The 288,358-nt window shown below is 39.4% G+C and overlaps 6 protein-coding genes across 14 annotated transcripts in view; 2 read left to right on the top strand and 4 right to left on the bottom strand.

Moving 5' to 3' along the window:
* The window catches only part of MFSD1 (major facilitator superfamily domain containing 1), a 23,396-nt gene extending 10,407 nt beyond the window's left edge, over positions 1-12,989 (bottom strand). For 3 of the 5 annotated variants that reach the window (XM_060011216.1, XM_060011214.1, XM_060011215.1), the window contains exons 1-7: positions 12,742-12,989; positions 10,529-10,581; positions 9,478-9,590; positions 7,660-7,702; positions 7,277-7,344; positions 5,704-5,812; positions 808-910 (exon numbers count right to left, since the gene is read on the bottom strand). In XM_060011216.1, the coding sequence (XP_059867199.1) occupies positions 808-910; positions 5,704-5,812; positions 7,277-7,344; positions 7,660-7,702; positions 9,478-9,590; positions 10,529-10,581; positions 12,742-12,913 (661 nt within the window). In that variant the 5' untranslated portion in view covers positions 12,914-12,989. The remainder of the gene's footprint in view (positions 1-807; positions 911-5,703; positions 5,813-7,276; positions 7,345-7,659; positions 7,703-9,477; positions 9,591-10,528; positions 10,582-12,741) is intronic. The other 2 variants (XM_060011219.1, XM_060011218.1) reach the window with 2 other exon arrangements.
* Positions 12,990-78,009: 65,020 nt separating this feature from the next.
* RARRES1 (retinoic acid receptor responder 1) lies at positions 78,010-121,519 on the top strand. 2 transcript variants are annotated; one of them, XM_060011223.1, is made up of 7 exons: positions 78,010-78,364; positions 104,969-105,031; positions 107,442-107,625; positions 111,169-111,305; positions 118,609-118,682; positions 118,770-118,832; positions 118,912-119,045. In XM_060011223.1, exons 1-7 carry the CDS (start codon positions 78,086-78,088, stop codon positions 118,916-118,918), a joined length of 807 nt encoding a protein of 268 aa, XP_059867206.1. In that variant the 5' UTR covers positions 78,010-78,085; the 3' UTR covers positions 118,919-119,045. The 2 variants fall into 2 exon arrangements, with proteins under 2 accessions (XP_059867206.1, XP_059867205.1); XM_060011222.1 differs by lacking the exon at positions 118,609-118,682 and having other exon boundaries at positions 78,016-78,364; positions 118,912-121,519.
* A 401-nt stretch (positions 121,520-121,920) lies between these two features.
* On the bottom strand, positions 121,921-165,825 carry GFM1 (G elongation factor mitochondrial 1). Of its 2 annotated transcripts, none has more exons than XM_060011220.1 (18): positions 165,645-165,825; positions 164,190-164,342; positions 163,192-163,324; positions 162,539-162,743; positions 160,456-160,572; positions 156,711-156,861; positions 153,078-153,232; positions 152,424-152,508; positions 149,963-150,100; positions 148,077-148,178; positions 146,358-146,414; positions 143,243-143,380; positions 142,270-142,352; positions 131,781-131,943; positions 130,022-130,166; positions 125,272-125,432; positions 124,445-124,498; positions 121,921-124,285 (listed from the first exon to the last, which is right to left on the bottom strand). In XM_060011220.1, the coding sequence occupies exons 1-18, from the start codon at positions 165,741-165,743 to the stop codon at positions 124,154-124,156; spliced, it is 2,271 nt and encodes a 756-aa protein (XP_059867203.1). In that variant the 5' UTR covers positions 165,744-165,825; the 3' UTR covers positions 121,921-124,153. The 2 variants fall into 2 exon arrangements, with proteins under 2 accessions (XP_059867203.1, XP_059867204.1); XM_060011221.1 differs by lacking the exon at positions 165,645-165,825 and adding an exon at positions 165,141-165,425.
* On the top strand, positions 136,058-142,251 carry LXN (latexin). Its single transcript, XM_060011224.1, has 6 exons — positions 136,058-136,494; positions 137,822-137,884; positions 138,998-139,175; positions 139,489-139,625; positions 141,571-141,633; positions 141,901-142,251. The coding sequence occupies exons 1-6, from the start codon at positions 136,366-136,368 to the stop codon at positions 141,997-141,999; spliced, it is 669 nt and encodes a 222-aa protein (XP_059867207.1). The 5' UTR covers positions 136,058-136,365; the 3' UTR covers positions 142,000-142,251.
* Positions 165,826-170,852: 5,027 nt separating the features above from the next.
* Positions 170,853-206,113, bottom strand: MLF1 (myeloid leukemia factor 1). 3 transcript variants are annotated; one of them, XR_009519186.1, is made up of 9 exons: positions 205,705-206,113; positions 187,560-187,707; positions 178,101-178,178; positions 177,654-177,737; positions 176,431-176,559; positions 174,238-174,397; positions 172,515-172,653; positions 171,685-171,747; positions 170,853-170,974 (listed from the first exon to the last, which is right to left on the bottom strand). XR_009519186.1 is itself a non-coding variant. In XM_060010024.1 (8 exons), exons 1-8 carry the CDS (start codon positions 205,749-205,751, stop codon positions 170,869-170,871), a joined length of 891 nt encoding a protein of 296 aa, XP_059866007.1. In that variant the 5' UTR covers positions 205,752-205,856; the 3' UTR covers positions 170,853-170,868. The 3 variants fall into 3 exon arrangements, 2 of the variants coding, with proteins under 2 accessions (XP_059866007.1, XP_059866008.1); XM_060010024.1 differs by lacking the exon at positions 171,685-171,747 and having other exon boundaries at positions 205,705-205,856; XM_060010025.1 differs by lacking the exons at positions 171,685-171,747; positions 178,101-178,178 and having other exon boundaries at positions 205,705-205,856.
* A 20,814-nt stretch (positions 206,114-226,927) lies between these two features.
* RSRC1 (arginine and serine rich coiled-coil 1) overlaps positions 226,928-288,358 on the bottom strand; it is a 449,824-nt gene continuing 388,393 nt past the window's right edge. Inside the window, exons 9-11 of the mRNA XM_060011225.2 lie at positions 234,510-234,616; positions 228,184-228,336; positions 226,928-227,538 (exon numbers count right to left, since the gene is read on the bottom strand). Of these exons, the coding sequence (XP_059867208.2) occupies positions 227,446-227,538; positions 228,184-228,336; positions 234,510-234,616 (353 nt within the window). The 3' untranslated portion in view covers positions 226,928-227,445. The remainder of the gene's footprint in view (positions 227,539-228,183; positions 228,337-234,509; positions 234,617-288,358) is intronic.

Raw genomic sequence — 288,358 nt, forward strand, 5'->3', positions numbered from 1 at the left:
CTTGGTGGATTTCCCATCACATCCTATCACCTCTGACTTCTATAAAATCTAAGCTCCATAAGAGCATGAAATGAATTTGATCAAAAGGAAACAATCCTCCCTTCTGCCACAGCCTATTAATGAACACCTTAGAGGTACAAACTCCCTGACTGTTTTCAGGGTTCTCACATACACTCTCATTTGCTCATCACAACAAAACCGAAGCACAGGGACTTCCCTGGTGGTCCACTGGTTAAGAATCCACTTTCCAATGCAAGGGACTCAGGTTCAATCCCTGGCAGGGCAACTAAGCCCGTGCGCAGCAACTACCGAGCCCGTGCGTCACAACTAAAGAGCCCACACACTCTGGAGCCCATGTGCCACACTACAGAGCCCACGCGCTCTGGAACCCACGTGCCATGACTAGAGAGCCCATGTGCCACAACTACTGAGCTTGCACGCTCTGGAGCCCACCACAACTAGAGAGAAGCCCACGCACCACAACTAAGACCCGATGCGGCCAAGAATAAAATAAATAAATATTTTTAAAAATCTATCCTTATTTAGGGAAAAAAAAAAAAAAAACCTGAACACACGTGGTGGTACAAGATCGTTATTTTAAGAAAGTGGAAATAAAAATACAAATGGGGTGAATGATTGCCAATATGTTCACTGTGTCTAATTAGGTCCAAGAACTAGTGAACTGTACAGGAAAAACTATAACCAAGTGGTCTAAGCCCAATTCCTGTGTTCTTTCCTCCCTGTCACACCATTTCCTATGACAAGCTTTCAGGACGGATAAAAGGTGGGACTTCAGGATTCACTAACCGATAATAAGTGTGACCCCAAGGGTTGTGTGACCAGCAGAACCCAACGAAGCTTCAACCTTAGAATACAGCCATCCCATGAGGTTCATGTTTACTGTACTTCCCTGAAAGAAAAGGAAAAAAAAAAAATCAACATAATTTTCATTTCTATCTGTCTTGCTCAGAAAAAAAGGATGTCAGTTAGCTTAGAGAAATAGGTTTAATAGGGTTCAGATTAAACAACAGATAATTTTTTAAAAAAACACTACAAGGAAAGAGCTAACAACCTAGGATAAAGCCACAGATAAGATTACCACACAAAAATGCCAATTTATAGAAAATGCTAGCATTCAAAACAGCACAGTACATCTAGATCTTCCTAGTAGCCTAAACAAAAATGAAACACAAGTTATAAAGTTCACAGGGTACCCAAGACAAAAATAAACTTTGGCTCATAAAAAGCACAGTTTTTCCTGATCTTGACATCTGAAAAAAAAAACTCATCTTCTGATCGTCCTTTAGAAGACAGTAATAGTACTACCCTCATCCATTTATTCTTTCATTTAGCAGTTATTGAACCCTGATTACATGCCTGTCACTGTTCTAGTTACCGGGAATAAAATAAAGAACAGAAAAATTTCCAGCTCTCATAGAGAGCAACCCCATTTTAGTGGGGTAGAAAAGGTAAAATACACAGTATATGAAACAGCAATGAGTGCTTCTAAAAAATAAGGAAAAAAGATAAAGCATAGGGGCTTCCCTGGTGGCGCAGTGGTTGAGAGTCCGCCTGCCGATGCAGGGGACACGGGTTCGTGCCCCGGTCCGGGAAGATCCCACATGCCGCGGAGCGGCTAGGCCCGTGAGCCACGGCCGCTGAGCCTGCGCGTCCAGAGCCTGTGCTCCGCAACGGGAGAGGCCACAACAGTGAGAGGCCCGCGTACCGCAAAAAATAAATAAATAAAAATAAAGCATACAAAGAGAATAAAAAGGGGTAGAGACCTTGCTGAGAATGTGACTCTGGGTTAAGAACTTGAAGGAAGCTGGGAGGCTACCCGGAAGAACAGCACAGCACTCCAGGCAGAAGGAATAGCCAGGGCACAGGCCCCGAGAGGGAGACTGCCCGGCATGCTCAAGGCAAGGAGCGTAGAGACTAGAATAGTGTCAACGAAGAAGGGAGAGGATGAGACGAGGTCCCCGAGAGGAACTGATGGGAAAGCGAGCTATTGGTAATAAGAACTTCTGGCTTTTACTCTGCGTGAGATGGGAAGCCATTGGGGTTCTGAGCAGAGAAGTGGCACAATCCCTTACGTTTTAAGAGACTCACTCTGGCTGCTATATCCAAAGCAGACTGTAAGTGAGGACGGTGCAGAAGCAAGGACATCGGCTGGGGGCGGCTGCAATAATGCAGAACAGAAACGATAGGTCTTGGACTGGGGAGACTGGCAGTGGGCACAGTGGGAAGTGGTCGGAATACGGACATATTCCGGTGGTAGAGCTAACAGGATTTGCCAATGGAAAATACGTGGAGAGTGTGGGGTTAGGGATGGGGGTAAGGAGTGGTTCAGGGTGACATCAAAGTTTTTGCCTGAGCACCTGGAAGAACAGAGTTGCTCATAACTGAAGATGAGAAAACTTCAGCATGAGCTGGTTTGGAGGACAGTAGGTGAAACATTAAGAGCTGGGCTTTGGCTGTGTTGAGTTTGATGTGCCTACTAGACATCCAAGTGGAAATGTCAAGGAGGAAGCTGCAAATACGGGTGTGGAATTCAGCGGAAAGGCCTGGACGATATAACTTCAGGAGCAAAGACACACTATTTAAAACTTCAAAACTAGATAAGATTACCAAGGAAGTGAGCGTCAAAAGAAATGAGAGGGTGTCCAATGACCAAACCCACATTTACAGGTTGAGAAGACTGAGGTGGAACCAGCAAAAGAGGTAGAAGGAGCAGACAGAAGGGCAAGAGGAAAACTATGAGACTGTGGAGTCCTAGAAGCCAAGAGAAGAAATCAAGGAAAGGGGAGTGTCAACTGTGCTAACGCTACTGATAAGGGGACTGAGAAATAAACATGTCCTCAACCACGTTCCCACAGCAAATACAGCAGCAAATCGCATGTGGCTATTTCTCACAAAATGTTAGCCAGTGGCATTATTCAGATGCTCCTCTGAATAAGGTTATAAATGGAGAACTGCTGGAAACGTTCCTCAACATCAGCAAAAATACAAGCCCCTCAAAGACATATTGTCTCAATAACCCTTTAATTCTAAAATGCCTAACATGACCTGGCTTAGCAAGTACTCAATAAATATTTGTTGAAATAAGGAGTTTTTAAAAGTAACAAATTACAGAGGAAAATCAAAAGAGTGCTGGACTTCCAACCTCCAGCTAAGACAGGAATAATAAGAAAAGTGAAAAGTCCACTGCCTGAATGATAACAGTCCAAGGGTCTAAAATCAGACAAACTCACAGTTCAGCCGACAAAAAAATCACGGCAAGGTAAAGCCAAAACCTCTATGATCATTCTGAGTATGTGCAGGGCCAAGAGAAGCACAAAAAAGACTGAACCTCCATCTACCCCAGCAACTCTGTAATGGAGTCCTTTGGTCTCCTGCGTGCCTCTCACAAGGACCCTCAATACACCAACCAGATCAGAGCCGAGCCACCCTGGCTGACGGAGAGGTGGCTGCCTGAGATCTGGCTCCTGCCACCTCCTCCTCAGGCCCCCCCACCATTCCCATAACCTCCACCCCACATCCTAGAAGCCCCTGAGATTCCGTTCTAGAAACTTAGGGCTCCTGGGGACGCAGTTGAATGGATTATAACTAGTTTGTGACCACACAGAAAAGAACGTGAAGATCGTTAGTAACCACAATGGCGTCACTGAGAATGAGTCTTGCTCAACTGCTCCTATTTCCTTCTTTTAGAAGTTATTAGACGATGAGATCCACCAGCTGCCACAGACATGTCTTGACTTGCACAAGATACATAAGGAAGTACCAGGAATGTCCTTATGGATAAAATTTAGAAAATGTGGAAAACCACACTAGTTATCAAAGAATTACAAATTAAAATAATGTTTAGGTGTTTCCTATCAAATTGATAAAATGACTTTTTTTTTTTTTTTTGCGGTACGCGGGCCTCTCACTGTTGTGGCCTCTCCTGCTGCGGAGCACAGGCTGCGGACGCGCAGGCTCAGCGGCCATGGCTCACGGGCCCAGCCGCTCCACGGCATGTGGGATCTTCCCGGACCGGGGCACGAACCCGTGTCCCCTGCATCAGCAGGCGGACTCTCAACCACTGCGCCACCAGGGAAGCCCAAAATGACTTTTTTAAAGTACTATCAAAGCTACAATAAAAAGGATCCTCTCATATCTCACAGATGGAGATGTAAACATCTCTGAGAGGAAAACGTGGAAATATGTCTCAACAGTCTTAAAAAACCCTAACAAACCCTCTGACTCAGTGATAATTCCATTCCTAGCAAGCTAGCCTCAGGAAATAATCAGAGATGCAGACAAGTTCTGGAGTGTTGCACAACAGCTCTATTTATAATACTGGAAAATTAGAAAGAGCCTACATGTACAAAAATATAGAAATGTTATATATGTATGACATATGTACGTGTTATATATTTCATAAGATGAACTATTACATTAAAATATTTCATTTGTACTGGGTTTTTTTGTATTGGATTTCTTCCCTCAAGACTATGTTCCAAGCATTTTCATGCCACTTACAGTCTTTAAAACCTTGATTTTTAATGGCAAGGATCTTTTTAAAAACCTCTATTCACAGGAGCTCATGAAGGAAAAAACCTAACAGGGTTTGGGATGGCCAAAACACCTTCCAGGTTGCATTTATAATAGCATAATGTTGTTCCCCTGCGTACCCTCTACCAGATCCCCTATCATGAAACACCACGATCACTTCCAGGTTCCAAATGCTGCTGAGGAGTACTGGCCACCTGTGATGAAGTCCAGAGAGGCGGGAGCACCATGGTCAGGGAGCTGAAACCCATGCCACATGGCTTAGACAAGCACAGGAAATGAGCATGTCTGACCAAGACCTTCAGAGTTGTCTTCATAAGCAAAGTGCTGCTGCACAGCAGAGAAAATAAACTCACTAGAGGGCAAAAGTCGGAACAATCACTAAAAGCTACTTGTACAGGCAGATCTCATCTCTACGGGAGACTGAGCTTCACAGAGTTAATTGCAGTAGATGAGCTGTCCCATCACACAGCGAGCTTCTAATCGCTAGAAATGTGCGAGCAGAACCTGGATGACCATATGTAAAGACTTCCATTGCAGGAACGCCGAAAATGGGTAAAGAAATTAGACAACAAAATCTATACGATCCATCCCCATGCTCAGGTTCTCTGAACTAACAAATGCTCAATTAGCCATTTTAGACTGTTTCCTAAGTGAAATAAGGTTAGAAATGCCTTAATTAAAGTCAGGTAAATGGGGGTTTCCCTGGTGGCACAGTGGTTGAGAATCTGCCTGCCAATGCAGGAGACTCGGGTTCAAGCCCTGGTCCGGGAAGATCCCACATGCCGCGGAGCGACTGCGCCTGTGAGCCATGGACGCTGAGCCTACGCGTCCGGAGCCTGTGCTCCCCAACAAGGGAGGCCGCGATAGTGAGAGGCCCGCGCGCTGCAATGAAGAGTAGTGCCCGCTTGCTACAACTAGAGAAAGCCCTCGCACAGAAATGAAGACCCAACACAGCCAAAAATAAATAAATAAATATATATATATTTTTTAAAAAGGTCAGGTAAATGGTATACTATGGTCTAGAAAAATATATAAAAAATCAATACCTAACTTATACACAAACACATTTCACCCTGTAATCTTTAAGAGATAACAACAACATTCAATCTTTTGCTTCCCATTTGGCTTCATTATCTGTGTCATACTTACAATTCTAGCCATGCTAAGCTGGAGTCCAAACACCAAGTTTAATTCTTTGCCTTTAAACCAACTCACAGCATATGTATTCTGGGCAACTGCTAAGGACTCCCCACCAATCCTAGAATAAGGAAAGAAAAGTCACAGTTTTTAAAGAAATACGCCAGTTAACAAAGCAGCAGGTGTAAAATTTTGACACCCCTCCCGTCAAGAGGTGGGGTCTATGTCCCGTCCCCTGAATCTAAGTGGGCTTGTGATTGCTTCAACCAGTAGAATGTGGTGGAGGCAGGGTTGTGTGATCCCAAGGCTGGGTTATAAAAGGTGAGATCTGCCTTTCCATTCAAACATTCACACTTAGAACCCTGAGCCACCTTGTAAGAAGTCCAACTACCCTGAGTTCGCCACACTATGTGAAAGCCAAGAGAGGCCCTGTTTAGGTGCTCCAGCCAGCAGTGCCAGCCTTCAAGTCATCCCAGCTCAGGCTCCAGACACACTGTGCACACTGTACCCTGTCCAAATTCCTGACCCACAAAGCCCACAAGGTAAGGGATGTTTTATACTCAGTGTGGGTAATTTAATACACTGCAATGACAACCACGACCAGCAATAAAAGGAGTTTCAGCTACCACATCACCATCTATGCTATATAAAATGCTCATGTGGGGAGAGCGGTCCGTACTTGTGAAAACACAAAAATTCACACTTTTCAGGCCAGTACCGTCCATAGTCGACATTCTCCTACTTCCCGGATTTTAATTCTCCTTCTGTAAGTTCTGCACATTGACCTTTACGTAGGAGCTTCCTCTCCCCTGCATCCTAACACTGAGTCCTCCTCATCACTGTCCTCGTCCAAAAATATCTCCCCTCTTCTACTAATCCAAATCCTATACTGATGTCAAAGCCCACTTCATCCACGAGGCCATTTCTGACCACACTTCCATCTCTGAATCCCTTTCATATGTTTATATACTTTTTATTTCCTTCTCTCTCACTTACAGCACTTTTGGGGGTGTGTCACCTATGTCTACATGTCGCTGGTACCTGTAAAAAGCATGAGTAAGTTATGTCATCTGCATCCCTCTGGGCAGGAAGCCCAAGGCTGAACTCAGAATGGGCTTACTGAACAGACACTGAAATTCATTAAGAGCAGTTTGTCTTCTGGTAATTTACTCCTTCAAGCCTCTTCAACACGGTTCAAAAGGACCTACACATACCCGCTAAGAAGCAGCAAAATGTCCATTAATCACCAACCTAGAAAATGATGGTCTATGCTTTTCTAAATGAGGTTTAAATCACAGTCTTCAATACTACAGAAAAGCAAAACACTTGAGAAAAGTATCATTTCTGGAAAACTATTTAATATTCAAACCCTACACAGAGTTAACTATGACCCCTCAAAATTGTTGCTTACTTTAAGGGAAAATTAAGACAACCATTGAACAATCTTACAAATATAGCTAGATTTCAAGGATTTGAAGTAATTCTCCAGAAGATATAATATATCTTTTTGTAAATCTTTAATAAATTGACAGATGAACACTAAAACAGTAATATGTTAGGACAAGTGAAATCATGCATAACTTACCCAAACACAAACCTTCCAAATTCCATCAGCCAAAAAGCATTAAATATTCCACCCAGAGCAAAAACAACCTGTAATGTAGAATATAACGTAAGATCAAAGAAAAAGTAAATTCAAGGAATCTAAGAGAAATAAGTGACTTATGATGAAACACAACCTCTACAATGATTTTAATATTCCTTCTTAGTAAATCTGTGAAATTTAAGTATCAAGGTTCATCTGTCTCAAGGCTTAAAATGCATTACTATGCATTACGTTACACGGGCATTTGTGAGCCCTGCTTAATTAAGTCAGGCATTCACTAAACACATCTTTGCCGGTGGAATGAGACAAGAATTCAAGAGTCACTGTCACAATGAATCAATGAACGTTTTGTCTTTTCTTACCTGTCCAACGCAAACAAAGCAACTAAAAATAATGGTGCCCCATCTGTTAGAGAAAGAGAGAGAATGAAGGAAGAGTATATCACCGAGTCCTTCTTGGGTTTCTCTGACCCCTCTGCATTCCCTCCAGAGAAAGGGGTCGGCCTCTGAAGTCAGCAGCCTTCCTAGGCTGCATGGTGACCTACAGAAGTCTTGACTTCCAAGGAGATTCCAGAGGCTTTAGGGATGGCATATGCTTGTTTAAGCCATTATCATATCTTAAACACAACGTATTAAATAATCTTCAAGAAGTTCCCAGGGTTCCCATTTAAAAATGGACATTCTTTATAAAATTTTTATTGAGTTTAGGATTGACTCCAAGGAATCCTAGATTAAGTAATTTTAAGTGGTTATAATTCTTGATAACTAAAAACTATCTTTAAAAGGAAAAATAGCCACCATGCTAATACACTTATAAATCTGCCTACTCTAGTATCCCACACTCTGAATAGCTCATTAATGTTTCCCCAGAGTAATAAAATACCAGTACCAGGAGAGTTCTTAAAGATCATATGAGTAAACCATTCTTCTGAAACTCAAATCCCTCCAAAGATCCTTGTGAAACGGTCATACCAGAGTCTCCTGAATGTTCTCTAGCACTGGAAAACTCACTGTGGTCCCAAGGCAGCCCCACCTGTCACCCTGATCAAGCAAAGTTTCCATCATACTAAGTGGAATCTGGCTCCCTGAATTTCAAACTTATTCTACCCCTTTAGACCAAGCAAATTAAATTTAAGTCCTCCTTTATACACTCTTCAAAATGTTTAAAAGTTAGTCCCCAAATTTAAACACCTATAGTTTCTTCAATTCTTTTCCACCAAACATGGTTGGAAAACCCCTCGTCATTTTGCCCTCTGCCTTCCGAAAATATTCCCAGACTACCTCCCTGCTAAAGTCTCCACTAACAGCGCACACACAACCAATCATTAGGATGAAAACTGACAGAGCTTATAATGTATGCCTTCCTCAGCTAAGAGGAGTGGCCACAAAAAGTTTGATGCCTAAAGAAAGCCAAAAGAGAAAATCTCATTAGGGCTGGGAGAGGTAAACACTAACTACGTGCCAAATACTGTCCTTCCATCTCTCTCAAACCTTATAACCACCTTGCAAGACAGGAAGTACTATCCATATTTTATCAATGAGGAAACTGAAGATCAGGAAGCTAGGAACAGCTCAAAAGAGCTAGGAAGTTGAGTAAGTGGCAGCAAAAGGATTCAGACTCTGGTTTGCTGATTCCAAGTGAGGGCATAATTTACCTTTAGATAACTGAGCTACCATATTCCCTGAGCAGCATTTACCTTAACTGAAATACCAACCAAGTTTCAAAAGCCAATTCCAGGGGCTTCCCTGGTGGTGCAGTCGTTAAGAATCCACCTGCAAATGCAGGGAACGCGGGTTTGATCGATGGTCGGGGAAGATCCCACATGCCGAAGCAACTAAGCCCGTGCGCCACAACTACTGAAGCCCACGTGCTTAGAGCCCATGCTCAGCAACAAGAGAAGCCACCGCAATGAGAAGCCCACACACCACAACGAAGAGTAGCCCCCGCTGGCCACAACTAGAAAGCCCACGCAGCAACAAAGACCCAACGCAGACAAAAATAAATAAATTTATTTTTTTTAAAAATTCCGGAGATATAAAAATCACACACACACAAAAACTAATGCAGATTATCACAGTCAATACACAAGTTTATTCAGTTCTTTCCAGAAATACTTAATCTAGTTCTGTGTTTTCTTAATAATCATATTTACCCATAAGTGAGATTTTTCCCAAGCTTACCGTATTCCAAATACGCGGTCTACCAAAAAGCCACCAAAGAAACACAAAACTACATTGGGCCAAGAATACCAGGCATACAGCAGCATGAATTTCGTGGTATTCACCTGCATATCCTATACGGAAAGAAAACAAAACTATTTTTTTCCAGTTAAGTTTAGCAACTAACAAATCAAAACATTCTTTCTGGAAGGGCAGGCATTTCTTAATCATTTGCAGTTGCTAAGTGCTTTGAGACTCTCATGACATCTATGGCCGCTATCCCAGAAAAATGGTCACACCGAGGAACTTCCTGAGTATGCAGTCATTTCAGAGGCTTCATGGAGTTCAGGATCAATCAGCTCTTTCACTACTGGGACCACTTCTGTCTGCATCTGCCTGTATCTTCTACATTTTATTCACCATGTACAACCTGCTGTGGGGTTCTATACCCACAGGAAAAAGGGCCATCTTAGCTTATCCCTCCCCTCCCCTCCACTAATTCCTATCTTCCTTCCCTCTCATTCTAGAATGTGAAGGGCCAATCTATGTATTTCTTCCTATCCAAAGGTGAAAAAACTTACAAAGGAAAAAAAAATCTAAATACACAAGAAACTGTAAATGTCAAATATATTTTTATAAAGCCAGACTAAAAATACTGACATGGACAATCCTCTGGAATCAGTAGCCGCATTTTAAAAATGAAATAACAACAAAAACATATTTAAGAAAGCAAAATGCCATCCTACCAAATCATTTGTCATTCCAATGATTACACAATGAGAGAAATGCAAACAAAAAACTGCCAAAATACTTTTTGGCAATACTGTAGAAATAGCAATTACTTATCTAAGATGTGAAACGATATCAAGTCACAAGTGCTATGAATGAATTTTTTGTGGCCATTCATTCCAACTCAAGAATACTCCTTGCCCACACAAATTTGGTGACAATGGATATTAAAATGGATTCATTAGACAATGTTTCAGACCGGGCAACCTGAGAGCTGATGATGCCTCAACAGTATACCTGTTCCAGAGCCAACAAAAGAAACAAAGGTGAAAAGTCAACTTACCCGTTTAACCTGAGTCTGAAGGGCAGCAGGATTATCATAGCAAAAATAGCTGCCTAGAAAAAGAAAAAGCAATTTTCTTCTAAGTAGTAATACTTTCCATATAAAAGTTTCAAGCTGCAATTACTACTCAAATGCTGATTTTAAATGTCTATACTAGGGGTTCGAAGACTGACACTGGAACCTTTTGTAGACCACTTCCTTGTCCACCAATATTCTCTAAGTTGCAGCCAAATAATCCACAGAAAACATGCCAAGTTATTTACAAATTATGAGCCTGCATACACAGCAAATACTGGGAACCTGGATTAAGAAGTTAATCAACAACTAATTGTTCTTCCACCTTACTTTCATCATGTTTTGTATGTCTATTGTTTTATTAGCGCCTTCATGAAACAGTTGTATTTTCCTTAAAGCTACCAAAACACACATACACTAAAAATTTCAAAAACATCCTCAGCAGTTTCCTAGTAACGTTACCTAAAGCCACCACTTATCTTGAGAGCAGAGGAATGGAGTTTAACTATTCTGATTAAACCTGTTTTTAAAACAAGAACTCTTAATTCTACAAACAGCATACCCAAGATCAAATAATTTAGCAAATACAGTGCCAGGAATGAAGAAAAATAAAACAAGAATTCTAAAGGGTTAAATTAAAACATAATAATAACGTCTTTTGAAGGGTAAGAAAGAGAAATGGAGAGAGGTTGGACATTCACGCAGAGTTATTTTTACAGTAATAAAACCGACAGATTTTTTTATAGGCACAGGATAATGCTGCCTCCGTTTCTTCACCAACTCCGTCTAGAAGTATACATTAGAAGCCACCAGTTCAAAAGAAAGAAAACTGTCATTAGAAAGGTATGACTCTGGCTTCTGAAACCCATCCAGGTAACCATAATTTACTAAAAATAAATTGCTTAAGTACGTGGTATTTTAAGTGTTTCGTGTTGTTCTTGTTTTTTGTTCCTCAACTCAGCAATTTATGATTCCTGCTTTAATCACTGTCAGGGATACCAATCTCAGGCTTTAAAGCTAATGAATGGGCACCATCTTTCCACAAAGTGAGAAGAGGGGGAACAAAAAGAGATGCAAAGAAACTAAAGCCCAAAGCATCCTGCATGCCTACTTATATATTCCAGCAGGAGCATAAAGCAATCCACCATCATGTTCCTAAATCTGTTGATTCCACCAATTCCAGCCAGCCCATGAAAAACACATTACTACTTTCATACCAAACTGATATTGACATTAGAATATTGCTGAATAAATTAGTTGCTAAAATATAATAGAGAGATACTTTAAAAATTATCTCCAGAAACTGCTTTCAGAGTCACCAAATTTCATGACTGAAACCAAACACCACAAGTCCAATCCAGTTATGACTGCTTCACATTGGCAGAGCGGGAGTACAAGTACACATCTACTCACTGAAGCTATCAAGACACACTCATACGTTTTACCAAAGAGGGCGAGAAACATATAAATAACTGCCAACGAATTATTCAATCGAAAATTTTAAAGTATGTGTGGGGTTTCTTTGGGGGGAGGGGGCCAGTTAAATCTTTCTGAATTCCTTCTGAACAAAGTGTCATGAGAGGGTTACCAAGGGGGGAAGCGGGGAGTGGGACGAACTGGGAGATTGGGATTGACACATATACACTACTATGAATAAAAGAGATAACTAATGAGAACCTACAGTATAGCACAGGGAACTCTACTCAATGATCTGTCGTGACCTAAACGGGAAGGAAATCTTAAAAAGAGTGGATATATGCATACGTATAACTGATTTCACTTCTCTGTACGGCAGAAACGAATACAACATTGTAAAGCAACTACACTCCAATAAATTTTTTTAAAAAAAAAAAGGATTAAAAATAGTGTCATGAGAGGAACCCTAACGATCTAGGAATTTCTTCGTATCTGTGGCCCCAGGGCCCAAGCTGCTAGCCTTTGGGACTTCTTGGAAGCAAAGGAGTGGGACGAAACTCGCCCAGCTCAGTCCCCTGACCCCCACCTTCGGGACGCTGAATAGCTAGCAATGTCCACAGGCTTGGATGGGGTCGCGAAAGTTAAAGAAGGGAAGCCCAGGAGCTGAAGCAAAAAGCTTCCCTGAGGCCACGTGGCACCTAGGAGCTCAGTGCAGCTCCGAGAGAAAGTCGGGAATTCCTTATTATCAACCCAACCCCACCCCACCAGGCCAGCCGGCTCACCGAAACCAAGGAAGCACATCAGCAACAGCACCAAAAGCCGGTGCGCCAGGCGACTGGGGTCGCAGAGGGCCGGCAGCGCCCCGGGGGCAGGGGGTGTAACGGGGGCGCCTCTGCCGGCCTCGTCGGGGCCGCCGGGCAGCAGCGCCCTCACTTCCTCCTCCTCCTCCTCCATCGGGCTAACGGGAGACCGAGAGACGACAGCGACTGCAACTCCGGGAGGAAGCCGCTGCCAGAGCCCGGCGAAAACAGTGCTCACGTGACCGCAGTTAGTCATGTGACGCCGCGGCAGGTCAAGCAGGGTTACGCTCACGTGAGTGGGCGTGAGCACGTGGTGGGCAGGGCCGGCAGGGAAAAAGGGGAGGTGGCGATGTTCGTTTACTTCAGCAGCGGTCTAGGCGCTGAACCCCGGCCTTCCACCGTCGACCGCGCTGTCCTCTCGTTTCTTGCCCTGCTCTCGTTGCCGTCCCCGCGCCGCTCCTTCGGAGAAAGTGCGGGCCTCCCCTCCGGCCCGACGCCAGGCGTGATCCCACCGCGAAGGAAGCGAAAACGCCCGCCGCCCTTCTCGCAGCGTTGCTCTCCGCAGCCTGTTTGGCTTTTCTTAATAACACACAGTTGATTGAGCACCTTATGATGTATCAAGTTACGTGCCAGGTACTGGGAATACAAAATGGAGTGTGACAAGCTCTTGGACCTCAAAGAGTTCACGGTTTAGTTGGAGAGATCGACAGAAACTGATACTTTAAAGACCAGTTTGGTTAATGGATGAATGTAGTGAGAACAGCGGCTGAAATGAGCACTGAATTCCATAGGAATGCCTGGGAAAGGCGTTCGGGAAAGGGAGAGTAAGTGTACAGTTTAACTAGCTTTGGGGGTAACGTGGCGGCGGGGGGTGGGTGAGGAGTGGAAACAGATTAAGTATTTCGCAGGTGAAATGGATGACGTTGTGAGTAATAGCTTGTGAGGTCTGAGAGAAAGGCAGGATTTGAGAACATCTCCCAGATTTCTAGTGTGGGCTCCCCAATGTAGATCAGAATATAGGAAGAGAAGAGAGTGGGGGAGGATGCCAGAGAAGTTAGATCAGTTTGGAATGTGTTGCCTTTGAGATGTCTGCACAAGAGGACTCCACTTTCCACCTCCCATGGTCTCTTCAGCTCCAAAGGAGGAGCCCCCGGTCTAATAAAGCTGACTTTTGTTAGATGACTAACAACTCCATCTTCCCAATCACAGTGGTCACTTCTCTGTCCTCATCTTACTCCACTTCTCAGCATCAGTTGATGCAGTTGACAGCCCCCTTCTCATGGCCTCCTTGACACTACACTTGCCTTGTTTTCTTCCTAGTTTACTGGGCTCTCATTTGCTGTCTCATTTGTCATCTCCTCCTCTTCTACCTGAACTCTAAATGTTCAAGGGCTCCAAAATCCAGTCCTGGGCTCTCTTCCACTCATCCAGCCCCATAGCTTTAAATATCATCACTGTTCTGTACTATCCAATAGGTAGCCATCACCACATGTGACAAGTTTATTTTCTAGGAATTCTCTTCATATCCTTTGCTTATGTTTTCAGATGAGTCATTTTATTTTCTAGGAATTCTTTTCATATCCTTTGCTTATGTTTTCAGATGAGTCGTTTGCTTTCTCTTACTGATGAAATTGGCTTTGTCAGTGACGTGAGGTAATTTCTTTTGACTATGTTTACGGTATATTTTTCCATATAGTTTTTTAGTGTAAATGGTTTTTTTTTTAGAACTCCAGGGATTTGCTTCCCACACAAGATTTTCAGCAGCCTTAATTGGGTTTCCTACTTCCACTGTTGCATTTCTGTGATATGTTGCCCACACAGCGAATCAGAATGATTTTTTCAGTTAGTTTTGGGGTTTGGTTTGTCAAAGGGTGATGAGACAACCGTCCAACATGTAAATTAAAAAAGACAAAACTGGAGTTACTGCGTACTCTTGTAAGGGAGAGCTGTGTGGGTATGCACAGTGTCACCAAGCAGAGCAGGCCGTGGATCCTGTATAGGACTTACAGGAAGTACAGAGTTCAGAGACAGGTACATTTAGGAGGCAAAGGGTTGGGCGTCATCTGTCTAACTGCACTGGCTAATACCTCCAGTTCAGCGTTAGATAGCAGTGGAAATAGTGCACATTCTTACCTTGGACCTGGGTAAATACTAAACAAACAAAAAAGGGGGAGACGGGAACGCTCTTCCTTACAGTGGAGACCCAACTAACAAATGTAGAAGGAACGATGGAGGTAAAACATCACAATTTAGCAACCATCATAGTACTGATTCAGGCAAGAATCATCAATGTTTGCTGAAATTAGTGGGTGAAATTTTGAGGAGGGGTAAGATACATATATAGTCTCAAAGTATCTCTTCACAAGACACTTATTAATTATAAAAAGAAAAAATTAATGGAAAAACCTGGCACACACACCACCTGAACCAGGTGATCAAAGGTAATATGACCAGTACTGAGGTAAACTGACATCATGTGCCTCCTGATATTATGCACTGAAATGGACACAGCCCTCTGTAGTAGACCTACCAAAAGCTCATGCCTAAATCTAACCATGAGGAAACATCAGACAAACCCAAATCGAGGGACATTCTACAAAATAACTGCCCTGTACTCCTTAAGAAAGTCAATGTCATAAAAGACTAAGGAACTGTTCCTGATTAAAGCAGACTAACGGGGCATGACCACTGACTACAACATGTGATCCAGAATTTCTTTAGTTGTAAGAAGCATTATTGGGTCAGTTGACAAAATCCGAATAAGGCCTATGATTAGATAATTTATACTCTATCAATGTCATTTCCTTATTTTGACTATCACACTGTGGTTATGAAAGAGAGAATACTTCCTTTTAGAAAACACACACTGAGATATTTAGTACCAACTTACCTGAAGCTTACTTTCAAACAGTTCCAAAAAATGTGTGTGTGTATGCATACATGTATGTATATGTGTGTATGTATGCAGAGGAAGGGAAAGAAATCAAATGTAAAGTGTTAACATTTAAGGGATCTGGGTACAGGATATATGGGAATTCTTTGTACTAGTCTTACAACTTTTATGTAGGTCTGAAATTATGTCCACCAGACTTTAACCTCATGAGAGCCTTCTGCATCTTTGTATTTCAAACACCTTGCACAGGACCCAGCTTGAAAAAATGCTGAAGTGGATGGATGAGGCTCTTCAATCCGGGGAGAGTTGCACCAGCTCATGGTGTAATAAGGAAAGCATACTGCCATGGAAAAGCCCATTCCTGCCTATACAATAAGCATGCTTATTCTACCTTCATCGACCTTTTATGAGTCAAGCAAGTCACACTTAAAATTACCGAGTGATGGAAAAATAGGAATGAGGGTATAGGTGTAGATTTTATCATCTGGCCAGGACACAAGGCCATTAGATTGATCAGCTGGTTTCATTGGTGCGGGGATGGCTGTAGCCTCTGGAGCAAAGTTAGCCCCACAGGCAGAGAAGAGGGTAGGGTTCTCTCAAAAATCTGAGTTCTAGATTCAGCCTTCACCTGCCTTTGCTTCCTACCACACATCCTGAGGGCTGTGTGGGTCAAGACATTCCCCTAAACCCATCCTATTCGGAAGCCAAGCTGGAAACCATATAGTCCTTGTCAGTGTCTTCTTTCCCTCCTGGGTCTGCCCCAAACCCACCTCTCCCCACCAGCAGTGTGAGTTTCTAATGTGGGACAAGCAGTAATAAGTGAGCTTGATCTCAAAGAACAGAGAAGACTGAGGGAGGAGGAAGAAGAGATTGAAGGTATTTCAGGCAAAAGCGACATCATATGCAAAGGCTTAGAAAGATATTCAAAAGCACATCAACTGACATATCAGCTTCATCCAATTCTGTGTGGAATATGCGCCAATGAAAGCTTTGGATATAATATAAATAATTTTTAGGTTGATTTAAGTCCTGGAACTAGAATTTAAGTCTGGTTTTTCCATTTATCAACTCATAACAAATATTTTATAGGTCTCTGGTCAAGTTTATACGATCAGAATGAAAATTTTGTAGATCCTTATTTGAATGAGGTACCAATTTTTAAAAGAAAAATATGTGGTTTAGTAGTATAAGATTGCCTTTATACTTCAGAGTTTAATTGGCAAAACTCGTGGACCAGATCATGAAAAGGCATCCACTAGGAGGTCTGGGGAGCCTTAGCTAATTCACCTACTAATCATTCTTCTTTTCTTTTCTTTTTTAACATTACCATCCGTGACCTGAGAACCTGTGTCTTTCACACATTTTGCCTGTTACCTTGCCTTTGACTGTCCCTGGTATGGAGAAAGCTCTTCCTTCACCTCTCAGCTCTGGGACTCAGGTAATGTTCCTGTTCATTCATTAACATTTCTCTCAGCAATACATTTGCAAGGAAGTCCACTCTGGATATCTACTTCCTTTGTCCAGAATAGAAAATTCAGTCTTTATAAGGAACAATAGCATAACATAAAATTGAAATGATGTCCTCATAAAGCATAATTTTAAAAGTTGCTTGAAATAGAAGTGCTTTTTTCAGTAAAACAAGATATTCACTATATGATTTGGGCTCATTTCAGATTTTAATTTTCCTATCAGTAAGAATCATATTTGTGACCTGCATAACTCACTGGGATGCCAAAGTGATAGTGGGATTTTTAAGCCTGTCCATGTCCTCATGTGGAAAAATATGAACAATAAACACTAATCTTAATGTCTTTTGGGTACAAAGTCTTGAATCTAAAATAATTAAAGCCAAAGAGTAGTCTTTGTGGATCACAGCCTCTGCAGCCAAACTTTTTTTTTAAAGGTCTGAAAGAATGTTTACATGCTCAGTACATAATGCTTTTTATTATATAGCAGAATACATAAGAATCATTTAGATCTATTTTACATACTTCCCATGGAATAATTCTGTTTTCCTCATTTGTTTATGGCAAACTCGAGTCCTGAAGGAGCAGAATTTGTTGCAATACAAATTAGTGAGTGAATGAAGATTAAAAGTAAAGTACTGTGTAACTTACTTCAAACCACTGGTTTAAAGAAGGAAAAGGATTGCAAAAGATATTACATTATTTATTTATATATATATGACTATTCCACTGAATGAAAAAATTCATTAAAAATGCAAAAATCTATGGAAGTATTGGAAATATGTGAAGCAATATGACCAAACAATAATAAAGAGATATGTAATACAGAATTACAAAATGAAGAAGAAAAGATAAGAAAAGACTAACACCAAAACCAGCACCTTGTAAAAGCAGCCTTAGAAAGTAAATATGAGTGTGCTGGTACAGCAGCATATGAGGTTTCCCACTGGGAAGAATAAAAATTGGGAAGGGGAAAACTCTTACACCTCAGAGCTCAGAGCCTCTGACCCTCAGTTGCCAGCATGACTGTTAGAGCTGTAAGTACATGCGTGTGAAGTCTAAGAGTAAATACATACGTGTGTTTCCATTTATACAGACGGGCACATTATTATCTGTTTTGAAAACTAATTAAAAACTAAGGGGGCTTCCCTGGTGGCGCAGTGGTTGAGAGTCCGCCTGTCGATGCAGGGGACACGGGTTCGTGCCCCAGTCCGGGAAGATTCCACATGCCGCGGAGCGGCTGGGCCCGTGAGCCATGGCCGCTGAGCCTGTGCGTCCGGAGGCTGTGCTCTGCAGCGGGAGAGGCCACAACAGTGAGAGGCCCGTGTACCGCAAAAAAAAACCCCAAAAAACTAAGGGACCTGCACCCAAAAATACTAAGTTGGTGAATATGTCAGGATGAAGAGGAGAAAAGTCTGGCTTATGGGGCACAAAGATAGGTACAATGCCTATGATAAAATGCCATCCAAAATTGCCCTAGATTTCTAACACCAATGATTAAATTCATGTCCTACAGACTTCAATTTTTAATAGTTATATCTCTCTTACTATGAGCGTTATCTGTGTATGCATTCTTCTTTCAAACTATTTCTGTTTTTCTCTTTCTGTATGTGTCCAGCTATGCATTCATTCATATGCCTATACACTTATCTGCCTATTTGTCTACTATAGTTGTGGAAGTCTGTTTTACAGTCTAATTGCAAAAATAAACTCACCATATTTTTCCTCCTTCATAACAGGTGAAGGGAGTCAGGAAAGAATAGGTAATATTACATTTTCTAATTGGAAAAAATCTAAAGGAACTCTCTCTCTTGGTAAAATAAAAAAATATATACACGTATAAATATGTATGTGTATATATGAATATAAGCAATAAAAAATATGTGCACACGCTTATGAATTACATATTGAAGAAGAGAAAGACAAAGGATGAGCAAATATTTTAAGAAAGAATTAAGCTGTTAGAGGAACAGCCATAGGAAGTATATATGGACACTCCTTATGCAGGTTATGGTTTTACTGTCTGAGCTCCAGTTCATCCTTTTCACCTATTCTGTGACAATTTAAATATGCTTCCTTCTCCAACTGGCACCAGTTGAGCTTTGTCAGTAGATGGCGCAGGAGAGACATCTCAGACGGAAAGGGTTTCGCCCCCAGCTCTCCTATGCTCCTTCTTGGGCTTCTGAGTGCACAGGCTCACCAGCACCCAGTTCCTGCAGCACAGGTGTTTTTTGTGTTTTTTTTTTAAGGAAAAATATTAAGAAAACCACAGCTTAATAGAAGAAAGAAATATAGTACTATAAAATTAGTACTGTTACAAAACTATACAATAAAGATACCTCTGAAATTCTAAGAGAAAAAAGGATGAGAAAAAATTACACTAAATTAGATTAAATTAACTATAATTTAATTTAAATGACCAGCCTGCTGGAAGAACAATGATAGAAAGGGACATATGAGCATACCTCTACAGAAGCATGGCAGATTTCACAGTCTGGGAAGCAGTAATGTCTTCCCTACTCTAAGCTTGAAATTTGAGTCAACACACACCCATGTCAAACAGATCAGTGTAAAATCTTGAAGTAAACAGTCTTACTAGACTCTGGTCCACCTGCTGTCATCTGTTCAAGTGTGATTTGTCTGTAAATACTGCAAATGGCAGAATCAATGTGTGATTCAATTCATATACCTAAACCCAGACATTTTTATTATCTGCTTCAGATATCTATCTGAAGCAGATATATCTACGTATGTAGGTATGTATGTATCTATCTACCTATGTATGTATGTATGTATGTATGTATCTATCTATCTATCTATCTATAGAATGACTATCCCTGATAGATTGCATTAGTGAGTGTATCAAGAGGGCTGGCCCATGAAAGACAAAGACAGGTATCACAGGTATCATACCTGGCTTGAAATGCTTTTCTCATCCGTCTTTACCATGCCTGATTCACCACAAATTTCTAGCACTAAAAATTTAAATTATCTCCTGGATTACGTAAAAAAAAAAAAAAAGTATTGTTACCAATGTCAGTCATTAAAAGTGTTTTCTCTCTGCCTAATGATCTATCCTGAAAAGCCCCCCATATCAGTTCATATAGATCTTACTCTTTCTTTTCTTTCTCTTACCTACATAGTACTGTATTGTATGTATGTACCATAGTTTTTTCAACCACTTTCCTCTATTGAGGCATTTATTAAGTTTTCAGTATTTTGCAATTATAAATCAAGCTGCAATAAATAATTTTGTGCATATGTATTTTTATATTGTCGGAATTTTCTCAGGGTCAAAGTGCGCTTGCTGGGTCAAAGAATAAATGCATATGTGGTTTTGTTGGATATTGAAAAATTTCCCTTTAGAGGGGTTGTAACATTTTGTGTTGTGAAAATACCTGTTTTCCCACAGCCTGACCAAGAGAGTATATTGTCAAGCCTTTGAATTTTTGCCAATGTGGATTGGCATATGCCGCATAGATTTGTAAAAATAATGTGAAGAAGTGTATGCAATAGTGGATATAAATTTTTAAAGGTGGAAATCATTTGCTTTTGGATAGATGTGTTCAGCTATGTAGAGCATCTGTCTTCGAATGTTCTCTTTCTTTGTCACTCCTCAGAGGTGAGCTCTCTCCCCCATAGTCACGAAAGCTGTTTGGCCAGTGGATGTCACTTTTGTGCTACTTTAAGGGATAGATTCTAGTACAACCCTCTCAGTTCGTATATTTGAGGACAATGACCCTCTTTAAAAATCCACCCCATGTGTTTATTAGATAAAGTAGGCAAGAGTTTCTTTTTTTTTTTTGAAAAGCCCAAGACTATCATGCTTAACAGGAGTGAGCGGGAGCTTTTTGAAGGGCTAAATTCAGCATGTTCTGATTTAAGCTGTGTAGTAGGTTTGAGCTGATACCTAAAATCAGCTAAATTAAGAACAAACTTCATAAGCAGTGAGAACTAAACCATGATCATGTAGCTCTTTGATGTACGTAAATATTAAAAGCTTGGCATTTTTGTCCTTGATGAAATGTCCTGTACAGGTTCAGAGAACTAGATGGAGAGGGTTTCCCTGCACTTCTACAGACCCCTCTCCAGCCGAGGGCACTGGCTTTTTTACTTAGGACAGTATACAAACACGAAATGCAAATCTTTTAGCTTAGCTCTTGCAGTCCCTCTCCTAACACTACCTTCGTAAAATTGATCTTTAAATGAATTCCTGAAGCATTTATACATTTTTTTTAAATTGGCAAGGTCGATCTTAAGGACTGGGGAATCCTTGAATTAGTTACTTTGTGCATTAAAGGGAAAGAGAAATCTTAGCCAATCTAGGGCAGTTAAATATTCATTATTGTTGCTCTTTAGGATTCATTATTGTTTACTTCAAAAAGCAGGTAATTTTCAAATCCGAGAGAAAGAAAAGGTTAAATTCAGGGATTAGAGCTGTGTTATTTGTCATCAATCCAGCATATTTGTTATCAAAATTAATTAAATATAGTTGTTATTTGTAAACAGATATTTTATCAGGAGACTCCCAGCAGAAAAATGATAGCATATTCAAATTAGGATACATCAAAAAAGGTTCGAAGAATCTTAAAGACCACAAAACATTAGTTGGGATAGCCCCACTCCCCATTCTGGTATAAGCTCAGTATTCAGTAAACATAACCATGATTAGTAAACTGACAACAGTGATACACACTGAGTTCTGGTATAAACAGGCAAATCCCTCCGGATGACAGCCCTCAGGCAGGTGTGGCCGAGAGGTCATCTCCATTCTGAATCTGTCCCTCCACACTGGGGAAGTCTTGCCACACATCGTCACCTGCTGGCTCAGTCCTGTTTGGGCCTTTGTTCCAGTTGCCAGGCTGCCTGAGGTTCTTGCTTGTGCTCTTGTTCCAAGATCACCTGAAGTGCAATCTTCACAAGGGAGTTCTCAGGCGCACCCTCTTCCTTCGGCTGTGCTTGCTAAGCGTTCGTTGTTCATCACGTGTGACCACAGGACTGGCTGTCTCACGGTGCCTGTGAGGCCCTGTGGCTTCTGTGTGTTTCTCATGTGAGCACTCTGAATTTTTTGGCCGTGGCCTCTCTCTTCTCCCCACAGGTGGTTTTGGGGGGGGAGGAGTTGTCAAATCTGTTCTGTAAATATTGGACTTTTTTTAAAAAAAGAGAAGATTAAACTGTATGGATAGTAGAGGGTGACAGTGAACTTAGGAGAGTTACCACTTTATTACCTTCCATTCCTTGAGCAAGAATGTCACTGAGTCTTCCTAGCAACCTTGATTTTAGGAGTTGAACATGTAAATCACTCACAGCTGTTTGAGAGGAATAGTATTTTACCTAGAACTTCTGACAATTTTGGAAAAGCTGAAATTGGAAATTGGCTGAGAGTTCTTGAAGAATCCATTACCATGCTAGTCAGCTGATGCATTGCAAGGAGCAAGTTGAAGCAATCTGGGCATTCTATTCTTCTAATAAATACACATCCGCCAACTAGTTATAAATACCTAATAATAATAGTTAACTCTATTGAGTGCTTACTGTGTGCCAAGCACTGTTTTAGGCACTTGTATTATCTGACATAATCCTCATGGCAGCTCTCTGAGGTAGGTACTCTTAATATCCCCATGTGGTGGATGATGAATTTCTAGCTACATAAGTAGGAAAAGGCAGAATGAGGAAACTGTAAGTAAGCCAGAGAGTTCTGGGGAGTGTGGGAACTCTACCAAGAGCAGACAAGGTGGATCAGCCCCAGTGGACACACACAGCACCCAGACAGGGAGACTATCGCTCAGTGTGTAGCCTGATGGAGGAGGCTCCGTCCGCCTAGGTGCCCCTTCTGTGGGAGAGGAAGCCTCCCATTGACCTACTCATTAGACTGAGCTAGTAAAGAGGTGAAACAAGAAACAGTAAACCAAAGCAGGGATTCCTGTGCCCAGGACTTGAGGGTGGAGAGGGAAGAAGAAGGACCACATCTCTGTCTCGAATAGATAAGGCAACCTCTCCCTTGTGCTCATGGTGCCCCGGGCGAGGCTGCAGCTTACAGCGCCCTCTCCTGGGAGGAAGGGCCTCTCTGGTGGGAATGAAGCACAAGTAATCCATCTTCCCTGTGTTGCTAAGGCAGGTGATGAGCACCTTGGGAAAGACTGGGCAATGGTCCTACTTCATGTTTGATTTCATGCCTTTTAGGGGCTGTAGCAGAAGTGCCCCACCGTATCCTCCACAGGCACATAGCATGCTTCCAGCTGCAGCTCTTGGCTTCGGGGCTGGCTGTGGCCACCAGAGCCCACTGGGCCCATGCACAGGGTAGACTGGAAGTTTCAGATAATTAATACCAACTCAGGAGTTGGTGGATAAATATTACATCCCCCATTGCCACATAAGTGCATGTTCTACAATCGTTCCAAATTCCCCAGAAGAATTTTGTCCCACTCACCCACTCTGGTAACTTATTTGACAATATATACCTTTAAGGCCATCATCCCTTCCCTTCTTAGTGTCTCCTGGGATCACCTCCTGTGTTGAGGTCTCCAAGATCACCCCTAGGTTCAATGATTATGTAGAAGGACTCACACAACTCAGAATATATTCGTACTCGTGGTTTTGATAGATTACAGCTAGAGGACACACAGCAAACTCAGCAAAGGGAAAAGGTGCATGGGGTGAAGTCCAGAAGACCAGGAACAAGCTTCCAAGACTTCTCTCCCAGTAAATCACACAGGATGTGCTTCATTCCCCCAGCAACAAGTTGTGACATGCTGTGTGTGAAATGCTGTCTGCCAGGGAAGCTCTTGAGAAGCTCACTGTCCAATGTCTTTCATGAGACGTGGTCACATAGACACCCTCTGCCTGGCCTGTGCCCAAATCCCAGGCTCCCAAAAGGAAAGCGTGTGTTTAGCACAAACCACATTATTGGCACAGTTTAGGCACAGTGAACCATTCTTATAAGGGTTTGGGGATCCTTCCCCAAATCCAAGTTCTCAGATGACCACCAAGGGCCTCAGGATAGCAGTCTCAAGCCTGCATGTTAATGCTTTTCTCTACCTCTCAGGTCCCTGTCTCAGGGTTGACTTAATCCAGGCTAATCCTGGAGCATGCCCTGCCTCTGAGGGTACTGTCCAGTAACTGTGTCATAACTCAACATATTTGCTTTTCAAACTCCTTCATGGGCTTCCCTGGTGGCGCAGTGGTTGAGAGTCCGCCTGCCGATGCAGGGGACGTGGGTTCGTGCCCCGGTCCGGGAAGATCCCACATGCCACTGAGCAGCTAGGCCCGTGAGCCATGGCCGCTGAGCCTGTGCTCCGCAGCGGGAGAGGCCACAACAGTGAGAGGCCCGCGTACCGCAAAAAAAAATAATAATAATAACTCCTTCATGTTTCACTCGTTTTCACAATGCTTTGGATTTGTATAAAGTGATACTATACAAACTAAAAAAAACTGAACATGTGGTGTAGTGGCCAGACCCCTGCTCTGGGAGTCACAGGGGTCTTAACTTCTCATCCATATGTACCTCACATAAGGACTGGCTCACATTGGTGAATTGCAGTTTGTTACCACCAATAATCCCTTGTTAATTCCTGTTTTAGTCCATTCAGGCTACTATTGAATAAAACAGAATGCCATAGACTAAGTAGCTATGAATGACAGAAATTTATTTCTCACAGTTCTGGAGGCTGGCAAGTCCAGGATCAGGGTGCCGGCAGGGACAGTATCTGGTGAGAGTCTGCTTCCTCGTTCTTTTCACTGCATGCTTACATGGCAGAAGGAACAAGGAAGCTCTCTGGCTTCTTTGTTATAAGGGCACTGATCCCACCTCCCAAAGGTACCACCTTCTAATACCATCACATTGGGGCTTAGGGTTTAACATTGAATTTTAGGGGGAAAACAAACCTTCAGTCTGTAGTAATTCACTACCTCCATAAACCCCACATTTCTTTGATTTTTGTCTAAAAATTTTAATCACTTTTATTAAGGCATAACTTACATTCAGTAAAATGTATACCTTGTCACTGTACAAGTCAATGACTCATGACAAATGTATTCCATTATGTAACCACCACCCACATCAAAACATCACCCCCCAAAAGTCCTTCACGGCCCATTACAGTTGATCCTTTCCTCTACTCCTGTCCCTATACATCCACTGATCTGGTTCCCTTCATTACAGTTTGCCTTTTCTAGATTTTTATATAAGCAGAATCATAGAGTATGTAGTCGTCGTTATCTGTCTTCTTTTCACTTAACATAAGCCATTTGCGATTCATCCATATTGTTGTGTGCACCAGTAGTTTATTCCTTTTATTCCTTTGAAGGGATATAGAATGGTTTGTCTATCCAACCACCTTTGATGAAATCTTGAGTTCCTTCCAGTTTAAGCTATTATGAATAAAATTGTTAAGGACAATCATGCATACATCTTTGTAAAAACATAGGTTTTTATTTCTCTTGAGTGAATACCTGTGACTAGGATTGGTCAGTTGAATGGTAAGCGTATACTTAAGTTTTTAAGAAACTGCCAAACTGCTATGCAAACTGGGTGTGCCTTTCAGCATCCCCAACGGAAATGTATGAGAGACCCAGTAACACCACGTGCTCATGCACACTGTGTATTGTAAGGTTTTTTCTTTGATTTTAGCCATTCTAAAGGACATGTAGTAATAGCTCTTGGTAGTTTTACTTTATATTTCCCTGATGACTAATGATGTTGAGTGAACAACTTTTCATGTGTTTATTTAGCATTTATATATCTTCTTTGGTTAATTGTCTATTCAAATCTCTCCCCCATTTTTTCAAAATTGAGTTGTTTGTGTTCCCAATATTTAGTTGTAAAAGTTTTTTTTATATATTTGGGATGTAAGTTCTCTAATCAGATTATATTTTGTAAATATTGTCTCCCAGTCTGTGGCTTGCATTTTTATTTTCTCAATGAGGTCTTTTAAAATAACTTTATTGAGATACCACTAACATACCATACAATTCAACCATTTAATGTGTGCAATTCAATCGATTTTAGTATCCCTACAGAGTTGCGCAGCCATCACCACAATCTAATTTTATAACATTTCCACACTCCAGAAGGAAACCCTTTACCCATTAGCATTCACTCTCCATTTCCCCTTACTGTTCCCTACCCACCCAGGCCTCAGGAACCACTAATCTGTTTTCTGTCTCTATAGATTTGCCTGTTTGGAACATTTCATACAAATGGAGTCATATGTGTGGTATATTATGATTAGCTCCTTTCATCTTATAAAATGTTTTCAAGTTTCATCTGTGTTGTAGCATATATCAGTACTTCATTCCTTGTAATTGCCAAATATTAGTCCATTGTGTGAATATACAACATTTTCTTTATCTGTTCATCACTTGACGGACATTTGAATTGTTTCCACTTTTTGGCTATATTGAATGAAGCTGCTATGAACATTCTTATACAAGTTTTTGTGGATATATGTTTCAATTCTCACTAGTAATGTATAGGGTTTCAGCTTCTCCACATTCTTGTCAATACTTGTTGTTGTCTTGTCTTTTTTTATTATAGCCATCCTAGTGGGTGTGAAGTCATATTTCTTTGCTTTGCATTTCCTGATGGCTAATGATATTGGGAATCTTCTCATGTGCTGATTAGACTTCATAGATCTTCTCTAGAGAAATGCCTATTCAGATCCTTTGCCCATTTTTAATTGGATTGTCTTTTTATTATTGGACAGAATGAATAGTTCTATCCATTCTTTTCTGGTTATATAGACTACCCAAAATTTAGTGGTTTAAGCAATAACCAATTGATACTACGTGGAGGAAAATACTTTATAGCTGGGGAAGCCTTGTGAAAACATAAGGGATTATTACTACTGATGCTCCAGGCTAACTTAAGTTCTCATCAATTCCAGCCAACTAACTGGGAAAGGAGTAAAATAATGTCTAATAATGTACTAATGCCACAGTTCTGAGCAATTGTAATCCTGGCCAACGTCTAACCAGTAATGTCTCATGTATACTCTAAGGTGAAGTCACCTATCAGAGAAGGAACTGGGCATAAATCCCCCTCCCCTCTCTCCAGATGAGGCAAGCTATGGCAGCCCAGTCCCCCTGAGAAAGAATAATATGGAAAAGAAGATGCCAAGGCAAGATGACACATGGGAAACAGGGACAAGGAGAAAGGTAGCTCATTCCTTCCTTCCTCCAAAAGATCCTGGATCTTGTCAAACATTCCTGCTTGGCTCAAGGATGATCCAGGTTCTAGCCTGGCCCTACCACTAACTTCTCTATCACCTTGGACAAGTCCACTTCATCTCCCTGGGCTTCAATTTTCTTACTTTTTCCCGCCCCCCCAGCTTAATAGTGATATGATTGACAAATTAAAATTGTATTTATTTAAGGTATACAATGTGATGTTTTGATATATGTATCCACTGTGAAATTATTACTATAATCAAGCTAATTATTATATCCATCAACTCACATAGTTATCATATTTTGTGTGTGTTGTTAAAACACTTGAGATCTACCTTTTTAGCAAATTTCTGTTAGTACTTTGTTATTAACTGTAGTCACTGTGCTGTACATTAGGTCTTCAGAAATTATTCATCTTGAAACTGAAAGTTTATCCCCTTTGGTCAATATCTCCCATTTTCTTCCACTCCCACCCCTGCCTGTGGTACCCAACCACCTTTATACCCTCTGCTACTATAAGTTCCACTTCTTAAAAAATTCCACATATAAGTGAGATCATGTGACATTTGTCTTTCTGTGTCTGGCTAGTTCACTTAACATAACATCCTCCAGCCTTATCCATGCTGTAGCACATGGCAGGATTTCCTTCTTTTTATGGCTGAATAATATTCCATTTTATATACCACACATTTTGTTGTCCATTCATCTCAACACTTGTGTTGCTTCCATATATTCCTAATGTGAATAATGCTGCAATATAAAATGAGGAAATTTAGCTGAGTCTATGTGATTTTTTCCAGTTTTAAAATTTTATGACCCAAAGGCAGTACAGTCAGCCCTCCATATCTGCGCATTCCACATCCACAGGTATGAAGGGCCAACTGCAGGTCTTGAGCATCCATGGATTTTGGTATTCATGGCCGGTCCTGGAACCAATCCCCTATGGATACTGAGGGACGACTGTAGTTGCTAACCGCCTGTTTGAGTGCACAGTCCTCACATATGCATATTTATTTAGTTTCAAAATGTATGCATGTATCACAGTACTAGTACCTTATAGTAATGAACACACACACACACACATTTTAAAAGATGAGAGTTTAAAATGAAATAATATTTTAGATATTTTGATAACTGGGATGCTCTATATATCATTATCACTATCTCAAGCCACAATATAGATTTTGTCAATAAGGATAGTGAATGTGAATCCATTTTTTATAGTATTTTTAATCTTAAAGTTTTGTGTGTTGATTTTTATTGTTGTTTGTTGTAGCTCTGTTTTTTTTCTCCTGCTAGGAGAAAGAGGCATGTCTGCTAGTCACTTTCTTCTTCATTTGTCCCTGCCTTGTTATTTAGCTGAGAGTCAACAAATAACCCTTATCTGTTACCCATGTGTGTTCCAAGACACAGTCAGAGATGGAGATCAAATTGATAGGTGTTACACTAAAGGGCCTTATGTACAGAGAAGAGTTAACATAGCAGGTCTGCCCTGCTTAACTTGAAAACGCTTGCAAGGTTGGCCGTTGGCTGGCATCTGGGAACTTAGATTTCAAGAGGGTTCCCATCCATTAACTGATAAATGAGGCTCACTGTGCCAAACCGTTTGTACAAATAGTATAGTTTATGGTAAACACGTGCTTTCCTTCTGGGAGCCTGGAATTGGGATATGTGCTAGATAGAGTGCTGTGTGATCAGTCTCCAGGGAAACCTCTAGGCACTGCATCTCTAATGGACTTTCCCGGTTGGCAACATTCCGTATGTATTGTCACAGCTTGCTGCTGGAGGAATTCAGTGTCCTCTGTGACTCCTCTGGGAGAGGACTCTTAGAAGCTTATGCCAGACTTCACCTCATCCACCTTTTCCTTTTGCTGATTTTGCTTTGTATCTTTTCTCTATAATAAATCACGACTACAACTTACCTTGCGTCCTTTGAGTCCTCCTAGAAAATCATTAAACCTGGGACCTCATGACATGGCCTGCCAACACTCCCTGAAATGAAATTGTACACCTCCCTTTGTTGAAGTCTTTGAAAAGAAAGAGCCTTTGTCAAACTTTCAATTTATTTATGAAAACAAAAATAAGCCCACATACAATATCTTGAGAACAATAGCAAGGAACACACAAGCTAGTCAAAGGAAAGCAATACAAATCTGTGCCTTTGGCCCATGCAAATTTTCTTTTTCCCTTCCTTTTGGCCTTACTGTATACACATAGGCTGAACTCAATAAATGCTTACATACTAAAAATATGCATTCTGCAAATGAAAATGGAATCTTCTCCAAATTTTTCATAATTTCTTTCAAACGTTTAAAACATCTCTTAAATTAGCATTAGGGATATTGGGTGTTTTTTTAATTATGCTGCCAACCACCTCTTAGATGAACTAAATGCATTTTTGTCCAAACTTGTTTTAACACTGTCTAAAAATAAACATTTTTCTCTCATTAAAATGGACTCAATTATAAATAATGTTTCCCTGTTATGAAATTACTTTGAATTTAGACTCTCTTTACTTTGGTTTGTACTGAAGTAGTTCTTAATTTAATTATGCCAGCGTAGTTGTATCCATGCTGGCAAAATAAGCATGAGACAGTCCACATAAAACTAAACAGACCTCAAGGGAATTATATTTGAATGGAAAAAAAAAAGCCAATCTCAAAAGTTTACAAACTGATTTCATTTATACAGCATTCTTGAAATAAAAAAATTATAGAAATGAAGAAAAGATTAGTGGCTGCCGGAGTTGGGGACTGGGCGAAGGAGGCGGGTATAAAAAATAAACAGAATATGATTATTAATCAGAAATGTAGAAAGGTGAAATCCTATATATCATTTATTTGAAAAATATCATTACACATTTAATCTTTTTCATTTCCAACCATGTATAGTTTTCACCTTGGTGATGACCTTGCTGAGTGGGAAACATAATATCTTTAATACATGAGTTAAATCTAAGATGATGATCAAGAGGACTGCAGGTAACCATTTATGTCAATAATAAATACAGTAGATTACTTAAAAAACCCATACTTGGGGCTTTTTATTACAGATGCAATTGCTGACTTACCATAAATCAATGTGCTTAAAGTGCCGTATGATATCAAATGTTTAGCTTAACAGCATAAAATTGAGCAGAAACTATAAAACGTGTTTTATAGATGCTATAAAACCCTGAGGCTGGAGGTCCCGCTTTTTTGCATTACTTTGATCCATCAGGTCCACTGAAAATTCTCGATAGCCAGTACACTTGGGAACTGAAAATTGGCTTTCAGAGTTTTACTCACTTCGGTTATTATGACCTCCAAGGAGAGCATTTTATGTTTCCTAACATGAGGAGAGAAGCAGAGGCTAGTGTAGGACCCACTGAGAGTTAAATCATTGTATCCTTTGTAATGCTCTTTGTTACTAGTCCTTCCTGTTGTATCAGGTCTCCCCTACCCCCAACCCTTTGTGGGCCTTTAATATCTGAAAAGAAGCTAATTGATATGGCAAGAGGGTAGTCTTGTTTGTCTTAAAATGTTTGTTTCTGTGAGCATTCATTTAGCAAATTGAGTCATTAAGCACTGTTCTGTGGTTTAGCAATAGAAAAGACTGGGTAGAGGCAGTAAGAAAGAGTATGGAGGATGTGGATGGATGTGAGGGACCTTTAATATATAGAGGCGGTCAGATTTGGTGATAAAAAGAGATGAGAAAGAGGGGGAAGTCAAAGATGATGCCCAGGTTCTAGGCTTGGCAACCTGGTCGATGGTGGTGCTATTGCTGAGATAGAGTACAGGGAAGCGAGCGAGGGCAGAGAGGGAGGATACACTGAATTTGAGATACTCATGGGTAATCCAGTATAAATTTCCAATAGCAATTGGTTATTGGATCAAAACCAGAAGGCAAATTAAAAGGAGTTAACTGTTGTAAACACCACTGATGGTGTTTTCCTTTGTTGCAAATGTAGTCCCTTCCATGTAAAACCATGTATCTCATGGATTCCTTCAAAGAATTACCTAGTTCAGCCTTCCATTTTTATTTATCCATCCAACCATTAATTTCTAAGCTTAAACCATCTATTGCCCACCTCTTAGCACTCAGAAAGTTTGCTACTTTTCTTCTTCAACCTATGAAACCTGGAACTGAAAGTAATACCTTAGTATGTAGCCAGAGATCAGCACTGAAGACATGAAAACACTAAGTAAAGAAATCTATGACATGTTAATGAAGGGGTAATATGGAATGATAAAAAAATGTTTCAGTCATTCAAGAGAAGGAAGGAAAAATTTTAAATGGAACATAAAGCAGGCGGGTTAATTAGAAAACAAATAGTAAGATAGTCACTATAAACCCAACTATATCAAGAACTAATATAAATTAAGCCAAGTAAAAAGCTAAAACTGTAATACTGTATAAAAAAATAGACACATTTGAAATATAGGAACACAGAAAGATTGAAATTGAGAGAATGAGTTCTCATGCAAATGTTTACCACAAGGAGCTGGGGTAGCTCTCCTAACATCAGACAGTAAATTGTGAGGCAAGAAGCATCACCCAGCAGGAAGCGGGACACTTTATAATGACCAGAGGTCAATCCACCAGAAAAATAACGCAATCTCAAGTGCTTACACACACAATAACTTAGCTTTAACTTAAAAGTACAAAAAGTAAAAAATTGACAGATCTGAAATCCACTGAGGGAAGTCACGGATCAAGTTCAAAACTGATCTGAAGAGTGACTCACTTCTAACTCTGAACTCATTATTGCAAACCACCTGACTTTCTTGAGCACCATTGGCCTTGAAGTTGCCTCAGGGACAGTCAGGAAGGGGCAGCAGCTGGACAGTGAGCTGCATCCATCCCACTAGATCTCTTGCTTAGTGAGACCTCAAGGAAACATCTCCAGGCACTTCAAGTAAAACACTGTGTGTTTATTACATCATTAAGTGAGACAGTTGCATTCCATCTGCATTTTTCTAAATGAATTCTAATGTCAGCAGATCACCAGGGCCCTGTCCTGCCTTGGGATCCTCTAGCTTCTAGTCTTGTTGTCAAAGGACCGGGTACCGGGTCCCTCAGGAGCCCTCCTCAGACACTTAGAACAGTGAAGCGCTCCAGGAATATGGTCCAAAGGATGGTAAATATGTAGAGGATTTTAAAATGCTGGTTTCCTCCCCAGCAAGGAGCACATCGTTCGGTTCCCTGTGTCATGACTAATTTCTGCCCCAAGAGCTATTGTTACATGAGGATCATTTAACTCTCTCCATCGAGTCTGCAGAGTCACCTGCTGCCTGCCTCCGTAACACACACTGCCTACTCAGGGCACAATCTCAGGTCAGAGGTCGCAATCTCTGCATTAGAATCCCTGTCTCTAGGAACAGGATATTACTCTACTACATTTAACCATCAAAGAACGTGCACCATTCTTTTGAGGTGTCCCCTCTCCCTGACATAGGGCTTTGGCCCTAGAGTTCACCCACTTCCTCTTCCTCCAGGAGAAAAGACCCCCTTACTCTTCTTTAGTGCTGGGAGAACTTCCTGGGATTCCAGCCACTGCCTTCTCCCCAGAACTCCCTGTATTTCTGCCATCTCTGCAGGATCCCACATAATCCACCTCCAGCAGTTCAGGAAGTAAACCCAGCCTCTCTTGCTGAGGGTGGCTGGAGGGGTGAATTCAACAATGAGTAGGTTATTATTAACAAACATGGTGAGATGTTACCTTGAGATATTAGTCTGTGGATTTTTCTTTCCCTGCTTCCTTATACAGTGACCAAGTGACCTCATGGGAGAGTAAAGTTGATAGAAGGTGATTGAAAAGAGCCAGAAATAGTTAATGTTGAGATTTGTGACTCCAAAGCAGCTTTAGAAAAGCAAAAAGTGAGGCTTAGGGCATGAAGCATGGAGAGAAACAGAACAAGGAGAGAGACTAGAGGAATTGCCAGACAACTGCACCCCAGTGCCTCCCAGGGAGGCCAGAGTAGGTCTGCTGGGCTGGGCAAGGGGAGGAGCAGGTAAGAGCACCTGGAGAGGAACAGGTCAGCATCAGGAACCTGGAGAGCACCTGAGAGGGCTCCCCATCAGCACCCTTCCTTCTGGGAGGCTTTTGGGGGCAGCATACCCCTGGAGATGTTTGCTAAGCCCTTTCCACACTCCTCTGATTGGACACCCTCCCCACTTCCACGTTTCAGGACTCTCACAAGCCCCATGTATCTGTTAGGAATGCTTTCAGTTGCAAACAACAAAAAAAGTATATGATTTGCAGTGCCTTAGGCACCAGAGGTTTCTTTTTCTAATGTAACAAGAAGGCAACTGCATTTCAGGACCCAGTTCCTGAGGACCAGATTCAATTAGTTCTGGAATAACCTTCGAGGATCTGTAATTTTAGAAGCTTCCCAAGTGACCCAACCAGATGTGGAGCCACTGTTCCTGAGCTCACTGAACCTACTGTGCTCTCCCCCCTTCTGAGTTTCCAGAGTCCTTTAGCTTCCAAAGGAGCCAACAGCACTACCAGTAAACACCTGATTCATTTATTCATTCAAATAGTCAACCAGCAGTAACTGCTCACCTTTTACATGGCAGACAGCTGAGCGAGGGTCATGAACTAGACCTATAGATGCGATGATTTAACAACTTTCTCAAACTAGGTAGAATTGTCATAGAATCTATTTTAAGTACTTTTTTTCCATTGAAAGATGGGGTAACCTTCCAAGTAAACATGGTGGATTAAACACCCTCTTTTGCCTCCATTCTGTCTCAAAACCTCATTACGATATAAAGATTTTGTTAAAGGCAACAAAATCCTCAAGGATAAAGCTAAAAGAAAAGGCAATAAGAATGGAGAGAGAGATGTGAACAAAATGTTGGAAACTGGAAAGCAGATAGCAAGTAAGAAGTGACTTAGAGACCAGGCATGAGTTGCAGATAGGGGGCAGGAAGCTAACAGATTGGCCCCATAGAGCCCCTGAAAGGCAAGGGATTGGAGACACCAGGAACCTCTCAGGAGGTGGGGTGTGGGCTAAGAGCCTGTACTAAATGCAGGGGGACCCCTGGATCACTTCTCCACCCCACCAGTGAGGCATCTACTTCATCCAACAGAAAACATGCTGGAGAAGGAGCTTAAAGGCAAGTTGGCATGCTGAATGAATGGTGAGAACCACCAGCTACAGGTTGGAAAGTTCTTCTTTAGGGTAACTGAGCTCAAAGAAAAGACTTATAGACCATGATTGTTGGGAATCCTAATCAAACACAGGAATTCAGAGGAAATTAAGGCAGCCCAAAGAACAGCATAAACTTTCAGGAAAATCATAATTAATATCTTCAGAGAGGTAATGGAAGATAATTGCACCAATGAAAAAATACTACTTATAGAATAAAAATGAGGTCTCAGTTTTAAAAAAATATAAAGACAGAAAAAAAAAATCAATAGAATCCAAGCAGGCTTTATTGGGAAGCTACTGGAGGATGTGTTCCACCCAAACGAGGGAGTAAACCAGGGAAAGAGAAGACATCGGTTTCAAGAAACAGGGATTCAACACAGGAGAGTTGGATGACACATCAGAGCAGGAGGCCAGTGGGCTCCAGAGGGGCTGTGTTAAAAGTAAAACATCAACAGGTTACCTGACACCTTTGACTGTTATGAGGAGATTAACAATTCTGGCAAAGAGTTGAAAGAACATCCGGAATAGTTATAAATCACAAGATAATTTTGAACTCCAGGGAGAAAAATAAATGTTGCATTACAAAGGAAACATTATCAGTTCGCCTGAGCTGGGAAAAATATTTACAATAATCACCACAGTGTTAACCTTGACTATTGATTTAATAAAAAAAATTATGAGACAGTTACATTGGAAGAATGGGCAGAACAAGAGTGCCAAATCCTCATCTTTCACAGCAGGAAGTCAAGAGTTTATATCTAAATCTGAAAAATCAATACAGAAGCATATGATTTAGACACATGGAGGAAAGATCCAGAAGAAGCAGCGGAGCCAGTTGAAATTGAGACTCATTTCTCCGATGAAGAGGAACATGTGGGAAATGGTAATCTGTCAGACCACAGGGACTTTTCTGGTCAACTAGTCCCAGACTTTTGTAATTCTTTCCCCCTAGTTCACAGGGTTCAGCCAAAGTCCTCCCTTGAGGATTGCCAAGTGTAAGCTCTAAGGAAACATACAAACACACACAATGAACTTCAATTGAACTTTGTTTCATCCTTTTTTTTCTAAGCCAAAAGCATCATAACAACTAGGGAAGGCGCCAGAGCCACACGGATAGCTGGGGGTGTCTGTGCAGAGGCTCTATTCCCTGAGCCTCTTGTCAACATGGAGACCCATGAGTGTCTTCACCCAACGTACAGGCACAGGTTTGAATGAATGAATGAAAGCGAAAGAAAACCCTACTATTTTTCATACATCGTGAACGCTTAACAAATTTTAGGACCAACACTGTTTGCCTCTAGCGCTTCTTTCTGTCTCGCTCAGAGATTTACTGGTCCATTGTGTGTTTTGATATATATGAAGTGTGCATCTCTAATGTGCAAGGGACACTCCTGCCTTCAAATATATTACTATCTGTTTGGGGGGGCAAAATGTGAACAAAGGAAAATTTAAGCTTATGGCCGTGGGCAGTTGAGCAGTGGGTGCAAAGGAAGAAGTTACTATGGGACTTGAACCCATAAGCTGAGTGAGGGTGTGGCGCAGGGAGGACTGACTTTCCCGACACTGGCTGCAGAGTCCCTCTATTCTTTCCCAAGTATTTTGTTCACACTGAGGATGGAAAGAAGGGAAGACAAAAGTCAACAAAGTGCAAATTTGGTTGGCTTCCCGCAAGCATTCTCATGTTTACCTTAAGGCTTTCACTCTAAGTCAGAGAAATAAGTTTCTCTGGTGATGAAATCTCACCAGTCTTTCCTTCCTGCCGGGAGGGCCGTGGGAGGAGTGCTAGGCAGCTGCCTGCTCTGCTCACTCCTTGACTCCAGATATCAATTGATTTCCTCCATTTGTGTATTTCTTCCCACTGGAACAAGCATTAAACCATTATCCAGGAGTAGCTAAGAGAACTTTCACTGGTCTAGGCCCCTACTTTTGGTGTTTTCTAATTCTGCAATTCTGTGTCTCCACTTCTGTGTCCTCAGGAATTTACTGGGTACAATGCCAGAAACACCAGTTCACATCAGAACAGCCCCTTCCACATTCTAGGAGGAATGTCCCAGTGGAGGAGAATTCTTGGTCTCACATTCCACTTGTTCAGACTTCCAAGTATAGTGTCTTTATTTCTTTAGCTCCAGTTCCTTTGCTTCTATTTACTCTTGTAAAAATATCTGGAGAGCAATACTCTCAGTTTTGTAAATATTCCTTTTTAGCAAGAGGCATGCCCTTGACATTTAAACATCCCTGACTTTGGGAAATAAGATAACTACAACAGGTGTACAATCTTAAAAGGCTCTTGAACTCTATAGGTTGGTCACTTCCGGGGATCTGGTTTCTTGTATGTGTGTGTTGGAGTGCTCAGTTCTAACCATGTGTGTCCAGAACAGAGCCTTGCTTAGAGAAGTCCCTCCATAAAGATTTGTAGGTGAATGAAAAATAAAAACCTTGCATCTGATAGCCGTAAGCTTTTTCTACCACACAAGAGAGTGTCAGAGAGTTCTCTTTTGTGTTCTTTTCAAATCCACTTGTCTATCCTGTGAGCTTCCATAGACTCTACCAATTTTGTTTGAGGCTGGCCTGGAAGCCCATGTATGCTGATTAATCTAGTGGTTCTATGGCTCAAATGTAGAGGAAAAGGCCTCTCTCCTGGCTCTTTTCAAATCATCTCCTTTGTGAGTCCAGCTCCTGGAGGCTGGGGCTCAATCTGCCATTTTCCATGAATCACACAGGCTCTCTAGAGTGGTTTATGGTGTAGGAAAATCTGTGTGGACAGAAAGCAGGTCTCCCCTTAGAAGGCATAGGAAGAAGGTCCCCATACTCTGTGTCCTGACCGTGCTCCATTTAATGGTTCTCTTGGGGGTGCTGAGCACCTACTACGTGTCAGTGGTAAACAAGACAGACACGTTTCTGCTTTCAGGGAACTCGAAGTCTCGTGGAGGAGCTGGAAGTTGTAGAGTCTTATAAGGCTACATAAAGGGACACATGGCCCAGATACCCAGAGAGTGATCTCTAAGAGCTGAAACCAGGCCAGAGCAGGTGGGCAAGGAGAGTTCCCAGCAGGGGAACAGCCCGTAGGTGAGAGATGCTGCGATATATTTGGGCTAAACCTGGAACAGAGAATGCACAGAGTGCAAGAAGCTGCAGATGAGGGAGGGTGAGGGAAACAGGGGGAGGATTACAGAGGCATCATATTAGGAGGTTTGGGCTTTGTCCTGAGAGAAATGGGAAGTCACTGAAGTATCTTAAGTGCAGGGCAAGGGGGGCATAATCACATTTGCATTTTAGAAATATCAGATGGTGATTTGAACAAGCAGAGTGACAATGGAGATGAAGAGAAGCAGCAGAATATTAAGAGTCTTTTAGGAGACAGAATTTATATGTAGGAGGGAAAAGGATATGGGGGATGACGGAGGAGGAGAAGTCAAGATGAAGCTGCAGGCTTCTAAAATAAGCAAGTGGGTGAACGAGGCGCCATTCCCTGAGCTAGAGCCCACAGAGGAAAAGCAGGTTTGGAGAAGGTGGGAAGACAGCTGATTCAGTTTTAACCTGTTGAATTTGACTTACCTGCAGGAAATCCAAGCATAGATAAATGTCCATTAGATGGACACTGTGTATTTGGGTCTAGAGCTCAGCAGAGAAGCTGGGCTGAAAACAGGGACTTAGATAGCATCAGCACAAAGATGGTAAGGAAAGCCGTGGAAGTGGATGAGAGTGTGTCAGAGAAGAAGAGAAAACAAGGACAAAGCCTTGAGGAGCCCCAACATTTAAAGGCAAGACAAACGAAGAGGAGTCTGTGGCGGAGACTGAGGAGAAGCAGCCAGAGAGATGGGAGAAAAACCAGGAGTATGGAGACAGGGAAGGAAGAGAGGAGAGAGTTGTAGGGGGAGGTGGATATCTTTGTCCAGTGATGCTGAAGGATTAAGCAAAACAAGGGTGGAAAAGCGTATGTTGGATTTAGCAGCAAAGCAGATGTTTTGAGTTGAATTGTGTCCCCCATTCCAAATTCATATGTGGAAGTCTTAACCCCCAGTACTTCAGAATGTGACTATATTTGGAAATAGAATCTTTAAAGAAATAATTAAGGGACTTCCCTGGCGGTCCAGTGGTTAAGACTGCACTTCCACTGCAGGGGCCACGGGTTCGGTCCCTGGTCTGGGAACTAAAGTCCCACATGCCGTGCAGCCAAAGGAAAAAATAAAAGTAATTAAGTTAAAGTGAGGACATATGGGTGGACCCTAATCCAACATGACTGGTATCCTTATAAAAAGAAGATATTAGGACACAGACCACACAGAGAGAAGAGCATGTGAAGACACAGGGAGAAGGCAGCCATCTACAAGCCAAGGAGAGAGGCCTCAGAAGAAACCATCCATCTGACACCTTGATCTCAGACTTCCAACCTCCAGAACTGTGAGAAAATGAATTTCTGTTGTGTAAGCCACCCAGTCTGTGGCACTTTGTGGTGGCAGCCCTTGAAGACTAACTCAGCAGTAGTGGTGACTTTGACAAGAGAGGCAGCTTTGAAAGCAGCATGAGGGGAAGCCAGGTGGCAGGGAGTGAGGAGTGAGCAGGAATGAGGACATGTCAACGATCGTAGAAAATGTTTTCCCAAACCCTGTCTGTGAAGGGAAGGAGAAGACACAGATGGTACCCGGAGGAAGCTGTGGGGTCAATGGAGGGGAGTTGACTAGTTAGTTGCTGGATTAGTTAGTTGGTTTAAAAGTGAAACAGCTAGTTATTAATAGCTCTGCCACTGAAGATTCATTTCAAGAAGGTCACTTTGTTTTTTACATGTTTTATAAATTTTATTTCTAAAAAGTATATGTTGTGCTAGTGTAAATGGTATTTTTTTAACATCTTTATTGGAGTATAATTGCTTTACGGTGTTGTGTTAGTTTCTGCTGTATAACAAAGTGAATCAGCTATATGCATATGTATATGCCCATATCCCCTCCCTCTTGCATCTCCCTCCCACCCTCCTTAATCCCACCCCTCTAGGTCACTTTTAACATTCCAAGGCTAGAATTTAACCAAGACCAAGCTAACACCATTCAGGTCAGGGTTCTAGAGTGGCACTCTCCAATAGAGCAGCCGCTGGCAGCACGTACTTATTGCAATTTAAATTAATTACAATTGAATAAAATTTAAAATTCAGTTCCTCAGTCACACTTGCCACCTTTCAGGTGCTCAATGGCCGCATATGGCATATTAGGCAGCACAGAGGATATAGAACATTTCCATCGTCACAATGGTCAATGCTGGTCAGTGCTGCCCCAGAATTTATACTATCGTCAAGTGAAGAGCTGGCGCAGACTCCACCATGTCACATGGTACAGCTTAAATGAATAGGGGAGGGTCAGCAAGAGAATGTATGTCGATCCCAAGCCACTTGTCATTCAAGAAAGATATGCTCCTATTTACAATAGCCAGGACATGGAAGCAACCTACGTGTCCATCGACAGATGATAAAGAAGATGTGACACATATATTCAATGGAATATTACTCAGCCATGAAAAGAAACGAAATTGAGTTATTTGTAGTGAGGTGGATGGACCTAGAGACTGTCATACAGAGTGAAGTAAGTCAGAAAGAGAAAAACAAATACCATATACTAGCACCTATATATGGAATCTAAAAAAAAATATATGGTTCTGAAGAACCTAGGGGCAGGACAGGAATAAAGACGCAGACGTAGAGAATGGACTTGAGGACACATGGAGGGGGAAGGGTAAGCTGAGACGAAGTGAGAGAGTAGCATTGACATATATACACTACCCAACGTAAAATAGATAGCTAGTGGGAAGCAGCTGCATAGCACAGGGAGATCAGCTCGGTGCTTTGTGACCACCTAGAGGGGTGGGATAGGGAGGGTGGGAGGGAGACACAAGAGGGAGGGGATATAGGGATATATGTATACATATAGCTGATTCACTTTCTTATACAGCAGGAACTAGCACAACAATGTAAAGCAATTATACTCCAATAAAGATGTTTAAAAAAAAAGAAAGAAAGATATGCTGGCTCAGACCAGGCACAGCTGGACACAGCCTGGCTTGTGCTCCAGGAGAGAGAGTCTCCTTGGCTCTCCCTTTTGCTATGGACTTTGAGATTTGAGACCAGGCAGTAGAACCTGACCGATGGTATGACTTTTATGGTCAGGAGGCCTGATAGTGGAGATGAACTTCCTGCCAGCTGAGCAGGGGCCCCTCTCCTAGGGGCCAGGAGTGAAGCTGAGCCATGGGAGTCCCAGGGAAGGACCTCTGTGTCAGCAGCTTGGGTTGTCCTTCCTAGAATTTCCAGGCACTGTCTCTGGTGCTAGAAAGGATGAAATGGGTTACTTTTCTTTAACCATTCTACTGGTACTGTTTTTTGCTGCTGTTATTAAAATGGATGTATTTGTTGCTTTTCATTTTTTAAGACACAGCCATGTTTGACTGCGTCTTTTTTTCTTTCCTTTTTTTTTTTTTTTTTTTGTTGTGTTAAAATACACATAACATAGGGCTTCCCTGGTGGCGCAGTGGTTGAGACTCTGCCTGCGGATGCAGGGTACACGGGTTCGTCCCCCGGTCCGAGAAGATCCCACATGCCACGGAGCGGCTGGGCCTGTGAGCCATGGCCGCTGGGCCTGCGCGTCCAGAGCCTGTGCTCCGCAACGGGAGAGGCCACAACAGTGGGAGGCCCGTGTACTGCAAAAAAGAAAAAAAAAATACACATAACATAAAAATTTACCATCTTAACCATTTTTAAGTATACAGTTCAGTGGTATTAAATATATTCATCTTGTTGTGTAGCCATCACCACCATCTATCCGCGTAACTCTTTTCATCTTGTAATACTGCAGCTATACCAGTCAACAATAACTTCTCATTCTCTCCTCCCCCAGCCCCTGGCAACCATCATTATACTTTCCATCTTTATGATTATGACTACTCCATATAAGTGGAAGCATACAGTATTTGTCTTTTTGTGACTGTCTTATTTCACATAGTGTGATATCTTCAAGGTTCATCTATGTTCTAGCATATTGCAGAATTTCTGTACTTTTTAAGACTGAATAATATCCCACTGTATGTATAGACCACATTTTGCTTATCCATTCACCCACTGATGGACACTTGGGTTGCTTCCACTTTTTAGCTATTGTAAATAATGTTGCTATGAACACGGGTATACAAATATCTCTTCAAGACCCTGCTTTCAATTCTTTTGGGTATGTACCCAGAAGTGGAATTGCTGGGTCATATAGTAATTTTATTTTTAATTTTTTGAGGAACCTCCATACTGTTTTCCATAGTGGCCGCACCATTTTACATTCCCACCAACAGTGCACAAGTGTTCCAATTTCTCCACATCCTCACCAACACTTGTTGTTTCCTATCTTTTTGATAGTAGCCATCCTAATGGGCGTGAGGTGTTTCTCCTGGCACTTTTTGGGAATACTCTAGTGTAAATATGTCCATCCAAAACTGACCACAAAGCTGACCAGTCCAGGGTTACCTGAGCTTAAGCTGTCAGTAGGGTTTGCTGCAGCCCATCACTCTAAAGGGACCTATTACACTAGTGGCCAGCAAAACCACACACACACACACACACACACACACACACACACACACACACACACACACGTTTTAAAGAAGTTGTCATTTAAAAGAGGAATGTGACCACGGTTAAAACGTTCAAACAGTATAGAAGTATATAAAGTGAAAAGTAAATCTCTTTCCACTGCTTCTCAATCCCCAGAATTCTACCATCAGGAGAGAAACACAGTTGACCTGTGTATCCTCATGGAAATTTTCTATTCACTTCCTCACACACCCTATTTTATACCACCTGCAAACTGATCAGGAAGACACAATAAATCTCATAAATTTTGTATTTTAAAAATATATATGTGTATGTGTGAATACGCACAGTTCACTCCTACGTTGTGATCTCCCCCCCATGTCGTGGGCTCTCAGCTAATAAGAGCTAGTGCGGTCACCTGTGGGGTGTGTCTATATGAACCTATGTATATATTTTACACAAATGAAAGCTTACCTCATATGCTTTCTGTATAAGTAAGATACAGTAAGATACACTTACTTTTTTTTTTAACCTTTTAAAGGTATCACAGTGTGATGGGTTAATTTTATGTGCCAACTTGACTGGGCCACGGGGTGCCCAGATATTTGGCTAGACATTATTTCTGGGTGTGCCTGTGAAGGTGTTTCTGGATGAGATTAGCATTCGAATCTGTCGACTGAGTCAAGCAGATTGCCCTCCCCAGTGTGGGTGGGCCTCATCCAGTCCATTGGAGGCCTGTGCAGAACAAAGTGTGAGGTAAGAGAGAATTTGCTCCCTCTGCCTGTCTTCAGCTAGAACATCCATCTTCTTGAATACTTGGACTGGAACCACACTACCAGCTCTCCTGGGTCTCCAGCTTGTAGATGGCAGATCTTTTTTTTTTTTTTTTTAACATCCCTATTGGAGTATAATTGCTTTACAGTGTTGTGTTAGTTTCTGATGGCAGCTCTTTTAATGAATCTTCGTAAAATTCATGATCTACTCTCACTGTCCTGACCTTAAGCTGCTTAACATTTTTGTCTAATTAGTTTTCTCTCCAAGAATGGCTCTGACCTTTGCTAGGGTGATCACCTTAGAGAGGACACCCCTGAGGTCCCACGAAAGGCCCCTTGGGGAGGGGAGAGCAGCCCGTCAGTGACTCGAGGAGTGGATGGCTGCCTGCACGCCTCAAGGGCAGGTCGGGAGGAAGGACCCTAGGTGTTGCCCTCATTTCAAAATTCGACATTCCATTGCTTGGCCCTTGCAACATGTCAGAATTGGATATCTTTTGTTTTTCAAGAGAACCAATCCGTGATTTTATTTAGTTACTTTTCAATAAGTTTAAACCTTGAGGGGGTACAGCATTGCACAGATTCTACGTGCAATGGCCCTAGCAGGAAGACCGTTCTTAGCAGTTCGGCAGGAACTGCCACTGTTTCCATGGGCACGAGTTACCTTTCTCCAGATTCCTCTGGTTTTGTTTGGTTTGCCGCCAGAAGTCACTCTGTTGCGCTTAATAGTTCTGCCAGAGAAAACTCACTTCACTTTTTTAAGATTTGAAAGACAGCATATCAGTTTACACGGACATTGCCTCAAAATTCATAATTAATCCTCAAATGATGTAAGTGAAAGTTTTGCAGGTCAGTAAGGAGGAAAATAGAAATGAATTTCATTAAGAATTACGATTGCTCCAAGTATGGCCTGAAGCCATGCCCTCTCAGGCTCTGTAGGATGGTGTCCTCAGGCGAAGTGGGGTTGGGGTAGGAGAGAACACAAGCAGGACACCACCAAAAAGCACCCTGGGGTCTAGCAGGATGCGGCAGTTATGATTTAGGAAGCCTCAGGCCCGTTGGGTCAGCGACAAAAATATTTAGCCCTCCTGGGGTGCTTTTGAAACCTTAGAAGCTCCTCAAAGCCCCACCGTAGGCCCAGGGCACCGAGTTGCTGAGAAAGGTCACCGCTACAAATATTGTGTAACCTGAGGTCTTGGTGGACAGACTGGGGGGAAGGAAACGCCAACACTGAGTGGGTGTTACAGTAACACCCTCTTCACTGAGCTGCCAGCATCCTCCTGTGCCTGTTCCTGTATGTTCACAGCAGGGCAGCCAGAGTGACCCTTTCCAGACACTTCTGATCGTGTCAGGCCTCTGCTTAAACATTCAGGCCTCATGTCACTCTTAGAACAAGGACCACATCCTCCTAGGGTCTTCAGGCCCGCCTCTCCACCTTCATCGTCTACTTCCTGCTCCCACGCACCAGCCTTCTGTAAGCTCCTCAAGCATTCCATGAGGGCATTTTGCTGCCCTGGAGCTCTGTACAGGCTGTTCCCTCTGCCGGGAACTCTCTCCCCTCGCCTTTCCTCTGCCTTGTCTCACACTTGTGCTTCAGATCTCAGCCTAAAAGTCAGTTCCTCCATAAACTTCCTGCCCCAGGCTAGATTGCCTCTCCCAGCACCAAGTGTCTTTCCCTCAAGAATTTATCACAATAGGACTTCCCTTGTGGTGCAGTGGTTAAGAATCTGCCTGCCAATGCAGGGGACACTGGTTCGAGCCCTGCTCCAGGAAGATCCCACATGCCATGGAGCAACTAAGCCTGTGTGCCACAGCTACTGAGCCTGTGCTCTAGAGACCGCGAGCCACAACTACTGAAGCCCGCGCGCCTAGAGCCTGTGCTCCGCGACAAGAGAAGCCACTGCAGTGAGAGGCCCACGCACCATAACGAAGAGTAGCCCCCGCTCACTGCAACTGAGAAAGCCCGCATGTGGCAACGAAGACCCAATGCAGCCAAAAATAAATAAATTTATTTATTTAAAAAAAAGGATTTATCACAATATGCAATTATGCAGGCATGTGCATGATTATTTTATGTCTTCCTCCTCCACTTAGGCAGTGATCTCCACAAGGTCAAGGCCCATGTCTGTTTCGCTCACCATGTTATTTCCTAATGCCTGGCACAGGTACCTCATAGGCTCTCAATAAATGCTTCATGCATGAATAAATGGTAGAGTACTGTCCCATCCTTTATAAATGTAAGATTGGGGTTCACTCCCCAGCACTCCAGCACAGGGTATAATCAGCATGCAAATTTCTATCACAAATACAGTGAAGGTTGCCTCGTATCTTATCCTCTAGGATTTAATTGTATTTTGATTACTTCAATTCGTGTATCTCTGTCCTTTAAAGACAAAGAAAATCACAGACTCATAACGGTGAAGGGGACATCGTTATTTTGACTGGGTAGTTTAAATATTAGGCAAATGTTAAGCAGTCTAGTCTAGTTAACTGAGCTTCCTAAATTTTTCTACTGTTAGAGATTATCTCCCTGCCCTGGAAGTCTAGTCAAATGCCACTTAAATCTTCATGCACCCTAATAGACAAGGAAAATTTCTCTTTGCTTTTCATGTACCCTCCCTCTGACTGATGGTCTGGGAAGGGAAGATATCTTCAACCAGATGTAGTTGCAGCATCTTCCTCATCCTTCATGAGCTCTCTGAGTAGCTGACAGATGCTATGCCCTCCGTTCTCTGAAACATTTCTAGCTTCATTCCTTTATTTAAAGTGGTTTTTCTTCTTAACTTCTGTGTAGGTGCCATGGAAAAGGCAACTTTGGAAAGAATTGTAAGGAGGAACCAGCTCTACCAAATATTAAATACATTATAAGGCTACGATAACTGATGAGACGAGCGCCAGGATTTCTGCTTCAGTAGCCATGTCCTTCGGGCACCAGAGTAACTAAAGCGCTGGAAATCCCCGACAGTGCTGGCCAGGGCTGTGATCCCTCATGGCTCCTCAGGGGGTTCCCCACTTGACCCACTTGAGGCTACCTCTAGGCCAAGGCACCCACTTAAGGATCACAGTTTCAGCCTGAGAGTGCCTAGCTTCTCCTGGCTTTCCCGGCCTCGCTTGTTTTCCGGTCGCTATCCCTTTTATCCTCTGAGTGAAAGCCCTGCTCTCTTCTCTTCCCTTACAATATCTGCGGTTAGCTTATTGGGAAGACCCTCAATTGCCCTTTCAGTGATAAGCCCCACTTGTCATAAACTGACAATCAATCCTCAAGGGCAAATGGTGCCCATTCTTCATCACACCTGATAAGTCTCATCTTTACTCCAAGGAGAGAAGAGAGGTGTTACCTCTCAGCCCTAGAGAAATTGGACCTCACACCCAGAATGGACCAAGCTCTACCATCCACAAAGAAAAAGACAATGAAAGTTGAATATTCATTTAAAGAGAAAGTTTATATTCTGCTTTTCAGACTATAATCCATTTAATACTCACAAATATCTCCAACATACACACACAAAAAAGTGATTACATTTTTTTATATTTAAAAAACTCCGCTTGGAAAGAACACTCATTGTAATTTGTATTTTGTTTAATGTTCAATTTACTAAACCTTCAATTTTAATAAAACTTTGAAAGTCAAATTTTCTTATACATTCAAGCAATGATCATATACTTATATTACCATAAATTACCTAAGCTACAATTAAAATTTTAGCATGACTCATTTTTGAACACTTCACACACGAACACAATGACTACGGAACCCTTCAAACTACTCTAAATTATCAACCCAATTCATTTCCTAATTTTTTCTATACTTCCTAAGCCTTCTCTAAGTTATACAAAATCTAGTACTATTTACTACAATACCTTTCTAGTATTATGGAAATTTTGGTCCAAGATTTGTTGAACCCACTGTTTTTGGAAAGCCAGCTGTAATCATGGCCCAACAGAAGAAATAAGTGGGTGTGTGTTACTGTTCTACTTGTTACAATCAACCCAAAGTTAAACACGTGTCATCGCATTCATTCTTCTACTATGACCTCCTCTTCATTCATCTTATATTTTTTTTTTTTTTTTTTTGCGGTATGCGGGCCTCTCACTGTTGTGGCCTCTCCCGTTGCGGAGCACAGGCTCCGGACGCTCAGGCTCAGCGGCCATGGCTCACGGGCGCAGCCGCTCCGCGGCATGTGGGATCTTCCCGGACCGGGGCACGAACCCACGTCCCCTGCATCGGCAGGCGGACTCTCAACCACTGCGCCACCAGGGAAGCCCTAACTTTTCTTTTAAATGTTATTAACTTTGTACAAATACAACAATTCCAACTATAATTACCATTCCTTTTGTGATGGTCAAAGGCAGGTGGGAACCTCCCCAGGTCAATTCCTGTGTCCTTCCAGCACAACTCTGGAAGTCCTGGAAATCATTCTTGCTTTGCTCCACATATATCCTGAGGTTTTCTCTGCCCTGGACATGGACTCAGCTACCCTCTGGGAGTCCTGTTTCCTTGTAGAGACCAATTCTGGGTAGAGGGGTGCACAAGAGAGTGAGTGTGGGGAAAAGTGCCTCCACTGCTTTTCTCCATCATTAGCAGTGCTAGCAGGAAGTGTCTTTAAGGACTTGCATTACAATAAGGTGCTCTGATTTAACAGATATTGTTGTAACCCACTTTTCTCTTTTCTTTTTCTGTCTTGTAATTGTTACCATTTATTATTTTTTTAATTGGAGTACAGTTGTTTTACAATATTTTGTTAGTTTTTACTGTACAGCAAAGTGAATCAGTCATATGTATACATATATCCCCTCTTCTTTGGACTTCCTTCACATTTAGGTCACCACAGAGCACTGAATAGAGTTCCCTGTGCTATACAACAGGTTCTCATTAGTTATCTGTTTTATACATATTAGTGTATATATGTCAATCCCAATCTCCCAGTTCATCCCACCCTCCCTTTCCCCACTTGGTGTCCATACTTTTGTTCTCTATGTCTGTGCCTCTATTTCTGCCTTGCAAACCTGTTCATCTGTACCATTTTTCTAGATTCCACATATATGCGTTAATATATGATATTTGTTTTTCTCCTTCTGACTTACTTCACTCTATATGACAGTCTCTAGGACCATCCATGTTTCTACAAATGACCCAGTTTTGTTCCTTTTTAGGGCTGTGTAATATTCCATTGTATATATGTACCACATCTTCTTTATCCATTTGTCTGTCAATGGGCATTTAGATTGCTTCCATGACCTGGCTATTGTAAATAATGCTGCAGTGAACACTGAGGTGCATGTGTCTTTTTGAATTATGGTTTGTAACCTACTTATAGTGTGAGATTCATTCACCACCACGTTATTTTCTTTTCTACTCTTTCTTTCCTCAAGGCAACTGTGGCTGAGAGAGCTTATGTAATGGGTCCCAGGTGACATCATCAGTAAGCAGCAGACGGTATTTCAAACCTGGTCGAATCCTAAAGCTCATATTCTCTCTGTTACACAGCACTTTGTGAACCAGAAGCTATGGTCCTAGTCCTTTGTTCATTTATTCCATCAATCAGTCCTTCCATATAGCTTAGGACTTGTCTTCTTTCTCCATCCTCTGTCAAAGGTTATAAGGTGATCCATTCTGGACACACTACCAATGAGGAAGAGAAAAAACGGTTCCTGTGATTTCATCAAAATGAGAAAGAGTTCTTTTTAAAATTATTTTTATACCTTTAAGAACTATTCTCTCAAGGCGATAAAATTACCTTATGTTTCAAGGTCAAGGTCAGGATAAAGAGTAGAGTATACGTGAACAACAAAAGAAATAACCTGGACAGTGCAAGCCAGCAGAAGGACAGTTAATGAGGATTCAAATCTCGCTGAGCCCTAAATTTCACAATAAACGACTTGCTTCCTCCTTATACAATTGGCCTGATGATCAAAAATCAGCCCATTTAAAGCTCTTATCCCAGCACCTGGCATAGAGCAAGTGCTCAAAAAATATTATCGACCATTAGTAGAGTTACTTCTTTCTGAACCAACCAGCTTTTGGAACACCTACAATATGTACAGTATTATGATTCAGTCTGGGGGTTAGTATAAACAAAACAATCCTGCCTATCACATAATTAAAATAATGATTTCAAGAATTAATGTTGCTGATAAAAATGTTTATAAAAGTCACAAGGTGCTGTTTTGAGTCAGAGGAAGAAGACGGGCTGGCAGCAGGTGGGGGTGAGCCAGCTCAGAGTGATGGGAGACACTTGCCATGCTTCAGTGGTACCCTTCCACCCGTCCTCTTTCACAGCCTGAGAAAAATAAATGAGTCAAAAATAACTGAGCTCAGAACTGTGGTGGATTAACATAGACTAAAGGTACATCTTTATTAAATATTAAGTCAGGTGGTTTAAGCATTTAAGATGTCTTGCCTTCATCAAGAAGTCAAAGGGCAATCTTGTTTTTAGACCTAAAAAAGACTTTATCTCACCCCAATCCTACTGTCTCCAAATACGTCACACTAAAGTATAACTAATACTTTAGTTATTAATACTTAGGTTTCTTCGAAATTGAGTTATTTGTAGTGAGGTGGATGGACCTAGAGTCTGTCATGCAGAGTGAAGTAAGTCAGAAAGAGAAAAACAAATACCGTATGCTAATACATATATATGGAATCTAAAAAAAAAAATGGTCATGAAGAACCTAGGGGCAAGACAGGAATAAAGATGAAGACCTACTAGAGAATGGACTTGAGGATAGGGGGAGGGGGAAGGGTAAGCTGGGACAAAGTGAGAGAGTGGCATGGACATATATACACTACCAAACGTTAAATAGATAGCTAGTGGGAAGCAGCCGCATAGCACAGGGAGATCAATTCGGTGCTTTGTGACCGCCTAGAGGGGTGGGATAGGGAGGGTGGGAGGGAGGGAGATGCAAGAGGGAAGAGATATGGGGACATATGTATATGTATAACTGATTCACTTTGTTATAAAGCAGAAACTAACACACCACTGTAAAGCAATTATACTCCAATAAAGATGTTAAAAAAATTTTTTAATAAAAAAAATAAAAAATAAAATGTGAATACCACAGTCTAAAAAGAAAACTTAGGTTTCTTCATTCAGAGTGATTATAGTCCCAAATGGGGGTCTACTAAAGTCTTCAGTGGCCTTCCATCTGTAGGGCTGCTGGATCAAAAATACTGTAATCAGCTCAGTAGGATGTAGTAATAAGTAGGTGAGAAATTTGGAAAGTCCCTGTCCCACATATTATAAAAGTTATTTTGTGTAAAAGCAGAAGGAAAATCCTCAAACCACTGGTACACAGCAAATCTTAGTCAAAGCTGATCTCATTTTCTGTAGACAGTGGTACAAATAGATAATAAATAATTCCTTTTAGTTCCTAATTTCTCAAATACAGAATAAGTTGGCTAAGATAGCTGAGCAACCTAATTAGTAGCTTCAGCCAACTCAGTAGAAGTTTTAAAAAGATAATTTTAAAATATTATATATGACTGAAGTCTTTCTATCAAGCTCAAAAGTAGTGTTGGAAATACATGCTAGAATAAACACTACAATGAAAACCTAAGCTTATACTGTTATATATTTTTTCCCCTTGTAATTGGCACTTCTGTATCATTTGATCAAGTGTTCATTGAGAGAGTCACCTCTCAAATTTCTAATAAATGTAGCACAAGTTTTGTAACTCTCTGTGAACCCTTCCATGAAAAGGGGGCTAGAAAAACTATACACATAAATATAAGTGATTCCCCCAGGACTATGGGTGTCCAGCGAGTTTGTCATCTGTCTGCTGCTATGGATAAAGAAGAGTAAGTCTTTCACATGAAATCAAATCCCCAGGCTTACTCACTCACAGAAATAGGAGCCACGTGTACGTTATTCCCAGAGCACAGGAATCCTAATCCAAAAAATTAAACAGTGCAAGGCAGAAATAGAGACACGGATGTAGAGAACAAACGTATGGACACCAAGGGGGAATATTGGGGGGGGATGATGAATTGGGAGATTGGGATTGACATATATACACTAATATGTATAAAATAGATAACAAATGAGAACCTGCTGTATAAAAAAATAAAGATGTTCAAAAAAACCAAAAACACACAAAAAAACAAAAAATTAAACTGAGAGCTAGTCTGGGACTCCAAAAGCCCTTCGATCTAAGAAAAGGCAGACTACCCTGTAAGGATACCAGAAAGAATTAGTGTTTCAAAAATTTGGAATAATCTGACCATGTGCCCAATGTTAGGAACATATTTTTTTTCCTGTCACACTTAAAACATTTATCAAAGTTGAATATTTACAAAAATTGATCCCTGAACAACAACAAAAAGAATCTCAGTAAGTACAAAAACTCAGTACCACCAAGAAAATACAATCAAAAACAGATTTTTTAAATGAATCAAATGTATTTGAACAATAAGAAATAGTTTTCTAAGTATTTCATGTGTTAAAGAATAAACCATTATAAAGATTACAAAATATTTAGAAATGGGTACCATTCTACATGTGGAATGCAACAGTGCTTAGAGAAGAACTTAGGTACAATAGAAAAGAAGAATTAAAAGCTAATGCTCTAAAGCATTCAGTTGAAGACATAAAAATAATAGTAAAACAAAGTAGAAACTAATAAATGTAAGAACAGAAGTGAATGGGAAGCTAACTAACTAGGTTTAATAAAAATCAAAAGCTGACTCTTTACAGACCTGTAAAATGGATAAAACTCTCCAAAATTAGTCAGTAATAAACAAGAAAAGGCACAAATAAATAATACTAAATATGAAAATTAAATATTGATATGGGAAAAAATTTTTTAATTTCATGAAAGCTGTGAACAATAGAACAATTAATAATTAGATGCAGTAGACAATTTTCTAGAAAAACATTAAAAAATCAAACAAGAACTTTAAAAGCCTGAAAAGATCTATAAACTTTAAAAAATAAGTCAAATCAGTAATAAAAAAAAATTCAACAGCTAAAAAATGGCAATGATCTTTCAAAATGGTTCAGCAACTTGGGAAGACAGTTTGGCAGTCTCTTGCAAAACTAAACATACTCTTACCTATGATCCAGCAATCACACTCCTTAGTATTTACCCAAAGGACTTGAAAACTTATGTCCACACAAAAACCTGCACATGGATGTTTATAGCAGCTTTATTCATAATTACGAAAACCTGGAAGCAACCAAGATGCCCTTCAGTAGGTGAACAGATAAACTGTGGTACATGCAGACAATGGAATATTACCGAGTGCTAAAAAGAAATGAGCTATCAAGTCATGAAAAGACATGGAAGAAACTTAAATGCATATTATGAAGTGAAAGAAGCCAAAGCTGCGTACTGTATGATTCCAAATATATGACATTGTAAAAGAGGTAAAACTATGCAGACAGTAAAAAGATCAGTGGTTGCCAGGGGTTGGAGGGAGGGAGGGATGAATCAGCAGATTGCAGAGGATCTGTAGAGTAGTAAAAGTACTCTGTATGATACTATAATGGTGGATACGTGTCCTTATGCATTTGTTAAAACCCATAGAATGTACAACACCAAGAGTGAAACCTAATGTGAACTATGGACTTTTGGTGATAAGGATGTGTCAACGTAGATTCATCAGTTGTTAACAAATGTACCACTCTGTGAAGGATGTTGATAACGAGGGAGTCTGGGAGCCTGAGGAGAGATGGAGTTTATGAGAACACTCTGTACTTTCTGTTCAACTTGGCTGTGAATGTAAAACTGCTCTTAAAGAAAAATTCTATTTAAAAAGAAAAAAAAGCGAGGAGCTAGCGACAGGGAGGGCAGGGGGTCTGGGCTTAGTTTTGGGGGAGGAGGTGGCCAGTTTAGGGTCTCAGGAGACAGGTGGGGGAGATGGCAGAGTTCGATGGGACTGGGGGGGTGGGGGTGCCAGGAGAAGGAAGGTTGAAGGAGAGACTTGATGTTGGGGGAACTGTGCTGGGAAGAGCTGCGTCGGAAGTGCCCACAGTAACCCGGGGGGAGGACAACACCCCAGTCCTGGCTGTCGCAGCTGCCTGCTGGAGAAGGGGAGCCTGACCTCTAGGAGGGCGCCGCTCCTGTGTAGGCTGAGCGGCCCCCAGTGCCCTGGTTTGTATGGAAGGAGGAAGGCAGAGAGACAGGAGGAAGAGGCTGATGGTCTCGCGGCCCTTGCTGGAGACACACTTGGGCAGTCGACGCCCTCAAAATTTGCAGGAAGGAAGGCAGTGGGGTACAGGGATGCAGATGGGCAGGGAGGGCAGAACTTGAACTTGTCAATACCAACAGCCCCCTTTTTTCCAGACAGAGGGTTGTGAACCCGCCTGGCGTTGTGGAAACTGAACTTAGCTTCGCGGGGCTGACAGTTCTGGCCCAGGGCGGTATGTAATTCTGGCTCGGCCTGGGACAGGGTCCAGCCAGGCCCAGCTGGGTGGAACCCAGGTCTGGGTGTGAGGGTGGTCTAGGGAGTGATGGAGGTCAGGTGCCACCCTGAGCGGTTACTGATATGGCACCTGGTGTATCTGACAGGCGGGAGCTGTAGGCAGACAAAATTGACGCCCACTTTATTTTCCAGGTGGCAGTGCACCCCTTTGGACTTTTCCTCTAGGTCCCATGCTTACCTCTTCTGTGACCTCACTCTGCCCCTCCTCCTCCCTCTAACTCTCTCGAAGTTACCCCTTCACTTAAAACGTTGCTTCTGGTAATCTGGTAAGCCGGGAAAGTTGCTGGAGTCCCTGCCGGAGTCGGTATCATCGGTAATCCCGAAGGAGGAGAGGCGTCCCCAGCGGAGACTCTGGGTGGGCGGGTTGGTCTTGCTTGCCGGTGGAGAGGGTGGGGATTGAAGGTGCACCCCTGGGTGGGCCCACAGCGATGGTACCAGCTGAAAGCTACAAAAATGCTTCGTAGACCGTGGTTTGTTACTGTAGTGTTCATCATGGCAAGCTGGTGGCACCAGGAGAAATGGAGCCCCTGGCCAGTGTGAGTCGTAGCAGTGCAGGAGGGGAGACCCTGGAGAAGGAGAGAGCCCGCCAAAATTGATGTCTACAGATTGAATTTCCAGAGGCTTAGGAGGAGGAGTTCTTCAATGTCCTGTTTCCAGGCCTTGCTCAGGAAGCCCTGTATTCATTCAGGAGACCATCCTTTAAGGTTTTCCGATGAGCTTATGAGGGGGCAATCTTTAAAAGTCCAAAGCAGATGCATCCGGGACCTTCATCAGATGTGTTGCTTTGAGTGTGTAATCCGGGAGCAGCGATCTCTGGGCACGTGAATGCCAGCAGGCACCTGTCCTGTTCCGGGGTGGAGGTTTTCAGATGCTGCATCTTCTAAATTCAGCCTCCTGTTGTACTAGTTCTGTGCTACGCACCTTGCTCCCAGAGGACTCTGAAGCTGTAGAACGTTTTAACGCGATGCCACAACGCAGAGTGCTGCCTTGTAGACGGAGCTTGCAGATGCATCTCCGTGACCCTCTCATCTACCCGCCCACCTTCCTGTGCATTGGTCGGAGGAATTCTTAGTGTGATGATATAATCTGTGTGTTGGGAAAGTGTTCAAGATTGAAATGTCTTAGGCAAATACTTAAATGAGCAACTGGCAAATTGAGGGGATCATTGTACTGTGCTGGAGGTACGAGTTGGTCATGCCCAAATTGTGATAGAAATGGCAGGTCTAGTTTGGGCATTCCTACTAAGAAGGGAGTGGTCAGGGTACCGATAGTGATCTTTGATTCATCTTGCTCTATGTGTTTTTTAACTTCGATTTTACTTGATCAGATTTCAGAGCAATCTTAGTGTTCAAATGAGAGGACCCTGAGGTGAGGGGTGGTGGGGAGGGAAAAGCCTGCGGCAGGTGCTGGGAGGGGTGGGAGGGGCGGGCCTGAAGAAAGGGAGAAGGGGGGAGGGTTGTGGTTAGGTGTGGGCTGTAGAGGGTGGGAGTGGTAGGGAATGTGGGTTGAAGGGAATTCTCTGGAGAAAAGATCAGTAGGCAGAGCTCTGGGGAATTATATAGAGCTCATGGGCAAATAAAGTACTAGTTAATAGTAAATTGTTAATGCTAGTTAAATTATCGCTTGGAAGCACACAAAAAAAGTTGCTTGGAAACTTTCTAAAATGCTTAGAACTCTGCTAAGTGCAGGGGAAAAAGCAAAATTGCTTTGCTGCAAGATGGGGAAGACTGAAAAGATAACTGAAGACCTGGTTATTGGTGGCTTGAAAGATTGGTGTCCGAAACTTGCATCAGCAGGTTAACATCCTTCACTGCTTTCAAGCTTCTTACATGGTTTATCTGGAGATGTGTGGTATTTGGGAGAGGTCTTCGAAAAGACTTTAAATACCCATATTGTGGGCTTTTAAAGTAAGCTTGAGATTTTGGAGTGCACTTAAGAGGGTGAGATGTACTCTTATGGGTTTGCAACATTTTTTTCCCCTGAGGTTTTGCAGTTGAAAACTTGAGCAAAGTGAAAATGCAATGATTTCTAAAGGAATTTTGTGTTACTTCCTGCCTTATAAGCACATCTCTTCTTTGTGATGAGTATTAGAAACAGCAAGAGTTTTTACTTTTCGTCGTCATTGTAACAAGGAGAACCTAATGACTTTTTGTGATCACTGTAAAATTACTGTAATATTTGGGAGCAAACAATCCATGTAGGCTTGCTAAGGTTCCAGTTAGTAATCCACTGTATCTTTAGTTTGAATGTTTGTGTTTTTTAAGTGATAACCGTATTAGAGAGGAAGCTATCAGCCAAAATCAGTTTGGAAAATAAGCAAAACTGGGGATGGGGAGGTGCTTTATTACTAGATTATGGTGTGTTTGTGAAAATTCAGGGAAAGATCGGAATCCTTTGTGATAAAGTAATGCCAGTGGCTTTTTTATCATGTCCCTCTTCCCATTGAACTTCACTTTGAAAATTTTAAATCCCCAATATTTATACACTTGGGATCTTTCTAGGTTCTCTTTTTAATGTTTAAAAATATGTTGACATGATAGTTCAGTTCTTAACCTGTGATTTGGGCATGATGCAGTAACTGTCATTGGTATTTAAAGAATACTAGTCATGCATGTATGGGGAGATGGTAAGCTGTTGTGAAATTGAAACTGTAAAAATAGGAGGAAAAAGTACTTTTATGTTGCTCTGTATGGGAAGAATCAGTCTTGTTACACCATGTATGTGACTGCTAATCATTTTTCTTCCCCTTTCCAGCATGAATAAAAGTTTGAGTTCTAAACTCAAAAAAAAAAGAAAAGAAAAAAAAGCAACAATCCTTGATAGTTTTCCAAATATTTGAAGAAAGATAACAAAAATCTTAAATAAGATTTTAGCAAACTAAATCCAGCAATGTATTAAAGCCTAAAAAATAAAAAATAAAGTGAGGTTCATTGCCAGAATGAAACAGTGGTTTAGTTTCAGAAAATCTATCAATGTAGGGGCCAGTTAGCATGTTAAAAAAGGAAAAATACATAATTATTTCCATAGATCTGGAAAACTCATTTAACAACTTAAAACCCATTTATAATTAGAAAATAAACTCTTAGCAAAGTAGGAATAGAAGGGAAAGCTCATGACCTCATAAAAGATGTCCTCCAAGAAATCACAGCAAACATTATACCAAACGATGAAACATTGGAAGTGTTTCCTCACAATCAAGAAAAATTCAAGGATTTTCAATATCAGCTCTTCTATTTAACCCAAGGTTTCAGCACCCACAGTAAGACCAGAGGTGAATATAAAATGTTTAATGGTTGGAAAGGAAGAAAAAAATCTTACCATTAATTGCAGACAATATAATTGTTTATGTATGTATTTGTTTTCTGTTTCAGGGTAATAAATTATCACAAGTATAGCAGCTTCAAACAGTACACACTTATTACCTCATAGTTCAGTAGAATTTTGTTCTCTGCTCAAGGTCTCAGAAGGCAGAAATCAAAGTGGCTCCCTGTTTCTATTCTCAGTTGGAGCTCAGGGTCCTCGTCCAAGCTCATGCAGTTGTTGGCAGAATTAAATTCCTGTGGTTGTAGCACTGAGGTGTCCATCTCCTTGATCGTCTGGGAGCTGCTCTCAGCTCCCAGAAGCCGCCTGCAGTCCCTTGCCACATGCCCCGCCCTATGACAGTGTACTTACTCAAAGCCTCCAGGAGAGTCTTTCCTTTCCATGTGCTAAGACTGAGTCTTGTATGATATAACAGTAATGGGAGTGACTATCCCATCATCTTTACCATGTAAAATAACCTATTCAAGGGAGTGACTATTCCACCATATTCACAGATCTTGCCACACTCAGTGGAGGAGATTACATGGGGGTGTATATCAGAAGGTGAAAATCTTGAGGACTTTCTTAGACTTTTGCCTACCACAACACAGAAAATCTAAGAGATCCTTTAAAACTATTATACCTAATATGACATTTTAACAGGTTGCTAAATATAAAAGATCAACAGATGAAAAAACAAAAGTATTTAGACAAGAGTCAACTAATAAAAATTGTAATAAAAAAGAAGTTTCCAATCTTAATACAAAACAAAACAAAACCACCAGGTATTAAACTAGGAAAAAAATTCTAACAAAAATAGTACATGATCCAGGGGAAATTATCAAATTATAATGAAGGACATGAAAATGAAGTACACCTAAACAAGTAGACATATGTACCACAGTCACAAATGGCAAAACTTAATATTTTTGTCTGTTTGTTCTGTTGGGTTATTTTTGGCCGGGCCATGCGGCTTGTGGGAACTTAGTTCCCCGACCAGGGATGGAAACCAGGCCCACAGCAGTGAAAGCGCCAAGTCTTAACCACTGGACCACCAGGGAATTCCCCAAAACTTCTTATTTTAAATAAGTCATTTCTCTCCAAATTAATCAATAAATGCCATGCAATTCCGGACAAAACCCCAACAAATTTTTTTCATGGAACTTGTCAAGTTCATTCTCAGATTAATAGCAAGTAACAAAAGGAAAAGTACAGCTAAGAAAAAAATTGAAGAAGGAGGAGGAAGAGAAGGAGATGGGGACTCACACTTCTGGATAATACAACTCACTAAGAAGGAGACACTAAAATAACGAGTGCCAGGTGTCTGTAAAATAACAAGCCCAGATAGACAAATCAGCCAAGGAACACATTTACATACAGGTCCCCACACGTGTGAAAACCCCATTCATGGCAAGGGTGGCATTACAGTTTAGACCAGTGAATGATGCTGGGACAACTGGCTGTTTATTGGGGGGAAAAGTCACTTTTTCACCCGCACATACAAAATTATAGATACTAGGGACCAATGCGGAAAACAACATCTTAACACAGGTAGAAGAAAATAAGAGCCTATTCTTACGACATCTGAGTAGGAAAGGAATTTCTTTAATGAGATAAAAGCACGAACCATGAAAGAAAATCTAACTCTGATTACATTAAAGTGTAAAACATATGTAGAACAAAAGTCAGCATACATGAAGTGAAAAAAGCAATCCATAGACTGAAAGAAGTTTTCAATACCCATACTCGACTACGTCAACGGGGCTCCACCGCTTGCTTCCACTGGGTTTATCAATGGAGAGCCCAGTGGAGTGGAGGCAGGCAAGTGCTCTGAGGTCAGAGCATCTATCCTCCCCGTATCTGTGGATGTCCCCATGACTGACTGTGACTCTCAACCAAAGACCGCAGCTCCTGAAAGAGCCCTCTCCACACAGCCTCACTGTCCCCAGCTTTCTCCTCTGCTCCACTGGCTTAGGGGTCCAAGGGCCCCACTGTTAATAGCCCTTATGGTTTCCTTAAACCCTGCCCACACCTTAGGTATACTCACTTCTGATCGCCTAATTTACGTCGGCCATCTGTTCTCCCCTGGGACACTGACTAGTAAACCTGGTACAAATGCTGCTGCTAATGTGGTGTAGCCCTGTTAGGCAAGTTACTTAACCTGTCTGACTCCAATTACTTCATCTATAAATGGTGCAGCCGTGGGAATTAGTTAGTATGACTTACATAAGCTCCGCAGCACAGCATCCAGCACATGAGCAGACAGTAACGGTTGCTATTGCTGTCATAATGGTGGTGGTTATTACTGATGTTACCGCTAATACTTCTTCATTGCTACCCAGTGATGTAAGTAGGACCTAACCATAGCTGGGCAAAAACACCAAAGCTGAACCTGAGACAGGATTCCTAAAACATAATTTGCTATCCGACTTAAAGAACTTCCCAGAGTTTTCCTAACGTCACCATCATAATAAATGTTTCACGATTTACTATTTCCACACTCTTTACGAGGTAGTATTACAGAGAGTTATCTTCTGTCCACTTATGATGAATGGGCCAGTCCAGTTCCTCTCTGGCAACAGAAGAAGTCTTCACTATTTGCAAAGCCAGGCCCCACCAATCACTCACATTCACCGGACACCTGCAGGTGTGTCAGCCACAGCAGTCAGCGATGCATTTGCAAATGCAGGGCTCCTTAACTAGCAGCCAACACAAACCAGTGATGGAGGCCAGCCGGCACCCACTCCTGCACCTCTGCTGGCTGCAGGCTTCATGGGTCAATTCTGCCAACCAATGACCATGACATTGGTCCTTACGTACCTAATGACACTTATGTCCAGACAGATTCAATTTTATATACATATTTGTTAAATACTACAAGTTACAACACAGAAGAAACACTTTTTAATTGTTATGACATGTTGAGGTATTTGAAAAAAATTATGCAATGGGAATTGTGGGGAAACAATGTAGTAGACACTTGGTTACCTTGCCCCGTGGAGAGGGAGGGACATTCTAAACTGGAGGGACAGTTGAATGCAGGAGGGACATTCAAATCATGTATATCTCTTAATTTTATTCTTAGAGCTTATTTACTCCACCCTAATTATATCTGCATGGTGTCTAAGATCTGTTGCCATGTTAGAGCCTTAGACCGTGTGAAGGGTAAAGGAGGGACCTTCCTAGGGTGATGGACATGCTCTGTACCTTGATTGGGGTGCTCATTATATGGACGCATACTTTTGTCAAAACTCTTGGAACTGCACACTGAAGACCTGGGCGTTTCTCCGTAGGCCATAGCTCAGCTGTAATCGAGGTTATAGGAACAGGTAGAGGAATAGAAAAGTTAAAACACAAGTTCTAAGAGGATACATTTGAAAGTATAATATATCCCACGGTACCAATTTCTTTATGTGACAGAATGAAATCTTGGAATACTAAGCAAATCGATCTGAACTCCCCAGGGGTTTACTAACTAATTTCTGGTGAGAGGAGGAGACTCAGAGACCTGTGAGCGACCAAAGGGAGTCAATTGACCATTAGGGCTTTGCAGGGAGTAAACCGCCCAGGTAATTATAGGGTCAGTGCCTCAACTATCTGTGCTCATTCAGGTGGAGTTGACCTGGTGACACCCTCACCTCTTTGGGAAAGGCTTCAGCCCCTAAAGTATCTTTATTTTTCAGGAGCATATGCTCAAAGTCATTGTGGTTTACCCCCAAGGGCCAAAACACAGTGAGATGGATTCCTAGGTGGCTGAACAAGAAAACTACAGATTATTGACTGACAGCTTGTTGTTACTCTAAAAGGATGTCTCGGTGGTGTGCCCCAGGGCTCTTTGTCAAACATAATCAACAATTTGGATGAGGGCATAGAAGAAGTGTTTACCAAATATTCAGAAGTCACACGCAGGCGTGAGACCACCAGTAAGAGATGCTACATGCTCACCATTCACATCACCTGGACAAGAATGATGCCTGGGCCCAAGCCAAAATGTTAAACTAGAATAAATTAAAAAACAAACTGCCATTAGTTTGAAAAAGCCAATTGCCAAATCCAGGGTGAGAGCGGGGAAACCAGACTTGAGGGAAATAAGCCCTATGGTTTTAATTGACCACGTGTACACTTATGAGCCAATGGTTGTACAGTTGGTTACAGATTGACTGCATTGACAGGTCTGCTGAACTCAACACTATTGCCTCTGGTTCCAGGTGCTGCATTTTACGAGTGACTTTGACAAGCTGGAGTGTGCCAGAGAGGAGGGACAGGGTGGGAGGAGACACCTCATTCTACTACCAACATTTTAGGAAACATATTGCTTAGCCTGAAAAAGGGTAGACAGGTACGGGTTAGGCCCTTAACCATCCTGATTTGCCCAGGACTGAGAAGGTTTCCAGACACAGAGCTTTCAGGGTTTTGTTTTGTTCTGTTTAAAAGATTTTTTTGATGTGGACCATTTTTAAAGTCTTCGTTGAATTTGTTACAGTATTGCTTCTGTTTTATGTTTTGGTTTTTGACCACAAGGCGTGTAGGATCTTGGCTCCCCGACCAGGGTTCGAACCCACATCCCCTGCATTGGAAGCTGAAGTCTTAACCACTGGCCCACCAGGGAAGTCCCAGAGCTTTCAGTTTTAAAGCTGGGATAATCCTAGGCAAACCAGGACAAGCTGTCACCCTAGGTCGAGGTGACAATGGGGTAAGAGGTACCAGGACATACGACTGCTGATTTCCAAATATTTGGAGGGGCTTATTCTCAACGGCCCTTATGTGGACCAGATCAGTGGTAGAACTTACCCAGAGGCAGAGCTGAACTCCAGGTAAGAAAGACTCTGAGATTCCCAGGGAACTTTCTCAGGAGAAGGAACAGCACAGGGCAGGTCTGCATGAGGAGGTGGTCATGACTCCTGGGGTATGAAAACCCTTTAAATACACACGCACCAGAAAATTCATCATGGTCACAACCTCTGCATTCAGTGATGCTTTTATTATATTAATATAGATTATATATCATTCTACATAGTATATATATTATTCTATTATATATATTATTTTATTACATTAATCACAACAGTGTCTTGATACATTTGGAAACTGGGAGACATGATTTAACCTTTCTATACAGAATGCTCTGCTCCCAGCTCCCATGCAAGTCCTCCAACCCCCTCGCCACTTCCGAGTTTGCCATCCACAGGGGATAGGGTGAGGCTGGATGTTGCCTGAGATTCCTTTCAACTCCAGGGTTCTGTGTGTCCTGGGCTTGGCATCGTGCTTGAGCTACAGTAAGTGCTTATCATCAGCATCATCAGTGGCAGGGAGCATGCTCATGTCCTTTCGCAATCACTTCTTTTCCTTCCCAGACACCACGCTGCCTGAGGCAGAGCCCTCGCGGGTAACTGAGTAACCAAAAACCTGACAGAGGCCTCGCTGAGTAAGGGGTTTGTTTTCTCACAGAAGAGGAAGTTTGGAGATCAGCAGCTGCAGGGAGGTCATTCAAGAGACAGGCTCCTTCTTTCTTCCTGCTCCAACTTCCTCAGTGTGCAGCTCTTGTAGCAAAGTGGCTGCTGCAACTCCAAGCCTTGCACCTGAATTCCAGGAAGGAAAAAAAGGGAAAGGGGGGCTTCCCTGGTGGCGCATTGGTTGAGAGTCCGCCTGCCGATGCAGGGGACACGGGTTCGTGCCCCGGTCCGGGAAGATCCCACATGCCGCGGAGGGGCTGGGCCCGTGAGCCATGGCTGCTGAGCCTGCACGTCTGGAGCCTGTGCTCCGCAACGGGAGAGGCCACAACAGTGAGAGGCCCACGTACCGCAAAAAAAAAAAAAAAAGGGAAAGGGAAGGCCATAAGAGCACCCCAGCTGAGCCAGACCCCTTTTAAAAGCCATTCCTGGCAGCCCCATGCAGAAATTCCTTGGATGTCATTGGTCAGTACTGGGTCACACAGCTACTGCTGGCTGCAAGGGCATTGCCACGGCATTTAGGGGACACATTGCCACCCTGAACGACACTGGGATCTGCTTAGTAAGGAAGAAAAAGAGAACGGATATTGGGTAGGCAGAGAACAATGTCTGCCTCAGCCACCTCTGGGCATATACACTTGTCACCTCCGTGGCTGTCCCTGCTCCTTGGGGAACTAAAAAACCACCAGTCCTAATGGCAGGGCTGGAGTCTGCAGCCCCAATAGGAGGGCGAGGATGTCAAGAAGAGAGTGAGTACAGGCTGCCATGCTGTGTCTCGGCAGGGAGCTCCGTGACACCCAAAGCAGAACTGGTCGAAGTTAACCCTGGGCCCAGGGAATTTTTGTTTGTGACAACAGCACGTTTGGAAATGGTAAAAGGATTTGGGTTAGCCTTTTTTTTTCTCAAGACTGGTGGAATTGGCATAACTGTTCAAAAGAATGTTCTACCAGGACCCTCTGTTCTAAAAACAAAACCAGAATGACTGAAAAGTGAGCCGAGAGGAGGCAGGCCTTGTGCAGAGTGAGGAAGGTTAGTTACATGGTTTGTGCAGTGATGAAAAACACAGAAGAGCTAGTCCTGGTTAGATGATTCTCCCTGGCTTGCTGTCTGCCAGTGCCTGGAAGGTGCCAGTGTGCGTACCTACATTAACCTGGTAGCTCCCAGCACCCCCACACACAGGCACCCAGATGAGAAGGCACGTGAAGCTGGTTTTGCATCACCCCAGCCACAGCTTCCTAATCCAGCCCTGCTTGAAGCCTGGTCCCTGGACCCGAAGCAGCATCGCCAGCAGCATCTGGGAACTCAGTAGAAATGCAAAACCTCAGGCCCATCCCAGACCTACTGGGATTCTGATATATAGGCAAGTTTGAGAATCCCTAGCCTAGGTCAGTGTCTAATAGCAGGGAAGTATTCAATAAGAGTTAACTGGTCTGTGGTTTTCTACCATATAGCTATCACAAGAGAATTACTAAGCCAGTAAAAAGTGAAATCAGTACTATCTAATAAGTTCAGAAAGAGTTTAGGGTGTTCAATGAATTAGGGAAACTTTCTCTATAGGCCTGCCATTGAATTTACATTTCTTAAAAAAAATTTTTTTTTTAATTCTAATCACAGCATCTGTCTTAAAGGTCATAGCAAGAAATGATTTGTTTGCAGAAGTTTATTTCATCAGAGTTTTGGTACCAATTATAGGGATAAGATGTATCCAAAAGTTCTGCATACTCCTAGCATTGTCATAGCCCCAATTAACGAGACAGGCCCCAATTTTAACATGATATCTGTTATGGGATAAATTGTGCTCCACCCACCCCTCACCCCAAATTCAGTCCTAACCCCCAGACTTTAAAGAGGTGACAAGGTACAATGAAGTCATTAAGGTGGGCCCTAGTCCAATATGACTGGCGTCCTTATAAGAGGAGGAGATTAGGACACAGACAGGCACAGAGGGAAGGCCATGTGAGGACACAGGGAGAAAACGGCCATCCACAAACCAAGAAGAGAGGCTTCAGCAGAAACCAGTACTGCCAAGCCTTGATCTCAGACTTCTAGCCTTCAGAATTGCGAGAAAAATTTTTCTATTTGATCTACCCAGTCTGTGGCATTTTGTTAGGGCAGGCCTAGCAGACGAATAACGTTATACAAAAGACTCATGATGAAGTTGGGCCTCTCCTGGCACTTATGTGGTGGTAGGCATTTGTGCTGTTCCAAATACTTTCAGCTCCCTACCTCCTGGGGAACGTCATGATACTGTACCTTCCACCCTCTGAAGAAGTTAGGCATGGCCATGTGATGTGCTTTGGCCTATAAAAGGTGAGCAGAAGTGACATCACTTCCGGCAGGAACTTCACGAGCCTGCGGACAGTTGTGTCTGCTCTCTTTCCCCTCAGCCACAGCAGGGAACAGTCTCCTGAGGAAGCTATTCCATCAGCTTGGCCCCGGTTGGCCCCCAACCAACCCAGTAATGGACTCACAGTGAGAACGGCAAGTAAACTTTTGCTATTTTAAGCCCTGAGATTTTGGCATATTCATTATTGCAGGGAACCCAGACTCTCCTGACCGCTACATCAGTTTACTCACCATTTCAGATCTGAGTCATCTCATTTACCCAATCTCAAACATTCAGTTGTTTTGTTGAATTCAGATGATAGGCCTATCCATTAAACCATTGATGGGGGGGCAATGGATTTTTTTAAATCTAAAATACGTGATACTTGCATGCTAGTAAGAGGGCACAGGGCTTCTTACAGAAGGTGGGAAGATGTCACTGAGGTTAGTCCCAAGAAAAGACAATTTCGCAAGTCTCCCTGCACTGGGTAGGCACAGCTAAAGGAGGGTACAACCAACGTGCTCCAAACTGGCAGTTCCCTCTGATTATCATCGCATTCATCCCACACCTGGCGTTTTACACAGAAGAGACTGAAGCCAGTTTGGGTGGTTGAGCTGGGACTAGACCTCATCCCTCCTGCCTCTCAAACAAGAGCCCTTTGCACTAGACTGTACTTGTTTGTCCTTTAAGAATCAAAAGACAGGGCCTCCCTGGTGGTGCAGTGGTTGAGAATCCGCCTGCCAATGCAGGGGACACGGGTTCGAGCCCTGGTCTGGGGAGATCCCACATGCCGCGGAGCAACTAGGCCCGTGAGCCACAATTACTGAGCCTGCGCGTCTGGAGCCTGTGCTCCACGACAAGAGAGGCCACAACAGTGAGAGGCCAGCGCACCGCGATGAAGAGTGGCCCCCACTTGCCACTAGAGAAAGCCCTTGTACAGAAACGAAGACCCAACACAGCCAAAAATTTAAAAAAAAATTAATTAAAAGAAGACTCAACATTAAAAAAAAAAAAGAATAAAAAGACAAGAATCTCACTCTAGCCAGCAGTAGCAGCTCCTTATCCTAAAACCTGGTCATAATTCTATTACCAATGAAAACTGTTTTGCACGAACATTTGTTTCCAAAAATGAATATTCCTATGATCCAACTTGTATGCTTTTTTCAGCCTAGGTGTGTAGAACTTCTGAGGACCCTCTAAGAACAAATCCCGTTTCTGGGCTACCAGGTCTTCCACCTTTTGGCTTTACCCCAGGTAGCCCCTGGCGCCACTCCAGCCAGCCTCACTGCAGCCCCATGTTTGCTTGCTCAGTAACCCCTTCTGCCTGAAACAGCCTGCCCCTTGATATTCTCCCAACTTGCTGTCTCTTCTAAACCCACCACAAATCCAGCCTGTCTTGAATAGTTTCCTGCCTTGAAGATCCACCCACTGCATCATTACATTCTAAGAAACACAACCAACCTCTGTATGTATATAAATTGTCTAGGCAATTGTGTTATCTATGTATTACTCAGATGATTTACTTATCAGCACTTTATTCTCACTATTAGATGCATGCCCTGTAATGTACCTGTGGAAAGAATGGTAAGGAGGGAAAGAAAAGCAGAATGGAATGTGGGTTTTCTGACATATTGTTGTGTTATCTAGGCTGCCATATGTGGGCAGATGCCTTCCTCTGTGGTGTGTGAAGTTGGTTTTGGTTTCCCTGATAACATACTCTATGCAAGTTTGATTGGTGAACAGTAGTGTCATTAACAGTTTCATAAGTCAGTTGCTCCAGGAAGTTTATGGTATACAAATATTAACAACTACTGGAGATTTTTCTTAGAAGACTGTAAAATTCTACGATTATTGCCAGGAAAAAAACACTTTAAATTCCTTTATTTCACTCTGTAATGCATATTCTCAAATAGGAAGGAGTAAACTTTATAATTTCAAGTTTAAATATTTTTTGCTTGGGAAATTAAAACGGTCCCAATTTATAATTTATTTCACATCACAGTTTACAGATCACCGAATAGAATGTTAATTCATTCTCAGAATGGCAAACATCCTGTCTTAAGGGAGTGATGGAAAAACAAAAGGCCATGCCAAGTTAACCATAATATGTATAACTGGTCTACAGTGATGTTGTGTTCTTAACTAGCGTGACATGCCAAAAATGAGGGCTTACTTTGGAAAATTGCAAAATCCTATACATGCAATACTGACTGTGTTCATTTCATTACATTTTATAAAACTATCTGTTGGCAATTGTGTGTCAAAATGGGCTTGTCAAATCTTTGCAAGAGAAGGAGTTTTTTTTTTTTTCCTCAAAGCTACACAATCTAAATTACTTTGTTTCAAATGTGAAACATGGTGGATTTTTAAAGAATTGTTTCATGCCCACAGGTAAGTGGAGCAGAGAATTGCATAACAGTTCTATTCATCTGCTCAAGCTTGGCAATAACTCCGCATCAAGAGTGGCCCAGCAGAGAGGCTGTCCACACTGTGTGCTTTTGCTAACACCAGTGTTGAGATCTACGTGTAATCTGAGTACAGGCTTCTGCTTTTAGAAGCCACCAGTTTCTGGTTAGCCTAAATGCTACTCACAGTGTCCTAAGGCTGTCGAGTTCCTCCTGCACCAGAGTTGGCCCACGGGGACCTAAGTCCACTCAGGCTCATTGAGATGTGGAGAGTGCCCCCCACAATACAACTAAGACTTTATTACATTCTCCCATGGCCCCCATGTTAACCAGAATTAAGTGCCGCTTTCACTAGTGGTGCCAGAGGCAGCCTGCCACTCTCTTGCAAAAATTAAATCTTTCAATTTAGTACTAAAGATTGAGTGCTTCCTTCAGTATTCTTCTCTTGAAATAAGATAATCCCAACTTCCCTAACCACGAAGTCATATTTTCCGGCCCTAATTAGCTTTGTTGCTGTAACCTAAAGCCCTCCAGTCCATCCTGAGTCTCTCTGGTTGTGGCACATACAAAATGGTGCTTGGAGAAAGAAGGGGCCAGACCTAAGTGTGAACCCCTTCCCTGACCCCTCTAGGGATGCAACCATTGGCAAGTCACTTACCTCTCTCTGTTCCCCAGTTGACCCCTCTACATTGTGGGGATTAGATGAGATAATTCCGTTACGGAAAGTATCCAGCATTGTGTCTGAAATGCAGCTCCCCAAAATACTACTTTCTTTCTTTCCCCAAATCATTATTGTAGTGAAAGTCAGTTGTCTATAACTGCGTGTCTAACGTGATCATCACCACCCACAAGTGGCTGTGTATATTTAAATCAATTAAGATTAAATATGGTTTAAGATTCAGTTCTTTGCACTAACCAGATCTCAAGCATTAAGTAGTCACTTGTAGCTAGTGGCTACCATGTTGGACTGTGTGGATGTAGAACATTTTCATCAGAAAGTTCTATTGGATTGTGCTGGTTACCATATTCACTTGGATTTCAAGGCTTCCAAACACATCCATGTCAGTCTCTACCTAAACTGTGTCATGTGAAATCTGTAAGGTCGGATCTTAACAAACGGCACCGCGAAACAGAGGAAAGCTTCAAGTGAGCTTTATTAGGGAGCGCTCCTGGGCGAGGTTCACTGGACCGAGAGAAAGGGGCCAGAGAAGTCGCACCCGGGCAAGGGTTGGGCAGGATTTTATAGGGGAAGAAGGGAAAGGGGTGTGGTGAATCTGGGAGGGCGCAGGGTATTCCTTATTTGGTGGTCTCTTCGGGTATCCTGGGGGACCGTTAGTCCCGCCCCTCGAAAAGCGGGAAGGCTGGGCTGGGTTCAAAGTCCCCAGGTCAGTTCCTGGAACTGGGTGGTCCGGAATGTCTCCAGGGCAGTTTCTGGAACTGGGTGGTCCAGAGAATTTCGGTCTGATGCAACCTGTGAATCTGATTGTGTTCCCCTGCCTCGGGCCAGTTGGCCTTACAAAATCTTCCCTCGGTTAACAGGAATAAATGCAACCACTTTGTTTCCTATCACATCTACTTTTTTTAAAATTTATTTTGATGTGGAAAATGTTTAAAGTCTTTATTGAATTTGTTACAATACTGCTTCTGCTTTTTTGTTTGTTTTTTTATTTATTTTGGCTGCGTTGGGTCTTTGTTGCTGTGCGCGGGCTTTCTCTAGTTGCGGCGAGCGGGGGCTACTCTTCGTTGAGCTGCGCGGGCTTCTCATTGGGGTGGCTTCTCTTTGTTGCGGAGCACGGGCTCTAGGTGCGCGGGCGCAGTAGTTGTGGCATGCGGGCTTAGTTGCTCCGCGGCATGTGGGATCTTCCCGGACCAGGTCTCGAACCCATGTCCCCTCCATTGGCAGGCGGATCCTTAACCACTGCGCCACCAGGGAAGTCCCCTGCTTCTGTTTTGGTTTTTTGGCTGTGAGGCATGTGGGATCTTAACTCCCTGACCAGGAATCAAACCCACACCCCCTGCATTGGAAGTGAGGTCTTAACCACTGGACTGCTAAGGAAGTCCCTCAGATCTCTTTTAGAAAGAACCTTGTCTCCAGTTGTGTGAGTCTCACTAGATTCAGCTAGAAATGCTCTCTTCTTGGCCCTCACAGATTCAGAAAACAATTGTCAGCTGTCGCACCGCAACCTAGACCTACATCTAGTGCCCTTGGCACTGAAGCCTCTGCCTTGCCCTTGAGGATCTGGTGGGGTGTGGGCATGACACTGAAAGCTCCACTGGTGGTCTTCCCAAAGCAAAAGGCCATCTTTGGGGACTTGCTGCAGCCAGTGTGAGCCTCAGGGAGCTTATGGACCCTGCGTTGAGGACACGGGGAATTCCCCCACGAGTTCCAAGCACCCTCAAAGGAGAGATAAAGAAGCCAAATGTCTAGGACAGCAGATGGAGTGAGCAGGGCTTCTGTTCTTTCCATCACCAGTAAAGTGTCTCCCTCCAGGGGTTTCAGGAGAGATGTTGTGGGCCATGGATACAGCATGGAAAATGTGCAGGTTTGCAGGGTGAACCAAAACAGAAGACAAGAGGTCACTTCGAGCATGCTAGATGCAAACCCAAAGAACCAGGTGAGCTGCACAACGCTTTTCTCCACAAGCGTTTCTAGTTCCGCGGCTTGGAGATAAAGATCATCTCCGTCACACCTGAGCTACAGTTAAGCAGCTTTCAATAGTCAAGGATTGATTATCCATATTCTCCCAATTCCACCGACCTTCACCTAGGTCGGTAAAGAATAAAAAAACAATAGAGAGTCACATTTTCTGACTTGCCAATAGCTCCCATAAAAGATGAGATTAAGAAGGCTAAAAGTAATAGCTAAGATTTTATATAATGACCCAGCAGTTTTTAGTCCCTACTATCTCTTCTCATCATTTGTGAAAAGAAGTCCACAGCTGATTGCATTCCTTTCAGGATAACACCCAGGGACTTCCCTGGCAGTCCAGTGGTTAAGACTCTGCGCTCCCAATTCAGGGGGCCCAGGTTCGATCCCTGGTCAGGGAACTAGGTCCGCATGCAGCAACCAAGAGCCCACATGCCGCAACTGAAAATCCCGCATACTGCAACTAAGACCCGGCACAGCCAAACAAATGAATTTAAAAAAAAAGATTACACCTAAATTTTTAAAGTTAATAACAGTAATCTCAGTCATAGCCATTACTGTGAAGTGCTTTACTTATGTGTAGATATTAGGGCACGTGAGCCTCACCAACGACTCTGTGAGGGAGGATGTACCCCCAAGGCACAGGCTGGGGGTGAAGCAACTGGCCTCAGCTCACACTGGTGCAGCTGCGCTTCAAACCAGGCAGCCTGGCTCCAAGTCTGAGCTCTGAGCCGCTGCGCCATCTGCAAAGGAAAACAGAAAGGAACCGAAGAGTTACAGTTTGAGTTAGCCCCTCCTGCCCCCAGCTCCCTTCCACTGTTAGCAACTTCTGACTGTCCTTCTTAGAGATGTTCTGTGCCAACATCAGTATCCAGAAAGGAGAAGTTGTGGCATTACATCACGTGTAATGGCACATAAACTCACTCGCGTACAAATAGGGGACGTCTTCATTTTTTTCTAGTTACTGACATAGACTTTGCTCTCCAAGCCTCCACGGCGGGAGAAAACGTTGTCAATAAGGGTACTCGGGCCTTTGCGAGAGATCCCATCCACCCCGGTGGTGCTGCCCTGGACCCTCCTCTGAGCCATGGCCCGGGTTCCAGTCTCTATCTTAGGGATTCCTTCTCCTCTAGCAGGGTCTTTTCTCCGTCGCACTCCTCCTGAGTCTGCTCTTCTTAGAGTAGAGCCTGAGCGAGTGCAGCTGACAGCTCTCCAGCCTGGGCAGGTCACTTCGCATCTGGGCTCACGGCCTGGCTTGGCCCCTGTGGCTGGAGAAGGTCCACAGCCAGGCTGGGAGTCGTTGGGGGAAGGGTGTCCCTTCACCACCTGGTTCAGCCTGACGCTGGTGGAAGCTGCCAATATGGTCTCCTCAGGTTAGAGGCAGCGGAGGTGTTCCCTGTCCCTGGCACAAGCAGACCCCCAAGGGCAGCCTTATAGCTCTTTGGTTCCTGCAGTAGTACCTGCCTCAGCAATCCGTTAGGAATTTTTCAACTGGGGCAGCAAAAGCATGCTTCAGTTGGCTTAAACAATAAAGTTGGCATATTGGCTCCTATAATGGAAAGGCCTGGATAGGGCAGGCTTCAGGTAGGCCGGGAGCCAGCAGGTCAGTAATATCCCCAAGGACCTGGCTTCCTTCTGTGCCTCACCTCAGCCTTCATCCTGAGGCCCGCTCCCCCGAGGACGGCAAGATGGCATCAGCAACTGCTGGGGCCACGGCTTCCTCTCAAAGTCCCAGCAAGGGAGGGAGGAACATGCTGTCTCAGAAGGGCGAGGGAGCTTCTCTCCAAGACCCCACCAACAGCTCCTCGTGACTCACTCGCTGTACGGTCAGGCCATTCAAGATGGCTGTTCTCGTGCTCTCTGTACATCCCCTGCTCGACCAGTCCCTGCTTCACTCACATCACCAACCAGTCCTCTTAATTATAGGGCTTAATCAGAAACTGCCTACATGCTTGCCTCCTGTCCCAGACACTGGTCTCCCTGGTAACTGATGAGTCAACTTGATGTTAATTCCCCCTATAAACGGTAGCCTCCTTCTCCCCAGAGCAGTGAAGATTGCAGCCGTGTCTTGCCTACTGTACACAGTGGGGTGTCACTCCAGGACCTTTCACTTCAGACTTGTAAGTTTCCCCTATCTGATAAACTGTTGATGTCTCTGTAGCTGTATCTGGGCTCTTTCTTCCGTCTCATGGCTGGGCAACTCCAAGACTTGCTGGCCTGTTGGGTGCAGCCCAACACTTGCCCAAATAGGTCCCGAGCCTATGCCTAAGCCCCCTACAACGACCAGGGGTGTAAGGGTGGAGGAGGAGCCAAGTCAGGGCCCCTGGAGTGAGGTGTATTCAGCAGCATTGGAGAGGGGCAGGCAGTGATGAAAATCAGAGCTGCATCACCCAGAGGAAGAGGGGACACTGCTGGGAGGCCCCAGCTTTTTTTTTTTTTTTTTTTGCTCTTTTGCTTTCCTTTGCTAGAAAAGGTGTTTTCCTCCCATTTTATTTGATAACGCATTTTCACAGAAACATGATAGTGTTTACAAATATGTCCACAAGAGACTGCTGGTAAAAAACCTTAAACTGAAACTTTCATCAAAAATTAATTTACAAGGGCTTCCCTGGTGGCACAGTGGTTGGGAGTCCGCCTGCCGATGCAGGGGACGCAGGCTCGTGCCCCGGTCTGGGAGGATCCCACATGCCGCGGAGCGGCTGGGCCCATGGGCCATGGCCACTGAGCCTGCGTGTCCGGAGCCTGTGCTCCGCGGCGGGAGAGGCCACAGCGGTGGGAGGCCCGCGTACTGCACAAAAAAAAAAAAAAAAAAAAAAATTAATTTACAAGACCTCCCCCCCCCCAGTTGTCCAAAGGGGTCCCAGGGTGGAGAATCTGGACAGTGCTCTGGGCTGGATCTGTGCAGAGATAAACTTTTCAGCTCTTCCAACTTCTGTAACCTCAGATGAGCCGAATGCCCACTCGACGCCACCTGTTCTCAGGTGTATTCTCAGGGCTTGGATAAGGAACATGGGGCTGCAGGTCAGGGAACTGGCCTCTGAGTCCTCATCCACACTCTCTAAAAGCCAGCAGAGCTGGGAATAGCCATGACAGTCATGTCACCATGCCTTTCTTTCTCTGCACATCATGACCGAGTCCCGTCAGGCCGCTGGTGAGGGTACTTCAGCAAGCCTGTGTTGAGCCACGTCCAGGGAAGAAGCATCCCAGCCCCTCCTTCCTGGAGGAGGGAAGCCAACAGTCAATGCCTCTCGAAACCCTCCCATTCAGCGCTCTGGCCTGTTATTACTCAAAGGCATAGGAAGGGGCAGGTGCAGATGCTCAGGGCTGCTAAATGCCTCTACTTCGCACACTGAAGAGCTGCCAGTGCCTGCAATCTGTTCAATCAGAGCTCAGGTCTCTTGGGCTCAAGACTTGGACCCTATTAAAATGACTGGGCCTGAGGCAAAAGGGGAAACATGACTGGGCCTGAGGCAAAAGAAGGGTGTTGGAAGGGTGGGGTGCAGAGGCAGGAAGACAAGCCTGAACTGTATGTATAAGGTGAGGTCAGGCTTGCTCAGACTATGCTGAGTGATAGAATTGTAACGTCCCTGTAGAAATGGTGACGAAGAAACTGATACGAAGTGCATCCATACACAGCATTTCATTTATGTAGTTATTTAGAATGGGTAATGCACGTTAGAAAAAAAAATACTGCGAAAGGGTATATAGTAAAGTTTCTCACACCCCTGTCTCCCATCTTATAATTGCTAATTTCTTATGAAACTTTTCAGACATCTTTGCACGTTTCCACATTTATGTACTCATATGTGTATGTCATTTGTTTCGTTTTAAACAGTAGCGCACAATTTGCCCTACTCTACACCTTGCTGTCTGTTAACATTATACCTTAGAGATAGTTCAATATCTACACGCCTGGATCTCACTCCTTAATAGTTGTACAGTATCCCGCTAGATGGAAGTACCGTAATTATTCAGCCGTGGGAGTTAGATTTTTTTCCAGCCTCTTACTCTTCATTCTTTCCTAAAGTTTGTACTGATGCCCAAGATGTGCCAGGCACTGCTCTAGGGATGGAGAGCAGAAAATAAGATATTTGAGGAATTTACAATCCACATACAGAGAGGAACATTCTCTGTGTACATGTGTGAATGTATCCTTTCTATAAACTATAGAGGTAGAATTGCTGAGTGAAAAGGTACATGCATTGCTAATTTTGATAGATATTGCAAATAGCCCAAGAAAATGTTGTATCAATTTCCTCTCACTCTCTGTTCTGAATATTTTCATGCGATTAAAAGTCACTATAATTTTTTATATTTCTTAAACTAAATTCTGCATATAAAAATGCTCACAATCACTTGAGCAATGGCTAAGGAACTAGGAAACATGACATATGGGACACTCTTGGTGGGCGGGGCCAGACCCTGCTGACTAAGATTTTCCTCCCTGCCTCCTGCAATGCCAAGAAGGAAACACGGGGGTGGGAGGTGGTACATGTGACCCAAGAGGACAGGCCCTTTGGAGAACATGGTGTGCAGTTAACAGAATCGCCCATGCACACGCTATCTGACAAGGAGGAATACACACACACACACACACACACACACACACACACACACACACACAGTAGGAACTGAGGAAAAAAATATTAGTGATACCTATGACCTAGGCCTGATTTCCTTAGTATTTAAAGAACTTCTACAAATCAATTAGAACTCCAACAACCCCACAGATAAATGGACAAAGGACAAACACAGTTCTCAACGAAGGAAGTGTTCTCCTGTGTTCCAGAAAATCTGCTAATAAAATGAATGCTGTTAATTAAAAACTTTTAAAATGTGTGTTTCTGATTAACATCAATCTGCCCCAAGTGTAGTCATTACCACTATTAAAAACAGCTGGCCTCAGAGGAGTCCTCTGCACTCAGCCAGCCACACTTGTTCCCCTGGCCCTTTCTGTGTCTGTCTTTCTTCCTGTGTAAGACTTTCTGTGACTCACCATCTCATAAGCACTGATGCTGCCATCAGCCATTCCCACCCTCCCCTCCCGGCCTCGGTGACAGATTCCCACTTGCCTGCTTCTATCCACTCTCCCTGCAGGGACCCCGTGGGGGCTCTGCCCAGATCCCCAGGATCCCTTTCCCTGATTCTGCCCCTACCACTAAGTATGCTTTTGCTTCCAATCTGAGGTACCCGCAACACTTCTCAGGAGGGCTGTCCTGTACGACTGCCCCTTTGTACCCAGATAGAGAGCCTGAGTGCCTGCATTATGTTAACCAGGGTGGCCCCTAGCCAATAACCCACAGGCATAGATATGGAAGCCCAGATCCCCTGCGGGGAGAGGAATTCATATTCCGGAGCTCCTCTGCTGACCAGGTGAAGTTACCCTTCTTGTAACTTTGTCTGAGATCCTTGCTTGCTACCCTTTTTCTAGGTCCTTACTGGTTTCTCCTGGGAGTGTTTCCTTCATAAACCACTCTCACATAATCCTTGGGTGTGCCAGCAGCAGGCTCTAAATGCGATGTAAAACAAAGTCTTCTTCCTTAGTAACAAAATCCTGATTTCTTTTTTTTTATTCTGGCATGCAACTTCTCCCAAAAAAAGGCTACCTTTCCCAGCCTCCTTTTCAACTAAGGCTATGACTAAGTTCTTAACAATGAGATATAAGTGGAAGTGCCCTATAGGACTTCTCAGAAGCCTGTAAAAGGGCACTCCTGCTGATGGCTAGAGCTTGTCCTGTACTCTGAGGATGGGGGCCACACCCTCAGATGTGGGAGCAAAGATCTGGAAAAACCCTGGGCCCCTAACAATGTCATGGACCTGCCAAAACTAACCACAGATTGCCTACAACTTCTTTTATGTGAGGTAAGTTTCTCTCCTGTTTAAGCCAATGTCATTTGTTTTCTTCGTCCTATGTGGCCAAGCCTAAATCCTAACTTATAGACCAGACCACTGTGATAGAGGCTGAAAAAAGGCAGATGCGAGCTTCCCTGGTGGCGCAGTGGTTGAGGGTCCGCCTGCCGATGCAGGGGACACGGGTTCGTGCCCCGGTCCGGGAAGATCCCACATGCTGCGGAGTGGCTGGGCCCGTGAGCCATGGCCGCTGAGCCTGCGCATCCAGAGCCTGTGCTCCGCAGCGGGAGAGGCCACAACAGTGAGAGGCCCGCGTACCGCAAAAAAAAAAAAAAAAAAAAAGGCAGATGCTTGCTTTTCCAGCCTCCCTTGCAGCTAGGGTTTGCTAGTGTGACCCAGTTCTGGCCAACGAGATGTATGAGAAGGTCGGGTGGGGAGAAGGGTGGGGGGAAGAGGTTCCAGAAAAAAAAATTTTCTTCTCTGATGAAAAAACAAAACAAAAACCAAAACAGGTGCATGATGTAGAGCTCTCTTGCTACCCCAGCAACCTACTCTGTGCTACCTGCCTTTGGTTGCAGCATGTGACGATGTGGTGTCTGTAGCTGTGACAGCTATTCTAAAATTATGGAACTACTGGTCAGTCTATGGACAAAAAGCCAAACAGCTGAGGAGAGCTGTGTAGAAGGATGGAGAGAGCCTGAACCCTTCAAGCCATCCCCGAGACCTCCCACTCCACACCACTGCAGAGTCCACAACGTTAATCAGTTTTCCTGTTGTTTGCAGCTGAAAGCAGCCCAACACCCACTGGGGCTGAAGCACTGAAATAGAGTAAGGAATACTTAGTCTTTATAAGACCTAGAGGTGATAATTCTCAAGAAACCTACTACTATTACCCCTTGGAGGGGAAGATGACTGAGTTCTGGGAAGATAATTATCTGCGTTAGACTGCCTCTGAAGGCAAGAAACAGAACCTCCAGCTTCAAGGAACATAATAAATAAGCTCCAGGATCAGCTGATCTGGGTGCTCAACAGTGTCATCAGGAACCCAGTCTCCTCCCCTCTCTCTGCTCAGCCATTCTTCAGATGGGCTTCATCCCCAGGCTGTTAGCAAGATAGGGGCATACGGAGTCCGCCTGCCGGTGCAGGGGACGCGGGTTCGTGCCCCGGTCCGGGAAGATCCCACATGCCGTGGAGCGGCTGGGCCCGTGAGCCATGGCCGCTGAGCCTGTGCGTCAAGAGCCTGTGCTCCGCAACGGGAGAGGCCACAAGAGTGAGAGGCCCGTGTACCGCAAAAAAAAAAAAAAAAAAAAAAGATAGGGGCATACTTCCACGCGGCACACCCAGACACAACAAGGGTCTACCAAGTCCTGCATGCTCTGCCTCCTCTCCATTATCCCTCAGACTTCGCATCCTGATACTTTCCTCCTTGCTCTCTCCCTCCAGCTGCATTTGCTTGCTCTTCTTTAAACATGCCGGTGGACTCCTGCCTCAGGACCTCTGCACTCGCTGTTCCCTCCACCTACAGTGCTCTTCCCATACATGTCCATCCGGCTTCCTCATCTCCTTCAGGTCCTAAGTATCACCTTCCCAGTGAGGCCTGCCTTGACCACACTATTTAAAATTACAACCAACTCCCCATCCCCTTTCAGGCTTAATTTTTCTCCAGCATGTAACTGCATCCATCATTCCTTTGCCTCTCTGATTGTCTGGGCTCCCCTTGCCCAAAAGGTGTGCTCCAGGGGTACGGAGATGCTTATCTGATTACCCTCTCTTCACTTCCCCCAGGGCCTAGCAGAGTATGTGTTCCATAAATTTCTGTAGAAGAAAAGACAGACAAGAGCTGGACAACATCCAGAGGGAGAAGTGGGGGAGGGAGGATGTTTTCAGAGATGGTGACCCCATCGCATCACCCCCTCCCCAGGCTTCCCCCGGCATATCTCATCCAGAATCGCACATGTGGGGCCTCAACCAGTCACTGGCAAGGAGAAGAGACTTCCTTTAGCTCCACAGTGGGGCTGGGGTCAGCGGGTGTTGGGGAGAGGTGGACCCCTGAACAAAATAAAGAGAGGTAGGAAAAAGGATGAGGGGAATGCATCTACTTCCTGGTTCTCCTGGGCTTTCTCTCTGTGGCCTAAAAACAATGGCCATCTCATCCCTTCACTGCCAAGCGTCTAAAAAGAGTCCTCAACCCTCACTGCTTCCACTGCCCTACAGCCCAATCCATGCCTCACTTCTCTGGAATCTGGCTTCCACGCCCATCTGTGCCGCACCAGGGTTATCAATGTTTCTAAGTCCACTGGGGCCTCTGGGGCCTTATCTGGCTCTGCCCTGCTGGCCACCGCAGCCTCCTCTCCAGCCCCAGTTCTCTGGCGACCTGTCCCACTTCCAAGGTCATTGTGCTATAAGGACCCCCAACAACGCCGGCTGCGTCCCGCCCCCTTCTCCACCTGTTTCCAATTTCATCTTCTGGGAAATGAGCTCCAAGCCTTGGAGAACTGAAGCAGGTTTGCTCTAAAACCCTAAGGGCTTCGAAATCACAGCAGCCTCCGGGGAGAGAAACGAGGTCCCCAAGCTGGGTTGGGGGCGCGGGGTGGCGCCAACCCGGCCGCTCTCCCTTGGGGGAGGAGCGTCCACTGCTCCCCTCGTCCCCTTGCCCGCGCGGCCCCAGCCAGATACCCGGGCCCCGCGCCGCGGAGGCGCCGCCGCGTCCGCCGCGTAAGGAGACGGGGCATTGGGAGCCCAAGCGTAGTGGGGCGGGGCGGAGGGGCCCAGGGGCTGCGGGAAGCGCCGAGAGGGTGCGGCCGAGCGGGACCCGGACTCCTTCCAGCCGCCGCCCCGGGGGCGGAGGGGAGGGGCCCGCGCGGCCTTATTGACTCGAGCGCCGGCGCAGCCCGCTCGAAGCCCGACCCGTCGAGCGTCGCGCCAGCTCGCGCCCATGCAGCTCCGCCGGCAACCGCTTCCCGCGCCACGGCCGGGGGACCCGTACCCCGCCGCCCCGCTGCTCGCGCTGCTCCTGCTGCTCGCCCTCCAGGGGGCGGCGGCGGCGCCCGCGGGGTCCGGGGAGCCCGAGGACTCCGGGTGGCGTCAGGACGCGGAGCCCCCGCGCGGGCTCCTGTCGCAGGCGGCGCGCGCGGCGCTCCACTTCTTCAACTTCCGCGCGAGCTCGCCCAGCGCCCTTCGAGTGCTGGCTGAGGTGCAGGAGGGCCGCGCGTGGGTGAGTACCAGAGCGACACAGTGGGCGCGCGCGGGGACAGGCCGCGAGCCGCGTGGGTGGTGACGCCTGGGTACGCGCGCCAGTGCGCCCGGCGGCGGATCCGCGAGGGAGACTGTGATGCGCCAGGCCCCTGCTGGGATCCCGGCTCGCGCCTCGGCGCTGGGAATTGTTTAGGCGTGGAAAGGCCAGTCAGTGCGCGGAGTCAGTAGAAAGCTGGCTCGTTCTTTCTGGCATTTACGAGGCCATAAAGATTTTTTACAGGGCAGCTCCCATACCTGGGAAAGAGGTGCATGGGGAAACTGAGGATCAGGCCCAAAAGGCAAGGCTTAGATCTTTTATGCGACTACCCAGAGTTGGTTGCTATGGGGTGGTCACGGAGCATTAGTTCAGGGCGGAATTTCCAAAATCTAAGCCAGTTTCCAGGCCGAACCGCTGACGTTCCCTGGTTAATTGCAGGCCATCCTGCAAGGGCTTCAGGATAATATTGCAAATTTACGCGTTGGCCTGGGCGAGAACCTTCGTAATCCTGGCGTCTGCTTTAATCTAATGGGAGTGAGTGAACCAGGGCTGTTTTCTTTGTGAACGGAGTGAATAAGAACGTGGCAGCTCGTTCGGTTGCTGATTTCAAGGCACTGGCTGTAGGTACCATTTTGTGCCTGTGGAGCTACGTTGTTTTCTTCATCAAGTAGAAGATTACGAAAGTTACAGAACTACACTTAGCCTGTCCCAAAAGTGACGATGCTTTTTCCAGTAATCCTCCAATATTCCACGAAGCCTGTAGACTCAGCCTTAAGGAATCTAGAGTTTAGTAAATAGTGTAAATAGAATTTTAAAGAGTGGCTGTAGGATTTTTCTTTAAGACTGTTCTAGACGTGGTGTTAAGGGTGTGCGAAAGCCATTTGGAAGTTCGGCCTTGGTTCTTCAAAGACTTAACCCTACACCCAGCTTGTCTAGATTTATTGAATGATGAAATAAAATTTTTCCTAAAAAAAGGCAACCTGTGCTTGTCACCTGTTCTAACAGATCTTTGCTGTGTCAGGGAGGAAAAAGTTCAGTTTACCAGCCCAACAGAGAAGTGAGGGAACAGAGCTTGAGAACTTTCTATCAAAGTAAGTGAGTCGCCACCTCCCAGAGCCCAAAGAGGGGCCCCCCTGAATATTTCCTCCCTGGTTATCAGTGGCAAGGATTCCCTACAGAACACCAAGCTCCGATTTCTAAAGTGCACCAGGAATTTTTCAGGTCCTAGGAATTTTTTTCTCTTCCTTGTAAGACCATAAAAATAAATAATAAAATAATTTGCATTTTCATGCATTTAGTTAACCCCTTATTGAAAAAATAAAATACTTGGCACTTTTCATAAAATGAACTAAATCCAAGTGAGTTAAGAAAAACTTCCTGTCTTATCCACAGAGAGCTCAGTTACTGTTTTCGCCTGTAATAATATAATCCTGAATTTCAAAGGGATCTCCTTTTTTGGCCTAAAAAAGCTGGGAGGGATAATCAGTAAATTAGAGACAGGTATGCAGGAGAGGGATGAGGAGTTAAGAAGTAGAAGAATCCAGGACATTGACCCTAAGAAAAGGTACCTTCCTCCATCATCTGGTTTACCTTTACATTTCCTCCCAAAGTGATTATAAATGTTTTAACATCAAGGAGCCAAGGAAGAGAACTTAGTGATCTTCAGGGCCAAGACTCTAGAGACTAAAGTGGTTTCAGTTTCTCCCTGGAATTCAGTGAAATTGCTTGATTGATTGAAACTGCTTGAATGAGGAGAACAGGCACCACCTGCAAGGAGCCTTCAATGCAAGGAATTTCTGCTTCAATTACAAGAGCAGTCGTAGCGTTGACAAGAGTGGAAAATGATAGACCCTCAAAACTCTTTATCCAATCAGTGCATTATTAGAGTGAGCACTGAGTTGCTGGACAATATCTGTCATTCCTCTAGGACTGACCCGGGGTTAGCAGGTGGCTGGGTGGGCGAGAGAAGTGTAGCTGATAGCATCCTTCTCCATCCTCGGGGTCAGTGCATCCCTTTGTATTACAGATGAGAGGCTGGGACCAAGTCACGGTTTTTCAAACTAATGGCACACTGTTGGGTTATGAAATTTATTTATTGGTTGCAGTTTTTTTTGTTTGTTTGTTTTGTTTTAAATGGAATAGTTTGGAATACAAACTGTTTAGAGTGCATTGCAGAAGACAGGGTAAGTAGTGCCTCAAAATGTTGCAAACATACATGTATGAACTGGGTCATTATGAAGCATGCAGTTCTTGCTATGTGTTTCAGCCGAAAAAATTTTGAAAGCCAGTGAACCAAATGATTCTTAAGACCTCTTAACAGCTCTGAAATTCCTTGATTCTAAGTGATGTTTCGGTTCTGCAACAAACCCTCATTTTAGGAACACTGTTGCCCTCTAGTGGTAAAGTGCAGTAATAGCTGTGGTAGTAAATGCAAGGAAGTATTGAGAAGAAATCAGAGCTAGCTAGCGAGCTTGCGAGCATTCTGCTTTGTTTAGTTTACTAATTGTAAGGAGAGATCACAGACCATGACTTGTGTTCCCTCATTGCCCTTGTCTGATGACATCTCTTTCCTGACCATACACTACCTTTCCACGACCAGGAGGCTCCTATTTTTCTGATGCCTTAGGACCCAGAGCATGGAGGGGTGGTGTTGAGAGCTCCTATGCTACCCAGGGTATCCTAGATCAGCCCTGCTCCCGACGATGTGAGGCTGTCTCTTACACTGAGACAACTATCCTCTGGCCAATCGTAAATCCTACGACAACTGCCCCTGCCCCAAGCAGCTGGTGAGAGGCCAGCCCTTCCCTGGCATTTAGAGAGACTGGCGAGATCTTTATGTGCACAAACTTCAGGAGAAAGGCAACCCATTTGAAATCAGCCCTTGCTTAGGGATTGCTCACAAGGACCAGGCCAGGACCAGTAGTTGGAAACATATCAATAATTGAAACAATTGACCAAAGGTGGGGCAGGAGGGAGTTACGCCCAAACCTTAACTGCTTCAATTTAAATTAAAATCAGTAAATATAAAACTATCATCTGTCTTTTTGTGTAGGGCGAAGGCCATTAATTGGCACTCCTTGCAGTCTTTCTAGCAAGAAGACACACCCATAATGGGCATCTGTGATTTCCATTTTTGTTTATTTACAGTGGAGGGAGCACTTGCAAGAATACAGTTCACGATCCTCTCCTTTCACTTTTTTTTTTTGACTTTTCTTGCCTAACTATGACTCACCCATACGCAATTTACCAGCAAGAGCTTTAGAGACTTGATTTCATCAATTCTTTCTACTGCATTTAACTTGGATTTTGTGGACATAACATCTTTTTTTTGTGCCCGCTCTTCACCAGAACATTTAATTATGCAGTTAGGTAATGAGTACACCTGGCATAGGTAAGTTTGGGAGCAAAACAGCTGACCTCTGGTGAGAATCGGGCCACCCCAGCGCTGGTGGGCTGGGCTGCTGCGCCCGCCCCCCCCCCCCCCCCCCCCCCCCGCGCGCGCGCGCCCGGGTGTGTCTGGGCGGAACAGAGCCGGTCTGATGAGCCACAAGGCAGCTGGGTGAGTGCCTAGTCTACTAAGAAAAAGCTTTTTCTTTTATCCCTTTTCAATCTATGAAGCACTTTAATGCAGCACAATTCATCTAATTACTGCTCTCCTTGAAGGCTTCTCTCCATTAATGTCAATAATTTAGAGGTGATGGTTCACAAGAATAGGAAAGCGATACATCAAGCCGACCATAGAAATGAAAACTGGAGACTGAAGAAGGCCGCAATGAATACGGAGGGGAGAGATAAGTAATAAAACCCTTAAGTGAAAGAATCTCTGCTTTCACGCTAGCAAGGCTCCTAAGTGCTTTTACAGCCCTCATGAAAGAACAGTAGGGGGTGGCTGTCGGCAGGATGCAGGTGGCGCTCCTCAGCGCCCTCTGCCGTAAGGATGAAACATAACAATCCTGAAAGCACAGAACCGAGGCCCACGTCCGCCCTCCTTTCCGGCCACTGCCACTGATGAAATGGCACAGGTGCCCCCAATGGCTCCGCTCACCTCCCACCGCGGCGCCCACCTGATCTGCAGGCTCTGATTGCAGAGTCTGGGTCCAGCATGGGGTGGGAAAGGCCACTGGCCCTGAGGGTATACTTAGGCCTTGGCCTTCCTGGCGCATGTCCCTCAGTCGCTCAAGCCAGCTGCACGTGGATGAGCTAACGCTTTTAACCAGCTTGTAAGAAGTTGTTTTTGAACAGCAAACTTTTTTTTTTTTTTACCAGCCCACAGCATTTCCACTTGTCTTGCCACACGGGGAGTCATGGCCAAGGGTGCATGTGATCGTGGAACATTAGTAGTGATCCCAAATAAATTAGGCCACCATTGGTGGGTTGTGAATTTAGCCATCAGGAGTGTGGCCTGGCTGCACACTCTTCCTTGAAGGGCCTCAGTGGTTCTGCTGCAGACGGAATGTCAATAGCCCTAGAATGACTAATCTTGTTTTTTTTTTTGCGGTACGCGGGCCTCTCCCGTTGCAGAGCGCAGGCTCTGGACGCGCAGGCTCAGCAGCCATGGCTCACGGGCCCAGCCGCTCCGCGGCATGTGGGATCTTCCCGGACTGGGGCACGAACCCGTGTCCCCTGCATCGGCAGGCGGACTCTCAACCACTGCGCCACTAGGGAAGCCCAGAATGACTAATCTTAATGAGACAAGGAATGTTAACTCCACACACGTATACACACACACATGCACACACAGTCTCCCAGATCCAACCTGACCCTTGATCTCAATTCATCAGCATGAATCACCCTAGAGATTTAGTCACACTTTTGCAGCCGTGGTATTTATTTGCCTTTGTGACGGCCCCTCGGTTGAAGAGGTTTGCCCAGAGCTGGTCCCACAGTAGCCGTAGCAGTTCCCCACTCTGGGTTACTGCTTAGGATGGCCCGAGACGCCTCTAGCCAGTAAAGTCGAGTTATGAAAGAGTCTTGTACTGTAGCTGTGTACGAGATGTACGTGAACCCACAACGGCCCCACAAGGAGGTGCCAACACAGAACACTATGTAAAGGATCCCAGGTAGTTTTGTATCTGTATTAGTTTCACTGCTGTAACAAATGACCACAGACTTTGTAGAAAATAACAAAACAGAACAACTCCCACAAATTTATTCCCTTACAATTCTGGAGGTCAGGAGTCTGAACTAGGTCTCACTGGGCTAAGATTAAGGTGTTGAAAGGGCTGCATTCTTTCAGAAGATTCTAGGGGAGAATCCATTTCCTTGCCTTTTCCAGCTTCTAAAGGCCGCCCGCACTCCTCCATCTTCACAGCCAGCAGGTAGCACCTCCTGAGTATAACATTACTCTCCCTTATAAGGACCCATGTAAGTACACTGGGCCCACCTGGATAATCCAGGATGCTCTGTCCAACTCAAGATCCTTAACCCGATCATATTGGCCAGATCCCCTTTGCCTTGTAAACATGTTCACAGATCCCAGAGATCAGGATGTGGACATCTCTGGGGGCCATTACTCAGCCTCCCACACCCAGCTTCCGGGTGGCTGCGAGCTCATGCAAGTATTTACCACACTGCCAAACACGTGCCTCTACCCAAGAGGTGGCAGCACTGGCTGATCTCTGCAGCCTTGGTAACCTCCTTACCCGCAAACACGCCCACCCTCCACACCCCGTGTTGGTACCTGACTGTAGGCTGCTTTGTTCTCTTGCCCTGCATGTGTGTCTGCTTCCACAGGGTGGAAGGCCTCCCTTCTCTTTATCGCCACGTCCTAGCATAGGGACCTGCTAGAGACAAATATGAAATATTAGATGAAAACAAAGGTAGCTGGAAGGGTGCTGGGACCACTGGGCATCAGGAACAGGAGGCTGGGCCAGGCCCCGACCCATTCCCAGCCCTCCTACAGGAGGAGGGAGATCGAATACTTCAAATCTCTTACAACCAGCCTTTTCTAATTTTCTGAGCCCCACCTTGAGCTAGAGGGGAAGCGGAGGGGAACACTGCCTCTGGCCACTTCTACCCTGGCTCCTTTGGAAGAAGGGTCAAGAACTTGTACTCAGAGTTGGCCACACAGATGAACACACAGTATTCTGTCTCTCTTTCTCCACTGCTCCTTAGCCTGATGAAGTGTCCCGTGCAAAGGTCTCCTTGGACCCCACAGGATAGGGCCTGATCTGGAGGTCATTGGCTTTTGTTCTGTAAACTGCAATCGCCTTATCTGGCATTGCCCATAAGGCATTGCCCGAGAGAAGGAAAATGCAATGAGATAATTCCAGGGTCTAATGTAATACGCTGATGTTCTCTCTGTCCAGAACGTAAGAGCAGCATAGCAATTTTTGTCCACAGATGAGTTGTTTACTTATCTCCAACTAAGCCTGACTCATAAAACTAACCTTATAAAATGAAGAAGTTTGCTTTTCCCGGAATGGCATGACATTTATGTTTTCTTACCAAATGTGAAGGCTGGAGGGGACATTTAGAAGCCCAGTCTGTTAGGCCAGTGAGGCCCACTGTGTGCCCGAGGGGAGATTAGCATCACCATTCGAGCTCTTGACAACTCGTCTGTCCCCACTGCCCACCCCCTCGATGTGGAAACATGAAGTTTAAGGCTGTCACCACCGGCTCTAAGGTTACATGAAGGAACCATGCCTAGGAACCAGTGGCAGAGAGAAAAAACAAAAGACAGGCTTCCCCCAAAGCACAGGGTTTTCTGTTTCCTTTTTTTTTTTTTCGCTGCGGGGCATATGGGATCTTAGTTCCCCAACCAGGGGTCAAACCCACATCCCTTGCAGTGGAAGCGCAGAGTCCTAACCACTGGACTGCCAGGGAATTCCCAAGGGTTTTCTTTCTGTAGATGAGCTTTGGGCAGAATCTTATCTTTGGAGACTCCCAGAGTCTCGGTGTTTTCGTGACCCCTGCGGCATCCGACAGCAAGGTTTCTCTGGGTACCATCCCTGCTCTTACATTTGCCCTAGGTTTTTGTTGTGTTTTTTGAGTGAGTTTAAAGGGGGTGTTAGGTTTTTAAAATGTGCTCTTAGAATAATAAATACCTATTCTCCATCCCTTATCAAGTTCCTCAGTTTTATGTCCAGTACTCACACCCAGTATTTCAATGACTTAACTTTAAACAAGCAAGCAAATGTTGTATAGTGTCTAATATAGAGATAGTTGGACACGTGTTGGAGGAGACATCTCTGATCTACTGACATGAAAACAAAAGCTTTGTGTTTTACAGAAAATAGCTTTGTACTGAAAATGAGACATGGCTTAGTAGAGTTGCTATTAGAACATGTAATTTTTAACTTCCTGGATATAAATGGCATTACACGGCCAAGTCGTTATCCATGTAGCAGGAAGGAAGGAGTGAATTTTCTTCAAAAATGATTTAAATCCAGACTGCCTTCTCCACATGTTCCTGCTTGAAAGACAGCACATGCTGTGTTGCCACGGAGTTTTACCAGCTGCACCCCCTGAAGCAGAGGGTCGATCTGTCCCACGAACTTCCTAAATCATCATGACCTGATTTGCCAAACACTCCAGGTGGACCAAACTTTGAGATGACATTCCTCCGTTTCGTTTAGTTTCATGATACCCTCAAACCTTTGGAGAGGATTAATTGTCATGTCCTTAATCTCCTGCTCATCTGTCTTCTAGTGACAGTCACTGGAGCTACTTGTTACTTCCTGTCCCTCCCTCTGGACTTCAGTGGTTCCACTCAGTGTCTAGAGAGAAGTTCTTAAAGTGTGGTCCCTAGCAGTAGCAGCATCAGCATCCCCTAGAACTTGTGAAAATGCAGGGTCTCAGGCCCCACTCCAGGTTTACTGAATCAAAACTTGGGGTGGGGCCATCACACTGTGTCTTACTTAGCAAAGCCCTCCAGGAGATTCTGTTCCAGCTCAAGTTTGCGACCCATGGCTCTGCAAGAAAGTCCCTTAAGGGACCTTCTCTAATCTGGCCCCATCCACCATGGTAACCTCCACTCCAAGTATCCCCGCTATTAAGTTGCTAATCTCCCCAGCCTGGCTGCTCATCTGTCTTCCTGAGTGTCCTCGCCCTCTCTCTCCCCAGTTGTCTCCAGCCTAGTCGTCCTGGAGATTTCCCCCTCCTGCGCTGCACTGGCTCAAGCTCCCACTTAAACCCTGCCTGAAAGAGTGCATCCAGGGACTCCTTCCAGAGTCTCAGATCATCGTCACTTCCATACTGTTGTGGTTTGTTGTGTCCTCAGAAAAGATACATTGAAGCCCTAACCCCCTGGACCTGTGATTATGACCTTACTTGGAAATAGAGCGTTTGCAAATGTAATCAAGTTAAGATAAGGCTGTACTGGGTTAGCGTGGGCCCTAAGTCCAGTGACTGATGTCCTTATAAGAAGGTCATGTGAAGATACAGAGAGAATGCCATTTAAAGACAGAGGCAGAGACTGGGGTGATCCAGCTCGAAGGCAAGGATTGACGGCTGCCGCCAGAAGCTCGGAAGAGGAAAGGAGGGCTTCTATCCAGAGCCTCAGAGGGAGGCCGGCCACGACAACACCTTAATTTTGGAGTTTTGGCCTTCAGAACTGTGAAAGAATCGATTTCTGTTGTGTTAAGGTACCCAGTTTATGGTACTTTGTTATGGCCACCTAGGAAATGGATACACACTCCACTCCCTGCCTGGCTCTCTCCCTTCCAGAAGGTCTGCGTGGTCTTGTCTACAGGAACTGTGGTTTTAAGCACAGTCCAACTCTCTCAATGCCTCTCTCTCCCCCCCTCCCTCTCTCACACTTCACGCCCGCACACACACTCACACTTCCCACACACACACCAGGCAGCTTTCTTTCCACCCTCTCTTAAAGGGATTGACTGGGTCTGTTTGTATGACCTCTGTGCTGTATAAGGGGAGAGCAGGGCTCTGGAGCCAGGCTTCGCTACTTACTGGCTCTGTGACTTTGGACAATTCCTTAACTTTGGGCAAGTGCCTCAGTTTCTTCATCTTTAAAATGGGGATAAGATCAGTATTTCCCTCAAAGGACTCTTGTGCTGTGTTAAGTAGTTCCTGGGCACTGTGTTAAACCACGTGAAGCATGTAGTGAGAGCTCTCTCTCTCTCTATATATATGTAACATATATTATAGTTTTTATCATGATTCTACCCAGTGGCTAGCAGAATGCTTTATACACGAGTGCTGAATAAATGCTTGACATTGATTAGATAGGGATTTGAGGAACATTTTTTTTGTTTTTTTTGCGGTACGCCGGCCTCTCACTGTTGTGGCCTCTCCCGTTGCGGAGCACAGGCTCCGGACGCGCAGGCTCAGCGGCCATGGCTCACGGGCCCATCTGCTCCACGGCATGTGGGATCTTCCCGGACCGGGGCATGAACCTGTGTCCCCTGCATCGGCAGGCGGACTCTCAACCACTGCGCCACCAGGGAAGCCCCTATGGTACACTTTCTTAAACAAGACTTTAAAAGTGGCCTGTTTCCCTCTGAACTGATTGCAAGGGAAGCCCCCAAACAAAGTGCTGGTCACTCTCCTGAAGAGCCTGTCCTGAGGCAGGGCGGCTGCCTGGGGCTACCCTTCCTCATGGCCTTTGGGGACAAAAACCAAGGAACCTACAAAATCAAGCAAACACACACAAAAACAGGTTAGAACATAAACCACATCATTGGCGGTCCGTGACTGTAAAGCATTTAGTTCTAGGCCACAGTACATAAGTCCTCTTTTACACGTAATTAAAAAGAAATGTGTAGCAAAGAGCTACTGCTTCATTCCTTCAGGTTATACAGCCATATAGTAATTTGCTGTGTTTGCCAACTTTTTCTTTACATGAAAAGCTTTATTCCGGAAAAGATTAGAGCAGGACGCTGTGCCCCTGGCTGTGCTTGGACAGGGATGTGAACTTCCTAATCCGTATGGCATGTGGGCAGTTTTGGCAGCGTGGGGATGGGAGAAGCAGAGCCCCATGATCCGCTCCGTGGGAACACTCCTCACGTCGGGAAAGCCAGACCTGCCTGTCACCTTCCCTGCGACAGCCTAGGCTCTTTAAAAAATGTCGGTGTAGCTTTTCAAAAAATGTCTTTAAGTGAATGGATTAGCTTTGCACCATCTGGCCGTCACAACACGTGTTGTCAGCACAGAGGGAGGAACGCCTGACCTTGAGAGTTTGGCTTTGGCTCCGTCCCAGGTACGGAGCTTCTAGATTCAAAACCACTCTAGCGGGCAGTTTACCTCACTTTGCAAATCTGATCACACCAACAACATGAGGGACAAAAACACAAGTTTAAGATACGGGGTGGGGACATCCATACCGAGTTACTTCGGACTTAACGTTTTTTAAATGACTTTCTATCTTGTTAAAAGCCCATTCATGCACTTGTTGGTTCCAGGTACAAAGCTGAGGGAATAACACCCTCATTACCTTTGCTTCGTGGAGACCCCTCTCTGATGGCTGTTTATTCTCTTTTATCCCCTTTCCCATTGTCGACTGAAAAAAAAAAAAAAGCACAACCTATAAGTTGAGAATTATGTTTTATTCGATGAACTTAGAACTATAGCCCAGGATACAGCCTCTCAGATAGCTCTGAGGAACTACTCCAAAGAGGTAAGGGAGGTGCCAGGATAAGTAGGAGTTTTTGCTGGAAAAAAAAACAAAAACAGGGGCTTCCCTGGTGGCGCAGTGGTTGAGAATCTGCCTCCTAATGCAGGGGACACGGGTTCGAGCCCTGGTCTGGGAAGATCCCACATGCCGCCGAGCAGCTAGGCCCGTGAGCCACAACTGCTGAGCCTGCCCGTCTGGAGCGTGTGCTCCGCAACAAGAGAGGCCGCGATAGAGGCCCGCGCACCGCGATGAAGAGTGACCCCCCACCCCCCCGCTTGCCGCAACTAGAGAAAGCCCTCGCACAGAAACGAAGACCCAACACAGCCAAAAATAAATAATTAATTTAAAAAAACCCCACAAAAACAAAACAACATGTAGTTCAACGTCAAAAGATTACTGCTAATCACAAAAACATCTCAAGTTAGTGATTTTAGTGCTTTTCTATGTATGGGAAGATGCAAGAGTCTGGGCTTATGTAAATCATTCCTTTGATAAGCATCTTAAATATTTAGGGCCAGTATCCTGTGTTTCTCCATCCCGAATTCCCCTCGGGAAGCCTGCAACATCCTTTGTTTACTGAAATGGCAGGCGACGTTCTTTGTCCACAGTGCCTCTTCTTTCTTTGTCCACAGTGCCTCTTCTTGGTCATAAATTTGACCAACATTTGGGAGGCATTTCATGACCAATTTTGTCCCGTGGCTCTAGGAAAGCTCATTCCTAGATCAGGTGAGGATTCTGTGGATAGGCCACTCAATGTGCTAAGTTTTTTGGATTAGGCCCTGTCGATAATCTAAAATTCTCTGGATTGCCTGTTCTACTAGTCTGTTATGATCCAGGAAATGTTTTCTCTTGTTGCTTCTTCCCATGTCTACAGTTGCACTCTTACAATTATTCTACGTAGAGTTATATATGTGATTGATTGCCTCAAGACATTTAGCCATCATTAGTTTTGTTGGAGGCCTGGTTACACGTTGGGTAATGCAAGAGACAATAATCTCATAAAATAGACAGGATGTAAATAATACACCTGTAATGTTAATGAAGTATGGCAGAGAAAGGCACAAGCCATAAATAACTTGAAAACAACAAGAGAACAAATTAAAACAATGATGAGTATAACTAGTTGTAATCTGGTCTCAATAAGCCATCAAACCCACAGGGGAGCCAGCTGGATAAGCCAAATTCTGGAAGGATCATGTAGAGAGAAAAAGGTAAATGTTTCATCTTTGTTTACAAAGGTCCACTTTATCAGTTTGTTGTAGATCAAAATTAGCGTAAAGAGAAAGATTTTCAGGAAAAAATTAAAAGCCAGTATATTTCAGAAAAAAGTCATAAAATTATAAACCATATTTATCAATTCTTTCAGTCCCATGTAATTAATTCCAGTTGATCTGGATGAAGTCATCAGGTTTTCCATTAGGGTTTTGTAACTTCTTACTGAGTCCAGTGGTATGATCTAAAAGTTATCAGAAACAAATTTGTCAAAAGTCTTTTTTACGAATCCTCTTGAGAATCGTCATTTTATAAAAGCATCAGAGTAAAATAGTGATTGTCTATAAATGACAAAAGACTTAAAATGGCATGGTTAAAGATCCGTTTACAGTGTAACTGGCGAGAAACTTGGTTATTTCTGTGTCATATGACATTTTAAGATAACAACTAGAATTATAACTGATAACATTATATCAGGACGTATCAGATTTTTAGGAATTCCATATAAGTTTTGGAATATCTATATTAATGACATTTACCCGTAAAATAAGAAGGTTTTATCACACTTATTTGACAATGTTTCCCATGTAATTTAACATGGCAAATAAACCTAATTAGTTTAATATCTCTCCTTGGGATGTTTCAGGGGTCCTTTGAAGCATCCCAAAGTTAGTTGGAAAGTCAAAAGAATCTTAATTAGAATTTGATATTTGGGAAGTTTGTTATAAAAAAAAAAGTCAAGTTTTTAAAACACTTGGTCAAATAGGATCATAGGTCACTGTGAAGCAATAGTTATTCACTCAACCAAAGTGACAGTAAAAGATTTTTAAGGCAAATAACAGATGATTTAGAAGGCAAAGAAACTCACAATCTGTTACCAAAAGTATTTAGTTCCACATTCCAAGAAAACTCTGTTCTCTTAACACAGAAAACCAAACTCCAGTCCTGCACCAGCCCACCCTGAACAACAAAATTCACTTACCCAATTAAATTCAATCCAAACCCAGCCTGGCCATGCATGGAACAACTTTTTCAGAGCTGTCTTTCTACAAACCTTTCACACTTTCTATATCCATTTTAGTTTGTCACTTATTTTTCCGCCCTGAGACAACCAGCTCTAGGACAAAATCTCTCTCTTCCCTTAACAAAATGTACTTCCACTCCTCATACCTTCTTTGCCAAAAACACTCATCCTACTTTCCTTGCATACTGGATCATGTGAACCTGGAATTCATTCTGGCCTGTTTCCTTTATACTTGGAAATATTTAATTTGTAAGTGCTTACTAGTTAATTAAATAGAGCTCTTTTATAAGTTTAATTTTGATAATATTTTCCAGAGGTAGAAACACCTATATGTGTAATGTACACACTGACATAAACAAACAAAAATAGAGATCTCATAGCTTCACTTTAACCCTTAGTTTTGAATCAGGTATTACGGTATAAACTTACTAGTTTATAAATAAGTTGGAATAAGTCAAACTTATTTTCTCAGATGACCAAGACTTTACTATTGATATTTGTGGAAAAGACTTCTCAGATTTGTATTTGTTCTTGATAATCCCCTAAGGAAGCTGTGAATTAGATTTTGAGCGAGGGAGCCTTTCCAATGGTTTGAGTTTTAAAAGGCCATTTTTTTCCTTTTTTTTTTTTTTTTTAACTTGTATCAGGTTTTACCTGATTAAGCAGATTAGGCTCAGTCTCAGGTCATTGTAGCTTATCTACATTTCTGATTTGTAGAGATTTGAAAACCAGACAGTTGCTTTTAATTCCCCAGAGAACAGACCTGCTGCCTAAATTATACTAGAAGATTGATTTGTCCAAAAACATTTTCTTTAAGTTGCTTTTTTTATATCAGTGAGAAGATTTCCAACTAAACTGAAATTCAAGAGTTCTATGTCCTAGAATTTTAAGCTTTTATTTATCATGCTTTCAAAAGTTTGCATAAGGGATTCAACAAAGGCCCTCTTTCTGAGTGCACAGGTTAAACCTAGAGCAAGGATCTCCATTATTGTTTTTATTGGCCCCTGAATGTTAGCACTCAGTTTTTATTTCATATTGTGTGGTCTCAGGTAACCCTGTTGGTGTCTTTTAGTATGTTTAACTAATATTGTCTGAGGGGCAGATTTAAATGCCCTGTCTTATACCAGGAAGGGGGAGACATAGTGTCTGTCTTACAGTATAATTAGGGAAAAGAGATGTAACCACCTTATAGAGCCCATTTAAACATACCAATTTATGTAAGCTTTCATTTCAATTCTATCAAGTTTTATACCTTTAGCTTTAGTTTCCTTTAGGACCCCATCAATAAGTCTTGGTCTTACAAGGAGTCTTAGATGCTTTTCCTTTTTTTAATCTCCCAACCATTTAATCTATTTTTGTATAAAAGGCTCTGGGGTCCCCAGTGAAGGGCTGAGCTGAGGGATTCAGGCCCTTTTGTCAATCTTTTAACTTGATTAATTGGCCTAACTGTCGCCCCAAGCAATTGCTGGTCAGGTATCTCAATGTGATTCCGCCCCCGCCCCCCAGCCTTTATATATATAACTGGGGTAAATCAGACTTGTTTGGGGCCTTTTATGTTGGGGACCAATAGGGGTCCCTTTAACCTACCCAACCTTAGGTAGTGTTGTATCAAAACCTTTTGTTTTAATCCCATTAACATCTGTTTTATTTATCCCATTTCTTAATAACCATCTAAAGATTTTTATCCTTTTGGAAGGAGTCCCTTTAAAATTTCCACCTTGCTGGGAAGAAGTCTCTAGACTTTCCCCTCAGTTTTTTCTCCCTCCCTCCCCATTAATCAACCTAATTTACATTAGTTAACCTAATGTTTTTATTAGGATTTGTTAGACCCACTGAGGGGAAGCAAAGGCCACAAATAAGACTTCCCAAACTGTTTTTTTGTTTGTTTTAAACTAAGGGAGTGGGACTTCCCTAGTGGCATAGTGGTTAAGAATCTGCCTGCCAATGCGGGGGACATGGGTTCGATCCCTGGTCCAGGAAGCTCCCACGTGCCGCGGAGCAGCTAAGCCCGTGTACCACAACTACTGAGCCTGCGCTCTAGAGCCTGCGAGCCACAGCTACAGAGCCTGCAAGCCACAACTACTGAAGCCTGAATGCTCTAGGGCCCGCGTGCCGCAACTACTGAGCCTACATGCTGCAACTACTGAAGCCCGCGTGCCTAGAGCCGTGCTCTGCAACAAGAGAAGGCACTGCAATGAGAAGCCTGCACACCTCAACTAAGAGGAGCCCCCGCTCACCACTAGAGAAAGCCCACGTGCAGCAATGAAGGCCCAATGCAGCCAAAAATTAAAAAAAAAATAAAAGAAATTAAACTAAAGGGATTCTTTTGATTAGCCATTTTATATATACATATACCTATACATCTCCACCTTCTGATTTTTTTTATAGGTGCCAATAAACTATATAATAAGAGCTGTCTAAAAATTTACCAATTTTGAAGTTTCTCCAATTTAAATGATCCATCATCTGGCCATTAAGATATATCTTAATAGTGACTCAAACTAGGAAGATGAAAGAGGCATCCCCACAAGAGAGTGCAAAGCCTACAGAAGATACAGAAAGTTTACTCATGGGAATCCCCTGGCAGTCCAGTGGTTGGGACTTGGCTCTTTCACTGCAGCGCCCCGGGTTCAATTCCTGGTCAGGGAACTAAGATGACGCAAGCTGTGCCGTGCAGCCTAAACAACAAGAAAACTTTACTCCCCAAAATAGTCAAAGAAGGTAAAGACCTTTGTTGCACAGGTTAAGATGACAAAACCCCTGAGAGTTGGTACAGCCAGACAAAATGACTTCTCAGAATCCCAGCCTATTCCACCGACTGCCAAATGTGCACCATATGTGCACTTTCCGGTCATATGGTAGTTCTATTTTTAGTTTTCTAAGGAACCTCCATACTGTTCTCCATAGTGGCTGTATCAATTTACATTCCCACCAACAGTGCAAGAGGGTTCCCTGTTCTCCACACCCTCTCCAGCATTTGTTGTTTGTAGATTTTTTGATGATGCCATGCTGACCGGTGTAAGGTGATGCTTCATTGTAGTTTTGGTTTGCATTTCTCTAATAATTAGTGATGTTGAGCTCTTTTCATGTGTTTGTTGGCCATCTGTATGTCTTATTTGGAGAGATGTCTATTTAGGTCTTCCCCCCAGTTTTTGATTGGGTTGTTTGTTTTTTTGATATTGAGCTGCATGAGCTGTTTGTATATTTTGGAGATTAATCCCTTGTCAGTGGCTTCATTTGCAAATATTTTCTCCCATTCTGAGGGTTTTCTTTTCGTTTTGTTTATGGTTTCCTTTGGTGTGCAAAAGCTTTTAGGTTTAATTAGGTCCCATTTATTTATCTTTGTTTTTATTTTCATTACTCTAGGAGGTGGGTCCAAAAAGATCTTGCTGTAATTTATGTCAAAGATTGTTCTGCCTATGTTTTCCTCTAAGAGTTTTAGAGTGTCTGGCCTTACATTTAGGTCTTTAATCCATTTTGAGTTTATTTTTCTGTATGGTGTTAGGGAGTGTTCTAATTTCATTCTTTTACATGTAGCTGTCCAGTTTTCCCAGCACCACTTATTGAAGAGGCTGTCTTTTCTCCATTGTATATTTTTGCCTCCTTTGTCATAGATTAGGTGACCATAGGTGTGTGGGTTTATCTCTGCGCATTCTATCCTGTTCCATTGATCTATATTTCTGTTTTTGTGCCAGTACCATACTGTCTTGATTACTGTAGCTTTGTAGTATACTCTGAAGTCAGGGAGCCTGATTCCTCCAGTTCCATTTTTCTTTCTCAAGATTGCTTTGGCTATTTGGGGTCCCTTGTGTTTCCATACAAATTGTAAAATTTTTTTTCTAATTCTGTGAAAAATGGCCTTGGTAATTTGATAGGGATTGCATTGAATCTGTAGATTGCTTTGGGTGGCATAGTCATTTTCACAATATTGATTCTTCCAGTCAAAGAACATGGTATATCTCTCCATCTGTTTGTGTCATCTTTGATTTCTTTCATCAGTATCTTAGTTTTCTGCATACAGGTGTTTTGTCTCCTTAGGTAGGTTTATTCCTAGGTATTTTATTCTTTTTGTTACAATGGTAAATGGGATTGTTTCCTTTATTTCTTGACAAGATATTTCTGTGTATTAGTTTTGTATCCTGCAACTTTACCAAATTCATTGATTAGCTCTAGTAGTTTTCTGGTGGCATCTTTAGGATTTTCTATGTATAGTATCATGTCATCTGTAAACAGTGGCAGTTTTTTTTTTGTTTTTTTTTTTTTGCGGTACGCGGGCCTCTCACTGTTGTGGCCTCTCCCGTTGCGGAGCAAGGCTCCGGACGCGCAGTTTCAGCGGCCATGGCTCACGGGCCCAGCCGCTCAATGGCATGTGGGATCTTCCCGGACCGGGGGCACGAACCCGTGTCCCCTGCGTCGGTAGGCAGACTCTCAACCACTGCGCCACCAGGGAAGCCCAACAGTGACAGTTTTAATTCTTCTTTTCCAATTTGTATTCCTTTTATTTCTTTTTCTTCTCTAATTGCCATGGCTAGGACTTCCAAAACTATGTTGAATAAAAGTGGTGAGAGTGGACATCCTTGTCTTGTTCCTGATCTTAGAGGAAATGCTTTCAGTTTTTCACCATTGAGAATGATGTTTGCTGTGGGTTTGTCGTATATGACCTTTATTATGTTGAGGTAGGTTCCCTCTGTGCCCACTTTCTGGAGAGTTTTTATCATAAACGGGTGTTGAATTTTGTCAGAAGCTTTTTTCTGCATTTATTGAGATGATCATATGGTTTTTATTCTTCAGTTTGTTAATATGGTGTATCCCATTGATTTGTGTATACTGAAGAATCCTTGCATCCCTGGGATAAATCCCACTTGATCATGCTGTATGATCCTTTTAATGTGTTGTTGGATTCTGTTTGCTAGTATTTTGTTGAGGATTTTTGCATCTATGTTCATCAGTGATATTGGTCTGTAATTTTCTTTTTTTGTGATATCTTTGGTTTTGGTATCAGGGTGATGGTGGCCTCGTAGAAAGAGCTTGGGAGTGTTCCTCCCTCTACAGTTTTTTGAAGAGTTTGAGAAGGATAGGTGTTAGTTCTTCTCTAAATGTTTGATAGAATTCGCCTGTGAAGCCACCATCTGGTCCTGGACTTTTGTTTGTTGGAAGATTTTTTTTTTTTTTTTTTCAGTATGCGGGCCTCTCACCCGTTGCAGAGCACAGGCTCTGGACGCGCAGGCTCAGCGGCCATGGCCCACGGGCCCAGCTGCTCTGTGGCATGTGGGATCTTCCCAGACCGGGGCGTGAACCCGTGTCCCCTGCATTGGCAGGCGGACTCTCAACCACTGCACCACCAGGGAAGCCCTGTTAGAAGATTTTTAATCACACTTTCAATTTCATTACTTGTGATTGGTCTGTTCATATTTTCTATTTCTTCCTGGTTGAGTCTTGGAAGGTTGTACTGTTCTAAGAATTTGTCCATTTCTTCCAGGTTGTCCATCTTTTGGCATATAGCTGCTTGTAGTCTCTTATGATCCTTCGTGTTTCTGCGGTGTCAGTTATAACTTCTCCTTTCTCATTTCTAATTTTATTGATTTGAGTCCTCTCCCTTTTTTTCTTGATGAGTCTGGCTAAAGGTTTATCAATATTGTTTATCTTCTCAAAGAACCAGCTTTTAGTTTCATTGATCTTTACTGTTGTTTTCTTCGTTTCTATTTCACTTACTTGTGCTGTGATCTTTATGATGTCTTTCCTTCTACTAATTTTGGGTTTTGTTTGTTCTTCTTTCTCTAGTTGCTTTACATGTAAGGTTAGGTTGTTTATTTGAGATTTTTCTTGTTTCTTCAGGTGAGATTTTATTGCTATAAACTTCCCTCTTAGAACTGCTTTTGCTGCAGCCCATAGGTTTTGGGTCATAGGTTTTCGTTGTCATTTGTTTCTAGGTATTTTTTTGTTTGTTTTGGCGGTACGCGGGCCTCTCACTGTGGCCTCTCCTGTTGCGGAGCACAGGCTCAGCGGCCATGGCTCACGGGCCCAGCCGCTCCGCGGCATGTGGGATCTTCCCAGACCGGGGCATGAACCCGTGTCCCCTGCATCTGCAGGCGGACTCTCAACCACTGCGCCACCAGGGAAGCCCCTTTCTAGGTATTTTTTGATTTCCTCTTTGATTTCTTCAGTGATCCATTGGTTATTTAGTATCATATTGTTTAGCCTCCATGTGTTTGTGTTTTTTACAGTTTTTTTTCCCTGTAATTGACTTCTAATCTCATAGCATTGTGTTCAGAAAAGATGCTTGTTATGATTTCAATTTTCTTAAATTTACCAAGGCTTGATTTGTGCCCCAACATGTGATCTATCCTGGAGAATGTTCCATGTGCACTTGAGAAGACAGTGTATTCCGTTGTTTTTGGATGGAATGTGGCATAAATATCAATTAAGTCAATTAAGTCTGGTCTAATGTGTCATTTAAGGCTTGTGTTTCCTTATTGATTTTCTGTCTGGATGATTTGTCCATTGGTGTAAGTGGAGTGTTAAAGTCTCCCACTATTTTTGTGTTACTATCAATTTCTCCTTTTATGGCTGTTAGCATTTGCCTTATGTATTGAGGTTCTTTTATGTTGTGTGCATAAATGTTTACAATTGCTATATCTTCTTCTTGGATTGATCCCTTGATCATTATGTTCTCCCTTATCTCTTGTAATAGTCTTTATTTTAAAGTCTGTTTTATCTGATGAGTATTGTTACTCCAGCTTTCTTTTATTTATTTATTTTTAACATTTTTATTGGAGTATAATTGCTTTACAATGTTGTGTTAGTTTCTGTTGTACAACAAAGTGAATCAGCCATATGTATACATATGTCCCCATATCCCCTCCCTGATGAGCCTCCCTCCCACCCTCCCTATCCCAACCCTCTAGGTGGTCACAAAGCACCGAGCTGATCTCCCTGTGCTATGCGGCTGCTTCCCACTGGCTATCTGCCTTACGTTTGGTAGTGTATATATGTCCATGCCACTCTCTCACTTTGTCACAGCTCACCCTTCCCCCCCCCATATCCTCAAGTCCATTCTCTAGTAGGTCTGTGTCTTTATTCCCATCTTACCCCTAGGTTCTTCATGACATTTTTTTCTCTTAGATTCCATATATATGCGTTAGCCTACGGTATTTGTTTTTCTCTTTCTGACTTACTTCACTCTGTATGACAGACTGGGTCCATCCACCTCACTACAAATAACTCAATTTCATTTCTTTTTATGGCTGAGTAATATTCCACTGTATATATGTGCCACATCTTCTTTATCCACCCAGCTTTCTTTTGATTTCCATTTGCATGGAATATTTTTTTTTCCATCCCCTCACTTTCAGTCTGTATTCAAGTTAATGAGTTTCGTGCTTTTCCATGTACGGGAAGATGCAAGAGTCTGGGCTCACTGAAATTATTCCTCTGATATGCATCTTAACTATCTAGGGCCAGTATCCTGTTTTTCTCCATCCTGAATTCCCCTCAGGGTTGCACTGTAGGGGCTTAATGGCTGCAGTATCCTGCGTTTACTGACATGGCAGGTGACCTTCTTTGTCCACACCTTCATTCCATTGCCCTCCCATGGCAGCCACTTTGAAAAGGGCTGTTGTATATTCTTCTGTCTGTAAGTGCTCTTAGAAAAGATATTGTTGGTGTGTGTGCAAATTTTTATTTAAAACATTTTTGTAAGTGCTGTTTTGCCGTGCGTTTTGTTGCTTCTGTTTGCGCGCCCAGCCTTGAGGAGCTCTGTTGGTTGCTGTACGTATGGCTAGTTGGCTACCTCTCCCTGCTGCACAGCAACCCCATTTTACCTGCCCGCCCCCAAGGGACGCACACCAGATTGCCTCCCACTTCCCACCACACAGATGATGCCTCAAGGAACATGCTCCCACGAGTCCCCTGTAACAGCATCACAGTTTCTCTGGGATACATACTCAGCAGTAGGTTGTTGGATCATAAGGTGTGTGCAGTCTTGATTTGACCAAGTCAGCCAGACTGCCTTCCAGCTAGACTGCACCAAGCTACCTCCCCCCAGCAGGAAGGGGACCCCTTCCAGGGCAGTCGGCTCTTGTTCAACACTTGGAAACGAACTGTCGAGGAGACACCCGTGCTGACGAAGCAAGAGACTTTATTGGGAAGGAGCCTGGGCAGAGAACAGCAGGGTAAGGGAGCCCAGGAGAACTGCTCTGCCACGTGGCTCGCAGCCTCAGGTTTTACGGTGATGGGGTTAGTTTCTGGGTTGCCTCTGCCCAATCGTTCTGACTCAGGGTCCTTCCTGGTGGCACGCGCATTGCTCAGCCATGATGGATTCCAGCGAGAAGGATTCTGGGAGGTTGGTAGGACATGTGGACTGGCATCTCCTCGCTCCTTTTGACCTTTCCCGAATTCTTCCTGTTGGTGGTGACTTGTTAGTTCTGCGTTCCTTACCAGGACCTCCTGTGGCAAGATAACTCATGCAAATGGTTTCTGTGGTGCCTGGCCAGAGTGGGCAGTTTCAGTCATTGGTTCCCCTATCAGCCATGAACCCCCCAAACCCAGCCGATGGGTTGGCCCTGTGCATTTTCTCATTTGTTGCCAATCTAACAGTTGTACGGTGGTCCCTCACTGCTTCTTTAGCTGGCAGCCCCCGATGATTCACTTGTGCGCAGGCCTTCAGAGCTCTGGTAGCCCAGGTAAAACATGTGATATGCTTAGAACCACACCTAGCACAGGCCCTAGAGGGTGTCTGTTGTTGTTGTATAAATACAAGCGTCCTTTAAATGATTGTGGACATAATAATGTCCTAATACAAAACATGTATTCTAGTGATTATTTCTGATCTTGAGTGATGTGACTGGTCAGTTGACCTGCTGGTTAGGACTTACATCCACATCTGTCCACCATAAACTTCCCTCCATTTCCGCTGTCCCCACCCTGGTTCATCCACCCCCTCAACGAGCCTCCTGGTCTCTGCATTCACTCCGGACCCCTCCTCACTCCAGCACCACCAGTTCTCCATGTGTGGGCTAGAGGGATCTTTAAAAATCTCTCATTCCTGTTCGTGGCTTCCCGTTTCTCTTAGGAAGAAACTCTTACTGCAGCCTGCAGGGGACGGCCCCTGAGCACCCGGCCAGGGCCAGCCTCTTCCGGATCCTGGCTCCCATCTTTCTGCCCTCTGCCCCCCAGCTGCTCCCCAGCACCTTCAGCCCCATCTTCCCTCCATGTGGAATGTTTGCCAGCCCCCCACCTTCACCCTGACACCCCAAAGTCAATTCCTTCTTAATGATCAGAGTTCAGCTCAAATGTCACATTGCTGATCCCCAGACTAGATCACTTCTCCAGTTATCCTTTCATAGCTCTTAAGTCATCCATGATCATATAATCAGTTCTACAGCCATCTCTTTGAAGTTCTCTTCCTGTCACCTGACTGCCCTGAGGGCGGCTGTGACAGTCTGTTCCCTGTCGTCACCTAGCCCTGCGCTCACACGTTCAAAACTCCTGGGGTGGGTGTTGAACTACAAAGACCTCTTTATCACAGGACAGTTTAATCAAAGGCAGCTGCAGGGAACTCACAGCCCTAAAATGTCCCGTGAGACACTTTGTCCCAGACAGGGAGGCCCTGGCTGGTGCTGCTTTGCCCAGGGCCTGAGGCTGCCACCTTATCTCAGGAGAACCAGCAAAGCTGCCTCAGGGGAACTTGTGGCTCAGAGGAAGGGAGCGGGAGAGGCCTTTGTGGGAGAAAAAAGGGCTGTGTCTTGATAAAGGATAAAGTACAACCAAAAATATAAAAGTCTTATTTTGGACAGAATGTAGATGCCTTTAAGAGTGCCTAATTAAAACAAAAGAAGGAGATCAAATAGGGAAGGAAAAATTACTCTTCAAAAGGACAGCTCGGGGAAATTCCCTGGTGGTCCAGTGGTTAGGACTCCGAGCTTCCACTGCAGGGGGCGTGGGTTCGATCCCTGGTCAGGGGAACTGAGATCCCACAAGCCGCTGTACAGTGGGGCCAAAAAAACCAGACAGCTCCATTCAGCTCACAGCCTTGGTTTGGTTAATCCACTTGTTCCTTTCCCTGCAAAGAATAGGTACTGGTACATCACTTTGCCTCCGTGTGTTTTCAAAAAAATGTTGAGTCAAATAATATCTTAAGTACTTTATTTAAAATATGCGCAGTTATATCAAGAATGAGGCAGATTTTTGTGAATCCTTGTGGGTAGCAAGTAAGTGTGCCCAGTTTATTACCGATGGGAAGATTGGTGGTCCTCAAGATTCTTCTCAGTGAAGACACCTTCCCTGGGGGGGATTGCAGCCAATTCTCTGGCTTCAACCACCACCTCTACTGAATGTATTTTTATGACATGCAGCTGCCTCCTGGCCGTATTCCATGTCCCTGAGCACAAAGAATGTAGCGCCAACCCTGCTGCCCCTCCTCTTCCCATGAGTGGCCTCACCACCCACCCCACTCACCCCCAGCTAGCAGCCTGAGGGGCATCCTGACTCCTGTGTAGGAGGCTGCGCTTAGACCCCTAAGTGGACGGGAAGGGCAGACTCCTAGCGTGCATGCAGCAGGCCAGAGGGCCCTAGGACTGGCGCAGCAAGCAGTTTAAGCTTTAGACCTGCCGGCTGGCGGAAGTGTTGCCTCATTTGAGTCTCAGCTGTTGGTGCCCGAGTGGCTCGGGTGAGTTGTTCCATGTGTCCCTCTAACTCGGGTGGGGCGACGAGGACACTGAACTTTAGGAGACTTGGAGACGGATGTATGGAGCGCCTTGTGCAGCCACTTTCGTGCAGGCCCTGTTTACACCCTTTAATGATTCACTGCGAGCTCTGGGCAGGAGAAAACCAATGTGAAAACAAGCTAGATGGAGTCTGTATCTCAGCCTTCCCTAGCCGCATCCTCGGGCCAGACCCTGCTTTCCAGCACAGTTCTTTCCCTCCCTGATGTGTATACGTTTTGTTTTCTTTGTTTTTGCATTTTACTTTTTTTAATTTAATTTTTATTTCATATTGGGGTATAGTTGATTTACAATGTTGTGTTAGTTGCAGGTGTACAGCAAAGTGTTAGTTATACATATATCCATTCTTTTTCAGATTCTTTTCCTGTATAGGTTATTACAGAATATGGAGTAGAGTTCCCTGTGCTATACAGTAGGTCCTTGTTGGTTATCTATTTTATATATAGTAATGTGTATTTGTTAATCCCAAACTCCTAACTTATCCCTCCTCCCCACCTTTCCCCTTTGGTAACCATAAGTTTGTTTCTGAAGTCTGTGAGTCTATTTCTGTTTTGTAAATAAGTTCATTTGTATCATCTTTTTAGAGTCCACATATAAGTGATATATAATACTGTCTCTGTCTGACTTACTTCATTAGTATGGTAATCTCTAGGTCCATCCATGTTGCTGTAGATGGCATTATTTCATTCTTTTTTATGGCTTAGTAATATTCCATTGTTTTTAGGTACCACATCTTCTTTATCCATTCATCTGTCGATGGACACTTAGGTTGCTTTGAAGTCCTGGCTATTGTAAATAGTGCTGCAGTGAACATTGGGGTGCATGTGTCTTTCTGAATTATGGTTTTCTCAGGGTATATGCCCAGGAGTGGGATTGCTGGGTCATACGGTAGTTCTATTTTTAGTTTTTTAAGGAACCTCCATACTGTTCTCCGTAGTGGTTGTACCAATTTACATTCCCGCCAACAGTGTAGGAGGGTTCCCTTTTCTCCACACCTTCTCCAGCAGTTATTGTTTGTAGACTTTCTGATGACGGCCATTCTGACCAGTGTAAGGTGAACCCAGGCCCTCTTCAGTGAAAGTGCCAAGTGCTAACCACCGGACCGCCAGAGAATTCCCATGTATCCTGCAACTTTACTGAATTCGTTGATGAGCTCTAGTAATTTTCTGGTGGCATCTGTAGGATTCTCTATGTATAGTGTCATGTCATCTGTACACAGTGACAGTTTTACTTCTTTTCCAATTTGGATTCCATTTCTTTTTCTTCTTTGATTGCATGGCTAGGACTTCTAAAACTATGTTGAATAAAAGTGGTGAGAGTGGACATTCTTGTCTTGTTCCTGATCTTAGAGGAAATGCTTTCACCTTTTCACCATTGAGAATGGTGTTTGCTGTGGGCTTGAATAGGTTTTAATAATGCTAAAAAGAGTGAGCATATGTTGTTGGACTTTTACCCCGACCCAGGCACAGTCGAAGCTCTATTTGTGCCGTGTCTTACTCTCCACAACAGCCTAAGTACTGCATTATGTTAACTGGGGCTCCCACAGACTTTGGGATCAAGTTCCAAGTTGATCCCAAACTTTTTTACAAAAAAGAGGCTTTTGTGACCTTGCGCCAGCCTCCCCAGACAGCCTTTTTTCTAGCTTCACTGCCTTCCCTGGAACGCCAGGCCCTGCGCCCCATTCCCACATCTTCGCCTGGGCCCCTTGCTCTAGATAAGCCCCCCCTAAACTGAGTGCCCGGCACACGTGCAGCTCTGGCCACATAGATGAGCTGCACTGTTGATATATCTGTTTCCACACAGGAAGTAGGTTTCTGGTCAAGCTGGACTGGATGTTCTGTTTCCTTGTGTATCTCTGGTGCCTGGCATAATAGGTGGCAAAAAGTGAATGCGAAGACAGACTTGTTTGTATGAATTCTATAATTTGTATGAATTTGTCATTGAAATCAATGTTTCAGCGTATACCAGGGCTTGTTTCAAGACTGAGCATGAGCCCTAAGCAAACTGCTCTCGTACATGTGCTCTGGGTGCCCCCCGCCCCGTCTCCCAGCAATATCCATATATCCACGTTTAAATATTCTTTACATAAATAATTGCCACAGAATCTCGCCCTCCATCCTCTGGTTTCCCAGAATTTTTTAAAAATCTGTGATGGGAATAGATGATATCTGGTCTACTTCCAATAAGTCAACCCTGTTTGGTTGTTGTGTTCTTGATTCAAGGGAAATTGTTGTTTCCAGAATCTAACTTAATCAACACTATGAAATAACTTCAGCTCCAGGCAGCGGAAGTTTCCTTTCTTCTCTAGAAAACACTCCTTTTACTGAATGGTCACTGTGGTGTTTAAAAAAAAGTTGGCCAATAACATAAAGTTCTTCTAAACAGTCTAATATGCTTCAATGATATGGGTATATATACTCTAAAACTCTGCATTGGGTGCACGTGTGGGTGCCCCCTGCCTACCCTAGGTCCGGGTGTGGCTGCTTCCATACTGTCCCTTTGGCCTCAGCTGAGGTCTCCTCCTCCCAGATGCCTTCCTTGACCACCTTAAGAAAAGTAGCCACTCTGCCCCACCACTCTCTCTTCACCATCTGAAAACCCATTATTTATTACGGGGTGCACCTTTGTCGCTGGATCCCGTGTTCAGCTGTGAGTGGCAGGAGGGGGGCCGCTGATGGGGCCCAGCGCCCCGCACAGGGCGTGGAGGGGCACTCCACGGCTGGGGAAGGAAGGAAGGCCCCTGCCTCTCAGCCCTGTGTGCTCATGTCTGTTTCTCATCTAGCTGCTTCCACAAAGCCAACTTGTAGCTTCAGGACCACTGTTTCCCCCTCTCAGCCTCCCTCCTTGTGAGTAGCTGTCAAATCAGCCAGCAGAGTGTCATGATAAGCCCAAAATTTGGGATCTTCTCTCTTTGTAAAAAATCAGCGATTTTATTCAGGTACGAATGCTAGAGCTGCAATTTGCATGTCATGTTATTCTCAGAGAGCGAGCGGTTCTTGGATATGAAGGTGTTAACAGAGCTTCCACGAGGCTAAAGTTCTACTTCTGTGTTTCAGATTAATCAAAAGAAGGAATATAAAGTTGACCTGGTGTTTACCACGGAGCTCTACAACCCAGAGGTAAGTTGCCATGGTTTGTGAAGTGTGCTATTAACAACTTGTATGAATTTTTTTTTTAAGTGAGACTCTTAATATGTAGTGACCTGGAGGTTTGCCTTTTTTTTTTCTTTCCTGCTTTGTTTTCTATTTGTTCTCAAGAATTGAAGACAGCGCTAGGCAGGACCACTTCATGGTCTCACACAGGGTTCCTTTTACCGCGTCCACACAGCCACCGTCCCCTCCTTCCTCTGCCACTGGGAGGGCGTTTCACACCCCCTTTGGACCCGGTGCCCCTCCCTAGCACCTCCGAATCCCCAGAATGATTCACTCTCAAATGCCAACCTTCTCTCCTGTCAGCTGGTGGCATTTCTCGTTAGCGGGCCGGCATAGCACGAGGCCACCTCCAGGAGCTTCCGTGCACAGAGGCATTCCGCAACTCAGAGCAGCCCACGTGCGCCGCAGGCATCTTCAGCCTCTCCTTCTGACCCAGCGGGCCACGGTCACCAAGTTTCCTTTCCCCACCACCTCCCCCTTCGCAAGAAGAGAGGAAACAGAGGACTCATACAGAAATTAGAGCCAGATGGACTTCCCGGGGCTGGGCCAGGCTGGGAGGCAGCACCCGGAACCGGGGTGGAGGGACCAGCCCAAACCCCTTTGTGTGGCGCGGAGTCAGAGCAGGGGATGAGCAGGCAGCATGGGCATTACGGTGTCTCAGGAAGGCGGAGCTTTGGAGAAGGCATAACCCCTCCGGCTGATGCTTCTGGAAGAAAGCTTACCAGCATTCACAAACAAGTTCTGACAAGAAAACACTATGCCAACTTTGCTAATTAACCTAAGAATTAACGTTTTCTTAAAGCATAAGGAAGGTGCTTTTGGTTTCTGTGTTGCAAACGAAGTGTTAGATTAAAGCTAAAAGGAAAACAATTACTAGATTACTTTGACCAACTGTGCTTCTCTGAAGGGCTAGCTAATTGAAATGCTTCCTTTCAGGAGGTAGGGAGAGTTCTTTCATCTTCTGGCAACTGTTTTGATTCTGTGGAGCTGTTTGGGGGGAAAGGGAAAGAAAAACAAAAGGGGACAATACCTATTGCCTTTTCTCTTCCCTGGAAACGGTTTTGACACCAAAAGAGTCCACGTACCAGCCCTGTCTTCTGCCTTTCATAAGCCTCTTCCCCATCGCTCCCTTCACCGTTTTCCTGTATTGCACCGATCATTAGGATTTTAATGTACCACTTAAATTTGCTCTCCTGTAAACCAGCACTACGGGAGAAGACGCTGCCCACTGGAACGCCTATTTCAGTTTTTTTGCATTAGTTCAAGGGGGGGCTTATTTAGCAGATCCAATTTTAAGTATGGTTTGTTTCATTGTGGGCTTTTTCTTTTTGTTGTCTTAACTGGGACTCCACCCAGTTTAAATGACTGTAAACGTGAAAAGAACTCAGTTGCTCAACCAACCATGTTGTAACAGGAGTTACAGCCCATGGATGGGTTTTGAGTGCCGCCATGAACCCTCTCAGATTCTAGGCCCAGTGGATGGTATGAGTGAATGTGCATTTTTCTGGGAAGCGGTTCCCTGGCTTTTATTGTCGGGTTAAGGAATCAGTGACCTAAAAGAGTGGAGAAGCACCGTCCCAGAAATGAGTTGTACTCTTGATGTCTACTTAAAGCATCCAGCTACCCAGCTCCATGTGTCTCTGGATTGGAAAGTAAGGGAGATCCCAGAACACTCAGTGTGTCTACCTTTAAATATGAGTGCAAGCAGACTTCCCTCGGTCACTCAGGTAGTTGAATCAGTCCCATTTGGGTGATCTGTCCCTCCACTTCTTCTAGATTAGACCTCGGAGTAGAGAGATGGCGTTCTCACAGAGCTGGGGCCCTGGCGTCACACAGACACAGCTCAGGTCCTGGCTTACCACTTACTAGCTGTGAGACAGGGAGTAGGTTCCTCTTTAAACTTGTCTTAAACTGTAAAATTGGAATAAGAGGACAGAATTCATCAGGCAGCATGAAGACACTGTCATTTGTGTTGATGGGAATCAGCTTCCTTTTGGTTCAAGTCGGCCAGCTTGAGGGCCAAGTAAGCATTATGTTGGTTGGTCCACGGTAGAGGGGAAAGTACCTCCATCCTAGCTAGAGGTTTGAGCCGAGTAGCACCCACAGATGTCAGTGGTATTTCTTTGGAAGAGGAAATACCACATTCTTTCATAAGGGCACCATCAGAAAGCAGGAGTTTTTTAAATGACAGCAGACTGAAGATTGTTGTGTTTGGCTGTGAGCACAAAAATCATTTTCTACAAAGCAAAGAATACTACATATGGATGCCAGTGCATACCTGCCATGTACGAGGAACTCCCCAATCTTGTGTGTGTTTTTCATTGGAGTGAGTGGGGGGTGATAAGGAACCATTCTAATTCCAAAATCTTTCTTTCAGGAAGGTAAGGAACATCTGGGGAAATGTTCTGCTCGAGTGTTTTTCAGGAACGAGAAACCCAGACCGGCCATTAATATAACGTGTACTCGGCTCATTGAGAAGAAGACAAGACAAGAAGAAGATTATCAGCTCTACAAGTACATGAAGCAACTTAAAAACCTCTTGGATGTTGTCAGCATACCTGGTATGAACCAATATCTGGAATTTCTATATTCAGGAATGCATGTCATTACTGTATCTTAAAAAGAATGATCATGGAAGCAACCTAAATGTCCATCGACAGATGAATAGATAAAGAAGATGTGGCACATATATACAATGGGATATTACTCAGCCATAAAAAGAAACGAAATTGAGTTATTTGTAGTGAGGTGGGTGGACCTAGAGTCTGTCATACAGAGTGAAGTAAGTCAGAAAGAGAAAAACCAATACTGTATGCTAACACATATATATGGAATCTAAAAAAAAAATGGTTATGAAGAACCTAAGGGCAGGACAGGAATAAAGATGCAGACCTACTAGAGAATGGACCTGAGGACACGGGGAGAGGGAAGGGTAAGCTGGGACAAAGTGAGAGAGTGGCATGGACATATATACACTACCAAATGTAAAATTGATAGCTAGGGGGAAGCAGCCACATAGCACAGGGAGATCAGCTCGGTGCTTTGTGACCACCTAGAGGGGTGGGATAGGGAGGGTGGGAGGGAGACTCAAGAGGGAGGGATATGGGGATATATGTATGCATATGGCTGATTCACTTTGTTGGACAACAGAAACTAACACAGTATATTGTGAAGCAGTTATACTCCTATAAAGATCTATGTTTAAAAAATGATTATCTAAAAATGTATCCCCCAAATGGCAATTTAATTCAACTACAGAATGTGGTACACCTGATTATCTGAACAAAATTCACAAGTATCCTTTTCCTGTTTTCCCCCTCGAGTACAATATAGTGACTCCACTGAAAACTATCTGTGCCCCTTTAATCTGCCCACTTCTCATCCCAGACGCAGGGCAGGGCAAGAGCCGGACTCCAGGGAGAAGAGGTGGAGGTCGTTGCAACAGGACCCACACGTAGGGGTGCAGTTCTCAGGGTTGAGTCCAGAAGCTGAGGAGAAAAATTCTAGAGGTTTCTGGTGGTGGCTTTGGAAACTTTAGGTGACGGGACCCCATCCAGGGCCTCTGTCGTGTGCATCATGGCCTTCTGCACCAGGGCCGGGCGAGCTGTCTCGGGGCCTTGCTGGGAGGCTGCAGGGGAGTCAAGCTGATCTCATTTTAGGTCCAGAGCTAATGGGCGGTGGTGACGTCTCTTATAAGAAATGAGCCCTGCCTCTGAAGTGACTCAGCTGAAGTGAAGCAGAGCCCATTTGCGCTGGCACTCAGCAGGGTCTGTGGACAGCAGCTGACACTTGGCACTTACCGGCAAATCCAATCTCCAAAACCACAGAAGTCATCTCTGGACTTGCACTGGGGTATTAAGCTTGACATCTGACCACCACAGCGCTTCCTGCCCCACTGTCTCTCTCTCAGTTCACTCATTTGCCCGGAGACTGTGACAGGCCCGCGTCAGCATGGAGGACCTGTGGTCTCCATTTCTGGCTGCATCTGTGTCCCATCCATTACTGAGACTAAGTGTTCTGAAAAACCCGGAGGTGGGATACTGCACCTTGGCGTTTCTCGAATTCAGAAGCTTGGCTCATTCGCATTCTAGTTCTCTGACAACTTGGATTAAATCCTGTTCCAAAGAATTATGAAGAAAGTTCAGAATCTTACATTGTAGTAGCATTTGTTTATATTTAACTGCCTGAAATAAATGGGCCATGACTAATACTTAAAATCTATGGTTATTTAGGGATTGGTCCCCTCATTAGCATTAGTTGGAGAAATAGGGTTTTATATATTCTTCTTAAAACACAAATTTTAGAAATCGTATTGGACCCTTTCTTTGAAAGGGTCTCAGTCCTTTTGCCACAGGGTCTCTAGATTTTGGACAATTTTTAATAATGCAGGTTAACTGGATCCTGTTCAGTTAAGTCCTATATGCCCACAAGGATTATTCTGTAACAGTCTAACTTAACGTGGCTGCTGTGAAGCTTTGAAAAAGCTTTTGCTTAATATAGGGCACGTTTCCATCAACAAAATCTACAAGTTCTCTTGTCACTTTAAATTCAGCAGAGATGTTTAATGGTGCTTATAGCCTGTATATCTAAAATTATCTATTTAAAACTGAAAACGTTTGGTTTTAGGTAAGTTGAATCAAAACCTATGTTGGAGCAGCCAGTTCAGATCTCAGCAGATCCCATTCAGTATTTAATCAATCCAGGGTATTTGACTGTTGAGCAGTTTTCTCTACAACTGCTAAGTGAGAAGATCTAATCCATTTTAGGCTATCCTTGCTCTGCACTGTTTTTCCCCTAAAAAAAGCAGTTGTCTGGTTTTTATGAAGAGTAGAAATTTCTCCTCTTCTAATGAATTCATAAACTTCCTATAGATGAGCCCAACTACATGACATACAAAAGAAAAGACTGGGGACCTGGGAATAACCAAAGTCCTAAGTGACTCTGTAGCAGTGCTACTGGCATTTATAACTTTCAGTTGTCCTCATTATTCACAGTATTTTGTATAACTGATTTTTCTTCTATGGTAATTCGTTTTGATCTCACAAGTTAAACTCCTAGTGGCACTGTAAGACGAAGGAAGTCTGTCACTCTCTCGCTTCCACACACACGACAGGAATTCAAGGCTCAGCTCAAATCTCATCTCTGTGAAGCTGTCCCCAACCTCTTCAGCCCAAAGAAACCCCCCCCTTCCCTGTGTCCCCTCAGCTCTCTGATCCTCCCTTTTTCTTAAGGAAGGTGTCAGCTGCATTTCCACACTGTCAAGTGGGGGGTAGGGCCTCTCTTTGCATCTCTCACAGCACCCAAGCAATCAGTGAATGCCTTCTGAATTGACTACCACTATAAACCGGCCAAGTCTAGTTCTACCAATACAGAGCAGAATTTATGCGAAAGATTATTTTACTAAGAAGGATTCATTTCCTAATAAGCTGTTCATATTCCTCACATATTATACTATTATTGGGCTTTAATATACACTATCTCTTTCAAACTGCATAAATGATGGTCCATGAATAGCTCATAAATTACTTGCTAAAATTTGAGTTCCTAAAAGTTACAAGAGGTAATTTATTAGTCATTGTATCCCTACCTATAGCAGTATCTGATACTAAGTAGATTTTTTATAAATGTTTGCTGAATTTAAAAGATTGCAGTTCCAGAAACAATGCCACAGGAAAAACCCACTTGATTTCTTTATGTGGTCAAAAGTGACAGATGCCGCCAATACACAGATTAGCTTTAACGCCAAGGATCAGAGAAGGACAAAGACGTTTGGTAGACTGTCAAAGACCAGCACATTGACTGTAGACCCAAACCAGAAGGTAATGTGGAGAAGATGACTGATAGATGTTTCCATCTAATTAAAAGATTTTAGATTAGAGGTTTTAGATTAACTTTGAGTATCATTATAGCTCTTAGTTTGCATTTATATTGTACAGCCAATAGCCCTTAAACTGTTTTATAGTAGCTTTACTCAGCAGGGCAAGTTGAAGCATGTAAGATTCCATACAATACAGAAACAGACAGTCACACTTCACTACTGAAACTTGTAAATATTTTGTCCTGAAAACGTCTTAATATGAATGTACTTTTTTTTGTGCCCTCAGATAGTCATGGACATATTGATCCCTCTCTGAGACCCATCTGGGATTTAGCTTTTCTGGGCAGCTCTTACGTGATGTGGGAAAAGACAACACAGTTTTTACACTACTACATGGCACAGCTCAGCAGTGTGAAGCAGTGGGTAAGAAAAACTGACAATTAACTTGTACCACAAGAGATACAACCAATGCAATGTTCTTAGACTAAATTAATGTGAACTTCTAGATCTGTGGCAAGAGTTTTAATTGCATTTCATTAACTCAATAAATATGTGAATGCCAGGTATGGTTGTGGGGACTGAGGATATAGCACTAAACAAAAAACTCAGTGTAGCTCCCCTTATTGAGACTAATTCTAGCAAGAGAAGAAAGACAGTGAAGCGATAAACAAGTAAACATGTGGTAGGTGCTATGGAGAAAAATAAAGTAGGGAAAAGGGAATGCAGGGTATTGACAGAATTAAACTTTAGTCTAAAGCAAGGCCCCTCTAATTTAAGCAGAGGTGACACTGGAGCAGAGGCCTAAGGGAAGTGAGAGTGAGCCACGCCTCCAGAAGGGAAGGCATTTCAGACAGAGGGGACGGAGGCAGCATTGTGGCTGATGGGTTGGAGAAACAGCAGTGAGGCTGGTATGGCTGCAAGAGATTGAGCACGGGGAGCGTGCCGGGAGATGAGATCGGATAGAGGCGGTCAGTTCATGGAAGGCCATTAGAAGGACCCTGTCTTTTACTCACTACAGGGTTTTTAGCAGAGAAGTGACACGATCTGACTTACAACAGGATCATTCTGGCTGCTGTGTTGAGAACAGACTGTAGATAGACAAGGGTGGAAGCAAGGAGAGCAGTAATGTATTGCAGTAGCCTAGGCAAGGCCTGGTGGGAGCTCGGACCAGGATGGCAGCAGTGGATGTGGTGAGAAGTGTTTGCATTTTGAAGGTAGACTGACAGTATTTGTTGATGGGTTAGATATGGATATATCCAAGAATGAGAAAAGTCAAGGATGATTCTTATGATTTTGGCCTGAGTAACTGGATGGAAGGATAGAGTTTTCACTTACTGATTGGGGAAGACTACAGAGGAACAGATTTGCGTGGAAATTAGCTTGAGTTGGAGCATTCTAAATTCCATAACCAAGCAGAGAATTTGTATCGTCATCTGGACATAAGAGTCTGAAGTTCAGGGGAGATGTCTAGGCTGGAGTCATCACCACATAGATGGTTTTTAAAGCCTCAGAGTGGATGAGATGAGAGAATGAGTGTAAACAGAGGAAGGTTATGTAGGGATTGAGTCCTGGAACACTTCCAACTTTAGCGGGTTTAGAGATATGAGAAAGAAGTGTTTCAAGGATGAGAATTGACTATCTATCAAATGCTGCTGGAAAGTCAAGAAAGATGAGGACCGAGAATTGCCATTAGGTTTAGGCAAGCTGGAAGTAGATGGAGAGCTTATCAAGAGCTGTCTCACTGGCACAGTGTGGGCAAAGTCCTGATTAGAATAGGTTCAGGAAAGAATGGGAGAGGAAGTGGACACTCCATGTCTTTCAAGGAATTTAGCTATAAAGCGGAGTAAAAGGGAGGGAGGGGGCTAGAGCTGGAAGATGCGTAAGCACAGGGTTGAAGGAGGGTTTTCCGTTGTATTTTTAGATTGGGCAATTTAACGGCATATTTATATGTTGATGAGAAAAATCCAGTAGAGAGGGGCAAAGTAGGACTTGTAGGGAAGAGAAGGAAGACTTGTTGGATTTAACATCTTTGAGGAGATAAAGAGGATATGATCGATCCAGGAGATGACTGGACAAGGGCACAGAGTTCACCTGGAGCAAGGCTTTCAATGTGGCACAGATGCTGGTAGGAGGGTGGGTATCACGTGGCGGCCTGTGGAAGTTCTTTCCTGACTGCTTCTGTCTTCTCAGTGAAAAATGAGGCAAAGTCACCAGCTGAGCGTGAGGATGGAACAGGAGGTGAGAGGGGGTGGGAGTGCGTGGATTCGAGCATCACGCAGCACTGCAGGCCTCTGAAGGTCTGTGGTCGCGAATCTAGAGAAGGGCCAGTCACTCAACTGGTGGGGTGCGGACAAGGAGGTGGCTGAGGCACCTGTCATGTGGAGCGGGAGGGGCACTTCCAGAGTAAACAGTATCAACTACTCAGAGGCAGGCTGAGCCAACCATAAATACACATTTCTAAAAATCGTTTTCTTCACGGGTGGCTGAAGCAGTACATTCGCCATGGATGGAGAGCAGTGAGTATCTTCTGAGTACAAGGAGTTGCCTGGCGTCCAGTCAGCATTATTCATGGTGGTAACAGCTCGGTGTACCTTTCAAAGGCCACTTGTGAAGCAGACAACTGTTTGAAATGTAGTTTCATTCCTTATCGAAATGAACGTTTCTTTCCCGTATGGAGTGGCTTTGATAGAAATGGCCGTGTAATTGACTGCTGTTACACCAGGAGTTAGGGCACAGCACCGATTCTTTGGCTGCAGGTAAAAAGTTTCTCTCGTCTACCAAGACAATCATGTCCTCCACAGAAGGCTTTTCCTTTAACTGAGAAGTTAGGGGAAATTTTTTGTTTAGTGTAGAAAATGGCGTCAAGATAATAGAACTAATTTTAATGAATGTCAGAGGAAAACTCAATAAGAATAGAGCAACAGGGACACAAAAGAAAAAATTAGGATCTTTTAATGGCATTGTTTTCCATTCTTCTGCATTTATAAATGACACATCACCTAAGTAAACACCAGGACGTACTATGGTTTGAAAACAGCAGCCCCATTTCTCACTCATTCTAGCCAGTCTGTCTTTGATGTCCATCATCTGTCCATTAATATCCCTACAAGTGGGAAAGTGGGGACAAATGTAATTGTAGAGCTAAGAAAACAAAAATGCAGGGGGAACAGGACTTTTAGATTTTTTTACCCTGTGGTGTCTGTGTTTTAGATAAATAGTAATTGAAGATGCAGCTGACTTGGTTGGGTCACCTAAGGCAAATGACTTCTTCTCTTAGGGCTATGAAATGAGGGTCAACAAGCTTATTGAGTGAAGCCCTCGAAACTAACATAAAGCTAAAATACGGAAGCAATTGGGAAATTTGGATTAAGGTTGATATGCATTTCAGATTAGAGTTTTTATTTTTTAAAAGCCTACAGCACCCAGTATTCCCAGGCGGCCTCCCATCCAAGTTACTAATCAGGACCAACCCTGCTTAGCTTCCAAGATTAGAGTTCTCTTAAATAAAAGCAAGCACATACCCAATAGATTTTCAAATTCTGCTATTTGGTGGCTACTAAAGATTCTTGTGATCTTTCAGAAAAATAAGCAACATAACAAGCAAAACAAGCAACAATTTCTAAAAAAGTCACCACGATCAGAAAGTCTAGGGACTGTCCCTGGAGACCAGAAGCAGGACAGTAGGGCTGACAAAGCAAAGACAGAAGCAGGGAGTGACTGACTGGAGGTGCCCGTGGCCCAAGGTAGCTCAGGAATCTATAGGGATTATAGTTTTTTCCAAAAGCTTACTGGGTGGGAATTACTCTCCCTCCACTCAGGGATAATCCAATTGTGTAAGGCAGTGCAGCCTTATAAACTTCACAGCCCCAAATGAACACAGCCTGAGAGAAGAGTGGGCTAAGAAATAGCTGAAATACAAATATAAGACCCATCTTACCGGCAGTTATTGCCTTAGGACTGAAGAACAGATGTCATTGTCATTCCCAAACCATGAGGACTAAGCCAAGGGCAGGGGAGATACTGATGGCTAGAAAAAAAAAAAAAAAGGATAAGGACTTTCCTGACACCCTTTAGCCTTTCTTTAATGTGAACTGAGAAAAGTAAAACTGTTACTTTTCCAGCATTGTTCCAAATCTTATCAGTACCAGATACTGTCAGCATCCCAAACTATCTAACCGGCAGCACATCACTGGCAGCCAGCCCAAGTCTTCACCCTAACTAGAGGCCTCCATCGGCCAACAGTACATTACAGAAACCATTGTATCTACCTCATTCTGCTAAGAAATCTACTTTTGACTTGACACCATAAAACTCCTTGAAAAGAACATAGGCAAAATGTCCTCTGACATAAATTGTAGCAATGTTTTCTTAGGTCAGTCTCCCAAGGCAGTAGAAATAAAAGCAAAACTAAACAACTGGGACCTAATCAAACTTATAAGCTTTTGCAGAACAAAGGAAACCATAAACAAAACGAAAAGACAACCTACGGAATGGGAGAAAATATTTGCAAACGATGCGACCAACAAGGGCTTAATTTCCAAAATGTACAAACAGCTCCTACAATTCAATATCAAAAAAAAATCCAATCAAAAAATGGGCAGAAGATCTAAACAGACATTTCTCCAAGGAAGACATACAGATGGCCAACAGGAAAAAGATGCTCAACATTGCTGATTATTAGAGAGATACAAATCAAAACTACCATGAGGTACCACCTCACACTGGTCAGAATGGGCATCATTAAAACATCTACAAGTAACAAATACTGGAGAGGGTGTGGAGCAAAAGGAACCCTCCTACAACTGCTGGTGGGAATGTAAATTGATACAGCCACTATGGAGAACAGTATGGAGGTTCCTTAAAAAACTAAAAATAGTTACCATATGATCCAGCAATCCCACTCCTGGGCATACATCCAGAGAAAACTATAGCTTGAAAAGATACATGCACCCCAACGTTCACAGCAGCACTATTCACAATAGCCAAGACTTGGACGCAACCTAAGTGTCCATCGACAGATGAATGGATAAAGAAGATGTGGTATAGGCACACAACAGAATACTACTCAGTCATAAAAAAGAATGAAATTCTGCCATTTGCAGCTTCATGGATGGACCTAGAGATTCTCATACTAAGTGAAATAAGTCAGAAAGACAAATACCATACGCTATTACTTATATGTGGAATCTAAAATATGAAACAAATGAACTTATTTACGAAACAGAAGTAGACTCACAGACGTGGAAAACACACGGTTACTAAAGGGGAAAGGGGGTGGGGGAGGGATAAATTAGGACTTTGGGATTAACAGATACAAACTACTATATATAAAACAGATATGGACTTCCCTGGTGGTGCAGTGGTGAAGAATCTGCCTGCCAATGTAGGGGACATGGGTTGGAGCCCTGGTCTGGGAAGATGCCACATGCCGTGGAGCAACTAAGCCCGTGCACCACAACTACAGAGCCTGCGCTCTACAGCCTGCGTGCCACAACTACTGAAGCCCGCGTGCCTAAAACCCGTGCTTTGTGACGAGAAGCCACCACAATGAGAAGCCCGCACACTGCAACGGAGAGTAGCCCCCGCTCACCGCAAGTGGAGAAAGCCTGAGCGCAGCAACAAAGACCCAACGCAGTCAAAAATAAATAAATTTATTTAAAAAATAAAATAACCAACAAGGACCTACTGTATATCACAGGGAACTAGATTCAATATCCTGTAATAAACCATAATGGAAAAAATATTAAAAATATGTATAACTGAATCACTTAGCTGTATACCAGAAACTAACAACATTGTAAATCAACTAAACTTCAATTAAAAAAATATCAACTTTTGATAGCATATATTAATAACCTAAGCCTACTTATTCTCTACTAAAACCACACTGGTTCTGCTAGGGATCATTCCTTTTTTTTTTTTTAGTGGGGAGGGGAGCAGTAGGGGTAGGGTAGGTCACGAGTAAGTATAAGGAAACCAAATACTTCATTCTGTCTCTAGGAAGATTAAAGTGCTAGGTTATCAGAAAAATGTGACAGTAAATCATCAATTTGGACTATAAGGATTTGACACATGTGATGATTTGAACAAAACCAAGGAGATTATTTCTGAGTATTAAAAATGATGGCTTCCTGGCAGAGCCTTGCTTGGTGTGGGCAGTGCCCCCTGGGTACTTTGCCAGGCTGGGCTGCGCCGTGTCTGGGCTGCAGCTCTTTAATAAGGCCTGGTTTGGTTTGGTCTAAGGGCGCTTCCCCCTGAAGGAGGAAGAATCTATGAACAGAAACATGAGGTGTGTCTCAGGAGCCTTACTGAGGAAGGTCTTAATTAAATGAAGAGGGTGCCCAAACATTATAATAATCCAAATTTTTGTTTGGATTATTAAAAAATGGGTAACACTTGGTATTGAGCAGAAGTTTGTCAGATGGACTTGGAACGCCATGATTTGTTTCAAGCCTTTCTTCCTTTTTGCCTAAAATCTGGGGATGGCCATGATTTCCTTAAACGCTATTTTCAGAAACAGAAAGAGGCACTGTCCTGAAAAAACACTTTATAAGACCAGTTTTTTAACTGTAGAAATACATGGTAAACAGACCTTGAGAAAAAGTGCAGGCAGCACAAAAGTCTGAGACAAAAATTACACAGCACAGCAGCCAGCTGTGTCAATATAGTCCAAGGTCAACATCGTCACCAAATAAGAGTCAGACAAGGCTAAATGGACCCCCCAAACCCAGCAATGCCCAACTGATAACTGGAGCCTCCAGAAACCGTTCCTTTAGATAAAAGATGCTAAATTTTCTCTCATGAATTCTGACTTTGCAGCCTGTGTTTTGGATATTTGCTTTCACCATTCATGGGTACACTGCAAGGCAGAAGGGAAACCTACCCAATGACGCAAAGCACCACAGAAAAGCAGTCACTTTCTGATTGATCCAGGCCCTCTCTTGTATCATATCCCTCCAGTACCCCCTCCACCTGATGGAAATTTCACGGCTTGTAAAAGTCTTCATCAATGTAAGCAAAGGGAAGATAAAACTTAATATCAAGTCCTTTTTGTTTTTGCATATTCTTAGTCTCAATGAAAGCCTGGTAGATTAAAATCATAATCCAAATTAATTTTTTTACTCCTTCTCTTCCATTTTTACTAGTAAAGGGATAAGCACTTTTGTGCCCCAACCTTTTCTCCTCAAAACAGTTACTGTCAAAAAGAAAGCAGGAAATCAGTTTAGTCACTCTTAAAATTTATAGAAATCAAGAGAATAAAAGAGCTGAGGGAGACTGCCTGCTTACCTATAAAATGTGCTGGTTTTAGAAGCAGTGTGGTACCGCATGAAGGATGTGGGTGGTGGAGTCAGTAGATCTGGGTTTGAATCCCCACTTGTCACCTACTAGTTGTAACCTCAAGTTGCCTTCCCTGTAAAAGACAGAATTCCATAAGAACATGTATAAAGTGCCTAGCAGAGAACCTGGCCCATGGTGTCCTTCTAGAAATCCTGATTGCCCTGCCCCTTGTCTTACTGCCTGGCATATCAGGGCTATAAATCAGCTTGAGGTGCATATACAGCATCTAGATTCCTTAGCTTGTCACAAGATTCTCCCTATTCTCATAGACCTTAATCTCCATCAAAACCCATAAACATTAGAGAGAAAAAGTGACAGAAGGACCTTACTAGATTATCATGACAGTGGCAAAACAGTAAGAATCAACAACTTCCACATCTTAATGCAGGATACCACCAAAGGAGATGAGGCTAGAATCAAAGAGGCGGCAGGTGATTCAAGGCACCCATCCACCCATTCAAGGCAGGTGATACAAGATGAGCCTTCCAAATTCTAAGCTAATATAAACCCACACTATCTATCGCACTAACTCTTTCTTTCTTCTTCTAGAAAACAAATGAAGATGCAATTGATTTTGATTATACTGTTCTACTCCATGAATTCTCAACACAGGTAAAACAAAACGGTATATAGAACTGTTTAAACCACAAGTTTTTGCAGATCATAATATTTTAGAACTCTTATTTCCCAGGAAATGATTCCCTGTCATATTCACGTGGTCTGGTACCCTGGCAAACCACTGAAGGTGAAGTACCACTGTCAAGAGCTACAGACACCAGAAGAAGCCTCTGGAACTGAAGAGGCATCAGCTGTGGCACCGACAGAGCTTAGTAATTTCTGAAAAGCAAAAAAGATCTGTTTATACCAAATTCTGAACAAAATGATTATATTAAATAGCCTAAATCATTATTCTAGTAAAATAGCCAAGGTACAAGGCATTCTAATAATTTGGGAAAGCCTGTGATTACAAGTAAATACTCAAAAATTAAAAGATACTGGGATTTTTGGTTTTCGATTCGTTTGGTTTAGTTTTCAACTGTGGGAGCACATGCAAACTGAACTCTGCTCAGTGCTAAACAGTTACTCTGCAGGTTCCTCAGGGTTTCAGCCCTAAAATGTAAAACCAAGTCAGTTAGTGTGTGCTGCAGCTGGACCAGTAAGTATTTTAAAACATAACAATAAAATTGATGGTCACATCTATAAATCTGCATTTCTCAATATTCTGAACATATTGTAGCTAACTATTCTGTGTTGTTAAATTGCTTCTACCTAGTATGTAAAAAAGATAATATATTTCAATGAAAGCAAATTGTAGGGAAAATATTACCTGTTTAAAAGGAACTTTACTATTTTTTATGATTTTGAGCAAGTATTCCTTTTAAATTTGATATCTACTTTTAAATGTGTTTCTAAATAAAATGTGTTACATGTGTTTGTAGAGATTTGTCTATATAGGCAAAATTTGTGCTAAGCTGGAATTAAAGGATATTTATATATTAATAAAAACTTTACAAATAAAAAGAGTGTCTCAGAGATAAAGCCGAGAGTGTCTCAGAGATAAAGCCGAGTGTCTGCAAACATGTATTAAATGGAACAGTGATGTAACTGAAAGTACATAAAGTATTTACAATTTTCATTTGTAAGGACAACTTGGACCCAGTGTTGGCCTAAGTAATTTATAAAAACAAACAATATGTACCATTATCAGATTCGTGGAGTACCTCCCCAAGGCAGGAAGAATTGATCCAGGAAATGTGGCCAGCATTTGCCTCTCAAAATTAGTATTTAATGGAATGCTTATATTCATGTCTCAAAACCCCTAGCCGGGTTCCTTGATCAGTAGCTGGTTAGGAAGCATCAGCCTTTTTAAAACATACCAAAATGTTACCTTTATGTCTGTAGTAGAAAACTGAAAAAGTTTATACTAAATAGAAAAAATTTTAAGACATGGACTCTTACAAAATAAAAGTAAGATGAATTATACTGTTACTTTTTAGCAGAGGCAGATCATGTATTATTCTGTTTAAAACCCCAACCCCTCTGCATTCATCTTCCCAACATCCTCTGGATTTAAGGACTGTAAGTTTTCCAAAGCACTGGAAACAATCATTTAAAGAAAACATCAGATCTCCCACATATATGATAATGCAGAGAAAATACTTTCCCTAAGATATCAAACAATCTAGTGATAAACAATGCCAGAACCAAGTAATAAACTCTTCTAACTGAAGTTCCCTAAATATCTTGGGAAAAAAAGTGCCAAGAGCATTACAAGAGCATATTCAATGTCCTGTGATTTTTAATCTTTCAGTGTCACGTTAAGAGCTAGAAAGGGGTTTCAGCTTTCTTGTCTCAACTTTCTAAAAGTCCTCTCATCCTTGTAAAGGCATTTTAAATTAGTGAGATTAGGCTCACAAACGTGATCATAATTCTATCAGGTAAGGAAGCTAAGGTGGTAACCCTTTAACAGATTTCGGTATAATCGATTATGAAGGTGAATTTACACATATGACATACAAAAAAATTACCTAATTTATAAATTTACAAAACCTATAAGTTAAACCAACTAAAAATTTCTCAATTTCACCACCAGAACATCTTTTCTAGCACAAACTCTAGAACTGCTGACTTGATTTTACTAATACTGATTTTGCTAGCTAACAGAGGAGAAAAATTACTTCATCTGCCTTGACATAAAATGAAAACCTCTAAATTCCCTAAGCCCTCTTTTATTCATTAAGAGTCTAAAGAATTCTGAATCACTCTGACCCAATGACAGTAACAGAGAGCATCACATTTATTTTCCTAATCTCTTTAGAATTTTCAAAAATTTTAAGACATACAAAATAACACCAGGATTTTGCCTGCATTCCATTTGACTCTACTTATAGTTTTGTTTTCCCTACCTGAGTTATGAATAGTTAGAAGTTAAACAAGTTCTTCTGAAAGTCAGTTGGAAGTTTCTATATTGGCCCTTGAATGAATGACAGTGCTTCATGACATATGAGTTTATCACACTGATTTCTCTCAGCTTAGAAAATTCTATGACCTGTTCTGTGACCTTTCCTAACTTTCAAAGTGCTACAATCACTAGCATGCTGCCTGGCACTTATTTGAAAGGATAAATGAATCCATGCTCCCAATAAATTGCCTGTGAAAACATGAACTGTTTCAACGATGCATTACAGTTTTATTTGAAGACGCTTTAAGCAGCAATTAAAGCTCTAATTCAAAAATTGACAGTTCTAGCAATGCACGTAGATGTTTTCTACAAAGGGATATATTCCTACATGTCACAATTTACTACTTACCTGGTGGCTGCCTCACTTCACTGGCATCAATTTTAAGTCTCATCCAGATTTCAAAAGTATTAAAATCTGAAAAATCCTAAAATTTCAGTATTAAATTTTAGTGACTTCACAACGTAAATCTAAGAGTGAGCAAGGAGGCAAGGAATAACAGAAAATTGACTGTACATCTTTAAAGATAAACTTACCAAGCTAAGAACCAATAGCCCAATCACTAACGTCACACAAAAGAATACTAATAATGTGACACATCTGAACAAATCCTGCATTTCATGTTTTGGAGGTACACGTTATACTGCAATGGTCTTTAACCTTGCCTGTATACTAGAATAAGCTGGAAACCTTTTGATCTTGATGCAAAGAATCAGAGTATCTAGGGGTTGGCCTGGGTATTTCTCTTTAAAGCTCCCCAAGTAATTTTTAAAGTGCTGCCAGGGTTGCGAATCAGCGCGATACTGCAGCAGGCCTAGTGCTGCTACCATTCTCCAACACAAATAATACTGTCTTTAAATTAGCCAACAATCATCCTTTACAACAGTAGTATAAAAGAAACCCTCATTTATGAATATTCTCATTAATTTTTTCCTTATACAGACTTTGGCTGGTATGTGGTCTTTACCAACTCTAACCAAACTAATGAGTTAACAAAAGATGTGGACTCTGGTCCTGGATGGGTTCCTACGTGATCCTATTCTAGTTACTCCCACCAGCTGGGCCTGTGTCGTTGCCTGTGAAACGCTGGTGTTGTGTTAGATATCTCGACTCTTTTCTGGCACCGTATCTTCATAACCAAAATGTTTTCACAAGTAAAAAGCACTTCCAAATTTATCCATCTTAGTTCTAATATTTTTGACTGTTAGCAACAGCAAGAGGAACTGTGCTAAATTCTATGAAGGTATTTCCTCATCAGGAACAATATTCAAAGTCAGTGTGAATAGCATGAGATGTTGATGAAATGCCAAAGCAACACAATTTTTCAGGCTTGATGCTACTGTAGCAACAGACATATTCATGGGAAAATGCACTTGGTTTGATAAGTATCATAACTGCATTATCAATTTGAAAAGTTAATGAGCTGTGTGGTCTTTAAGTTATTTACCTTACTCTGTGCTTTTGCCTCCTCTATTACAAAATGGTCATAATAATAGTACCTAGTTTCATAGGGTTGTGAAAACTAAAATGAATAATGCATTTAAAGCATTTAACAAATGCCTTGAAAACATTTGCTCAATACTTTTTAAAGGTCTTTTTTTCTAGGAACCTGAAGTTATAGAGCCAAATCTACAAATCAAGAAAAACAAAGGAATTTAAAACAGTTATTTCATGTCTATTATCCACTAAGGGAAAGGACTAGGATATGTCTTTCACATCAGATGGTTTTTGGATGAAGCAATTCTGCACAATATGGTAGAACTCCCTGGCAATGTCCAACATTCTCTAGCTTAACATTTGTTCTTTCACAATCTCAATGAATACAATATATGATACATTCCAGCAGACTCTAATTCAACTAGCATTTAATAGGTGGATGAAATAGACTAGCCACCAACCCTATAGGTTATTATTTCCAGGCTGCAGAAACAGTAAAATGAACATAGACAAGAATAGCATATGCAAGGGCCTTTTTTTTTTTACCTCACAGGTCTGCAAAAAAGTAACATTTATACTCCTAAAAACAAGCAGTTCAAAATCTGCAGAAGCCACAAATTGAAGCAATCAGCTCTATATAAAACAGCTAGAAATTGAGCTAGCATTAGAAAATCTGAAAAGTGTTCTCCATTTCTTTTTAAGAAAACACTTTATCCCCGTGCCTCATTTATTTCATAATGAAGTTTGCACCTTTTCATCTCCCTCACCTATTTCTCCCCTCCTGCCCCTCCCTCCCCTCTGACCACCATCTACTGGGTTGTTCTCTGTATCTGTGAGGCTGTTTCCATTTTGTTATGTTTGTTCACTTGTTTTGCTTTTTAGACTCCACATTTAAGTAAAATCATACACTATTTGTCTTTCTCTGACTTATTTCACTTAGCATGATACCCTCTAGGGCTAGCTATCCAGGTAGTCACAAAGGAATCCACTCTGAAACAAAAAAGGTGATGCTCCAAGAAGTGTTATGATATATGCAATTCACTTTCAAGTATACAGCAAAACAACTTGAAGGATGGAAGTATGCAACACAGATGGACAACAAACAGAAAAAGCAAATATGACAAAACAAATTATTATCTGATAAACACTTGACAAAACTGTTCATTGTTGAGTCTAGATGGAAGGTATATGGCTGTTCTTTGTACTATTTTTTCAGCTTTTCTGTATGTTGAAAATTCTTATGAAAGAATGTGGACGTTTATACATGTTCTAAGCTTATTCAGTATAACAGAAATAAGTATCTTCCTCCCTCAAATAAATATTAAATATATTTCAGTAATAATATTTTATTTGAGGTATAAAACCAATCAACCATTGAGACATACACAGAATTAACTATGATATAACAGAAGCTCCTGAATATAATAGGAAGGGCTTCTAAAATTACTTCTTTTCAGGCTGAATTTATTCCATGAATCCATTAACATATCTAAACCTTGCAGATACAGTTAAAGTTAGTCAACAAAGTGAGGAAAGTTAGTTCTTGGCGTTTCCTTTTTTTACAGGAAGTTGACCTGTAGCTTCCAAATACTTATTGATAAGGTCTTCTTGTGTAGCTGGTAAACATGGCTGATATCTGCAGTACTCCATTGTATATTCTCCCTTCCCCTGGGGGTTTAACACAAAAACAGAAACAAAAAGCAGATTTTTTTTTTTTTTTAAACAACTATCAAGTAAAGTCATGAAAAGACAAGATTTCACAAAAATGATGATTTTGCAGGATGGTCTCCTGAAGAACACTGAAGTAAAATTTAAACACTTGCTTACCTCTGTGCATGACCTAAGTTCAGTAGAATAACCAAACATTTCATTTAGAGGGACCTGAAAACATACACAGTAGATATTTCAGCATTGCTTATTGAAAAATATTTGAGAAAAATACAGAGAAGACTTAGTCATTTAACTCCTTCCTTTAGACTCAGGTTTCTACTAACTACTCCTGGTTTAAAAGAATTAAAAGCCAAATAGAAACCTGTTTTTGTTTTACCACAGTAGAAACCCTATTTGAAAATAATTTCATTTGGCAGACACAACTAGAAACCCAATCTTTCAGTTTCACGGAGCAGACGGACACCACTAACAGCCGTCCCTCTCACACCCCCCCCCCCCCCACGCAGCTGCAGCTCAAGCACTCAGAAGTATTTCTTCTGTGAAAATGTGAATACAACTTTCCCTTGGACTCCTCAGTGATAGGCCATATGCCAAGGGTAGTGTCTTCTAAGAGGCCTTAGGTAACGTGATAAACCCTTTCTCCCATGAGATTTAAGTAAGGGAATTAAATATTATCCCAATAAATTAGAACATCATAAAACGGCTATGCAAACAAAGCTATAATGAGAAAGGTAATTATGCATCTAAGAAAATGACATACTCACAAAAGGCCTACCTGAAATGAATCTTATTTTTAGATTTTGCACTTAAAGAGATACTCTAACAGCAAAGTACAGAAATTGCCACATACATATAAGCCACAAATTCAACACTCAGCCATGGAAATGTGCCAATCTGCTCTACAATTTCCAAAAACAAAAGCTAACTCTGATTTCCTCTTGTGGATAATAAAAGCAAGGTTGTCAGTGACTAACAGTACTTACATCTGCATATAGTGTAAAATAGTCCTCAATTCCATCTTGTCCCGTGATTATTCCATGGCGCCGGTTAATCCCTGCAATCACTGGTCCCTGAAATTCATTTGGAGCTACAACTTCCACAGACATAATAGGTTCAAGAATACATAATGTGGCATTTGCCAGGGCTAGGGTTTGAAAAAAAAATAAATTGGTTTATTAATCTTTAAACAAACTGGAACTCTTTCCTATCCACATATACAAAAGGGAAATAGAAAGTGCTCTCCCAAAGGTACACACATAAATGATAAGGTTAAAATATGTGATCTGGACTCATTTTTCTAGTAGCAGCAGCAGTCACTCTTCTAAATGGAACTTACAGTAAGACATACTTAATTCTAATATTAGTATGTCCATTACCATATTTTTATCCTAAAAATCATTAGGTTGCAGAAATAATATAAAAGGGTCTTAAAACAACATTCGATCAAGTCCCTTCCCATTTAAATTATGCAGTTGAGGGTTACTAATTCTTTCTGAAATCCTTCGGGAATAAAGACACTATCTGTTAAGCCTCTGACCAAGGTAAATCAATTCTTTCTTGCTGGTCCCTGGCAGACAGTTACTTATACTTGGAGACAATAATCAAGTCATGCCTGAGATATGTCTAGGCTAAACAATTTCAATACCCGATTGAGAATTAGAAAACCAAGTTTCTAGTTTCTGCTCTGCCTCTAATAAGTTATATGCCTTTTGGAAAAACACAATCTGTCCAGGTCATGTTTCTTCACCTACAAAATAAAGACATCGGCCTAGATGCTAAAGGCCATTTAAGCACTAAACCCCAATGTGTTTTTTATGTGTGTTTTTTTTAATTAAAAAAACTTATTTTTTTAATCCCACTTAGTACATAACAAGAACACTTCTTACTGTGACAAATGTTGACTGAGATTGAAAATGTAACAGTGTGGAGAGAATATAAAAAAACTTCAAACACTCATATTTAATTTGGACATTATGATAGTGTGGAATAATACTTCAGCCTCAGACTGGATGAATTATCTTTAAATAAAGACTTTAAGCGTAACATGAAAAGGTGACAAAGAAAACGTTTTGTTTTAAAATAATCATAATTTTCCAAGCATCAATTTGTTTATAATAATCTAGTCAGCAATTATTCTTGTATATTCATTAAAGCACTTGTTCTAAAGACACTATTAGTTTAAGTGCAATAATTATAAGAACAGCCATTTAATATACTTGCATTTCTTTGAAATGTTTTCTAATTCAAATCATATCTTAGCTCAGACCTAACTGACTCATTACTCTTAATTAGTGAATTTTGTTCTGAAAAGAGGAATAAATGAACTCTGCAGACTCCTAAGTTTCATTAGCTAAGCCTGCAGAATTCTATGTAGACAGCTAAAGCAGTAGACTAAAAATTCTAGACTGCAGAAGAAGCTCTATTTCTTGTTAACTTCTTGGGTTACCACAACAGCAGAGCTTCCTTGGCTCTAAATAAATGTAATTAATGCAGAAGAAGGTACCCGGAAAGAGAGATGTGAACAGACATATTAAAATTTAGTTACACATTATCTAGTGTTTTCAATAGGTCAGTGATATAAAAGAGCTAGAGTGTGAGACAGTCACATTCTAAAGAGAAAGAAGGGGCCAAGTATACAGTGTATAGTATATAATTGTTGAGGAGGACCTGTCCAGTTCTCGGTTTCATATTCCCTCACCCTGCTCCTTTCAACTCCCTCTTTCTTCCTAAATCCACCTTCTGATTCACCTCGCCCTTATTCATGCTTTTCTCTGTCCCATTCCATATGACAAGATACCAGAGCTAAATTCATCCTGCCATTTTTTAATAGTCACATGGCAGACAAGCCCTACAAGCAATTTTTCCGGAAGTAGAATAAAAAGCAAGTGAAAATACCCACACCATCACAGGACCTTTAAGCCAAAGTGGTGCGTAGAGATGGTAATGTTTCTATTTCAGCCCCCTAGGGATAAAGTTGATAACACCAGGCTGGGTGCTAACAAGGTTGTGTGAGAAGGTGGTCAAGGGGCTCTGGTCTGGGTTTAACTCTCGGCTCCACCACTAACTAACATGTAACCTTGGGCCATTTGATTGACTATTCGAGTCTCAATTTTCTCAACTATAAGGCCACTGTTGAAGATAAGATATGATAATTCATGTACTCAACATAATACACAGCACAAAAGTGATCAATAAGTGTTATTATGACCACTCTGAGACCAAAAGCTGGCAACTGGGTGGCACTGCACAGTGCTAGGTCAAAGGTAATGTGAAGGGAAGAGGGATTAGACTTCACTATGCCCAAATATGTGTGTGCAAGTGTTTTCAAGTACATTCTCATCTAATACTTCGGCATTACTATCTCCAAACAGCCTGGACTTGCCCATTTCCACAGAGTTAAGTATGAAGTAGAGCCAGCATTCAAACTCGAAGCCCAGGAGATCAGAAAAGGCACACTGCTGAGTAAAATGAGCTAACATGACTCTGGGTAGGCCTTTATTTCTCTTGTAGAGTAGCTACAAGTTCAATGTTTCTGCAGAGACCAAGCACAGCGGTCTAAAAATTGGCCATAGACAATGATGGCAACGGTTAACATCCATGGGGTGAAACAGTCCCTGAAAGAACATTCAATTTCACGTTTCAGTTTTAGTTACTGATTAATCTCAGGGGCAAAGTTTACATTGTGACTGAAAATAGTTCCAGTTTTCTTTTTTTTTTTTTAATGAAAACTACGTGAGAATTTGAACGATTTTTCTTCCAATTTTGATAATAGAGAATAGCTCAAAAGTATAAGCTAATCTGATACTAGGCTAATTTATCAACATTTTCCACCCTAAAACTCTCACATGATAATCAGTGGAGGGGTATGCATGCATGAAAAGCTGATTTTCTTAAGAGCCCAGCAAAAATTTCCTTTTACCCTTTTATCTTTCAGTCATGGAGAAATAAGAATCAGATGATGATACAGCAAAGTAATTCATTTTTCACACTTGCAACCTATTTGCACATATTTATCTGGCAAAAACCAATACTCCTCAATTCAATTATTATCTGGTGCTTTTCCTTTGCACCCCACCAGGCAATCATCACACATAACAGTATTTGTACACTTAAGTATTTACAAACTGAGTGTACATATTTACCTGTTTAGTTAATATGCATAGACATACAGTCTTTTTTCATGGCTATATATGTGTATGTTATGGGCATATAATCTATATTTATTTATATTTCATATAGGTACAATTAAAAAGGTTGAGGCTCTTTGTTAATTGATTTTACCAATTACCTTGCTTTATGTAACCTCTATCCAGGAAAGCTACCAATTTCCAGTCAAGAACCAGCATAGAACAGTTGATTTCTAATTTGTTTTAACTATACTTTAAAAAAGTATCACAATGTATACATTTATCAAATCATTACTTTAAATATTTTACAGTTTTGTCAACTGCTCAATAAAGCTGAAAAAAAGAATATGAAGTGATTACAACCAATTTGCCAGTTTAAGATTTATTAAAGTGGTGAACCCCTAGAAGGCAAGAGGCAGGTGTTATCAGTACAATCTGAATCATGCCTAATAAAGTCTTATTTTCTTTGTGACTTTATTTCCCTTTTTCCTATTAATACAACTGACAGACTGTGACAAGGTTTCTAGATCATAAATTTCAAATGCATTTTTAATAGCTAGCTGGGGTAAAGAAAATGGAGGATTCTCTCACCCTTTCACAACTGAGAAACAAAACCACAAATTACTAATGGCTCCCATTAGTTTAATTAAAATAAGGAATTAGCAACCTTCTCCAGCCACTGCCCCACACCTGGTCACAGATGCAAACAGACCAAAACCAACGAAGTCCAAAATTCATACAATAACATCCTGATTTTCCGAATGTCTGGAAATGATGTGTTAGGATTAATTTTCTGCTGTCTATTTTGACCCTCTCTGACAAAAATATCTCTGAAATGTTTTGTGAATCATAATGTAATTCTCTGCAAAACCCCACTTATGGACATAACTAATGAATTACCATATAATGGATATGGAAGAGATGACAAAGAGAATGAATTTTCTGGCTCCCAGTTACAACGTAAAAGCCCCCAATGTCAAACTGCTGTGCCGTCATTTGCTTTTCTCTCTTAAAAGCAAGAATCAGATATAGCTGCAATTGCTTAGGGTTCTGTTTCATCAGGGTTTTAATAGACATATTATTCTATGTGGGAAAGGTTGACAATTTTAGCAGTTTAACAAGAAGTCTGCACTGAGAATAAGGTTTACTGAATTCTTTCAAATGCCTAAAAGCCTACAATGTCATATATGAAAAAGTTGTTTACAAATTTATAGATTTTTCTGACATCTGAATAAATCACTAAAAACAGGATGACTATAGTTAATGTTTCTTTAAAATAATTCTGAGCATTTCTGTCTTCTCTATTAAAAGTAGAACTTACAGATTATCTATGAATTTAAACTTACAAAAAATACCAGGTAATTTAGGAGAACAAAGTAGGATTTTAATTTTGTAAGAAAGAAAACACAGTAATCTATCCTCACTTTGATTCTATGAGTACTTGCCCAGAGTCTATCCATGTCCCCTGGTGTGCTGCTTACTGCTCTGGTGGGGTGGGGGGGATGGGAAGAAGACCTAACCAACACAGTGCTGCCTTCTGCGGCTCTGATGGTCCACCAGGGAAATAGATGCACTGATGTGGTGGCAACTGCTAGACACAGCGTACCTTGTTTAAGAGCACCTTCTCCTGCGCGGATGAAAGAGATTTCATTGGAATCCACCATGTGATACGCTCCATCTTGCAGGACAAACCGGAGCCCAGAGAGCTTGTGACCAGACAGAGGGCCCTTCTCGCAGGCATCCAAAAACCCCTGTTAATGAATGAACACAACTTCTGGAGTGAGTGGGTTTCACTCACAGAAGCATTATGAAAAACCCCCAAACGTTTTAGTATTCAGAAGTGTAACATTTTTATGTATGCTATATTTCATTCTTTAAAAAAAAATTATTTTTTTAAGTTGAACAGCCTATTTAAGTATTATTATTGTGGAATCTAGATGAGCAATCCCTTGCAAAAGTCTATTACTTAAAGGTGAGAGCTGGTTTGAAAGTGATGCTGAGAGTGCTAGCAATCACTTTCTCAACCTTTTCTTCAAGAATTACTAAACTCTCATGATGCATTACAGAGACAGCATGATCTTAATTTTACAAGGAGGAAACAGAGGAAAGGCAAATCTAAGAAATTCTCTAAAATAAAACTTCAATCAAAACTGACATCTAATCAACAGCTGTGTCTTAAGCTCCTACTATATACCTATCCCTGCTCTGCCTCATTGGCAGATCACTACCTAACAGCTTTAGTGTTATACAATGTCAGTAAGAACTAAAATTAAAAGCTGATTTCATTTTTCCAAAGCAATTCTTTTTTTAAAGAGCAGCTTTATTGAGGTATAACTGATATACAATAAACTATACATATTTAAAGAGTACAATTTGATAAGTGTGCAATTTTTTTTTCCATTCAGTCACTTAAATACTCGTAGAGCTCCTACAATTCAAGATAGTTTTTCATGGCAAGACAATCACACAGCTGCACATGTAGTACAATATATTTCTGACATTCAAAACTGTAAACTCTAAATGCTGAAAAATATCTGAGCTTTCCTTCACTTACATTAATCCTGGAGAGTAAAAGATAATTTAAAAGTGTGTGAATGACAAACTATTGTCTTGAAATAAAGTATAATGAATGAAACACACTAATCACAAAAAATGCTACCAAAATTAATGCTGAAGCCAAAATTATGATCTGTTAATAAGGATTTCTAAGTTAAAAGGTTAAAAAAAACCTAAAAATATCAATCTACAAGAATAGACAGTTGCTAAAGGTTTACAACAGTCTTAAAGCCAGTTGACCTAGAAAGCCAACAAATCACTAGTAACCCATTATATGTGCAAATCACTTCACAATTCCCGAAGAAATATCAGAGTCTTATCTGATCCTTGAGTTTGTGAGGGGTTCGGAATTAAGTACTATATGCTCAGTTTACAAAAGAAAGTGGCTCTGAACACCATGATTTACCCAAGGGCATGTTAATCACTAGCAGAGATGAGGACAGCACCCAGGTGTTGGGAATCTTAATGAATGTACATTCTACTACATCAGTACACCTAAAATTTTCATAAATCCCTAACGCCTACTGCAAATTTCAAGTGCTGATTATAATCAATGAAGTAGTTTCAATTTATCAAGAGAAATACAATAACTATGATTAAGAAACAGAATGACTTCCCCTCGTCATAGCATATATTTATAGCTCTTGAACTTAATGATTCTAATCAGATGGAAAGCTTAATGAGAAAAAGCAGAACTGTAATGAAAATGAACCACAGAAAACAATGTGATAGCAATGTGCTTTGATAGCTAATAGACTGTTTTTGATTTTTTTTTAAATGCCATAAAGTTTTTGTTTGTTTGTTTTTACCTTTTCTACGGCAGGCACAAATTGCTTTGGAACATTTGACCCGAATGTTTCATCTGAAAACTCCAACTTAGTGTAGTTCTCTGGGTCCAGAGGCTCCAGTACACCTATCACTTTTCCAAACTGGCCTGCACCACCTGATTGTTTTTTATGTGTAAACTCAAACCTGAAAGTAATTTAGGAAGAAGAAGAAAAAATCAACATAGCATTATATAATCACCAAAATGAAATAACTCCTACTAATTTAAATGAAAAACCACCTCTCATCATTTTTACTTTTTCCTTCAAATACGATGGCCTTGCTATAAAATTATTATAGAATTTATTTAAAAAGTAATCCTGTCCTTTCTGTTCTTACTTGGAGGTGAGGGTGACGCACACCACCAAAGTAATCCATGGTTTTAATTCTGCTAATTCTGAATTTCACAAGTAGAAAGTAAAAGTCAACAAATTAAAATAAAAAGTTTGTGTAAGGTTCTTATTCTATTAATAGTAATCTACATTCCAAGAGCTTACCCATTTCTTTTGGAATGCCTCCCTTCCCTGGGACACAGTGTTCTCTCCTTAAATCTCTATGAGGACAATTACCTGAAAATAGGAGCTATGCAGTTAGTTCATTGAGATACTTGCTATTTGATTTTACAACTTGTACACTATGGACTGAGAAAATATGAGAGAAGGGAGTTTCAGGCGGAATAACTAACACCTGAAAATGATTAATGGCAAAATGATCATGATTAACATAAGTCATTCAAATAGACACACAGGGCTTCCCTGGTGGCGCAGTGGTTGAGAGTTCGCCTGTCGATGCAGGGGACACGGGTTCGTGCCCCGGTCCGGGAAGATCCCACGTGCCGCGGAGCGGCTGGGCCCGTGAGCCATGGTCGCTGAGCCTGCGCGTCCAGAGCCTGTGCTCCGCAACGGGAGAGGCCACAACAGTGAGAGGCCCGCATGTCGCAAAAAAAAAAAAAAAAACCAAAAAACAAACAAATAGACACACAGGTCAGTGTTTACTTGAAACTACTAATGACAATATAAATAGGATGAAATAATCACCTTACACGCATACTAAATATACGTAAACACAGGTTACAATATCATTGAAAAAACATTTCATGAGTATCTACTGTTTGCAAGGCATTTTTCCTTTAAACTGAAACCTTCCTCAAGACCGTAAGATGTAAGAAGCTGGCTGCTTTCAAAGGTGTCTGCAGATAACTGCAGGTAAATGGGCATTAATGAGTGTGTGTTCCTGCGTACAGATCTGTGAATGGTTTGGAAGAAGTAAACAGCAAATTTCAGTAGATGTCAGCTTGGAATAAGCAGTTTCCATAGAGAGCCTAAGCGTGAATGTGCCTGATGAACTGCCTTTAAATAATCTTCCAGCAGCCAAGAGCTTCAGGATAGGCTGGGAAACAATGCTGAACGGTTGATTTTCCCGGGAGAGAAACAAACAGCTATCAGAACCGAGAGCAGGAAAAGGAGAAGAGAAACAACTGCCAAATCACCACAGAATTACTGAAGGGATTCCAAAACTGTGGTCCACTGAGGTATTCTCTAGTATGCTCAAGTTCTCTGAGACATTTCAAATTGTTTTCAATTTGACAATAATATGACATACAACATACTCTAGATCTGTGCTGTCTATATGATAACCACTAATCATGGATATTTACATTGAAATTAAATAAAATTTAAAATTCAGTTCCTCAGCTGCACTAGTCACATTACAAGTGGTCAACAGGCAGGTGTGGAGAGTGGCTACTGTCCGGGACAGCAGAGCCAAACATTTCCATCACTGCACAAACTGCTACTGGACAGCAGTGCCCTGGAGGGCCAGATCACAGCCAAGCAATCCCTGCAGTTTCAGGGACCATGGCTGCGTTTATAATCACGTGGATGCCAAATAACAGGACACTTATGTGCCAGGCTTGTGCTAAGCACTTTTTATGAACTGTCTTACTTGTTCTTCACCACAGACCCCAGGAAGTAGGCACTATTTTTTATTATTATTTTACAGGTGAGAAACCTGAGGGTCAGAAAAGCTAAGTAACTTGCCAAACGTGATACAGCTCTTAAGTGGCAGAGCCAGGATTTGTACCAAGACCAACACTCTTAATCAAACATGTTTCTAAAAGGCTAATAAGAATATAAACTGATTTAAGCTGCACACGATGCATTCACTTCAAAAGCTGTTAGAAAACACTGCACAGAGAGATTTTACTGTAGCTTAAATAGAGAAGTGGAAGAACTAAGACATCACTTGATAGGCACTGAATAGATATGCTGAAGGCAAAAGAATCCATGCTCCTGTGGTCAGACCACTGGAATTTTGTAAAAGACAATTTCATTTTGACAAAACATCATCATCTCTCACATTAAAATTACTGTTAATTAGAATTGTGTTGGTTTTATTGTATATCTCTGTTTTGTAGATTTATTTTGACTTCATAGTCTTATCAAAGTTGCAAGCCATAGGCGTTTTTACTTAAGTTTTATGTCCATACAATTATTTAAAATAATAATTTAATTTGCCCGATCCCAGAGACCCATAATAATTTTGCTACTTTCAAGGTAACTCATACATTATTCAAGTTTGCAGATGATGATCTCTTGACTTACCACTAATGAAATTTTAGTAAGTAAGATTTCAAAGACTCAAATATAGGAATAAGATTCTCTCAATGCAGTTTATTTACGTAACATCTAAATAGGCAGTTTAAAAACTTTAATATAATAATTATATTTTAAAAAGAACCTAAATTGGTATGTGTACTTTTAGTAAATAAATGCCTGATATGTCACAACCTCTGTTACTAGCCTTGATCGACAGAGATGGTAACTGTATCCGTAAAGCTTCAAAAGGGTGATTTCATCTAGGAAGCTCACATATTGTACTCCTCACAACTCTAACTGGTAATAAAACAGATGTTAACTAGCTACTTGTGAAAACTTCAAAATTTCATTATCAGCAAAAAAGCTCTTTCTGGGTAATTAGAATGTATTAGGCCACTCCTTCTTGGACACTATCAAAGGAGCACATAATTCATACAACTAACACACAAATACAATGACAACCTAAGAGGTTGGCTGATAGATGAATGACTCACACCCCCACCCCCCGCCCCCGCCCCAAAACAGAAAAACAAGCTTCAACTTTTTATAAAAAGCCTTGAGGAGAAACTAACCCTTTCATCCTCTAGTTACTTGATGGTTGTTGGCTAATATAATTAGAAAGAATGGGAATGCCTTACTACTTACTATTCTTTAAAAATCTACTTACTCCAAATACTTTATTTATAAATAAATAAAAAAGGGTATTTGAGGAAAACAACACATTACAAATACATTTTTGTTAACTTTTTTTTTTAAAAAAGCAACACAATATATGTCTACCCAAGGAACCTTCAAAATTCGTTTTGGGAAAATAGCAAAGAGTCTTTATTTCTAAGCCAACAAGCTACAGTGTCAGTTTGGCTATACATTTGATGAAAAGAAATCTTAGCTGGTAGATCTACAGCAAATCCAAAGAACAGCCTAGACTATAGTTCCTTTAAAGCTCACAGGAGGTAATTAAGAGATCTGGAGAGTAAAAATGCACTGCCTACTAAAAGTCTGTGCTTGCTTAAGGAGCTTTAAAAACTGCTTTTGTTAGAAGTTACTTCAATGTAGTGCTTTGTATAAATTCAGTTTTTAAGTAAGTTTTAATCCTCAAAGTAAAATTTTCAAAGTGATTCAGAAAGTTGGAAGCATGGTGTGATATCAAAACCTCATCTTTCGAAGATCAGCAAAGGGAGAGGAGTGCAAGTACCTTTTAAAATTCTCCTGACCTAAATTACATAATCCTCCAAATTAACGCTATCATTTGCAGTCTCTCGTACCCTGATTTGGGCTGAACTGATACACCACCACAGAAAGCTGGGTATGAGCAAGCCTGTTCCTGGCCAGGGAAGGGAAAAGAAGGAATCACAATGACTCACTACCTGGCGCTCCTTTGTACTTTGCCCCGTGCCGGACACTGTGGATGGTGTATAAGGAAGTTGCGCTCGTGCCGGACACTGTGGGTGGTGTATAAGGAAGTTGCGCTCCAGTCTGCAAGTAAAGTAACCAGCCTCCTTCCACGAAGAGTAAACTTGAAGCCCCAGAGACTCTCCACTAAGGCGAAGGCCCGAAAGCCCCTCCCCAAGCTTCTGTAAAGGTTAATAAAAGGAAGGATGTAGTCCCTGACAACCCAGCCCAAGGACTCCCTCCTCACCCCCCCTTAAAGGAGGAGGGGGCTCTCTCTAAACAGGGACCAGAGAGTAACAGTAGGCGGTAGCAGGGCGGGGCTCCAAGAGCAGCCTCGGTAGGAGCCAGCTCCCAGGCAGCGGCTTGCAGAATCGGAAGGAGGGAGACAGGGAGGGAAGGAGGGAAGGAGGAAGACAGGGAGGGAAGGAGCTGGCGGCCCCGCCCCAGGCCCCGCCCAGCCCGAAGAAGGAGGGCTGACTTTTTCCGCCCGGGGGACTCGGCAGCAGGCAGGACGGGGGTGCCCTTCCCTTCCTGTGAAGCTCGAGCAGCCCCACGCAAGCCCAGCCGCCGCTCACCAAGAATGGCAATCCCTCCGACCCACTACCCGGCCTCCAGGGCGGCCTCGGTGGTAGAGAGCTGCATCAACTACCAGCAGGGCAGCCCCCACAAGGTGTTTCTGGTGCAGACAGTCAAACAAGCCAGCCTGCAGGTGAGTCGGGCAGAGGGTGGTGGCGGCACCTGCTACCGTTCCCCCCACCGTCGAGGGTCTCAGCTCCACCTGCTCCTGACTCCCCACACCCCTTGCCCGTTTTGGGCCTCAAGGCTAGCTGTCTCTCTAGAGGAGTTGGCTTTTCTGGGCTTGGGCTACACTCCAGTCTCTGGGGACAGCCCCAGGGCTGTTTGTTGTTTTTACGGGAAGGCAGAGACACTGATGGTTTTTATGGGCCCTGCTAAAAGGAAATCGGTAAATGTTCTCAATTGGGGCGGCTTCTCCCCTTTCCCCAAGTGAAACTTATAGGAATCATTTTCAAAAGGATCTTAAAACTGGCGCTATGTTTAGCATCTACTACTCCAATCTGGGCCAAGAGAAGCTCCCGTCTTGCAAAAGATTCTTCACTGCCTGAATTTTAAGATCAATCCTTTATTAGACTCTTAGACCAAAATGAAGGGGTAAACAAAAAGCAACAGAAACTGACAAAGCAGAGTAAAAGTACCGTGGCCTGAAGCTTCACTTCAACCATCCAAACACTACTGCCAGTGACTGCTGTGAATGATGGGCCCCCTCTGGCTAAAGGGTTAAATTTAAACTGCTCAAGACCTCAGCAACCACTAAGCTTGTTTCCGTTTTACTAAAATCTAATAGATTTGAGACTGTCCCTTATTTATCTGACAGAAGTTTAACTGCTAACAGTCTTTAAGAGCTGACAGGGAGTAAATGTTATTTCAAAACCACACAACATAATTAGGTACAAATTCTCCATTACATCTTGATTCAAAAGTGAAATATCTAAACGTCTGTCTGTTATAAAATTTGTTAACGCATCATTTTGCAGGTCCACTAACATACAAGTAAAAGCAGTACTTAACACTCTCTAACCACTTCGCAGTATGCTGCCTCAAAATGGAATTCATCTTCATTGAACACTATTTGGAGGGGTACATAAGGGTTTATGAAAAGGCTTTTCAATGGTGCATCCTATTTGTCACCTTTAGAATTAAAATTTTCAAAATTTCTTACGTGGAATTTAGGATCACAGATCCAGAGGTTAGAGTACTCTGATGACTGAAAGTGAATTATAACCGATTTTATTTATATATGCTTTTATCTCACCCTCTTGTTCTCATCCAAAATAACCCTGCTAGAGGACCTGCTAAATTAGATGTCACAAACATGGTGACATTCCTTGGTCAAGGTGTAAGGCCTTAATCATTTACCCCCAACAGTCAGCACCATGCCCAACCAAATGAGAATGGGTTCTTCTAACAATGTAAAGAAATTGAGTTATTGTTATAATAACACATTTTCTTAATTTTAGGATATTCCGGGAAGAGGACGAAAGTATTGCCTTAAATTTTCTGTGGAAGAAATTATCCAAAAAGTAAGTGAAATGTCATGTTATTATGAAATAAAATTTGATTCCTAATATTCCATATCACCTCTGCTGATCAAATCATAGGGTTAATTTGGTTTTTAAAAGAGTTGTTGTAAAATCCCTGCCTCAAAAAAAAAATGATCACCATACAAAGGTCAGTTTTTACTTTTTGTGTATTCTGAGATACACTTAGTATTTCTATCACACTGTTTAGAAAAGAGACTCTATATACTTCAGTTCCAATAAACTTCCTTTAAAAATGTTACATACTCACAGGCCAGTATGAATTTATGCCTAATATGAACAAGTGTAATAATGAACTCTACAATCATCATCACTTTTTAAATGTCTGTTTCATTCTGTTTTTCATTTCTTTTATTTAAAGAAAGCAAGTGCTTTCTGAGATATTTATGAGCAATAGAATGGCCAACTGATACCACTGTGTTCAGATAAGAATCTTTCAGTAATGGGGCAGGGAAATTTAAAAAATACATACATCTGTCAAATTATTAATGAGACAAACTTAAAAGGAAGGAACTGCCACTTGTACCATAACCATCCTGAGATTTAAAAAAGCTTGCCCTTTTGTTAAGCATAATTAAGAAGAGATACAGGCTAACATAAGGAGATTCATTAAAAGGCATTTGAGCTGCTTGATAGTCATCTTTACAAAGCAGAACCAACGCTACAATCTTCTCATTTTATATTTGGATATAGATTGCAGAATCTGAGTTTGAAATTTCTGTTATTTCAGGAGGAGAGAATAAGAGTAATGGACAGACTTAAAAAAAGTAACCAGAGTCTAGAGTTGGTATATAAAGACAGACTAAACTCTGCCTTACAAATGGACTTCCCATTAATACTGAAATACATAGTTTAAAATGAATTTACAAGATTATGAGACCTTATATGTTATAAAATAAGTTACCTATTTTAGATACCTCTAAGAAAATTATTGGGCCACCACCAGTTAGATACCTCTGGAATAGGTACACTCAGGTCAAGTCTGAAACAACATCATTAGGGGGGCAATGCTTTAAATGTTATAACTCAAAGAACAATAATCAGTAATGGATGTCCATCTACATGTAAAGATCTTTCACAAAATGTTTCAAACAGCAAGTTACAGTGAATTGCACAGCTGAAGTACTGTACCCTCCAATGGGACAAGATACTGCACCAGAAGTCAACTTCACATTTGAAGGAGAAATTGGAAAGAACCCAGATGAGGAAGATAACACATTTTATCATAGACTCAAGTCTATGAAGGAACCACTAGAAGCACAAAATATTCCAGGTATATAACTATATGGCACGGAAAAATATTTTTTTCGACTTTAAGATCAATATCAATTACCTATGCTCAAAATTGTTAGATGTTAACATTATGCTGGCAAACTGACTTTTGCAAAAATATTTATTACTAATCTAATTCAACAACAAAAAAGCCTTGAAACTTTATAGATCAATCTATGGCTTAATTAAATTAATTACTTTCTGTACACATTTGAAGAAAACTAAGACATGACTTAAAATTTAGATTTTTTTTAAAGGTTAATACTGTATATATAAAATAATTCCATTTATCATATAAATGTTTCCCTCACCAGACAGTTTTGGAAATGTACCTCAAGAAATGAAGCCAGTTCAACATTTAGCCTGGGTTGCCTGTGGTTATATAATATGGCAAAATTCCACTGAAAATACATGGTATAAAATGGCAAAAATTCAAACTGTCAAGCAAGTGGTAAGTAATTTCTATAAAATACACTATTAACAGATTTAATATTTACTGAAGGTGTTATAATTCATGATTGGATGAATAGTGCCCCTTTAGTCATTTTGTATTTAAGATAGTGAAGTCAGTATTTGAAGGAGAAGTCAGTTATCAAGGCTAGAGAAGGTGAAGCTGCAGTTTCAAGAGAGTGAAGTCTTGAATTATAAATAATTTGGCAATAGTTTTTGTGTGCAGCTTAATACAGATTATTTCCTTTTGCAACCTAAGTTTTGTGTTCAAATTACTATAATCATGTGATACTGAAACCACCTCTGCTTTTCTCCTCTAGTGAAATGGTAGTGTCAGAGCTAGAGATATGGCTGGATTTTTTTCCCCCAGGATCAGCTGGAACAAAAATATTAGCATCTCAGTCTTTGTGAAGCTTGCTGTATATAATTATCTTTTATAACCCATTTAGTCATAATTGACAACCTCATATCTTACTTGTTGCTAGCCTTGTATTTTAAGTCTGATATGACTATTCCAAACTGCCTCTTTCTAGACCTTAAAGAGATTAAATTCTTTGAGTTTAGCTTTATTAAGAGGTTTAAAAGAAAAACAAAATATGTCAACTAGTAGTATTCAATGGAATACAAGAAAAATACTCTGTAAGAGAAAAGCACTTTCCATTGGCTTGTTTCAGTTTGTTGATAACAAACTGCAAGGCAGTTGGAGCACCTTTACTCCACAAGCTTTTGCAGCCACTTATTAGATAACTTTGGACACTGGAGGACAGGATACCAATTACAGTACTCAGAGTGTAATGCCAAATACCTAGCATCACTATCTATAACACTTTAAGAGAGCCTTTTTCTAATGCATTTTTGTAGATAGCAACCTTGGTTACAACACTCCTATAGGGGCACTGAGGCTCAGATAATTGAGTAGCTGGGTCCACGTTACAGAGGATATACAATCACAATCATGATTTTCAAGCCATGTTTTTATAGCAAAATATGCAGTGTTACTGCTTTATGAAATAAATTTCCTGTAACCCTTCACTAAATTGAAGTTTTAAAGCATTAATGAAAATCCCAACAGAAGAGTTTAACCATTGCTTCAGCGTGTATATATTATATATCTTTACCTATTATGATCCAACACGTAAGAAACCTTCCTGATTTTTACCTTATCCTTAAAGGACATTCTTTGTTGATATAGTCAAAGAAGGGATTGCTTCAAGATACTATTAAGGAGAGAAGAGTACAGTTTTATTTGATCCTGGGGCCATATTTATAATTACTGTCAACCAAAGGAGCCACAGGAGTTTGTGCTGCCTCTTGGAGTCTAGGGCTTGTTTCAATACATCAGTTATAAGCCTTAAAGAGCCTTGGGTGAGTACAGCAAATTTCTGACGACCATGGTTTGAAACTCTGTAGATGCAATATTTCTGTGCAGCTGATAGTATAAATACTTTATATGTCCAAAGCAATAAGCAGCATAGATCAAAGCTTTAGTTACAAAATCAAACATTACATTTTATTATTTTCAGTTTTTTAAAAGAGAATTTCTATTATAAAATTGGTTTCCTTTAGTGTAAACTCTCATTTCAGCAGTTTATATCCCTTAAACGATGCTTTTCTGAATAATGGAAACATTAAGGAATTTAAATGACAAATTATAGACTCTAATGTTCTTAGTAGCTACCACAACTCAGAAACTAAAAACAGAAAGGGTAAATGATTTTTAGAGTAACAAATTTTTTAAAAATCATGATTTTAAAATGTAGTTTGAAAAAAATCTTATTTATAAGAGAATAGTTTTTCTGCCAGGCTAAATAAATTATGACATTCAATTTTTAATTTTACTTAAGTGGAAGTATTACTGTCATCTACTAATGAAAGCTGATTCTTAAAATTATCATTTTTGCCAATGATATCAAGTTTTAAATGCAGGTTTTTATTTTTTATTATAGCAAAGAAATGATGACTTCATTGAGTTAGACTACACCATTCTACTTCATGACATTGCATCTCAGGTAGAGTATCATTTTCCTTTGTTTGATGCTACTTTGAAAATTGAGACTCATTTTGTAGCCACAGTATGCCTTATTAATTTTGACTCTAAATCAGAATTCATATAAATTCAAATAGGCACCAGGTTGAAATATATTACACTTGCAGCAATTTAACTTGTTTTGTGCTTTCTTTATGAGGACTGTTTTGTTTCTAACAAAATATAAACCCAACTGTTTCCTTAAATGTTTTCTGAATTTTATCATAGCATCGGTTTCCTTTACTTGCAGGAGATTATTCCTTGGCAAATGCAAGTTCTCTGGCATCCACAATATGGTACTAAAGTAAAACATAATAGCCGTCTACCAAAAGAAGCACAATTGGAATAAATGAAGACTGTAACATTCGATGAAGTATAAACATGCTTATTAATGATGTGTATACCAGTCTTCATTGATATCTAGCTTAAAGGGTCAGACAAATCTCGTAAGTGTCCCTTTGTATAAACGGCCTGAACTACAGAACTATATAGCTTCCATAATAAAGAGCATCACAATGTAAAAGTGTCTTATCAACAGTAATAGTGCTATGTATATCCCCTAATAAAAAGCTTTAAATTCCAGCCTCATAGTTTATGTTTAATCGTTTTGCATACTTACGGGACAGGGGCCGTAATGGTTTCTCTGAAAGCAACTTTTGGCTTTCCTGTGATACAAGGACAGCCATATTCTCTTTCCATCCTCTAAAAAGAGCAGGAGAGATCTTTTTGATATATTTAAATTAAAAAAATAATAAACTAAAGGAAGAAAAATCCTAAGAATCTCAAATACCTTAGAAGCATTCATTTAAATATGATAAGCAAATGATAAATCTTAAATCACTTAAGTACCTTATGAGGATAAATACATGATATTAAGCAATACAAACTGCTTTTACAGATTTTATATAAATGAATTCTAATTTAGAATGATTAATTTATACTTACCTCCAATTAATCTATCCACTAAAACTTTATCTTTGCTCCATTTTATTACATATTTACTGGAATAGTATATGAATCTGCTGTCATAATTTTCTACTATCTCAACTTCAAAGATATAATCAGAACCAGAATTTTTAATCGTAAGTCACATATATTTTGTTTTCGTTCTCATACACACAAGACCTTTCCTAGGTAAGCAGGAGCCCCATCTACCCACTTGTTTATCTCCATTATAATGATCTTCAAGTAGTGACTTGAGAAGAAAACAGGCAAGAAATGGCCTGAAGAGTGGGTACTGGTGGGCCGATTTCTCAGCAGGTTTCTCCCTGAGGTTGTCTTCCTAAGGCTGAGACCAGGATACACTCGACCCAAGGGACCATAACCTAGGGATGGATCAATGGTCTTACTGCAAATCCCCTGAGCCTTGATTCTAGAAGTCTGCAATGTTTTACGAATAAAAAGATTTAGAAACCAAAAGTAATTAATTAGTAACACACACTGGAAGAAGCAGTATACCACATCTAGATACAAAAACCAGAGTGAAGCTTGAAGAACCACTATTAGTTTACAACCATTAGATTGAGAATTATCGACTTTTAACAAAACATAGACATAAATAAAGTGAATTTAACTTCTTTGTTATTCATTACCTGAGCATAGATTTCCAGGTGTAATTCTCCCATTCCAGATACAATTGTCTCTTTGCTCTCAGTGTCAAAGTGGACTTTAAATGTGGGATCTTCTCTTGTAAACCTGCCAATGCCTTTTGAAAATTTTTCCAGATCATTCTTTAAAAAAAGAAAATCATTACACATTTTACTAAGCATGGTAAGCAATGAAATTGTTGAAAAAACTTTAATGAATGAAATCAAATACATGAACAGTTAAAAAATAAAAATGATCTACCATCTAGTTTCTAGGCTATATCCTTTTAATATGAGAGCTTGGATACCACACAGCCAAGACAGCAGGGAACAGCTAACTGAGAGAATTTTCTTTTCACACCAAGATACAGGAGTCCAAGACTTAACTCTATGCCCTTTCCTATTATATTGACAAAAACTGTCCATTTGTGGAAAACTGCCCATAAAGCGGAAAGCAGAATCTGTGTTACTGTGTTATATTTTAGAAATCCTATACATAATCAAAGGAATCAGCATGGTTACCAAGATTCTACTGTAGATTCAAGAGGGCAGTTAAGACCAACACTAGGCAAATGCACATGAGACCTCTCCCTTTCAAAACTATCTGCTTGGATGCGGTTTGATGCACCTTTATTCTCCTTAGATGTAACTTCCTTATGTGGTAAGCAGAATAATGGTCTTCTAAGGACATGCCCTAATCCCCCCCAAACCTGTGACTGTTACCTTACACGGCAAAGGGGACTCAGCAGATGTAAGTAAGGTTACAGACTTTGAGATAGGGAGATTATCATGAATAATCTGGACAGGCCCAATTAAATTGCATGGGCCTTTAAAAATGGAAGCTGAGGGACTTCCCTGGTGGCGGGCGCAGTGGTTAAGAATCCGCCTGCCAATGCAGGGGACACGGGTTCAATCCCTGGTCTGGGAAGATCCCACATGCCACAGAGCAACTAAGCCTGTGCACCACAACTACTGAGCTTGCGCTCTTAGAGCCCATGAGCCACAACTACTGAGCCCACACGCCGCAACTACAGAAGCCCATGTGCTCTAGGGCCCATGTGCTGCAACTACTGAGCCTGCATGATGCAACTACTGAAGCCTGCATGCCTAGAGCCTGTGCTCCGCCACAAGAGAAGCCACTGCAATGAGAAGCCTGTGCAGTGCAATGAAGAGTAGCCCCTGCTCGCCGCACATGCACAGCAACGAAGACCCAATGCAGCCAAAAAAAATTTTTTTTAATAAAATAAAATAAAAATGGAAGCTGAATGAAGAAAGGTAGTGGAGAGATGGGAAGAGAAAAAGAAGAGACAGGAGATATTTGAAACATGAGAGGGGCTCATTTTGCTGTTGCTGGCATTGAAGACAGGAGGAAGGGGGCTATGAGCAGCCTCTAGAAGCTACAAACAGCCCTCAGGTGACAGCAAGGAAATGAGGACCCCAGTCCTACAACAAGGAGCTGAATTCTACCAACAATTTGAGTAAGCAAGGAACTAAACTGTCCCCTAGAGCCTCCAAGAAAGAAACAACACAGCCTTGCCAATACTTGATTGTAGCCCATTAAGAACTGTGTCCGAATTGTGGCCTACACAACTGTAAAATAATACATCTGTGCTGTTTTAAGCCACTAAGTTTTTGCTAATTTCTTACAGCAGCAATAGAAAACTAACACGCCCCAATCACCAATATTAACAGCTATCACATGTGGCTGAAGATGTGTTATGTGTTTTGTATACGTCATCTCAAATTCTAACCACAAGGCTGCACGACAGAATTATCCATGTTTTACAGGTGAGGAAACTAGGTACAGACAAGTTGCTCAAGTCCACAGAGCTAGCTGGGCTTGAATCCTGGGTTAGTCTATCTCCAAAGTCTTTTCCCTTTTTCCTGCACTAGCCAGGGACTCTCAACTTACTAGAAGATCACCCCTGCCCCACTACTGAGAATCAGGGTTTTATGCAGTGATTTTATTATTTGATATATATTAATTCTCCAGGAAGCAGATAACCCCAAGACACCAAAAAACCTTTTGAATATTGATGCGTTTGATTTCCCTCCATGATTGTGAACTATCAACAGTTAAATGTCTTACATGAACTCTGGAGTTAGGAATAAAGAAGAAGAATATCTTTAACTTCTAGTCCTTCATCTTCTGAAGGGAAAAGCAACCAATCTGGCAAAGTACTTGGAGCAAACTGTGGCATCTCACTGTGGTAAGATGTAAAGCTCGCCTTTCAACTTTCTGAGGTAGAGTGACTGAACGTTTCCTGCCACCTCAACATTCTCTTTTCTATAATGAGAAGGGCCTGGAAAATCTCAGTTCCTCAAAATAGACGAAGTAGTTGCTGTTAATATATCCACAAGACAATAAATCAGAATACGTTCTGTAAATGATAGTATCCAGATGACAAGAAATCATAAAATGTTCACTCAATGCATGAATGAGTTAATGTCAATATATCACGTTAAAATGACTGTTATGAATGTAACTAACTTAAGAACTAAACAATTATGTTTCAAGATCAGGACTAATTCCAATGACAAGCAATGCATATGCAGAACCTATTCAAGCAATTTTGGCTAAAAAGCTAAATGACATCAAATCCAATCATAAAACTTTGTATTTGAAAGTGAGTCAAAACAGTCTTGTTTGAAGGCCTTCCATGTTATAGTCAGACATTTACTTCATAACTACCACAGATGTAGAGATGTATTATAATCCATGAGGCAATTAATCTAAGCAATATTTTAATATACTTTACAGTGAGGTTTTTCTGCAACTTAGGACAAATGCCTCAGTTGCCTCTCTTCCATCTCTTATGATCTGAATCTAGGAAGTTACTCACACTTAACACTCCACAGCCAATGATATACCTTTACTATAGTAAACAGTTATAAAGCACAGTCTCATGAATACTTTAATACCATCAACTTCTTCAAATATACTGTGAAGTACTTACTACTAATAGACTGGTAAATTTTAAAAGGTGATCTGAATACCGAAAGAGGAAATAGAGACCAAAAGACTGCTGGTTATCACAAGACACCATGTGCATTGTGGAGACAGACAAAAAAGAGCTCAAGTTTTTACTGTGATATACTGAGCGTTAAATCAAACTCCTACCTTGTTAGAAGGCTTCATTGCTATTGAAATGACAGGATCAGGAACATGAATTGACTCCTAAAATATTTTTCAAAGAACAGAGAAGAATTCAAATACAGTACCGTATGTGTCAGGGATGGATTAATTTTAATGTTCTCCTTTACAACAGAACAAAAGACAAATACTAGTCAACATCTTAGGGTAGACAAATATATCTTGGTCTGTTTTTCCTTAAATAAATGAATATATTAACATATATAGGTGTCCACTTATATGATCTCCTCCCTCCCAAAATAACAAAAATAAAGCATCTATTTACTTAACTGTTTAAGACCCTTAAGTTTGTTGACACTTTCAGTTTAACATAATCGTTACATATAATGAATTCAAATGCTCAGATGTGGAATACTTATTAGCTAGTGGCTACATCTGCTATAGCTATCTTCTGATAAGTTATTTAATCAAAATATACTGCCATCACTGATAAGAGAAGCAGAGAAAGGGACTAGATTCTTTATACATATGATATCTCATTTAATCAGTCACAACTCTGAGAGGCAGATGTTATTATCCCCATTTTACAAATAGAAGCATTAAAGGCTTGGCAAGAAGAATAACTAACTTGGCCAAGGGCCAGCAGGTAGCACAGGGCAGAGGTAAGACTGACCAGGGTCTATTTGCCTCAATGCCTGAGTACTTCCCACAACCTCCAGTCCCTTCATATTGGTAATGACAAGTTTAGAAAAAACCTTATCAATAATACTTGTCAAAAAGTCCCCTTATCTAGATCCCCCAAAAACCTTTACAGATTTATGATTTTTGTAGTGTCCTAACTTCACATGTAAAACCATAGACATTAGAGAGTATTTTATACAAAAAAGCTAAATTATAAAATTAAGAATTCATCATATGATACAGGAGCTATTATAGTGCTCATCTGTTATGTTGGACCAGTTCTTATATAAACAACCCACTGTAAATTCCTTCCCTGCAAATCACCTATACCCTGTGTACTCATATTCATCCTTTACTGAATGAATTCAGGAGAGGGAGCACCCTCATGAACACATGGTCATACTGTGCAAGAGCCTGCTGTCCTGTGGGGGCAAAAAGGGGAGGAGTAAAGGGGACTGAAAGGCGGGGACTGGAAGGTGGGAATTGCCCGAGCATGCTCTTCCCTTCAGTCTCCCTCAGTGATGAAAAGGGACCTATGAGTTCCACAAGGCAGGCTGTGTACAGTAAGTGGGACTGTCTAGTTGCATCCTGCCTGCAGGGCAGGGTTCTGTTCTGTCATGCTGCCCTGGAGTCTAGCCAAAATGTTACAGCCTGCTCTTACAGTTCTCTAGGGGATTGAGGGAAGGGTCCAAGCTCCAGCTGCCGAGTTAATAAGGAAGGAGCACTTGGCTGGGACTAGCCTGATGACGGTGACAGCAATTAGAGGTGTGTCCACAACGGGGAGGCACATCTCAGGGTAGGAGTCAGCGCTACACATGCCAGGTTACCTGGTGGAGATTTTCCCTCCATGCTAAACCCTGGAGAATGGTGGAATGATTTTACTACGAAAAACCAGGGAAGTTAGCTAACAGAGCACTTCTTTAGTTGACATTAAAAGAGCCATAACCAACCTACAGTTGATGCCCGTGGCACTCAATGAAAACTTCTGTGGTTGTTTTTCTGAAGTACTAAAACATAGACTTTTGAAACGCAAGTGATAAACAGCTTTGAAGTTAAATGACTTACCATAGAAAGGCCACTATTATCTTTGTTTGTGAATGTGTCTCCACTAGCACAGTCAATGCCAAACAATGCACAGATGTCTCCGGCAAACACTTCCTCAATATCCTAAATAAAGAATACAATATGACACTTGCAAGTAATACAAACCAGGACATCATAACTAAAAAGTAACTGCACAATGAACACATTGTACACAAACAAACGTGGCAGAATCTCACCATGAATTCCACGAAGAAGGAATTAGATAGAATCAATGCAACACCAACAATCAACCACGGCAAGATATGCCTTCAACAGGGCCCTTATTTAAACCACACCTCAACTGACAAGATTTTACTTTAAATGGAAACTCCGAGCTATGGCATCTTTACTTGGAGGATCTGCAGTACTGACGGAACACAGAACCTCACGGTTCTAAAGTTATTTCTATAGAATTAAAAAGCACGTAGTATAGAATGGATAAACAACAAGGTCTTACTGTATAGCACAGGGAACTATATTCAATATCCTGTGATAAACCATAATGGAAAAGAATATGAAAAAGAATGTATATATATGTATAACTGAGTCACTTTGCTGTACAGCAGTAATTAACACAACATTGTAATTCAACTATACTTCAATTAAGAAATAAATTTTAAAAAGATAAATTCAAAAAAATAAAAAATACAATTCTATCAGAAAGAAAAAAAGAAAAACAAACAAAAAACATGTAGTACTATATGTGCTGTCACAGTCCAACAATGAGATGTGTATGACAAAGGCATACAAGGAAAACCTGCAAAGGAAGTTTTGGAAAACAAAGGCAGGAGAATGGAGTCTACCGTACTTAAAATAATCTTAATTTCTCACAGATGCAGGCAGTTAAAAAAACACAGGAAATCTAAAAAAACACAAGAATAAAGCACTGGTTCCTCTAAACTTCCTAGTCTTTTTTATATTGACAGTTCATTAATAACAGCCGTGGCTGTGAATGAGCAAGTGTGTGTGTCTTGCTTTACTGGTTACACAGCTGTACGGATCTCCTAGCTTCTGGCCCATGAAAGAGCTGTAACAATCACTAATCCCTCTAGCCTGCCCCCTGCTGCCTATCTCAAAAAAGAGCAATGATGTCTAATTTTGAAAGACTGCCTGTTCATTTTCCAGGAGATAAAAAAGTTATGGCCACTGAAAATTTCTGAATGTCGTAACATTTTGCTTAGACTAATAAATTTCTCTAGGAATATAGAGCTGAATTGAGAAAGGGTGCAAGAAGGAGACAACCTCACACACTTGGTATTCCTGCCAAACCTTAACCCTATGGACCACAGAAGGCTAGGACAGATTCAGAGCCAATTCAAGGATTCAAGCCATAAGCCAAAGTTTATCTCCCAGACTAGACCTTCAGAGGTTTTAAATGCTCAGATGAATTCTGGCATCAATATGGCCCTTCTGGGGGTTGGTTCTACTTCCATATTTCAGGAAGTAAATCTACTGAACAATGTGGGAAGTTATGTATGAATTTATTACTCTCATTTACCTTTGAGAACCACAGTTCCACTGTGCTAAAAACCTATTATACTCTTCGTAAGGATAGCTCTTGAGGAAAGTGTTGAATCTTGTGCTCCGAATCTTAGGGAACTAATGTCCCTTTTCCTTAACCTTGGCCACTGAGGAAATACAGCTAACTCACAAATGGTGGTTTTAAATGTGTTCCTGACATTTGCTAATTTAGCCTACACCAAAGTGCCACATGAGAATTGTAGCCCACCTAACTAAAAAGGAAGAAGCTAGGAAAACACATTCAACTAGAAGTGATTTTCTTGTGGGGCTCAGGATACCAAGAAGGTAGATATATTTCACTTGCATTAGAGAAATTTCTCATCTCACAACAATGCCCAGGTACTCGCCTCCATCATGTCGGCATGCATGTGAACCAGCCGTTGCACCCGTACTTTCTTTCTCGTCCTCGTATTATAGATGGTATCACCCTTCTTCAACTGTCCTTGATAATTTCGAACATAAGTTAACTGTCCAAATCGACCTGCCTAGAAGTCAAGATTGGATAAGGTCAGAAAGAATGAAAAAGAAACACAGGAATCAAAATTAAGAGGAAAACTTCACAACTACCTTCAAATATCTGCTATCAGTTTTAGTAGTACAACTTATACACATGCTTCAGTTTGTTGTCATAAACTACTTTAATACTAGTTTTGAATATAGATAAGTTAAATGGTTATTCTTTGATATCAAAATCCAAGATACTACTTTTGCTTCCTCTAAGTTATTAGAAAAAGTTTTAAAATTTATATAATAAGGAAGTTATTCCATAAGTGCAGTTTAATACAAGAAGACATAAAAATAAGGTATAATTATTAGAAAGACAACAATGTTAGAGAAACTAACATTGTTAGTTAGACTACATGTTAGAGAAACTTTGAGAGTCACCTGGAAAGCTATACAAATAAGAGTTCTGTAAAGTGACTGAATATAAAATGAATAATCAAGGATCATTTCCTCCTGAATAGTAACACTAACTTATTAGGTAAGTATTTAAAAGTTGCCAATTCTTCCCATGTTAATTTCCAGGTTTAACACAATAGCAATAAAAATCAGAAGAGGAATTTTTAAACATTTTATTAGTGACTTTAATATTAGAAGAATGGATAAAAATAGAAAATAACTCTGATATAAGAATATATTAAATACTCCAAAACATAAACAGTATAAAACTAGCACAAATTAAACTGAACAGCCCATAGGGTATAGTATAAATATCTAAAATGTTTAATTAATTTGTCAATAGAAGATAAATGACACATGACAATCAATGAAAAAATATAACATTGTTCAAAAACTGGTAACTAGACAACTGGTCTTCTATTTGAAGGCAGAGGAAATACATTTAGATCCTACCTCACAGCATTCAGCAAAACAAATTCCAACTGGATTAACAATGAACAAAACAAGAAACCCCACCACAAAGAAGGAGAAAGAAAAGTAAATCTTTACAAAATATAATCAAAGAGGAAGATTTATAAGGTTAAAAATGAGATAATGACTAAAGACAAAGACTGATGTATTTGTCTATGTAAATTTTAAACTGCAAATTGTTTTTTAAAAAACTTTATTAGAGAAAGGCTCGTACAAATAAGTAAAACACTTTGACTCTAATTTTAAAAAAGGAAAGACAAAAGAAATAAAGAGGCAATTACAAAAGAGGAAATACAATTCCATAATGAATATATGGAAAAATGTTCTCTATTATTAGGAATTAAGGCAAGATGAAGTATTAAAATACTATTTTCATTTATGAAATCAGTAATGATTTTTAATAAACAATACTCAATGCTGATAAAGATTCACTGAAATAATCTAACATATACATTAATTCTGAGTATGAAAGCAATCTGGCAATATAAATCATTAAATATTAAAATATTTCATACCTGTTACTCAATAATTACAATTCTGAGGATCCTAAGAAAAATATTCCTAAATATATATTTTTAAAAGCTTTATGCATAAAAATTGTCACTGCAATGTTATTTCTACTTTTTAATTTAAAATTACTTTTTCTGGTTTTAGAAGTAATAAAAAAACATACTGTAAAAAGTTAAAAATAAAAACTAGGAAAAAGCCCTCCCCAATATAATTCCATCCCAGAAATAACCACTCTTTAACACTTTCAAATTATCCAACATTTTTCCCACTTAAAATATTATACACAGAAGCAATAACACAACAAAAAGCACACCCAGTCCCCAAATGTTGGTTTCTAATACCATTCACAATTAAAAGAAATCAGGGCTCTTAGAGAAATGGCTGATTCTAGGGCTGGGGCAGGGAATATACAACGTAAGCCTGGAGAATCCTGTAGTGCCAGAAAGTAAGCAAGTATTCAAAAAAGCAAAATACGGTGGAATGTCTAAGGGGCACAGAAGCCAAGTGAAACAGCTCCAATGGCCAAAACTGGTCAATCTGGCAACAAAATAAGTAACATACCACTGGATTATAACTCAAAGTACAAACTAAATATCCACGAGTCCATACTGATAAAAATAAATGATTGAATAAATAAATATATGGGGAGAAAAGACAATTCTCTTATACAGAAGAATCTCAAATAACTTACATAGATACTGCTCCCTCAAGGAGGAAGAAAATAATTCCCAGCCCTTAAGTGTGGGTTGTGCCCAGGAACCTTCTTCTAAAGAGTCAATATGGAACGGGGTAGAGGGGAAAGTAACTTTACAGTGGAGAAACCTGTAACCAAATATTTCCTAAGAGTCATTTTATAATAGGAATAAAAGCCTAACAGAAAAGAAAATTTCTATATATAGCAGTTAAATACATTAGAAAGCAACTTACCTCCAGTTTAAAAGCCAGGCCTACAAATGGATGGGAATTGTCTCTTTTGGGGTTCATTAAGATTTTGGTTTTCTCTTGTGAGTCACTTAAAATAAAAGAAATACACATTTATGAGATGCAATATTTCATATTTCTTTTATATCAATTTGTTTCATCAGAATATTATCTGAGAAGAAGCACATGTGCAGTAAACACTTCTGGGCTGATTCATAAGTGAAATTTCACTGAAAGGGATCAATAAGAATAACTTTTCTGGTCTTAATTACTGCATTGTGACAGGACCAGAGCAGAATAAAAAACACAAAAATAGTCTGGCAGAAAAAGAAAAATTATCAATGAGAACTTCAAAATTTTTGTTTCTTAAAGCATTAAAAAAAAATACAATTGGTTCCAAATGAGTAAATTTTCTAATGATGTAAACTTTGATAATGAAATAAATCATATTTCTAACTTACAAATAGAATATATGGGAAGGTATAATAAATATTTTTCTCTATGCCAAAATCGTTACCCAAATAGAAATGGAGATTGATTTTTGTAAATTATGGGGAAAAACCCACAATCACAACTACAAGAACCATTCTTAAATACTTTCCCAGTGCACAAATGTTAAAGTCTTTGTGCATAAATTAAAAATCAATTTCCAAGACTTACTCCTGATTGAGAATAGCATAATTTTGGACTTCAGATGGATTTGGGAGGTATTCTAAAACAGCATCTAAAAGAGGCTGAACTCCTTTGTTCTTCAAGGCGCTTCCCAAAAAGACAGGAGTAAATGACCTATTTAGAGTGGCTCTTCGAATTGCGAGCTACAAACGAAAAAAATTAATGATTAGTTTATCTTAAAGTTACATTTTGTGTTTCAGATCAATTACAAAGTGACAAATCAATGAAATGAATTGGTACTCTTTGGAGTACTGGCACTGGTGAAGACTGGAATCAGGTTCTCTATAACTTAAGATCAAAATACAAAAAAAGAAAAAAAAAGAAAAAAAAGAAAAAAGGCTATTTAACTTTCAACACTGCAATTGCTTTCAACACTCCTGGAATGTCACTAACTTTCAATTTGGCAAAAAAAAGAAAAAGATATATATATACACACATACATAGAAAATAAACACACACACAGAACAGTGTAAGCAGTATGTTAACAATTGTGTAAGATAGAGGGAACAGCAATACACACACACACACGTCTCTGGAAAGATACACCAGAAACTATTAACTGGCAACCTGTTTTAGGGACAGGGCAGAGAACTGGGCAGATGGGAGCCAGGTGGGAGACTTTTTCCTGTGTACCTTTGTATAGTTGTTAAATGTTTAAATGATATGAAAGTTTAAACGATATGAAAGTATCACCTATTAAAAAAACATTTAACTGATTTGTTTTCTTTTTTTAAAGGACATACATACAGGAAGCCAAACAGTACAAACTGCTCATAAATTAAGGGCTGTGATAGTAACAAGGCTCTAAAATAACGACCTCCTGGTCACGTCCCAACCCCTCGTGCAAGCACCGTCCATGTGTCCCAGCCTCATTCCTTACTGGCTACTGGCCTCAGAGGGAGCAGTGGACCTTTAGCTCTAGCAGCTGGAAGAGGCCAACAGCAGTGCTGTGCTGTGGCCACAACCCACCACTGCAGAAATATGCAGCTGCATACAATTATTTCTCAGTCCTCAGGAAAAACACAAAACTAGTTATCCTAAAAAGCTTAAAGCAAAACATTTATAACCACAATTTCTAAACATCACAATGAAAAGTAGGATAACAGCTGAGCACAATAAAAGGAGTATAAAAAGGAGAAAATAGGCATGGTAAGAAAGCAATTACTATTTGGAGCTATCTTAAAACACTTGCCTTTGCTGTTGCTAGGGACCAGAAATGGCTTGGTCACTAATCACTTAGGCTACCCTAGGCCACAACGTCAGGTCTTTGACTTTCCAACCCTCCCTATATGCAACAGTAGGAACATATGAATCTTACCACGCTTAACTTTACATCCACTGAATAGAGAAACACATGAGCATGGTTGATAAATAGAAAAAAGGAGAAATTAAAGCTAACCCTATACCAGCCTAGCAAAAGCTTTATTTTCCGGAAAATTTCCCTAACTTTTATAAGAATCACATTCACACTTGAAAACCGTTGCCTTTCCACTGTCACTAATAACAATATACCCAACAACAACATAGAAACTAAAGTACACCCATGTATCCTGGCAGAAAACAGTAAACATAGCAGGGCTAAAACTGTCCTCCTTATAAAGGCCTGCTTGCAAGGCTGGGCCCCTGGCTGAGGCCTGGGGATCTGGATTTCTGGGAGGTTCCCAGCATTCCCAGAACTGGTAAGACTGGTTCACTGTGCCTATACTGTGGTACAAACAATGTAATGTGTGCTAAACACCTACTTTCCTTCTGGGAGTCTGGGATTTGGTACATGCTAGGCTGCAGGTGTCTATGTGACCAGCCCCCAGTAAAACCTTGGCACTGAGTTTCTAATGAGTTTCCCTGGTAGACATCATTTCACAGGTGCACTCACAACTTTCCGCTGGAGGAAACAGGCAAGCACTGCAAGACTGCACTGGATGCCTGGGAGCTTACGCCTGGTTTCTTCTGGACTTCACCTCATGTGCCTTTGCCCTTTGCTGATTTTGCTTTGTATCCTTTCACTGTAATAAATCATAGCCATGAGTGTGATTATGTGCTGAGTCCTTACTCCTAGTGAATCACAGAATCTGACATATTCCCTTTCATAGATCGAAACCTAACTCTCTACTGTGGTTCCTGGGTTACGGTGCTTGACTTCAATTAAGGCCCAGACCTATACTTTCCTACGTGGTGCTCCTTACTCATCAGAGAGCTGAGGTGATAAGGCCTTTGTGAATGGTAAAGAACTCAAGCTATGAGATAAATTAGTAAGCATCTCAGCTTCAACAGGGTTCTTTCCTTGTGCATTTGATCTATAAACTCCCTGAGTGCAATGTCTTACACACAATAATTACTTGTCTGATCTCTGCTAAGGGCACCAAGTGGTTTGGCAAAATAAATATCAGTCTTTTTATGATTTTTATTTTTATGATAAAATATACATAACAAAATTGACTATCTTTACAATTTTTAAGTGTACAGTTCAGTGGCATCAAGTACATTCACATTGCTGTTACCACTATCCACCTCCAGAACTTTTCACCATCCCAAACTGAAACTCTGTACCCACTAAACTTCCCATTCTTCCCCCCACCAGCCCCTGGTAACCACTATTCTACTTTCTGTCTCTAGGAATTTGACTATTCTGGGTACCTCACAGAAGTGGAATCATACAATATTTGTCCTTTTATGTCCTTTTACGTCTGGCTTATTTCACTTAACGTCATGTCCTCAAGACGCACCCATACTGTAGCATGTATAAGAATCTGATTCCTTTTTAAAGCCAAAAAATACCCTCCATTGTATGAATATACCAATTTTGTTTATTCATCCATTGATGGACATTGGGTTGTTTCCAACTTTTGGCTATTGTGAATCACGCTGCTATCAACACTGGTGTACAAATATCTGAGTCCCTGCTTTCAATTCTTTTGGGTACACAGAAGTGGAATCGCTGGATCATACGGCAGTTCTAGGTTTAATTTTTGAGAAATCACCATACTGTTTTCCACAGTACATGCATCATTTTACATTCCCCAGCAATGCACAAGGGTTCCAATTTCTCCATATCCTCACCAACACTTATTTTGTTTTTTAAATAATAGTCATCCTAATAAGTAAAGTGGTATCTCATTGCGGTTTTGATTTGCTTTCCCTAATGATTAGTGATGCTGAGCATCTTTTCATGTGCTTATTGGCCATTTGTTATCTTCTATGGAGAACTTATCTTCTATTTACAAACTGAATACCAGTTTTAGGCAGGGATCTTCTCTTTATTTTTTAAGAGCTGAACAATCAAGTAAAAAAATCTATACAGCCTTCCAAATAGTACAACAGGGTACATTTCTAATTTATCTTCTTTCTTCTTAATAAGACTATGTCCAAGAGGTTGGCAGTGTAAGTATCTTTTTTCCTAGAACTATGACTCCTTTCCCATTTTACATAACTCACTACTTAAAAAAAGAGAATAATTTGCCATGTCAAATATTTTTTTAAGAAACCAATTATGTTAACAACTTTGCTCCGATTTCATTAATAAAACCCCTGCATAAAAGCACCATGTCCCTTCCCTGCAAAAAAAAAAACCCCAAAAGCCCTCTTTTGTCTCATTAATATAAGATTAATTTTGAGAGCACTTGCCTTTAAATCAGAAATTGAGGGAATTTTTTCTTCCAGAAACATCTCACCAAGTTGCTCATCTGAATTAGCAACACATTCAATCAGCTCCTGCCGGTGGTCAGCTGCCGCCGCCCTGAATTCTGCTGGAATTTCCCCGTATCGAACAACCTGACTAAAAGTAGAAATGTTTTATTTTGGTACTTTAAGAATATTCAGTTAAATTGTAAATCAACTATACTCCAATAAAGATTAATTTAAAAAAGAACATTCAATTAAACATATAAGCACCAATGAAAAAGATAAACTAATGGCCAAAATATTTTTTTTAGATAAGAGCTCTGATATATTTGCGTTAAAATCACAAATAAGAAAAATGTGAATCTTTAAAATTCAGAATAGTGGGCAAAATACTTTAAACAAGCAAAGTAAACTGCTCAAGGCTGTACTACTAGTAAACAGATGAGCCATGATTCAAAGCTAAAATGACTCCAAAACCCATGAGTACAGGTGACCTTTGAACAACACAGGTTTGAACTGCACAGGTCCACTTATACACGGATTTTTTTCAATAAACATGAAAAAATATGTGTATAACATTGTATACAAAACTTGTATTGAAGTGGACAGCCTATCATTATATAGGAATAAGATAAGTGATATTTAATATGAAATTAATGTGTTAGTTTTCTTACTGTTTTATAACTTTGCTTTCAAAGAATTATATCACCATACAGTACGCCTTTCTCACATAATTAAAGACACTGTGTATCATCACAAGTAATTTTTTTAAGTCACAATGCTTCCAATACTGTATTATGAATATGATTATATGATATGCCATAAAAAATTCTATAACGACTCATTCATTAGCATACAGACTAGGCTACTGCATTACATCAATTACACTAGGCTACCATAAAGCAATATAGTGCTGCTTCTTCCTTATCAATGTATGAATTGTTATACCTGTATATAAATATGAATTTCTTTTCATATTTTATCTTTTCATTTTTGATATCTAGTGTTAGTAATACATATAACATCTACAGTGCTTTGACTCATATAAGATTTTACTGATGTAGGTATTACTTTCCATATTGATAAATACAGTACAATACTATAAATGTATTTTCTCTTCCTTATGATTTTCTTTAACATTTTCTTTTCTCTAGCTTACTTTAAGAATACAACATGTAACATACAAAATATGTGTCAATCAACTGTGTTATAGGTAAGGCTTCCAGTCAACAGTAGGCTATTAGTAGTTAAGTTTTGGGGGAGTCAAAAGTTATACTTGGATTTTCAACTGCACGGGGGGATCAGCACCTCTAACCCCCACATTGTTCAATGGTCAACTGTACTTGAAAATTCTATTAACCAAATTAATCAGAATATCACAGTCAGGACTTCCCTGGTGGCACCGTGGTTAAGAATCTGCCTGCCAATACAGGGGACACGGGTTCGAGCCCTGGTCCGGGAAGATCCCACATGCCGCAGAGCAACTAAGCCCACGAGCCACAACTACTGAGCCTGTGCTCTAGAGCCCACAAGCCACAACTACCGAAGCCTGCACGCCTAGAGCCCGTGCTCCACAACAAGACAAGCCACCACAATGAGAAGCCTGCGCACCGCAAGGAGGAGTAGCCCCCACTCGCCACAACTAGAGAAAGCCCGCGTGCAGCAACAAAGACCCAATGTAGCCAAAAATAAATAAATTTATTAAAAACTCCATGTATCAGTAGTTTTCATAATCTTTAAAAAAAAAAAACAAAAGAAGAATATCACAGTCTCTGACAAGCAGGATTAGAGACTTGACTATTCCTTTTCATTAATAGCAATCTTTAACACAGAACACTCCATTCTGTAGTTTTAAAAAAAAAAAGGTTACTAATTATGACAGACTCTTCAACCTTGACCTCAGTTCTCCGTCCCTCTAGGGGCCAGACAGGTAAGAGTCACAAATAAAATACAAAACAGAGAAATGGATATACTTGATATTTAGAAACATCAGTCTTAACATTTTAAAAGGATTTCTTTAAAAATGGAATCTAACGTCGAAAAATAACAAGCTTTTCAGAAAACACATTCCTGGGGGGAAAAAAAAGGGAAAAGAAGCCAATTGCAAATAATTGCAAGTAGTCAGAAAATAATTCTTATTGTCCTAAAGAATGCTCTTCACAGCCTTCAGAATTTAATTTTTCCATTTTGGCAAGCTCCCTCCTTCTTAGTCTTTCACGTCAGAATCTTCCTTTCAAAATGTACATACCCAGTGGTCTAGGGCTGGGAAAGGGGGCAGGTATGTTAAGAAGTTCCACCTGGGCTTCCCTGGTGGCGCAGTGGTTGAGAGTCCGCCTGCCGATGCAGGGGACGCGGATCCGTGCCCCGGTCTGGGAAGATCCCACATGCTGTGGAGCGGCTAGGCCCTTGAGCCACGACCGCTGAGATTGAGCGTCCAGAGCCTGTGCTCCGCAACGGGAGAGACCACAACAGTGAGAGGCCCGTGGTTCTGATGTACAACAATGTTTAAAAGCCTCTGCTTCAGTAGGCAGAAACGTGTGCCCTGGTAATTCTGAGGAAGCAGATTTATTCATTTACTTAAAAATCTTTTTTGAGTCTCTATTTTGTACCAGACAGTTCTAGGGCTGGGTACACAGCAGCAAATAAACCTGATAAAAATCCTTGTCCCTTACATTCTAAGGAGTGAGAGAGAAACTTTGTTGTCATTACTTAGTTGTCAAACAAAAAGTAAGAGTGAGAAATGCCTTGTCCACTGAATAGGCTTGATCTTTTTCCCTACCTACAAGACAGTCGATAAGGATAAATTCTATATAGTTAACTGATCACAATGCCTTTCACCCACCTGCCAGACCAGCAATCTCAGTTCCATAGCAGAAACAGGAAACCCCTAATAAAGGACCTTCGGAGAGAACTGCCGGGCTACTGGGTCCACGCTTCAGAACAAAGGTTCATTTATGACTCCCCAAATTGTCTAGAATAGTGCCACTCAAACTGTGGTCTGCAGACCTGAAACATCAGCACCACTTGGGAGCTTTCCAGAAATGCAAACTCCAGGCCCACCCTACAGCTACTGAATTAGAATCTCTGAAGGTGAATCCAGAGATTTGTGTTTTAATAAGCTCTCTAGGTGACTTTTCTGAATGCCATGGTTTGATAACCACTGCGCAGTTACAATGCTTTGTGTGCAAAGGTCTCTTCAAAAGTTGGTTGACAGACCAAAACCATTTCAAAAGTTACCAATTTGCTTTTTGTATTGCCTAAACCACAGGTATACAAGTTTTAACTTCTTTTATATATTAATCTTTTTATTTTTGTAATCCCATGAAGTAGGTAGAGGAAATATTTATGATCCCTATTTTCTTCCCAGTTTTTATAATAATATCCAGAACATAGTAGCTGTTCCAGAAAAGTCTACAGAATGAAAGAATACATGGATGAATGCATGAACAAGTAGAAAAAGAGATATTACATCATTAGCCCAAGCTGAAGGTCTCCTTTCACCACACCGTGTATATCATAATGCGATATAAATATATCATCCAAAGAGTAACATACTCTCCCTTGGAATGAATACTAAGCAAAATGGGGAGTAACCAGGATTAAAAGCATTAAAACAAAATCATCTTAGAGGATATTCTTCCAGCCACATTTCAAAAAGAAGTTTATATTTAAAGCACTCATCCTTTTCCTTCTCTTTGATACTTTTTAAAATATGATTTTAATAGAATAGTATATTTTTAACACTTACCCAAAGTCTCCATCAAAATAGATGGCTCGTTCCTCAATAAGATCTATAATACCTTTAAAATCACCCTCCAAACCAATGGGTAATTGCACAAATGCTGCATTATGACTTAGTTTAGACCTGAAAAATAAAAATACATGTTTACCCCTTTTTTTCTCCCCAAATCCCTTTGAAATGACAAAACAAATATAAAAAGAAATCAATGGCAGATCTGTGGAAGTGATCAGCAGGTCAGAGCGGAGGATACAAAAGCATTTGGGAACAGACTGACAGCCAAACTCACTGTGCTCAGGAAGCCTCAACCCTATTCGGGCAACAAAAAGAACTGTAAGATACGTATTTTCCCATCAGATCCCCAGAATACCCTGGATCAGAAACAGAAGAGGGAAAAACAGGTCATTGAGTGGTTGGCCAGGAAATTAAAGCATAGTGGGATAATTGTATCCACATCTCATTCTTGGATCAGCTGACTCTAGTGAAGCTGAGTATAGCTATCTGAAAAGGAAGTTCCTTAGGGGGAAAACCCTTAGAGTGGGTATTAAAGTCAGACACTCATCATCGGCCTGTACCCTCAATCAGGCACAACCACCGAAGAGAAATCACACTCACTGGCAGGGATTTACACTCAAGTAGAAATATGCTCTAGCTAACTATGCTCTAGATTCTAGGTACCCATCTATAACTATGGATAGATAACTAAGAACCACCAAATATCTGAAGGAAATCAATAGCTTGCAAGAGAGGTGAAATTAAGAAATAGTACTAACCTCCAAGGAGAAAGTTACTAGAAGAAAATAAAATGTAAAGATCTAAAAAGGAATTACCTCTATTAATAAAGATGTCACAATAAAAGGGAAAGTTTATAGAAATTAACTACATAACTGCTGGGATTAAAAAGAACAAAAAACAGGCTAAATAACAGAAGGGATGCAGATGAATACCAGATTAGTGAGTTGGAAGACTGACCTCAAAAATTCTCTCATAACCCAGTGAAAAATTAGGAGACAGAAAGTATGAGAAAGTATGGTAGAAAAGTTAAGACACAGAGGCCAGATTCAGAAGTTTCAAGATCTGTTTAATGGGAGCTACAGAATGAGGTAACAGGTAAAAGGGAGTGGTGCAAAGAAAGAACCAAAGTAGTCAAATAAATGCTGAAAGAGAATCTGCCTGGAATTCAGGAAAAGACTTGGTGCAAAGAGACCATCTATTGCCAACCACAAGTAAAATATAACTAGAAAAAAAAAGTGAAAACGTTTCGTTATCCCAAGAAAGTATTACAAATGCCCAATAAAGAAATATTTCACTCTCATGTTCTCAAAAACATCACTTCCATCAGAGAGCACACAGCAATACTGTCAGTTAAAGTTCCTCAACACGGTATTTTTTGTCATCAGACACATCATTCTTAGTCTCTCCACTACCACAAACCTTACTGCCTACATCCATCAGCTCTGCCATGTGAAACTTGGGTAGGAACTCTACCGCTACATTTACAGATCTACAAAAGGTGAAAAGTGAAACTCCGACTCTTTTCAAAGGCTGTGTGAAACGCGTAGTATTGTGCAAAATGTAAAATCGTATCAGTACCACTGGATTATGTCTGATTCAGAAAGGAAGTATTGCTGTTGTCTTAACAAATATGTTAACAAAGAAAAGCAAGCGAATATAGCGTACTAATTTAAGTCATTAATTAAAATTCCTCAAATGAAGGTTAAAATTGAAGATAATCCTCTAGCTTTGTCTAAATAAATGCACAGTACTTTTAGAATCTACCCTAGATTATAACTTCTCTAATTAGAGCAAAACACTACAAATTGCCAGATGGTTTTCTGAATTCACCTTCAATCTCCCTAAAATTTAAGTCATATTTCTTCCATTTTACAGAGAAAGTAGTTGATGAAATCACATCACAAACCAAACTACGGACCTTAGTGTTCCATTTACTGTAAGTCATACACATAGATGAATTTTAAAAAGGGAAAAAAAATTTAAGGGGATAAAGCTTAATGACACTGAGTTAACTGTCCTTCTGGATGTGAGGCTTGTTATCCAGATCATCACCCCGCTCTGTTCTAAGGTTCAGTACCTCATTTGCTGCAGGGCCCGGGCTGGGTTGGAGCCCATTCGGTCGAGTTTGTTAATGAAAGTTAGAAATGGAACACTGTAGCGCTTCATCTGACGATTAACAGTCATGGTCTGGCACTGCACCCCTCCAACGGCGCACAGAACAAGGATGGCGCCATCCAGCACCCTCAGGGCTCTTTCAACTTCTATTGTGAAGTCCACGTGCCCTAAATGAGACAGAGAACTGTGTCGGGGTCTTAAAAAGCAGTATGAATTTTTACAACATGTACAAGTAAAAGTTCTTCTATCTCTGATCATTACGTATGTCTTCTAAATAAAATATGAACTCCTTAAACCACCAATACTGTTCACTTACCATAAGGTTCAGGGGCTCAACAAAATCACTTCAAAAGATACTAGGGCATGGGCATCTTTGGAATCAGCTGCAACATGTAAAAGGCAAGAACATTCCTATTCACAATTTCTTTGCACTATTTTTCAAAGAAACCACTTAAAGATGAAGTATTCTAGGTCCCAAGTCAGATTTCTCTAATAGGGAATTCACAGTCACACTTTTGAGTATTATTTTGTACTCAAAAATGAGCTAGATCACGGTAAAGAACTAAATATGCCACTGCCAAAACAAGCTGCAATAAAACCAAGAACTTAGCTCACCAGGAGTATCTATAATGTTGATATTGACATCTTTCCACATGGTATAGGTGGCCGCTGACTGAATAGTGATTCCTCTTTGTCTTTCTAGTTCCATGGAATCCATGACAGCACCAACTCCATCTTTACCTTTTACCTAAACACAAGCACAGCAATTCAGATTTCTCTGTCCCTGCATTCCAAGAAGGAAAGAAACCTTCACAGATGGAACCAGAACACAGATAGTTAACTGATGCAATTTTCAGAGAAACCTAATTGTCAAACCATATCATCTCATGGAGTAGAAAATTGATTACAGGTTTTGCCCTCTATTAACCCTAACCCTTTTTTCATTGCCATTTTTAGCAGCTGCTACCACTGAGCATTACCTGGTCTTAGAGCCATCCTTGCTCCCTCTGCACTGTTCCTGCCCACCAGCCCTGTGTTAGTCTGTGAGCAGATATGCAGAGAAGAGATTTTTCCCTGCTGTGTTTCTTGTGGACTTTGAGGTCTGGGTGGGAAGAATTCAGCTTTTAAAGTCTGTGATTTAATGAGCTGATCTTCATCTGAAGTAACATTTTTAAGTGGAGAGTTGAATTACTCAATAATATGTAATGTAATGTCTTCAGGAGAGTTTCAAGATTTTCTAAAATAATTCTTTCCTGACATATGTATTTTTAAACTATTAAACTCATTTTAAACCCTTTTTCCACTTAACATTATAAACATCTCTCCATAACATTTAAAAGTATGTAAACATTATTTTAATGGCTGCTTAAGGGTACATCATACTGACTTAACATTCTTAAAAAACAGCCTACTCAGTATACCCACAGTGATGGTCTCTAGAAAGATTCCTCAGAGCAACATTTCAAGCCAACCTGATCTATCCATTTTGTGACTCTGATTAAAGATCCACTGTTACCATTCTTTTAATCTTTCAGGTTTGTAAAGTTTCTTAAATCCTTATAAAACAATTAAAACCAGGGTCAAACTAATGGCATCAACCATGAACCACATACCTCATGCATTTTTGCAATTCTGCCAGTGTAGTAAAGCACTCGTTCTGTTAATGTAGTTTTCCCAGAATCAATGTGAGCTGAGATTCCAATATTTCGTATCTTCTCATTAGGTATCACCCCTGATGAACACCATCGGCAAATCTTCCAATTAGCCTGAAAAAATAAGGGAGCTCAATTCAATGCACTTTTCATGAGAAAACAGTGGACAATTAGAAAGGGTTTAGTGGACATCTTTCCTCCAAGAAATCTCAATGGACACAAAACGTCATATATGATTGTCTGAAAAGGCAAAAGAAGGAATGTCTCAACCTGAAACTCCTGTAACCAAAGAAGAGGTTGCAAGAGAGAACAGAAAAGACATACTCTTAAAAATAAATAAATAAGTCAGAAAAGATATATTCAAATTAATTAATTAAATAAATAAAAGGGAACAGATACTTTTACCGGATGGCACAAGTTTGAAAATATACACTGGGGCTGATAAAATCAGAAAAACTGCTCCCAACAACTACTTTAAAAGGAAATATAGTTTTTACTCTAAATTTTACTTTTTTTTCCCCTTCCTCCTTACTGTAGTTCACAGCTAGCAAGGACGTTTGCGGACTTATATGCTCTATGCAGTGGTGCCAATAGCTTCAAGGCAGCCCACAAAAGGTCTCCAATTCCTTTCCACCCCCAAACAATTAGTAACATTAAAACAACAACAACAACTTTATTTTACTCTGGTGGTGATGGGGAATCCTGCATTTATGGAAACAAGACACCATATAAATCTCTCTATATAGGACTGCCCATCCAAAATGCACTGCAGCCACTTCTGGGAAAAGGGAAGAACTTGGAAAACCTGGGTAAAATGGAATCTGGGTGATCGGCACTTGGTTGATTAAATCCCACCGATATCAGCGAGCAAAGCAAAGGAGGTTTGCATGACAGGAAAGGCTCAACTCCTACCTAATCCTAGTCCACTCTGCTCCCCGCGCCCCGCACAAAAGGCAGACACAGAACCAAAGAAAGGTACTGGGAGGGTCGGGCTCCAAATCAAACAACCCAGGGTCAGCTGAAAGAGGGATCAGTCAGGCCAACGACACTCTGTAATGAAAAGAGCACGGCATAACGAGTCAGAAGCCCTGGACACACTAATTTTTCTCGAGTGAAGGTTGTCTCGACCTTCACTCCAGTCACCTCTCCTCTCTAAGTTATACCAAAAATAAGACGCTTAACCGTAAATCGGAGGCCGCCGAACCTCCCAGCGCACCGAGACGCTGCTCATTAATAACCAGCAGCTGTGCAGATACCGAGGGGCTTTTCAGCGCTGAGGTAGACAGCTCACATTCGGAGCTGTCAGTAAGGAGGTGCCAGCGAGGGTAGGAGTGTCACTTCCTCCCTGGCTCCGGACACACCGCAAGGTCCCGGGGACAGTCCGTGGTGCGGTGTCGCCCTGCCGGACTCCACTACCTGCTTCCATTGCCAGCACAGGGCGGTGGGGACCCGCGGGAGCGGCCGGCTCTCCACAGCCGCGGCGGCGGCGGCGGCGGCGGTTCCCAGCAGCCTCATGGCTAGCGCAGAACAGACGCGAACTCCCCGCAGCTCCGGCTCTGCCCGGCAACCAGCACCACTACTACAGGCGTTCACAGGCACGCCGGCAAACAGTGCCGGAAGAGGACTTCACGTGCGAAGCATGAGAGGGCGGGGAGAAAAAAAGAGAGAGGGAGAAGCTTCCGGTTCTCAGAGCCGAGCAGCACCCTCCGCTGCCAGGGTGCCCTCTGCCGACTAGGAAGAGGAAGTGCAGTCACTTTGCGGAGCTAATCAGGGTTTTGGCACGCTACCAGAAAGATGCAGCCTTTAAACGTGGTTGTTTTCCCCATACAGCAGAGTGCAGAGACGTTTATAATAGAATTTACGTTAAAAAAATGCAAAATTGTTATCTATGCTACTACAGAAATATGAAAAAATAATTGATCTATAGGATGACCTGTAAAGAACATGGAAAAATAATGAACTATCTACAAGTGCTTTTTCTCCTTTCAAAATGTTTCACCTTTGTTCTATGTTAAACATTATATGTCCAGTCCTATAGAAGACAGCATCCTTGAGGATTCCACTTGGATCTCTTAGAGGCATCTCGAACTTAATATGTCCAAAAAGGAGCTAATGATCTTCCACCAAAACCTTCTTCTGCAGTCTTCATCCGATAAATGGAAACTCCGTTCTTTGAGTTGCCCAGACCAAAAATGTCACTTTGAACCACTCTTTGACTCTGCTGGTCTAGTCTGTCAGCATATGCTATGGGAACTACGTTCAAAAATAGATCCAGAATCGGCAGCTTCTCTCCACCTCTCAAAGCGCTGCTATCTCGAGGGAATTACTGTAATAGCCTAACTGACCTTACTGCTTCTGCCCTGCGACTACTCAGTCTATTCCCAGCACAGTAACTAAAGGGATCCTTTTAAGCCTGGCCATGTCATTTTTCTACTGAAATCACTCAACTAGTGAATTCACTGTTGCTGTCATCTCTACTTTTGTGTAGGCTTGAAATTTTTCATAACTAATTTTTTTAATCTGAAATTTTTAATGACCTTAAAAATTTAAATAAATTAAAAAAAATTAACCTTCAGAATAAGCACCTACATTACAAGGTCTTGCTTGAGCAGCCACACCAGTGTAACTCTACGTCACTTGCTCATTTTCCTCCAGACACATTGGCCTCCTTGCTGATCCTCACATGACCAGAGCCTGTGCTCTCCTCTGGATACCAGCATGGCTCTTTCCCTTACCTTCTTCTCTCTGTTCAAATATCCTCTATCAGTGAGGTGTTCCCTGACCAACTCTTCTAAAAACAGCAAGCTCTTCCCTATGTTCCTGCACTGCTTCATTTTCCTTCAGAGCTCTTCTTAGATACACCCAGACATTTTACATAGCTGTCTGTTGTCTGACTCTCCCAATGAGAATGTAAGTTCCACAAGGACAGTGATTTGGTTTTGTTAATTGCTGTACCCCCTGCTGTGCTAGGTGCTCAATAAATATTTGTTAAATGAATAAGATCAAATAAATGGAAATCAGAGTAAATTACAGAATACAAGGAAAGAAAAACCAGAGATTCAATGATGAATTTTGTACTTATTTTTTGTATATCATCCATGTATTAATTTTTAGTAAAGGATTTACTTTGATGAATCAATCCATTAATGTTGAATACTTTTAAGTAAACTTTTTTATTTGTAGGCTTTCAAAAATTTAGTCTTTATAAGTCTATGTATTTGTTTAAAATATGTAAATTAAATAATAATTATGTAAATAGTAATAACATTAAGGTTTTACTTTAATTTTAAGATATAATTATGATAAATAAAAAAGTGTATCTGGGGCTTCCCTGGTGGCGCAGTGGTTGAGAGTCCGCCTGCCGATGCAGGGGACACGGGTTCGTGCCCCGGTCCGGGAAGATCCCACATGCCACGGAGCAGCTGGGCCCGTGAGCCATGGCCGCTGAGCCTGCGCGTCTGGAGCCTGTGCTCCGTAACGGAAGAGGCCACAACAGTGAGAGGCCCGCGTACCGAAAAAAAAAAAAAAAAAAGTGTATCTGTTACTTTTGAAATTACTTTTTGAAATTACCACTTTAACAAACTAAGTTTCCTGAAGTAAAAATTCATACTCATTGTCCTCTGTGTGTGTGTATATATATATTCATATTTTTCTGTAATTATTATACCAAGTATATTCTTAATTATTTTTATTAATCACCAGTTTTAACCAAAGTAATAAACTTGTTTTCTCCACAGAGGAAACTAGAGGACAAAAGGCCAAGAACTGTCTAGCTAAATTTTTATATGGGTATACATTATAGATTACTTCTGTTAGGTTTTAAAGTGGCAAAATACACATACATTATATCATTCAAAGCAGTTACACATTCTATTAATTCATAGTCATTTTATAACTTTGCTATAACTTTGCCAGGTATATGTTATAACTTTTATATCTTATCTTTATAAGAATAAAGATCAATTCAGTGAAGGTCCTGATTCACTGCAGTAAGGGTCTAGGTCAAACATCAGTAGAATCTCCAAATTGCCCGAGCCCGACTAGCCTAAGACCATTGCCTTAGTCCATTCAGGCAGCTATAACAAAAATACCATAGATGGGGTGACTTGTAAACAACAGAAATTTATTTCTCATAGATCTGCAAGGTGGGATCAAGATCAAGGTTCCAGGAGATTCAGTGTCTGGTGTGTCCCACATCCTGGTTCATAGGCAGCCAACTTCTCACTGTGTGGGCACAAGGCAGAAAGGGTGGAGGAGCTCTCTAGGGTCCCTTTTACAAAGGCATTAATCCCATTCATGAGGGCTCCACTCTCATAACCTAATCACCTCCCAAAGGCCCCACCTCCAAACACCATCACATTGCCACACGTAGGGCACCATCTGATACCAATGTGCTCCTGCCACTGCCCTGTAACAATAAAAGATAATGAAGTCCTAAAGATAAATAATGAAAACCTATCACTGAGACTGAAAGTTACCAGGAAAATCACTAAAGTAGCAAGGAGCCTAAGTTTTCAACTTGGACTTATTGTCAAGGCCACATTCACAAAATAGTTAATATCCTTACATTCCCCAAGGACCCAGCGTTCCAGAAAGATCAGTGGTTGTCAATAAAGAAAAAATAACATGTGAACTACAAGCTATGGCGAGCCTTCTTTTTTATACTAGTTGACTTCAGAATGAAGATAAAAATAAAATCTGAAAAAAGTTAATTTCAGCATCGTGTGAACATAAAGAATTAACACTTAATCTCCAGATGTCACATATTTTGTAAGTGGCCCCTTAGGAAGCACTGTGGCATAGGAGGAAATATATATCTAATTCAATTTTAATTTGATTTCTACAGTAAACAAATTGAGAAGAAAAAAGCATCTATGAATTCTCTGTTATATGAAGCATAGAAGTTATAGTGTTTTAAGTACAATTATTTATTAAAATGTGTTTTCATATTTGAATATAATGATTCAAGTTAACTTCAGTGTAATAATTTAGGCAAAAGGAGAATAATTACAGTGTCTACCGGGATTTTGCTCTGTCTAGGGAATTTATGCAGAAGTGTTATTTCAAATGGATGCCTTATGATAACTTCCCAGTATGTAATAGTATGTTATTAGTATACTAAATTATCCATAAGAGGAAAATTTTAACATCTTTAATACTTGCTCAATTGCTTTCCATTATAAAAATGAATTGACACATATGCATCTTATTTTAGTGACTAATTAAAGGCATGAAACACTGACTAGTAAAATTAACAGGATATGATATAGAAAATTAGATGAGTATAAGCACAATCACACAATTCTACTTCCAAAATTTAAAAGGGAAGATATTAGGATTATATAGAGTGATAATCGATTGTTTTTCCCCCCCTTGAAACAACAAAAACTTAAAAGTTAAGATTATATATTCTCACAAACTTCATGCCTAACTTTATAAAAACAGATTAATGCTCGCATTCTAGAATGAAAAAAACCCAAGAGCTGAATTTTTAAATAGTATACTTAAAAAGGGAACAATTGAATTATTAAGTACCTTGCTCAAACACACTTCACCTGTCTAAGAAATTTTGAGACAATCAATCATTCAGGTTTGCAGAATACCAAATGCATTTTTCTAAATGTCACAAAAAGGCCGAGCAGAGTTTCTCCAAGGACACTGCAACTTTAGAATGTTAACCGTGGAGATAGATTAAGCTGTCTGTGAGAAAGGAGAACAGAAATATGCTACCTTAAGATGTTAAAGAGAAAGGTCAATATAAAGTCTGTCGAATGTTGAAAATGTAACACAGAACAAAAAAAGAATACACTGTATAAAGAAACGATAAGAAAATTCGTGTATATTAACAATTTAAAATCTCTTTGAAAAGGAACTATTTGATTATTCTTTATGTTCTTTATCAAAACAATAACTAATTTTTTGTAAAAGAGTACTAGTATAGTTTTGCTTTATTTAAAAAAATTCTTGGGCTTCCCTGGCGGCACAATGGTTGAGAGTCTGCCTGCCGATGCAGGCGACACGGGTTTGTGCTCCGGTCCAGGAAGATCCCACATGCGGCGAAGCGGCTGGGCCCGTGAGCCATGGCCGCTGAGCCTGCGCGTCCGGAGCCTGTGCTCCGCAACGGGAGAGGCCACAACAGTGAGAGGCCCGCATACAGCAAAAAAAAAAAAAAAAATTCTTTAAGCTAGCTGGCTACGTAACACATTATAAAATTTGAGCTAAATAATTTTAACCTTTGTAAACATCACCCTATTATAGTGTTAGTAAAAATTGAGACTATTTTTTTTACAGTTTATTCTTTTAACTAATTTTATATGATAGAACAGCTAGCTGTACATTCAATCTTGAATGTATAGGGGAATACATAGCCAATAGGAAAATAATTGTGAAAGCAAAATCAGCATGTGTTATGTTTTAAAGAGTGTCATAGAATGTTTAACAGCTTGCACTATTGAACATTAAAGTTTTATTCCTAAAATAGGGACAATATAAAGCTAGCACTTCCAAGAAAATTCAGAAGAAAGTTGCTAAGAACACAGTATTGATTTAATAACAAGCAATTGGTCTTAGGTGTATTACTCAGCACCATTACTTTCTCTGTTCAAACAACCAAAACTAAACAAATCAAGTGCAATGCTATTTATTTTTTGTTGATTTTCATAGGTGATCCTTTGATGTTGAGTTTATCCACATAAACATTTGATCTTCTTCCACGTTCAATGGCTGGACTTTGATGCAGTTTCTCCCTGAGAAATATACATGTGAACATTAATACCATTTTTTAAATGGTCATTAAAAAAATCAATACAAACATGATACAGACCACTGTAATTTAAGGTGAGTTTTATCTTAAAGGTTCCTTAATAGCTTTGAAAAACATATGGCAGACTATTTCACTTAACATTTAAGAAAGCAACAGCTGCTTTCCTGAGATAGATTTAACTGTTTACCGTTGAACCATGCTGTCCAACATGGTAGCCACTAGCCACATCGTTTACATTTAAATTAATTAAAATAAAATAAAAATTAAAAATTCAGTTCCTCAGCTGCATTGTTTACATTTCAAGTGTGATTCAATAGCCACGTGGGGCTACTGGCTACCATATTGGACAGTACAGATGCATAACATTTTCGTCATTGCAAAAAATCATTTCAGAAAGTTCTATTGGACAGTGCTGGTTTACAGAAAATGCCACTGATAGGCCATAAATTTATAGATCATCTATAAAGAGCATGCTTTTCTCTAACTGGGACCTGGATTTCATAGTCAAACTTAGCACTGTTAGGTTTTTATCAATAAGCTTTTCAAAGTGAGACAAATACTATCTAAAATTAATATGAGAGCAAGATTTCTAAAGAAAACATTGGGGCTCTAAATTCCTAAACAAGTATTTTAAAATAAAAGATGCTAGCACATGAAATTCTGCACAAGTCTTCTAATTTACTTGGTACCCACTTGTCGACCGCTGGTTCTGGGAAGGCTTCCACCTTCTGCAGCAATTCTCCACTCTCTTAGAGCCTAGAACAGATTTCTGTTTTCAGGCCTGCTGAGCCCTCTCTCTCTCGAGTCTAATTTTCAATAGGATTTAGGTAGTGTTTTCAATTGTTCCCCCAGAGTATCAAATAAAATTGTAACTCTAGGATATATACTAAATGTGTCAAAATTTCTATAATCTCTATAAAAGTGTGGTATTAGCACGTTCATATTTCGCAGCTATTCCAAACGGTAATTCCAAAGGAGGCTAAAGTTTTTGCAAAACTCTTCCAAAATATTTGATATCTAATACAGATACTGTTACATATTATACAAGGGTCTAAAAATCTTTTTACCATTAAATGCTCAATTTTGACTTGTTAGAGAAGTTTTGTTCAGCCTTTTAGCTACAGTTCCTCTCTCCTTACCATATCCCTAAACACCAGTATCTTTACCTGGTACAAAATGTATGACTCCTACTCTATCCAGATGAAAATCTGTTTCACAAGAATAACTGCATTATAGTATATTGCTCTACCTTAGGAGGATTTTAGCCCCATTGTCTAAAGCATAATTTGCTAGTAAGGTACTAGTCATATAATCCTAAAATACTATTGGTTTTCAGATACAAATTTAAATTTGTGTTGGAATACTCAGAAATAATATAAAGTTATTACATCTTTCACAAAAGATATTATTGATACAAACAACTTGGATGTTAATCAAAACTTCCGATAACAGAGGTAAAATTACATAACTTCTCTTCTAAATTGTCTTTAAAAAACACAGCTTAGTTTAGAAATAACTTTTACCTTCTTTTAAGTTCTCGGGATCCTGAATTCTCATGACCAATGTTTCGCATCCTAGAGTTTTCTAGATTGTGCCATTGTCCCCTTGGTTGGTACTTCAGAACCTCATTTTGCCACTCATCATCAAAAGCATGAGCATCACCTACATCCAATATCAAAATAAAGTGGTAAGTATTAAGGTATCAGCTGTCAGTAATTGCCTTGCTCCCCACACATTTCACTCTAGCCTGGTGTTTCCATCAGCCTAACCTTAAAGTAGAAGCAGGAAACTGCTTCAAATAAAAAGGTCTTGGACTCAGAGTAGTATTTCCTTTTCTCTTTGTTCCTCTCCTATTCCTGTTGATAATTTGCTTATGGATGATCTGGTTTTTCACACACCTGCCTGGATATCACATAACTTATCCAATGGACCCCATGACCCAGCGACACTAACAGGCTTTCTTCCCGGGTCATCTCATGGTGATGCTACTCTTCCTCTTACTGGGAGGACACTCCTCCTGTGCCTAGCACTTCCTGTCCTCAGTTTGGCCTCACAAGCTTCTTTTTCAATTTCCTGAGACAGGTTACTCATCTGACAGTTCATGTTGTTATGAAGTAGGTAATCTAAATTCCATAATAACAATAAGTAAATGATAATACGTGTTCTTTCAGATTGCCTTTATAATAATGTGTTACTTTACTAAAATTTTCTTCAGTATGTTCATTATTGTGAAGTACTCTGTATATATTTAAATATGGCCAAATTACAAAGGTTAAAATTAAAGAGAGGTTAAGATGTTGTGGCTTCCATCTCATTGCATAAGAATAATTTTATCCAGCTCCAAGAGAATTTCTTTTTCTAAAATCATATAATTTAAACCCTTTACTATGCTAAAACATTTTTATTCAAAATACTTTCTAAAAACAGGAAATGAATACAGCTTAAAAACTATAATGAAAAAAGTTAGGAAGTCTTAAATGAGTTGAAGAATGAATATAAAATCTAAGAAGTGGAAAGATTTGCTTGATATATATGTGATTTATTATCTGACAACACCAGAAATTTAAATCTTATCTATACAAAAGCCTAAGTGCCCCACAATACAGAATAGTTGAAATAAATTATGGCCAATTCATGATAAAACTTTTAGGTAACCATCTAGGATGTTTCTGAAAAGTAACATCATAGGTGACTGTTCACAATTATAGTGGGGAATTAAAATAAGCACAATATAAACTATATAGATAGTAAAATACAAATTTTGAAAAACAGTATGTGTGATTGTATGTTTATATATATCAATACATAAAACTATTAGGAAGAAATACACTAAAACGTTAATAGTAGTTATTTGGGGTTGGAGTTATGAATAATTTTAATTTCCTTTATACTTTTTTATACTTTTCGAATGTACTTCTTTGATATCAGAAATAAATAAAAACTCGATTTCCTACTGATAGTCTTACTAAAAAACAATTCAAAAGATTCCATTTTCCAAGTATAAAACAAAAAAATAAATGATACTCAACATTAACAAAAATCACTATAAAAAACAGATCTACAATGAAACACTGAAACCACAATTTTATTACTACTTTGATAACGTATTCTCTACATTTACAATTCATAAACTGTCTGAAACAACATCATATAAAATGTTTCTATAAAAAATATTCACCAAGTTCTATGGGTACAGCTGCTATTTTAACTTTGAGAGGAAGAATGCTATTTTCTCTGATAACTTACTTTCATTCATATTGATGAACTCTTGATTGACCTCTTCATCTCCAGTCTTCTTGTTCTTTGACTTTTTAATGACATGAGCTCGGTCATGGAGGTGATGACCAACAGCCATTTTTTCTAGTCCACTCTCAGAATCTCTCAGTGCTCTCCTAGTTTCCTTTACCTGTGAAAATGATGAAAATAAAAATTAGTTATTATTTAAATAAATATAGACTATAAACTCCTCAGAACCTGTTTACCTATAGAGGTAAGAATATAAATCTACTGCTCTAAAAATAATGGGTACTCAGTTCCACTACCAACTTGTAGTAAAATTATGGTAATAGTTCTCTGATATTTCCTGAACTGCTTACAATTAAAATGTCTAGGACAAACAGAACTAATATAATTATTAAAACAAAGAATAACTTAATTATATTAAACTTAGTGCCTTCAACACTGTCCTTGACAATTAATAGATGGGAGTACATACTAGCATTCCTACAAGAAAGGGCAACTAATTATTCAGCACTCGTGAAATGACTTATATATTCTATTTTCATTTAAGTCACCCATTAGACAGGCAAACCCAAATTTTCTTTACTATAAGTACTAACAAGGAAGTGGAGAAATGGGAACTCATACCAAAGTCTGTGGGAGCTAATTGTCTCAATCACTGTGTGATAATAACTTGGTGATTTCTAGGTAAGGATGAAGACACACATCTCCTCCGATCCAACAATAGCATTCCTAGCCCTTTTGCACGAGGAGACAGGTATAAAGATGAATAGGTGAAAAATTATAAACACCTAAATATCTATCAATAGAAAAATAGATTAAAAAACTGTGGTATAGGGCTTCCCTGGTGGCGCAGTTGTTGAGAGTCCGCCTGCTGATGCAGGGGAAACGGGTTCGTGCCCCGATCTGGGAGGATCCCACATGCCGCGGAGCGGCTAGGCCTGTGAGCCATGGCCGCTGAGCCTGCGCGTCCGGAGCCGGTCCGCAACAGGAGAGGCCACAACAGTGAGAGGCCCGCGTACCGCAAACAAAACAAAACAAAACAAAACAAACTGTGGTATATTCATATTTTAGACATTTATATAGAAGTTAAAATAAGAAACCAGAGCTACACATATCAACTTGAATAAATCTCAGAAGCAATTACTGAGCAAAGTCAAGCTGCAGAGGACACGTACAGTATGAAACCATTTATACAAAGTTTAGAAACCTGTAAAATAATTCACTGTATTGTATATGAAGCATACATAAGTAATAAAATTATAAAAGCATGCATGAAAATGATAAATTCCAGGTACAGGCATACCTTAGAGATACTGCGGGATCTGTTCTGGACCACCACAATGAAGGGAATATTGCAATAAAGTGAGTCACATGATTCTTTTGGTTTCTCAGTACACATAAAAGTTATGTTTACACTATACTGTAGTTATTAAGTGTGCAGTAGCATTATGTCTAAAAATGCAACGTACATACCTTAATTTAATAACACGGTATTGCTAAAAATTGCTATCATCTGACAACACAGGGTTGCCACAAACCTTTAGTTTGTTAAAAACACAATTTATCTGTGAAGTGCAATAAAGTGAAGCCCAATAAAACGAGGTATGCCTGTATAAGAAAATGGTTGTCTTTGGGGGACGGAGAAAGGGAAAAGGAGGAGGAGGAAGGAGTATATTGGAAGCTTTAACTGAATCTGTAACATCTTTGCTTAAAAAGGACGCAAAACAAGAGACAACTTAAATAGAGAATAGTGTTAATGATTTGACTAAACTGGATTGAAGGAGTATGGGGTACTTATATTATATTATTCTCTATGTCCTTTCTGTATACTTGAAATATTTTATGAGTTAAAAAATTCATCTACTTCAAATAGAAACTAAAAGTAGACATTTATTTCATGAAACAAAGACTTCTTATAGTGTCTACTTACTTTGTCAACATGTAAAGCTAATAAACATCCATGGATATTAACATGAAAAAAGGCACCTGGGGCAGGGATGGAGGTAGGTGGGGGAGACAAAGAATGCCTCAAAATGAATACATAAATACAGTTAGTTTTATTGCTTTTCACACTGACCTGTGTTTTCTCCCCCCATCCCTTCCCCTGACCAGTACCAGGTCAAATTTTAATAGTTAAAATTTGATATAGGTGATCTATGATTCCACAACTTTATAAAGTTCCAAGAAAATACTTACTCCTCCTGGAGCCCTGCGGGTTTGAGTTGAGGCCTGGAAAACCTTTGGTGGTTCATCTCCTACTTTGGAATAAGTCATAACTGAGGAAGAACTAAACGAATGTCCATTTGGATCCGTTGAAAGGTTACCCTAGAGGTACATATAAATTGTAAATCCAGTGAGTTCAGTCAAATACGAAGAAATAATGTCAGAGGATTCAAATAAAGTAACAACACTAGCTAGAAGTTCTACTAAAGATAGTATATATGATCAGTATGATGTCCAAATGGTACCCCCATGAAGGCCCTAACCTCCTTCCATTTTAGGTACCAATTCACACTCTCCTTGTAAGGAATAATAAATGACAAGTGATTCATTCAGAAATCCTCAAATCTTTGAGGTCAAAGACTTGTGGCTTAAATTTATAGATGCCGTGCCCTGAAGCATGTAATACTTTTACAGTCAGTGGTTGACTTTTGTGTGCAATTTTGCCAATGTTGAGCCAATTAGCCATATGCCAAGAAGTTTTATACCTTCTGTGGGTACCAACTGCTACATTTCTAAAATCATTAATAATGTCCTAGATTTGGACATTCTGAAATGATCCTTAGATTTCAAACTGGATGACTAAAATAATATGGGTGGTCTTCATACTGAATCAAGTTATTTTGATTAATATCATGAGTAGAAAAGTAAGAGTATTAGTACTAGTTTATAAGTGTTTGGACTGTATGAATCTAATCCAGTGCCTAAATATCATTCCTGAAATTTCTATTTTCAGAGTTATTTTTTAACACTAAAACTTAATTTCTTAGATGCTACAAATCTTTTTAAGTAGACAAGTTATACATAATAAAAAAATCTAAATTCATATAAAACATTCATTTACAATAGTGATCTTCAGCAGAATAAATGTTTTTGAAGTTGAATGTTTTTATTTTGAAAGTTTAATTAACGCTGCTTTTCAAACTTGCAGGTTCTGAGATCATTTTGGTAGGCTGTGACCAGGATTTTTAAAATATGAAGTAAAATAGAAAATATCAGCACATGCTGTAAACAGTATGATTATTTTCTCATGAAATTTTTATTTCAGGTGTAAAATATATACAGTACACAAGTACTGTCATGATGTAAGATATATTTTTCAATCACTGTGGACCATGGTTAGAAAAAGGTTGAAAGCCACTATAATATAGGATACCAATAACTGAAAATAACATTCTCATCAGTCCTTTAGTACTTACAAAGTTTCTTTGTAATTCCTGCATGCTGTTTCGCATATTTAACATCATTCGGTCCATTGCCTGAAAAGGGTTGACATCTGTACGCTATAGGATATTAGGAAGTATGTTATTAACTATAAGCACAACACAAAGGAAGCAAAATCAACATTCCCAAAACAGCTGAAATTTTTTTTTTTTTGATTTTTGCTGTGGGGTCTCATGCAGTGATCGACCAGGCAAAGATAATTTAAGGACTATATAATGAAAGTGATTTGTTAAAGAAGAATTTGAAGCATACACAAAATCCTAAACAGCCAACATACAAATGGTTAGGGAGTTGTAACACTATAAATACATGCATACATACATGTGTATATATCCACACATATATACATGCAAGAACATATAAATACACACACACATAAAATTCAACTTGCTCATAACATAATCTGGTTAAAATTTAAATACTGAGTGGTGTATCCTTGGCTGTGGGACAGCTCTAGCATAGACTAGTCTTCCAATTTTTCCTTCTTCCTTCTGGATAGCCTACCAGGCAAATAAATAAAACCCAAGTATAAGATGACAGTGTTCCTTCCAGAAGTCCAACATGGGTGATAGAAGCTGCCTCTGGAGTAATCAGTCCTCCTTTCCATCAGACTTGGACCCAAGTGATATAGGTTGATTCCACTAACAGTCCTTGGATTTGCTGCCCACCACTGCCAGCTCAGTAGGGCATACACTTGAAGCATGAGGTATGCTCCTTTATTTATTTAAGTAATTTATTTATTTTAATAGACCTTTATTGGAGTATAATTGTTTCACAATACTGTGTTAGTTTCTGCTGCACAACAAAGCGAATCAGCCACATGCATACATATATCCCCATACCCCTCCCTCTTGAGCTTCCCTCCCACCCTCCCTATCCCACCCCTCTAGGTCATTGCAAAGCACTGAGCTTATCTCCCTGTGCTATGCTGCTGCTTCGCACTAGCTATGTATTTTACATTTGGTAGTGTACAAATGTCGATGCTACTCTCACTTCGCTCCAGCTTCCCCCTCCCACCTCGTGTCCTCAAGTCCATTCTCTATGTCTATGTCTTTATTCCTGCCCTGCCACTAGGTTCATCAGTACTTTTTTTTTTTTTTTTTTAGATTCCATATATATGTGTTAGCATACGGTATTTGTTTTTCTCTTTGTGACTTCACGCTGTATGACAGATTCTAGGTCCATCCACCTCACTACAAGTAACTCAATTTTGTTTCCTTTTATGGCTGAGTAATATTCCATTGTATATATGTGCCACATCTTTATCCATTCACCTATCGATGGACGTTTAGGTTGCTTCCATGTCCTGGCTATTGTAAATAGTACTGCAATGAACGTTGTGGTACATGTCTCTTTTTGAATTATGGTTTTCTCAGGGTATATGCCCAGTAGTGGGATTGCTGGGTCATATGAGAGTTCTATTTTTAGTTTTTTAAGGAACCTCCATACTGTTCTCCATAGTGGTTGTATCAATTTACATTCCCACCAACAGTGCAGGAGGGTTCTTTTCACCACACCCTTTCTAGCATTTATTGTTGCTAGATTTTTTGATAATGGCTATTCTGATCAGTGTAAGGTGTTACCTCATTGCAGTTTTGATTTGCATTTCTCTAATAATTAGGTGATGTTGAGCAACTTTTCATGTGCCTCTTGGCCATCTGTATGTCTTCTTTGGTGAAATGTCTATTTAGGTCTTCTGCCCATTTTTTAATTGGATTGTTTGTTTTTTGATATGGAGTTCCATGAGCTGTTTGTATATTTTGGAGATTAATCCTTTGTTGTTTCATTTGCAAATATTTTCTCCCATTCTGAGGGTTGTCTTTTGGTCTTGTTTATGGTTTCCTTTGCTGTGCAAAAGCTTTTACGTTTAATTAGGTACCATTTGTTTATTTTTGTTTTTATTTTCATTACTCTAGGAGGTGGGTCAGAAGAGACCTTGCTGTGGTTTATGTCAAACCACATATATGGTTTGTGTTTTCCTAAGTTTTCCTCTGAGAGTTTTATAGTGTTTGGTCTTACATTTAGGTCTTTAATCCATTTGAAGTTTATTTTTGTGTATGGTGTTAGGGAATGTTCTAATTTCATTCTTTTACATGTAGCTGTCCAGTTTTCCCAGCACCACTTATTGAAGAGACTGTCTTTTCTCCTTTGTATGTTCTTGCCTTCTTTGTCATAAATTAGGTGACCATATGTGCATGGGTTTACCTCTGGGCTTTCTATCCTGTACCATTGATCTATATTTCTGTTTTTGTGCCAGTATCATACTATCTTGATTATTGTAGCTTTGTAGTATAGTTTGAAGCTGGGGAGCCTGATGCCTCCAGAGGTATGCTCCTTTAGAAGAACAGTTAAGAATTCCTCCAGAACAGTAGTTTCTTAGCCAGGAGTGATTTTGATCCCAGGGGGACATTTGGCAATAATTATACTCATTTTTGTTTGTCACAGCTGGGGAGGGTATATGACTGGCATCTAGCGGTAGAGGCAAGGGATTCTGCTAAACATCCTACAAAGCATAGGACAGCTCCCCAGAACAAGAATTATCCAGCCCAACGTGAAAGTAGTGGTGTCAAGGCTGCAAAACTCTGCTCTAGAAAGATCTGCTATTGATTTTAAGTTTTATCACTGGAACAATCAGCAGGAATCAAAAAGTGAAGCACATATTCTAGTGTGTCACCCAAAGCATCATCTACTATTATAAGGAGTGTTTAGTTCAAGGAACTCCCCTGCTCAAGCAGGAGGAGTGTTTTGAATCCTGTAAGGCACTGTTATTCAATGCTGGTATTTCAGCCCTTCCGGATATTCTTTTGCTTTGTGCCAAGCTGGGACTCAGTAAAGAATCATCAAAGGCCTGTTTATGTCTCTGCCTTCTACTGGGTTTTTATTGCTAGTTACAACAGAAAATAGATGAAAAAAGCACATTCCTTTTTAGAATCTGCATTTAGCACAGTAGGGAACAACAATGACACGTTTAGGAGTTACTGATACATCTTTAGGATGCAAAGGACTACAATAGAATTAATCTGCATTTCAGAGATTCAACACAATTCAGGAAATGTTGTGAATTTTTTGCTTCAACATTAGGTTGAGAATCAAGGCTGTATAAGAGAGAACAATTCAAGAGAGACAGAAGGGCTGGCCTAAGGAAGGAGAGGAGGAGGAGGAGGAGAAAAAGATCCGATGTTTGGGGTATATTCTGTCTCTTCTCAATTCACTATCAAATCAGCCATCAAAAGATGTATCTGTACTTGCTATGGGGTGGCCCAACGCCTTGACAAAAAAGTGGAGCTACAAATTAGAGCGGAGATTCCAGTGGGCTTTTGAGGCCTTCAGGAACTCTGTACAGCTGCTCTTCTCTGCCTAGAATGTTTTCTCCTGACTCTCAGTATAGTTTCTTCTAATCATTCAAGTATCACCTCCTTAAGAAGCCCACCCGTCTAAACTAATCTCTGCCTCACATCCACCTGTCACTATATCATTACTCCATCTCCTTCAGAGTACTTTGACGATCTGAAATTATTTTGTTGTTTATTGTCTGTCTTCCCACTCTGTAAAAATAATCTCTGTGAAGGCAGGGCTATATTCTCTGTCTTACCCACTACTAATTCCCAATACTTTAAAAACAACTCCTGGCACATAGGAGGGCTCAATAAATATTTGCTGAATGAAGGAACTAATTATCTCTAATTAGTTAACTAATTAGCTCAGCTCAAACCCATATATCCAACTGTTTACCAGATAAATCCCACCTGGACAGCCCACAGATGCCTCAAATGCAAAACACCCAGAATTGAAATGACCTTTCTGAACACCCCTGCCCTCATACCTGCACTGCATCAATGCTCTCTGTTCCTAGCTCAGTGGCATTCCCATCTACCTAATTCCTCATGCCACAAAAATAAGCATAATACTTTCCTTCTCCCTCTCTACTGATCCATCAACCCAAGTTATCAACAAGTTCTATCCATTCACCTATTTAACTCTTTCTCAAAGGAGATTATTTCTCCTTATCACCACAGCTATTACCTGAGTAGAAGCTATCACTAATACTTCCCAGAATACTTGATCAGCCTCCTAGTCTCCCTGTCTCCACTGTGATCCCTTCTAACCTCTCTCCTCCCTGCAGGCACAATGATCTTTAAAAAATGAGAACCTGGGGGCTTCCCTGGTGGCGCAGTGGTTGAGAGTCCGCCTGCCAATGCAGGGGACACGGGTTTGTGCCCCGGTCCGGGAAGATCCCACATGCCACGGAGCGGCTGGGCCCGACAGCCATGGTCGTTGAGCCTGCGCATCTGGAGCCTGTGTTCCACAACGGGAGAGGCCGCAACAGTGAGAGAGGCCCGCGTACCGCAAAAAAAAAAAAAAAAAAGAGAACCTGATTCTACTACTGTTTTGATGAAAATTCATCAATTGCTCCCCCTGCTCTTAAGATAATGTCCACAATCCTTACCAGGGCCAAAAGAAGTTGCCCTGGTTACCTCTCCATCCTCATCTATACACACTCTCCAACTCACATCCTAGGGCCAAATGACCCTAAACACCTTTGGGCTCCCTAGCCTCTAGGTTTCTGCACATGCTGTTTCCTCTGTGTTGAGCACTCGTCTTCTCCCCTCCCAGATTTTCCTGGCTACCTCCTATTAATCCTTAAGGTTCAGGCAGTGTTCTCTAGTTGACCTCCACTCCACCATCCCAAAAGGTCTGGGCTACAGGCTTTTTTCTGCCTGTGCTCCCACAGCATGCTGAACTTCCTGATCATTTTTACTGATAACTCTGTGCTATAGCTGTTTTCTTTTTTCCTTCATCACTTGTCCCACTAAAAACTCTGGTCAGGAAGGACAAATGTTATATGTCAAACTTTAAGGAGAGAAATGGCTGAAGTCTAGCACAAGAGAATAAAAAAACTTTTTCATGAGAGCATAGGTGCATCCATAGGAAATGTTCCAATGTGATGCTATTTTCTGTTACTCCTCAGATTGCCTTTAATGTGTTAGAAGCTAGAGCCACAGAAAACAGGACCAAAGGCCCGGAGAAACAGGGGTGGGAGCAAAGCTGGTTGCAGAGTAGCCATGCTTGAACATGGGAAAGGAAACGCATGAATGAATTGGCAATAGAGTCCTAGAGAAAGCAGCCAATCTGAGCTTTTCCAGATGTGCTTGTCTATCTACAGTTTGGTGGGTTTTCACCTTTTGAAAAGTCTTCATAAGCTTGGGGAAGTTTCCAACTTTTAAACACAAAAGTGTTTAAAAGTGTGGGGATCCCTTTTGCAAATCAAGTGAGTAGTCATCAACTAAAATGTACTTTTTCTTTTGGAAAACTGATTTTATTATGTTGGTATTACTTACTTCACAAAACACAGGCCTAAACACTCTAAGATAAATTTAACACATGACACAAGTTTTCAGTAATAAATGCTAAAAAGCCATTATGAAATTGGGCATGCCAATTCAGTTTGCTTGAGTTAATGAAAAATAAATATTTGTCAGAAAATATTGCTCAAATGGTTTGTGTCTTATGATATGAACCATACTACCAAAACTGCCAAAAGGCACAAGAGAACTCATCACCTAGAAAAAAACTCCAATTAATTTTGGTTATGATATTTATTATATAACAATCTCTGAAAAAGAGAGAAATGCACTGCATAATCACATAGTTCAGAGCTAACCAAATTACAGAACCTTTTAATCAAAAAGAATTCAACATATATTTTTAAAGTTATCTGCTTATTATTCATTGTAGAGCCTGACAGGATCCTGGCAGGCAAATAGAGAGACCATATATCACTTTTAAATAAGACTACTCTAGTATTTGTTAAAGGCAGTTGAAAGAGAAAGTATTTGCTATGGATTGAGACAAACATTTCTCAAAGGAAATGCAAATTCACACCAAAATTAACACATAAGGTACAACGATTAAGATTATATCATCTTTCCTTTGTTCAACTATTCCATATTTTTTAAAAAATCAGTTAATCTTTCCTTTAACCTGTTAAAAATCAGAAGTATCTAAATTAATAACATTTCAAAAAATTAGTAGAGATATTCGGCCAAAAATTTAATGAATACCTCCTAAGAACTAATTTATGGAATAAGTAATATGGATTTCAGAAAGGATCACACATAGATATTTAAAGATATTTGGAGTCTTCGATAGGAAAAAGAACATTAAGTATAATAGATAGAATAATCAAAATTAATAGTTCATAAATTATATTTCTCAATAGGTACAGATGAATGAAAATAAATTTTTAGATTCGTATACAAATTAAAAACTTTCATTACTTGGAAGTTTTAAATGTTGAAAATAAGTTTTGAATTTCTTGGTAAAAGGTATATATAAAGTTTTACCATTATTCTGTGATAATTTTCTCCCTGTGTAAGTTATGACAAAAAAACTAGAGAAAACTGTGTTTATATTCAATTTTATAAGTTATATCAGTTGATATATACTTATACTGTATATGTAGAACAGTAATCTCCAAAGTGTATTGATGTACCAGTAAAATTCCTCTTTCTGTTTCTTTTTACTGAAAGGAAAAACAGATTTTACATTGACTCTGGCACCATCTCTCAATCTAATTGTCAAAAGGTCACATGTCATATCTTGGATTATAAACTGCCTAATTAAATAAATTTACAGATTAAATTATAGTTTTAAACAAACCAATCCTCTCAAAATGGACAACTGGCTTAAAAGTATCCCAATAAAGAAATCATGAACTGAAGAAACTGCTAATAGTACAAACACAGGAAAATGGCAAAGCTGATGCTTCTTCTATTTCTGTAGGTGTCTCTGTTTTCCCTCCTAATAGGGCTGTTAAAGATGACAAACGTCAAGAAATGGGCCAAAAATAAAGAAAAAAGTTATCAAGTGTCTATTTGAAATATAAATTTTCATCCACTATGCTTAAAAGCATCAGCATATGGCTCGCTACTTAATCAAAATACTCATTTTAAAATTTATAACTTCATAAAAAGAGAATAAAAAGTTTGTGTAAACTGTTAATAAAAGTTCAAATAGAACAGCCAGCATGCTCAGAAAGTCTACTGTTTTCTTCACTGTGCTCTTTTCAAACTAGGCAGCCATCTTTTTCATCTTCTGCAGTCAATTTCTAACTTCTGTTTCTACTTTCACATCTAGTTATGAGACACTGACTTAGAAAAGTCAAGTTAGGATACAGGCCTTCTGTTGCTACTGTTGTTTGTTTGTTTTTGTTTTCTTTTAATTAATTTATTTAGTTTTGCTATTACATAACTCTTTCATACTGAGCCATAAATATGTCAAATGTATCACACCCTAGGGAAAAAAAGGTGAGCCATATCTCACCAGTACAAATTATAATGTACCGGGAAAGAAAAAGTGTTTTGGCTAAAAGAGAAGCTGAATGTTCCTTGTAAAACTGGATGAAATTCCTATATTTAAAAATTACTACTGCCCTTCAACTGCCCTAGGACAGTGCTCAGTACTCTTGGTTGGCAAAGAGTTTTCATAGTTTGAACAAGAAAAAACCCCACTGGTGTTAGCTTTCTAAGACAGTTGATACAATACAATGTAACTGAAGAAGAATGTATACTACTTGATTTTAGATGGGAGAGGCAACTAAATACTACCTAGCAGTATTGACTATATAAAAAGTTATAAAACTCAAAGTTTTATGAAATGGTTTTGTCTAAATCTGATATAGTAAAAATTACCATTTACTTTTTATTTAATAGGTAGATGAGTACTGCAGTTTTTCTTGGGAAAATGTTTAAAGACATTTTTATTAAATTAAAACATAAGACGATAGGTTCACATATAGGTGATTAGTGTACTTTACTCAGCATTGGTTTAAAAAAAAGCTAAAAGCTTTCCAGTCTATTTGAATATCATCATGCTCTCCATTAAGGTGGCCAATAGCCACGTGTGGTTATTTAAAATTAGTTTTAAAATAATTAGAATTTAATTAAAAATTCAGTAGCACTAGGCACATTTCAAGTGCTCGACAGCCATATGTGGCTAACCACACTGAACAGGGCAGATTTAGAACATTTGCATCATCCAGAATGTTCTATTGGATAATGCTACAGACTTTAGCCTACATCTATGATTAACAATCTTACACAAAAGTTAATTTATGTCACTATAAACCAGACAAGGTAGCAACTATTTTAGTTTTCCATTCAAATGTTGTTCTTGGCCTTCCTTTATATTCAGAGTTGTTTTCCTGCTTGACTTTCCTTATTCAATCATCACATTTATGCAACCATATTACTTCAGCTGTGTGGGTGTTTTTGGTTCCCCAAAACTTGATTTCAAGCCACATTGGCAAGGTAACTATGAGGCAAGCTAAAATACAAATAGTTCTAAATTATGAATCGTATAAGCTACAGTTTCACAGAAATTTATCTATTTGGTTACATATATTTCTTATTCCAGCTCATTAAACATTCAGATGTTTTAAGCACAAGTACCCAGGAAAGCACAAGTACCCATTTACTTCTACTTCCAATGGATGACCAGCAATGTGTTTTAAGCACAAGTACCCATTTACTTCTACTTCCAATGGATGACCAGCAGAGTTACAGCTTAGGCATCCTTAATAAGAACTTTTTATATATATATATATATGTATATATATATATATATATATATATAAATAATATAACTTTATTATAAACAGATCTCCTTTCTATGCTTACAAGGGAATAAAATTGTCACTTCTTTTTCTACAAAGCCTACGAGTAGCTCATTTATGCACGTAAATACAAAGCACTATGTACAGCCCTACTCTTTCTTTGCTGTGGTTATAGCAGATATATAAAATGCTTCAATGCTCATGTGCAAGATAAAATTTCAGAATGTCATATTTGATTTTTCTGCTCTCTTTGACAATTTTTTCCTTTGACCTTAATTTTCAACTTTTATGGAAATTTATAGCCCTAACAGTAAAAAATATATATAATGATACCACATTAACTAATTTAAAAAATAACTGGAATGTAATTAATATATATATTGGAATAATATATATGTGAAAAAGAAGGTGAAGATTACTTTCATTTAAATGGCAAATGCAATGTTATCCATCAAACGTCTTAGGAGTATTTGAAACATTTTGCTCTATTTAAGACCACTGCAAATAGAAAATACAAAAATGTTTTCCTGGAAGATTCGGGAAGTTTCCCAACTGACCAATTCAAAATGTTTACTGAGTTCCAAATATCTACATTTCTATTGCAGAGATTTATCTTTTAGAAAGAAACTCCTGTGGATTTGTTGTTCGAGAACTGCCATTCCTCAGGCTGAAGAAGCAATAGAAATAAGCAGAAAAGAAGATACTTAAGGTATATAAATACCCTGTTTTTTTTTTTTTTTGAGTTGAGTATGTTTGTAACCTTTTAGTTTTGCTCTCAGACAAGACTTCTGAATATATATTGTAGTTTTGCAAGGCTTTTGAATACAATTAAAAGTTAATCTCAGTTTTGAAGGTCCAAGGTAGCCATGCAGAAGACTGGTTTTTCCTGGTCCAACAGAGATAAAGCATTATACTATCATTTTTTATTTTAAAGTGGGAAAAAAAAGTGTTGTATGCAATGATATTTCCTTGCCTGTTCTAATGTAAGACATGGGAGTAAATGATGAGGTGAGGAAAAAACTATATACATATGGAAAACAATGTTTTAAGTTTGGCTTGTAATATATAACTTTATGGTGCTAAAAGTTTTAGTAGCACAGTGGAATTCTATACAATTAACAATTCATTGTTAAAGAACTCAGCTTTCCAACCGGTCCCTCCTTTTACATAAGTTATTTCTATAACATAAATATTAGTCATATCCTGTTGTCAGAGATATATTCTTCTGTAATACTTTTCTTTACTAACTTTAAAATAAAGAACTTACAGTCAAGGAATTTTCTCCATCCTCATGTCCCGTATGGTTACGAGCTCTTCCTCTGCCATCAGAGATGCTGAACAGGTCTCTTCCAAAAGGTTCAGAAAAATTTCTCATCATCTGTCGCATACTTCCTTGGTGTGCCATAAAAGAATCACTGTTGAAAATATATATAATCATGTAAGAGTAAGTGTTGGAATTTAAATAATAAGTAGGCAGCTTAATACTACAAAGAATGAATTTGGGCTAATATGCTTGTTAAAGAGACAAAAGAAGAGTTTAGGAGAATAGAATTATCTCATAAAGACTCACTATTCATGAATACAAAACCTGTTCTGTTTGTTACCTACCATAATTCACTTATGTATAATAGTAAAAATATACCTTTATTTATCTCATTGTATGAAATTGATAAACACAAAGTAACACATCTCAGGTAGCTTAAGCCAGCACTAAAGGAAATGGCAAAAAAGGACTGAAAAATATTGCTACTAGGTAGAGGCCACTTTGGGCAGTCTACATACATTCTAGTGAGAGCTAATAAAGAATGCTGGCTTGTTTATTTTTTAACTCTTATTTATTAAATATGAGCATTGAGAACTATAGCTATGTTATGAATACCATAAAAGATACAACATTATTTTTTAAAAAACAGGGTTTTTTTTGTCTGAATGTTATGGAGTTGTAAGACTTCTTTATATATTCTAGACATCAGGCTTTTATTATATATGTCTTGTAACTACTTTTTCCCCCAATCTTGGACTTGCCTTTTCATTTTCTTAACATCAGCTTACTGAGCCACATAGCCAGGATCCTTTGTTAGGTCTTCAGTTTTCACCAGACTATGACCTTTGCATGGAAATTTTATTTCTGACTTAGTTTTCTACCTCTGCCTTTCATCTTTAACTAACTCCAACTCCTATGACATTTTACATATCTCCATAAGCATCTTTTATTTTTAGAAGATGAGGAATAAGTAGAATTTAAAACATGAAGGGAAGAATTGTAATAGAAAGTCAGAAGTGGACAATCTGACAATCTGAGGGGAGTATCGTATAAAAGAGTAAATTGTGTTGATTATTCTACCGTACCTTCTAAATTTCCTGTCTTAAATTTAAAAGGCTTCCATTTTTATTTTACATCTTCTAACATTGGAGATTTATTTGTAGTTCTTTTTTTTTTTTACAAAATGTTCTAATATTACTGAACTTAATTTCAGTTAGGTATATTATAGACTTGATTATCTAGTCTCTGATAAACCAATGAACTCACTAATTTATATGTGTGGTACCCAGCTTCTAAGATGGCCCCAATGATCACCACTCCCTGGTATTCATGAGCTCATGTAAACCCTTCCTCCCCTTAAGTATGGCTGGACTTACAGACTTGCTTCTAATAGAATATAAGTGATGGGATGTCAATTCCAAAATTAGGTTTTTAAAAAGACTGTGGCTTCTGCTTGTGTGCTCTCTTAGCATGATGGCTCACTCTGCAGGAAGCAGCTGCCACACTATGAGGCAGCCCTGTGGGGAGGCCCACATGAGTGAGCTTAGGGGCAGGTTTTTGAGACCAGCCAACAGCCACGTGAAGGAACTTGGAAGCATATTCTCCGTCAGTCAAGCCTTAAGATGACGACAGCCTTGACTCACAACTTGATTGCAGCCTAAGGGCCCGAGTTGGAACCGCTAAGCTGCTCCTAGATTCCTAACCAACAGAAGTTATGACATAATCAATGTTTGTTTTAAGCTGCAATAGATAACTAATACATATTACATCCCAAAGAGCAGTGTATAACACATTTAAAACTGCCCTTATTCTGTCAATTTTGGTAGTTTCATTTAATGACTGGGAAGGAAACGAATACAAATCTATAAAAATAAGTAGGTCTGTTTCTGCATCATGAGAAAATGTTTTCTAGATTTTCACCAAGTTTTGAGACTATGTTTGGGATGGTATGAATATATATATATAAGCTTCTGTGGCATAAAACAAACCTCAATTGAGGGTGGTGTTTCTTAGATAGGTTTCTTAGATAGGTGGTCTTACTCCAGAGCAGTTGAAACTGAGGTACAAGAAGACACGGAACTTGTATTCTATTTATTCCTCATCTTCTAAAAACAAAAGACGCTTATGGAGATATGTAAAATGTCATAGGAGTTGGAGTTAGTTAAAGATGAAAGGCAGAGGTAGAAAACTAAGTCAGAAATAAAATTTCCATGCAAAGGTCATAGTCTGGTGAAAACTGAAGACCTAACAAAGGATCCTGGCTGTGTGGCTCAGTAAGCTGATGCTAAGAAAATGAAAAGGCAAGTCCAAGATTGGGGGAAAAAGTAGTTACAAGACATATATAATAAAAGCCTGATGTCTAGAATATATAAAGAACCCTCACAACTCCATAACATTAAGACAAAAAAAAACCCTATTTTTTAAAAAATAATGTTGTATCTTTTATGGTATTCATAACATAGCTATGGTTCTCAATGCTCATATTTAATAAATAAGAGTCAATCAAAAGTCACTAAGGAAGAAGTTCGGAACTACAGGTACTGACTACGTCGGAAATGCTTCTCTATGTAGCATGCTCCCAGGTGAGTGGAAACTTCATTTAAGAACAGTAAGCAACTCTCCCAAGAAATGGTGGCTAGACAATATGATATACAGGTTCAAGTTCAACAAATGTTTATTTTGTATATTGTGCATCAAGCATAAAGGTTGATTACTGGTCTGGAGGAACTTCTGGTCTGACAGAGAAGTGAGACTTTATGTTTTAAAATTAAGATTTTAAAACTTAGATATTATATTAGTTTACTATTGCTTCTGTAACAAATCACTACAAATTTAGTGACTTAAAACAACACAAATTAATTTTCTTACAGTTCTGGAAGTTAGAAGCCCAGAATTGGCTAGAATCATTGTGTTGGCAGGGCTGTATTGCTTCTGGAGGCTGCAGGGGAAAATCAGCTGCCTTTTTCTAGTTTCTAGAGACTGCTCGTGTTCCCTGGCTTATGGCTCCTTTCCCCATTTTCAAAACCTGCAGCATAGCATCTTCAAATCTCTCCCTGAGGCTTCCATATTTAAAAGATTCTTGTGATTAAATCGAGCCTGCCTGGATAATCCAGGTTATTCTCCTATTTTAAGGTTAGCTGATTAACAGAGTTAATTCCAACTATAACCTTAATTTCCCCCTGCAATGCAAAATGACATATTCACAGTTTTGGGGGATTGGGACATGGGCATCTTTAGGGGGGCATTATTCTGTCTACCACAAATACATTCCTAAAATCACTTTATTTAAAGCAATTTCCAATTGTTCCTGTCAGTCTGCATAAAATAGTCTTAGAAGATTGAAAAGCTATAAAATACAGCTTGTGATTAACCTGGCACTAGTGTGCTGAAGGGGATTTCTATGACTGATGATGAAGACAATAGATTAAAGAACTTGAACCTGAATTAGGACAAGCCAAAAGACATCAGCTCTGAAAGCACCAGCTCTTGAAGAAGTATCCACCCCAATGGCAGCATTCTCTCTGACTAATGGCCTGATTTGTAACTATTATTTCTTGTTATAATTCAAGGGGACTTTTGAGGTCCTTTATTAGACAACTAAATAATTACAATTTTTTAAAAGTAATTTATGAAATCCATGCCAACGCAAACTACCTTCTGTTCTTAAAGTACCAAAGATAAGGCTTCTGTTATACCTTGCCTCTCCCTCCCCCAAGCCCTTTCCTGATACTTTTCCAGCTACTGTCTCCTTTCTTTTAGCACTTAAAATCTTCCAATAGTCATCTATACTTGTGTCCTTTATTTCCTTGTAGCTCATTCCCTTTATTTCTTTACAAATGCCTTTTCCTTCCCTTCACCTCTGCAATAAAACGCCAATGATTCCCTTAACCTTCCAATTACTGAAACCCAAAGGTCATCCCTAGTCCTTGAATTCTCCACAGCATCTGGAACTCTGGGGGCAATGCACTGTTCTCAGCCTTGTTTGATAAATTTCTCCTTTAAATTCTCCTTTCCTTCTCGCCCTTGATGGAGCTTCTTTAGTGTCACAGATAGATTACTGATGTGTCAAAATGTTGATACCTCATCCTTGTGGCAGCCAGGTGGGGCCTGAACCTGCCAAAGTCCCTGGCGCTGGTTACTTCCAGCTTCTATCAGTCTCTCCTCCTTTGTACTCCAAGTTGCTTTGCAAATATTCTCTAATTGTAAATGATGTTAAAATGCTGAAAAGCACTGCCCCCTAAAGACATACTTCCTCTGGGCTTTACCTGGTCTTCTTTTCCCTGCCCTCTGTGCATTATTTCTTTTAACTTGACCATGCTTAAAAGTCACCAGAGGTACCCATTAAAATGCAGATTCCTGAGACATACGCCCAGGGATTTTTGATTCAGTATATCTGGAGCATGGCCCAGTAATCTGCATTTCAGCAAGCATTTCAAGTAACCCTAATGCAGATGTTCCAAGGACCTCAAATGAATAAACACTATAATCTGTCCTCTTCAACCACTTTATCAGGGACTGTAGTTCAATTTCTGCTTGTTTTGATGCAAATGGTCTCCATTTATTTAACAAATATATACTGAATACCTATGTAGAAGGCCCTGTGCCAGGCAGTGGGTATAGAGCCCTGAACTTTGGAGGGCTAAAATCAATTTCAACTTCCTATTGGCCAGGAAGTTGTAATACTTTTTGAAGTACTCAGAGTATAAATTACAATGATAAAGCAATTATTGAACATTTGCCCATTTCTATCCAAATAAGTCTGTGTTTACTGAAGTATAGTTGATTTACAGTATTATATTAGTTTCAGGTATACAACATAATGATTCAATATATTTATAGATTATACTCCATTTCAAGTGATTATAAAATACTGGCTATATTCCCCGTGTTGTCCAATACATCCTTGAGGCTTATTTATTTTACACATAGTAGTTTGTACCTCTTAATCCCCTCTCCCCGCCTCTCTTGCCCCTCCCCTGTGCCCTCTCCCCACTGATAACCACTAGTTTGTTCTCTATATCCGTGAGTCAGTTTCTGTTTTGTGATAGTCTTTCATTTGTTTATTTTTTAGATTCCACATATAATGATAACATACAGTATTTTGTCTTTCTCTGACTGACTTATTTCACTAAGCATAATACCCTCCAGGTCCATTCATATTGTTGCAAATGGCAAAATTTAATTCTTTTTTATGGCTGAATACTATTCCATTATACATATACCACATCATCTTTATTCATTCATCTGTTGATGGACACTTGGGTTTCTTCCATGTCTTAACTATTATAAATAATGCTGCTATGAACACTGGTGTACATGTATCTTTTCAAATTAGTGTTTTCATTTTCTTTGGATATATACCCAGGAGTAGAATTGCTGAATCATATGGTAGTTCTATTTTTAGTTTTTTTGGACAAAACTTTGTAGTGTTTTCCACAGTGGCTACAAAAATTTACATTCCCACTGACAGTGTACTAGGGTTCCCTTTACTCCATATCCTTGCCAACATTTGTTATTTGTGAGCTTTTTAATGACAGCCATTCTGACGAATGTGAGGTGATATCTCATTGTGGTTTTGACTTGCATTTCTCTGGTGATTAGTGGGATGTTGAACATCTTTTCATGTACCTGTTGGCCATCTTTATGCCCATCCAGTGAATTTTTTTCCTAAAAATACTGCATTTTTCACTTCTAGAATTTCTATTTGGTTGTTTTTGTTTTATAATTTCTCTTCCTCCACTGAGATTTCATATCTTTTCATTCATTGTAAACATATTTTCCTTTACATCATTGAGTAAAATTATAATAATTGTTTTAAAATCCTTCTTGGTTAATTCCAACATCTGGATCAGTTTGGGATCAATCTCTATTGATTATCTTTTCTCTGGAGAATGGGTCGCATTTTTTTTTTTTTTTTTTTTTTTTTGTCAAGTAATTTTGGATTGTATCTGTAAATTGTGGCTATTATGTTTGGGAGTTATATATCTGTTATACTCAGGAGTAGTGTGGGTTGCTGTTGTTGTTTTAAGCAGGCAGTTATTCTGGCTGGCCTTAATATTAAAATTCTGTCTCTTGAGTGGCAGCTCAATTCTCAATATTGTTTTTATCCTTGGCTGAACGGCTTTATGTCTCTCCCGCATATACAAATGTAAGGCTCCAATGGAGACTTGTGCAGAATTTATTAACAGCTCTTAGAGATCACCCTCTCTGATTCTCTCCCCTTTTGGGACTTCACTCCTCATTTTCCTGTGACTGTGGCTGCACTGAACTTTGAGCCTGGTTCTTAGCCAGACAGTTTCAAGTCTTCTATCAGAGTTTTAGCCACCCCTACATAGCACAGACCAAGCTTACCCATAGGCTACCATTGCTTTCCCTTCTTCCAACTGTTGAGTCACCTCCAGTGTATGTCTGATTTTGGTCATTTTCCAGTACCTTCTACAGAAAGTTGTTTTTGTGTTTTATTCTGGCATTATACTGTTATCTGAAGGAGGGCTGGTACAACTGGAGCTTTCTTGGCTATGCTAGAAATGAAGGTCTCCTGAATATATTAATCTCACATTCTATAGTCTTTTTTGTTTCATTAGTTTTGTTTCCTTAAATGTTGGTTCTTCTGTTTGGTTAGTGTAGCTTCTGTCTTTCGTGATGTTAGTTTTCCTCAAATGTTTGCAGTTATTTACATATTTTGAACAAGATAAAGAAATAAATGGATGCAGGGACATGAGTGGTTAAAAGTCTTTTAAGTGAGTTTATAGATCTGAATTAGGAGGGAGAAGCTGGAATGTGTGCTCAGTCCTACAGTTTGGTTCAGTATTTGAGATTTCCTGTTTTAACCTCCTCCCCAAACCCTTTCAATCCAAGGCCTAATAGACTACTCTCTTTCTTCTATCAAATTAGCTTCTCTAGCTTTTTACAATTTTCTTTTATTTTTACTGTGGTAAGAACATTTCCTATGAAACCTACCCTTCTAAGAAAATTTTAAGTGTACAATACAGTATTGTTAACTACAGGCACAATGTTATACAGCAGATCTCTAGATCTTGTAATTTTCTTTTTCCTTCATTCCTGAGACACAGAACAGCAAAGGAGTACCTTGGGAGCAATAATTTATCCCCCTAAAAAGGAAATGAGGGGAACGTAGTGTGACTGTAGACTTTAATCCTCCCCATCATGTATAGTTATTTTCACTTACCTGCTTTAAAATAGCAACACAAAGGAGAAAAAGACGTTGGGGTTGGAAGGGAGCTACAGATTGGAGGAAGGGGAAGAGGATATAAAAGACAGATTGGCATTCAATCATTTCAACTTCCTTTCAATGTGCCTTTTTATACTGCAGAAGCTCAAAAGGTAAAATTTAATTTCCTAGACCCCACTGCAGCTAAGATTCTGGATTTAGGTTCTGCCAATTATGGACAATGGATAACTGGAAGGTAGAGATGTGGGAGAGTCTGTATGTACCATTAATTCTGTTTGTTGGTAAACATGATCACAGAGCTATGTAGTTTTTCTGTAGCAGTATTAGCAACTGAGAGTGTCTCATCACTAGAGCTTTATGGGTATTGGGGGACAGGAATTGAAATCCATTTCGCTGATATGGTTGCTAGCAGGTACACAATGGCTTTGGAGTTAGGAGTAGCAGCAGCTTCCCAATTTAGTGATTCCTAACTTGGGAAGTGGCAGTTGCTTCCCCAGTGGTCTGGATGTGATGGGACTTTGAGGGTCATTTCTGAAAGTTTAACCTAGTCTGTTTCGTCAGCCATCACAGTGATTCTCTAAGCCATCTAATGCCCTGTAATAAATCATTTTCTGCTTCAAGTTGCTAGACTAAATTTTGTTTTCCACAATATCAACGTAGGTGGGAAGGTTTACTCCTTTTATTTTCGTCAGCCTTAATCCCATTGCAGCATGTCTGAACAGTACTGACTGCTTCAACTATTTTATTATCTTTCTTTTATGTACTCCTCAATATTTTTCTCTACTTTCTTTTCTTTCCCTTGAAGGGAAGGCATAGGTTACCATTATAGGGAGTCAAGGGGAAATTTTTTTTAATTTAAGTTAAAAATAAAGTCTTGCTATTTGTTTTAGTCCTCTTTATAAAACAAAGACATTTGAAAACAGAATATCATACAGAAAATATTATTTGTCTTTTCTGCCCAATTAGAAGCTTCTTGAGGAAAGGGGACACATCTCTCTTGCTCCCTCTACTGTACAAAATTATCTGGCCCACAGATGTTTCTGGACTGACTGATGGAACAATAACCAAAAAAGGATAGGAAAAGAGCCATTGAAGACTTTTCAGCACTTTAAAAGCATTCAGATGGAATATAATGCCACCTTTAAAAGTGCAAGGCAGATATTTATGTATTGATATAGAAGGATTAGCAAGATATGTAGTATACCTCCATTTATATTTAAACAATTCATGTACATATGCTTATAAATGTATAGAATATATCCCTAGGAGGCTATGCAGCAAACTGGTCATAGTGGTTGCATTCTGAGAGGGTGGCTAGATGTTTGAGGGCCAAAGGTGGGAGGGTCTTTTTTTGTCTTAAATTATTTTATTGAAGAATAGCACATATAGAAAAGTGCACAGATCAATCACAACTGTACAGCTCAATGAGTTTTCCCATTTTTAAATGTACAGTTTAGTGTTAACTATATTTGTTTTGTTGTGAGGAGGGGTCTTTTAGTTATGTACTCTTCTGTACCTTTTTGAGTTTTTGCCACAAGCATGTTTTACACATTCCAAAAACACATTTTTGAAAATGTAAAGCACCTTGATACTTTATAAAATAAGGTATTAATTGCTGGATGTTGGATGTTATTAAATTTTAAGAGATTTTCCTCATTTTTTAAAGTCTTATAGTGCATGTGTAAACATGGAAAATTGAAATGGGAAAAAAGTTCTACTCCCACTAAAATGCTGTAAAATAAAGTACACCAATTTATTTCTGTGAAAACCCTAAAGCTTGTCAAATTTTGGTCTTCATGGTAAGATGTTACTAAGATTTTTGCTTCAATAAATTAATATTTCCCATCTGTTTTCAGTTAGGCATTAGTTTTAATTATATGCTAAGACAGAACTTTACTCCAAAAAATATTGTGTAGTTCTGAAGTCTTATTGCCTTAATTCGACTTGAACATAATTTCTGAAAATTGAATGTAGAAATTTATGTCGAATGTTTCAAATGATTAAACTGATTCTACAATAACTGGTGTAAAGGTGAGTGTTTTTAAGTTGTATAAAGGATTTCCAGCAATTATAGTCTTCTACTCAGAAAGCAGTGCCATTTCCCAGGTACATGTGATGATATTACAAAGTATTAAAATAAAAAATAAAAAGATGAGGGCTTCCCTGGTGGCGCAGTGGTTGAGAGTCGCTCATGTCCCCGTCCAGGAAGATCCCACATGCCACGGAGCGGCTGGGCTCGTGAGCCATGGCCGCTGAGTCTGCACGTCCGGAGCCTGCGCTCCGCAACAGGAGAGGCCACAACAGTGAGAGGCCCGCGTACCGCAAAAAAATAAATAAATAAAATAAAAAAATAAAATAAAAAAAGTATTCTCTAAATATATCTAATAGGGAGGCTGTTTCCTGACTGTTTTGTTCTACAGATCTGTTTACTCTTGTGCAGTATCAATTGTTTTAAAGGAAACTGGTTAAGTAGAGAAAGAAATATATTTATGAATGACAAATAGCAGGTCCTCTGCATACCTGACCGAAACGATAATTTTCAACCACCCCTGCATTAGGACCACTGCTGGTCTGGATGATTGATCCATATTCTAAAAAACTGTAACATGTCGGTACTCTTACTTCTTCATTTGTTCTCCTACTGTCACTCCCTTGTCCTTTACACACCAATCCACTTGTGGACATTGCCCTGACTACTTTCCAGCCTCCTTCCTGCTGACAAACTTTATGCAAAGTCATAAAAGGAAAGTGCTCTCCAGTGTGTGCAGGTTGAGGATGCTCTTAGTGTAACAGAACACAAAAATTTCAACAGGAGTCCAAAAATTAAACTGTTCTTAAACAAATTAGTAACCGAATCTCTGAGAATGAAGAGTCTCTTTAGTTGAACGTTCAGTATTAACTACAGAAATGTACTTGTACTAAATTCATTTAGGAAATAGGATAAACTGAAGACACTAGAGCATTAGGTTTATTTAGAGATTATTCATATTTCATTCTTTCCAACTAAAAACAGACTCTAACATACTACGAATAATCAAGTAAAGATATTATACACACAATGAAGAAAAATATCATAAATAATTTTCCCATGAATTCTTACAGAATTTTTAGTTTTGGATTTTTGTCTTATTAATAGGAGCGATGGGCATGGAAAATTTAACAGACTACTATTCCTAGACCTGCCACCTGTTAAAACTTTGAGAATCACTATTTTAGCAGAAGTATAGGCAACTAGTACCATGCAGAAGTTGTGACAATTTAAAAATTAAGTGGATCAATGGCACACAATGAGAATAGAGGGCAGAAACAGTTTCTCAAAATCAAGTTTCCCAAATCAAGACGTGAAGATCAAAAGTTAGTTTACAATTAAGGAATCAGAATTTGGTGTATGTATCTCCCTACTTTTTACTTAAAGAGACAGAGTTTCAAGTAGTTCTAAGACAAATAAATGAGTTGTCTAAGAAATAATTTCTAGTTTTTACCTTAAAAACCAGACTGTTCCTAAGTATTTCATATCTAGATGATGATATTCAATGCCAGATGATACCAAGAAATTGGAGTTATTTTTAATTTTGTTAGATGTAAATATGGCATTGTGGTGATGTAAGAATACAACAATATTTTTCAGAGATGTATTTAGAAATACATATGAATAAGATGACAAGAAGTCTGGAATTTGGTTTAAAACACTTTGGGGACTTCCCTGGTGGTGCAGTGGTTAAGAATCCTCCTGACAATGCAAGGGACATGGGTTTGAGCCCTGGTCCGGGAGGATCCCACATGCCGTGGAGCATCTAAGCCCATGCGCCACAACTACTGAGCCTGTTCTTTGGAGCCCGTGAGCCACAACTACTGAGCCCACGTGCCAGAACTACTGAAGCCCGCACGCCTAGAGCTCGTGCTCCACAACAAGAGAAGCCACTGCAATGAGAAGCCCGCACACCGCAACGAAGACCCAATGCAGCAAAAAATAAATAAATAAATAAATTTATTTAAAAATACCCAAAACGCTTTGGAGACAGCAGCAGTGATAGAGATGGGTAAAGCAGGTGTAAATTTTGAAATTTTGGGTGCGGGGTATGCAGTATTGTTATACTGTTACACTTTTGTAGTATATATTCAAAATGTTTCATAAAAATCTTTAAAGAATAAAAAAGAAATAGAACTATGTAGAGTTAAAGAATTTCATACCATCTGATGTTTTTAAAATGGATGAGTCAAAAGAGAGTCCTTTTGCTGAGATCTCTATACTCACTGGACTTTTAGAGCTTAGAATATGGGTACAAGTATGAAGATTAAAATATTCATTCTAATTAATATGCAGTTACTTAAGAAAACCAGTCAACTTTCCCTTTAGATACATGGATGACATTCAACTGCATGAAGAAAGATACTTCAGGGAATACTAGTTTTGCTCAGTGAATAAATGAGTATTAAATAGCTATTATTTTCCTATAGAAACATAACATTCAGTAAGATTTATTTTTCTGATTGCATTATAATTGGGTTAAAGATGCAGCAACTAAATGTGGCTCATTTAAAATGTTGCCCAGGTTTCTCTTTATTTAAATAGGAGTAGGTATATTTATACATAGAGCAAATGCTAAAAAAATCTTAATTTTTTTATTGACATGAACAAAAGGCTGCTTGTTGGAAAAAGCATTAAGACAAAAGTGGGCTCACAGTCTGGCTTTTGCACCTGTCTGAACCATTCAGGAAGAAACCTGGCTGGACCCTGAAGTGAGTTCAACTCATGTCTACCCAAAACAGGAGCTGCTTGGAAACAGGACTTTAAGATTTCTCCTGTTCAAGCTCGATTTTTTTTCTTTTTTAACAAAGGCAAAATCTCTTGTGGTAGCAAGAAGTTATTTTAATATTTTAAAAATTAATCTAATAGAGTTTGTTTTCTCAGGTAGGAAGAGTTTTTACATTTTTCTACATATTCATATTGTTCTCTTTTGAAAATTAATGTTTAGGGACTTCCCTTGGTGGTCCAGCGGTTAAGACTCCACACTCCCAATGCAGGGGGCCCAGGTTCGATTCCTGGTCAGGGAACTAGATCCCGCATGCAGCAACTAAAGATTCCACATGCCGCAACAAAAGATCCCGCAGGCCATAACAAAGATCCCACGTGCTGCAACTAAGACCTGGTGCCGCCAAATAAATAAATAAATATTTTTTAAAAAAGAAAGAAAATTAATGTTTTATTCTTCTAGGAAAATAAACTAGAAATATGATGACACTTTACAAAGCTAATACCCTATAAACTGGTTATACTGTGTACATAAACTGGTCTATAGTAATAACTTGAAATGTGGTTAAAGATGTATATGAAAAATATTCTTTGTACATCCATAGGATGCAGTATTTTGCATCCACTAAATTCATGCTTTAAAGAATACCTAAAGACTAGGGAAATGCTTATGGTATATGTTGAGGAAAAGCACAGTATATTTATTTTTATAAATTTATTTATTTTTGGCTACATTGGGTCTTTGTTGCTGCACGGGCTTTCTCTAGTTGCGGTAAGCAGGGGCTACTCTTTGTTGCGGTGCGCAGGCTTCTCACTGCAGTGGCTCCTCTTGTTGCAGAGCATGGGCTCTAGGTGCGCAGGCTCCGTAGTTGTGGCGCAGGGGCTTAGTTGCTCCGCGGCATGTGGGAGCTTCCCCTACCAGGGCTCGAACCCATGTCCCCTGCATTGGCAGGCAGATTCTTAACCACTGCACCACCCGGGAAGCCAAAATAGTATATTTATAACCATAAAGTTTGGTTCCAATTTTGGAGAAAAAAATTCATATATGGAAAATAGAAACGAAATACACCAAAATAATGATAGTAGCTAAAATCTTGAGTTGCATGATTTCCTTTACCAAATTTTCTATAGTCTTCAGATTTTCCATGAGAATGCATTTTCATTTAAATGAGGAAAAATTTACATATACTATTATAATGGCCATACTACTTCTTTCAGCATTGCTGACACAAACCACAATCAAACAGAATGAAATTTAGCACCAAACATATGTTTTCTACTCCGTTATATTTGCCTATCAGAAGCTAGGAAAAATTGTTGCCCCCTCCCCCGACAAAAAAATCTTAACTCCTAGATTGATTCTGGGTCTCTTGGGATAACCTCAACATAAAAGTGTTTTTTTTAAGGGCTGGTAATGTTTCATTTCAGAATAAGTTTTTTTTCTTTAAGATTCTCTCAAATATATATATGTTGTATATATATATATAATATTTATATTATATATACATGTAATATATATTTTTTACCAGAATTACAATTTTACTGGCCTGTACAAGAATATAGATATTTGTGCTTCTAAGTAGAAAAGCAGTACACTATTCTTTATTACACAAGGGTCTTAGATAACTGATACGGCAGTCCCATTCATCAAGGGAAATTCCTTCCTTCCACTATACATGGTAGTGGCATAAGCAGATTGCTATGGGTCTTTGATCACAAAAAAATGTTTCCTAGTCTCAGTAAGGTGTATGGGTCCATAAAGAAAATAGATCAGATGATATATTTTCAACACTAGAAATAATGCATACAACCTTCATAAGAGAATCTTTTAGGGCATGGACCATGACTTCTACAAATTTATAACAAAGTCCATGGGGCTGGGCATATAGTAGAAAACTAAGAAATACCTGAAGAATGAATTACATTTCCATAGGCAATTTTATCTGCCTACTGTTTAGAAGCACAGTTTAAAATGGTGGTGTGGCAGAAGGCTTTGATATTGTAAGAGATGTAGGAATGACTATGGCTCCTTTCCCATCCTGTAGGTACTCCCCTACTTCTGTGTGAATGCTTACAAAGTCACTGATAGAACTAAGCATTATGATATGATCAGATGGTACCAAATGGCATTCTTTGACTATGTCATAATCATGTTGTGCTCCTTGGCTCCTAACTCAATGGTTCGTACTTAACGAGCCAAAGAATGCCCCGAACAGTCTAGCTTATTTAATAAGGTGATTTTGTTTTATTTTCTGCCGTGGCAATATTCTCAATCAAGAAAATATCAGTCAATGCCTGTCTTGTATGTGTAATACATTCACTTTCAACTCAGTAAATAGGTCAAAGCAGTGTCCTCTGACTACCTCCAAAGTGCAAAATAAATAAATTTTTAAAAATTAAAAATAGAGATTATAGATATGTAAATTTTAGCCCCTGATGAGAGCGAGGAGATAGAAAAAGTAACATCCTAAGAATATAGGCAGGGCTTCTCTAACCAAAGACTGGTCATCACAATATGGTGCCCACATGAAGAGTTTGGGTGGCTTAAAGAAATGCTAACAATTTACTATGAAAAATAAGGCTGATTTACCTTATTAAAGGCTGTTTAATGTCTAATAGCTGATAAGTAGTAACACAGCTATTCTTTGTAGACTTGCACAATCAGAATTTCATTTCCGTAGCTCAGAAGATTCGAAGTTCATGTTTCTGTACAAAGCAGAAGTTTCTAGATTGTACTAAATATATGTAAACTTTTACATTTAATAATCAATGTTTTTTAGGGTGTAGGATAGATGCCAAAATCATTTTATTCTCAAATTAATTTTTCTGTCCATACTTGCATATTTCTATTCTTAAGAAAATGCAAACGGGAGGAGAAAGTAGTATTCTTGAGAGAAAACTGCATGCCAGGAAGTGCTAGCTTTTAGCCTTTGTGTTTTTAACCAAATTACAAGTATTATTTGTTTAAAAAGGTATATGTGAATGTATACTGTGAGGCAATTTTCACCGAAATAACTTCAGCTCTGAAACATATTATGACACCAAAAATGTCCCAAATATATAATAAAACAACAAACTTTAAAATATCACTTTTAAAGTTTCCCTTTAATTTTCTGATGAAACATTTAATATGTGCTATTATAGGAAGGTAACCATTAAAAATGAATATATTTGAATTCAAAACTAGATTTTGTTTTTTACTCAAATCTCTAAAGTGTTTGACAATTTGACACTGTATTTTACTAGTCCTAATTTATTTAATAATTCTAATTTTATATCCAAGAAGTATATACTTTTTGTCTGCCCACTTTTAATTAGTAAATTAGTAGAGTGTGCTTATTATTAATATCCCTGATTCTGAACTAATGAATTATTTAGAAAATGGTAGTATTTAAATTAGAAAGTGCCAACATCGACAATGGCACCTGTTGAATGCAAATACAGAGATCTTCCTCTACTTGTGATGATAAACCCATCGTAAGGTGAAAATAACCGTAAGTCGAAAATGCATTTAATACATCTAATCTACCAAACATCATAGCTTAGCCTAGTGTACCTTAAACGTGCTCAGAACATTTACGTTAGCCTGCAGTTGGGCAAAACTAACACAAAGCCTACTTTATAATAAAGTATTGAATACCTCGTGTAATTTACTGAATACTGTACTAAAAGTGAAAAACAGAATGGTTGTCAGTGATGGGTTATTCACTCTCGTGATCGTGTGGCTGACAGAGCTGAGGCTCACTGCCCCTGCCACTGCCTACCTCATCACAGTATTGTACCACATGTCGCGAGCCCGGGAAAAGACTGAAATTCAAAATTCAAAGTATGGCTTCTACTGAATGTGTATTGTTTTCTCACCATGGTAAAGTTGAAAACTCTTAAGTGGAACCATTGTAAATTTGGGACCATCTGTAACTACTTTCAGCAATCCAGCAATCAACTAAATACCACATTAACTACAAGACAGAGTAAAAGACGCCAGATTGTCATTAAACAATATCTCTTGAATACTTTCTACATGTCAGACATTAAAATAACCACTAGTGAACCCAATGACCAGACACATAATGTTAGCAATAGGGATAATATTTATATAAAAGATGGTGGGCATGGAACCCTTCTGTGTTCCTTAAGGTCAGTGGATGATTTAATAAGGAGTCTGTCACCTTTATCAATTCCTTATGCTTGACTTGTATTAAGTAGTGGATTCTCATTTTGTTTGGGGTGCGGGTAAAAGGGGTGGGTCAAATGACACATTACTTGAAATAAATATAAACTCACATTCTCTTTCTCCCTTGTCTCCCCTAATTATGTTTATTCTCTATATTGTTAATTGTGGAGCAAAGAAGTTATACGTCAGTTTTATAAAGTTAATTAATTTTATCCCAGATTTCTATGATATGGCTGCCTACATTTGAAGAAGGCTACAGAAAATGATGACTGAAAAACCTACTGACATGTAACTGATGGTCCTATCCATCCTCAGCCCATGGGAAGAGTGTTCTTTGATGTATGCCTACTATTTGTGGTCTGTTACTATTTCTGACCCTGACTCTTGGGTTCATTGCCTTTGCTCAGAAAGCGTCACCCAAGAGTTTAAATTACACTTTTGCTAGACGTTTTAAAGAAGGTACTAATTATACATTCATGGTTTAGTTTAGTTCATTGCTCTTTTGATATAATCAAAGACAATACAACTCAAAAGTTGTCTGTCATAATCTTCTTAACTGTCGCCCATTGTACTGATGTCACAATTACATAAGAGCCACTTCAACAGCTCAACTAATCTATGGATATATTTAGTCCCTACTCTCAGAGGCTTTTAAAAGAGCAAATCATAATCCAAAATTTGAAATGTGTTAAAATGACACTGGTCATAAGCGTCCCAACTGCTACTAAACAAGTTAAAACAGCATGATAAATTTGCTAGAGTCCATACACCCCTTAATTATAATGAATAATCTTTAGAATAAAATATTAATCATTTAACTTTTTCTAAATTTATCATTTCATCTTTCTACTGTTAATTTTCTTTCAGTTATTACTTTTATGTTATTTGGTTTTAATATAGTACTAATACATTTAAGCCAATATAATATTTTTCTTTAAAAACAAACAAAAAAATCGATGTAGTAAACTGTTAACATTTTAACTTTTTAAAAAGATGGTCCCCAAGTTGCACAGATAGAGAATTTAAGTGATCAAAATAAATTAGGACAGCAAGTCAAAATTCAAACTGACAAAACACTTGGGTAAAAAAGTAACACAAATCTTCCTGTTTTAGGGATCACTAGATTGTGTTATTACTTTTATATAATCGACAAAGGAAGAACTAAAGAAAAAACAAGACACAGCAAAACCCAGAAAATTAGATCATAATGAAACAACTAATTTCTGGATGCCTTCGTCTTAAGGCATCATATTATTTCACTTGGAACCATTCACTGGGTTGGCACTTGTTTACCTGAGGTGTTCAGTGCACCTCTCTCTGCTTCCCTGTCCTATTTGTACTTTTGACAGAAAGAGGAGTCTCTCTCCAAACAAGGTTAGCTTTGTAAGAAAGCAAGCAAAGGAAACAAACAGGGCACTTGGCAATTTCCAGCCACTTCCAGGGAAAGACAGCAAAACCCTCCAAGTGCTCTTATAAGCACGTATTATGGAAAATACTTCTTTAAAAAAAAAGGTTCCTTTTTTGAAGACTTATTAAACATTCCCTGCCCCTCATTTGGAATAGAAGCAGGTGTGGAAAGGGTCCTGTAAGTATAATTCTCTGCAGAAGTTCCACCGAGAGGGCAGTTACTGTTGTCACCTGCAAAGCCTCTGCGGCTGCGAAGACGGGACTCCCAACACCAGAAGCACAGGGGTTGCGGGGCGGGAAGTATCCGAAGTCTGGCCAAGTTGAGAGCAGCCGGCACACGGGTTTGTTGGGCGGGGAATCCCCCCACCTCACGCCCGCCAAATTTCTCTCCCCTCCTTCTCACGTCCCGAAATCCTCCTCTCCTCTCCCTCACACGCCCCTAAATCTTCTCCGTTCCCTCTCACGCCCCCCAAGTCTTCCTCTCCCTCAAACTGCCTCCTGGAGTCACTCGAATTCCCTCTCGCCCTCTTGAGTTTTAACTGACTCTTTTCCCTTAAGATAGCTCCGTTCAAGATCCCCGAGTTTCCGCGCGACCGCCGGCTCCCGGCCCGCCAACACTCACGAGAAGAAGGGATCATCCTCAAAGCTGCTGCTCAGCATCCCGAACATCCTGGCTCTGTCTCGGGCGGCGGCGTTTGCGAACAGATTGGAAAACGATGTAACGCCGCGGCCGCGACCCGAGCCAGCCGGTCCAGCACTTGTCGACGCTTGTCTCCCAGTCGCTAAGGCAGTGCCCGTCGGGAAAGGCGGTGCTTGACGCGGAGCTGCTTTCCCATTGAACGCTGGTCCCATAACGTCACCAAGATGAGGCGGGGAAACAATGTGCCACTGCCATGGCAACCGCCATCAACACAGGAGACTGGAAGTCTGGCCACGCGCCAGCCAGGCAACCCATCGTGAAGCCTCGGGTAGCACAAGATAGCTTGTTCTCTGGGCTGCAGGAACACCGAAATCAGTCTGCCCCTTGTGTGACCTTGGGCAAATCCCCCTCGGCCTCGAACCCCAAGTCTCTTTTCGGGAAAATGGAGATGGGTCAAGATTTAGGCCAAATGGCGTCCAAAGACCCATTCACCGGCCACATTTTGTGATCCACAGCAGAGTCCTATATCCAAAATGCTCTGTGGTGGTTGGTCGGACACTGTGAACAAATAATAAGAAAAGATATGCAAAAAGTTTTTGAGTACAGTTAGTAAATAGTGTACCCAGTACTTGAGGGAAATGGGATGAGGCCTATCAGATTTCAACAATCTTTGCCTTTTGTGAGCCTGAACTGAAAGCAGTGTTTCCCAAAGTGGGAAATGCTTAAGTTTTACGTAGACATGTTCTTTAAAAATAAGATGAGAATTTTGCTCTTTTCCATCCTCTTTCCAGTCCCTATTTCAAGAAGCAAGTCTCACTTTGATGCTGGTATGTCTTTAACACCTTCTCCAGCATTCCTTAACAGAGTAGGACTCAGGCACAAGGCCTGCAGCAAGCAGCCGTAGCCAACTAAAATTCCATTACTGTATATTTTTGTTTTAATTGTATTTATATCTGAGCCTTCTGTTTATGGCAAGTGAAACTGGTTTTAAATTTAAAGCAGTAACTAGTCTTTAAACACTAAGTGAAAAAGTGAGCTAATTTAAGGAAACAGTACAGGTGGGATTTGGATATGTTGGGGGGGAGGGGGGAGGGCATCATGACAGTGGTTCTCATACTATTGAGCTTTGGAAAACACTGTCCTGAGAACTTGCAGGAGCCTAGAGAAAGGTGGAGAAGAAAAAAGAAAGAACATTAAAGAAAGAGAAGAACAATTGAGTCTAAGAAGAGAGAAAATGCACCTTGCATGTCCATCCTTAATTAAGTGGGCTCCCCAGCCTCTCTAGAGGGCTGTCATGTGGAGACAGAGTGTTATCCATGGCTCCACAGGGCCTCCTGGGATTGGGCCAGAGAAGTGGCACTCTGCCAGAGTGAAGAAGCGTGCAGGGCCTGATTTGGAGGTGGCAGGAGTACTCAGGGTTATTTTGGGAGCCAGAAATTTAATCCTTTGGACCTTTTACCTCCCCACCTTTAGCCAAGTTCTCTGGCAGCCCCCCTTTCCCGAGACTGGTGACATGAGGTTGGGCAGCCTTCACAGCCCAAGTTGAGATAGTATAGCCCTTCCGGGGAAGAGGATATTTTCTTCCCCAGCCTCAGAATGAAGTTCAGAGAGCATATACATATTAGGGATCTTCTTGACTAGTTTCAAGGCAAAAAAAAAAAAAAATAGTTTTAGAAGACCTGAAATTATTTTCTCTTTAAAATAATACAACACAAGATGTTAAGGAGGCCACGCTTTAAAAAAAAAAAAACCAAAAAATACTTAAATGAAATGGGGTAAGTTATTTGTGATAAATGATAGGATTAAAATAGTTCTGGATTAAGGTCAAATAAAGCAACTTGTGAGAAGTTTTTCCCTCTTGTTCCCATTGGGATTTTTCTTAGAATTGCACTGTTAAAACATGAAAACTTTAGTCCAGGCACAGGTTAGTCAGGGAGTTACCTGGAGCTTCTAAAAACAGTTTGGGCCTAATGGCCAATGCTTAAAAAATAGTTAGTAGAGGAAAAAGGACAGTTGAAGCTAAAGAGACCTCATCAGTTTCAGATCAGATAGGTAAAGAGGGAGGAGGTGAAAGATGAGGTGGGTTGGCAGAGGATGAATACCAGAGGAGGGGAGAATAGAGATGCAGAGCAGGACTAAGGGGAGAAGGTCTTGGACTTGGCTGTAGATAGAAAAACAATAGCTCATATTTACTGAATGTGTGCCAGGCACTGTTATAGGCACTTCCTGTGTATTAACTCATTAAATCCTCACAAGATTTTTATGGAGTAGCAATGGTTTTTTATCTCCGTTTATAGGTAATGCAACCAAGACACAGAGAGGCTAAGAATATTGCCAAAGTTCACACAGCCAGTAATTGAACTGGGTGGGGTGCCTGGAGTTTTCCCTGGTGGGGGCTACTTACACCAATGTGGGTGATGGGCCACACTTAAAGATGCAGGATGAAAGCAAGTTATTATTTCTCAAAATTATGCTGACAAACTAAAAAATGGACCCAAATTAAACAGTATAAAATTCAGTGGGAATATATTAAAATCAATTCAATTCAATTGTACAAATATCTACTGAGTGCCTACCCTCTGTCAGTGATTGATCTAGACACTGAGTTGTTGGTGAACAAAACAGACAAAAATCCCTGTCCTCCTGGAGTGTATATTCTTGTGAGGGCAGAATGAAAATAAATAACATAGAAAGTAGTATGTTAAAAGGTGATAGGTGTTAGGGGAAAAAACCAAGCAGGGTAAGGGGGATGGAGGTGTGTAGTTATAAACAGGGAATTCTGTGTAGGCCTCATCGTGAAGGTGAATTTGAGCAGGCTCACTGGAAGGAAGTGGACATGTATTGGAAGAGCATTCCAGGCCAGTGCAAAGGCCCTGAGGTAGCATGTGCCTGGTGTATATAATGCACTGTCTATTCATAGGTCCTGAAACTTACCTTCAGAGGAATGAGATAAGTCAAGTAAAGTGAAAATTACCTATAAGGATAATAGCTCCTGTTTGTACTTCTTATGTTCCAGGCATTGTATTAAGTGCTTTGTATACATTTTCTCATTTAATCCTTACAACAACTCTGTATACTAAGACAGAGGTCCCCAACCCCTGGGCCGTGGACCGGTACTAGTCCGCGGCCTGTTAGGAACCGGGCCACACAGCAGGAGGTGAGCGGCGGGTGAGCAAGCAAAGCTTCATCTGCTGCTCCCCATTGCTCCCATCGCTCGCACTACCGCCTGAACTATTCCCCTCCCTCCATCCCTGGAAAAATTGTCTTCCACAAAACCAGTCCCTGGTGCCAAAAAGGTTGAGGACTGCTGTACTAAGATGTTTATCTCCATATTATATATGGAAAACCTGAGACACAGAGAAATCTGGTGATTATCCAGTCAATTCAAATCCAAATTAGCCCTATTCCAAAGCTAGTATTCTTGCCACCACCCTGCTTTATCTCCCTATAAAAAATTAATCATTTACCGAGTATCTCTAAGTACTAGACACTTTTACATGTATAATCTCTAGAGAAGCAAGAATAACTACAATTCTGCAGCCTGTGGAACGAAAACCACATTCACAGAAAGATAGACAAAATGGAAAAGCAAGGACTATGTACCAGATGAAGAAACAAGATAAAACCCAGAAAAACAACTAAATGAAGTGGAGATAGGCAACTTTCCAGAAAAAGAATTCAGAATAATGACAGTGAAGATGATCCAAGACCTCAGAAAAAGAATGTAGGCAGAGATCCAGAAGATGAAAGAAATGTTTAACAAAGACCTAGAAGAATTAAAGAACAAACAGAAGAATTAAAGAACAAACAGAGATGAACAATACAATAACTGAAATGAAAAATACACTAGAAGGAATCAATAGCAAAATAACTGAGGCAGAAGAACGGATAAGTGACCTGGAATACAGAGTGGTGGAATTCACTGCTGCAGAACAGAATAAAGAAAAAAGAATGAAAAGAAATGAAGACAGCCTAAGAGACCTCTGGGACAACATTAAACGCAACAACATTCGCATTATAGGGGTCCCAGAAGGAGACGAGAGAGAGAAAGGACCTGAGAAAATATTTGAACAGATTATAGTCCATAACTTCCCTAAAATGGGAAAGGAAATAGCCACTCAAGTCCAGGAAGCGCAGAGAGTCCCAGGCAGGATAAACCCAAGGAGAAACACGCCAAGACACATAGTAATCTCTAACCACACTACAACTTAGGTTTCACTTGGAAAGTCACTGACCAAGTTGAGAGAATACAAAGAAAAGCATGAAACCCACAACAACGCTACAACTCTATTAAAAATACCAAGAGTTTGAAATGTCAGTGTGCCCTCTTTTCTTTCATCTATTAATTCATCAACTATTTATTAAAAAAATAGCTATATCCCGAGCACTATTCTAGGCATTGAGGATTCACAACTCCCTGGCCTCTTGGATCTTACATTCTAACAGACAGCTCTTTTACCAGCTAATTCGGCAAGTATTATTGTTACAGCACTTCAGAATTTTCAAAATGCTTTTGAAGACATTATCTCAAGTGCCCAAGAAGACGTAAACAGGTTCTTGAGTGCTGGACTTTCAGACTTAATTCTAGCTCTGCAGAGCCACGGGTGCTAGGCCATGATAAATATCTTTACTACAGTTAATTTCAATGTGTTTAGGGTTTCACTGTCTTAATCCGTTTGTCTTAAACTGTGCACAGAGATGCTGCAGGAGAGTTACAGCAAATTCACAGGGGGTGCCATGCAACAATTAAAAATTTGAAGGAGGACTTCCCTGGTGGTCCAGTGGTTAAGAATCTGCCTGTCAATGCAGGGGACAAGGGTTCGATCCCAGGTATGGGAAGATCCCACATGCCATGGAGCAACTAAGCCCGTGCACCACAACTACTGAGCCCTCACTCTAGAGTCCGTGAGCCACAACTACTGAGCCCATGCGCCTCAACTACTGAACCCTGTGCGCCTAGAGCCCATGCTCCACACAAGAGAAGCTTCTGCAAATAAGAAGCCAGTGCACCACAATGAAGGGTAGCCCCTGCTCACCACAACTAGAGAAAGCCTGCATGCAGCAATGAAGACCCAGAATAGCCAAAAAAAAAAAAAAAAAATTTTAATTAAAAAACTTCAAAGGAAACAGAAACTTGACATCTGTCAGATGTTGTGAATCTACTGGCTTGAGATAGTTCACATATTTCAATACTGTGCTACATTCCTTAAGGTGATGTCATAGCTTTGGAAAGCTAGGTTTTGAGAAATTACCATGATGACAAGGAAGTACCTTGTGAAAATCAGTGTGGAAAAGGAAATGTCGATGGCAAAGCTCAATCTGTTCCCGAAGTTTGAGAAGTTAAGCCATGCTAGAGTGGCACACATCTCTCAGTGTGATTATTTAAGAATGATATAAAAATTTTTTTCTTTCAATGTATGTAATTTTTAAGAAGGCTACTGAGTTTCTAGGACATACATATTTAAGTTGTTTGGACTTAAGTTGTTGGTAATAAACAGAACCAACCACTGAGTATTTCTTCAGACCTAGGGGGCACAGTGAATATATTACTGAGGCACTAAGGGCTCATGACCTGAGATCATTTGGGCACATCTGTCTTAACCCCATGATCTTTCTTTCTTTCAAATTTTTAAAAATTAAAAGTTGTATCACAAATCCAATTTTTCTAAAAGGTATGATTCATTTTCTTTTTAGTGTTTATTCTCTTTTCAACTAGCCGTCTTACCAGCCCTCTTACAAGTTTGCATTATATTTTTATGAAAGATGGGAAATCATACATAGTGATAAAAGACATATAATAAAAGCATAGGTCCAAGGTGTTCAAACTCCCTGTTGGGGCCACCTCTGGTCCCTACAGCATCATTGTTCAAATTAGGAACAGTTGCCTCCCTCTCAAGATACTTCCATTAATGGGACAATTGTTTAGTAAATTTATAAATCTACAATGTGTACGGTATGACTGGTGCCCCCTTAGGTGTTTCACACTTGATTACGGTAGCCCCCTCCCAAGCATGAATTCTTTCTACTTGTCAGAAGTTAATGTACCCAGCTCATCCACAAATTCATGAGCAAGAAATGTAATTTTATTTTCCTGTAGCTGAACTTGATTTATATTCTGTGTTCCCATTCTATTGGGGGTGACCCTTCCTTCTCTCCCAGGCAGACAATGCCAAGGTGGAGTTAGTTGCCAGCTGTGCTGCATCCCTGAAGGCATCTTTATTCCACTCGCTGGCTGGAGTCAGGACACTAAGCGTCTCACGATGTGTGGCACAGTCTGGCACGATGAAGAACCGTCTTGTCCTAAATGTCAATAGCATTCTTCTCCCTTGAGAGTCATACTCTCTAAAGCAAGTTTTTCCTCCGGTGAAGTAAACCTTCAAAGCAAATTTGACTTCACAGAGAAAAATTTTCAACGCTAAGTCCTCCTTTTTGGTGCCTGCTGCTGAGGTGAGAGCCAGGAGTTTTGTTCACAGCACACCACGAATAAGCAGCACACTTTTCCAGTGGTGTTTACGGTTATAGCTCATTTTCTCTGTGGACACGTTATTTTGCACAAATTGTAATTGTCATATTTTATTTAGAAAAACATTGAGAAAATGTCACCTTTGAGGTATTGGTAACAAGAGGTCTGCCTCTGCTGAAAGGTGCTTTAGGCAGCCCCTTGGGGGCAGAATCCGAGGCTTTAGTCCCTGGGCTGGGGTCCTAATGTTCGGGTGGCAAAAAGGAAGTTTGTAGGAGAGAAGCAGAGGAATGTCCTGTCCTAGTGATGGAAGGCCAGAGAGGACAGAAAAACACTGGGGAGGGAGTGAAGGCTCACTGTAGGGTCAGGGCTGAACCATGGATTATACTGCTGTTACATATGGGCAAAATTTTGGCCTTGCCCACATTTCTTAGATGTAAATCTTTGAGACTTTGATATTTTGAAGCACGTGCCATGTTCTTTTTAAAATATAGTCTTAGCTAAGGGCTCACTTCCATTTACTAACAGTTTCCACCTAAAAATTGTCTACCAAAAGTTTTACAAATTTTATGCTAATTCTCTCAGTAACCCTGTGAGGGAGGCACCACCTCCATTCTGCAGATGAGAACACAGATTCAGGGAGGTGGAGTGATTTGCCAAGGTCCTCTAGCTGGAGACTGGTAGAAGAGGGATTCTGATCTGGATGGGGCCACTTCAAGGACATTTTCCTCTCACTACACCCCTAGGTAGTTCTCATAACGAAAAAGAACCTGATGGAGTGAAACGGCATATATGTGAAGCTGCCAAGATTGTCCAAACTTTGGCATAGCTTGTTTGGTTTAAGTACATCAAAACTTTGGCCTGTGTTTTGAATTTTCTTTAAAAACAAACAGTAGCAAAAATGTTATTTAATGAATAAAATGAAGCCTATTACTCCAAAGACAAGGCATCTGAATGACAATGTCAAGTAGAAATATGTTATACTAATTTTTTTTTAAGTGACAAACTTTCCACAGAGACCATAACAGAGCCATGTGTAGTTATGGAAATCCACACCCGAAGACTAATAAGTTTTCTAACTTACTTTTTAATTGAGGTGTAATTTAAATATGGTAAAGTCCACTAATTGTAAATGTACAGCTCAATAAAATCTGACATATGAATAAACCTACGTAGACACCACCCAGTTGAAGATACAAAGCATTTCAAATACCCCAGAAAATTCCCTCGTGGTCCCTCCCAGATCATCTCTCTCAAAAGTAACTAGTATTCTGAGATTTGCTTCTTTTGCTTAACATTATGTTTGCAAAATTCACTCATATTATTGCATGTAGCAGTAGTTTATTATTTTTCATTGCTGTGTAATATTTTATTGTATGAATTTACCACACGTAATTTACCCATCTACTGTTGATAGATTTTTGGATTGTTCCTTTCTTTTTTTTTTTTTTTTTTTGCGTTTGACTAGAGCTGCTATGACCATTCTTGTACATGACTTAATTTTTTTTTTTTTTTGGCTGTGCCGTGCAGCTTACAGGATCTTAGTTCCCTGACCAGGGATTGAACCTGGGCCTGGCAGTGAAAGTGCCGAATCCTAACCACTGGACTGCCAGGGAATTCCCATGACTTAATTTTTAAAATCAATTTAACATTCAGCTGTTTTTTCATCTTTGTTTTCATTGAAATTCGGAAAGCTTTCTACAGACAATAATTTCATAAGGAGGATTTTTCTATTGAGTCAACTCTTTGATGTTTGCAACTGTCTATATTTCTTTTGTGTCTAAAATAGAAGGAACACTTTGTTGCGTCTTTAAAAAATTGAAAAAGTTTAGAATCACGAAGCCTAAAACAAGTTGAATAGTAGGTAGCATTCTTTAAGAAACACCGTTGAGGTCATCTGTTCTCAGGAACTGTTTAATGTGACTGTCTAAAGCATTATTTTAAAAGTTATTTTTAAACCTTTGATAAGATTTGGAGAGAATTCAAGCTGTGGGTGGATGTCCCACTGTGAAGGCAATCATATGAGAAGGCTGTCCAGGGCTTGAGGGAATTATATTGGAAAACTTTAAGAACTTGAATGCCTTCATCCTGGTCATATGCTTCGATGCTTTTACTATTTGAAGTGTTAGAAAAAATTTGCTTCCATCTTAGAAGAGTTGTTTTTAATTTCAAGGCCACATGCAAGTTCTAATGCTATCTGGGGTATATACTTGGGCATAACAAGATAAAGGGGTGACAGGGAGTTAATCATAAGTAGCTCCAAGCTATACCTGGTTTCTTCCTAATTCATTTATCACCCTCAGACCTGGAATTTCCCTTGGGATACAGCCTCCAGGAGGGCTCATACTATGGAATGGCACTGGAGCCTGTTGGGAGAAACTGAGGTGGGCCACGCCTGGGGTTGCTGGTGGGCAGGAGAATGCTGTGTGGTCTGCTGCATGTTCTTAATGATAAAAGCTAAAACCTACTATGTGTTAGGCACTTTAATTCACAACAGTTCCATTATTCTTTTATAGAAGTAAGTAAACAGGCTTTAGAGAGTTAATATGTGTAAGAGCATATTGCTAGGAAGTAGTAGAGTTGGGACTGGGAGCCAGGTTGTCTGGCTGTAGAATCTGGGCTCTTGATCGATGCACTGGTATAACCCCTGCTGCCTTGCTGTCCAGCACACAGGAGACTAGCTGTCTCCTTTATCTCCAACTGAGGATGGGGCTTTGCCTGGAGCCATAGTCAAAAACACAAACATCAATAAGGGCCAGGTAAGTAATGAAAGTGAGAGAAGTGGAATAGGTAAGATGATAAGGAGAATAAGAACAAACATTTATTGTTTCCACTGTGTGCCAGGCACCACTCTAAGTGTTTTACGTGTTTTAACTCTCTTAATCCCAAAAACAATCTAATGAGATAGACACTATTATTACACCCATTTTACATGAGAGGAAGCTAATGGTCAGAGAAGAGCAATCATGTGTTCAAGGTCACACATCCAGGAGAACCCTGGGAGTCTGGCTGGGAACCCACACTCTTATCCCTGTGCTGTATGGCCATGGGTGCCTGGAAGGGCGTGACAGTGGGCACTGGAGGGGGCTTGTCTCCAGCAAAGCGGGGAACTGCTACTCAGCTCCAGATGACTGCCCTGCAGAAATTCATGCCCACTGGTAGTATGGAACGTCACATGAAATCTTCCAATTTTTTACAGTTAGCAATTAATTAAGAACAAGATACCCTAGCAGGCCAAACAAAACAAGGCTGTGGGCTGAATCTGGCCCGCAGGCTTCGAGTCTGTGATCTAGTTACTTCGAGCTTGAGTTGTCATGGCAGGAAAGGATACTTGAGCCCAGTAGCATCCACGTACTGCCTTCTGAGCATAGCTCAAAGCTGCGCTGACAGCAAGGCCTGTGTTGTGAGAGCTGAGAAGTGCCCGGACTCCCAGCTGAAGGCCTTCATGAGTGGATGCCAGTTGCCACATCACTGGCTGTCCATATCTTAAAATACTGGCACCATAAAGCAGTAGTTTCATTTCTGCAGGATATTTAGATTACAAACTAATGTTTTTCATCTGGTGTGCAAACATTTAGCACAAGTTTATCAGTTTGGGGTATTATATTACCTTTCTAATTCTGTTGTCTTAAAGTAGACCTGAGATAATCTTGCCTGTGCTCTAAAATGCTTGCATCCCGGTTTTGTAAGTTGAAGTACTTGTGGTTTTTGACTCTAGCTCTAGGTTAGGCCCTCCCTCAATTGGAGGTAAATGAAACAGCTAGTCTCCTCTGTGCCAGAGAGTGGGTCAGCGGTCCCTGTATAGCTTTGGGAAAAATCAGACTTTCATAGTGTATGCAATAAAGGATCAAAAGCCCATTTATCCATATAAAAGCAATCTGTTAAACTAAATGTGATTGGATGCTTCCAAGAGCTTTTTCCCCCTCTTAATATTTGTTACTTGTTTACTTGCTACTTGGTTTGTCACTAGCCAGAATGTATAGGAGAGCTATACATTTTAAACAAAAAGCTTACTAGGCAACATTTTTGGAATTTTATTTCTTTTACTTAATTTTTCTCCCTTCGAATCCTTATTTCCATACTGGGCATGTACTCTGGGTTCTTAGAAAGAAAAATGTTTAAGGGTTGTATTAGTTTCTTGGAGCTGTCATAACAGAGTATCTGGGTGGGTGGCTTAAACAACAGCAATTTACTCTCTCACAGTTCTGGAGGTTAGAAGTCAAGCTGTCGGCAGGGCCGTGCTGGCTCTGAAGTCTCTGGGGAAGAATTCTTTCCTTGCCTCACTCCTTGGCTTGTCCCCATATCTCTCCAGTCTCTGCCCCCATCATCAAGTGGCCTGCTCCCCTGTGTGTTTCTGAATCCAAATTTCCCTCTCCTTATAAGGATGCCAGTCACTGGATTTAGGGCCCACCCTAATCCAGTATGACCTCATCTTGATTACATCTGCTAGGACCCTACTTCCAAATAAGGTCATATTCACAAGTTGCAGGTGGACATGAATTTTGAGGGGATGCCATTCAACCCAGTGCATGCATCCATTAGTAACTTGTACAGAAATAATCAGAATAGGCAGAGAACAAATTTTTCAGAATTAATCATTATAGAAAACTTGGAATATAAGCCAACAATCAGCTGGCAAGCTTGAAAGTTATATAATTTTACAGAACTTTTACAGCATGTGTTTAGGATATTAACCTCATTCCAACTTCTTCCTGCCTTTTCTACTCTCATTCTCTCCCTGGCCCTATTTTCTTCACTGACTTGTTAGGATTTCTCTTTTATCTGCTCATAGTCTTTGAATTATTATAAAATACCTGATGCTTCTCTGGAACAAAGAATGGAAGGAAGAAATAAATAAATAAATAAAATAATAAAATAACCACCATTAATTTAATGGTAGTGTTGAGATTTTGGCCTCCATTTGAGAACAAACTCATTATGAGAAGCTTTCTAACATGAGAAAATGCCAGTGTAGATCTCAGAGTGATGTCTCTAATTGCCTAGACCTTTTTACATTAGGTATCTGCATGAGTTATAACTCTTTTGTGAAGATAAAAAGGCTGCTGCAAGAAATAGCCCCAGTGCTGTAAGGGCTGTCAGACAGGAGGGCATCTCAAATGAGATTAATGATGTCTGCCTTAATATAAGAAGATTTAGCATAACCAAGATTATGGATTCTGCAGAAACCTGCCAGCACTCATTTATCTGGAATAAATACTATTTTTAATTAAAGTCCTAAGGTAGGTTATTCCTGAACTAATGAGATCTACAGTGATTACCTTTGCGAATTAATTTTCTTTCTTAATTCTCAGTCATTTTGATGATTATGGCTTATTCAGTCTTACTCATGGCAGTCAGCTTGTAGGACAAGCCGATTTCTAGCTAAAGGCACTAAATAACCCAATATTTGTTTTTACATGGTACTCTCATTTTCTAATTATATTTATCATTTAACCCAAATACTCTTATAGATCTGTCTGTCCAACTGAGCTGTATACGGCAAGTTGGCTTTATGAAATAAGATTACTCACAAGAGCATAAAGCTTCAATCTAAGTGAAATGGTAGGGAGTATAAAATCAGAAAATTACAGGACTGCTATTCTTAACTATTTGTTTAATTGATTCTGGTTCTTTGCTAGGCACTGTACTTTTTGAGTGTTGTACACACATCAGCTCTAATCCACATACAAACTCTGCAAGATGGGAATTACTATTCCTGTTTACTAGATCATGGAACAGAGGCTTAGGGGGTTTAGGCTTAGGTTTAACTCTATAGCTCACTTCATACCACGATGCCATGCAGTCTCTGCTAGCAGTGGCAATCACCCAGCTTTCAGCAGACCTCCATATAAACATCAGTGTTTATCAGTATGTGGTTCAACCAGGTTTTCAGTGACTCAATAGGGTTGGTTACTCTTGCGGTGTAACAAACCACCTAAAAACTTTGTGGTATGGAGGTGCCATTTTATTACATTCATAGATGCTGTGGGTAAGGGATTTAGACTGGGAAATGAAGATGGCTTATCTGAAGGGCCTCAGCTAGGGGGACTGTGGCTGCAGGAGTCTGCACTCACATGCTGGTTGTTGGCTGGAACCTCAGCTGGAACTGTCAGCCAGGACACCAACATGAGGACTCTCCGTATTGCCTGGGTTTTCTCACAACATGGCGGCCCTTAAGTAATTGGCATCTTGTATGACAGCTCAGGGTTCTGGGGTGAGTATCCCAAGAGAATTAGGCATAAGCCTTTCCTGAACTAGTCTTGGAAGTTATGCTGTGTCACTTCTGGTGTGTTCTGTTGGTTAAAAGCAAGTCACCAAGATTGACCCAGATTCACGGAAGGGGATATAGACCCCTCCCTGCCCCCTCAATGGGAGAAGTGTCAAAGAATTTGCAGACATGTTTTAAAGCCATCACAGTGGGTAATAAATACTTAACTACATATTGTTACCTGTGGCTTACATGTTAGTGTTGAGGTTCTCATCTATTTCCCTGCCCCTTCCGGACGGCTCACCTGGTTGCCAGAAATATAAGCAAGGGCACGCTCCAGGCAAATGCACCTCTATTACTAGTTGGGACTCCTGCCCCTAATTTCTAGCTGATCTACGACTTTGATACATTGGCTGGGGAAGAGTTGAAGCACTGGGAGCCTCCTTTTCAACCTTTCTTCCTAAGACAGAGAGAATCAGACTACGCCTCTCGTTTACCTTAGATGGTTTTGCTTGGCTTTTTGGGAGTGAGAGCAGGCTGAAAAAATTCGTATTTATTGCTTCACTCACAAGAGATCACACACCTGGTTAATTCAATTTTTTAGTAAGTTAAAATATTTGTTGACAGGAAGATCCTGCTGGTGGAGACAGAAATCATTGATCAAAGGTTGGCGGTAAATGTAGAATGAGAATTGAATTGAGCATTTTCCATGTGCTTACAATATAAGATGAACGAAAGGTTCTTTTTTTCCCTTCAAGGAGAAAAAGTTGAATAGACATGGAAACTACTTAAATGGAAAAGGAGGTGATTAGGCACATGAGTTAAATGGATGATTTGGTGCCTCCTTTCCCCTGGGCCCTCACCTCAAGACATCATACCATTTTGACACGGAGTCAAGCTGAAACATTCATGCCAGACCTCTCTAAATGGGATACATTCAGGCTCCGAGAACTACTCTTAGCCGATGAGTACTGGCCTGGAATAGAGAACTGAGGAGCAATGGTGATTAGGAATTCTCAGGGTCGAAATGCCACTCACTCACTTCATGTTTGAAATGTTTGTACATAAAGCTACTGCTGTCACAGCTTACTGTAACTTCATGAAAAGGATGCTTGTCAAGCGGCCTTTGGAGAGCTGGAAACGGGAGTATGCCACCCAGCAGCATTTGATGGAACTATTTTCTGAATTAGCAAAAATTTGAATGGGCAGACGTGCTGTGTAGCCAGGTTTCTTTAGGATCTTCTATATTTTTAAAGGAAATAGTAAGATTCATAATTATCAGGCTATTTTCTGCTCTGACAAGCTGAAATACATTTCCTAATCTCTCTTGCAACAGGAGAGTAGTCAGGTGACTAAGTTCTAAGGGATGACATACAAACTTCCAAGTTTCCTTTAATTTTAACTTCTGAGTCTTCTTAAGAGGAAAGGAGTAAGTACATCCTTCACACTGCCCGGAATGTGGGCAGTGGGATGTGAGTACGATGGCTAGAGCCGGACTGAATCACATGGTGGAAGCCACCTACCTAATGAGGATGTTAGAGCAAGAGTCAGGGTTCCTCACATGTGAAGCCACCATACCTGCCTTTAAATGTCTTTCATTTGAGAGAGAAATAAACGTTTTTCTTACTTAAGCCACTGTTTGTTGTTACTGTTGTCATTGTTTACGAAGCCAAAACTAATTGCTATAATTAATCCTAATTGATACACTGCCCTTGCAGATAATTTTATCTGCTTTGGTCCCAGCAGGAAACAAATGACATACTCAAAAGAGTTTAACGAAGGCAATATATACAGAGATGTGAGCAGGGTTAAGGAAGCCAATCAGGGACTAACAGCTACCGGAAACTGCCCCAGCCTCCAGGTCAGAAGGCAGGAGGAGGGAGCTGTTACTATAACATGGTGGGAACTGTATCCTTGAGAGAGGGGCTAGCCACACTTAGGAAAGCAACCACAACTGAAATAGCAGGGGTACAGAGACCCAATTCTCTCTCCTCCTTCCTGTGATTTCCTGCTAGTGCCTACTATTGGCCGAACCCAACCAGAAGCCAGAGGGCAAGGGAAACTGGGTGATATAGTCTGTAAAGGTCAGCCTCCTGGGACACTGCAGAGAACAAAAGACTGAAGAATGATTCTGATGGATGATGGCGAGAACTAGCTATATATAATGTCCTCTCATTATAAAATGACTTTTTAGTTCTTGAGTGATTTGAAGATAATCTTAATTTGCATGAAATCATCCAATTTGAAAGTTAACTTATTGTTGCTGTTATTTACTAGTTAAAATGTGAAAGGTACATACCCTATGTCCTAGCGATTCCACTTTTAGGGATCTACGCAGCCATTAAAAACAATGAGGCATATAGATGTACTGCTCAGGAAAGTTATCTAAGGAATATGATCCGGGAAAAAAATTAACTGGAGACAAATCTGTTTTCATGGTCTGAAAAGAGAGCCCATGTGTCAATATCTCAACAGAGCCGTATTTGTTCAAGCAGAGGGAAAGGCTGGGATGACTGTTAATAATGGTCACCAGAGGCGACAGACAATGCAGCAGCCGACTAAGAGGGACAGATAATGTTTACATTCAAAAACTGGTTCCACATGGATGACCTTCCTTTTTGTGTTTTGTTAGTATTTTTCAATGAGAAAAAAAAAAAAACCCAAATCACAAAATGTGAAAGATATCACTTAAGAAAAAGCTTAATTCTTGATATAACTCTCATTTTGTGTACACTTTTTCTAGCAAATGAGCAAATTTAATAAATTATATGTGGCCATTTGCTAGCTTGCATAAATTATATAATTTATAGAAAAAATATATAAATGAATATTGAGAAAGTTTTGAGGTACTTATCAGAAAGAGAATTAGTTTAGTAAAGTGGTGGTCATTGATATTTAACTTACAAATTTCACATTTGAACTAGAATCCAATATTCAAATCCCCCATCGACATTTAAACATTATATTATTTTTTAAACTCCCAAAGCAAAAATACATTTCAAATCTATGCTGTCTTTGTTAGTGAAAAGACAGAGACTTAAGTCATCGATTGTAGTAAATTCTAAAATAGGTTTTTCAAAAAATAAGAACTCTTTGATGAGTTTTGTAACCCTTTCAAAGCTCTCTAAGGTCTGTGTAAATGCCTTTCAAAGGGATTTAGAAATTAATTGAACAATGCCTTTTGGGAATTATATTGCAGTTAGTATAGCAAGATAAACATATTTAGAAATTGGAACTTCAAATTAAGAATCCCAAACAGAAACTGAGTCTCTGATATTTTCTAGACTGTGTCGAATACTAACCTATTTACCAGTCACTTGTCACTTTCTCTTATTAATTGTAAAAAAAGTGAGTTAAAAGTCTCTGAGCACCTTTGCTGAAAACGGCCCACATGACCTTGGAAACACAAGTGTGCTCGTAGGGGAACAAATGTTAATGTGAAAATGGTTTACTTCCTGAAAGTTTAAGTGTTTTAGATGGAACAGCTATTACATAACACAGGGACTGGGCTGCTAATTATGCTCTATGGTAGGTATAAAATTTTTTTTGAAATGAACTATTTCAAACATGGAGAAAGTATATTTATGGGAGATTATAATTTTGGATGACTCCTCATTTTCCCTGCATGTAGTAACACTGCGGCTGATTCAAATACAAAGCGTTCTGAAAAAAATATTTTTTCAAACTATTAATAAATGAGTTATCTTATGAGTTATCTTCTCCAGGTCATTTAGATTTACTATGGCAGAAAGAGGAAGAAGAAAAGCTACAATGGGGCTATATAAATAATCCAGTTACAGAATTTGTTTAAAAAGTCTACCCAATCTTTAACATAGGCATTCAAACCATTGTGCTGGTATGCGGTAAACATTTATTTATTTCTCAATTATTTGTTTTCAATTCCATTTTAAGCTTGTGATATTTTCATGGAACACGAACAGGTAGATAAACTGTAGTTACGGATTTTATTCAAGACATGGGATTTTAGCAGTTCATCTTTTAAAAGATTATGAAGGGAGCCTGCACTATACTAGGTTTTGTACACTGGGATTTAAGCCTGAGTACCATGTTACAAGATGTGAAGAAGAGAGGGTCAGTTCAGTTCATCATTCTCTCCTAGCACTGCAGCAGGATCATTTTGCCATTCCTTCTCAAGACCTAAAAATAAAATGGTACATTGTTGAGTTAAAAGTGTTGTCTTACTATATTGGTAGACTTTACTTCTTTAAAACTGACCTATCATTTGCAAGGAGAGCAGTCACAGAAGCCAGTGGGTGGACCTTGAATGACCACATCTACATCATTTAAAATATTATTTATATAATATAAAAATTGGCCCAGAAAGAAAGTCTAGGCAAGTGAAGACTAGTAAGATCCTTGCTTAAACTCTAGCCCCACTGTTGTTAGTCGCTAATGTAATAGAGAAGACCGGTGTACTCTATATTCCCCAGGAATTCCAAAGGCCTTTGTCAGCTCAGAGACGTGTGGAGACACAAATCACAGAAACCAAACTAATCTGGTCACAAAACTCATCTATTTTTTTTATTTAGTATTTTTTAAATAGATTTTTAAATTGTGGTAAAATATACACAGTTACCACCTCAACCATTTTTAGGTGTACAGTTCAGTGGTATTAAACATAGTCACGCTGTTGTACAGCCATCACCACCATCCATCCCCATAACTCTTTTCATCTTATAAAACTGAAACTCTATTCCCATTAAACAATAAGCCCATTTCTCCTCACCCCAGGCCCTGGCAACCACCTTTATACTTTCCCTCTTTATGATTTTAATTACTCTAAGTACCTCTTCTACGTAAATCATATAGCGTCTGTCTTTTTGTGACTGGATTATTTCACTTTGCATAATGTCCTCAAGGTTCATACATGTTCCTTCCTCTTTAAGGCGGAGTAATATTCCATTGTGTGTATATATATATATATATACACACACACTGCATTTTACTTCATCCATCCATGGACACCTGAGTTGCTTCCCTGGCTATTATGAATAATGTTGCTATGAACATGGGTGTACAAATACCTCTTTAAGACCATGTTTTCAATTCTTTTGGGTACATACCTAGACACCTATTTGTTTTTGCACTGGCTCCAAATAGCTTGAGTATTTTAAATAACCATACTGCTAAACAGACTGCCCATTTAAGATGAGCAAATTCATTTTTCCTTCATTGACAAATATTTATTGAGAGACTTCTTGTGTCAGGCATGGACTAGATTCTGGGGATACAATAATAGCAAAAATAACTTGGAAATACATGATGACAGAGCATTTTCTTTGATTTGGGAAAGAACCCACCAAATAGAATATACTGATCAACACCCATCTCTATGAAAAAAGGTGAAGATGATTAGAGAATTCACAAAGAGTTCTTTCTTACCTCCATTTTTATCCTTGTTCTTCTGTAAAGACTCAGATATTTTCTTATCAAGATGACTCGCTTTTCCATTATTCCATAAAGGAGTTCCAAAGAGTAATAAGTAGGGCTTACATTTAAAGGATGGCATTTAAACATTTTCTGAATAATTCAAGCACTGTATCCACTGAGTAATGGCCAGGAGCTGGTTCAAGACCTCTTCCGTCATACTCATGAGGAATTTGGGGGTAGGAAAAGGGGGGGAAGGAAGGAGTAACATGGGTGTAAGAATTCCAGATCAATTCATCCATAGTTTAGTGACCAAAAATGTCCCGTGTCTTGTTTCATTTCTAGCTTTTGTTACTACCTTAGTTACTCACTTGATACCAAGATTTTCACTTGATACCCAAACCAAAGGAAAATTTGGAGACAGACCTAACCACAAGGAAATGAATTGTGTCTTTTCATTCCAAAACAATGCTTTCTGTAATAGCACACAATGGAAAAACAGGGGATTAGGGAACACACCTTTGTCCCCACTGCTGTGCAAGGCCTTACTGGCAGATGCAATCCTTTCTTAGAAGTACTGAAAGTCTCCTTCAGCTACCATTACACGTCTCACTCAAGTCATCTTGGCTGACAAGTGGTGGTGACACAAGACTGATGATAGTGGACAAATCAGCTTATTCAGCTGATTCTCCACCAAAAGGAAGAAATGATCAGAGAAAGCCAGAGGGCGACCAGGAACCTAAAATTTTGCTTGGATTTTAATAGGATCGAGAGGGCAGGGCCACTTGGGTCTTTCACAAGAGGGACTCTTCCTTGGGTTGGAAGTGCAACAGTTCCCAGACCCCTACAGCAGCTACCAGGAAGGTGGAAGTGGATAGCTGTGAGTTCCTGTGGCTCCAAAGGCTTCCTTAATTTTCTCACTTGCAGTAATCTCTCTCTTTTTTGCAACCATGTCCTCTCCTCTGCCACTAAGTATTATATCTCTTATGTCATATGCATGTCTGGGCTTCATAACTAAGCCTCTTGAGGGCAGGATCCCCACTGGATTCACCTATGTATACCCAACTACCCTTACTCTGCCTAGCACAAACTAGGTAGTCAAAAAAACGTTAACGAGTAAGTGGGTAAATCTGATGGAAGAAGCCCTGAGATCCCCCAGTAAGCAGATAGTAGGTCACTAACTGCAGAGCAATCAGGGTTTCTTGTGGTCTTGGCAGGGAGGGACATCAGAGAAATCTGGGGACAAAGCTGGGGTCTATTGGCCATGGCAGTTCAAACACATACATAAGGAGTACACTGAAGATGGAGTGTAGTTTTTCAAATAATTACCCATGCGACTATTTGTTCCATATTTCCGTTAAGATGGGCTACCATGCCAAAATGTTCCCTTGGCATAAACAGTACACTTTTCTACCACGGGCTTTCTTTTGTGTTATTTTACTGAAAAATCAAAATAGGCAGATAGGCTATTAGTATCCTCATTTCACCTGCTGGGATGCTGAAGTGAAGTAGGTGAAAGACTCAGCGTGTTCTGTGCTCATATTCTTAGGTATCTGCCTCCTCGTAATTAGGGAGTGCCAGAAAAAAAAAGTTCTTATTCCATTTTCCCTGAAAATGCACTTGTTCAGAAATGAAAACTTGTATTATTAGTACTCATCATTTTGTGTGAAGTCAATGTTTCAAAAAACACTCTGAGGTCTCATGTAAGTCCAAACTGTTGCCACTAGTCAACTGACATGAAAGGGACTGTTCTGTTTTATAGAGTCATTATATTAGGATATTAAAGAAGGCCCGCATGGATCGCGTACCATGAGTTTGGTGATATGTTTGATAGTGGTCTATGAAGTCTTTCTCATTAAATTTGATTTGGCTTATGTGGTAATATTGTAGTCTTCAACAGGATGCAGGCAAACAAAGTTAAGTAATATATTAAAATGAATCACATTGGAAATCAGGAAGAAGGGGAATAGTCATTGAGTTTAGCAGGGACTAAAGTTTAGTTAATTAAAAAAATAACTTGATTCTCTATCTCTATGAGAAATTTAGCTTTAAAATATAAATCTATTACAGTTCAAGCATCTGTATTTGGGCTACTTGCCAAAGAGGAACTCTGGTGTGAAATATAATTAAAGTGGATCATAATATTTTCACTATGTTATAAATGAGGAACATCAGGCATACTGAGAAAAAATGCCTAGTCTAGCTTCTCTGGAGAATCACTAGTGGCCCAAATGACAACCCATATTCTTGCCTAGACCACTAAAATATAATTCCCCAAAGGGTGATAGTCCTTTTACTATTTATAAGTTATGTAATAAAGGAAATATAAAATTATTCAGTACCAGTAATCCCTTTTAAAAATCACTAAAAATTTGTGTATGTTAAAAACCACACACACCTGAGTTCATACTGGGCACTTCCACTTATAGCTAAGGAAAAAAAACCCACTAGCATATATTCAGAATATGAAAACATGTTTGTATAAAAACAAGTATTTGGTCATCAGTCTATTTTCCATCCCTTTTGCAACTGATTTTACGTTCTTTATATTTTTCATTTTTAACAGGGATTACAACTTTAGTAGTTTCAGAAATATAAAAAGATGGCATCAAAATGTCCTATATATTGGTAATCTTAGCCCAAGAACTTTTCATGCTTATCTTGTGTTCTGGGCTACAGTCTTCATAGATACAAATTCGAGCAGAACAAAATAGAAAAGGGAAATAACTCATGTCAGCTGCTGAAGGCAGTTTGTAAGGCAGGCCTAAAAGTCCTTATCTCTGGCCTGTTCAGTATGGAACGCATAGTTGATTTTCATTCAGCTACCAGAGAAAGGTATTCTACGATGACAGATAGCCTTATCAAAACTACACTTAGCTGGCTTCCTCTGCAGGGTATAGCAGTTGGTTAAGTAACACTGAAGTGAGAGCTCTTACCAGTTTTCTCAGAAACAATTCCCCATCATGAGTATTTGGCCAACTGCTTAGGTCTAGCATGAACATGTAATTTTTAAAAGAATGAGCTGGGACCTGCTAACATGTTTCAAAGGATCACCTAGTAAAAGCTGATCTCTAAGCAAATAAACCATCAGTTTATTTAATTTTCAAGTAGTTTTTTTTACTAAATGTATTATTCCTCTAAGAGTAACATGGTTCATGCTGCTTAGGTTGTTTACAGTGCTTTTTGTTGTGCCTAAAATTTTTCAATAAGGTGAAATAAAAGATTCAAATATGGTTTTATAATACGTGGAAGATAAAATCTCATATTTATAGCATATACTTCGACTCTTTTATATGCATGACTAGTCAAAATTGTGTCTTTAAATGGCAACTTGATATTTTTCAAATTGTACTCAGAAACACTACTGTGTACCATTTGCCTTAATACCAATATGTTCAGGATTAGCTTTATTAACAGTATGACATTTTCATGCATTCTTAAACTTTACACTAGTTTTAATGTTCACAATATTTGATTAAGTTCAACTCAACAAATATTCAAGCCTACATGAGAAAAGAATGAAATGAGGTTACCTTTTTATATAATAAGCTACCTTATTTTTAAGAGTTAATACTTAAAAATATTAAGTACTAAAGTATTAAAGTATTAGGGATTTAAAAACCTAAATTTCCAATGTTACTGTTAATTCAACCAGATGAACATAACTTTAGGCCACAGGACTGCCCATTAGCCTTTCCTGTCGGAGGGCAATTAATCTCTTGAACCACTTTTCTTCAGCATCAGCTTTCTCAATAAATAACTGAAATAAAAAAAGAAAAAAGAAGAAAAAATGTTATTGTCTGCCAATAGCTTAGATTTGACCTTATAAATCACTTGTATAGAATACATCCTTCAGCACAAGATTTGGATACTATTTAAATATTGATGACCTCTTAACTGAAGATCATCTATTTGGAATAATGCTCAGAAAGTTTTAGAGTAAAAGGACTAACATCAAAATCATTGGTTAGCAGTTTTACATTTCATTTTGTAAAGTTTATTTCCTACAATCTTTCTGAAGACACAGTGGTATGACACTAATTCACAGAAGATAGCACGATGTGGTGTTAATGACATGCTCCCAGTCCATGAGCCAACTGGAGCAGAGCCAGAATTAGATCTTTTAGTGCCAGAATAAAAATAAAACAAAACTTCTTTTTGCCCATTTTTCTTTCCCATAGAAAGAATCTCCTAGAAGTCAGGTAACATGAGTTGGTCCAAACCAGCTTCAAATACGTGTAACAGCTCTAAAGGCTGGGGGTGAACTGCCTATTTTTAGCAAATAGGAACATATGGATCCATTTCCTCCAATGGTCTTCTTGTCACCAGCCCAAAAGGACAACAGTTTGAATTAACTTCAGTCAACTAGACTTAAACTGACATTCTTAAGGTTTAAGTATCTTACATTTGGATGGGCCAGAGAATTGTCATCTTGGTACTTGATAGCAGTGGGGATGCTGCTAGGGTCTATTTCTTTTTCATTACTCGGTGGGTCAGCCACTACTGATGCTGGTCCTGATGTTGCAGCTGCATGCTTCACTTCACTAGGTTCCACTGACTGAAACATGAAATACATGCTATTAATTGGATAACAATATGCAATTAAAATGTTGCTTTAATAATATTTCTGATTTTGAATAATAACTGCTCAATTGGCCTCCTTTGAGATGATACTAACCACAAAATGGCCCTAGGTTATTGAATGAGAAACAACTATTCCTGAAGTAAGCAAACAAATACAAAAACACTGTGAAAATGTTATTTCTTACAATCAGCATATTTTTCTTAAGAAGTTGGTACTTATGAGTCTATACTATTGCAAAAGTACATACATTTCACATATCTAAATTCCTACTTAGCCTTTTTTTCTACCCCTATTGGTTCTACACATACAGTTTTTCAATTTCTATTTTCTTTTGACTTTTTTACTTCTGAACATCCACTTCTCTGAATGAAGTGCAAAACAGAGGTCACTGGGGAAAACATCTAGAAAATGAAATATGCATGAATTAGTTGATCCTTTATTAGAGTAATTTATCTCAGAGTTGGAGATCCATCTATTTAACCAGTATTTACTAAGCACTATTAATTGCTAAGCACTGGGTACACGAGGGAGAATAAGAAGATATGTTCCTTGTCCAGGACACGGGTTCGAGCCCTGGTCGGGGAAGATCCCACATGCCACGGAGCAACTAAGCCTGTGGGCCACAAATACTGAGCCTGCGCTCTGAAGCCCGCGAGCCACAACTACTGAGCCCGCGTGCCACAACTACTGAAGCCCGCGTACCTAGAGCCCATGCTCTGCAACAAGAGAAGCCACCACAGTGAGAAGCCTGTACACCGCAACGAAGAGTAGCCCTTGCTCGCCGCAACTAGAGAAAGCCTGTGTGCAACGAAGATCCAATGCAACTAAAAATAAAATTAATTAATTAAAAAAAAAAGAAGATATGTTCCCTGTGCAAACTGGAGATTACATTTTGCTAATGGGATGACAGATCTCTAACAAATACCAAAATATATACATAATCACAAATTGTAACAAGTTACATAGAGCTGTTTAAAGAAATATTTGGTAAATTTGATTTGGCAGTTTTCTTCTTATATTTTGGAGCCAATATTTTTTTCCCCAGATCCCAAACTTTTCTATGTCTCCAACATAGTGGTCATAGAAGACTCATAGCCCTAAGTGATATTACACTGACCCTTTATAAAACTGAAGACACGTAACAGTAAAGCCCAATATTCTGCACAGGGGAAAGTGGGAAGTATGTTAGTCCAGTGAGGTCCAGGACATAATTTTTTGGTACTCTACCTTGCCAAGCAGGGAATGTAAGAGCATGCCATTCTGCATATCTAGGCCATGCTTTGATAGGGTTCAGCTAGGAGACTGGCTGTCCATATGGAACTACCTCGAAAAATTGTGAAGTGCTGTTATTCTAGTTGCCAAACATGTGGATCGCACATGTGCAGGTGGCAGAGATAACATTCTATTACAGAAACCAAGTAATCTCATTTTGTTTTTACCTACACAGTACATTAAAGTTTTCTTTGAAAAGTGCTTATATGCACAAGAGGTAAAGTTCTCAGGGGTTAGGATCAGAGTGTAGAAGTTATTATTTAATAATGTATAATTTAAAAAACGTGTGAGGAAAACCATCAATTGCTTCTTTATTTAAGTGAGGAAAGCTGTTAGAGAAAATTTGACTATTAAAAAACTCTTAGCATGGCTACTATCAAACATCTGGCTTTGAGTAGCACTGCCACCTGGTGGTTCAGTTTGGAAAAACTTGTTTTAACACGTACTTAAAAGTATGAAAGAACAAATGACCATGCTGCTTAGAGTTATTTACCCTCTTTTTGAACATAGGCGGATATCTGCCAAATACAACAATTTTTGGATTGAATAAGTGGTAATAAGCTTATTTGGGAGAACAGTCTGAAAACAAGATTGGTTCCTTAAGTTGATGATACAGCAGGAACTATCAGATCATCTTTCTACTCACACCAGAAAAATATGATTGCACAAAGTAAAACTAGTTAAATCAATATGTGTTGCAGGAGACAAACTGTCTAGCATGTCATTGGTAACAGCCACTTTTCTGGTAATAGTTCCCTAGCTAAATTAGTGGAATTAACACAGCTAAAGAATCTACCAACAGAAGGGGTCACTAGTTACAGAAAAGCCTTTTTCAGAGATATTACAAACTTTATACCAATGCATGTAGCACTGTCCAGGAGAGAAGGATGTTGAAACTTGGTTCATAATTTAGTCCTCAAGAGAGTTAGTCTTTGCTATGCAACAGGAATAGCCCATCACATCTGCCCATGACCTGGATGAAATGGTCCTCTAGATAATTTACTTTGCTAAGTCATCTCCTGATAAATAATTCATCTTCTTGGGCATCCTGAATCCTTACCTTATACTGTAGACACAGACATTTTAGAAACTGGAAAGGGATACCACTTTCTAAACTAATAAATTGGCCCTCTGTTTTATATTACAGTCCAGTGCGAATTTATTCTTTGTTGGCCCATCACTGCTCTTCTGATCATTTTGAAACGCGATGACTAATGTAAGTCTAGTGTTGGATGGCTAATATCTTATACTACTGTACATTCACCAAGGTAAATGCCATCTTCTGTGGCCTTTTAGCATATTCTTTATATTTCAACAGGGAATATGCATTGAGTTCACAATTATGAGAGATTGATTAGTTCTGGAGTTGGACAAATTTGGTTTGGCTGCTGCTTTTTACCATTTATTAGCAGTTTGACCCTGGGTTATGAAATTTGCGGAATCTCAGCTATAATTAAGGGTTATTAGGATATTAGTTAAATTATAAATGTTAAATGTCTAGTATTAATGGTAGTCATCATTATTTTAGTTATTTTACATTAAATATATACAAAAGTGGGGCTATGATACAACACTGTTTTACATCATTTGTTTACTGCTTTAACATTTCCAAACGGCTGTATTGAAACAAATTGGTTCAAAGCTTATGTCTATACATGAAACTAGAAAGTTACTGTGTAAAGTAATTTTTAATTTGCTTCATCACCAAGCCTCAAATAAGGAGCATTTTAGGATCTATAGACCATAAAAAATTACATAAAACAGTCTCTGGCCCAACCAAAACAGGAATCCTTGTATCTACAATCCCTCTGAAGGAAGCCACAGACAAATACAGCCCTTGGTAGCAGCAGCAGGAAGAGGAGGAGTAGTGACAGCTTTCATTTCTTGATCACTTACTATACGCCAGGCACTTGGTTAACTGTTTTATGTAAAGTATCTTGCTCATCCTTATAAAAACCTCTGCTACGGGTATTATCCCCATTTTAAGGGACGAGAGCCAAGGTTTAATGAGACTATTATGTAGTTTAAGGACATATGACCAGTAAACGGCAGAATCAAAGTGTGGTTCCAGATCTGAGTCTACATCTCATGCTTTTGACCACCGCTTCCTAATGGCTAAATGCAAGATTTATTGCAATTTGGTTTGAATTTTAGAGGAAAGAAACAAAAATGTTGGTAAAATATTTTAACTAAATGTATTTCTAAGGGGCTCAATTCACAGTGCTGGATTAACATTTCTAGGCTGCTTCTGCTTCTCTGTCATACTTATCCAACCAAGAACTAGCTAGTTCTAGGCTTTCCAGATTGATTTTATTTCTTTCTATGAATTACTGTTAAGGGGAACCTCTTTTTGAAAGATAGTTGAAACAGAAGGTGGGTTTCCCTCACACAGATTTATGAAGGTTGCTTACAAAATGAAGAGCCTCCTGTTCCATCCTAGACCTCTCAATCCTTAATGGTGGCATCTAAGTTGGAAGTACAAGAAAAGCTACATTGAAGCTGAGTAAATCCCAACTCAGCACTAAAAACTAAAGCAAACAAAAACTAATTATTAAAATAATTAATAATGGTGGTCCCTTTGATGAGAGATGTAGGTGAAATTCCTTTAAACTGCTCCCAAGGGAAGCCCATTTAACTATATATAGGGTTTTGTTATAGATATGGGAAGAAGAGTTTTTCTCTTGGATTTAATCAGTTATCTTAAGATTAATAACTATAAGAAATAATATTTTAAAACTTTTCTAGAGAATATAAACAAGGTAAAAAAATGACTAACCTTGGAATTCAAATATATGGATATTATTACATTTAAAAAATCTTTTAAGGTGCAACCAGATATCTAAAGAATTTCTGTGTTTCTCAGCAAGGGGTCTGTCTTACTGGTGAGCATGGAGACTCAGGGAAAGTAAGGGGCATATTAGAGAAATGTAAATGGGGTAAGGTTTATACTTCAGACAGTCTGAGTGCCTATAGTAGTAGTAGTTTTCAAGCACCATACTTAGTTTATAGAATATACTTAGATAGCAAATAATTTAGATGCTAGAGTATATAATTTTAAAACAAACAGTTTATGGATCAAGAACCATGTTACATATTTGATAATCATTATATTTAACCCTCGGTTACTCTAAAAAGTAGGAATTATTAGCTCTATTTTATGAATTTGGAAACTGAGGCTTGGAAAGAGGTTGAGAGGTTTTCTCGAGATCATCAATCATGTTAGGAAGTGTGAAAGTTAAGATTCAAACTCAGATCTCCTTGAGTCCAAAGCCCATGCTCTTTCCGCTATATTAAGCAGGCTTTAGATCAATTTCCTTACTCACTGCCAATTTTACTAGTTACTGGAAGAACTCTTAGTATCTTGGAGGAGAGGAATGGAATTAAAAATAAATTTACTATATTAATAATTAATACCAAATGGGAAAAAGTTGTTTAGAAGAAAACCTAGTGTATTAACATAGAGGAATAAATATTTCCACAGAAAGAAAATGCTAGGTTATCTTAAGTGTGTGCAGTGAGAACTGGGAAGTCAAGGTGAACTCCAGAAAACAAATACTATGCAAGTAAACTTCAAAACAAATTACAATTCTTTTAGGACTTCTTATTAAGTATGAGTAAGATATTTAATAAAATGGGCAACTATATTTGTGAATGTCCATTTCACAGCTCCTTTTTTTCAGGAGTTGTGGTGGCAAACTACAAAATATTCAAATGAAATCAGCAAAATAACAGGGCAAGGACCGTGGATTAACCAAGGCTGTCTAGTGCATCCTGGCATCCTGCACATGCTCAATTCATGTCCCCATAATGAATTATTTTAAAATACATATGGTAATTGAAAAGGTGTCCCTCTCACTAATAACAAAAGAAATGCTAATGGAACAACAAAAGGTCAATTTTTACCTATCAGGTCATTAAACATGAAAAAGTCTGATAAGACTTGGTGTTAACCAGGGTGTGAGAGACAGACATCTCCCTGCATTTCGAGGTGGAATTTGAATCGATACAATATTTTGGGTGAATGACTTTGGGAACAGGTATGAAAATAAACAATATTAACCTTTAACAACTCCATTTTGAAAATTTTATCTAAGGTGATAATAATGGATATTCACAAACATGTATGCAACACCTCCAAACTTACAACTACTAAAATATCTATCAGAGAAAAAAAATTATGATACATTCATCAGTAGAATACTATACAGTCATTAATATATCTACAGATATAGAGTATTTCTGAATAAGTGATAGCTATACCATGTCTTCATTAGATGTATGATATTGAAGAATACATGTATTTCACAGTAGACAGCTTTTTCCAACTAAAGGAACACAAATTCCAAAAAGCAGCCCTGACAATGATTGAAAGAATACATGAAGTATTCAACAGAAATAAAATGCCAATCAAAGCTCCTTTTATTAGAGTTGAATAAGTGATACTCATATGGGCAAAGAGTGTAAATATATGTTACTATTTGGGTAATAATTTTATTGTTAAAGTTCTTTTCTAACTTTTCTCTAGCAATGTCAATTCAAAAAGTAGACGTATACATTTGAAAAGAAAACTGTGTACGTTCATGAAATGTGTATTATTGTTATAGAACTGTATGTTGACATCTTATACTTTGCCTTCTTGGTGAATTTTAAAATAAAAATGGCATCAGATACATTTTCACAGTTTTTTTTTTAACAAGTTAAACTTGAACTGATTCTCACTGATTCATTCTCTCTCTCAATAACATGCTGATACACTCTCACCTTACTTCATCTATTAGAAGAAGAAGCACTTACATTTAAGTAAAATCCATTAATAAAGCATCCCTTTAGTTGGAATCTAAAGGCTTATTCATAATGCCTTGATGAAAACTTACCTTTTTGACTTCTTTACTTGATCTGAATGTTTGCTGAACAAAAGAATCACTTTCAATGGCTTCAATTTCTTTGACTCTTTTTACTTGTTCTACCAGGGTGGCTTGGTCTAAAAAAGAAGGTATTATGTCAGTGTATTCTGGTTTGTCAGCTTGTTATCAACACTATACCTAAGCAATGTTCTTTCTATGAAGTAATTTTATGACTTATGAAATTTAACTGGATGGAAAAAAAAAGACATTATGGTTAAGTTATAATAGAAACTTTTTGCCCCCCCTGGAGACCCACAAAGATAACATTCCTATCCACTAAGACTCTCACCTAAAACCTAAAACATTGCCGAGAAGGTACTGCTAAAATGATCCAAGCTAATCTGTGCTAATCTGGAAGGAGGACTTTACATTTTTTTTCCAATTTTACTATGGAAATACATAAAAGGAAAAAGGAATAAGAGCACAATGAATCCATCTGCACCCATCACTCAGCTTCTGTAATCATTAATTTTCTGTTATTCTTATTTAATCTATCCATGCCCACTTCAATTTTGGGGGGTGGACCTGGAGTATTTAAAAGTAAATCCCAGACATAATGCCATGTTACCCCTAAATATTTTTTTAGGCATCTCAGATAAGGGCTTAAAAAAACAAAACAAACTAGCAACATAACTACAATACCATCTTTAAACCCAACGTTATCAGTAATAATTCCTTAATATCATCTTATATAATCCATGTTTAATTTTCACTGATTGTCCAAGTGCTTTTTTTACAGTTGGTTTGTCTGAAAGAGGATCCAAACAAGGTCCACACATTACACTTAGACGACAAGTATCTTAAATTCCTTTTCATCACATACGGTCCACCATCCCTTCCTTTCATTGTCATTTATTTATTGAAGAAAATGGATCATTTTAGCCTTTACAATTTTCTACATTCTGGATTTTGCTGATTTTATTCTCATGGTGCCATTTAACATGTTCTTCTGTCCTTCATACTTTGTGTAAACCAGCAGTTAGATCTAGACAGGGATAATATTCAGGTTCAATTTCTTTTGGTAAAGAATACATCACAGGTGGTGCTATGTAATTCCTATTACATCATATCAGGATGTGCTTCTCCCACTTCTAATGATGTTAAGATTGATCAGTGTGTCCAAGGTGATGTCAGCCTGACCCTAGTTCTCCACCAACCTTTCACTTCATGGTTTTAGCAGACAATGTTTGTTGCTTAGCTCCATTATTTTATTAGACATTGCAAAATGGTCATTTTTTTCTAATTCTATTATTTGTCCTGCATTTATTAGCTGTGATTCGAAGAACTTCCTTCATCGACTACTTTGTAACTGTGAAATATAGTCTAGAGGAAAAGGCAGAATAAATATTTCTTTCCCTTAATTTATCAATTTTGGTCCAAAGATGACCATTATGAGCTCATGAATATTTATATATGTAATGTACTTCAGTCCATCATAGTCATTTTCATATTTTGATTCTACCTTTGGGTAGTGGGAGCCTCTTCATGTTGGTCCCTGCATCCTTTTGATATGATCTCTTTTGTTAAAGTGTGATAAGATGTCCCAGGTTCATCCTGTACAGTTCCTGTCTCAGACTTGAAATCAGCCATTTCTCCAAAGGGCCTGGATTCCTTTTAGTGGGGAATGATACTTAAAGACAGTAACCTGAGCAGTAGGGGTGTTTGTTGTTACTGGATTATCACCGCTTCTCAGCTTTTTCAGTGGGTGGGGTAGGAAATACATACTTTTAGAAAAGAAAATCGAATGTGAGTTATATTTGTATATCTTTTCTCTTATTCTAAGAATATTAGGCCTTAATGATGTGATCAAAAGTACTTAGCTGTTTTTCCTAATATGTGAGTTGAATATATATTAGTTTCAAAATCGTAAGACAAATATTACTATTAACAAGATGAATTAATAGTTTAAAATTTCTTTATGGCTCTTTTTGATCTTAGGATTTATTCCACTGATGAATTGTCAAAACACTATACTCTAAAGTCACTTGAAATGATTCTCCATGTGATTATGCTACCAACTTGATATATAGTTAGGTTCATTTGTTTCAGTTTTTTTTTTTAAATCTTGTTTTGCTCTACTGTTTTCATAATTAATATTTGCTTTTTAATTGCATAAAACACTTACATGCTTTCAAAGTCAAAATTAAAACAACATCATTCAGAGAAGTCTAGGTTTCCTTTCCTATCCCATTCCCCCAATCCATAGGTAATCATTTTTTATTAGGTTTTGATTTTTATCTTTCCATTGCTTATTTCTGAAAATATAAGTATACATATTCTCTTCTTTCTTACACAAAATTAGCATACTATACATTCCTATGTATATTACTTCTCTCACTTTTAACACTATGTTTTCCAGTATAGAGACTTCCTCATTTTATGCTACAGCTATACAGTAACCTATTTTATGGTTTTATGATAGTTTTTCCTACCAATGCCCTGTTGATGGTCATCTGAGTTGTTTCCAGTCCTTTGTTTTTACAGTTAGTGCTTTAATAAATAGCCACAGGCATGTATCATTTCATACTTTTGTATTTTTTTCTCACATGCTAGCTGGGCAAGAAAAATGCAACATTATGGTTCACAACCTTACTGTTTAAACTCTTGGTCTAAGCTGAAACGAACACACACCTGAATTAGGAGCCACTGAATACTCAGCTAAGGCATCTAAAAATGCCAGGGTTTTAGCCTGTATGAATCATAACTGAATTTATTAAAAAAAAACTGTAATAACTGGTTTAACAAGGTAGAGTTATTTGCATCAAAGTAATTTTTACATACTAAGTTGAAAAGGTTAAATGATATAGACAGTATGAAATCTGGTCTAACACATTCAATAAAAATTAACATTTTATGAAAAATCTCTGCTTCAATTTTTGGCCAATCACAAATTATAAGCATATAGTCTTATGCAAGTTCCAGTTTATTTAAGAGAAAGACAGTGCTTCTGAGATGTGTCCCTGACAGCTGTAACCAGTCTTTTCTCAGGTGAGAAATCCTGCATGGAATGTTTGGAAGTAACAGCTGTCACAGCCAACACTCACATCTTTGGAAGAATATATTTTCCTATATAAAAAGCAAACACTGTCAGAGTGTCATGGAAGAGCAAATAGTTCCACATGCTTTAGAATAAAAGCTCCTTTTAATTATGCAATGTACTAACTGAGCATGTGAAATGAGAGAAGACTCTTTGCCCAGCTAACTTATTAACATGTGCCGTACCAGAGGATAATATTTTTACTAGTTACATGTATAATGGCATTAATATAGCAGAGAAAAATCATAATGGATACCATTCCAAGTGATTCAACTTTAACAGGTCAACATGAAAACACATTTGTTTGTGTAGGTGTTAGTTTCACAATTATTTCACAATCATTAGTTCCCAACCAAAAACAATATTTCTGACTTCAGGATGATGTCTCATATGTATCAACTGTTTGACCCCTCGGATTTTTTCTCTAACATATTCCCTCATTTGGATTTACAAAGCACATCATTAGTATTAAATGTCAGAGGTGAGTTCACAAACAGTACTTGATGTCTAAAGCTTGCAGTGTTTGTAGCTTTAAATATGGGCATACAACCAGCTCCTAATACAAATAAAAGTGTTATCACAGAAGCTGGCCAAAGGGCCAGTATATTTAACAAAATAGCACTGGAGAAACTGTAAAGGAAGGAAGGAGAAAGATTAGAGGAAAAACAGAACATTATGTTTGTGTTTCTTTAAAGATCACTTCAGGACTAACAAAGTGACAGGGCAGATAGGGGAAAGCCTGTCTGCTTGACTTACAATATGAAAATAAACCAAAATAGCTTTTACCTTTCAATGTGGGAACCATTTTACTGGTGATATTTAAATTAAAGAATGTGATATTTAAATTAAAGAGTAAGAGAGTGATATACAAATTAAATTTCTTTAACATCTTTATTGGAGTATAATTGCTTTACAATGCTGTGTTAATTTCTGCTGTATAACAAAGTGAATCAGCTATATGTATACATATATCCCCATATCCCCTCCCTCTTGCGTCTCCCTCCCACCCTCCCTATCCCACCCCTCTAGGTGGTCACAAAGCACCGAATTGATCTCCCTGTGCTACGTGGCCGCTTCCCACTAGCTAACTATTTTACATTTGGTAGTGTATATATGTCAATGCTACTCTTTCACTTAGTCCCAGCTTACCCTTCCCCCTCCCCGTGTCCTCAAGTCCATTCTCTATGTCTGTGTCTTTATTCCTGTCCTGCCCCTAGGTTCATCAGAACCATTTTTCTTTTTTTTAGATTCCACATATGTATGTTAGCATGTGGTATTTGTTTTTCTCTTTCTGACTTACTTCACTCTGTATGACAGACTCTAGGTCCATCCACCTCACTACAAATAACTCAATTTCATTTCTTTTCATGGCTGAGTAATATTTCATTGAATATATGTGCCACATCTTTATCCATTCATTTGTCAATGGACACTTAGGTTGCTTCCATGTCCTGGCTACTGTAAATAGTGCTGCAATGAACACTGTAGTACATGTCTCTTTTTGAATTATGGTTTTCTCAGGGTATATGCCCAGTAGTGGGATTGCTGGGTCATATGCTAGTTCTATTTTTAGTTTTTTAAGGATCCTCCATACTGTTCTCCAGAGTGGCTGTATCAATTTACATTCCCACCAACAGTGCAAGAGGGTTCCCTTTTCTCCACACCCTCTCCAGCATTTATTGCTTGTAGATTATAAATTAAAATTTGAAAGGTGCATGGGAGATTTCATTTTTAGTCTTATAAATAGCTCAGCTCCATGCTGTCTGAAAACAGGCATAAAAAATGTTTTAAACTGCTTCATACTCAAAATTCTAAGATCAATGTCCACAAATCTATGTCTTAAGTATAACCCTGTCATTTTGGGAAGCAGAATAAAACACATCAATAATATATAGTAAATTGTTTTATTTTTATTTTTAAAAATATTTATTATTTGTTTGTTTGTTTGGCTGCGCCTGGTCTTCGTTGTGGCATGCAGGATCTTCATTGCCGCGTACAGGATCTTCATTGTGGCATGCGGGATCTTTTAGTTGTGGCAGGCAGGCTCTTAGTTGCGTCATGCGGGATCTAGTTCCCTGACCAGGGATTGAACCCAGGCCCTCTGCATTGGGAGCGCAGAGTCTTAACCACCACTGGACCACCAGGGAAGTCCCTATAGTAAACTGTTTTACATTCAGGCTCTTAAGTTTAACATGCCAATTTGTCATTTAAAAATTCTGTACCAATTTTAAGACTGGGAAGAATGTGAATTAAAACTAGTTATTGTTTATATATATATATATATTTTAAACATTTATTTATTTATTTGGTTGCGTCTGGTCTTAATTGTGGCAGGCAGACTTCTTAGTTGGGGCTTGCTGGCTCCTTAGTTGCGGCATGTGGGCTCCTCAGTTGTGGTATGTGAACTCTTAGTTGCGGCATGCATGTGGGATCTAGTTCCCTGACCAGGGATCAAACCAGGCCCCCTGCACTGGGAGCGCAGAGTCTTAACCACTGTGCCAACAGGGAAGTCCCCTAGTTATTGTTTATATGCTTGGCATGAATGCCTAGCATACAAAGTATCCTGTATTCATCAGCCATGGGGTTAAAAATGAAAACAAGTGATAAAGTTACTGGGAGAATAAAAATTACAGGATGTTTCTGGGGCTTCCCTGGTGGTGCAGTGGTTAGGAATCCGCCTGCTAGTGCAGGGCACACAGGTTCGAGACCTGGTCTAGGAGGATCCCACATGCCGTGGAGCAACTAAGCCCGTGCACCACAACTACTGAGCCTGTGCTCGAGAGCCACAACTACTGAAGCCCGCACACCTGGAGCCCATGCTCTGCAAAAGGGGAAGACACCACAATGAGAAGCCCATACACCACAATGAGAAGCCCATGCACTGCAACGAAGAGTGGCCCCTGCTCACCGCAACTAGGGAAAGCCCATGCGCAGCCAAAATTAAATAAATTAATTTTTAAAAAAATTACAGTATGTTTCTAAACATTAACATGGTAAACATGAAGTAAACATATCTATTTGCACTTGATGCTTTTTGATAAACACATTATTGGTAAACAAAATGACTTCCATAGGTTGCTTGCAAGATGTCCGTAGAATATTTCATATTTCATAATAAAAGAGAAAATAATGAAGTCAGAATGCTAAGTCACTACAGACTAAAAAAGTCAATAACTCACTGCATGGACAATTATTTTGTTCTTTTTGTGATTAAAAATTAAAATCAAATATTTTATTAGTTACTGTTGATGTTATAAAAATTAGGTTCACCTGCTACTTTGAGTTATATTTGACAATTTCACATGACACATCTACAGAATTTTCTGTGTTATCAAAAGGTACACAAATTTAAGATTAGTAGATAAAGATGACAAGGTCCAGTATAAACCTTTTATTTGAAAAGGCAAAATTTAAATATGTACACCATTTGCAGATTACCAACAAGCCAACCTCTCTAAACTGGCAGCAATGCTAGGCAGAGAACAGCAGATGGCACTATTACCCAAAATGTAATGGGCTAAGCGACATGAGTTTCATGAAAGGTACCTTACACATTAAAATCTCATCTCCAAATGACTACTTTTGAATATTAATAATTTATGAATTTCCCCAAAGTTAAAATGCATTTTATATTACAAAGAGTTTGGGTTGGTTGGTTTCATAGTTATTGAGTTACTTATGCTACTTTTCTCTCCCAAGGGGAAAAAAAATTTATATACTAATACTACTGCTACAAATACATGAATAATACAAGAGAAGATCTTATTTTCAGTTTAAATGGATTCAAATTTTAGTCAAGAATGGAAATATCTGCAAAATTTCCTTTTATGGTACAATATAGACACTGAAAACAAAGTCTTTGAAAAATAAAGCACTTTCAAGTGCTTTGCAAGAACAAAAGAAAAAAAGCAAACAATAACAAACTGGCTATTCAATAAATAAGTAAATGGAGATGGCTGTTCAATAAAATCTGTAGACAAATAAAACATACCATAAAGCTCACTTGGAATTCTAAAGTTAAAGCAACTCCTCATGAACACAAATTTTAATGAAATATAGCCACTGCTTTCCCTTCAAAACAGTTCAAAACAGTGTATTTTAAATAAGTTTCTTTCATTAAAACATATAAAACATATATTAGAAAGCCATCCAACCGTAACATTTTAAGGTTGTTCATAAATCTCATATCCCTGGGCACCAATTTCCAGAACTGATATCCAGAAATAACGTGAAAGATGAGAAAACTTCTTAAGTAGAATGTGGCTTGTCTATCAGCCTTCTGGAAGCTTATGATACAGTACCAAGTTATATATGTCAGTGAGGCTCCTGGAGTGTCTCTAATAACAACCCCCCTTGGATGGGGTCCAAGACAGACTCATAACAAACTGCTTTCCATGTCAAATTAAGTAATAAGAATAAATTTAATGTGACTGAACCAGTGAAGAATTTCTGATAAACATTTTAATAAGTGCAAGTGAATTGAGCATCAGACTAGGTTTTATGAAAAACAAAATCCATACTGAAAATCCACACAAATTCCACCTCATTTAGTTCCTCTCACCTAGAATGCTCTTACCTTTTCTGAATCCTCCCTGTCACTTCCCTTGCCACCTCTGAGAAAAGGGGCCTCTTCTATAATTCATTTGGCTCTCAGCATATGTTAACTCCCACTGATATTAATTTCTTCATGAGCAAAAGCTTCATTTCCCCAGGCAGAGGGGACATACCCTTCTGTGTCAACTCCAGGAGTTAGTATAGCATACTCTATTATTTAGTAAGCAGTCAATAAACATTTGTTGAAAACTTAAAAATTAAGGGGCATTAAAATAACCATTAAAAAAACATTATGGGGGAGAAATGTCAAATTATAAAAGGTTTTGTAACTTTAAGAAATTAAATGTCTCTAAGTGGTTAGTTTTAACAGCTCTGGGTTCAGACTATCTGGATTGAACAGTCTCTTCTACTTACTAGCTTTGTGACCTTGGGCAAGTGCATTGTGGTGGTCTCAGTTCTCTCCTCTGTGGCATGGGGATAATAGATGAAACATCATAGGATGGTTGAGAGGTTGCCTCCCTCCTTTCTTCCTTCCCTTTCTCTCTCCTTTCCTACTTCCAAATATTTGAGCACACTCAGGCATTGTTCTGCATACCAGGGTTTAGAGACAAGAGTTTCTTTCTTCCCTCATGGAGCTTATGTTTCAATGGAAGAAGCGAATAATAAACATGTAAATAAACAATATAATATCAAGGAAAATAGAGCAGGGTAGAGGGCTACAAAGGAGAAAGGGGGGCTATCTCAGATGGGGTAACCAGGAAAGAACTCCTGACGTGGTGATTTCAGCAGAAAGAAGAATCATGTGAAGGAACAGTCATGAAAATCTGGGAGATGACACTTGTGTTCAGCACAGGGCTGAGGAAGCATTAAGAACACTTAGTAACTGAGAGCTATTACTAGTAACAGGACTAGAGGGCTGATTTAGTAATTGTACTGAGACACGGAAGTTGGCTAAAAAGTTGGTATATAAACCTCAATTTCTGGCCATATAGAATCCTAATGGATGTCTACAACCACACACTCCCTAAAATGGTAGTCATGTGGTAGAAATCATGTTTTAAAACAGACGTATATTTGATCATCAATATCTGGGATGCCTTTCTAGTGAGGAAGGTCATAGAGGCTAATTTTTCTTTTAAATGGTTGTTAAAAAGGCCAGATGAGCTGTTATGGTAGCAGAAGCGGTAATCACGGCAGTAACAGAATCTTACATTTATGGCACTGAGTGCTAAGCACTTCACATGGATTACCTCTTTTAACTGTCATAACCATAAGAGATAGTACTATTATTATTTTCATTGTACAGATGAGAAACTGAGGCTAAGTAACTTGGCCAAGGTCACTGGGCTAGTTGGTGGAAGAAATGGGATCCAATCCCTGAATTGTGATCCAGTCATTATTTCCTAGTCAAATAAATTCTTTACCCACTCCTGCCAAGAAACATGTATTTTTCTTCCTTTTTACCCATTTACTAGAATAATAAATGTTCTTGGTATTGTTCTTATTCTGCATTTTAATGCTTATACATTCAGTAAAATACAACGTGGCTTTATTTCTGGAGGAGATGCCATATATATTGTCTTGGTTTTCTGGCGTTATCTTGAGCTAGATTACAGATGTATATTTTTGGAATCTTTCATACTCGATTAAATTTTTAAAGAATTATATATGTCACATTCTGAAAACCTTTATTAATGAATAAAAGAAATAAAGTTTTTAGAAAACCTATCATTCTTTCATTTAAGCCTGAAGACAACCTGAATGGTAAATTACTACTTTAGAGCTGTTCTTATTTATTGTGCATCAATTGTTGCTACAAAAAACTAGAATGGTTTCTGAGAATTTGGCTAAACAAACAAACACTATGCAGACAAACTACATAGACTATTGCCTTATGCTTCTCTCAAATGTAATAAACATGGGTAGTCAAATCCACTTTCAATAGTGGTAAGTAATAATTCCAACAAAGCTAAAGATACTGGAAGTTTTCTTATTTTAATAGGATAGAAGAAAGGAATATAATTTGAAGTATACTGGATTAACAGAGAATACAGACTCTGAAGTTGCTATCTGTTATCCATTTTAATTCCAGAATTCTTATTGACTCTTTAATTAAAATTCTGTAGATGGAAGAGTTGTATATTTCTAAGGAACTTGAAGTGAATGCTGTCTGCCAGCCATCTCCAAACACCCCATAACCACACACAACTCGCCTGTCAGGAGAGCTAATGCAGACATCGCAGGGCACACCACATTTGTCACTGTGGCTAATATCAGAGACACGCAGCTCTTTTTTCTTAGCACACAAAAGCAAGATATGTAATTCAATGCTCAATTTACCCTTGTCTCACAGGAGATTTTTCCCCGCTAATTGATAGAAATTAAGCCATTAATCAAGCCACTAGCCATCATTCAAACCAGAGAAGATGAATACAAACTTTCATCATAACCACCTTCCCCATTTTAGTGTTCATTAGCATTAATTTTTAATGCAATTATGCTATTCTTTTACGCTGAGCTCATAAATTACTGCTCTTTTGTTGCTGGCTGGCCTTGTAAAATCCAAACTAATGCTTTGTACTCTGATCTTAAAGGCAATTACTAGGTTCTTCTATCTTTTATATCTTTGCATCCCCAATAACATATATATATATGTGTGTGTGTGTGTGTATACACATATATATACATACATACATATATATATGTATATAACGAACATCCATGAACACCCAAATGCTATGCCTGTTTTTTTTAATGTCTCTATATAAAATCTGTGTGAACATATAAATGTAAAATGTACCTAAAGTAAATAAATACACACACATACCACATACATTACAAAATATAGACGTTAATATAAAAATAAGATCTCATATTCATTCTGTATTTTGGGTTTAATATAAAGATATTCTTACAGTTTCTCATGATTAAAAAGTACTGCATCATTGTAGTAAAGTTATGTTTTTATAACAAATTAGAGAAAATAAGAATATTAATAGTGACTAATATACACACTTGTAAGGGTCAAAAAACTACTAAAAACAGAAAGAATATCTACAAAATATCAAAATCCCTTAGTTCTTTATCTAGGATTACTGTTTTATGTTTAAATCCTTATTTTAAAAAACTTGTGTTGAAACCTGAAAATTAATGAGACGAAAATGAAGAGTAATGGAAGATCAGAAGAACCATTTACCCAAAAGTGTGTTTATAAGTGCATATAATAACTCCATAGTCTTTTATTTTGCAAAGTGAATGCATCAGTTTATCAGAGGATGACAGTAAAATAAGACAAATTTTCCACAAATGAATACTGAAGCCAGAGACAGTGTATCCACTCAGTCCTCCATCCGAGAGAAAGTGGAAAGATATACCCTCCTATAGTCCCCCAAAAGCATTGGTTATGCTCACTCCTAGGTGCAGAGGAGCTAAAAAAAAAAAATCTGCAACTCTCTTCTTTGTATAACCCCAGTAATGCTTTTGCCTTTGTTCTCAAGTTGTTAACGTTCTGGTCACCCACTACCTAGAGAAAGGGTGCATATGTGGCATAAAGATTAATGAAATAAAACTTACTGGGAAGAACGGGAGAAAATATTTGCAAACAAAGCAACTGACAAAGGATTAATCCCCAAAATATACAAGCAGCACATGCAGCTCAATATCAAAAAAACAAATAACCCAATCCAAAAATGGGCAGAGACCTAAATAGACATTTCTCCAAAGAAGACATACAGATTGCCAACAAACACATGAAAGGATGCTCAACATCACTAATCATTAGAGAAATGCAAATCAAAACTACAATGAGGTGTCACCTCACACCAGTCAGAATGGCCATCATCAAAAAATCTACAAACAATAAATGCTGGAGAGGGTATGGAGAAAAGGGGACCCTCTTGCGTTGTGGGTGGGAATGTAAATTGATACAGCCACTATGGAGAGCAGTATGGAGGTTCCTTAAAAAATTAAAAATAGAACTACCATACAACCCAGCAATCCCACTACTGGGCATATACCCTGAGAAAACCATAATTCAAAAACAGTCATGTACCACAATGTTCACTGCAGCTCTATTTACAATAGCCAGGGCATGGAAGCAACCTAAGTGTCCACTGACAGATGAATGGATAAAGAAGATGTGGCACATATATACAATGGAATATTACTCAGCCATAAAAAGAAACGAAATTGAGTTATTTGTAGTGAGGTGGATGGACCTAGAGTCTGTCATACAGAGTGAAGTTAAGTCAGAAAGAGAAAAACAAATACCGTATGCTAACACATATATGTAGAATCTAAAAATAAAAAGAAAAAATGGTTCTGAAGAACCTAGGGGCAGGACAGGAATAAAGATGCAGATGTACAGAATGAACCTGAGGACACCGGGAGGGGGAAGGGTAAGCTGGGACGAAGTGAGAGAGCGGCATGGACATATATACACTACCAAATGTAAAACAGATAGCTAGTGGGAAGCAGCCACATAGCACAGGGAGATCAGTTCGGTGCTTTGTGACCACCTAGAGGGGTGGGATAGGGAGGGTGGGAGGGAGATGCAAGAGGGAGGAGATATGGGGATACATGTATATATATAGCTGATTCACTTTGTTACAAAGCAGAAACTAACACACCATTATAAAGCAATTATACTCCAATAGAGATGTTAAAAATAAATAAATAAAAATAAAATATAAATTTTATATATACACACAAATACATACACACATAAACACTTCCAGGCCTGCTTGAATTCACTTAATAATCACAAAATGGATATCATAATATCAGCACTAAAAATAAACCTTTGAAAATGAAACCACTGCAAATCCACAATTAATTTAAAACATTTCAAGAAGAGTTTTTACAGGCTGACTCAGGGCTTGATCCTGGCAGCCAGATGGATATAGGAGGTCAATAATCCAGAAGCAATGAGACAGTGATTAGCCAGACAGTAAAACAAGTACCCGGAAGCAATTACTGTCTAACACGTCAGAAAGCCATTTTACTGAAATAGGCAGAAAATGGATTTAAAAGATAAATTTCAATGTCTCCCTGCTGTCTTTCTAAAAATTTTGTTTAGTAAACACATTCGTAAAGCCAGTTACTACCTTAAATGATAATTACTCACGGCAAAAAGTCTTTGTTCAGAAGTGATGACTGACTGGAAGGTTCCTTGTAAAACAAGTTTACTTGTTCCTTCATATGCTGACTGCGAGGGAGAATATATTTATTTCTCTGTGACTGTCCAGTCAGAGATACTGCAAAGCTTTAAGCTCTAAGAGAATCGGATCTGGTCCAAAAGGTTATCAACCATACTGAAATTTTGCTATAAAGTAGCAATGTGCCAAAGAGCGTGAATGATGTTTGAAAGTCTAACAAGAAAAGTGTTGGGGTCATACTAAGCATTCACAAAAACTCTAGCAGGTATTTGTTGAATGATGAGCTGAACACAGGTTACTATTGCTAAAGAATGTGGCATTCCTTTATTGGGGAGGGAAGCTCCTTGAAGACTCCCTCTCTCTCTTTGGAAAATGGTAGATACTTATTTATTGCTCTCAAGAATTTCTACAGAGTACTTAAAAGCTAGCTGTTTTTTTTTTTTTTCCTTTGCGGTACGCGGGCCTCTCACTGTTGTGGCCTCTCCCGTTGTGGAGCACAGGCTCCGGACGCGCAGGCCCAGCGCCCATGGCTCACGGGCCTAGCCGCTCCGCAGCATGTGGGATCTTCCCGGACTGGGGCACGAACCCGTGTCCCCTGCATCCACTGCGCCACCAGGGAAGCCCCATAAAAGCTAGCTTTTCATTGTCCTGGAAACTACTAAGTGATGACCTTTATAGGAGCAGAATTCTATTTCTATTTCTTTTCTGACCCATTACTCAACAGAGGTGACAACTCCCTTATTCTTGAAACTTTTTTATTTGGGTTCCATGACACCTTACACTCAAGGTTTTCTTTCTCCCCACTGGTCACAATTCCTCATTTTCCTATACAGGCCCCTCTAAATGTTAGGGTGCCCCAGTGCTCAGACTGGGCCCATTTTTCTTCTCTTTTTTTCTCTCTCTAGGTGACCCATAGCTCTAAATACCATCTATATGCTTATGACCCTCAAATTTTTAGGTCCTAACATCATTACCAAACTCCAGACCTTGATTTTTCTCTCTTACCCCCTAAATTTAAACTATCCCTTTCCATTAGCTCCTGTCTCTTTTAGAATAAAATTCAAACTCCATACTCTTAGTGACAAAATCCTACGTAATCTGGATCCTGCTAAACTCTCTTTTTTTTTTTTTTGGTACGCGGGCCTTTCACTGTTGTGGCCCCTCCTGTTGCGGAGCACAGGCTCCGGACGCGCAGGCTCAGCGGCCATGGCTCACGGGCCCAGCTGCTCCGCGGCATGTGGGATTTTCACGGATCGGGGCACGAACCCGTGTCCCCTGCATCGGCAGGCGGACTCTCAACCACTGCGCCACCAGGGAAGCCCCCTGCTAAACTCTTCAACCAAATCTCTAACGCTTGTCCTAGCCACATTGGCATTCTTAAGCATTCTAAACTTGCTTCTCCCTTAGGATCTTTAGAGAAGCTGTTCCCTCCACCTAGAATGATCTTTGCATGGCAAGTTGCTTTTTGTTCAGATTTAGTTTAAATGCCAGCTCAAGGAGGCCTTCCCATAGCACTCAGTCTAAAGTAGCCAATGGTCATTCTCTAGCACATCAAGAGAGTGTAGAGAAACCAGTTAATTGTGAGGCTGTTACAGGGATCTAGGCAGGAGATGATGACTACGCAGATCATGGGTGACATAAGATGGGGACATATTTTAAATAAAAAATAGACACTAATTTTGTACAGAGTGAGGCAAAGAGAAGAATCAAGCTGATTTTCAAGTTTCTGGATCAAGTAACTAGATAAACAGTAGTGCTATTTACTAAGACAAAGAAGACTTGGGCGTGGAATTAAGAGTTCAGTTTTAAAGATGATGACTTTGAGATGCTTGTAGGTTTTAAAAAGAAAGTCTCTAAGTCTGGAGTTCAAAAGAGAAAGTCTGGGCTGAAGATATAAACTTTGAAGTAATAAGGATATACAAGGCATTTACTCCAGTGGAAAATGATAAATTCACTCAAGGAGAAAAGAGATAGAAAAGAACTGAGTTCTAGTGAATACAAACACTTGCAGACTGGGTAGAAGGAAGGGCTGGCCAGGGCTGGCAGCAAAATCAGGTAAGTATCATGCCGTATTTTAAGTGAAAAAAGGGATGTTTCAAGAAGTGTGGTGAGTTGCATTGAATGCTGCTGCAAGGTTGAATGTGATAAGAAAAATTCCACTAGATTTGGCAAATTAGACAGTATTATTGGTGATTTTGAAAAAAGCAGTTTTAATGGAGTGACGTGGTAAGTCACACTGAAGAGGAGTGACACTTAAATGAAGATTTCTGTTTCCTAGAATATGGAGGATAATATTCTCTAAATGATACCTGTGCTGAACACAAGAACAAATAATGCTAGATAAAATATTTTTAAAAAAATTAAATTAAAGGTATGGCTGAGATTACATGAAGTAAGGAATCCACAAAGACCAAAAAGAAGTTTATAGTCTTAGTAAGTCCTCTACTCATAGAGAAATCGAATCATTTGTGAAAATTTTTTTTATAAACACTAGGTTCAGAAGGTTTTACATAAAAATTCTACCAAGACTTCAAGGAAAAGATAATTCTGATGTTATACAAACTGACTTCCTAACTCATTTTATAGGCTAGTACAAACGTGCTATCAAAAACAGTCAAGAATAGTACAAAAATGGAGAAGCTGTAGAAGCAGGTCATGAATGCAGATGCAAAAAGGGTAAGAGGGAAAATACACACACATATCTATTTGTACACAAATATATATACATGTATATGTATAATTTAATATATGAACAGATTAAATCAAGGAATGTTAAAAAAAGATAATACATCAAAATCACGTTGGATGAGTCCTAGGACCGTAGATTTGGTTCAACTTTAGAAGATATGTTAATGTAATTCATAACATCGTCTGATTAAAGGAGAAAAACTAAACTAAAAACCTAAATTCTTTGACAAAGTGCAACATTTATTTGAGATTAAAAACAAACTAGGAAAGGAAGGAAACATCTCTGACCTAAAAAGAGAATGTACCCCTGTCCCACAAACTAAACCAAAATGAAAAAGGTAAGGCAAATACACTTAATGGTATAATGTTTAAAAAGAATATATATTTAAAAAATTTTAATTAGTTTATTTTTATTAAAAAATCTTTTTTTATATCTTTATTGGAGTGTAATTGCTTTACAGTGTTGTGTTAGTTTCTGCTGTACAACAAAGTGAATCAGCTATACATATACATATATCCCCATACTCCGCCCTCTTGAGCCTCCCTCCCACCTTCCCTATCCTACCCCTCTAGATCTTCACAAAGCATCAAGCTGATCTCCCTTTGCTATGCAGCAGCTTCCCGCTAGCCATCCATTTTACATTTGGTAGTGTATACATGGCAGTGCTACTCTCTCACTTCGTCCCAGTTTCTCCTTCCCCCGCTGTGTCCTCAAGTCCGTTCTCTATGTCTGCGTCTTTATTCCTGCCCTCCACTAGGTTCATAAGTACTGTTTTTTTAGATTCCATATATATGGATTAGCATATGGTATTTGTAAAAAGAATATTTTTATGCCCACAAACAGGATAACGATGCTAGCTAGCTATCACCACTTCTATTAGGTATTGGTGGTCCTAGTCAGTGCAGTAAGATTTTAAAAAGAATCACATGATATAACAAATGGAAAGGAAGAAACAAAAAAGTCACTATTATTAGATAATATTATTGTCTATATAGAAACCCCAAAAGTATCTACAGATAATTTGTTAGGTACCAAATCAATATTTAAGTCAACTGCATTTGTATATATCAGCCATGAGAAGAAAATGTAATTAAAAAATAATATTTTAATAGCATAAAAATGTAACTCATCTACAAATAAATCCAACAAATTATGTGCTAGTTCGTTAGTAAGAAAATTGTAAAAGTTTATTAACAGACACTAAAGAAGACCTTTGTAAGTATGAAGAGCTATACCATGTTAAAGGATAAGAAGACACAATATCATAAAGATATCATTTCTTACCAAATCAATCTACAGAGTCAATGTAATTTCAGTAAAAATCCCAGGATATCAATTGGTCAGTCTATTTACTCTTCTATTTAGTGAATCTCAAAACATTCTCAAATTTATTCAGAAAACTAAAGATTAAAAATAACCAAAATATTCACATAGAAGAAAAATGAGGTTGGTGACGTCTTATCAGATGTCAAGACTTATTATAAAGCTAGTAACTAACTAATACATGCTCTATTAGTACAGGGATAAATAAAATTGACCAATACAATAGGACAGAGAGGACAGAAACGGTCTACACATATTGGGAAACCGGGTTGATGAAGGAGCTGGCATTGCAGTTTAGTAGGGAAAAAGGAGTACTGAGTAAATGATATTGGGATAAACAGTTACCTATACGAAAAAAATGGATCCCTATAGTGCACCATATACAAAAATCAGTTCCAGGTGACTTAAAGATTTAACCATGAAAGATAAAATTTTTAGAAGAATATGTAGGAGAATATGCTTATGTCCTTGAATTAAGGAAGAATTTCTGAAACAGGGCATAAAAAATACAAAACATAAAAGAAAGGACTGGTAAGTTCGAATATATAAAAATTAAGATCTATTGAGAGAGAAGGTAACTGCAACATAGATTAATTGACCAAGAATTAGTAAAAGATAAAACCAATAGAAAAAGGCATTAAAAGCTTGAATAAGCATGTCACAGATGAAGAAACACCAAACCAATAAACACATGAGAAGATAATACTCAACTCCATTAGTAATCTTGGAAATGCTCATTCACACCAAGATCAGATGCCATTTTATAGTAACCACATTGTGACAATAAAACCACACATTGGCAACAATGAGAAAGATTGGAAATATCAAGTATGGCCAGGATGTGAAGCAACCAGAAATGTTATGAAATACTTGTGTGAGTAAAGACTGGCACCAACCACTCTGCAAACAATTTGGCACTCTCTGGTAGAGTGGAAGACATGTCTTCCTTATATCTCAGCAATTCTATTCCTAGGCATATATACCCTAGAGAAATTTCTGCAATATGTGTACCAGGAGAGGGGTACTAGAATGTTTACATCATCAATGTTTGTAATAGCAAAAAATCTGAAACAACCCGAGTGTCCATCAAGAGGAGAATGAATAAATTTTGATATATTCAGAAAATAGAATAGTTTACAACCGTGAAATGAATAAACCACAACTATAGGCATTACTATGGATGTATATCATAATGTTGAATAGAAAAAGAAAGCAAGTCATAAAAAAATCATACACTGTTTTTTCATTTATAAAACGTTAAAAAGCATCTGAAACTAAATGTTACATTATTGGGAATACACACAAATGTGGTGAAACCATACAGAGAAGCAAGAGAATAACAAGCACAAAATTCAGGACAGGTAAGATTTGAGAACACTGCAGAAGGGGTTTTCATTGTTTGCATCTCAAGTTGGGAGATGAGTGCAGGTGTCTGTATTATTGTTATTTTTGTACTTTCATATATGCTATAAATACTTCTGAATGTATTTCATCCTTAAAAAAATAGTTTAAAAGTGAATAGATTAACAAATGGGGCTGGGATAACTGGATACCCACATGCAAAAGAAGAAAGTTGAACCCTTTCCTCACACCGTACACAAAAATGAACTCCAAATGGATCACAGAGAATGTTAGACCTAAAACTATAAAAGTCTTAGAAGAAAATATAGTAGTAAACCTTTGAGACCTTGGGGTAGGCAAAGTCGTTTTAGACACGACACCAAAAGCATAAGCAACATAAAATAAAGTAGATAAACTGTGCTTCATCAAAATGAAAAAAATTTGTGCTTCGAAGAATTCCATCGAGAATGGAATTAATCTGGGAAGGCTTCCTCCATGAAGCCTTCCCAGATTAATTTCATATCTTTTATGTCATAGGGACCCCAGGGAAATATTCTAACCAAACCTGTGCTACAAGCAGCTGCAGACACTGGTAGCAACTGAAGATGACCCCTAACAGCTTCCTTCTGGCCTGTTGTGTATAGTCAATGAGGAAAGATTAATCTTTTTCAGTTAAATGTCACTGATCCATAGTGGGGAAAAAATACAATATATAAGTAAGCAAATCATATATATTTACATATATGAAAACAGAACATATTTAAAGAGAAATGTAAAATATCCCATTTATATGTATTTTAAAAGAAGAGGGAAACAAAATGACATTTATTTAGTATAACAAATATAACACAGACTTTAGCTATATGTTGTAGAGAGCTGAGGAAGAAAAGTGAGGGGTGGAGAGAAACAGATACAGAAAGAGAGAGGGTGAGGGGGCAAATGTGACAAAGACAAACAAAAAAGGCATGGAAAAACAGGAAGGAGAAATAAAAAGAAGAAGATGAGAAAGAGAGGAGAAGGAAAATAAATAGGATGGGGAGAGAAAGGAAAGATTTTTGACCTTATGACAGGGTGTCAGATGGTTGGGTCATGTATAGCTTGGTTATCAGGGTTTTGTTTTTGATCTTGTTTTTGCGGTACGCGGGCCTCCCACCGCTGTGGCCTCTCCCGCCGCGGAGCACAGGCTCCGGACGCGCAGGCCCAGCGGCCATGGCTCACAGGCCCAGCCGCTCCGCGGCATGCTGGATCCTCCCGGACCAGGGCACAAACCCACGCCCCCTGCATTGGCAGGCGGACTCTCAACCACTGTGCCACCAGGGAAGCCCGGTTATCAGAGTTTTAAAGTTGGCGAAACATCTCAGACATAAAGTCCAAACCAATTTAATACTCCTCACTGAAAGACTCGTATTAAAAAACAAACAAACAAAAAACCAATCCTTAATGTCCTGGATTAAAAACTGAGATATTATAAGAATTCTTATCACAAGTTTTTGGTTAAAATTTAGAAACTCAGCATTCTTGAAATCTCCCTCCCCCCACAACTTTTTTTCCTAGATAGAGAACAATCCTAATACTGCTACAAAGCAAGAAGTGTCACATTTTATTTTATATACAAAAAAGGACATCTACTTTCAACAAGCAACATTACTGTTTTATGGACTTTCAAGACCATAAAATGTCTGCTTTAGAACAACAGACATTCGTAGTATCACCTAAAAAAAATATGCTCTGTAGGTAAACCTCTTGCCCTAACAAATTTCTGGAGGGTTTTTCTTTGTAAATCTCTGCATGATAAGGCCTCCATACCTGGAGCACACCATTTCCCTACATGCATCACTTTGTTTTGGCCATGCTAAGTTTCATTCTGTTCTCAACTATTTGAGAAACCATGTTTTCTTGTTTCTAGGTTTTGCAAACGCTGTGTCCTCTACCTGGAACACCTCTATCCTTTCCCCCTTTCATCTTATTTGTTCTTTAACTCTCAGCTCGGAATTTACCTTCTCCAGAAATCCTTCCTTGACCTATAAAAGTCTGATTCCTACAAGCTTCTATAGCATGCAATACTTCTTTTCAAGTTCTTCCCTCAGTCTTGAAGGTCTATCACCTAGTCTTCACAAAGTGAATTTTACTTTTGCAAAATTTGGCTCAAATGCCACTCCCTATGAAGCCTTCCCAAATCCCTACTGATGAACGTTAATTATTTCTTTGAACCCCCAACATGGCATTTATTTTATTCTCCTTATATTATTGCTTTATACATTTTCTCCCCCACTAGCTGATATACTACAAAAGAGCCCAGATATATGTCCCCACACAGTACTTAGAACATAGGAGGGATTCAGTCAACGTAAGCTGGCTGCGTGAATGGACCAGATGAAATTAATCCTAGGGTGCAAGCTGACCCGAGATCTGGAGTCCTGTTTATACTGAGAGGGCTAATCTAGGAACAATACCTCCTAGGTGGGAGGTGTTTCCAATTGGGTGGAAAGACCACAAATTATAAGCAGTATGAATCCCACAAGACAAAAGACTGCAACATAAAAAAGTGCTGTGGTAGCTATATAAAGTCATAAATAAAACAGTATATTACAAGAAACTTCTGGCAGTGATCTGGTAATAGATTTTGACTGAATTGATTACTCACTGACAGTACTCAACATAGTCCTGCAAATGCATCAACTATGTAATGAACAGCTATTATGTTTACTGATTTTCTGATTTCCATTGATAGCTAACAGGCCAAAGCTACATATCAATATTTATGTTAGTAATACCCAAGAGCTAACAATTTTGACAAATGAAAACCTCAAAAATCTAAACAGTTCAAATTAATGGAAATTTGAAGGCCAAATCTCAGAATTTAAATGAAATACCTAACAAATGAATCTAATACACTTAATAACAGTGAAGTCAGTGTTGATAACTTTTTCCTCTAAGAAATTTTAAAGGTTTCTTTTATCCTAAAGATGGGATCATTTCCTAATAAATATAGTCTCTATTTCATTCCAGAATCAAGATTTTGAAGTTCCATAGCCTCCAGCTAACACTTGGATAAACTTTACTAAGTGCTTTCATATAGTTAGTCCTTTCAAAATTCCTGTGAGATAGGCATTGTTTTCTTCATTTTTACATGAAGAACTGAAGTCAGTGTGATTAAATAATATGGCCAGTCACTCAGTCAGTAAGTAGAAAGGCCAGAAAGCAAGTGTAGCAAAATAAAATGGCAAAGAAGCTTTCATCCTTCCACTCTTAACACAACTTTTTCACTGCATATCACGTTACATTTGTTGACTATACCATTACTAATTTTACAGTATATATTCTATTTTGTATTCTGCTTTTTCATTCCTACTTAACAAATCCTCTTAAGGCCGTAGACCCTCTCTGGCAAAGGGTGGTAAATTTTCTGAAGACTCAGGCTATCTCACGAATGCTTTCATGGGTTCCTGTTACCCTATAACCATCTTCAAGGTTTATTCCAGTGGTTTTCAAAGTGTGGTCGCCAAGGCCAAAGCATCAGTTTCACCTGGAAATATTTTAGAAATGCAGTAATCAGTGCCCATCTCAGAACTACTGAATCAGAAACTCTGGGGATGGTGCTATAAATTTCCAGGTGATTTCGAGGCACACTAAAGTTCAAGAACCACTGATGTGTTCAAATAGAAACCTTCCTCAAGTACGCAAAAGTATGACAAATACTTAAAAATCAAACCTAAGTTCTTATTCAAAGGAAGAATAACTACTCAGGAAACAAAGTTTAAGTCCCAATTGTACCTCTAGATACATATTATGAGGAATATGATACTAATATTTAATATCCAGGACAAAGAAGTTAGGTAAGGGGTGAATTAGGGGCATAGATACCACAAAAAAACTAATTCCCAGATAATTTTTCTTTTCTGTATACTTTGTCTTTATAACATATATATGTGTGGAGGTAGTATATATGTGTGTGTATAATTATATTTGTAATTATATTTTGGTATTAAAATTACTTTCTCATGCTGTTGATTCAAGTCAGGGGTCAGCAAACATTTTCTACAAAGGTCTAAACTCCAATATGCTAGGCTTTGCAGGCCATATATCCCTGTCATAACTACTAGATTCTGTTGTTGTAGGACAAAGCAGTCACAGACAATATGTAAACAATGAGTATGGCGTTTGTTCCTACTGTACTTTATTTACAAAACCAGGTGGTGGGCTGGATTTGGCAGGTTGGCTGTAGTGTGCTGACCTCTGATTTAAGCTGTCATTAAAACACATTTCCATTACCTGAGCTTCTGAGTGACTGAGGGCAGTGTGTGCATAATCAGGAACCAAATGTTGCATGAATAATTCACACTGGAGATACTCCTTTATATGAAGAAAATACACATAATGTGATAAAGATTATGTATATACCTTTAAAGGCACCCACAGAATTAAATTTCAAAGCTGGAAGCTTTTTGAGGGGAAGGATCTTAGAAATGTCTGTTTGTACCTAGGAAGGTGTTCTGTTGATTTAATGACTAGTGGGTTTTGTGACAAGAGAAATATTCTACTTTGTTAACTGTTGTTGCTTAGAGCCAAGTTCATTCTTTTTTTTTTTTTTATGGGTCCTGAGACAACATATAAAAAAATCAAGGGTTTAGGATATATAAACTGAGTCTGAATCCTGGTTCTTCACATATTAGTATCGTGACTATAGGAAAATTATTCAACCTTTCCAAGACTCAGTTTCCTTATCTGTAAATTGTTATCTCCCTTAGCAGATTCTTGTGAACATAGAACTAAATGAGAGAACACAGATAAGGCACAGTGCTTGGCACATTGTAGGTTTATTTGCCCTGATTGGGCCATCTTGCTCCCCTGTTTGCTGAGTAAGCCCTGAGAATACAAAATATTTTAATTTTTCCCTAACTGCATTCAAGATAAGGGAGAATATGATAATATTGAAATAATAAAATAATTTCAAGAGTTCCATTGCTAAACCTTTTAAACAAGCCCCCCCTCCCCTTTATTTGTGCCACCTCAGGTATGATTTTCATTTCAGTCTAAAATCTTTCTTGATGACTTCACTAGTTAGATCAAAAAAATCAATTTTCTCTAGTTTGACCCATGTATGGAGCATCTCTTTAAAATGAGGTATGGGACAAAAGATATTTCCTATATTCTCTGCTCAGACTTCTCTTTCCCTTTTTACCACCACCCTCCAGCCCCATCAGAAAACAGAAGTCCAAACCTCAAAACATGAATACAGGACTTGACTAAAACTGCTTCAAAGGCTTCTCCTCCTGGGTTGGGAGAATGAAAGTTTATTGGCACCTACAATGCAAGGTACTCACTCAGCAATTGCTTAGTTGTGAACAATGACCTACTGCTTTGGCTCAGTAGGTGATGATTAGGGCTTCGTGTAGCATTTGTTAAAAGGGATTTAACAAGTCTTATGTTACTTCAATCTGCTTCCCAGAATTCCCCAACTCTGTTGAAGATAAATGAAGGTGTACACTGTTGTAAAACCCCAGAGTCAGGTCAGGAACCACTAAGCAGAGTGAATTAACATAAAATACTAGACTGCTTCTTTCTGTCTGTTGCTGCAGTAAGGCTTGTCCCTCCAGAATGAGTTTTCCTGTTAGAAATGGCCAGTCTTTCAAGGAAGGTGACATTTAGAGCCTCTTTCTCTAAACCATATTCTCTGAAACACCTTCCGCCCCTTGACCTAGTTTTGCTTTTTCCCCTTTGCCACTGCACATTTCTGTTGAGTTGGGGCGGGGGGTTAAGGAGATGGGGAAAAATGAATTCTTAGTTATAAAGTAAGACAGCAATGAGACAGTTGAACTAGATATCTTTAAGATTTCTCCCAGCGCTATCATTTTGTGACTTATTTCTAATGGTAAAGAGATGAAACAAAATGGCACTTGGAAGAAGAAATAAAATGTTAACTGGAAAAGTATCTGAGAATAGGAAGTCATTTAATGAGAATTTACTGGCAGTTTATTTATAGGAAAAAAAGGAAGGGAAAATAACAAGCGAGCACTCTCCCCCCTCCTTCCCCACAGCCTGCTTCTGGAGTATGTCCTGAAGCAGAACACAGATCAATTTCCTATACCATCTGCAGCTATCTAGAGAGCATTTGGTAATGAAAACCGCCCAAGAGTAGCTTTGGCTAGATTTGTTCAAAATTGTCCAATTTCAGAATGAGAGTACTATTTGACTGAAAATACATTATAACTTCAAAAACTGTCTTAAGTTATCACTTAACACTACTAGGAAAGGCTTATATTAAATAAACACAACTGAGAAGTTTTGGAAAAGAATTCATAAACAAATACTACTGAGATATGAAAAATTCTCTTCAACACATCAAAATAGCACGCTTATTTTTGTATTCTACAAAGAAGGCAAAACTCCTGGATAAAGATCATAAGAACATTCTATTCAGAATGTTCCAACCCATACCACCAGGTGTCAAAAGCACTAAAGGTTTTCACTGTTGGTATGTTCTGTGATCATACGTGAAAATTACACTGAGTTACCTTCACTTTCATTATTTTGGCATATAATTTGACAATGAAAGATGACAGTATTGTCTAATAACAGTAAATTGTTATATACTCAAATGGGTTAACCAAATCAATCTAAACTTTTTTTTTTTTTTTTTGCGGTACGCGGGCCTCTCACTGTTGTGGCCTCTCCTGTTGCGGAGCACAGGCTCCAGACGCACAGGCTCAGCGGCCATGGCCCACGGGCCCAGCCGCTCCACGGCATGTGGGATCTTCCTGAACCGGGGCACGAACCCGTGTCCCCTGCATCGGCAGGCGAACTCTCAACCACTGCGCCACCAGAGAAGCCCCAAACTTTTAAGTTAAAGTCCCATTTCAGTTGCTAATCAGTTAAAAACATACAATTTTAACAATGTCAATTATATTGAAATCCTTAATGTTTCTCATTTGGGATCTAAAGAGCAAAGAAAACAAAACCCAAAAGAAAAAGCTTGGCATTCCAATAATCCTGGATAATTCTGAAATTAACTGAATTACGTGGCTGTGAAAGCCAGTTTAAGTTACCCCACAAATAGGGTATTATACATCTACTTAATTAGGTACCTCCACTAAGAACACTTCTCAATTTTAAATTTACCAAATTAAAAAAAAAAGTCTTTAATGGGTAAAGAAATTTTCAGTAAAAGTGCTGTTATAGCTATTATTTTATTTCTTTTAGAGTTCTTTCTTCTGGTCCATCTCCTAGTGGACAACAGGAAATGAGGTATCTATTATATAAATCACATTACTGAGAAAACCATGATAAAATTACCAGTTTCAGTTGACCTCAAAATAGGGCAGCAAAAGATAATAATTGAAAAACAAAAGTTTCATATAATTTAATGTACTGACCTCACGTAAGTATCAGAATAATAAATGATGTCTCCAATCCCCCCACCCCAATTATTAGAGAGGTTTGTCTTCAACTGCTAAAATTACACTTAGTGAATCTGTTATATTAAATTAGTGCTCAATGCTGCTGTTAATCTTTGTCCCATTAAGTTAAAAATGCAATGCGTTTAATAGCTGCACAATCTTCACAATCTTAGCTGTACATGTATAATATGACCACTAATCAAGATCACTCAACAGGTCAGCAGATTAAGATCAGAGTCAGTCTCCATCTCTTGGGCTCCAGGCAGAAATTTTTCTCCATTCACCTACAGATCTATTACGTGTGATCTCAACATTGTCCCATACCATAAGGAACTACATACATTTTGGAGTCTAATGTCTACTTTACCTAAATTAAATAGTTACAAATGACAACTATACCTTATTTGATAATTCATTCTTCATTTGCTTCTAATAAAAATATTAAATACTATTACAAAGGATGACTATATCTATAAATACACAAACAAAAGAACACTTCACATCACTACAAGCTGCTTTTATTTTCTGCACAAGGTGCCTGTTTTGCCTCATTTTAAATACATAGCATAATTTTAAAAATATACTAAAAATAATTTCAGTTTTTTATTATTTAAAAAATGTTTTTTATTGAAGTATATAGTTGATTTATAATATTGTATTAGCTTCAGGTGTACAACATAGTGATTCAATATCTTTACAGATTAAACTCCATTTAAAGTTATTACAAAATAATGGCTATATTTTCCTGTGCTGTACACTATAATCTTGTTGCTTATTTATTTTATACATAGCAGTTTGTGTTTCTTAATCTCATACCCCTATCTCACCCCTTTGACCTTCCCTCTCCCCACTGGTAACCACTAGTTTGCTCTCTATATTTGTGAGTCCTTTTCTGTTTTGTTATATGCATTTGTTTGTTTATTTTTTAGATTCCACATATAAGTGATAACATAGAGCATTTGTTGTTCTCTGTTGTTATATTTATTAAAATTTTTTAAGGTACTAAAGAAATAGGTTTTCTATTAAAAACAAGCCATAGCACTTTCGTTTTCATTGTAACTAGTTAAGTCCTTTTACTTTTTTTTCAGGGCGTAATGGACAATGTTCTTTGGTTTTTCTGTGATAAGAAAACACTCACTTTCATACATTATCTCAATATTCCCTAGTTCAGAAACTACATTATCTTTCAGAAAGTTAATAAGATGCCAGTCTCTTCCTGTTTCACCATGAAATCATCTTAATTTTTTAAATCTATTAAAAATGATACTAAAAAACTACAATAGTTTAATAGTAGATTGAAATACATAACTTCTTTTAAGGATGAATGGAGTTTGACCCTAGATTAATAACTCAACAAACAATATCCCACATAAAATAAATATCTTTTATATCACATATATCATGCTAAGTTCTAAAATAAATTAACTTTACATACTGATCTTCTATTTACTGGTTTGTTTTTCCTATATATATACTATAAATATACTATGGCATATTAGATCCACTATAGCTTTACTTTATATTGTTCTATACATCTTCCTAATTTGTCCCACATTATTTTTTCTTATAAAATGTCAATAAAAAGATTAAGCATACATATACAAAGATTACGGCTAATGCCAGATGTTGAGAGAGTCTCCTGAGACCAAAGATTCTACACCAGGTGGTTGAGCCAGCCTAATGAAGCAACACATGCTCATGAGGGACACAAAGGGTGGACTTGGAGGGACCTGCTCTCATTTGGTTATTTGTGAAAGTATAGAGAAGGACTTCAAATCATAGTAAAAATGAAATTAAATCAAAGTCTCTCATTTTTACAGCAGTGTTTTGTTGTTGTTGTTAAAGGTTTTAAGTATACTTTAGTGACAAGATACCATTAAATATATTTCCAGCTCCTCTACAAGTGGTAAAAATGAAAATAAATAACTTTTCTTTAAGTGGATTAAAATACAAACATCATTTCTTAAAATTTAATATGTTTCTTGTATCGAAAGACTTAAAAATGTAAGTTTGGGCCAGTGCTATTACAACTAACTTTAGTAAATGGACTGACCATAAAGCATGACCTTAGGCAATGACTAATGAACCTGAGAGCATTTTAATATATTTTCTTATCACCAAGTGAAGCACTTTAAGTTATTACAGCTAGGCAGCATGACCTCATGCAATTGAATCAGGCTAGAGCCAAATAGGCTAATGTCTTTGATAGCAATTAGATAAAGGTAGGATGTTAACTTTTACTTTAAGAAGTGTTAAACAAAGAGACTCATCTCCTGGCTTAACTTAGTTAGAAACAAACTACTCATTTAGCAGTAGTGGTTAATGTGGGAATGGCCTCTTTCACCTGTCAAAAAGAAAATTAATTTTATTTTAAAAATTATCAGGGAATTTTACTTCTATAACAGACACTTTGCTAGAGTTACTAAAGTTTCTAATAACATCTTAATATACTCTAACATCTCATATTTAAGCACCTCCTCTTTAATGTCAAAAATTTCCAATATGCTCAGCACAGGTTGAGAAATATCCTCTTGTCAGTCATCATCACAAAGTACTGCTGAGCTGACCACGGCAGGTCACAACAGAGAAATTAAATGATAAAAGTACAATAAAATGTGATACAGGTACTAATTTCATATTTCATCCAATCTAAGATGTCATTGATTACAGTACACAATTCTCTTACACATCAGTAAGAATGAAAAAGCTGTCCAACTATGCTTTCCACTATGCTTTCTTATAACTTAGAAGTTTTTATTTCCACTTATTAAAAGAGCTATTTTAGACTGAAAACAGATTTTTAAAAATTACATATCACTCTTGCACATACATAAAAAGATAAAGGAAGAGAAACAAATTGGCTAGGGTGTTCCTAAAAGTTTTCCACATTCAAAATACAACTTTTCTGAATCTTTCAACTTAGGGTTGTAGGTGTCTACATTTTTGCTTACAATAATATTCTCTTTGCCATCAGGGGTATTTGTGAGGCAGCCTTTCTTAAGAGGGTGCTCCTCTATTGTCTCTAGAGTTTTCTTCCAAATTACTGACACTCATTCGGCAAGTTTTGTTGGAAATTTTTAAAAACTTGGAAAATTTGGCACTTTCAAAATTGTACCATTGAATATTTAAATAATCAGTGACCAGTTAAAAAGAAATATGATTAAGGGCTTCCCTGGTGGTGCAGTGGTTAAGAATCTGCCTGCCAATGCAAGGGACATGGGTTTGAGCCCTGGCCTGGGAAGATCCCACATGCCACGGAGCAACTAAGCCCGTGCACCACAACTACTGAGCCTGAGCTCTAGAGCCCGCGAGCCACAACTACTGAGCCCACGTGCCACAACTAATGAAGCCTGCGTGCCTAAAGCCTGTGCTCCGCAACAAGAGAAGCCACTGCAATGAGAAGCCCGCTCACCGCAACAAAGAGCAGCCCCCACTCGCCGCAACTAAAGAAAGCTCATGCACAGCAACGAAGACCCAACACAGCCAAAAATAAATAAATAATAAAAGAAATATGATTAAGTATGAACACATGACTATATATCTATCCTTGTATGTGGTAAATCATGATTGTAACTAGTTAGTTCAACTGCATAGAGCTGTTGTTTCCAAATGCTTGTCTGTGCAGCAGTGCTGGTTAAAAATCAGAATCACTTGAGAAACTTTAAGAAAATATATAGGCTCTTGGGTTGACTTCCTCAAAATCCAGAAAAATATAAAGTGTTTGGAACCTAAATATTTTAAAAACTACCCTCAGGTGAATCTGGTGTATGCCCGGCTTGGGAAGCACCGGTACTGTTTAGAGCATGTTGCTGTGGAAGTCAAGATCAAGGTCCAATTGCTAGGTAGGCTGGTTGGCTGTAACAGTAAAAAGAGCTCTGAATATAAAGTTAGGATATGAATTTTCAAATTCCAGCTAGTTGCTATTTACTAGTTGTATGACCTTGAATAAGTCACTTAAATTGTCATGTTTCCTTATTTATAAAATGAAAATACATAATTCATAGGGTTTTTGTGGGGCTGAAACCAGGTAACCTATGTTCAGGTACCAGCACTGGTAAAAGCACTTGGTGTAAACTCAAAAACTGTTCTCTCACCTCCCCCACCACCTGCATGTTTACTCCAGGTTTCTTCATACTGACAGATTTGAAAAATGTAAGCAATCTCCTCAAGGCATTCCCCAGTTCTCTCAGCTGCAAGTAATCTCCCCACTTCTCATAGGCAGTCTACCTGTTATTTCTTTACTGAAGCTTATTTCTACTTTGTTTTATACTTATTTATGCACATGCAAACCTTTTTAGAGGAAGAACCTTGCCTTATTTCTCTTTAGAGCCCTTCCATTAAACATGGTTCTTGAAACAGATTTGGGGTTTTGCTAATGGAAGAATATAAATGAAACAAAAAGGCAGTGATCCAGTTTCCATACTGACCTCTCCATTTAAACAACCACTTACTGTTAAGAGGTCACTGCTGCTAAGTCAACACGAAGTCAGGTAAAGGAACCTGAGAATGTGACTTATCAATTAGTCATTAGAAAATCAACTAACGTTTACTTGAAGGCTAGCAGAGAGAAGGACATTTAAAGAAAGTTAATATATTTCCATTTTCTTAGTCCAAAAATATGTGTAATGGTTCTGGGGAAGGGATGAGGATGTGGTACAGCACTGCTTAATATCTGAAGAGATAACAATCAGTATGGCTGACAAACAGTCAAGTTTTCATTTGATGAAAGAAAAATTAATTTTTTCTCTGATGCTTAAAAATAAGCTTTTAAGATTATGTCTTAAGTTCATTTAAGTAATGTATGGATATTTTACATACATGTGGACTTCACACCAACCCAGGTAGAAAACTTTTTTTTTATTGAAGTTAAAATTTTTTCTTGTAATTTTTATTGTTTTATAGGAAACTGTCTTTAAATGAAATCTTCAGGTTAGGGCTTCCCTGATGGTGCAGCAGTTGGGAGTCCACCTGCCGATGCAGGGGCCGCGGGTTCGCGCCCCGGTCTGGGAGGATCCCACATGCCATGGAGCGGCTGGGCCCGTGAGCCATGGCCACTGGGCCTGCGCGTCCGGAGCCTGTGCTCCGCAGCGGCAGAGGCCACAACAGTGAGAGGCCCGTGTACCACACACACACACACACACACACACACACAAAAATCTTCAGGTTAGTGAAAATCATGTCCATCTAATTTACAAGAGTCAACCTGTATTGGAAAATGATAAGCTCGTGTAAATCTACCACATGACTAAAATTAATTCACAAATCTTTCTAAATGTAACTTTGAGGTGGTAGATTCACCAATTTCAAAAAGTAGCCAGATAGTTACTGTCAGATGAGAGAAAAAACAAAACCCACAAAACTTCAGAGTTCATACAATAATGAAGTAAGTGGAAAAGGGGTTCCTGATTGGAAAGTGCAATCTATTTCTAGCCATGTGAGTTTTAATCCACAGGAAAGGACACAATCAGAAGCAGAGCTCTGGTGTCGTATGTTGCGTTGGTGCTTAGTGAGAGAACAAATGCTATTCATGATCTTAATATATTTATATTATATCCTTTGTGGAAGATTTTAAAAGATATACTAGAATCAGAACTAAGCTTGGCTTAATGTACATAATAAAATATTTGCCTTTAACACCATTGTTTCAAAGGGATTTAAATGTTCACCATTTTTAGAAATAAAAGCATTTGAATATTAAAGATGAGGAATTACTTCAGTTATTTGCCAAAAGTACAATCTACAATTAACTTCAGGTAATGATTGATACACAACCAAGTGGACTTTTTAGTAAACAAGATACATGAAGCAGCCAACAATCTTCATTCTTAGGTTATCAGGGGAACACAATTAGAATCTTTGTGAATCATATTGATAAAGTATATGTATAATAGCATGGATTGGTAATGAATAAATATTGAGGAATCATACTGCAAAATAATAAAACTAGTTGAAAAATGGGCTCTGTAGATTTAGGACTGGGTTAAACTTGTTCAACATTTTGGTAAAATATTTAGCTTTCAAATACTAGATTAAGAAATAATATCACATAGAGAACTGCATCTTCTATTTTATATTCTAGTGAATATATTTGCTTGCTATAGCTGGAAAAGCTAAAACTAGAACACTTCCACTTTACATAAGAATTATGGTAAATATTCAATCCAGTTACTGACGAGCTTTCTTGCCATTCTCAGATTTAAAACTTCCCACAATAATGTCTATTTATTTATCTATACTCCTATTTACAACTAGTAATTAATAACTTCTATGAACTAATATTTTCCCAAATATTGTTAAAGAATTTTGTAAATTATTTTAGAATCAAGCATTTAGTATTTGATTAAAACTTTTCTACCACTGAAAAGCACAAAAATATGCTGCTGCTAGAGAACTGCCTGAAGAGATTAGAATGTACTGTGTATTGTTTAAACTAGTATGCATAGCTTAATCATGATTCTCTTACATGACAGGCTATTTATTTTTACATTTCACAGACCAGAAAAATCTTCATAATGGTACATGTGGATTTCACTCTATATTGTGAACATCTTATATACCAATGGTTTACTTATTTTCATTTAAAAATGATAGTGGAATTCCCTTAATAGCCAATAACATCATTCTTGTTTGTACTCACTCATTCTTTCCGCCCACGTGGGCCTCACTTCTAAGCCCATTCAAAATGATGTTTTCCAAGCATGTGCCACATGACTTGTTCATATAAATGGAGCAAATTAAACTGTCTCCACATATATCCTATCACATTTGTAGCCCTGATTTCTCTCTTTAACACGTGGCCAAGACACCGTATTATCTGCCTGCAGAGGTTGACCTCAGGATATTAGATTCTGCCACATAGCTCTCTTATACTAAACCGAGGGGAAACACTTAATCACCCCTGCCTTTTCAGGAAAAAATCAACTTTAAATTTACCATGATGAAAAATCAATAAACCAGTAATTGCCTGGCTTATCATTGCGTGGAGGAACAAATTGGGAAGCGAAGCTTAGTGTCCACACAGATTTCACTGAGACACATGGAGTTTCAGGATCACTAAACTAGAAAAGGAAAAGGTCTCAGAGTGATAATTAAATCTACTCATGCTGATTTTCTGCCAAATTTATTTCCCAAGAGTATATAAAAATGTTTCACTGCTTCCTAGTCAGCCGTAACTAATCAAAGCAACATTACACAAACATATACGAGAAACAAAAAATGCAAATTCAAGACTGTAGACATCAGAATAATATATTCTTGGGAATAAATATTAATGTAAAGTTACTTTTAAAATAAAAAAAACCCTTAAATTTCTTTTTAAAGATTAAAAGTATATTTCTTTGCTATGTAAACGCCCATAAACATTTTATTTCATCAGGCAATACAACATTCTACTTACTTCATAGCTTTTCAACTCTAAATTGTAAATGTTTTCAATTAAACAGCAATACTTAAAAATAAATCTCAAACTATAAAACATTAAATATTTTAAATTCCAAGAATGATCTTTCTAGCTCATTTTACTTGGGTTCTCTATGCTTTACTGGTGCAAATACATGTTATCACGTCTAAATTGGTCCATTATTTCTATATATTTTCACCACATTGAATGTGAACTGCTAGACCTGTGTCTAATTTAGGCTTTAAAAGTAAACACACATCTATTGTCTGAAATAAAATGAGGAGTATATATCATCTTAGCTACAAGGAAAACACATGCCAACTGAAAATATTACTGTAAATGTTTAGTGATTTAAAAAATTATTACTGCTAATAGAACTAATTTACTGCAGCAAATTAGCATAGTTCCAATGGAAGTGCAAATGTAATCACACTCAAACATTCATATTAAGAAGAAAAAGAAAGATGAAGCTTTTTGTTTTGTTAAAAAAATGATTTTATGTGTGTCCTTCAACTGGCTACTGGGACTATGATAATTAAAACATTTAAAACAGCACAAACCCCCCCAGTCTCTAATCTGAAGCTCAGGTCATCTGTCTGTAGATTCTAATTTGTCCTCCATTTGTATTCATGACAAGAAAATACTGAATATTTAACAGCAAACCAGCAGGAGGGGGTATTGTGGGCTTAGAGGTTAAATAATTTGATTTCTGTGCAGATTACACGTAACATCCAACATCTAATCTCACACCTGATTTGGCAATACAATTACAATAAAAATAATGTAGGAACGGTCTAACCGTAAAGTGAAGAAATAAGAACTTTTTTCTAAAGGACTGAGAAACAGTAAGTTTATTTAAAATATTACATTTGTTTATTATATTCCTAAACCCTGACTTTTCAATAATAAAGGTGAAAATGACTTAACAAAGCATGATAGTTGATGAGCAAAGTATGTAATTTCTATCTTCCTTTATGGGCACTGTAGGCTCCATCTATTTTAGCTCACTAAAAAGCAGTGAAATTCACAAATAAAATATAGGGATATGGAGGGGACTTTAAGAAGTCTTCTAGTCCATTCTCCTGCCTTTAGGCAGGACTACACTGAAACAGAAGCTTTGTTTTGATATAAGATAAACTTCCATCTGTTGAAAAATCCAAGAGCTGTTTTAGGAGAACTGCTGCTTCTCAATGCTGGATAAGAATAATTAAATGGAAAACTAGAAGTTGAAAACTCAATGTCTTTATAACTTCATGGATTTGATTATAAAAGTAACATATAAAATTGAATTAAAGAATAATACTTGCTGGATTAAGGTTTATGTTACACAGGTAGAACAAAGATTAGTAGACTTACTAATCACATGAAAATATGCAGATATGATTTTATAGTTTTCAATCTTTTGTTTAAATTATTTTTTTGGATAAGATCCTTTGCAACTATATTGATCTATTTGTTTTTCCTTCTACTGAGTGACAGCTTTCTCTTCATCAGAGTGAATTTTAACACAGTAATTTGTTAATTCACTATTGAAAAAGAATGCATTAATTCTTTATTAATTTATTAAATAAAACAGAGGACAAATACAAGCTTATTTAGACAATAAATAGGAAATAAAAACACTAAAGGACTTCATTAAGCTGACCTTCTAGACTGATAAGATCCAATGTCACTTTTTTTAAATGAACTCTTTACTCTTTGAGTTTTTGGAATTCCTTGGGGAGTCATCATCTTTAATTATTATACTAATTGCCCTGTGCTGGGTGCTGGGCATACCAAAGCCAAAACACAGGCATGGTCTCTGCTCTCTTGTGGCTCACATCCTAGCGGAACAAACATTATTATTATTATTGTTACTATTATTAAAATGATAAAAATCGGGGCGTTGATCCAATTACAAAATGGAAGGGAGTATAGAAAGAAAAACAGGACATGTCCATACTTTCAAGAAGCTTTCAACATTTGTATACAGATTCACATTTAAAATATCAATAGGGTTTTTTTTTCTTATTACTTTTGCTTGATTCCTGTATTTCTTTAGTTCATGACATAGTAGCGCTGTGGGCTGCTTTGCCCTACCTCTTTTAGGGACTGTCAACTTCAGTGCAGCTGATATGGGTAAGGAAAAAACAAAAACAAAAAACCTTCAATGCTGTTGACCAACCTGAGTTCCAAACTCACAGACTTTTCCCAACCGTGTGATTTAGTTCTGTTCTCTTGCGTGATTTGTGCAAATAACTTAACCATTTGTGACTCAATTTCCCAATGTGTGAGATGGGAGGACTGGACTACAAAATCATTAAAGTTTATTCAATGAGCAAGTTTTGAATAAGTGCCTATGATTTGTCTTAGTGTTTTGCTATGTGAATGGAGCAGTACAGGTATACCAGGATTGCATACAGCAGGATCACCTATTCTAGCCTGATGAGGATTAGGGAGTTGGTAGGAAAGAATAAAGCAGCTTTACCTAATACCTAACATGATTTAGATACATGTCAAGAAAGAGCAATCTATGATGATGAAGGAAATTGTGAAAACTTTCTCTGGGGCTGAGTCAGAGGACAATATGACACTGCTTTCTAGCAGTCCACAAACCACCCTACGAGAAAAGAGCTCAAACACCTCCTTCCTCAAATAGCAAGGAGGTTTTCTGTTTCTGCAGGGTATTTCTAAGGGCTCAGAACTGTCCTTCCTTCTAAATTTTTCTTTGAAAATCTTAATTCTGTTGAATTAGATTTAAATTAGCAGTTTCAAGGGTCTGTAGTCCATTTCCCCAGAGATTCACAGAATTCCGACTTAAACATACCTGTGATAATATGCTCTGGATTACGCAGATTAAAAGACCCCTGGATAGTCACTTCATAATAATGAATTAAACCATGTTTAAAGGCATAATAAGGCTCTGCACTTAGTCACAGATTTTAAATGCAATCAAAGCGAGTTTCTAAAATTCTATTTTGTGGAAGTGAAATTAAGGTAATGTTTGTCAAGAAACAAAACCAAAACCAAAACAAAACAATATGTATGCATTTATAGTTTTTGTGATTGTCACCTTCCAGGGTAAAATAGTTCATAAACAAATTCACGTAAAATGCACAAACTGAATATGGTTTCCGTACACTGCAGTTATGCCCAAATGTCAATTACTGATAAACAGGCTATGTTGTTTATAATTTGCCTATAATTATAAGAGACTATACTATAAAAATTAGAAAAATAAACATTTCTAATTCAGAGAACTTTCAAATCCAATATAAAATTTTTTTCCCAAATATCTCAATAGGCATTTCAATACATGAAAGGAAGTTCTGTAAAATATCTTTTTTACTTTAAATACATTAAATTATAGATTAATTAAATGGCTATGCTAATTGAAGGCTAAATTAATAAGTCCAGAGAAAGAATAAAACATTTTGAAATGTACAGTTGGTTGACCTTCTCAACTTTACGGCTTTTTTATTCTTTTGAAAGAAATCCAAAATAATTTGGTATACTAATTTATGATATATCTCTATCCATCCAAAATAAATGATTTCAAAAATTTTAAATTAATACAGATTTCCTTAAATTATAGCTAGGATTTTACTACATCCAGTATACTAACAGATGGAGAAATTTAATTTTTAGGGAAAAAACTCTCATCTCCTGTTTGTATGACTTCTATTCCTTTCTTCCCCTTGTAGTTTTGCATGCTATGAGAATCCTGCCTGGTTCCAAATGTGAACACTGAATACATGTGAAAGATGGACTTGAAGCTGCTAAACAGTTACCCTTGACTTTTGCTAGGGAAAATATTCTTCTGAATAAAAACACTGAAAGCTTGAAAGCAAGATCTGTAATTTCAAAAATGAAGAGAAAATGAGGGGTAATCAAGATTTCTAGAATAGTACTTGATACTTTCCTATTGGCTCACAATCTGTTAGTAATAAGACCAATGTTACGGGTGTGTTGGATCACTTTAGAACTACTGGCAGCATCACAAACACGACTGCCCTAACAAGTCTGTGTTGTTCATCACAAAATGTAACAGGAAAAGGCTCATTAGTTCTGTGCAGAGACATCGTTAGTGGGGAAATATTATCATCAAGTGCTAGGAGTGACTATTCTGAGTAAGGTACTGTGCAAGCACTGAGATTACAAAGAAGTGTGAGACACATGGTTTCTGCATTCAAGGTATTATAATTCAGTTGAGGAGATGAGACTTAAAATAGTGTGAATGATTTTTAAAAAACAAACCAGAATGTATAAGTGTTTTCCATCGACGATGCAGACACTGCTTTAACACTTGGATTTTCACAGCCTACCATACACCCCCAATACGATTTTCATAGCCCGCCATGCAATCTTTTGAATAATCTAAATGTTGTCACTCAATCCTTGGAGGCTGGATTATATTTCTGTCAGTATTGAAATCATATCTGGTGAACTATGTGGGGTATCAAGCTTGGTTAAACTTTTCAGTAAGGCAAAAGCAAAAACAAAATTGGGCAATGTTATAAGGTCACAAGGCTTAGTCCATTGTATGCCTTGAAAACTGACTCCATTGAAGGAGACAACAATAACTTGGAGGCATTAAAACCAATCTCATTGGCAAAAAATATAATGTACCATCTCCTATTATTAGCTACAAAGTGAATGGTTTAGAACAGTGGTTCAAAGGTGCGAATCTATGGCTTGGGGTTGGTTGATTAAATAACAACACTGGGCTTGTCCTGATTCTTTTGATCTGGGGTGAGGCTTGGGAATCCATACACTGTACTTAAAAAGCTCTCAAGGATATTCTTGTGATTGTGCTCAGAAGGCAACTGCTTGTATCATTTGTTTTTTACGATCTCATTAATTCAATGGATTTACAAAATCTATTATAATTAGTAAATTCCAAAAATGAGGATGCATAAATGATAAAATGCCATATGATTGCTTATATCTTCCATAAATTTGTTTTCTTTTTGTTAACAAGTTTCTTCTGCTTAATTTCCCCACTGATCTTTAGTCTCAACCTTCTGCATATTAAATAATGAAAAGAACAGCATTCTCCATTTTCAACCTCTTTCCCTAAATATATTTGTTTCAGAAAACATCTGAATGACAAAACATTACTGAGGATTTTACATATTAAAAGTGAAAAGAAAAGAAAGGAGTTTCTAGGACAAAGGAGACCAGATTTCTGATTCACAATCATTTCTACCAACCAGCTTTTCTTGTCTACTTCAGAAATTTATCCAAATTCTGAGGGTAAGGGAGGGAGAGGTTATAAAAGTGATAGTCTATCTCTGAAGATATGAAAGAATGTCCTTACCAATAAAAAATAACTCTTGATAGGTAACATATGCCTCTCTACAGATATAAAAGATGAACATCAAAACGAGTAGATTGGTAAGAATCTGGGAGGAAGGGAAGGGGAGTAGTCAGAATCGTGTTTTTGTATGATGTTTAAGAAAGTCTCAATTTCACTATGCCTAAAAGTTTATTTTTCTAGTTTTAGTAAATCAGGCTCTTTTCTTACTCCTTGCCATCTCTACAAAAGAAATTACCACTGTTTTGTTTTTTCAGATGTGGGATAGAATTTGGTAACAACGTAAAATGATTCTGCCATTTTGGAGAAAATGCTATTTTTTAACTTGCCAAAGTGGTTGGAGTAGTAAGATGCTATGTAAGACAAATTCACAAATGTTAATTGGTAGGAGATTAACTAAATTATTTGCATTTTCTTCTTTTTTTTTTTTTTTTTTTGCAGTACATGGGCCTCTCACTGCTGTGGCCTCTCCCGTTGCGGAGCACAGGCTCCGGACGCGCAGGCTCAGTGGCCATGGCTCACGGGCCCAGCCGCTCCGTGGCATGTGGGATCCTCCCGGACTGGGGCACGAACCCGTGTCCCCTGCATCGGCAGGCGGACTCTCAACCACTGCGCCACCAGGGAAGCCCCTATTTACATTTTCTGTACCTCTTATTTTGAAGAATTATCAGATACAACATCAAATCATTCAAAAATTGAAGAATACTGATTTACAGGACTGGGATTTATCAAGAAAAAGAGGAAACCAAGAAAGTACTAACATTGAAGGGTGTGTATATTCTTCATTCAAGACTCAAACTCAACTTCATTCATTCTGCTCAAATGTCATCTTATTATAGAACTTTCCTGAAGATACTATATAGGTAATGACATCCCTCCCCCAACCTCTCTCTCACCATGTTCTACTGTACTCCCTACCACTTATCTCTTCATGTATTACATATTTGCTTATTTGTTCATTATCTGCCTTTCCCCACTAGAATGTGCTCCATGCTTCGTTTTCTCCTGTAGCCGACACTAGAATAGTGTCTGGCTCAATAAGCACTTGTTGAATAAATGAATTATTTACAGTTGTGATAAATACTATGAAAAGACAGCAAGGGGTGCTAGAAGATAGTGTCACAATGAGGCTTGATTAAATTGTGAGGTAAGAATACAGTTCCTCTGAAGATACAACATTTAAGCTGATACCTGAGTATTGGCATATATTAGCCAGGTAAAAAGAGGGAGAACTTTCTAGCTTTCCTGGTATAGAGAACAACATAGGTGAAGCCCTAAAGAAGGAAAGAGTTTCCTTTTTTTTTTTTTTGAACACAGGAAGATGTCCAACTGAATTTAAGTTACTAAACATTTCCTGTTCCTATCTCCCAGAATAATGTCTGGGCATTTACCTTTCTAGAGGAAAAAATTTCCATTTCATAGAAATGGAATCATACAATATGTAGTCCCTTGTGTTCATGTTGTAACATGTATCAGTAGTTTATTCCCTTTTTATTACTAAATAGCATTCCATTAGAAGGATGTTCTACATCTTGTTTATCCATTTACTAGTTGATGGATATTTGAAATGTTTCTACTTTTTGGCTATTGTGAATAATACTGCTATGAATATTTGTGTACTATTTTTTATATAGACATGTTTCGTTTCCCTAGGGTTAAACATCTCCATGAGTGAAAGTGCTGAGTGATATGGTAAATTTATGTTTAACTTTTTAAGAAACCATCAAACTGTTTTCCAAAGTGTCTGTACTATTTTATCTTCTCATAAGCAATGTTTTACATTCTCTCAAGGTTCTCCATATTACCAACAACAATACTTGTTATTGTCTATCTTTTTGATTATAGCCATCTTAGTGCATGTGAAGTGGTATCTCATTGTAGTTTAAATTTGCATTAAGGCTGCAAAATAAAGCATTGATTTATCTTTTTACGAAGAAATTAAAATGGGGATAACCACTCAGATGAGCTATTTTTCCTAAGGATTAACTAGCTGACTCCCACAACTGCAGTTTGTGCGTGTACAAATGAATTCTCTTTTTTTAAGCTGTTTTTTCAGTACAGACAGTTTAATTTTCAGATGAACAACATCAATTCTGATGCTTGCTGATTATATATGAGCCTTTCTTTGAGTGCTTTACCTTGCCCGGAGTATATAAATTGACTAGGAAGAACTAAGAGCAAATCAGAAAGTTTCTCCAAACTTCAGTTCACATCAATAGGCTGAAGGAAGCCAAGAAACATTATACATATTCTAGTGAAGGATTCCTAAAGAAAATCTAATTTTAGAAGTAGATTGTCATTTATTAAAGCATAGACCTAATGTTTTCTTGACAAAAATATGAATCAGTTAAAAAAATGTGACTGTACTGAATTTGTGTTCTGAATTAATACTACTTTGGGAAAATAGCCTGTTTTCTCTGTAACATATCTAAAGGATATTCTAAACGTTTCCAGAAGTACAAAAGAAGTTAGATTGGGCAATTTGATGGTTGTTAAAATACTGAAAAGCATTAAATTTCAACCCTGAGTAGATCCAACTTTAGGGTAATATTTTCACTCTGTTCCATTAACTAAACAAACAAATAAGCAAAGAATCCTCTACTATCGGAGAGTCAGTTATTGAAGCTTGTACAGAAGCAACTATTGTCCATTAGGAAAATTTCTTTTTTGGAGCTCATACTAATACAATTTCTCAATTACAAAATGTGATTAATACTTCCTTCCTTGCGGATTGAGAAGAGTAAGTTAAATAACATACACTTGTGAAAGTTCACTGAAAATCATAAAATACTGTGCAAATAAAAGAAAGGGCTACTATTATTATTCCCTCTCTGGCCTAAATTGCCCCTCTTTTCATCATGGTTTATAGCTCTGGAAATACACATTCTTTAAAGATTGCACAGAGAAGCTCTTTATAAACAAATGGAATGACTTTCCACATACATAGTACTGGTAGCAAGTACTTGTATGGGTCTAGCACTATGCTCCCACACCTGGACTGCTTCATATTACTGAGTATGTATCTCTTGACAAAATATTCTAAAAATCTAAACATCCCCAAATAGAGAAATTCTTAAGTCACAGCATATCTATAAATACAGATTATACAACCATTAAAATGTTTTCAAAGAGCTCTTAATAGCATGAGAAAATAACTACATAACTAGTGAAAAGTGCAGCACACAAAATTGTATATATCTGGGGGCTGAAAAGAGTGAGATGGATTTGTGGAATGGAAGGCAGGGTAAGGTGTGCTTATTATACTCCACTGGCAACTTTGTACTATGTAAAAATTTGGAGGCCTACAGAACGTGGCGTCCTCTGCACAGTGAGATCTCTCTCCTCTTATTTTTTACAATACATAGTTGATACATTAAACTAACACTGTACATGCTGTATGAGCTCAACATTGTAAACAATCAAACATACATTAGGAGGATACACCAAAATTTTAGCCTAAATTCTTTCTCTTGGTGGTAGGATTATGTGTATTTATTTCCTTCTCTATACTTTATATATTGCTCACAGTTTCTGAAATATAGGTTCATACTATTATTATTAAAAATGTAATTACATTTAAAACGATGCCTCTAGGCAAAACAAAATGCAGTACACGAAGTCTTAAGAAAAGGATTTCAAAATAGATTCTAAGTAGTAATATCAATCCCCTAATTAAAAAAAAATTAACACAAACTAAAATCTGGCAATTTAAATTTTGTTAGCTTAATGTTTCCCATCCCCAAAAGATATATGAATGTGAACTATTTTGGGGGAAGGGAGGTAACAGAATAAAATCCCTTTCAAAAGAGGTACCATCATAGGATAGCACAGTGGAAGATTATATAGCACAGTAGTTAAGCTCCTGGGTTCTGGTATTAGAACTATACTCTATACTCAAATACTGGCTTCACCAACTTAACTGTGTGACTTACTATCACTTACTCTCCTAAAATTAAAACATCATTTTTGCTTCAGAGGACATACAATTTAAACAATCTGGCTAGGAAGAAAACCCCATCTTTTCTATTTTCTTTCTTTTCAAAAGTTTACTTGTTCTAGATCTGGATTTTCATTTTTGAGATAATTTTATAGTTAAATTTTATTCATAAATTAAAAGAGCTGCATGCACAGAAATAATTGAATGTTAATTGGCTTCTGACACATAATTAGATGAGTTCAGGCCATTTCCATAACTTGGATTCAAGTTTATAATCTAAATCATCATGAAGTCAGATTTGGCTCAGTTATCAATTTCACATTAACATGAATTCCATTAGCGGTTAGTGATCTGTGCTGGAAAACAGTGCTAAAGGGGAAGGTACTTCAGACTTAACTTAATAAACTTTATCTAAAGATGTGAAGAAATATATCACCTACATATATAATATTCCACTTGTAAGCTGTAAATTTTACATTAACTAGAAACTTAACAGATAATTATATCCTAAGTAAGAACACACAATGTCCTCTAGACACTCACAGATACTTATAGGGAAATGATCCGTAATCAGTTAAGAATTATTTATTGAGCTCATACAGGATGCCAATTTAAGAAATCTAGTTGCTTCTAATTTTGAATGGCTTAATTTCATTTTATATTATTACAACATATTGATTTACCTTAAAAATCTGCCTTAAGAAAAATGCCAACAATGTGTGCAGTAATTTACTATTTTCAGTTTAACTATAATCATAGGCAAAAGCAGAACATATTCTCAGGCTTTTATAGTTAAGGTATGAGAGTGATTTGGGTAAGGAAGAAATGTAGGAGAAACCTATCCCAGAGCAACGCCTTTCAAATTGAGAGTCATGACCCATTAGTGGGTGATTTTTGTTTTGACGTGTTTGACGTTGCAATTCTATTAGGAAAAAAAGAAAATATCTGAGTGGATTAAGTATTTTGTGTAAAAATTTTTTTCAGTTATGTGTACTTATGCATATGTATATTAGGTTAAAAGTATAATATATTTCTTACTGTGTGTTGTATGTAAAAAAATAAAAAAGCTGGACAGGTCATGCTCTAGAGAGAAGCTAAAAGGATACAGAAGGTAGATTTTTTTTTCTAACAAGAGGCTATTTCAGGTTGTTTTAGAAAGAGAAGACATTATGTTCAAGCCTCAGAGTAAATGCTGCTCAGTGGTATTTCTGCCTTAATGTTCTCAAAAAGATAATGAATAGGAAGCCAGGAATTATAAAACAACCTGGATTTAAAAATCAACTTGACTTAAAAAATCATCTATGAGTATGGTAGGTAGAAACAAAGACTGGGTAGAAGTAAATACAATAAAAATTGTTTGGGATACCTAGAATGTTACTGTCACACAAAAGTTTTCCTTTTCATGATCTATATTTTGGTGCTTAATGATGGTTTGCAGAGTGGATTTCTTATTCTTTGTTTACATAAACAAGTAGTTTTGTCTTTTCACGTAAACAACTCCGATGTGGTATTTTCCTGAAATTTCTTTGGCTCTGAAGACTAATAATCATATACATTATTACTATGGTGCTTACTCTGCCTTGGTCAGCAGCACTACAGCAAGGCTTGATTCCAATTACAAGCAATAATAGCTACATCAGTTGGATAGGATTCAACAAGATGACTGAATCCCCTCCTTTACTCTTACCCCAATAATTTCTACCATTCCCAATGTCTCTGTAGCACTCTCTTATAGCCTTGGAGGGTCTGAGTCACCCAACAACTGAGCACAATGCTGACTTGCCTTTCAGGGCGATACCCTGAAACTAGTTCTGACTGAAGCAGAATGTACAGAAAGAGTCCTTTGACTCAGAAAGCAAAAGACTTGGTAACCCACTGCCTCTTGGGGGCTTGCACTAGCATTCCATGTATCTCCCTCAGATGTATAGTCTTGTTCCATGGCCTCATAACTTTTAAGCCCTGGCTCTAGTCTGACATTGTGTAAATCCTCTGCCTTAGCCTCTGCTTGGCTTTCCAGTCTAGGATTCTGATTCTTATGACATGAGCTTCTTGAACTTCAATTCTCCTCTAAATTTTGGTTCTACTTCAACCCTACTTGCTCTATGCAATGCCTAATATCCAGTTTGACAGAAAAATTCTTTTTTTCTTGACATCAGAGCTGATTTCCATTGGGTCTTGCTGATCATCCTGGATTAATAATATTTTATAGTAAGGTAGAAATATCCAGAATTGGCCAGATTATGCTTTTGTATAAACAAATTCAGCTTTTTCTATTCTAAAATGGTGGTTAGTTATCTAATCATACTAAACTTGCACAAATAATCAGGGTTTACATAGACTATTTTCTTTGAACAATATTCTCCATTTCTTAATTTTACATCAAGTAACAGGTGTAATTTAGAAAACATTTTTATATGTTACATTAATCCTCTAATTTTCCCCTATTAGTTAGTAACATGGTTTTAGAAATAAAGGACATAGTCTTATTAATCCCAGGAAAATAAAATAAACTTATATATATTTTCAAAAAAGGTCAATTACAGTAAAAATTGTCTCATAAGTAAATTTCTAGTAGCACAAAGAAATAAGGCCGATTTTCTGTAAAACTTTTTGGTAACAGAATTATTCTTGGATAGCCATACTGAACCTCTAAGAGCAGGATTAAAGCTTGTTAGTCTGCCAGTAAGCCTAAAAGTATGTTTTGGGAAATAAAATATTTGGGGGATAAAATATTCTATTTAGAAACTAGGTCTGACTTCATTATTTATTATACATATTGATTAACGTGTAATCAATAATTTAATGTCCTTAAAATATTTATCTCTGAATATGTTATTGCCATACATCTTATGGCCAAAAAGTAGATTATAAGATATGTTGTAGGAGATAAACATTTACACACTCTAACTGGATTTTGGCCATATTTCTTTTATTAGAGCAAATAATTTCCTATAGTAAACATATTCTGACATCGTTAAAGTTATTAATAAGACTTGAGGGAATTCCCTGGCAGTTCAGTGGTTAGGACTCCGAGCTTCCACTGCAGGGGGCATGGGTTTGATCCCTGGTAGGGGAACTAAGATCTCACATACCGCTCGGTGCAGCCAAAAAAAAGAGAAAGACTTGAGCCTTACTAATATCAACAATTATAAATTGCAAAAATTATCTGCATTTCGTCTGCTTTCTGTTAACAGGTAATTACTATTTCCAAATGCTAATACTATAATCAAGGCAGAGTTCTTATTTAGGCTAACCCATCATCATCCTTATCTTACATAAATACAACCTGATTCATGCACTTGCTAATTTGTCTTCCTGATGTGAACACTGGCTTATGTTTGATCTTTAGCAAACAGACATATCTTCTTATTTCTACTAAAAATTAAATGTAAGATAACTTGACATGTAGATAATGTTGTCAGCTTATTCAAGTAAACATCAGTTTTCTCCTCAATAAAGTGAAGATCTTTCAAACCTAGTGTAAAAGCAGGTTTATATTTATAATCATTTATAGATCTTTGCCATACTGTTTCATTTCCCTGAGAAGACAGTGTAGTATAAGACTGCACAGTATTAACTGATCCATCTTCAGCTTCTGATTCCATCGACAGAAATCATGTATCACCACAGGAATAATTCTTGCAGCATGGTTTTCTTTAAAGTCAATCTTGTAGTGGCACTTCTAAAATTAGAACATGTAGGCATGGACTTTTGAAAGATTGATTTTTTGTTTTATTTTTGTTTTAATTTTTTTTTACATCTTTATTGGAGTATAATTGCTTTACAATAGTGTGTTAGTTTCTGCTTTATAACAAAGTGAATCAGTGATACATATACATATGTTCCCATAGCTCTTCCCTCTTGCGTCTCCCTCCCTCCCACCCTCCCTATCCCACCCCTCCAGGCGGTCACAAAGCACCGAGCTGATCTCCCTGTGCTATGCGGCTGCTTCCCACTAGCTATCTACCTTACGTTTGGTAGTGTATATATGTCCATGCCTCTCTCTCGCTTTGTCACAGCTTACCCTTCCCCCTCCCCATATCCTCAAGTCCATTCTCTAGTAGGTCTGTGTCTTTATTCCTGTCTTACCCCTAGGTTCTTCATGACATTTTTTTTCTTAAATTCCATATATATGTGTTAGCATGCGGTATTTGTTTCTCTCTTTCTGACTTACTTCACTCTGTATGACAGACTCTAGGTCTATCCACCTCATTACAAATAGCTCAGTTTTGTTTCTTTTTATGGCTGAGTAATATTCCATTGTATATATGTGCCACATCTTCTTTATCCATTCATCCGATGATGGACACTTAGGTTGTTTCCATCTCCGGGCTATTGTAAATAGAGCTGCAATGAACATTTTGGTACATGACTCTTTGTTTGTTTGTTTTTTGCGGTATGCGGACCTCTCACTATTGTGGCCTCTCCCGTTGCGAAGCACAGGCTCCGGATGCGCAGGCTCAGCAGCCATGGCTCACAGGCCCAGCTGCTCCACGGCATGTGGGATCTTCCTGGACTGGGGCACGAACCCGTGTCCCCTGCATCGGCAGGCGGACTCTCAACCACTGCGCTACCAGGGAAGCCCCATGACTCTTTTTGAATTATGGTTTTCTCAGGGTATATGCCCAGTAGTGGGATTGCTGGGTCATATGGTAGTTCTATTTGTAGTTTTTTAAGGAACCTCCATACTGTTCTCCATAGTGGCTTTACCAATTCACATTGATTTTTAAATGTAAATATTGTAAAATTATAATTCTTGGCCTTATTTTAAGTTAATATATATATGTATGTAACTGATTCTCTTGCTGTACAGCAGGAACTAACACAACACTGTAAATCAACTACACTCCAATAAAAATTAATTAAAAACATAAACTAATACCTACAAAACATGATATAGTTTTTAGATCAATTGGGTGCAGGTCTTCCTGGTTTAGTAAATAGACAACACCTTCTTTTGTGTAGCTAACATGCTACTATCATGGCCAAGAACTGGCCTTAAAAAGAAGCTAAATCTGTCGGATAATAACTATCAGAAGGAACAGGTGGATAAAATCAACTTATTTTTGTGATATCATTACCCTTCATACAATGAAACTGACGCACAAAGGTGATTTGCAGAAACTTTTAAAATAAAAAAGAAAGTTGTAATTTACCAAGTAATAACTGTGACCTACATACTTTTGGGTATTTTTCTCATTATTTAGAGAAAAACTCATCAAAATAACTGTCACTGAAAATGTTATCCACTATTTCACTATTTAGCTTTGGGATTATGTTTTACTATTAGGCCAAGGAGTGACATCAGCAGTGTAAGATGTCTTTCCATTTTGTCCTTCTTTTTGTACAACTAAATTAGGCATCTATCCATGAATAAACGCACCTTAATGGGAGTTGAGGGATCCAGCACCACAGGCCAAAGGGCCTGGGACGAGTCTTGCCCACCTGTGCATCTGGTAGTAAGCAGACAGACCTCAGTATGGGCTGTGAAACCAAAAGAAGCTGCAGAACCTACCATAACCCCTCTCGGTCATGGCCTGGGAAAACCTGTACTTGAGCAGAAACCCATGGAGAGGGGAGATTTCAGCATGCTGTTGAAACAACAACAACAAAGGAGTTTGGATGCACTGGAGACAGAAAGAGGAACTTTGCCAGTGCTATCCCTCCCTCAAGGCAACACTGCACTGCTGAACCAGCAGTGACTTCTCTTGTGGGGGAAAGGGAAAGCAGTGAGTGAGTGCTTGGCATCCACAGCTGTGTGGGATGCTGCTGGGGAAACCCTGGAGAAACCTGTTTCTCATCAGCAGCACCCAGAGTACTAAGGTAGGAACTCCATGACACAGTGGAGGGAGAATATCAGGAAAGAGGAAGATAAGAATGTCACAAAGCATTACAGGGATGCAGTTATGGGTGACTGCCTCAGGACTTCAGGGGGAAGTCTGCCCATGGGCATGTGGGAGAACCTCACCTGAGGATCCCCCCACTGGGCCTATGGGTACCCCCAATGCTACAAGTGCTAAACCCACACCTCCTCCAACTCTGCAGCTAGCTCCTTGTGTGCGCTCCCAAGTGTACAGCACACTTGGTAAATGGAATGCTCTCAGAAAAGCAGACCAGGGTCTGTGGACAAGGAAGAAACCACAAACATGAGCTGTAGCGCCACCTTCGGAAAACAAAAGAGAAGTTTCCAGCAGTCAGTCTGGTGAATTGTAAGAACCAGAGAAGACATAAAAGCTTAAGGATTCTACCACAAGAGAGAGCAAGAAGTGTGGAGCAGGTGTATCCATACAAGGTCAGAGAAAATTTCAGATATAATAGGACCAAAAAACAGTATATGCCACCTGAAGGCAACTAGTAAAGATTTCAGGAGGTGTCTGCTACTTCAAATGCAAAAGCAGTAATGCAAAACTATAAGGAATGTGAAAAATCAATGACACATATCACCAAAAGATAAAAATAATCCTCCAATAACTGAACTCATTGGAATTTCGTGATCTAGCTGATATAGAATTCAAAAAAGTTGTTTTGAAAGAACTCAACAAGCTACATGAAAACGAAGACAATTCAACAAAATCAGAAAATAATACATGAACAAATGATGAACGTAAAGAGACACAAATCATAAAAAAAGAACTAAGCAGAAATTCTGGAGCTGAAGAATTCAATGAGCGAAATGGAACAACAACAAAAAAACAATAGAGAGCATCTATATCACAGCAGACCAAGCAGAAGATAAAGTAAGTGAGCTAGAGGTGAGGAACTTTGAAATAATAGCTGTTGGAGAACAAAGGAAACAGAATGAAAAAGAGCAAAGAAAGCCTACGTGATCTATGGGACTCGATCAAATGTACAAATATTAGAATAATTAGGGTTCCAGAGGAAGAAGAGGGCAGAAAGTTTATTTAAAGAAATAATAGCTGAGAACTCTCCAAACCTGGGGGGAGACTAAGACATTCATATTTATGAAGCTAACAGATTACCCTCTTATCCATACAAAAAGACTTTCTCCAAAACACAATGTAATGAATTGTCAAAATCAAAGATAAAGAGAATTCTGAAGGCAGCCAGAGAGAAGGAAAAAAAAAAATTATAACCTACAAAGGAACCTCCCATCAGGCTACCAGCAGATTTCTCAGCAGACACCCTATAGGCCAGGAAAGAGTAGAATGCCATATTCAAGGTGTTGAAGAAAAAAACCCCTGCCAGTCAAGAATACTCTATAGAGCAAAGTTTATGCTTCAGATGTGAAGGAGAAATAAAGACTTGCTTAGACAAACAAAAGCTAAGGAAGTTATCACAACTAGATCTGCCTTGCAAGAAATGCTGAAAGGAGTTTTTCAAGATGAAAAAAAAAGGATGTTAATTAGTGACATGAAAACATATGAATGTATTCAACACACTGGTAAAGGTAAATAGTGAGATTTTGGAAACCCTAAGTTTGTAATAGGGTGGTGTATTAAACACTTAACTATATTATAAAGGTTAAAGGATATGAGTATTAAAAATAACTATAGCTACTATAACTTGTTAAAAAATACACAATATAAAAAGGTACATCGTGACATCAAAAATATGAGGGGAGGAAGAGGGTGAAGCTTTTGTATGTGATCAATGTTAAGTTGCTATCAGCTTAAAGTGGATTGTTTTATCTATAAGGTGTTTTATATAAGCCTCATAGTGACCACGAAGCAAAAAACTAGGTAGATTCATAAAAGATAAAGAAAGGGGAAACAGAGAAAACCACCAGGGAAAATCACAGAGGGAAAAAGAAACACTGCAACCACAAAACTGCCAGAGAACAACTAATAAGATGGCATTAGTAAGTCTGTCCATATCAATAATTACTCTAAATGTAAATGGACTGAATTCACCAATTAAAAAGCACAGAGTGGCTGGATGGATTAAAAAAAACAAGATCCAACTATACACTGTCTACAAGAGACTCACTTCAGATCTAAGGACACACACAGGCTCAAAGTGAAGGGATGGAAAAAGATATTCCATGCAAATGAAAACCAGAAGGAAGCAGGAGTAGCTGTACTTATATCAGATAAAATACTTAAGCCAAAAACAGTAACAAGCAACAAAGAAGGACATTATATAATGACAAAGGGGTCAATTCATCAAGAAGATATAACAGTCATAAATATATACGACAAATTTATACAGTCGTGGCAATGACTTTTTGGATACACACCAAAAACACAAATAACAAAAGCAAGTATAAAGAGGGAATATAACAAACTAAAAAGCTTCTGCACGGCAAAAGAAACAATCAACAAAACGAAAAGGCAACCTACAGAATGGGAGAAAATATCTGCAAACCATATACTGAATAGGGGTTAATATCCAATATATATAAATAAGGAACTCATGTAACTCAATAAAAAAAAAAAATGAGTGGAGGAACTCAACAGGCATTCTTCCAAAGAAGACACCCAAATAGCCAACAGGTACATGAACATCATCAACATCACTAATCATTAAGGAAATGAAAACCAAAACCACATTGAGATATCACCTCACACCTGTCAGAATGGCTATCATCAAGAGCACAAGAGGTAAGTGCTGACAAGGATGTGGAGAAAAGAGAATGCTTGTGCTCTGGCGGTGGGAATGTAAATTGGTACAGCCACTATGGAAAACACTAAGGAGGTTCTTCAAAAAATTAAAAATAAAACTACTATATGATCCAGAAATCCCACTTCTGAGTGCATATCCAAAGGAAATGAAAACAGGGCATTGAAAAGATATCTTCATTTCCATTTTTATTGACGTATTATTAGCTATAGCCAAGATATGGAAACAACCTAAGTGCCTGTCAACGAATGAATGGATAAAGAAGATGTGGTTTATATATGTATGCAATGGAATATTATTCAGCCATGAGAAAGAAGGAAATCCTGCCATTTGTGACAATATGGATGGACCCTGAGGTCATTATACTGAGATGAGTCGAACAGAAAAAGACAAATACTGTCTGATATCACTTATATGTGAAATCCAAAAAAGCCAAACTCATTAAAAACAGAGTAGAATGGTGGTTACCAGGGGCTGGGGTTGAGGAATTGGAGAGGTGTTATTTAAGGATACAAACTTGCAGCTTGTAGATAAGTTCTGGAGACATAATAAACAGCATAGTGATTATAATCAACAATGCTTTTTTATAAACTTAAAAGCTGCTAAGAGACTAGTTTTTAATTGTTCTCACTACAAAAAAAATAATAATTATGTGAGGTGTTAGATAATGCTACGATGGTAATCATATTTCAATATATCAAATCAACACATTGTACACCTTAACCTTATACTATGTTACATGTCAATCTGTATCTCAATAAAGAAAATTCTACTGTTAGGCCAAATTTTTAATTAATTTTATAGAGGAGCTTTATTAGATATTTTTTATGTTAAGAAAGAACACAATAGAGAATCTCATTTTTAATCTAAAATATTTAGGATGCTATGAAGATAAAAATAGGTAAAATTTTATATTGAATTGAAATGTAGTAGGACTAATTCTTACATAACACACATTACCTCTGTTTCTTTCTCCTTCCTGTACTTTCCATTCTGTTGTTTTTCAGTGCTTCATTCAAGATGCTTTCTTCTAATCTATCTTCCAGCTCTCTAATTCTTTTTTTCTGCTCTGCCTTGTTGAAACTTAAGCCCTCATTAAGTTCTTGATTTCAGTTAATGTTTTTTTTTTTTTTTTCGGTACGTGGGCCTCTTACTGTTGCGGCCTCTCCCGTTGCAGGCTCCAGACGCGCAGGCCCAGTGGCCATGGCTCACGGGCCCAGCCGCTCCGCGGCATGTGGGATCCTTCCAGACGGGGGCACGAACCCAGGTCCCCTGCATCGGCAGGCGGACTCCCAACCACTGTGCCACCAGGGAAGCCCCAGTTAATGTATTTTTCAGTTCAATACTTTCTTTCAAATTTTTTTGTTTCCATTTCTCACCTGAAATTCTTAGTATTGTCTTTTATTTCCATGAACATATTAAGCAGAGTAATATTAAAATCTGCATCTAACAACCCCATTATCTTGATCTGCTATGAATCTGTCCCTACTGACTGTTTTTTCTGTTGTCCTCTTGTTTTGTCCTCATTGTTCTTCATCTTGTTTTCTCATATGCCTGGTTATTCTTAATGGATATCATACAGGAACAATTGCAAAGATAATTCGAGGCTTAGGATAATGCTCCCTTCTTCCAGAAAAGATTTATATCTGCTTTGGTAATTGGCTAGGGGCACTAGCAATCTTTTTTTTTAAATTGGGGTATAGCTGTTTTACAATGTTGTGTTAGTTTCTACTGTACAGTGAAGTGAAGCAGAATTCCCTGTGCTATACAGCAGGTTTTCGTGTTTTCTATTTTATACATATTAGTGTATATATGTCAATCCCAATCACCCAATTCATCCCACCCCTCTCCATTCCCCCTTGGTGTCCATATGTTTGTTCTCTACATCTGTGCCTTTATTTCTGCCTTGTAAACCGGTTCATCTGTACCATTTTTCTAGATTCCACATATATGCATTAATATACGATATTTGTTTTTCTCTTTCTGACTTATTTCACACTGTGTGACAGTCTCTAGGTCCATCCATGTCTCTACAAATGACCCAATTTCACTCCTTTTTATGGCTGAGTAATATTCCACTGTATATATGAACCACATCTTTTTTATCCATTTGTCTGTCGATGGACATTTAGGTTGCTTCCATGATCTGGCTATTGTAAATAGTGCTGCAATGAACACTGGGGTGCATGTGTCTTTTTGAATTATGGTTTTCTCTGGGTATATGCACAGTAGTGGGATTGCTGGGTCATATGGTAATTCTATTTTTAGTTTTTTGAGGAACCTCCATACTGTTCTCCATAGTGGCTGTATCAATTTACATTCCCACCAATAGCGCAAGAGGGTTCCTTTTTCTCCACACCCTCTCCAGCATTTATTGTTTGTAGATTTTTTGATGATGTAGGGGCACTAGCAATCTTGAATCATCTTAATTCAGTCAGGAATTGAGATGATTCAAAACTGGGCTTCAGCCCCCATGGGTGCTTATCTATTTCTGGTTCATCCTTACTTTCAGGGACTAACCTATTAAGATCCCAACCGAAAGCCTGGCGGTTTTTATCAGGTCTTCCCTTCCTTGATTGGCCCTGAACTCTAGATTTTTGTCCCTGTAGCTCCATGAGGCTCTCAAAAGCTCTGCCCAGATTCTTAGCCTTTCAGTGACCCTTTTTAAGAATTGGCAGATAGATTCCACTACTGGAATCATCTCTAGGGGAACAGTGGCTCCAACTGTTGAGCTCACCTTATTTTCTTTGAACTGGGACCCATACTTCCCCACCACCTTTGTAACTCTCTCATGCCTTCAAACATATGTTTTAATATTTTGACCAGATTTTCTATCTCTTCTCAGAAGGAGGGTGAGTTCAAATAAGCTAGTCCTACCAAATCATCTTTATCCCATAAATCTTGATATGTGGTCTTATATTTTCCACTGTGATTTCCTTTTACACCTACGGATCACTTTTATTATTAATTTTAAAAATTAATAAAAGAGCAATGATTAATATTTTATAAAGTCTATAAAATGGTTTCATATTTAGTGTATCACAACCACCTCCTTAGATGGTAGATAGATTATTATCACCCTTATTAACAGATTGGGAAACTGGGTTTAA

This window comes from Delphinus delphis, chromosome 4 (genome assembly GCF_949987515.2).
Source record: "Delphinus delphis chromosome 4, mDelDel1.2, whole genome shotgun sequence".
Classification (NCBI taxonomy): Eukaryota; Metazoa; Chordata; class Mammalia; order Artiodactyla; family Delphinidae; genus Delphinus; species Delphinus delphis.

What these genes read in the sequence shown, in the direction of transcription:
- LXN (XM_060011224.1), top strand. Translation starts at nt 136,366, where the DNA reads ATGGCAATCCCTCCGACCCACTACCCGGCCTCCAGGGCGGCCTCGGTG. An exon ending in AGAAGCACAAAATATTCCAG is followed by an intron (nt 139,176 to 139,488) that starts GTATATAACTAT and finishes TTCCCTCACCAG; the next exon opens with ACAGTTTTGGAAATGTACCT. An exon ending in TTCAAACTGTCAAGCAAGTG is followed by an intron (nt 139,626 to 141,570) that starts GTAAGTAATTTC and finishes TTTTTATTATAG; the next exon opens with CAAAGAAATGATGACTTCAT.
- RARRES1 (XM_060011222.1), top strand. Translation starts at nt 78,086, where the DNA reads ATGCAGCTCCGCCGGCAACCGCTTCCCGCGCCACGGCCGGGGGACCCG. An exon ending in CGGAGCTCTACAACCCAGAG is followed by an intron (nt 105,032 to 107,441) that starts GTAAGTTGCCAT and finishes TCTTTCTTTCAG; the next exon opens with GAAGGTAAGGAACATCTGGG. An exon ending in TCCATGAATTCTCAACACAG is followed by an intron (nt 118,833 to 118,911) that starts GTAAAACAAAAC and finishes CTTATTTCCCAG; the next exon opens with GAAATGATTCCCTGTCATAT.
- GFM1 (XM_060011220.1), bottom strand. Translation starts at nt 165,743, where the DNA reads ATGAGGCTGCTGGGAACCGCCGCCGCCGCCGCCGCCGCGGCTGTGGAG. An exon ending in TGTGCTGGCAATGGAAGCAG is followed by an intron (nt 164,343 to 165,644) that starts GTAGTGGAGTCC and finishes TTATTTTTTCAG; the next exon opens with GCTAATTGGAAGATTTGCCG. An exon ending in GCCTGGCTTTTAAACTGGAG is followed by an intron (nt 150,101 to 152,423) that starts GTAAGTTGCTTT and finishes CTTGACTTCTAG; the next exon opens with GCAGGTCGATTTGGACAGTT.
- MLF1 (XM_060010024.1), bottom strand. Translation starts at nt 205,751, where the DNA reads ATGTTCGGGATGCTGAGCAGCAGCTTTGAGGATGATCCCTTCTTCTC. An exon ending in AGCCAAGGATACACCACTCA is followed by an intron (nt 177,738 to 178,100) that starts GTATTTAAATTT and finishes AATATCCTATAG; the next exon opens with CGTACAGATGTCAACCCTTT. An exon ending in AGGAATTACAAAGAAACTTT is followed by an intron (nt 176,560 to 177,653) that starts GTAAGTACTAAA and finishes ATGTACCTCTAG; the next exon opens with GGTAACCTTTCAACGGATCC.